The sequence below is a fragment of the Sorex araneus genome, chromosome 1 (genome assembly GCF_027595985.1).
Source record: "Sorex araneus isolate mSorAra2 chromosome 1, mSorAra2.pri, whole genome shotgun sequence".
Lineage (NCBI taxonomy): Eukaryota > Metazoa > Chordata > Mammalia > Eulipotyphla > Soricidae > Sorex > Sorex araneus.
In genome coordinates this window covers 399,904,667-400,193,024 of record NC_073302.1, presented here as the reverse complement: position 1 = coordinate 400,193,024, position 288,358 = coordinate 399,904,667, and the positions used below count along the sequence as shown (strand labels likewise).

At 36.1% G+C, this 288,358-nt stretch overlaps 1 non-coding gene across 1 annotated transcript; it reads right to left on the bottom strand.

The window, feature by feature from the left end:
• Nucleotides 1-236,201: 236,201 nt before the first annotated feature.
• Nucleotides 236,202-236,308, bottom strand: LOC129401278 (U6 spliceosomal RNA). The gene has a single exon (XR_008628209.1). It is a non-coding gene; the product is annotated as a U6 spliceosomal RNA (small nuclear RNA).
• Between the last annotated feature and the right edge of the window lie 52,050 nt (nucleotides 236,309-288,358).

The following is a 288,358-nucleotide window of genomic DNA, read 5'->3' as shown; positions in this document are numbered from 1 at the left end:
GAACAACAACAAAAATAAAGGATGTGTTTTTTTCCCATCCTGGAGATGTCTTGTTCTCTCTTGATCAAATATCTTTCTCTCCCCATCTCTCCCCACCACCACGCAAATCTCTCTAAATTTCTTGAATAAAACTATTTTGCTTCCCAAAAAACAAGGATGTTTCTTAAAAAGAACACTGTAGTTGTAATAATAGTCATGAGATATTTGTAAATCTTTTTAATTACTTTAGAGGAGTTCAATATTTGAATTTCTATCATTTAGGTCTGGGGACAATAACATCAACTGGAGAATTAAATGTTTGTCTGTGACCGCTGAGGAAATGTAGACTTTAGGAAAGTCAATACAAGACACATAAAAACCAAAGTTTTCATGATTTTCCAAAGACGAAGTACAAATTATAAACTAGAAAAGTTTGAGCACCAAGAATATTCAAAGCCCGAATTTCCATTACTCTGTTTAATATCTTTCATTAATGCCGCAGTTTGCAAACAATCTTAAAATGCTTTCTTAATATTTGGTGTACACATAACAAATCTATTAGTTCAAATTCATGAGATCTCAGCGTGTCATATGCTCATCCCCAAAATACCCATTTCCCTCATATTTTTATATTTTAAACTTAAGTCAAATGTAATCAATATATATATTTAATGTATAATGTGCTGTCTAATCATATACTTTGAATAAATAAGTATGATACAGCTCAAAAGTTATATGAATATGTGTGGTAAATTTTATTTATGAGTCATTTCTATGCCTAAAAGTAATTGATTTTTCCTATGTTTCATACTGATCATAATATTACTTAATTATATATATATTATAGCCTAAAATTATTTCCATTTAGTTTTGTATCATAGTGAGACCTTAAGTCTTTTATAGAGTACTGCTGCTGTTATAACATAAAACCTCAAAATTCTGAAGACAGGGGCCAGGTAAATAAAGAACAGGAGCGAAGCACTTGCTTGACAAGTGGTCGATGTCAGTTTCATCTTCATCATCACATATGGAACCTCAAGCATCTTCAGGAGTGGTGCTTGAATACCGCCTGGTGTGACAATCTAAGCACAAAAAATATAAATTGAGGTAATATTTGGAATACAAAGTTAGGTTCTTTCCTACTTTTGGCAATGCTTGCTTTTTATTTCTTTTGTTATTATTATCTTGATAAAGAACTAAAGATAAGAATTTATTCCCTTCATTTGGTAACAATAGGTGCTTGGGGTTCTTTTCTAAATCACAATAGACAATGTAACAAGTCTTAGACACTTGGTATGTTTGATTTTGTGGCTAGGAATGCAGGAGGGAGTTATTTAGATTTTTTAGAGACTACAAAGAGAGCAAACAACACATTTTTGTCTTTAAGTCCTCCAAATATTTTAAAGGATGTCAGTTTCCATATAAACATTCCTTGAAGCTCCTACTTCAACAAGAAGCCAAATAAAAGAAATTTTAGTTTTTCCTAGTACTTATGGAAATTTACTTCCTATTCCTTTCTCTGGAGACAAATGTAGATCTCTCTTCACGGATTCAAAGAACTCTATATGAAGTGTGATTTGAAATTGCAGAAGCATCTTTTCTGTTCTCCAAAATCTTTCATATCTTTTGTCATTTTGCCTGATAATTTTGCATTAGAGATTTGTCTTTTTGAGATAATAGAATGCAAATATCTCTTAAAGGGTCCCCTGCTTTAGTCATACTCATATGGGTACCAGTGAACAAAATATGTTCATTACAGAAGAAAAAGAAAGAGTGCCAGCTAACAAATCCCGAGAGTGTATACCACATCAAACGTTGCTAAGCAATTTCTACAGATTCTGAAATCTAGTTTACAAGAATAAAGAGATTAAAGATCAAGGGCATGTGGGTATGTTAAATATGGCTGTAAAATCAGTACTTTATGTATTCTATTATCTCAATATTGATTTTAAAGTTAAGGAAATGAAAAGTTAACAAGTGAGTGTGATAGAGTGACACCATTTTATTTGGAAAGTATGGAAAAATCTTTACAAGTATGTGATTTTTAAAATAAAGATCTCAATTGTCCAGTTGTATAATAATCTGGGGAAAGAATTTTCCAGGAAGTGGAAATCAAATATTTGCATTCTACTTTTGTTAATCACTTGATATTTCAGAGATACTTTTAAATTTCATTAATTTATTGATTTCAGTAATTTATGTGTTTAATTATACTATTCTGTGAGTTTGACTTACAATGCCTTCCAAATTGAACCTGCTTAAATGTAATTCCTCTCTGGACTTTTTCACCATTAACAGATGCGTATGTTAATTTGCATGCATAATTTTCTATTTTTTTTTGTATCTCATTCTTTAATTCTAGCAACTCTTATATACAACCTCACTATAAGCCTAAGATTCTCTTAATTTCTCCTGCCTACCGTCTATAGAATTACTCGATCCTTGGAGTTTACTGTCTCTGCACTTTGAAGCCACTAGTTTACATATTTGTTTTCATGACAATTGAATATCTTTTTAGGGTGGGGGTATTTTAATTAATAACTGGGCACATGCGGTATAGCACAGTAACAGCACTTTATTGCACATGTCACCAATAGTATACTATAAATTATCTATAAATAATGGTTGGATAAATGGGTAAGTGGGTTAATCTTTTGGCATAACTTAGATGAGATGATATTTATCTTTAAAACAGTTCCCATGATATATTTCTTTTACTTGATATTCTTAAGTTAATTATACAACATATTTTCTCTTTTGGAGATCATAGGGTATATCGGGGGTTCCCAGGAATTCAAGGGAGCTACAAGAGAAAATCACATGAATGTGGTAGTCTTTAAACCAGACTAGGGGGACAAGTGGTAGGACACAAATTAAGGTTGGAAGGTGGCAATGGTCAGAAAATGGTTAAGAAGCACTGTTCTATAATATCAACATTTTATATTCTATAGTCACTAGAACATTTTATCATGATTTTATTTGAAAGCAGGAATAAGCAAAATTAAATGATTTTCATTGAATGAAAACTACACTGATGGAAATATTATGAACATGGTGGGAGATGTTTGAAATTATATTTAATTTAAATATACCATTTAGCTTTTAGTGATAGATTGCAGCATGCATGAAACATATTTTGCCATTGAGAAGCAGTTAACATTTCCTGAAAATCAAGATTTAATAGCACATTTTATATGGTTTTTAAGTTGGAGTAGTAGAGGCAACTTTATACATTCCTTGCATTGTATTTATCAGTACTTGCAATTTTTAACAGGAGACCTGAGGGCTTTTCAATCGAAATGTCTAGAAAAATCAGAAAGTCTGAATGAGGAGCTTTGAGGAGAAATGAATAGAGAGATGTATCGCTAAAGATTAGAAGGAGATATGGACTTTTGTGTTGGCCTAGCCTAAGGTAATTTCTGTCAATTATAGCACAATACTCTAAAGATATCATATATAATATGATCTCTATGTATTAAACAATATACTAGACTAATTAAAATTATTAAAGTAATTAAATATTATCTACATATACTAATGTAGCTCTCTCTGGTTTAATACAATAACTATAGATTTGATAGTAGACATACCTCTTAGTAACAGCTTGAATATTATTTGAATAACAATGAATAACTTGTTCAATGTAGAGGGAAAAGTTGTGAATTTCCAAAAAAAAATAGTATTTGTATCATAAGTTTTTGACTGTACACTGAATTCTTAGTTTTCTACCAACATGAAACAGAAGAGTTTTCTTTAACAGTTGTTTGTTTTCTATAATCTATTTCTGAAACTATGAATCACCACCAGCTGAATGGAGGGTCATGATAACCTGGCAACATAAAAAGGTTTCTAAGTGTGCAATAAGTAAAAATTAACTCAGTCAATCATGTAATTAACCTGAGGAATTCCCAGCCAGTGTACTCCTATGCATTTCATGGGAAAAAGTATAAAAAGTTTAAGAAGCCCTAACCTATAACATTGAATCAAAGGCTCTGATTCTACTAACCCCAATGATTAGATTACTAGAAATATAGGATGATTCTTACTGATTCTATTTTTTTAAAAAATTAAACAACCGTGAGATATACAGTTTCAGAGTTGTTCATGGTTAGGTTGCAGTCATATAATGTTTCAACACCCATCCCTTCACCAGTGTCCATTTCCCATCACTAGTGTCCCTCGTTTCCATCCCGACAGCCCCTACCCATCGCACCTATCTCTATGGCAGGCACTTTCCTTCTCTCTCTCTCTCTCTCTCTCTCTCTCTCTCTCTCTCTCTATCTCTCTTCTCAGCATGAAGTTCTTATCAAGAGGGACCAATTCCAACTATCTTTGTAATAGTGGTCACATCTCTATCCCAAATACTTTCCCCCATGAGCACACCAGCATTTGTGACAATCCCCCAACAATAGACAAGTCTTCTAACCCTTGTTTATATTGTCCTGGGATATTAGTCTCATACTATTTTTTTTATATCCCACAAATGAACACAGTCATTCTGTCTATCCCTCTCTTTCTGTCATTTCACTCAGCATGATACTCTATGTCCATCTATTTATAAGTGAATTTCATAGCTTCATATTTCCAAACAGCTGCATAATATTCCATTTTGCAGATGTACCACAGTTCTTTAACACCATCATCTGTTCTCAGGCATTTGGGTTGTTACCAGATTCTGGTAACTGCGAATAGTGCTGCAATAAACATTGAAGTGCAGATGGCATTTCTGTTCTGTGATTTTGCGTCCCCACAGTATATTCCCAGAAGTGATATTATTGGGTCATATCGAAGCTCAAAGTCTGTACTGTTTTCCAAAAGGCTTGTCTAGTGGACATTCCCACCAACAATGAAGGAAAGTCCCTTTCCCTCTGCATTCACTCAGCACTGGTTGCTCTTATTCTTTCGGATGTGCCCCAGTCTCTATGGTGTGAGATATCTCACTGTTGTTTTGATTTGCATCTCCCTGATGATTAGCAATGTAGAACATTTTAATGTGTTTTTTTGCCATTTTTATTTATTCTTTGAGAAAATTTCTGTTCATCTTCTCATTTCTTGACATGGTTGTATGATTTTCTTATAAAGTTCTATCAGTTACTTATACATATTGGATATTAACCCCTTATCAGTTGGGCATTGGGTAAATAATTATTAACAATCTGTGGGGTGTCTTCTATCTTGGTCATCATTTTTTTGAGATGCAGAAGATTAGTTTAAGGTAGTCCCATTTGTTTATATTTGCTTCCACTTTTCTGGTCAGTAGTGTATCATTTTCAAAGATGCCTGTAGCATAAATGTCATGGAGGATTCTGCTCACATTTTCCTCCATGCATCTTATGTATTCAGGTCTGACGTTGAGATGTTGAGGTCTTTTATTCATTTTAATTTGACTTTTGTGCCTAGCCTTAGGAAGAGATCTCCTTCTCCTCCTCCTCCTCCTCCTCCTCCTCCTTCTCCTCCTCCTCCTTCTCCTCCTCCTCTGTCTCCTCCCCCTCCTTCTCCTCCTCCACTTCCTCCTCCTCCTCCTCTTCCTCCTTCTCCTCCTGTTTTTTTTCTGAATGTAGCTGCCCAGTTTTCCCAGTATGATTTGTTGAAGAGGTTTTCCTTGCTCCACTTCATACTTCTTGCTCATTTATCAACATTTATTTGAGGGTCAATATATGTTAGTATACTCAATTTTGTTCCATTGATCTGCCGGTCTGTCTTTATTCCAATATCATGCTGTTTTGATTACTACTGCTTTGTAGTACAGTTTCAAGTTGAGGAAGCTGATGCTTCTTATCTTCTTTTTTCCCAAGGATTGCTTTAGCTATTCATGGTGGTTTGTTGCTTCACATGAATATCAGGAGTGTTGATCTATTTCTTTGAAAATCTCATGGATATCTGTATAAGGACTGCACTGAATCTGTAAAATGCTTTCAGAAGTATTGCCATTTTAACAATGTAAATCCTTGCAATCTATGAGCAGGAGGTATAGCTCCAATTCTTCATGTCCTTTTTAATTTTTTTGTAGTAGTGTTTTGTAGTTTTCTTTGTAGAAGTCATTCATTTCTTTTGGTTAACCTGATTCAAAGGTACTGGAATTTCTGAGACACGATTGTTAATGGGACAGTTTTCTTAATATTTCTCTCTTCTCTTTCATGGTTTTTATAGGAAAGTCATTGATTTGGGGGATTGATTTTGTAGCCTGCCACTTTACTATACAAACCTATTGTTTCTAGGAACTTTTTGGTAGATTCTTTGAGAGTTTCTATGTATAGTATCTATCTATGTATTGCAAATAGTGAAAGCTTGACTTCTTTCTTTTTTATCTAGATGCCCTTGCAATTCCTATTTTGTTGAGAGTTTTTATCATGAATAGGTGCTGATCTTATCAAATGCTTTCTCTGCATCTATTGATATGGTCATATAGTTTTCATATTTTTTGTTATTTATATGGTGCATTATGATGATTGACTTGTGAATGTTAAATCATCTTGCATCCCAGGGATGAATCTTACTTGGTCATGGTGTATGAACCATCTCATGAGTTGTTGAATTTTCTCTAGTATGTTTCTGAGTATCTTTGCATCTGTATTCTTCAAGGATATCGGTCTGTAATTTTATTTTTATGCGGTATCTCTGTTTTGGGTATCAGAGAGATATTTGCCTTATAGGAACAGTATGATATGTTTTGTTTCTTCAAATTCCTAGACAAGCTTGAAAAGGATTAGTAGTAGGTCCTCCTTTTTTGGGATTCCAGCTATTGATTTCTGTTCTGTAGCACTATAGCACTGTTGTCCCATTGTTCATCAATTTGCTCAAGCAGGCACCAGTAATGTCTCCATTGTGAGACTTGTTGTTATTATTTTTGGCATATCAAATATGCCACGAGTAGCTTGCCAGTCTCTGTCATGTGGGCACGATACTCTTGGTAGCTTGCCAGGTTCTCCAAGAGGGATGGAGGAATCGAACCTGGGTCTGTCGTGTGCAAGTAGACGCCCTACCCACTGTACTATCACTTCTTCTCTAAGTTTTATTATTTCCTTCTGCCTGGTTTGTGCTCATTTTGTTGGTAATTTTCCAAGATCACAAGCTCTAAGGTTGTTATTTATCTGGGCCCTTTCTTCCTGATGGATGCTTGCATAGCTATAAACTTTTCTCTTAATATTGCTTTTGCTGTGTCTCACAAGTTCTGGTAGCTCTTGATCTCATTCTCATTTGTCTCCAGGAATCTTTAGATTTTCTCTTTGATTTTCTTTCCAATCCACTGGATGTTCAGTAATGATCTGTATAATTTCCAGGTGTTTGATTTGATTCTCCATTTCTGTGTGTGATTCACTTCTATTTTCAGTACACCAGGTTCATAAAAGATAGTTGATGCAATCTCTGTACTCTTAATTTTATGGAATAATGTTTTGTGGCCAAGCATGCGGTCTACCTTAGAGAATGTCCCATATACAATGAAGAAGAATGTGTATCCAGCTTTTGGGGTGATGGAAAGTCATATATATATAAATATGCTGACTCTTCCTCTTCCATTTCTTACCTCAAGGAAAGTATTTCCTTGATGAGCTTTAGTCTGGTTGATATATTGAGAGCTGACAAGGAAGTATTGAAATCTCCAACTACTATTGCATTCCTATCAATGTTTTTCTTAAATTTTATTAGTATTTATTGTTTTATATTAGTTGTTTTATGTATTTTGCTGGTCCCTAACTGGTGCATACACATTTAGGAGTGTGAGTTCTTCCTGATGTACAGATCCCTTGATCATTAAGAAAGGACCTTCATTATCTCACATGTAGGCTGAAACCTGGATCTAGATCAGGGATTCCCATGACCCTATTTTTTAGACCATAGGTGCCTGTCACAGAATCAGATTTGTCAATGGGTTATCAAGAATTCTCAGAGTCACCCTTCTTGGGTTTAACTACTTTGCTAGAATAGCTCATAGAATTCAAGAATCCTATTTCCTCACTGAGTTTATTTCACGTAATAATGAGTGATATGAATCAACATTTAGATGTAAAGGCCAGATAATGGGTAAAATCACAGAACTTCCATTCTGCCTAAGGCTCCGTCGTCATCATCATCATCATCATCATCATCATCATCACCATCATCCATTGATTGTCCATTTTCTTGAGCAGACTCAGTAACGTCTTCATTAGTCCTAGCTCTGATATTTTAGAAGCCTCTCTTTCCTCATCCTTCCCAAAGGTGCCACATTGGAGGCTCTTTCAGAGTCAGGGGAATGAGATCCATCATTGTTACTGGTTTTGGCATATGAATATGCCACGGGGAGTTTGCTAGGCTCTCCCATGCAGGCAGGAAACTCTTGGTAGCTTGCCAGGTTCTCTGAGAGGGAAAACTAGGCTATAAGATGTCATGCGGCCGTGAAGGCTCCATGTGTTCACAAATTCAAAAGCTCTCCAGACAAGTCCTTTCAGGATTTTACAGAGATTTTATGACATAGGCATGACTAATGAAGTCACCAACCAATTGGTCACTGAACTTAACCTTATGACACCCTTTGCCTTCCGGGAAATCAGGGAATTCTAAAATAGGAGTCCTATCCTTCATATTGGTTTCCCTGACAACCATCCTCAGGTCTTTTTCAAAAGTTGCCTTCATTAACATAGCAGAACATATTTTTATATGACTCATTTCGCTTGAAATCATCAAGGTTTAGAGGGAAGTTATGAGGCAGGATCTGTATATGAAGACAAAATACGTTTGAAAAAGTTATTTTGGTAATTAAAATACTAAAAAATATATTTTGATAAGCTGTAACATTCCACTAATTTGTACTATGCTAAATGTACATATTTTAGATATTGAGTCCCTGTACTATGCTAAATGTACTCATTTTAGATATTGAGTCCCTGAATTATACAGAAAACCTGCAGGGTGTCTTAACTAAAACTCCAATATGTGGCTTGAAGGATTTATTTAGGATTTATCAGTTTGTGAAATGATAGCAGGCAGCATATGCCAAAAATGCATAACATCTTGACCCTGACCTATAGCAGTACAAAAATAAAAGAAAAAATGAAAAAAATATTACATGACCGGAGACATGGTTCAAAAAGATGGAATATATGACTTTCCAGAATATTATCCATGGCACCAAATGTCCCCCAATAAAGCAAAGAAAGGCGCAAGTGACCCCCCAGCACTTCGGGGCCCTATCAGCACTGCTTCACTAGGATCAGGTGCCAAGCTTATCTGGCTACACCACTTGCCTAGCACAACCAGGAGTGGGCCCTCCCCCCCAGCACCACTCCAGCACCAGGAGAAAAAGCTCCACTTAACAAGAAATGATATTTGAAACTGATATCACTACGTAACGGTAATGCATGGAATATAGTATCTAAAGCTTTCACTTAAACCTTTTGAACATTAACAATGTCTACCCATGAAAAACTCAAAGAGCATAAGAGAATAATTATTGACATTCAGTATTACTCCAAATATTTAGACTGCTTAAAGTATTAGATATGATGACATGGCGTTAAAAATTCAACAAATCTCTAGACAGGAGTAATTTCCTACCTGAAAATTTGTTCTGCTCTGTCTCCTTACTCATAATCTCTGTCTTCTAATTGGCAAGGTTGCCAGGTGACACACTGTCTGCTGCAGCCAGGGGTAACCACTCAACTGGAGTATAGACAAAAAGATACAAGTACAAATATGCTAGAGATTTGGGGGGATGCTTTTGTTTTCTCTTCATAGTTTGTTTTTCGCTGTGCTCTCGCTCCAGTCCTGGAGCAGGTAGAGCACTTACCTTGCACATGGCTGGCCCGGGTTCAATTCCTCGATTCCTCCGTCTCTTTCAGAGAGCCTGGCAAGCTACCAAGAGTATCCTGCCCGAAGGGCAGAGCCTGGCAAGCTACCTGTGGCGTATTCGATATGCCAAAAACAGTAACAATAAGTCTCACAATGGAGACGTTACTGGCCGCTTGAGCAAATTGATGAACAACTAAACAACAGTGCTGCAGTTAAACCTAAAAAACTTCAAAAAACATAGTTTGTTCTTAATAATACTCTGTTTCTTTCTCCTTCTCCAACAAATAGCACAATTGAAGAGGATTTTTAGCTTGCATGAAGAGGAAAGTTTCCCTGTGAGGGTGATGAAACAAATAACACAAGAGATCCAGACTTTCCTCAGATTTCTTACTTTATGAGGAAAATTAAGTGCTATGACAACGTTAAACTACAAAGGTGGGCTCTGTTTCGTACACCAACACATATAAGAGTGCATACAAAGTACATACAATTAATAAAAATATCTAATTTAAATAATCTGAAAGACTCACCAGTGTCAAATAGTGAAATCTCAGATTAAAACCATCATTATTTCATTAAATCTAAATTAAAACCTTCTTTAATTCATTGTGTTTTAAAATTAATCTTTCAAATGTTATATATCAAACTGCTATGTATACTGAACATTCAAAGTTTTTGAATCATACAGTGTATGGTTGTGTTTTTGTACGTGTATGTGTGTGATTGTATTAAAAATAATAATAAATATCCCTCATCCATTTCTGCATTCAATTGTTGAAGGGTTTTCCCCCACATTAACAAGCAAATCTTGAATGTCTTATAATTCAACTCAATTCTGACAATATTTACTCAGACAGAACTCAGAGTTCACAGGTTAAAATATCAGATCCATAAGACTGACACTCTCTCTTAAGGTGTAAGTTACAAGTATAGATCTTTACCTATTCTTCTGAGTGGTGCTATAGATTGGAGGTTCTAATAATATCTCCTTGGGATTACTTTTTTTTTGTCTTCAGTACTGTAGAAATTTGAGTTTATTTATTTATTTATTTATTTATTTTAATTAATTTATTCTTTTATTGAATCACCATGTGGAAAGTTACAAAGCTTTCAGGTTTAAGTCTCAGTCATACAATGCTCGAACACCCATCCCTTCACCAGTGCACATATTCCACCACCAAAAATCACAGTATACCTCCCCTCCCCCCACCCTCCCAGCCCCCCACCGCACCTGTGTAACTGATTAATTTCACTTTACTTTCACTTTGCTTTGATTACATTCAATATTTCAACAAAAAACTCACTATTATTGTTTGGATTTTCTCCTCCCTAAAGTTGGACCTGCTCAAAATGAAGCATTTGATAATTTGTTTTCCATTGCTGAGAATGAAGAGATATGAGGTCGAGTGTCTGCACTAGCGGCCGCATGGTTTTGGATTTCTGTATTTTAGTATTTAAGTAACTAAGTCCAAAGAAATATGCCAGAAATTGCATCCATGCAAGCTTGTACCTCCCAGCTTCTTTACATTCCACATATGAGTGCAATATTTGTATGTCTGTCTCTTTCTTTCTGACTCATTTTACTCAGCATGATACTTTCCCTGTTGACCCACTTATATGCAACTTTCATGACTTCATGTTTTCTGACAGCTACATAGTATTCCATTGTGTAGATGTACCAGAGTTTCTTTAACCAGTCATCTGTTTTTGGGACACTCTGTTTTTTTTCCAGATTGTGGCTATTGTAAACAGTGCTGCAATGAACATAGAAATGCAGATGTCATCTCTACTATACCTTTTTGCCTTTCCGGGACATATTCCCAGGAGTGGTATTGCTGGATCAACTGGAAGCTCAATTTCTAACTTTTTGAGAATTGTCCATATTGTTTCCCAAAGGGCTGGACCAGTCGGCATTCCCATCAGCAATGAAGGAGAGTCCCTTTCTCCCCACACCCACGCCAACACCGGTTGCTTTTGTTTTTTGGGATGTGGGCCAGTCTCTGTGGTGTGATATGATATCTCATTGTTGTTTTGATCCTCAGTATTTTAAATCACAGCCCTTAATAAATTTTTTGAAAAACTTTTAAATGTCAAAAGCTTATGTACCTAAAGAGTTGAAATACCTAAATAATTTGTAGCACCAGAGGAGATCTGGGATATAAATGTAAGCATAATTCTTCAGAAATTTGGAGTAGAACAGAAAGTGATTTTTTAAATGGAAACAATCATAAAAGATTATTTTATTATATGATCTGACAATGAAAAGGCATTCTACAATTTTTCTAGAATAGCCTTTTGACACTTGAGTATAGGAAACATGTTGAAAATATTGAACTTTCTTATAAGATATTAGAGACGATGTCTATGGATACTATAGGTTCTATGTGTTATCTACAGACAATGTATTATCAAATATTATTTATGTGTAGATATTATAATAGACTTACTACATTATATGCCCTTCAGGACATTCCATAAGTAATACACTGCTTAATGAGTACCAAAATGTCTAAGGTTGGTTGATAGCTATGTACTCTGAGCTGTAGTTGATGGTGTCAGTTATTGTTATATGTTTATGGTGATGATGACAGCACTCAATTATGAGACATTACATGATATAGTTACCAGGTTTGCCAACAAATTACCTTTTCCTTTAGATATCTGCAGCAAAAACTAATAGGTCATGGTATTCTAGGATGTATATCAACAGGTACCCAAGGAAGGAAGATGAAGTAGATGATAGAAGGCTAACATAAACTGATAAAATAGGAATCCTTTCTTCTTCTCTAATTCCTAGAACTAAATTAGTTATCAAATTCATAACTCATTGATCAAAGCACATTATCCCCTTGAGAAAGAATCCTGAAATTCAACATGCAATTTATTCAGTAAATAATCACTTTATTCTTTTCCAAAGGGATTTGGAACAGTTTCCAGGTTAAAGAAAATCAAGAGTTGGGAAATCCAAAAATTCATATGACTGAAACTTAAGAACTGAGCCTACTGTTACGCGTTGTGATTTAAGCTCTGTTGTGGTTTTACTATTAAAATGGAGTTTATAGAAGTCAGACAGAATTTGGCTCAAGTCCCTTTCACAGGGTAGCCAAGTATATTTGGACCTAAACTGTGGCTATTTCTATAGTCACATTTCTCTAGTCATCATGGTGTACATGATTGAGAGAGAAATACTTAGCAACTTGCAGAATATGTGAATTATAACCTATAGTATTAATATCAGTGATATCAAAGCCAATGGAAACCCCATAAATCATACTTTTATAAATGTATAAACTTATAAAGGAGTGATGCTATAATTTCATTTTCAAAGACCTAAAGAATGAAGGAATGATTGTACACATGATATTTCTATTCAGTTCACCTATATGTACTCTATAAAATTAAAAATGGATCTTGGCAGATGAATATATTACTATAAATTTATCCAAGTGGCAACCCAATCACAGCTGCTATATAATACCATCTGTCACAGAAGTAGCAATTGGGGCTACCACTTGGTTAAGTGATAAGTAGATTAACACAAGTTTTGGCACTGGTTATAGGAATGCTGAATTTATGTATTGTATAAAAGTATGGTTTTAAATTTTGTTAAATTTGGTTTTCCATTACATTTTAAGAACAGATGTTTGAACTTTTTTCCTTGCCTAGAAATATGATAATTGATGTGCTTTTTATCTTAGTAAAGAATTCAGGTATCTTTATCATTTTCACAGTCCACAAAACTTGACTCATAACAAGTAAGCATATGATGTCATAACAATAATCAAACTTAGCAATCAGAATGTAGAAGGTATATTAGTTATCTTTGTAACATATGTTTCAAAGCACTGTAGATGAGACTCATGAAGGCTTAGATGATTGCCAGCATTTGGGAGATTCAGTGGTCTGATATGCTACAACATTCCTTTAAAGACAAAGAGCAGATTTTCTTACCTTACATCTGACAATCCTAACAGAATGGTATTTTATGTGTCTTTTTTTATTAAGAAGAAGTATAGACTGAACTTGAGAATAGTGATCTGTCCATGTACTCTGTGACTTGGAGTCTATATGAGGTCTTGTGAAATTCTGATAATCCTAACTTTAACCTTAACACTAATCTTAATGCTCTTGCTAACTCTAAACTTAATCCTAACTCTAACCATAACTCTAACTAAACTTAGTCCTCACCCTCACTCTAACCCTAACCTTATTCATAACACAATCTTACCCCTAACCCTAATGCTAACATTAGCCTTATACCTAACAATATCACTGTTAGATCATAAACCTTACTCTATCCCTGAAAAACAGCAGCCTCAGATGGTAATTTCAGCTCTAATACAAACACTAATCCTAACCCTAATCTAATTCTAACTTTTAATTTAATAACACTAACCCATACTCTACCTCTAAGCATAACCTTAGCCCTAGCCTTACATCTAATCTAAACCATAAACCTAACCCAACCCTAATCCTGACAAAATCCTAAATGTAACTCTAAAGCTAATTGTAACCTTAAACTCTCAAAGATGGGGATTTTCATGAAGTAATTTTTAAAAAACATTTATCTATTGAATCACCATGAGAAGTTACAAAGCTTTCAGGTTTAAGTCCCAGTCATAAAATGATCAAACACCCATCCCTTCACCAGTGCACATTCCCACCACCAAGAACCCCAGCATACCACCCATCCCAACCCTCTTCCTGCCTGTGGCAGATGAAGCCTATGACTGCACTCAGTCATCGAAGCCCTAGCCAAACAGGGCGTTCAAACTCAGTACATCAAGATCCTCTGAAAGCTGTATTACGGATTCACCACCAGGATCTCACCATTCTACAAGGAAGTGATCATTGACGTAAAGAGAGGGGTTGGGCATATTGATACCATTTCACCAAAACTCTTCAGTGCCACCCTTGAGAACATCATGCGATGACTGGAATGGGAAGGAATGCGAGTGAAGAAAGAAGGTTGGCAACTACACCACCTCTACTTCACTGATGACATTGTTCTCGTAACACCAAACATTAGCCAAACAGCACAAATGCTGGCAGACTTCGACCACAAGTGTGGAAAGGTCAGACTGCAGCTGAATCTCACCAAAACAATGTTCATGAAAAACAAAGTAGTCCCTGACGTTCCATTTGCTCTCAACGGAATGAATATCTCTGAATGCAGCAGCTATTTGTACATGGGTCGAGAACTCAACATGCGGAACAACTTGGTGCCAGAACTGCGCAGTAGGAAGAGAGCAGAGTGGAACCTTCAAGAGCATCTAAGAAGTGGTTAAGAGGATGAAGAACCTCCAGCTCCAGGCACATATTTTCGATTCCACCATTCTTCCTGCACTAACATATGCCTCAGAAACCTAGGCCCTACAAAAACAGGATGAGTACGCTATTCGGGGGTATCCCAAAGAAGAATAAAAAGAGCTATGCTTGCAGTATCAAATTTTACACAAGTGAGAGAAGGAATCCGGAATCTGACCTCCATCGATGGTCAAGAATCAGGGATGCTGTCTCATTTGTCAAGTCCTCAAAAATCTGATGGGCTAGACATGTAATGTGATTTAGAGATGACTGCTGGACAAGAGCTGTTACTGACAGGATTCCAAGGGACTTCAAAAGACCACATGGCCAACCACCTACGAGATGGTCAGACTTCTTCGTCAAAACCCTGAATGAGGTCCTTTCCGCCGCTGTTGCCGCTCGAGCAAGATCGAGGGGCCCAAATGAACTTCTTTGGACACCAGCAGCCCACTGAAATACCCCCAGACCGTGAACTGAAAGTTTACCCCAGGCTGCGACAACAGGAAAGGGTCTCTCTCTCTAGGCTTTTCCATCTTATGAGCACCACAAAAGGGTAGTAAAAGCTTGCAGTGATGTAATTTCTGGCAGAATTTTCCCTGGACTTCATACAGAAATCCAAAACCGCGTGGCCGCGGCTGCAGCCACGCAACCTAAGCAGGTCTCACTGTGGGGGGAAATTCCAAACAATAATACTGAGTTTTTTATTGAAATATTGAAGGTAATCAAAGTAGCAGCCATTTCTCTGGACTGTAAACTAAGCTATAGCTCCATGCCAGCCGACGAGAGGAAATATCCTCCTTTCTCGGTTCTTTTTCCTTTTCTGGGAGAAATGTGGTGTGGCATCTACCATATTATGAGGTCTATTAAGCAGGCTAGAACTTAGAGGCACAGGAAGGGGAGGGGGGGAAAAATTATGTACTTGGAACAGCAGGACACTTGGGGAGTCTCGGGCCGATACCAGCGCATGCTCTGCTGAGATTCGACTCTGGGTGACCACACTTTTGTGCGGCCGTGCTGCTGCAGGTCAACCAGAATCCTAAGGAACTACTTTTGGTTCCAGAAACTGCTTGCAGTCATGTCTCTAGACTGTGAAGTAAGCCATAACCCCATGCCGGCCGAGGATGGGAAATATCTCTTTTTCTCGCCGGGCCGTGTAGTGTCAGCCATAATATGAGGACTATTTATTAAGCAGGCATGAACTTGGTGGAGCGGGAAGGAGGGGGAAAAAATTCTATGTACTTGAAATAGTGGGACTTCATATCTCTCCAGTCTCAGCTATGGAAAACTAATTATCAAATGCTTCATTGACAGCAGGGCTGTCTTTCTTGGAGGAAGACTCCAACAATAATGAGTTTTGTATTGAATTATGGAAAGTAATCAAGGTAAAGAGAAAATGAAGTGAAATTTATCAACTACACAAGTGGGGATGGGGGTGGGGGGGGCGGGTGTTGGGAGGTAGACTGGGGTCTTTGGTGGTGGGATATGGGCATGGGTGAAGGGATGGGTGTTTGAGTATTGTATAACTGAGACATAAGCCTGAGAACTTTGTAACTTTCCACATGGTGATTCAATAAAATAAATTAAAAAAAAACAACCCTGAATGAAGGGTTTGAGGCTCTTTGTGTTCCTGGAGCAAGCAGATACCATTGGGCTACACTAGCATGTGACAGGGACGAATGGAGACATTACTGGCACCTGCTTGAGCAAATCAAAGATCAACGGGATAAATGAAAAGTGATACAAGTGATTGCTGATTATGAAGAGCATATGATGTCAGGCGGCCATGATAGCAGCCGCACAATTTTGGAATTCTGGTATTTTAATAATTAGATCTGGAGGAATTTCTGCCAAATGCCACTGGGTTCCATGATTCCTTTGTGTATTTCTGGGATCATGGCTGTTAAGGAGCTCAATAAGTACCTGGAGAAGCCATTTGTGGGTGGCAACTCGGGGGCCTCTTGGGGGGGGCGGTTCCACCCCCCCATCCTGTGAGGCCCCCTTGTGTCTCATCACTGCTGGCTTGTACCTGACTGTCTAACAGACTCTGAAAAATGGTGGCCACTGAGCCGCCAGGAGGAATAGGAGGAAGTAACAACACCATTTCCCAGCCTGGAGGCCGGCGCCAATACTTAATGCAAAGTCTGGACGCATCTCTGCCAAAAGCTAGTGGGTTTCGTGATTCCTTTGTGTGCCTCTGGGATCATGGCTCACTTGTACATTTTAAATAGTAACAATAAACTATTGTTATTTTATGGAGAGCTCGGCAAGCTACTGAGAGTGTCCCACGCACATGGGCAGAGCCTGGCAAGCTACTTGTGGCGTATTCCATATGCCAAAAGCAGTAACGATAGGCCTCATTCTCCTGGCCCTGAAAGAGCCTCCAATCGTTGGGAAAGACCAGTAAGGAGAGGCTGCTAAAATCTCAGGGCTGGGATGAATAGAGACGTTACTGGTGCCGGCTCGAGTAAATTGACGAACAACGGGATGACAGTGATACAGTGAACAATGAACAAAATAAAATATGCATTATAAACTGTATGTGACTCACTAACTCTAAAATGTTTGTTATCATGTCCTTGATATAAATTTTGTTTTTATTCCTGAACTGTTGGAAGAAAGGATCGGATATGATAGGATAGGATGGAAATACTGGTCAAGGATTTGATTTTTTTTTTTTTTTTGCTTTTTGGGTCACACCTGGCGATGCACAGGGGTTACTCCTGGCTTTGCACTCAGGAATCACTCCTGGCGGTGCTCAGGGGACCATATGGGATGCTGGGAATCGAACCCGGGTCGGCCTCGTGCAAGGCAAACGCCCTACCCACTGTGCTATTGCTCCAGCCCCAGATTTGATTACTTTTAAAGTTGTCTGTATCTTTGTGGAATGCTTGGGCAGTCTCGGACTGGGGCCGATACCGGCTCGTGCTCCGCCAAGATTCGACCCGGGTGGCCATGCTTTTGCCTGGCCACTTTGTTGCTGAACAACCAAGATCCATAAGGCAGCTACATGACTTCTGGTCCCAGCAAGTGCTTACAGCCATGTCTCTAGACTGTGAACTAAGCCTCAGCCCCATGCTGCCCCAGGAAGGGAAATGATGCAATTTCCAACATAAATCTCCCTGAACTTAATTACTAAAATACAGAAATTCTAAACCGCGTGACTGCGTGACTTCATATTTCTTCATTCTCATCAATGGAAAACTAAGTATCAAATGCTTCCTTGTCAGTAGGGCCGTATTTTTGGGGGGTAAACTCCAACAATAGTGAGTTTTGTGTTGAAACTCCAACAACAATATTGAGTTTTGTGTTGAAATATGGAATGTAACCAGGGTAAAGAGAAAATGAAGTGAAATTTTTCAGTTATGCAGGCGGGGGTGGGGGAATGGGGAATGGGAGGTATACTGGGGTTTTTTGGTGGTAGAATATGGGCACTGGTGAAAGGACGGGTGTTTGAGCATTGTATAACTGAGACATAACCCTGAGAACTTTGTAATTTTCCACATGGTGATTCAATAAAATAAATTAAAAAAATAAAGTCTGTATCTTTAATATTTTAAAATTGTTATTATATTATAACATAATTGTGACAATATTTTAAATGTATAGCTTATAAACAGCTGTATATATAAACATTAAAGATACAATCATAAAATATTTAGATTTTTTCCAATAAATTCAGATATCTAGGAGAGGGCAGATATATATATAATAAGATTGGCCAGAAGTTATCATTATTGTTGATACTGGAGGATGTGTATCACTGAAATTATGTGTAAACCTCTGTGAAAAAGAGCATTACCTCTCACATATATTGAACATGAGCAAATAGAATATTTAGGGGTAGAAAAAAAGAATACAGGGAGTGTTTACTTTATTTTGTGGTGCCATACCATGTGTTATTCAAGGAGCATTAGTGCGGCCATATATGATACCAAGGATCCAATTGGTCAGCAGCACATAAGGCAAATACCCTACTTGCTGTACTATCCTTCCAGGACCTTGTCCATATTTATAGCTGTTCTCAATGGTAACTTCTTATAAAATTGTAGTAAAATATAACAGTTTGGATGATTGTATTGCTGCAGTTAAAATATAGGACATTTTTATCATCATAAGGCCCTCTCGAATTTCTTTCTTGTGGTTACGTGTGTGTGTACATGTGTGTGTGTGCATGTGTATGTGTGTGTACATGTGTGTGTGTGTGTGTGTGTGTGTGTGAAGGTACCCAGGAGTCACTTTTGGAGATAGTTGGATAAATAGGCCAGAGGCTCTCATGCTTAGACACTGAAATTACTTGTTGCTCCATAGTCACATTCCTTTATATTCCCTACTTATCTGCTTTTAAACTCTGTTAACCAATAACCTAGCATCCATTTGTAAGAAACGTTAATATAGACATGGTCCTCTTTACTTCCCACAATTCCATGCTACTTTGAATATTAATGGCATGCTTTTTTATACTGCTGAGTAGCATTCCATGGTATCTCTATTCCAGAAAGAATATTTATATTGCTTTCAAATATTGTATATTATGAGTAAAACTGCTACATGACTTCATACAGACCCCAGCACACCTTAGTATGGTCCCCCTAAGTCACCGGACTTACTACCTATAGGAGAGGGAGTGGGAAGGGGAGAAGCCTCTGCCCCGGCCCTCTGCTCACCGAGGGATTCCTGCTGCGTCACCCCGAGAAAGAAGCCAAGAAAAAAGAACGTTGCCGAGCAGAGCAGGGGAGCCTGGTGGCCAAGCAGTGTCCATTTATTGACTCTTACACGGGGGTTTTAGGCACACACTCTGGGGCAGCGGCGGGCATTCCACGCATGTATCACACTTATCTTATTGAGTTCGGTACAGATGCTAGTTAATGATTTGTATTCCCCAATCTCAGGGGGCCGGGTTAATCAGCTCAGGCAAATGTTAACTGTCACGCCCCTCATCCCGTTGTCTCCTCAGCCAGAGTGCCTGTGAGTGGAATGCTGGGGCAAGCCCCTGGGCTCCTGTAAACAAGGCCAGCTCTTGCTCTGGTCAAAGTCTCAGGCTGGCTGTTGAGACCCCAGCATCTCCCCTTTTTTGTTTTATATGGGAGTCAGCCGCCGAGGGCCAACCGACAGCTTCATGCTGGGGTCTTAGGGGTTGGTCCTGTCTTAGGTTGCCTCCGCTGAGGTCTTACCCATCTCTGGCTCTGTGACCCAGCCTTGTTCCCAAGTGGCAGCTATGTTGCACTTTCTCGCACTCCTGCCATGGTCACATGCACCCAGACTGCACCTCCTGGTCGAGGGTCTGCACGTCTATCTACTGCATGGCGGAGCATCACCACAGCCTCAAGTCGGGTTCTTATCATTTGAACAAGGTGGTTTACAACACATGGCCCAAGTGTTACAAGTAAAATGACTGGCCCAACCAGGGCAGACACAAGTGGTAAGCCAGGGCGACATGCCAAACCAGCTCTCAAACCATTCTCTTGCACCTCACACTTCCTCTTTCGTTTAGCTAACCCATCTCGTAATTTAGCCATAGAATCACGTACAGCTCCTATATGGTGGGCATAAAAGCAACACTCCTCCTCTAGCGCAGCACACAAACCCTCTTCAAATTTTTTTTTTCTTTTTGGGTCACACCTGGCGATGCACAGGGGTTCCTCCTAGCTCTGCACTCAGGAATCACTCCTGGCGATGCTCAGGGGACCATATGGGATGCTGGGAATCGAACAGGGTCGGGCGCGTGCAAGGCAAATGCCCGACTCGCTGTGCTATCGCTCCAGCCCCCACACAAACCCTCTTGCTGCAACAATAATAAGTCCAGTCCTTTCCTGTTCTGCAACACCACTTTCGACAGGGACATCAGGGATTTCTCGACATGACTAATGGAGGTTTTGATCCTCTCCAGGTCCTCATCAATAGTTGCTCGAAGGGATGAGAATCTGCTCTCCTGGGTTTCGAGTGAAGCGATACCAGTCCCGGCTCCTGCCAGTCCAATTCCAAACAGCCTGGCTATAGTTACAGTGGATATCACCTTCCTCTTCTGAATGTGCTGATGAGTTACCTGTGGGGGTAAAGAGTCTCCCTCATAGTAGAGGATTCAGGGAAGCACAGTGCATCACGTAAAATTCATTTAGTTCCATGTTGAAAACATTGATTTTCAATTATCTAAGAGCACTGTAACAGGAGTCTGGATACTAGAACAATTCAGTAGATATACTTTAATGAGTTTTTACAAGAATATAATTTGATTACAGTTTCTTTTCCTCAAAACACAACCTCAAACTTCCTATATTCCTGTAACTTTTCCACTTCAAAACCAACTATACTTTGACAGGATTGCTTTCCTACTTCTCACTGATGATATCTCCATCCATTATTTTTCTGCTTAAGACATACATCTATATTCCTTATAGACATCCCACAAGTTTAAACTGGACTCGGTACAACATGATCTCACAAATTTGGACACAAGTTAACAATCATCTTGTTTAACATGACAAAACTATTCTGTAGTACCATTTCACAAGCATTACATCAGTTCTGTAGATTTCCAAAAAGATTTAAAGATGCTCACAACTAAAGTTCTTACAACATATATTCACTGGGCGAAAGTTTACATTAGAAATTAACTGGAGACATCTTTAGAATTCTGATTTCTAGGAAAACTCAGATATAAGCACTAAAACACTCATAGATCACCATGAAACAGTAAGGATTTCACACTTGTGCACAAAGTTCTCTGAGGATCAGGATTAGGTTGATACCATAAATCCCCGACTAAGTCCTCAGGCCAGTTCAGCCTGTGCTTCCCCATGCGGGTCATGTGTCGCTGACTCTTCTTCAGATTTCCTTCTGACTTCCTGCTGAGATCTGTTCTGAGCTAAAGTTTGGAGGGTTGTGGAGTTTCAGGTGGTCTGGAGACTGAGCCAGGAGGATGAATTTTATTCCAGATGAGGCTGTAGCAGGACCCAGAGTGTATTAGTAGGTCTGTCATCTGTTAAAATATAAGCATAGACTTTTCCTCTACAAGGCTTCCCAGTATTTCTTTCTTCTTTAAATGCAAATATAAGAATCAATTGTTTCCCAAGCCCTTTCTCATTTGCAAAGTTTCAAGAACCAAATACCTGGAAGAGTTAGCAAGTCTTATTTGCTGGGCAGAAGTGTGATTAGAACTCATTGTTGAGGTTAGGGAGGGTCTGGATATCCAGTCTTTAACTGAGGCAGAGCTTGCTGAGCTGGGAACACAGGGAGATGGGCAGATCCAGGAAAAATCTGAGATTAACCCCTTATAACCCTATGCTAAGTAGCATTAAAAATTTTAGTTACCAGAAGTCTCAGAGGTCAAATAAAAAACAGGTACAATAAGTTTTGCAACCAATTTTGCAACTCTAGAAAATTATATTTTAAACTGAAGATTACTCTTTGAAACTGTTTTCATGTATCACAATTATTTCAATTCACAAGATTCTCTAGGTCAAATAATTCCAATCCAGTGCAGATACAAATATGTACATTGGTATAACACCGTAAGACCTTTGGACCATCAATTTTTAGGAAACACAGGAAAACCTTCTTTGACTTAATTTCGATAGTTCTTGTATCTTAGTTATTTCAAATCACAAGCTTTCTACACCAGATACTTTTAATAATTCCATGATCCAAACATGCTTTCAGACACATAAAAAGGCCTTTGGTTCCTACTAAACTTTTAGGTATCAGCATAAGAAAACATTTTAACTGCTGCTGTTTATGGAGGCATAAGAAAACTTTATTTTAATGGTTTTTGTACTTCTGTTCTCCCTAGAGTGGCCTTAACTTTTCATTAAAGTTGGCTGAGGCTAGTATGATGCTAGTAAGACAAAGCCTTGCATTTTCTGTCCTCTTATCTCACTTTGGTTTCAGGGTCTAGCTCTGCAGCTATGCCTAGATTATACAGATCCTAAAGTACAAATGAATTTCAACTGTTAATAACTATTAATATTCTTCCAATAAGAACTTTAGGTTGAGAATTTCAATTTCTCTGTAAAAGCCATATTCTGTTTAAAAGTCTACATTTAAACCTGGTCTAAAAAATTCCAAAAATACCTAAACATTTTAAATTACTGAGCTGTATTTCGCTCTGACTTCTCTTGATAATTTTGCTTGCCCAGAATTTCTACTACTGACTTCTAACTGGCTCTAACACTTGAGTGTTCAGCACAGACAGACAGACAAACAGACAAACAATAAACTGACTGAAAAATATCACACGTACATGTGCACATGTCTGGAGTTAATCCATCAAACCGACCCTTCAAAAGTGGCAGGGAGAAAACTGATATACTGAGAACGGAAGGAGCAGTTCCCAGGGCAAATTTAGCCCTGTCGAATGATTTGGAACATTGCTCCCCGTTTCCCAACCTGATCAGCCAATTTCCTGGTTATAAAAAAAATATGTATATATGGGTCAAAAAGTGCTTTTGTTGATATAAGCTGGGAAAACTTTTTCAAAGTTGTTGAAACCTAAGGTGGTCAGATGCTAGCATTTTTCTTTCTTGGTAACAACTATTTCTGAGGCAGGGAGCTAGTATCTTCTTATTAGACATGGGAATAGGCTGCCTAGTGACACACTTCTTTGTTTCTAATATCAAACAGTTAATCATATGATCTTGCATTTTCCGCTGCCCTGAGGCTTTTCAGATCACAAACAGAGTGGTGTGCCAGGGGCTAGCTGACTGCCTGAGATGCCCCTGGGGCAAGGACCTATGAGTTTAATCTCCAATCTTCTAACAATTTGTGAGCAGATGAACCCCATGTTCCCAGTAGGGCCTATCCACTGGACTTTATCAGTGGTCTTGAGGGTCAGCTGTCCTCCTCCTATCCCCCTGACCCCTGGCCCTGCTCTCAGATTCCATTCTGCGAGGGCCTCCTCAGTCCTAATCATAGTCTTATCTGCAGCTGAGTCCAGCTGCCCTTTGAACTCCTTGCCGTCCAGCAGTACGGTTATCTTTGGTCTAATCCCCCTGACAATGGGGATGCTCCAATGTACATTGGGCTCTTCCCCCCCTTTTTTTTTGCTTTTTGGGTCACACCTGGCAATGCACAGGGGTTACTCCTGGCTCTGCACTCAGGACTTACCCCTGGCGGTGCTCAGGGGACCATATGGGATGCTGGGAATCGAATCCGGGTCAGTCGCGTGCAAGGCAAACACCCTACCCGCTGAACTATCACTCCAGCCCCTTTCCCCCCTTTTGTTAATGAACCTGGGGGTTCCCCTCCTGTAGTTCATTCTGATTCTGTAAGGCTGCGGCTAGCACCTGGGTCTGCAGCATAGGGGACCTTAAATCTTGGGTAGAACATATCCAATTATCTATGGAGCCGGTTTTCATGCCCACACAAATGGTCCTATGCTCTGCAGTTTGTCATCCCATACCAACAGTGATAAACTGATCTCTCTGCTCTCCTGGGGGAAACTTGGGCTAGATGCTCTTTTGGACCCTGTCAACAAAGCCTGGGAGGTCTTCCCCTATCTTTTGTCTCATTGCACCTGGGGGAGTCTCAGTGGGACCCTTTCTGAGTCACCGCCCAGCTGATAACACTAAAATGTGGACCTGATCTCCATAAGGGTCCGGCATCCCATACCATCCGGGATGGTAGCCTGCTGGAGCCCTGTGTTCCACTAGTTTGCTGTCCCTGAAAGCTTCCCATATGTTGTGGGGATGGAGGGTTGGGCAGCAGCATTCGATCTGCCTGTGTGTAGCATTCTTCCTTAAAGAAAGTGCCCCAAATCTTAGCTGCCCTATCCTCAGAAAATTCTAGGCCCTGGCTCTTTAGCAAATAGCGCAAAGCTTCCAGAGCCCGGTGATGCAACTTCTGAATGCACCTTCTGAACCTGCCCATGATATTGGGGAATCTAGTGCTGTCGAGGAGATCAGGATAGATGATGGTTCTGCTAGAAGACCACAGAGGCAAAGGAAAGAATACAGAGGAGAGGCTCAGCGGCATCCGCAATAAATGATGACAAATGGAATGCTTGTTAATGAGTGCCTAAACTGTCGCACAGTTTTTCTTTTGCGGTGGACGGGAATTTATCTGAGACTCGAAGCTGTGATCCCCTTGTCCTATCACAGGAGTCTTCAAGAGGCGGGCACCCTGATGACATTTAATGCCCTACCGTTGCCCACAGGGAGAGACGGACGTTGCCGGCCTAAAGGAAGCAACATTCGAAAAGACACAGCTAGAATGAGACAAGACGCCAAAAGAAGGATAATGAAGACGCCAAATTCCTGTAGCAAAACACAGATATAAGGAATAGATGCTAGGCACCCGACCAAAACAGTCCCGACTCAAGGTTCTGCCTTACTATCAGGGGGCAGAATCTTACATAGTTCTGCCTTACTATCAGGGGGCAGAGCTTGAGCGCCCATTCGTTCCCCTTCCTGAATTACCAGCCGGCTATCTCTGATGTAGTTGCCTATTTTACTGCATGGATTCGGGGCAATCAAGGATTCATACCTTGCTGCAGCGACATCCGTGGCATCCACGTCCACTCTGTCCCTGTTCAGGGTGCCAAATGTCGGGGTCCTGACCAGTCGACCCCAGCACACTGGAGTGTGATCCCCCAAAGTCACTGAATTACTCCTTATGAGAGAGGGAGTGGGAAGGGGTGAAGTTTCAGCCCTGGCCCTCTGCTCACTGCAGGATTTCTGCTGAGCCACCACCGAGAAAGAAACCAAGAAAGAACGTTGCTGAGCAGAGTGGGGAACTCTGGTGGTCAAGCAGTCTCCGTTTATTGATTCTTACACAGGGGTTTTTATGCACACAATCTGTGGTGGGGGGTCATTCCACGAATGTATCATGCTTATCTCGTGGAGCTCAGTACAGATGCTAGTTAATGATTTGTATTCCCCAATCTCAGGGCCGGGTTAACTAGCTCATGCAAATGTTAACTGTCACACCCCTTATCCCATTGTTCCCTCAACCAGAGTGCCTGTGTGTGGAATGCTGGGGCAAGTCCCTGGGCTCCTGTAAACAAGATCACTCTTGCTTTTAGTGGTGGGGGTTTGGTCAAAGTCTCAAGCTGGCTGATGAGACCCCAACAATACAGGTTGTAGATTTTGTGCATGAAAATACTTTTAAAATTTTTCTTTGGTATAAATGCTTAAGAGTATAACACTGATAAATCATAGGATGGTAGTTATATGTGTTTAAAGAAAAAAGAAACAATCCATTTAAAAAAAAACTTCTTTTAAAGGTGTTGAAAGAGAGATAGTCTGCAATGTTTATAAAAGTGTGTGGTTAGTGAATTATGAACAATGGAGAAGGGAGTAGGCATCATATGGGACATAGAAGTGCAAATGTTAACTGTCACTTTTATATTTCTTATACATTATTCTGAGGTATTTGTATTTTAATTTAAAATGCTGCCTGTATGGTAAAATAAGTGCACATTGTATTAGCACACTAGCAGAATAAGTATAAGTGGTGCAAAATAAACAGAACAGAATTACAACAATATAATTCAATATTCATAAATGCAGACAGATTTTAGAAGACTGTCAAAACTTAGAAAATAGTTCAGGATATGCTTTTGGTTTATACAGTTTTGGCCTGAGGGAAGGTCATATTCAGTATACATAATGACTTGAAAGGCCAACAAAAAATTTGACACCTTACTTGCCTTTGTAAATCAGTGGAGAGTTTGAGACAAGCAGAACAACTGCTAATTAATATAGTACTTCAGTAATTTGAGAGCTAGGAAGTAAGGATGCTGGTGAAATTTTGTATATAAGCAACACCTAAATATTTCACTGCCCCCTTAAATTGCTCATATACAGGTTCAATTTAAGAATCTCAATAAAGGATAAAATAACTAAACAGAAATTATGCTCTACTTAAAAGGCTTTTTGTGTGTGTCCAACGGAGTTTAAATATGAAAATAAAGAATTTAAAAGCAACATTTTCAGAGGAATAAAATAGAATACAGAAACTCAGAATAGGATGTGTAAAACATCTGGGATAGAATCCAAAAACATTCAACAAAAGAAGAAACTAGGATAATATTATCCACTCTCAAAAGAAAAGAAAATTAGCATAGATCAATGCTAATTAGAATCAAATGTTGAATTCCCTGTGTGAGGGTGCACACATACACACACACACACACACACACACACACACAATCAAACATATAGTAAAACTACTTTCAATGCTGAAATAAAAAATAGTAAAAAGTTAATATATGAAATATAAAATTTAAACAAAGAAGATCTATTCATAAGGAGTCCAAATTTTAAGAATTGAGAAAACTTTTGGAAATATTTTAATTTGATTTGAATATTTAAATATTTTAAAGCTAAAATTGCAGACAAAATTTAAAATATAAAATTCTCCAAAACTTAGAAAACAGAAATAACTATCAATAAACAAATATACTTGAAAATAGAAACACAAATATTAACCTTATTTGCCACATTTTGTTTTTTTTATATCTTACTTTCCTGATATAAATGTAACTTAAGTATATCTTATGGATCTAGTTTAATGGGTATTAATTTTAACTGTTGTTTGTTTGGAAGCTTTTCTTTTCTACCTTCATATTTAAGTAACATCATTGGGTAAAGTCATCTTGGGTTGGAGGAATTTTTTCATTAAGTATTTTGACTACATCTACCCATTATGTCTGGTGCTTCGTGAAGGCATGGTTGGGAAAGAGAGAGGGAAGGGGAGAAATGGATTTCTTTGAGAACTCCTAAGCAGTAGCAAGGGGGTTAAGATAATACATTCTGAGCAGTAATTAACTCTGCAACAAATTTGAGAGTGCTTGAAAAATGGCCGTGGATTCAAGGTCGCCAGTACCCAGAAGGTATCAGTAAGCCTATATGTTGACTGGAGAATCTTTTTTCTGGGTGAATTTAAGAGAAGGCTGATGACAGAGTGTATGGGTCTGGAGGGAGAAGCTCTAAGCTATCAAGAAACAATAGCAGACAATGCAACCCTGGGCTAGTTGGTTATGCTCTGAAAATCTTCAGGATGTTACCTATCTGTAGTGGTGCAGCTTGCTTGTAAGCAGTCAGATGTGGATGGGTAGGGGCAGCATTTGTTTATCAGCAAGGAGAAAGCATCACAATAATTTTGCTCAGCTTCCCTCTCTTCCAGCTCAAACATTTCTTAGGGGTTGGTGGAAGTGTTCCCTGCTAGTTTCCCCTAGGGTTTGTTGCTACACAGAATGTTATCTATTATGGCTTCCAAGTTATAAGCAGTAACAAAGATGGCGAATGCCTGTGACTTTGAGCCTTTTATATACTTTCTTACTTTCTTTTCTAGGAATATACTTGCTTATATTCCTGGAAAAGAAAGTACTGAGGTTCCAGGTCTTCAATGTAAATCCCCCTTCTGAGAGTAAAATGTGTCACTAAAGAAATCTCTTTCATATTGAATTTTGTTTCCCCATAATCTTTCTACTTATTTTTGTAAGGTTGTATTATATACAGTCTATCTAAAGACCTTTTTTTTCTCAGAAAATTATACCTTTAGAGTATAGTTTCAAATCAGGTAATGCTATACTCCCAATTTCTTCTTCCTCTGTATGCCCTTAGCTATTAAGGATGTTTTATGTTTCCCAACACACTTCATTAATGACTCTTCCAGGTGCATGTTTAAAATTCAGTACAATTACAGATATACTTAAGAATTATTTATTAATTATTTGTGTATTAGACTTTTTGATTTTAATTGTTTTGTACATTTTGTACAAAATATGACTCTATTTCACACATTTATGAATTTTACTGGATATTTTAATGAAAGTTGAAAGGACTGACTCAGGCTTAAGGAGAATGTCATTATTATAATTTAAAAATTCTATTGTTTATGATAATTGAAATTGATGTCATTTTATAGTGTGCCAAAAAATGTAACAGACCACTTTTGTTAGAATCTGTGATTTTAATATCCTGATGTATATATATTTATATGTATATATCAGATACACATACACAAGTATGTATATGCCACATGCAAAATACATTTTAAACATTCATAAAGTATATAGGAGTCACATTATACACTTTTAAAAAATATACTTTGTAAATATGCACAATGCTGTGTACATTTTTTCTCATAACAAGACTTTCAAGAATGTCTTCTCATACCACTTGCCAAATTAGCACATTACCAAAGCAGAACACCCTGAATTCCAAGAAACCATTTAGTGTACGTGGGCAGCAGGTATTACCACATCAGACTTGTAATGGTATCCTATAGGGTGTACCTTCAATTATCTTAGAATAATAGAGTGATTTATAAATGTATGAATAGTTTGCTATCTTTCAAAAAATGCTTTCAACTATTCCTTCAATTAGAGGTTTTTAATATCGCTGTATATAAAAAACCTTAGTGTGAGTAGAGGATGGGTGTGTTAAACAATAATTATATAAGAAAGAATGAATATATGCCATAGATTTTTTCCTTCATGTAGTTTTGAAGACAGGCTCAGTGCAGTTATAATCGTGGATTTGTGAGATTTTATGAGATTTCTGCATAAAGAATTAAGACACTCAGAGCAATATTTTAAAATAATTTATCTATTTGAGATAACATTTGCTTTTATCATTCTATGATATTGATATTTGAATTTATTTTTCATGTACAAATTATTCCATTTTAATAAAATAATCTATTAATATCACTAATGTTATCAGAGTAATTTTTCTTCAGCTTAGCATAAGACTAATTTATTTGAGGTCTTTTAATGTTTTAAGAAATTGTATTATTCAAAGACAAATAATTGTGCTTCTGCCTTCTGTATGTCTACCATTGGTTTAGATATTTAAAACAATGTAAATGCCTTTATAATATATGCATGACAACTTTAATAGAAATTGCAGATATGAGTCATATCTATTTATAGTGGCAAGAATGTGGTGCAGTGACAAATTGACCTTTGCTAACAAGAATTCTAATAATTTCAACACACCCACTTGAAAATGGGCAGATTTTTTACATTATGTGTTTCCATAGAGTCTGACCAGACTTAATCACTTAAACCGATAAAATAGGTACCACCAATTTTGCAGAACATAACTAAAGCTACCACTGTTGAATGTGAGCAGTTTTATTTTCTTGGATTAGGTATCAAATATTTCTTCTCTTATTCAAACTTTTTATTTCAAAGAAAATTTATAACAAAATCAGGTTGGAGAATAATTTACCATAATAATTTATCATAATGAATCACTTTGAAACAGCTTTATATTCTTTTTATTAACAAAATGGGCTGGAGCCATAGCACAGCAGGTAGGGCGTTCACCATGCACTAGGCCTCCCCATGTTCAATTCCTCCTTCCCTCTCGGAGGTCCTGGAAAGCTACTGGGAGTATCTCTTCCACAAGGTAGAGCCTGGCAAGCCACCCATGGCATATTCAGTATGCCAAAAACAGTAACAAGTCTAACAATAGTGACGTTACTGGTGCCTGCTCAAGCAAATCAATGAACAATGGGATGACAGTGCTACAGTGCTATTAACAAAACATTGTGTACAAAAATCACATGGTTGATTCCCTTAAACTTTGCACTGTTGGTTATCATAAAAATTTTCTATTCTAAAATTAAAATATTCATAGGTTAATAAATTTAAATTTATTTTTATTTTGCACTTCCAATGATTACTTATTATTTATTTAAGGATTCTATGGTCACTTAAACCTCTCTAAGTTCTCTTTTTAAATTTTATTTTATTCACTCTTTAATAAACTTCAGGATATTTAAGGGCAAAGACAGTGCCTCATTCATCTCACTCTCCATGGTGTCTAGCTCTGTACCTAGCACAGAGTTAAGCTTGAATTCAATATTGAATGAACAAACTTGCCTCTTATGATTTCTAGATTAAGTTTATTGTACTACTACTCTCTCAGGATTTAGAACTCTTCATATAATCTTTACCTCCTACATTCAGTTTGTAAAGACTCCAAACGATCAATTTCTTTCTAATGTGATTCTTTATCCCATTTTACAGCTAGTTCACTAGTTCAAAATTTTATTGATTCTCTTATTTTAAATCATTAGTTTCAGTTTTATGTTTCTCCATTTTTAATCTTGCTCTTTTCACAATCCCTGGCAAACACTACTGCTAGACAAAATATTTTAAAAACAGGCAACTACCCTATTCATTTTTCAGGCAGATACTTCTATGCAGCTTTAGTCTCACTGAATAAAATCTAATCCTTTGCATTTGTGTACTTTGGTCTCAATTTTCTTTTCAGTAAGAGATCAAGCGATTGTCTATTACTTCTATCAACCAGTAATTGCATATGATTCATGTGATTTGGAGGAGAAGAGAATGACCTTATTCAAGTTTTAAGATGAACTTGAATTTCTGAAACACAACAGATAAATTCAATCTAAGTGTTAACAGGTCCTGGTACATCTCATTTTCTGATATAAATTTGTCAGATGCCATTCTTTAGAAAAGACAAAAAAAATCTGAGTTTCACTAGGAGTGAAAATATTCTGTGAAATTATCCAAGTTGTTCAGATCTGAAGGACTCGGAAACTATATGTGGTGCCAGAGATCAAATCCAGGTCAGCTTCATGCAAGGTAAGCAATTTGCCCTCTGTATCTAGCCCCATCACTAAAGTTTTATTTTTATCCAAAAGATTGAAAGGCGTGAAATGGATACCCCAAGAGAATATTGCTTCTCTTCCCATCCCAACTCATGTCCTCCCCAGGCCAAAGTATTGACTTGGGTGACACAATGTCACAAAAGTGCCTCTTCTCTGTGTAGAGTGGAGGAAAAAACTTGTCAGAAGTAAAATCACTGTCACTGTCAGCCACAGTACAATCACAGATCACGCTCATCGATATGTTCGAGCGGGCACCAGTAATGTCTCTCATTGTGGGACTTATTGTTACTGTTTTTGGCATATCCAATACTCCACGGCTAGCTTGCCAGGCTCTGCCGGGAGGGGGAGATACTCTTGGTAGCTTGTCAGGCTCTTCGAGAGGGGCGTAGGAATCAGACATGGGTTGGCTGCATGAAAAGCAACCGCCCTACCACTGTGCTATCGCTCCAGCCCAGAAGTACAATAGCAAAACTTTATTAAAGCAAACCTTACTCACAAAACTTAAGAGAGTGTGTCTTTGCTGCTTTTTACATTTTTCTTTATGCAGGGTTACATACTTTTTCTCAGATGTATGGTTCCTTCCTCCCATTCCCACACTCTTCTCATCCCTGGGTGACTCCCAGAGGGCTCCCAAGTGCAGATGAGGTTTGAAGATGGGAACTCAGATGCCAGTGCAGTCTGTTCTCTGAGGTGACTAGTGAGCACACTGCAGTCCTTTTGCCTAAATAGCTTGAATATATTTAGTGGAAGATAAAATTAGAATAAGTACTATGCACAGTGAGATGGGAGAATGGCATCATTTTGGGTGCTTTCATGATTATGCCGTTCAGATTTGATTATTGTGTGCAAGAAGTTTTGAGTGCACTTCACTCATCAATATTTAGGACCCTCTCATTAAAATTCCTGACTTCAGACCCAAGAGATGGCTTAAGGAGCTGGAGAATATATTTCATGTGGGTCAGGCTTGAGTTTGATTCCTGGTACTTCACAGTCCTCCAAGAATCTCCAACACAAAATTTAAGTAAGTAGTACCAAAATCAATAAAGCTGCAGTGGTTCCATATAACAAAGATCACAGGAAAATTTCAAATTTGCTCTTTCAGAAATTACCCTTACAGTAAAACTATTCCTAAATATTCAAATTGTCAAAATTCTTTCAATATAAAAATTATGAAGATTGGAAAGATACTGCAGTGGGTAGGACGATTGCCTTGTATTGGAATGATCCAGGTTCAATCTCCGGCATCCCCTTTAGTTCCCCAAGTCTCACCAGGAGTGATCCCTTGGCATAGAACCAGGAGTAAGCTCTGAGCACTGTTGAGTGTGGTCACAAAACAAAATCAAGCAAACAAAGCGTTGGATTCGGGACATAGTATACCTTCAATGCACCTGATCCTGTTCAATTCCCAGTACCCAAAGTATCAGTGGGTAAGTCACTGGAAGCTCCGGAACACTTTAATGCAAAGGGTCGTAGAGCAATGCAGGATGGCCCTGGGGTCTCTGAGTCTGCAGCATTGCATCCTCAGGTCCTTGCATATAAGTCTCCTATTAGTTGGTCAAGAATAGAGGTCACTGGGTCTGCTGAGCACAGCCTTCCACTCTCCCCAAAAGAATTCTGTTGTACCACATCTTATCTCCCTTCATCTTTCGTCCCCCTCTCTCTCTCTCTCTCCCTCTTGCTTCTTCCCACATTTCCCTCCCTTTCTCTCCTTTTCTCTCTTCTGCCCCTTTTCAAAAGAAAAAAAAAAATTGAGCATTCACCCTCTAACTTTACCAGCAATATTTTTGCGATTTTCTTTTCTTTTTTCTTGTAGATATGTTTTTCTTGCAAATTTCAGCATTGATTAGTATTAAATTACAATCCCTTAATTAAATTTACCCTTTGCTCTTTCCAAAAAACGCATCTTCCTTGATGAGTCACCTTCTCCCATTCCTTTCTACCATAAATAATTACTTTATATCTATGGCATAATTACCTGTGCTGCCTTCATTTAGTTACTGGAAGAGACATGTAATATTAGTGAATTTTTCTTGGAAACAATAACTTAGATTATGTTCATTTATAATGTAATTTTGTGATATTTTCTCTTATTATGTTATTACATCCAAAGAGAATGCATTAACTATTTTGACCCATCACACAAATTACTATAATGATAACTTTATTTTTTTGCACAGTGTCTCTTGGCTGAGATTACAGAATAAGGTTTTAAACATAACACATGAATGCAAGTAATACAGCAATAACAAGAACAAACATATTCTCTTGAGCTGGATTAAATTTTAGTGGGATTTTAAACAGCACGTCAATTTTGATCCTAAAATAGTTGTTTGTTTTTAAGTTGGTGTTCAATGAAGCTGGATAATAAATATTCGTATGTGTTTTAGTTTGACAAAAAAGTGTATATACATATATAGTGTACTGTCAGATTCAATTTATATCAAACTTTCAAAACATAAACGAGGTCTGAGAGATAACTCAGACAGATGGAGAGTCCATTTTGATTCAGGAATCCCTATCTGGTCCCTGACACCACATGGTCATCTGAGTACAATAGGGTAGGGTCAGAGCGACCCCCAGCACCACTGAGACAGAGCAGCATTTCATTGCCAGGCCGGGACATTGAACTGCTAGGAGATAGCATTATTCCCCAACCCCTGAGCACTGTGAGGAGGTCGCCCTTTGAAAAAGTATATAGTACTAGGAAATTTCTCTTTTTCCTTCCACAATAGTCTTTATTGTTAGTGTCATTGAGTAAGGTGTCTTCCTTATCTCATCCACATTTCCTTGAATTTTTTTAGAGTTCAATTTTGTATGTTTGGGGATAATTAAAAATTGATGCAGAAATGTATTGCCTTTATCTGAATGTGACATTTTAAATTTTTATGAGTGAAAGTATGTAGATATTCAGTAAACTATTGAACTATGTAAATTTCATCAAAAATTTGGAAAACATTGTTTTTAAATTGAGCTCTTGGTTTTTTGGGGGGGAAAACAAAACCCAGCTTTGTTCAGGGCTTACTGTGGCTTTGTGCTCCAGAATAACTGAGAGGATTCGGGGTTGGGAGACTTATATGGGATGCCAGGGATCAAACCTGGTTCACTGTGTTCGAGGAAAACTCCTACCGGCTGTATTCTCTCTCTAGCCCATGTTGAGCTATGATAATCTGATACATTGTATTGTCCTAATGATAAATATAAAACCTTAGATTTTGATGATAGGAGTCAGATTTTTAAAACACTGAATCTTAGCACTAGTTATAAAATGTTTGCTTTATGTTACTCATTTTTGAATAATAGGACAGGAAATCAAAATTTTCTTTGGTTAAGATTATGATTCTACCTCTAAATGTTAAAGGATTTTGATTAATGCTTACAATCTATTGGGATCCCAGTTTTTAGGTTTATAACTGTAATGATATATATATATACATATATATATAAATTATAGAGCTAAAAGGAGAATACTCTATATTGCTGATATTTTAAGACCAGATAGAAGTATAGGTTGTAAAAGAAATTAATCTAGAGATTAGCACTGATTAGCACTGTAGTCCCATTGTTCGTCAATTTGCTTGAGCAGGCACCAGTAAAGTCTCCATTGTAAGACTTTTTGTTACTGTTTTTGGCATATTGAATACTCCATGGGTAGCTTGCCAGGCTTTGCCATGGGGGCGAGATACTCTCGGTAGATTGCTGGGCTCTCTGAAAGGGACAGAGCAACTGAACCCTGGTCGGCCGTGTGCAAGGCAAATACCCTACCCACCTTGCTATCGTTCCAGTCCTAATCTAGAGATATATGATAGTATTTATAAAATATATATTAGACACAAATAGTAAAATGCTGTGTTGGTTTAATTATAAATGTTAATGTCATCTTGTTTTTTAGCTGATCAATTACGTATATTAAATGAGAGTATGTGATAATTTCAGGAAATCTCTCTGAACAATAAATGACTGTTATCAGTGTTTCTGAACCATTTTCTGAACATGGCTCCTTTCAACCTTGTTTTCTTCCCATGGTTGGAAGTTAAAATTATGTGTAAAATGTCACCTAATTATTGCTATTATTAGATATGTACAGTACTGCATGATCTGAGTAAAGATGGAAAGTAAAAATAAAAAAAAAACCTGTACAGACATAATAATTGGAAATAAAAGTATTTACTTGGAATGTCCTGTTCTATGGCATCAATATATTAAGTCAAGATGCCTATGCACATATTATACAGTGTATATTTTATTTATTTTATTTTATTTTTTTGCTTTTTGGGTCACACCTGGCAATGCACCGGGGTTACTCCTGGCTCTGCACTCAGGAATTACCCCTGGCCATGCTCAGGGGACCATATGGGATGCTGGGATTTGAACCCGGGTCGGCTGCGTGCAAGGCAAACGCCCTACCTGCTGTGCTATCTCTCCAGCCCCTACAGTGTACATTTTAAACCAGCCATAAAAAATAAATTTTTAGATATCTTGGTTTTCTGTGAAACATGATTTTTTTTTCACCTCAAAAATACAAGTATGGTCCCCTGAGCACTGCCAGAAGTAATTCCTGAGTGCAGAGCCAGGAGTAACCCCTGTGCATCACCAGGTGTGACCCAAAAAGAAAAAAAAAAACAACCCAAAAAACACAAGTATCAGTCCAAAAATAATTTTCAAATCAAATATGGCAGTTTAGTGAAGAATGCGCACATAGGCCTTCTCTTAAGTATTATATACTTAAGATATATCTATAAATCAAATCTTCAGTAGCTAATAATTTTTAACACAACAGCAAAGAAAAGAAATCACATACCACTAAATGTCTTGTTAGTCTAGAGACATAAACTGATAGCACAGTTTATGGCAAAAAAAACTGTAATTACTAAGTGAATTTGTCATCCTGTTGCTCATCGATTTGTTCGAGCGGGCACCAGTAACATCTCTCATTGAGAGACTTATTGTTACTGTTTTTGGCATATCCAATACGCATGGGTAGCTTGCCAGGCTCTGCTTCACAGGCTCGATACTCTTGGTAGCTTGCCAGGCTCTCCGAGAGGGGCGGAGGAATCGAACTCGGGTTGGCCACGTGAAAGGCAAATGCCCAACCACTGTGCTAATCTCTCCAGCCCTACTAAGTGAATACACTAAATAAATGTTTAAACTAACATTTTAAAATCTTAACTTATATAGAAACATAAAAACATCATAAATTGGATAAGAAAATTCTTCTAAAGTAAAAAGACGATTTCAGGAATAAAAATCATGAGTAATATGAGAATCAGAAACAGAAATATAGTGATTGGTGTAATAACCTGAAGCATATATATTTTAAAATCATATCCATATCTACATTTAAATAGTCTAAAATTTATAATACTAAAATATTACATATTATAATATATAATACTATAATAGTCTAAAATTTATAATACTATAAAGAAATGTAACTTTAATAAAGTAAAAATAGGATATCAAGTATATTTTTGATAACTTCAGTTTTTTGATGTCCTACTAATTATATTAAACTTTCTTTTAATAGTCAGTCTGTTACCCTTTCTAAAGCTTTTGTTTTATTGGCATTGTTTTGCAAACTTTGAAGCCTCTTGGGTGAAATCTGAAACTGGTCCCTATACACAGAGAATAAAGAGAAATCAAAGAGGCAGAACTTTTCAAGTTGCCAGATGGCACTTTGATAATATACAAACATATAAAGCTTGTGTTAGGATCACAATATGAGTGTTTATATTACCCATGGGAATCTTAAAAATTTATATGAAGGTCTTCTCTGGATTCAATATGAAAAAACATCCAAGGATCTCAGTAATTCATTATTATTTCAAGGCTTTTGAAGGACTTCTGTCTGAAAAAGGTGGGCAGAAGTAACTTTTCAAAGGCTAAGAGAGGAGGTAAACAGTCTCTCAGATTGGTTGGATCCAGCTTGAGGGTTAATCTATGGCAATATCCTCCCAATCATGTCCTCTAACAGACAAATTTAACAGAAAAATTTGAATCAGGTTGTGGGCCACTTGCACTTACAAATAGGAAGATGCTCAACAATTTTATCTTATTTCTTGGTAGTCTTTGGTAAATATATGCCATATCTAGTGAAGAATATTTAAGGGTACTCATCTAGTATGCATATTTTCTATCTTGTTGGTTCTTGTACTAAATATTGAAGACAAATTTAGAGTCTAGTAAGTTATGAATTAAATAGTAAATTAATGGTAGAATAGCATTATCTGCACTGTCCTCCTGTTGTTCACCGATTTACTGGAGCAGGCACCAGTAACATCTCCATTGTGAGACTTGTTACTGTTTTTGGCATTTTGAATACGTCATGGGTAGCTTGCCAGGCTCTGCCATGTGGGTGGGATACTCTCGGTGGCTTGCCAGGCTCTCCGTGAGGGGCAGAGGAATTGACCCCAGGTTGGCTGAGTGCAAGACAAATGCCTGACCGGCTGTGCTATCACTTCAGGGCCTACTGGTAGAATAAGGAAATTTAAATTATTGAACAGATACACTGCAATGAAAATTTAAAAAGTGATAAGATTCTGGAAAATATTTGAAAAATATATCAAATAAGTGTGTACATGTATGTGTGTGCAATTAAATTTCATCAGTACCAGAAAACCATAAACATTTAATCATTGCAGGAACCACATGGAAATGTATAGTTTCTGAAAATAATTAATTTTAGGAATCAAATTTCTCTAAAAATGTAATCACCATAAGTTTAAAAAATACTAACATAAAAATTATATCATAATTGACATGGTGAGAAATGCCATCAGTGCTCCTGACTTTTAAAATGACATTTTCAAGAAGCTATTTCTCAGTACTCATGCAAAAAATTGATATATTTATACTTTTTTTCAAGCAGTAAATCTATTTCTCAGAAAATAATTCAAAATCAGTATAGGGTTATTTATTTACAAATGCAATAAACTAAAGTTACTTCATTAAACTATTCAACTTAAATGACCACTCTGGATAAGAATTACAAGTTGAAAGTAGGTTGAGGAACAAGCATGATAACTTCTCGTATCTATATTGCGAACCATAATGTCCAAAATAAGAGAGGGAAAGAGAGAGAAAATGAGAGAGAGATACAGAGACAGAGAAATATAAGTGTCTGCCCATCGAGGCAGGTAGCAAGGAGGGGTGGGGGATAGAGGGGCAATATTCATAAACATGCAGATAAAATATTGCAAATAATGAAGTACAAAGGAAAGAAAAGAAAATATAAAATTTGGGAAGTAACAAAGGTTTTTTTCCCCATAGGGGTTATTCCTGGCTCTGCACTCAGGAATTAGTCCTGGAGGTGCTCAGGGGATCATATGGGATGCTGGGAATCAAACTCAAGTCGGCCACATGCAAGGCAAACACCCTACCCGCTGTGCCATCACTCCAGTCCCAAAGTTTCTTAATTTCAAATCAGTTATATTATTTCTAAGGTAAAGTTATCTCTCCTCATTTTATCTAACATTTCTAACATTTGGGCTATAATCCTGATAATATCTTGCTTTTTGCATTATTGTTAGTGTTAGGGGCGGCAGATCTCTGCCCGGGGGAGGCTCGGAGAGACAAAAGAACAAAACCAAGACAACTCTTTCTGCAAATGCATGGGGTTTATTTAAGCCAATATAGCTATATTGGGACCTTCAATTGTGCCTCAATAGCGTGGCATAACTGAAGGCCCCGACCTCCAAAAAGCAGGCTGTATTTATACCCTTTTGGGGGAGAAATGAAAATCTCACATATCAAAGGGAATCACATAGGTCACTTAATTTGCATATCTAAACATTTGTTGACAAATGAAAATCTCACATATCAATGGGAATCACATCTATATATCAAAGGGGATATATTGGGGGAAAATTACATGTATTGAATCAAAGGAGAATCATACATATCAAAGAAAATCACAGGTATTGGATCAATAGGAAAACCATAAGAAACCATAGGAAAACCATACAAAAGGGAAAACCACACCTATTTCACTTAATATGCTAATTTCAACATTTGTTGACCATTCCGAGCAAATGTTTGTTTACAGTTCCTCTGGGCAGTTTGTTGGCCCATTTGGTGACAGAGTCCTGCCCAGTGGAAGGTCCTGAAGACATCTTTCAAAGCAGTAGTTACAAAGGGCAAGTTCAGCGGTTAACCCTTAACCTGCCCTTCAGTTCTTGACTCTTAACTTGCCCTCCTCTTCAATCCCCACTTCTCCTTGTGAATATCTCTAATCTTAGAGATTGTGAAGGGGGTGTCTCCCGTTGTCTGGACATGCCACTAGTAGTCTCTTGTTGTCTGGACATGCCACTAGTCGATGTCATTCTGGTTCCAAGAGGGGAGGCAGCTTTTTGATTCCATCCTCCTTCAAAGCAGTTGGTGTGTTCAGGATCACAGACCTCTCCAATTGGGGTTCTCTGGTGGCAGTTTTTATCACCTGATTGAAACCAGATGTCTCAATGCATACGGATGAGGAGTTCACTCTGGCAGTGTGCTCCCAGCCCCCATGGAGCTTGGCCTTGATACCTGTAAAGACTAGTAATAACTGGAAAAGAGAGAGAGATCATATTCTGGCCTACACTTCCCTTTTCAAGGCTAAGTTGGAACAGTGGCAGTTGACCTCCCCCCAAAATTTTTTAAAGAGAACAGAGTTCCTCCATTAATGCGGCTCACACTCACAACAGGGCAGTTGGGATTTCCAAGGCCGTAGGGGCTTCCTTAATCTAGCTACCCACTTCATATTCCCCTAGAGATTCCACCACCTTTAATCCTTAAAGGGAAAGTGGTCGAAGTTCCGTCTTCTGGAGCTGCTTCATGCTGACAGAGGGGCGCTGGCCCTGCCTGCACAAGGGGTGAAATCTCATGCTACCTTAATTTAGTGGGCCCCAGGCAATGAATTTGTTGGGTTCCTCAAGTTATCTGAAAGAAAAGATCAGATCAATTAGACTGAGGCATGGCACTTAGACCCTGGAGATGTGGAAGGTCCTTTCTGACATAGTAAGAACAAAATAGTTTGCTATCTTAGAAAACATAAGAGTTAAAGCAACATAAGCCAAAGCAACATAATGCCATACCCATTTCTATCATAAAAGCAATGGAAAGGAATAACTGCTTTACCCATGGTTGATAGAAAATGACTTCTTATGTCCAGATTTTTCTAGTAACATAGAAGCACCAAGCTACTTCTCAGATAGGAAAAGCTATCCATTCACTGAAACTATCAGTTGGAGCCAGTAGATAACTTGAATATAAGTGTTTGATTATTTGCATGTCAAGCTGCCAATCCTCTCCTTGATAAGTTCCTTGAAGTTACAAGTGTTAGGAAAGGAGGCCCACTGTAAGAAATCACGCAACCCGGAGATTCTTCTTGCAGTGATTTATTCAGAGACCTTCTCGGGAAAGAGGACCGAGGGACGAATGAGAAGAAAACCATACCTAGCTAGGCAGCTTCCCTCCTTATCTACCACTCGCTGCCTGCTTACACCCAAGTGTCTGCAGCTAGTTACAGCTCCTGGCTCACAAGACATCCTGATTCCTTATCAGGTGTTATCTACGAAGCACGGTGTAATTAACAAGAAACAGGTGTCCACGAAGCGAGGTCCCGTGGCGGCTCTCCACAGCTCACGATTCATTAATGAAACAGAAAGCACATTTCTGAGTTCCTTTCCATGAAAGATGGCTTTCACTAGTGTTGGAAGCTTAGTGTAACCCTTTATCTATCAATTTCCTTTTGAAAACATTGTTCCAATGCCTATTGTCCCTCTTTTGCAGAGTATTTTAGATGAGTATTCTCTGGATGGGGTATTAATCCCATGATGGAACGAGAATTAAGAGCTGTTAAAATTCTAGTTCTCTCCAAATGACTGTGTTCATAGAACTAAGAGTGAATACTTAGATGTCCACTCTTGGCACTGTAGCCAATTGACAGGTTGGGGGGAAAGTAATTAATTCTGCACTTTGAGCTGAGGTTCCCCCACTAAAGCTCTGGCTTCCAATACCCTGGTCAGACTAGTGACAGCATCTTCAACATTGAGTCTCACAGACTAGACTGCTTACGTTACAGTCAGCAAAACACATTGTACCTGAATTACTCAAAAGGGATACCTTTTAGATCAAGATTAGAATACATTTACTAGATCACTCTATAGAATTTGAATCTAATTCTTTAAAAAGCAAGTTACAGAAACATGGTTTTCTCTTCACCTTCATTTTAAAATTTGCCTGACGGCTTAACAAATCTGACTTGTTCTTTTGCATAAACACAGCAAGATTGGAGAACTCTCCATTTGGGGTACCCCATTATTTACTGAGAAGTCCTGGGAGTTGGCTAAAGACAGGAGGCATACCAAATAACAGCATTAATCTTATGTGGCACGTCAGAGTTACCCAGGCCTGGCCATAAATGTCCCACGATGAACTGGATGGCTTCAGGTCTTCAGGTTGAACTGGAGGTGACCTTGAGCCTCATTTGCCATAGAGGCATCCTGGCAGAAAGGAGTCCCTCCCCTCCCTTCTTCAGGGCTGGGAGAGATCCTAGTTTCCAGGGTTTTTCTTGATGCTGAGAGTAGGCCGGGCCATGTCAGTCACATAGATTTCCGGATTCCTCATTCTCCATAGCACTGATGATTTCCATTCTTTCCTTGAGCCGGCCTGCCTCTAGGGTCTCCCTGAGGTTTGTAGGGTACTTGAAACAGTACCTGTTAAATACATGCTCCTGTCATTTAGACCAATCCCTTGCTGTTTCCCTGGAAGAGGGTTTTGGGGTCCCATAACTGATTTTCCTGTCTGCATGAGGGGTGGACCCTATTACAGAGAGGAAAGACTTTTATCTGGATTTATGCAAACCAACACAGTGCCATGAAACATCAAAAACATACTGAAGGTACAAAAGAAGAGAAAAGCAAACATTTCACTTTACTCACAGTAAGATGCAACACACCCATTTGTTGTGGGTCCTAGTCAAAGGAGCTAAAATCTGTAGAGGAAAAGTGTACAATTTAACATCGTATTTAACCCATTCAATTCTATGTTGAGAACCTTGACTTCCCATTAATAAAAGCACTGTACTGGGAGTACTAGAACAATTCCGCATGAGATTTAAAGAGTTTCTTAAAACAGTGATCAATTTCTTTCCTTCAAACACAACTTCAAACCTTCTACACATTCCTCTATATTCATCCTGTCCTGTAACTTTCCTTCAACTCATTTCAAAATCAACTTCACTTTAACAGGATTCCTTGCCTTTTTTTCAACTGATGATATCTGCATCCATTATCTTTCTGACTTAAGACATACATCTATATTCCTTATAGTCATCCCGTAAGTTTAAACTTTTATTTTACTGAACTTAGTACAACATAATCTCCCAATTTAGACAATAGTTACCAATCATTTCATTTAACATGACAAAACTACTCTACAGTACCATTTCAAAAGCATTAGGTTAGTTCTATAGATATTCATTTTACTGAACTTAGTACAACCTAATCTCCAATTTGGACACTAGTTACAATCATCTCATTTAACATGAGAAAATTACTTGCAGTGCTATTTCAAAAGCATTAGGTCAATTCTATAGATATTCAAAAAAACTTTAAAGATGCTCACACCTAAAGTTCTTAAAACATACTCATTGGGCAAAGGTTCAGTTCACATTAGAAATTAACCAGGAGACATCTTAGAATTCTGATTTCTAGGAAAACACAAATATAAAGATTAAAACACTCATAGATTACCATAAAACATTAAGGATCTCACACTTGCATACAAAATTCTCTAGGTTCAGGATAAGGTTGGTACCGTAAAACTCAGACTAAGTCCTCAGGCCAATTCGGCCTGTCCTTTCTTCCTCAGATTTCCTTGTGACTTCCAGCTGAGATCTGTTTGAGGTGGTTTGGGGTCTTTATCAGGAAAATGAAGTTTACTCCAGATGAAGCCAAGCCATAGCAGGACCCAGAGTACATTAGTAGGTGTTATCTGTTAAAATATAAGCATAGACTTTTCCTCCTACAAGGGGTTTCACACTATTTCTTTTTTGTGTGTTTGTCAGATTTTAATGCAAATATAAGAATCAATTGTTTTCCCAGACCCTTTCTCATTCACAAAGTTGCAAGAACCAGATACCTGGAAGAGTTAAGAAACCCGATTAGCAAGTCTTATTTGCTGGGCAAACCTGTAATTAGAATTCATTGTTGAGGGAGGGTCTGCATATCCAGTCCGACTGAGGCAGAGCCTGCTGAGCTGGAAAAGCAGGGGGATGGGTAGACCCAGGGAAAATCTTAAAAAAAAAAAAATCTCAAACTGACATCTAAGATTAACCCTTCATTACCCTGAGTTAAGTAGCTTTAAAAAGTTTTGTTACCGGAAATCTCAGAGATCTAATAAAACACAGGTACGATAAGTTTTTCAACCAATATTGCAACTCTAGAAAATAATATTTTAAACCTAAGCATTACTCTTTGAGCCTGTTTTCATATATCAGTTATTTCAACTCACAAGATTCTCTAGGTCAAATAATTCTAATCCAGTGCAGATACAAATATATACATTGGTATTCTAGCATAAGACCTCTGGACCATCAATTTTTGTGAAACACAGTAAAACCTTCTTTGACTTAAGTTCAATAGTTCTCGTACCTTAGTTATTTCAAATCATGAGCTTTCTATCTTTAAACAAGTCCACCATACAGACATGCTTTCAAATATAGAGAGAGAGAGCCTCCACCCCCCCCCTTTTTTTTTTTTAAACCAACCTTTGATATTAGCACAGAAAAACACTCAGACCATCAATGTTTATGGAAACATAAGAAAACTTTGTTTATTTTGGTGGTTTCTATACCTCTGTTGCTTTAAAAACAGCTAAATTCCTCATTAAAATTAGCTGAGGCTTGTAAGATAAAGCCTTGCATCCTCTGAATTGTTATTTCACTTTAGTTTTAGGCTAGTTTTAGGAGCTACTTCCTCAGTTCTTCCTAGATAGTACAGACTACGAATTTCAGAAGAGTTACAACTGTTAATAAACATTAATGTTCTTCCAATAAGAAATCTAGATTGAGAATTTCAGTCCCTTCGTGGTCGCCACATTCTGATTAGAAATCTTTGTTTAAACCTGATGTAACAAGTTCCAAAGATACCTAAATCTTTTAAATTGCTGGACTACATATCACTCTGACTCCCTTGATTTTGTTTGCTCAGTTCTAAGAATTAATGACTTCAAACTAGCTCTAACACTCGAGTGTTCCACAGACAGACAGACAGACAGACAGACAGTCAGACAGACAGACAGACAATGAACTGACTAAAAAACACCACTACACGTGCACACATTTGCAGTTGATCGATCGATCTGACCCTTCAAAAACGGCAGGGAGAAAAACTGATAGACAGAGAAAGGAAAGAGCAGTCCCCAGGGCAAATTGAGCCCTGTCGGCCGATTGGGAACATTGCTCCCCGTTTCTCTGTCTGACCAGCCAGTTTCCTGCTTGTTAAAAACGGGTCAAGAAAGCGCTTTTGTTGATATACAATGGCAAAACAACAAATTATGACAAAGTTGCTGAAACCTGAGGTTGTCAGATGTTACCCTTTTAAGGTCAAGACTACTTCTGAGGCAGAGAGCTAGTCTCTTCTTATCAACCATAGGGATAGACTGCCTTCTTTTATAGGGAGAGAGAGATGAGCTCTAGCCCGAACCTCAGACCAATGTGCTAGGGTTAGGGACAGGGGAGTTGATGTGTTTTGTCCCATCTCGACGTACAGGAAGATTCCTGCGATCAAGCCTAAAACAAAACAGTACGCAAGCGCTTATCCCTTAGGGGACTTCAGAAGGAGAGAGAAACAGATGGTGCAGAGGCAGAGAAAGGGGAGTTTTAGCTGAGAATATAGAGGTTGCCGGAAGCTTGTGGAGCGGTCAATCTCAGAATTGAGATAGAAGCAAGAAGCAGGTATGGGAGTCAATATGCTAGAGGGGGTAAGAAAGGTTTAAATGACTCCTTTCACCTGCAAAATAAGGGGGAGGTGAAAAGATCCCTCAGGGGGACAGTTAACGTTAAAGGAAGGCCATTCAGCAGAACAAAGAGTTAACTATGAGAGAGAGAGAGAGAGAGAGAGAGAGAGAGAGAGAGATTCTGGCCATTGAGCAGACTTCAGACCAGTGAGAGAGAGAGTCAGAGACAGCCGGGTGGAGGTGGACTGTCCCGTCCTCAGGAGATCTCTGTGGAGAAGGAGTCCGAAGGTGATAGAACAAACCCAAATGCCAGAAGGAGGGACAAATAGTAAAGCGGCCGATGTTCAGATTTAAAGCGGCCGATGTCCTGGGATAGACCAGACGTAGATCCTCTGGACCTACCAGATGGAGGCAAGCCAGGCGTCCCTGGGTCTCCCTTTACCATCCTGGGGCGTCCCCCAGGGCTGTAGCTAGTGTCAACCGGACACGTCTGTCAGACACAAAGCTACTTCAGATCCCAGGACCGGTATACCACAGATACACAGATACAGAATAATTGTGCACATAAAGTCAGTACTGAAAAAAAAATAGGCGCCAGTACTTACCCCAAAGAGAAGCTCGGGACTGTCCGGCGTCCCTCAGGCAGAGTCAGATCTCGGTGGGACCTCCAAATGTTAGGGGCGGCAGATCTCTGCCCGGGGGAGGCTCGGAGAGACAAAAGAACAAAACCAAGACAACTCTTTCTGCAAATGCATGGGGTTTATTTAAGCCAATATAGCTATATTGGGACCTTCAATTGTGCCTCAATAGCGTGGCATAACTGAAGGCCCCGACCTCCAAAAAGCAGGCTGTATTTATACCCTTTTGGGGGAGAAATGAAAATCTCACATATCAAAGGGAATCACATAGGTCACTTAATTTGCATATCTAAACATTTGTTGACAAATGAAAATCTCACATATCAATGGGAATCACATCTATATATCAAAGGGGATATATTGGGGGAAAATTACATGTATTGAATCAAAGGAGAATCATACATATCAAAGAAAATCACAGGTATTGGATCAATAGGAAAACCATAAGAAACCATAGGAAAACCATACAAAAGGGAAAACCACACCTATTTCACTTAATATGCTAATTTCAACATTTGTTGACCATTCCGAGCAAATGTTTGTTTACAGTTCCTCTGGGCAGTTTGTTGGCCCATTTGGTGACAGAGTCCTGCCCAGTGGAAGGTCCTGAAGACATCTTTCAAAGCAGTAGTTACAAAGGGCAAGTTCAGCGGTTAACCCTTAACCTGCCCTTCAGTTCTTGACTCTTAACTTGCCCTCCTCTTCATTTGTAGCAGTTCACTGCCTGTGATGAATTGCTAGGAGTTGCCTACAGTCATGAGTATATAGTGTTTGTGTTTTCCTGAAAATAGTGGTGCAGACCCAATTAGTGACTGTACTGGATTCTGGTCCATTCTAGGCATGAGCCCTAGACTTCTGTGCTGATTCCTCTGATACTTTTAGAGATCTTATATCAATCAGTTCCTAAACTTTAAATTCTAAAGATAAATTCTAAAGACAGCTTCACAATCAATCACAATATCCCGTTAATCACTGATTTCTCAGGCAGGCTCAGTAACATCTCATTTCGTCCTTTCCTTGAGGTCTTAGAAGTCTATTTCGACTTGACCCTCCTAGTGATGTTGCACTGGGGCCTCTTCAGGGTCAGGGGAATGAGATCCAGCTTGTTACTGGATTTTTGCATATGAATACACCATGGGGAGCTTGCAAGGCTGTCCTATGGGGGCAGGAAACTCTCAGAAGATTGCCAGTTTCTCCCAGAGGGAGAAGTAGGCTAAAGACAGCTTATTTGGACAAAATGCTGGCAGAATCTTAAAGTTCTTTTCCTCTAGTAATAAAAAATGTAAAGAATATAACTTATTACCTTACTCTATTGTAGGACAGAAAATGCATAATTAATTTATCCATGTTGAACACCAGGAAATAAATTAAAATTATATGCAATATTTTTCTAATGCTATTTCAATGGTTGATACATCTCCTGTCCACAATAAAAACTTTTCTCAATTTAATGCTTCTATGAAATGATAGATGATGCAATAATAATGGATAATGTATGTTATAATAATATTTTGAAAGGAAACAGGACCATCAGGGTATCATACCTAAAATTTAGAATGGTATTAAGAAATGGCTTCAACTTTCGAAGCTGCAGTTTGTTTATTGTCCATGTGACATGAGACCAGACATTAATCCTTATATATATCCTATTATCTACTGATAGTGTGCTCTGCTCAGATGTAAAAATTTTTTTATAATATAATAATCACTGACCAAGAGTTTAACCTGAGTTAGAGAAATAAGCAAATCGATATGAATATTTAGTCAGAAAAATGTATTTGTTGTTATGGCTGAAGCAGCTGTTTTTTAAGTTTCTGATGTTGCAGAAGTAACTTATTTACACACAGTGTTCAAATTTACTTAAAGTCCACCATTCTTTGACTCATCGACATATGATTTTTGTAGCCTAGTATTAGCATTTGTTAATATTTTTAACAATTGTCTAATTAACATTATAATTTGGATCATCATCATCATCATCATCATCATCATCATACTGTTGATCATCAAATTTCTTAGTGGTCTTAGTACGTCTCCATTTGTCTTAGCCCTGAGATTTTAGAAGCCTCTCTTTACTCATCCTTCCCAACAATGCCTCACTGGAGGCTCTTTCAGGTTCAGGGAAATGAGACCCAGCTTGTTACTCGTTTTGGTATATGAATACACCATGGGGAGTTTGCGAGGCTCTTCCATGTGGGCCAGAAACTCTCAGTAGATTGCCAGGTTCTCCCAGAGGGAGAAGTAGGCTATAAGATGTCTTCCGGGAGCTTGGTTTTATAGTCTCTGGATCTTGGCCATTGGTGGGATTACATGGTGTTGGGGACAGTCCCTGGGTATGACAGTCTAGCTACTGGAAAATAGGAAATCTGGGTGGAAGAGGCCCAGTCCCGATCTGAGCAGGCTTGGAGGTCTCAGGCCTGGGTACCACACACCGGGGTTCCTTTGCCAGTACCTTCATGCGTGAGGCTCATCTGAACGTGTGGAAAGGGGCCTTGAGCATGGCTGTGGCTAGGCTCTGGAGGTCTTGGGCCCAGGAGATCTGCTCAGGGCAGGAGGGAAGTTGGAGCCCACCCCTTCCGAGGGGCCCTGGGGAAGACAGCCAATTGCACGGGCAAGAGACTCTCTGCCTCACTCTCTTCCGGGAGCTTGGTTTTAAGTCTCTGGATGTTGGCTGTTGGTGGGATTACATGGTACAGGGGCAGTACCTGGGTGTGACCGCCTAGCTACCAGAAAATAGGAAATCTGGGTGGAAGAGGACCAGTCCCAATCCAAATATAATTTGGATATTGGATATTAATATTTGTTCAATGAGTTCCAAATGTCACACTGTTCATTTATGAATTATCAAATATTTTATTTAGGATAATTTTTAAAAATATGTAAAAAGTCATAGTTATTTTACATGTTTTTAATATTGTGACAAAATTTGTCATATTATAAAGCAGATGAATGTACTCAAATATTACCAGTTCAATTGCAAAGATTTATTTATTTTTTAATGATAAAACTAGTGGTTAGGGTAATTCCCTTTTTTGTGACAGAACCAGCTTTAATCCTGAGCACTGTAAATATTCCCCTGAACACTGCCTGATGTAGTCCCTGGGCATAGAGCCAAGAATTATCAATGAGCACCACAGATTGTGACCCCAAAACACACACACACACACACACACATACACACACACACTCACATCACACACACATCACTGTATCACTGTCATCCCATTGTTCATCGATTTGCTTAAGTGGACACCAGTAACATCTCCATTCGTCCCAGCCCTGAGATTTTAGCAGCCTCTCCTTACTCGTCTTTCCCAATAATTGGAGACTCTTTCAGGGTTAAGAGAATGAGACCTGCAATTGTTACTGTATTTGGCATATCAAATATGCCACGGGGAGCTTGCCAGGCTCTTCAATGAGGACAGGATACTCTCGGTAGCTTGCTGGGTTCTCTGAGAGGGAGAATTGGACAATAAGAGGTCATGACTGCTCACTTCTGGGAGCTTTATTTTATAGTCTCTGGATCTTGGCCATTGATGGGATTACACGGGCTGGGAGACAGTTTGTGGGTGTGACTGCAAACTACTGGGAAAAGAGGGATCTGGGTGGAAGAGACCCAGTCCTGATCTGAGCAGGCTTGGAGATCTCAGCCCCAGGTCCCGCTCACCTGGGTTCTTCTGCTGATTCCTTCTTGCATGAGGCTCGTCCGAACATGTGGAGAGTGGTCTTCAGCATGGTTGTGGCTGGGTTCTGGAGGTCTTTGGCTGCCGGGGCTCTGCTCCAGGTGGGGAGGGAAACTCAACCCACCCCCCATGCGGGGGGCAGGAGACTTTGTGTAGCTCTCTTCTGGGAGCTTGGTTTTATAGTCTCTGCATCTTGGCCATTGATGGAATTACGTGGCATGGGGTGGGGGCAGTTTGTGGGTGTGACTGCCTAGCTACTGGAAAAGGGGGATCTGGTTGGAGGAGGCCCAGTCCCGATACATACAAATATGTATATGTGTGTATATGTATTTATAGTTAATTCTATAAAAAATAATGTTATATCCTATTCTTTGCCTTTTAGTAGAATTTTACCTTAGAGCTTTATCTTTGATATATTTGAGATAACCTCAGCCCAAAAGCAAATGGAATTTTATGGTGCTTATTTTGAAACTTGAAAATGAACTTTGCTTTCTTTTCTTGAAAAAAAGGCATGCTATTTATAGGTTTATCACCACTCTATTCTACAAATTAAATCAATAATATAAAACATGAAAATATCGATAATTTATATAAATATATAAATATTGATAATTTATGAACCATAAACCACATTTATAGTTGGCTACAAATATAACATTGGAAAAAGTAAGTGTAAAAGAACTAAATTATAAAAATGGTCGACTTTATTCATCAAATAGAAATTAAAAAAATGTGTAGCATCACATTTTCTGTGATTTATTTGCAAAAATTACATAATGATAATTCTATGCTTTTGAGTGTGTGGGAAGAAAGGCCACTGGTGTAATATAGCTCAGAAAAATAGTTCTAAGTCTTTAAAGTCTGAGATTACAGGTTTCTAAAATTTAACTTTAATTTGTAATCTTTAAGGGAATAATTATAAATACACCAAAATTATTAAAAATATTTATCTTTTGTGTTTACAAATTATAAGACATTCTTTACATTTTTACTCTATTCAATAAAAGACCTCTTATTATTTTTTATTTTCCATGATTTTTAAAATTTTATATATTGAAAGGACACTAAGATATTAAAGGACAAAATGTATATTCACCATTATGAAATTCTTGAGAAGACTTTTTTTGTGAAGTAACATAGCATTAGAAATATGGTGTTTTCCTCTTTTTGAAATCCTCTCATGGACATCAATGGAGTCACTGAATCTGTTTTGAGTTAATTGTTTGAGTTTATTTCTATTATTAGTGTTTTATAATCTGATGAAAGGACGTAGAAGCTAATAAGCCATTAAAAAGTGTTTACTTGTTAGTAAAATTAATGTACAATTTTCAAGGAAGTGGCTTTTCATTTTTAATCATAAGTTATTTTATAATTATCATGTCACTCCGTTAACCTAGCCAATAAAGAAACAGATCTTATCATTAAATGGTAGAGTTATCTATTATTAACTTTAAACATAATATATACTTACTTGAACAGAAAGAAAAATGCTATCTCATTCACCTTGCTGCAGTAACAGATACATTGATACATTTGTTCTTGCCTTTATCAATTATTTCTCCTAATTATTTATTTGAGGATGGGTTTGGGACACACCTCACAGTACTTAGGGGCTATTTTTTGCTCTGGGCTCAGGGGTTACTTCTGCACTGCTCACAGTACCATGTGATACTGGGGATTGAATGGGGGTCAGTTTCATGCAAGGCCCTCTACTTAACCCCTCTACTATTTCTCTGGCCATATTCTAGCTAATATTTTCTTTTGAGAGGAGAGATTCTATAATTTTTTAGAGGTACCAATTTTATAGTGAAGGGAGAAAGGAAATTATTGAAAGAAAAATAGAGAAGTAAGGAAATATATAATGATAAATATTTGTAGATGAATTCAATAGGTCTGGAGCTATAGCACAGCGGTTGGGTGTTCGCCTTTCACGTGGCAGATCGGAGCTCCATTCCTCCACCCCTCTCGGAGAGCCTGGCAAGCTACCGAGAGTATGGAGCCCAAGTGGCAGAGCCTGGCAAGCTACCCGTGCGTATTGGATATGCCAAAAACAGTAACAATAAGTCTCTCAATGAGAGACGTTACTGGTGCCCACTCGAACAAATCGATGAGCAATGGGATGCAGATGAATTCAATAGGGCTGGAGCAATAGCAAAATAGTAGGTCGTTTGTCTTGCATGCAGCCGACCTGGGTTTGATTCCTCCACCCCTCTCGTAGAGCCCAGCAAGCTACTGAGAGTATCTCGCCCACATGGCAGAGCCTGGCAAGCTACCCATGGTGTATTCAATATGCCAAAAACAGTAACAACAAGTCTCACCATAAAATGTTACTGGTGCCTGCTCGAGCAAATCGATGAGCAATGGGATGACTGTGACTGTGACTGAGATGAATTCAATATTTCTATAATTTAGTACCACATTCTATTATTTTCAATCTGTATTACTATAGATTTAGTGAAGCTGTAACTTGAATATACCATTTTCTTTTCTGATATTTTCTCTATTTTAAGACTGAAATTTGTATCTTTATTCTAATCCCATCCTGTTCTACTACTAAATCAAAAGGCAATTTTTTGAAGGCTATATCATGCCATTATTTCAAACGAGATATTTAAAACCAAGTGTATCATTTCCTATCAGAGAAACTTTATGTTATATTTCTAATTATTAAGATTATTTTATTTTTACCCAAGTAATTCATGCAAGTGTATAAAATGTCAAGGAATATTGAAGGAAATACATTTTTCACTTTCTACACTGAAAAACCAGTTTATAATATTTATGCATCCTATTTATATTCATACTAATCAAGACTAGGATATTTTAATGATGCAAAGCAATATCAACTTTCATATTACAGTAGTAGGTAAGGACTTGTCTCATATTCCTGTTTCTGCTCCTTTATCTTTCCTTTGTGTTTACATTATGATTTTTTGTTAAATGCACAGGCTATGTTTAAATTTCTGTGAGTCCAGAAATATTATCTAGTATTAACAAACAATGCATACAATGTCACTAATAAAATTATTTCCTATTTCTTTGATAATTTATTAAGATTTTAACTTTATTAATTTTCAACCAAATTTTATTATTTTCTTCCCTGTCACTGTCACTGTCATCCCGCTGCTCATTGACTTACTCGAGCGGGCACCAGTAAGATCTCTATTGTGAGACTTGCTGTTACTCTTCTTGGCATATCGAATACGCCACAGGTAGCTTGCCAGGCTCTGCCATGCAGACGAGATACTCTTTGGTAGCTTGCCGGGCTGTCGAGAGGGGCGGAGGAATTGAACCCAGGTCAGCTGCATGCAAGGCAAACTCCCTACCGCTGTGCTATCGCTATAGCCGTTTTGTTACAATATGTCAAATGACTGGAAAATTCATCAGCACATCAGTCTTTGTTTTTTTCTTTCCTTTCTTCCTCTTTTCTTCTCCTCTCTTCTCTCACCCCTTCTTCGTTTCTACTCAGGAAGTACTTCTCTAGTACTTCCTTTAGTTTTAGTTTGAATGTTTAGTTCTCTGAGTCTAGACAACCAATTTTTCTCTTCACTTCTCTTTGTATTTTGTTCATTTCAAACAAAAACATTTCATAGTCCTTTCCTAGAAAATGTCATCCTGGTAAATATGTTGTTTTAGCTTCATTATCTGAAAATCCTCTTTATTTTCACAGATAAGAGATAATTGAGAAATAATTTTCCATCTGAGCTTTGAAAACTTTATTTCATTCACCCTTAGTGTCCATAAATTGCTACTGAAAACACAACCACATCCTAGTGTGTGTAATCCTTAACTCTCAAGAAGCTGTGCTATAAATGCTCTCACTTTAATCAGAATGTCTCACGCTCTTGGAATATTACTCTAACCTTCCTGCTTACCATGATTACAATGATATCTCTACTTCAAAAAGCTATAGAAATGTATCTACTGTGATAAAAAGTATACTCCATTGTGGGATTACTGTAGCACTGTAGCACTGTCTTCCCACTGTTCATCGATTTGCTCGAGCGGGCACCAGTAACATCTTCGTTGTGAGACTTGTTGTTACTGTTTTTGGCATATCGAATACACCACAGGTAGCTTGCCAGGCTCAGACATAGTTTTCATCATCATCATCATCATCATCATCATAGTTCTAACTTATAAATTTTAAATTAATTTTATTTATAGTTAATTTTTATCTACATTTGTTTTGTTTTGTTTTCTAGGTCACACCTGGCAATGCTCAGGGCTTACTCCTGGCTCTGAGCTCATGGACCACTGCTGAAAGTGCACAGGGCTCCTGTGGTGCCAGGAAAGAACTTCACTTGGCAAATGTCCCGGCAAGTGCTTACCCACTGTACTGTTGCTGTGACCGACCCCTATTTTAAAAGTCTATCTTAACCTTCTCTTATTAATAATATTTCATTGCTTCTACCATTATTTACAATACTGTTAGTGCTAATGTTTTATGCATACAATGTTCAACACCATACCCTGCACCCATATGCCCTCCTCCCCAAATAAACCCCCTGAGCATCTCCATCATGACTAGCTTACTTTGCAGACCAATATAGTTTTCTGTCACCTTTGGCCATTTGCTATTTCCTTACTATGTTTGTTTTTTTCTTTACGTGAGACCTGAAAAAGGATGTTCTGTATCTGCTCCTCTCCTGACTTACTACACTTAGTTTATTAATCCACAGGTCCATCCACATAACTGCAAATTGCATGATTTTGTCTTTTTTAACAGTCAAGTAGTATTCCACTGGGTGCATATATAGCACCTTTTTTTTTTTCCAGTCACTTGTTCTTGGATATTTAGGTTGTTTCCATATTTAGGTTATTGTGAAAAGTGCTGCAATGAACATAAATAAGTGCTTAAATGTCTTTTCTGAGTAGAATGTTTGGGCCCTTGGGATGGATGAGAAGAAGCAAATTGTTGGATCTTATGGAAACTCAGTTCCTAGTTTCTGAACCACTTGACTTTTCCAACAGTAGTGGATGAAAGCTTCATTCCCCTGATATCCCCCTTGCATCACCTGTTTTTTTACTTTCTGATGTGTGCTAATCTCACTGGTATGAGGTGATCTCTTCCTATTTTGATTTGTATTTCCCTGATAATAACTGATGAAAGTCATTTTGTTCTTTTATTATTAACCCCTTCCCACACCTCCTGTGCCTAATATTTGCAAGCTGATAAGAAAGGTTAACATTTTTGACACTAGCAGATTTAAACCAAGCAAATACTGGGCCAAGTACATGGGAACTCTCAGTTGGCCTCTACGTTATAACAGAAGTAATAACAAGGGTCAGTCATCTGTTTAACAATCTTAAGTAATTTCAAACTTGTCTTAAGGTCCTGCCTTTATCTTCTCAAAAGACTTTATTTATGTAATGAACCTCTCTGTGTATTCTTGGTGTATGTAGCATTTTAGGTCTTGACATCCAAATCAAAACTTTGTTTGAAATCATTCCTCATGCATGGTGATGAAAACATTTACTAGTGTGTTCTCATCCATTTACTTTGTCTAGGTAGGCTATCAAATTTTAAACTTTTTTTGCACTTTAATAGGAATTTGGGGGCAACTATGAATGAAAATATGCTCAAGTTATTAAATTTATATGGAAATTTCATTGTTATTTCCTATAATATCATGAACTTAATCGTTTAAATCATACTTTACTTTTTTTTATCCCATTCTCTTGGCTGGTTATTTTTCTTTTATAACGTTTCTGTGATGTTTCTTCTGCACTGAACTTCAAATATACTAATTAATTTGTTTATTAACATGATTTAAAAATGCAATTCTTTAGGGCTGAACAAACAGAAATTCAAAATCTGACACAGACCACTGGATGATACATTCTGTATTCTTGAATTAGTGGGACAATTTTATGGGGATTACAGTAGAGATACCTCAAAATAATTTTGTCATATAAAATGATATAGAGGGCTAATTTTGAAAACACATTATAGTTACTTAAAAATGGATCACATCCAAATAGACTTCCTGTTGCTGCCACAAGGAATGAATGGGAAAAAGTTTGCAGGGTACCATGGGGTGCAGGAGCTGAGGGAGGGAGGTAAACAGCTGGTTGATGAAATGGCGTTACCCTCATTTCAGTTGCTGCATTTGGTTATTATCAGTAGGAGTCTCTCTGAGATGTTTATTAAATCACAACATGATTTTTAAAAAAGTCCAGATTTTTGAATACTTGCCAGAATACACTAACGTCAGAACATGACTGTACTAGCAAGCAAAACCCTCTGTATTCCTTGCATATTTTTCCAGCTGCAGTTGCATTATCCACCAGCCTTTGGGGCAGGAATGCAGGTTTAGAGGTCATGACTGCATTCAGTACAGAATCAGAGATCTATTTTTAATTGACTGGTTGTTAACTATCTGTTAGCCAGGACTGAGTTCTCACTTTGCCAATTAATCGGAAATGGCTCAGAAAGAATTTTTCTCTTTGGTTTTTTTATTACCCTAAACTTTGTGTTATATATATGTATGTATATATATACATATATATATAAAACTTTTGTATACTACAAAGTTTAGCTAGAAACTTTGAAGTTTCTCAACAATAAACTTTATTACTGAATAATTTTAAATTGAATATGGTTTCCCTAAAATAGTAGTGTTGATGTGTTGTAGTAAATAATGCCTTAATGTGAAATGTTCTTTGCTTCATAGAATATTTAACCCCATTCCTGAACTTCACTCTCTATATATCTGTAAAATTCCCCTGCAGTGTGATCATCTAAAATCTCCCCAGGTATCTTTATATATACTTTGTGGGATAGAATTATTCAAATTTAGAATCACAGAACTAGAATTATGTGTTGCCTTATTATCATTCATAGGTTTTGAATTTGAAATGCAAATTTCTTAGTGATTTAAATGTGTGATTGAAAAGTAGAAAAATAAAAATGAAAGCATAGGTTTTGCAAGAACTCTTTGTAATGTAGAAAATGGAATCCCTCTTTTTTAGACTGTCACTGTCACTGTCATCCCATTGCTCATCGATTTGTTTGAGCGGGCACCAGTAACATCTCTCATTGAGAGACTTATTGTTACTATTTCTGGCATATCCAATACGCACGGGTAGCTTGCCAGGCTCTCTGAGAGGGGCGGAGGAATCGAACTCGGGTCGGCCGCGTGAAAGGTGAACGCCCAATCGCTGTGCTATCGCTTCAGCCCCTTTCTTAGACACTCATATCAATTATTCTGCTATGATAAACAACATTCTTATGCTTTAAAATCTGTTGTAAGACTGAACTATGTAGAATAAGCTAAGCCTTTCAATACTTCCCATATTAAAACTAATTTATTAGTTAAAGATTATCATCTTTCACTCAGATATTAAGAAGATAAAAAGGAAACATATATAACATATCTAAAGGTTATCACTTATATAATTTACTTTTTTTTTTTTGCTTTTTGGGATCACACCCGGTAATGCACAGGGGTTACTCCTGGTTCTGCACTCAAAAATTACCCCTGGAAGTGCTCAGGGGACCATATGGGATGCTGGGATTCGAACCCAGGTTGGCCGAGTGCAAGGCAAATGCCCTACCCACTGTGCTATTGCTCCAGACCCATGTAATTTGCTTTTAAAAACTTAAGTATAAAACAGAAATGATCTTACTCACATTTGTTTCCTGCAGTTAAAACTTATATTCATTGTATCACTGTCATCCTTTTAATAAACAATTTGCTAAGGCGGTCCCAGTAACGTCTCCATTTGTCCTACCCCTGAGATTTAGCAACCTCTCTTTACTTGTCCTCCCCAATGGTACAGCATTAGAGGCTCCTTAGGGTCAAAGAATGAGGCCCATCATTGTTCCTGTACTTGGCATAAGAATATGCCATGGGGAGATTGCCAGGCTCTCCTGTGTGCTCAGAAAACTCTCGGTAGCTTGCCAGGTTCTCCAAGAGGGAGAACTAGGCTAATTTTCTTGTAAGGAATGTAAATAATTGTTTTCTGTTTCTTGCCTTCAATTTGGCGACCAAGACATCTGGGAGTCACCAGGTCCAGGATAAATGGAGAGAGAGGGACTGAACAGATGGCATATGCAGAAGAAATCTTTATGTTTTCATGCAAAGAACAAAATTCACAAAGATTCTATGCAAACAACCTCCAGAACCATGCCTCAGCATCATCTTACCTCACCTGTTAATCCCAAGGATCAGCATTAGACTCCAAACAAAGATCTGGAGGAGCTGTGAGCAGAGAACAAACCTCCAGCCCTGACCTGAGAAGTCCCTGCCTTGGATCCTTATCTTATACATAATAAATATTGTATGGTCAAGAAATGCTCTTAAATGCTCTTAAATAAAAACCAATTTTTAATGTACTTGCTATTTTATCATACTAGATTAGTATAAACACAATGAAAAAATTCCATTGTAAAGGCGAATGCAATAACACAATAGATTGTAATGTATGTTTTGCCTGTAAGGGGCCTTTATTTAATCCCTAGAACCATATGATTCCTGAACCAGGAATAGCCCCAGAACACTTATGGATATGGTCCCCGAACCAAATAAATGAATAAATAAGTTCTGTAGCACTACTGATGTAAATTGCTTTCTACTTTTAAAGGCATAGACTGGCAAGCTACCCGTGGCATATTCGATATGCTAAAAATAGTAAAAGCATGGGCCTCATTCACCTGACACCGAAAGAGCCCCCAATATGCAGCGTTAAAAAGGATGAGCAAGGAGAGGCTGATAAAATCTCAGGGATAAACTAGACTGACAAAAGGAAGATAGACTAAAATGACTGTAAAAATCTGTACTTTCAATGCATGTATGCTGGCATTAGAAGCATCCATAGAGGACCTGATGGTGCAAGCACAGAAGATCAAGTACGACATCATTGGTCTGACCAAAACGAGAAGACATCGATCACATCACGGCATTTTTGACACTGGAGAAGAACTGTTCCTCAGAAAATGCGACAACAGAGGCATCGGTGGTGTTGGTGTCCTTGTCAACATGAACTTGGCCATGAGCATTGATTCATTCCAATACCAAACAACCCGAATAAGATGATTATGCTTGAATAGTTGTGGCTCACTGCCAGCAGTTTCTATCTTTGTCATCTATGCACCAACATCCAACTATTATGAAGAAGAAGTTCAGAAGTTCTACATGGAGCTGGAAAAGTTCTATAAAGAAGACCACACCTTCTACAAGATCATTGTCGGTGATTTTAATGCCAAAATCGGACCGAGAAGGTTGCCCAAAGAACTCCACATTGGGACCCATGGCCTAGAATGAAACGATCAAGGTGAGAGACTGTCTGAATTCATCATGTTGACCAAGACCATCCATGGTAACTCCCAGTTCCAGAACACCGAATCTAGACATTGGACATGAGAGTCTCCCAGTGGCCTGTTCCCCAATGAAATTGACCACATCATATTCAATCAAAGGTTTTGCCTGACCAATGTTGCTGTTGTCCCAAAATTCCAAAAGGGATAGGACCACCATCTACTTCGTGCAAAATTCTACTTCACAGAGCAGGGAGAAAGGACTGCAAAGTTTAAGTTTAAGAAGAGAACTGCCAGAATGACCACCAGATGGGAGCTCTTTGGCACTATTGTGGCAACGTAGGAAGATGCCATAAATGACAACATCAATGAGGAATATGATCCACTGGTTCAGCACCTCCATGACTGAGCAAAGAATGCTGAGAGTGAGAAAGCCACAAACAGAAGCCTGTGTTTGGAAACTCTCGAGTTCATTCCCCAACGTGGTTTGGCATGAGCCTCAGGCAACCACAGGCTAGCATCCGAGTTCACAAAAGCTGTGCAGACAAGTTATAAAGAAAGATTTCAAAGACTGAAGAGCAGCAGTGTTGGTCAATGTGGCAGAAGCCAGGAAAAGTATTTGCAATGCTCGCCTGTCCTTGGTCAACAACAAGATCAAGATGACTGCCCTCTGACGTCCTGATGGATCTATCACATCTTCCAGAAGGGCAATGGAGAGGACTATTCATGACTTCTATTCGGATCTCTTTGACAGCCACGTCCACCTGCCCACACACCAAATTCCGCAGGATGGATATGTTATTCCCAGCATTCTCCTTTCTGAAACCTAACACGCCATTTCGTTGGTAAAGACACATACAGCACCTTGTTCAGACAAGGTCAGACTGGAACAACTGAAGAATCTGTCGCCAGTACTCATCAATACACTGGCTAGGCTCTTCATGTGCTACCTGTCTGTAAGCAAGGTTCCGTCCCAAAGGAAAACAAGCAGGACCGTTCTGTTGTACAAGAAAGGAGACATTCATGACATCAGCAACTATCCCCAAATCAGCCTGTTGTCTGTTGTCTACAAGTTGTTCATAGGCAAAACTCTAGATGAAGGACAACCATGTGAACAAGCAAGTTTCTGAACAGGATTCAGCACGATCAACCATATTCACACAGTGACCAAGCTCATTGAAGTTTTGCAAGAGTTCAAGATGCCACTCTGTCTAACGTTCATGGATTTAAAGATGGCATTTGATTCTGTTGAGACTGAAGTGGTCATCGAAGCCCTAGCCAAACAGGAGTTCAAACTCAGTACATCAAGATCCTCTTTGAGCTGTTTTACAGATTAACCACCAGGATCCCACTATTCTCCAAGGAGGTGATCATTGACGTAAAGAGAGGGGTTGGGCATAGTGATACCATTTCACCAAAACTCTTCAGTGCCACCCTTGAGAATGTCATGCAATGACTGGAATGGGACAGAATGGGAGTGAAAATGAACAGTCGGCAACTACACCACCTCTGCTTCGCTGATGACATCGTTCTCATAACACCAATCACTAGCCAAATGGCACAAATGCTGGCCGACTTCGTCCGAGAGTGTGGAAAGGTAGGATTGCAGCTGAATCTCACCAAGACAATGTTCATGAAGAACAAACTAGTCCCTGACATTCCATTTGCTCTCAACAGAATGAATATCTCTGAATGCAGCAGTTATGTGTACCTGGATTGAGAATTCAACATAAGGAACGACTTGGCACCAGAACTGCACAGGAGGAAGAGAGCAGCGTGGAATGCCTTCAAAATAGTCAAAGAAGTGGTTAAGAGGATGAAAAACCTCCGGCTCTGGCCACATCTTTTCGACACCACCATTCTTCTTGCACTAACATATGCCTCAGCGACCTGGGCCCTATGAAATCAGAATGAGAATGCTATTCGGTTCTCCCAAAGAGGAATCGAAAGAGCTATGCTTGGAGTATCACATTTCACTCAAATGAGAGAAAGAATCCAGAGTTCAGACCAGAGTTCAGAGTCGATGGTCAAGAATCAGACCACTGTCTCATTTGCCAAAGCGTCAAAAATCAAATGGGCTGGACACATATGCCATTCAGAGATGACCGCTGAACTAGAGCTGTTATCCACTGCATTTCACTGGATGTCAAAAGACTGCGTGGCTGCCCTCCTACAAAATGGTTAGACTTCTTCATCAAAACCCTGAACAAATGTTTTAAGGCTCTTCCTGTTCCTGGAGTGAGCAGATAGCACTGGGCTACACTTGAATCTTGGAACTGAGCATCTTGCTGCAGAGATGCCTCCAGATTTTGCAATAGGCCACTTTTGCCGGGCCACTCCAGATGGGAACAGGTGCCGTCCCTCCTCCTGCCCCCAGGAATCCTTGTGGCCGCTATTTTCTAGAACTCAACATAAGCTCCAGGTACGTGGTGGCAGTGGTGGCAAATGCCAGGCCTCACAGGACAGGGAAGGAGCCAGCCCTTCTCCTTCCCCTCCATCTGCCCTCCCCGCCACAATGGGACTCTGAGATGATGCCCACAGAAGGTCACCAGCTACTTAAGCTCCCACATGGCCATGATCCAGAGATACACACACCAAACTTGGAACTTAGCAGCTTCCTGCAGAGATCTCTCCAGACCCTAATTATTAAAATTCTAGAGCGTGTGGCTGAAACATTATATTTTATCCATAACAAGCAATACAAAACAAATTGTCTAGCATTGCTTTTTTGGTAGGTTTGAGTGGTAGTGGACTCATGGTGTCAAAATATTGAATGAACCAAATTAGAGAGAATGTATTGTGCAAATTGTCTGCCACACAGACAGGGGAAGGGGTAGAATAGGTGGGGGTAGATACTGGGGATTTTGGTGGTGGAAAATGTGCACTGGTGAAAAAATGGGTGTTTGATGATTGTTTGATCGAAGCTCAAACATGAAAGCTTTGTAACTATCTCATGGTGAATCAATAAATAAAGGGGAAAAACCCTATTTATTTACACAATGAGAGTGGTGATGAATTTAGATTAATATCATATATTAATTGTGAATTTATTCTAGGAATAAACTACTCCCAGTGTTACTCTGTTATCAAACTTTAGGCTTCGTGTATGTGAGGCATACACTTTACCCCTTTGAACTATCTCACTAGCCTGAAATACTCTTCTAATATGTGCATTGCACATTTTACCATATTTCTGTACATATAATAAATATTACATGCTATAATATTATGAGTCTAATATATTTTTATAAAGAATGACATAAATATCTCCACCAAGTATACATGAAAACACATCTTTAGTGTAGATCAATAACCATTATGCTATAGACTAAACTTCATTTCATTAAGCACTATACCTTATTTTATAGCAAATGATATTAATATCTGAAAAGAGGAAATGAATACTGAACATCAAATGACCTAGTAGTTGAATATCTTGGGATGAGAACACTAGGATAACAATTTCCCAGATCTCAGTTTGTTTTCATCAAGAATGAGATAACTAAATAACAACTAAAGTGTTATTGGTCATATATAGATGAGGTCTACACTTGAATAAAGTTTATATCCCTTGTGTCTATTTTTTCTGTCTATAGACAGAAAATTTGTCAATGAATCTTTTTAATTTAATTTTGGGTACATAAATACTGAATTTAAACACATTCCTGACTTCAGTCAAATCTGGGAACCAGTGAAGCCAAGCCTTTAATCAAGAGAATAAATTAAACCTTTGAAATGCTAAACAATGAAACTTAACCTAAGGAATTCTACCATTTCTTCTTTTTCTTTTTTATCTTTACTATACAACTTTGAACTGATTTGAAATCCCTAAGTGCAGTAACTTCAGTTAAAGAGTTCAATGAACCCCTCAATTTCAGAGAAATGTGAAATATAACACTTTTGCAGTGTGAAAGTGTTTTGATCAGTATCTAAAACTCATGCACGTTTTATTCACAACATTTTAATCTTAGGGATGGTTTCAATTTTGGTGCACTAAGGCAAAAACATAAACAAATATAAGAAGAATATAAAGGGTATGCTGAGGGCAAAGGTTTGACTTAGTGGTTAACTGCCTTGTACATAGAAGAACTGGGTTTTATTCCAAGAACCACATTAAGAAAGTAAGTGTGGGTGGATATTTGTTGGAAATGCAAGCATAGAAATTATAACTTTTGTTGTTTAATAAGATTGTAATGGGTTATCTCTGACACTTTTTGTTTGGTAATATAAGCATCACTACTGATTTAAATTCAGCATCTAATGAAGGATATACTTTAGGTCTTTTTCATGTAAATTTTACAAAAAAATTAACAGACAAATATATTATGCAAAAACGTCAATAAATTTACCTATTGTAGTTTCAATTTTTTCACTAATAACATAATTAAGAGAATTTATCAGTACAAGACAGAAACTCATTAAACACAAAGAGTTATGAGAAATCTGTTTTGAAAAAAGCATAGAGAATAACTCCAATTCACTTATGAAAATTATATTTAACCCTGTTGTTTAAATCAAAAGACAATTGACAGATGAAAAGCAGCATTTCTGAAACTTCAGGTTAATTGGACACTTTTAAAAAACTGCATTTCAGTTCTAAAAGGGAATGTAATTTATTTTGTGTTATAATAATTATATTTTGCAATAGATATCTTATGACAAGAAAGAGGAAAAATAAATGAACAACTTCAAAGGAATGAGTCAGAGCAGTGGTTCATATATATTTAATATTTTGTGTCTGAGAATTTGTTGAAGATCTCTCTCAAAATGCTTTTATAGTAAGTAGGGTTCAAGAGATAAAAGAAAGTTGAATTCAACACATTGGGTGAAATAAAACATGTTTGAGTTCACCATTGTGACAATTTCTTCTGGAAAGTGTTAAAAAGCTAAACTTGCCCCCACATTAGCAGTTTTCTACTTTCTCAGTATTTTCATTTGACCTTTGACCTTGAGCCTTAGTCAAACATCAGTCCTAATTCTAGAGATTGTCACAATACTTAGACTTCTGTCATCACCTATAAACTATTTTCCTCTTCTAAATTATTAATTACCTTTCTTTATTTATAAAGAATATCATTCCCATTTTTTCCCAAGCTAATTTGTCCCCTCTCCCACTTATTCAATAAATTTGCTTTATTATCTGCTCCCAATTACTCATATTTATATTCACTCACATTTTTCCCATGAGAAGACAAACTTGCAAAAACCAGTTTCTCCTCTTTAGTGTCCAAATGAATATTTAAAAGAATACTTATACTACCTTTACTGTTTAGTAAACATCCCATCTATTTGTTCATTCTTTGAAATTTTTGACTCCATTTTCTCATGAAACTTTATCAATAATTCATATAAAATGACCACTTTTGACTTGATCTCCTGTGCTGTGCTTGACTTAAAAAACGAGCCATGTTGTAATGGAAAGGAGTGAAGGACTGATTTATGCTACTACGTGAATGAGCCTTGAAAACGGCATGCAAAGTGAAACATCCACTCACAAATTATGCATTTTGTATGCTACAATCTATGAAATACCCAGAGTAGATAAGTCTATTAAATCAGAAACTAGATTATGGTTTTTCTGAAAGAGATAATAGTTGACTACTCAGAGGTGCACAGTTTATTTTGGGGTAATAACAAAGTTGTAAAATCAGACTAATTTTAAATATCGTTAATTGAATACTTAAAATAGGTTAATTTTAATATCATGCAATCATATTTAAATATTTTTAAATAAACAGACTTTAAGGAGGCTCATCAGATTTCCATGTTCTCTCCCCTGGGTGCAGAGTGCCTCTGCCACCAGAGGCTCCATATTTTGGATGTTCTTGATGGTAAAAACCTGCTCTCTGAACTTCTTCATGTAAGTCATTCCAGGCTCAAGTTCTCAGTGGGAACATATGATTGCCTAAATTTAAGAGATGTCTCTGAGCTGAGGAATAAGATGAAACTCTTATGTAAAACGAAAGCCAGGTTTAATTTTCTAAATGAGACAGGCAACTACAAAATGATGAAAGCTCCCTGAGGCACTCCAAAGGCTGTCACTATGCTTTCTCTGAGGCCAAATTAGCTCTCCAGAATACTGCTGAACCAGACCTTTAGGATGTTCTCAGTGGATGTTCACTCTTCTCTGTAAAATTCCTTACTTCCCTGAAACTCTGTTGTCTGAGACACAGGAAAGTTGCAGTTCTTTTGATCCTTCTCCTCTTAAAACTCCATGGAGCCAGAGGCAATACTCTAAAGTCTCTTAATGTCTTCCATTCATCTTTATAAAAATTGTCATAAATTAGACTTGATTTATAATTTATTTAAACGTCTGTAATTATAGCACTGTAGCACTGTCCTCCTGTTGTTGATTTGCTCGAGCGGGCACCAGTAACGTCTGCATTGTGAAACTTGTTACTGTTTTTGGCATATTGAATACGTCCCGGGTAGCTTGCCAGACTCTGCCATGCGGGCAAGATATTCTCAGTAGCTTGCCGGGCTCTCCAAGAGGGACAGAGGAATTGAACCCAGGTTGCCCGCGTGCAAGCCAAATGCCCTACTTGCTGTGCTTCAGTCCAAGTTTAGTTTATTTGGAAGGGAGGGCTGGAGAGACAGCAAGTGGGTAGGTCTATATCTTGCACAGAGTGTACTTAGGTTCAATCCCCCACACCCCATACAGTTTTCCAAGTTCTTCAGGAGTAATTCCTGAGCACAGAGCCAGGAGTTATCCCTGAGCCACATCCCTGTGGCTTAAACCTCTCACTCCTTCCAGAAGAGGAATATTAGGTCCATTCTAATAAATTTACGTCTTCTGTACCAATCCTCTCTGCACACCTCTGAAAGATTATTATCCTCAAAACATAGTTTAGATCAAGCTAATGTTCTTTCAAAATAGCAACAATGGCAGTTGGAGAGGAAGGCACAGCTGCTAAGGGGCTTGCGTTGCATGCAACCAGCCTGAGTTTAGTTCCTGAGTTCCTCCAGGAGCAAGACCTGAGCACAGACAATAGTGTGCCCACAGATAAAACAAAACAAAACAAAACAAAACAAAATAAAGCATAAATAGAGGTGAAAAATAAATTTCATACTAAACAACAGCTTACTGTATCCTCTTTCTGAAACACTTTTTTAATTTTCTCATTCAATTAAATATGTGTTTTAAACTATCTGTTTTACTCTCATTTGTAGAATAAAAATCAATAGATCTTTTTAGCATGTTCAACTATAATTTTGAAAAAAATATAAATAAACTTATAAGCAATCCATGAAGATTAAAATATGGCATTTTCCTAAAATATTAACATTTTTACTGGAAATAATATAGTTTAAATAGTTTTAGATATAACTAGATGTATTTGTTATACTTTTTAGAATGATAAGGTATACCTCTACAACGCCTTAAAAAATGAATCTATTCAATGATTGATAAATTTTAAGAAGAATATTGGGGGAAGGGAGTTACGGGCTGAATGAGGGCTAGAGACTGAGCACAGCGGCCACTCAACACCTTTATTGCAAACCACAACAGCTAATTAGAGAGAGAAAACAGAAGGGAATGCCTTGCCACAGTGGCAGGGTGGGGTGGGGGGGAGATGGGATTGGGGAGGGTGGGAGGGACACTGGGTTTACGGGTGGTGGAGAATGGGCACTGGTGAAGGGATGGGTTCCCAAACTTTGTATGAGGGAAGTATAAGCACAAAAGTGTATAAATCTGTAACTGTACCCTCACGGTGATTCTCTAATTAAAAATAAATAAATTAAAAAAAAATAAAGAAGAATATTTAAAGATAGCTATTATATTAATAGATTACTGAGTCCGCTCGAGAAATCAACAATTAACGGGGATTTCGTGATTCGTGATTCATGATTAATAGATAGCTTTTATATAAGAAATGGTCTCAAGAAAACCAACTTTAAGCAAACGTTTCTTGTTCTGTTGTCGTTATAGACCTCTGCACAGAAATGATGTGATATTATCCTTTTCTTAGTTTTGATTGTTTTAAATTTCTTGCAGTATAATTAAATTTTACTATGCTTCAATTATTTAATATTTACATTTTTATCAAAACACACATTTACACAAAGCTGAGGAATCATCAAAAGAGGGATAATTAAAATTTACAAACTATTTACAAATAAAGTTTTATTGTACCCCTTGATAATTCATTCATTTTGCTCACCCCATATTCGATGTTTCCTGGGATTTTTTTTCTTGTTATAGCTTATTCTCTAGAATTTATATAATGCCATTAGACAATTTGTGTGAATGTTTTTAAAATTTTTACTTTCTTTCTTTTCTTTGACTGGTTTCTTTTACCCAGCATAATAATTTTGTGACATTTCCACAATTAGAGAATGAATTAGTTCCTTTCAATTAAATTGAATTAATTGAACTTAATACTTATATCATAGCCCATTTACCCATTTTTTGTGTTGTTAAACATTTGGTTTTCTTTATAGTTTTATTTCTTTTAAAATGAAGTAATTGAGAATATTTTTCCCATCTTTATGTGTTCCTATTTTTATGTTTTTCTTAAATTTTTAGTAGTGAAATGTCTAAATCTTTGATAAGTATATGTGTCACTTTTTAATCTGAGATCTTATTTCCAAAGTAGTAGGTACACCAGTTTATACTCTTACTAGCTATGCAGCAAACTCTGAGTTATACATAGTTTACCTCTTTCTATTTTAATTTTCTAATTTAAATATCTTTCATTCTATTGGACAAATTATGTTTCAGAATAAATTGAATTTACATATCTCCAATTTAATTTGGTTCTATATTGTGTGTAAAAAAGTTGTGAACAGTTTTGAGTATTAATTTTTAAGCATTAAATTATTGTATCCATTAAGTATCAGCATTATTTATATTATAATTATTGACTTACAAGCATTCTTTGAATTTCTTTTATTTGTATGTTGTGAATATTTTTTTTTCTGGATGTAGTATGCCATTTGTTTTTCATTTTGTCTTTAAAATATTTGGGGAAAAGCCAGAAAGACAGTACAGCAGGTAGGGCACTTGCTTTGCATGTAAATGACTTGGTTTGATCTCCAGCATCTCATAAGGAATCCCATGCACCACCAGGAGTGGTCCATAAGGGACAGGAGAGATATTTTGGATGAATGATCCCTGGCAAGTCTGGAATCATATGTGATTCTAGGGGATCTAACAAGAATCAAATAGAAGTGACCTTATGCATGGCATATTATTTACTTTGGCACCATCTCTCTGGCCCTCTCTATCAGCCATCTACATCATCTTTTGAAGATCTTTAAAAATTTTAATAAAGTCAAATTTGTTACATTTTAAAAATATACATCATTGCTTTATGTTCTAAGAAATCTTCAATCCATCTGATGTTGCACAGCAGGTAGGGCGTTTGCCTTGCACGTGGCCAACCTGGGTTCAATTCCTCGGCCCCTCTTGGAGAGCCCAGCAAGCTACCCAGAGTATCTCGCCCCCATGACAGAGCCTGGCAAGCTACCCGTGGCGTATTTGATATGCCAAAAACAGTAACAAAAAGTCTCACAACGGAGACGTTACTGGTGCCTGCTCGAGCAAATCGATGAACAAGGGGATGACAGTGACAGTGACAGTGTTTGTTTGTTTGTTTGTTTGGAATCCACAATGCTCAAGTCCTACTTCTGTCTCTGTTCCCAGGGAACACTCCTGGCAAGGCATGTAGAACCATTCACGGGGCCTGGAATCGGGTCTACCATGTGCAAGGCAACTGCCCTACCCACTGTACCATCTCTCTGGTCCTCTCCCACGAATATTCTAGTTTTAGCCTTTATGATCTATTTTAAAGTTATGATTCATTTTGATGAAACTTTGTTTGGAGAATGTGATAAAGAGAACTTTATTACTTATTGTACAAAGAAAGCAATTTGAAACATTTTGAATTGTCTAGAAGGCAATGATCTATTGATCTATATGCCACTTTCCCCAATTGTACATTGGCTTGACAGTAGGCACAATACTTTTAGAATAATTCTGAAATTAGATATGGTAAGGTCTTTTTACTTTATCCCTTAAAAAATTGCTCTAGCTATTTTAGATTCTCTGCATTTACATAAAAATTTGGAAATCAACCTGTCAAATTCTACCAAAAACAAAAAACGGTTGCCATTTTCATTATACCCGTCTTTGTTAAATCATCATAAAATTATGCCTCTGTCTTATTTTATAATATTCTGAGATTTTCTCTTGGAATGATGAGTAGGAGTTTTCTGACTGAATAACAGGAAAGAGCACTGTCATGTGGCATTATATCAGATAAAAATTTTCAGTATCTGATACAGAACACTGACTTAGTGGTTGTAAAAATAATGATTGAAATGAGCATTTTTGTACTCATAAAATTAAGTATGATTTGACATCACTGTAGGTTTTGATGGTAACCAGTGTTGGTCTAGCTTCTGGCATTATTTTGAAATAAACATTGGTACCTGTAACCTTTCTCTCCTGGTCGAATCTTTATTCTGGGGGGGGTCAAGGGGTAGAAGGGCATATGTTACAATGCAGGGAGGGTATTTGTGGCTCTGAGCTCAGGGGTCACTCCCAGCAGCCTTTGAGAACCATGCAGTATCAGGGAGCAAATGCAGGCCTCTTTCACACAAGGCATGATTCACTGAACTGTCTTTGGAATCCCTAGAATAAGCTTTATAAACTTAATTTTAGACTTTTTTAAAGCACTAACCTATGTTATTAATTTATTACTTTGAGTGTGTGAATCATTTTTGACAGTATTATATCTTTATCATTCACAGAATTTTCTATTATTGAAATTATTGATGAATTATCAGTCTGTTTATCTACATTTCCTTGAAAGTTTCAGTTAGTGATAGTGTGGTTTAGAAGAAATATGTTAAACGGCATATAGAAAGAAGGACTCTTTAGAATATCCTTATATTTTTATATCTTTATTTTGTTTTCTTGCAGGAGCCATACCCAGCACTAAAGAATGGAGTGGACAGGATCAGACCCATCAGAGCTCAGCTGTACTAGTGATCAAAACCAGGAGTGTAGGTATGCAGAGTATTAGACTACCACTTGAGCTGCATTTATGGCCTTTTTAGTTATTGTTGATTATTGATCATTTGCACTTTATCCAAGTATCAAGATCACAATTAAAATTTTAATAACACTACTAAACTATTGCATGTGAAGTTCCATAATTCTTAGAGAGAAAGAAATCCCAGTATTAATAATATAATTTTCTACTAGAAAAAAAATCGCTAGCTTTCAACAGCCTGAGATACTATGTTTATTCAGAGCAATGTATTTGCTAATAAAGAGGAGTATAGTGAGAGAACATTTTCTAAAATTGGTGATATAAAAAACAATCATTCAATCTCTCTCTCTCTCTCTCTCTCTCTCTCTCTCTCTCTCTATATATATATATATATATATATATATATATATATATGGAGAAGGGAGAAAACCCTTTCCTTTTTTTATTTTTGCTCTTTGGGTCAACCTGGTGATGCACAGAGGTTACTGCTGGCTCATGCACTCAGGAATTCCTCCTGGCGGACCATATGGGATGCTGGGAATTGAACCCCAGTTGGCCATGTGCAAGGCAAATGCCCTACCCGCTGTGCTATCGCTCCAGCCCCAGAAAAAGCTTTTATCGCTTTATGCATAGCAAATTTGAAAACTGTTTAGAAAAGTACAGCATTAACATTTTAGAGGACAAACTGTTTCCTACTCATGTTCATGTTAGGGTGTCTGACTTCAATTTCACAAGATCTAGATTTTTTGTGCTTTCTTTTCCCAAATTCTGTAGTCCACAGAATTCTAGTACAACCTTGAAAATATTCAAAATGCTTGCTGATTATTTTCTTCATTCAGGAATTAAATTTATATTAAAACATTTTATAATAGAGATTTTATGGAAAAATAATGCAGTTTTCTCATATAATTTCAGTAAAAGTATATAACCTCATTGAAATAGCCATAAATGTGTCAGAGACCATTGCACATAATCATGTCTGCTAATTTAATGTTAATTAACTTAGCAATGTTATGTTAATTTGTAGTGGGAAAGAGAGTAGACATATTTCTTGATGATAGAAACCTGGACTGTCTCAGTTATTCGTCAGCTAAAAAACTGAAATACTTAAGAGAACTATCTACAGTTAGCTCAAGAGATTTGAAGATCACTCAATTTTAGAATTTGGGGTGACTCAGAGGTGAGACCAGTTTGTCTTCATGTCAAAAGTTTCAAGACTGTCTATGGGAGAGTTATGAGATAAGCGATGTGGGCACAATATCTCTTGGGGTAAAATGCAAGCAAGGTGAGGATTAGACATCCCTGTTTCAGGTGTTACTGTGGCTCTGGTATAAGTCAAACTATCCACATAGGGTGGGCTCAGTGGTACCAGGTTAAAGTTGCAGTGCTGCAGAAGAAACCTTCTTGCTTGCTATTGTTACAGTACTCCTGCATGTTCTGAAGATCATGTGAGACACATGATTTCTTTTTCTTTTTTCTACTCTATTTGTTAAGGGATAACTAAAAGAACACCTGTTTGAAATTTAAGGTGAAGGAAGCAACGGCTTGATACGTATATGGAGTCATGGTTAAAAATATTCATCAAAATAAAGTTTGACCTGCTCAGTTCTTGACACAGTTTCTTTAAGTGTATATGTAGTGAGGACATTTAACGTCTACTCTTATTGCAAATTTCAAGTAAGCATTATTTTTCAAGCACAGTTACTATGCTGAAAATTTTGGTGGTTGTCAAATGTTAGGGGCTAGAAGAAATAAAGTTTGGTCCAAGGGTACAACTTTCAGTTAAAAATTGCAAGGTTTCCGTGTAAAGTATAATCAAAATCTTAAATCTTAAGTTGGAATAATTTAAATGAACAAAGCTTGTAGATGATAAAGGAAGTTTTTATTTTAAAATAATTAAAAGGACTGTGGAGAATAAACTGAACCAAATTCAACGGAATGAAACTAAAGTGAGGGGGCTCAAAATTGTGATCTGTACTTGTTCTGCTCTTACAATAGAACAATATGACAGGTTGAGATGGTATATGAGAGTGAGAAAAGTATTCCTTGATCTGAAGACAATTACTTCAGATTTTTGCAGGTTGTTTGTACTTTCATACTGGAACTGAGTGGGGTGTAGGCAGCAATTATTGAATGTTCTGACCTGACTTTGGTAAAAGCTAATTTTCATTGTTTGAATTCTAATTCCCTTATCTTTCATACAGTTCAACTCTATTCAAAATTTCTTTTACCTTGTTTATATTTGAGTACTTTATTTTAGTAATATTTTAGAAATATTTCTTATTTCTTATTTCTCCTTTTGCACAGGGGACCACCAAAAGTGCCAGTGATGGGACCCAGGTCAGCTATATGCAAGGCGACTGAACATCTCTCTAGCCTTCACCTCCCTTTATAAAGTTTCCTGATTAAGTCAGAAATTTTCCCATTTGTTGCCATATGTTAACATATTTTACATCTCAGGCACAGACTTTCAAGGTCTAATTTTTGGTAGTGACTTTAAAATTCACTAAAATATCTAGGTTTATGCTTTTCTTTGGGGACATGGACATCATGACTCGGTTTCCCAGAACTTCATTTTCTCCTGCGTGAAATCTCTTTCAGCTGACTCTTTCAGCTGGGATAGGTTGCCTATCCCAGTGGGAAAAGGCCTTCAAATGGGCATAACTCTCATTCTGAAATACTCTTAAAGTTTCACACTCCACTTTCTGCCTAGTTTTGTCAAATGCTCAGTATTCGTTGGCAACTGTTTTGTTTTTCACTGAGAGCATCAGCTGGTTACTCTGCATGGATGTAACATCTGGCTAAGGGAAGGGGAATTCTATCCTAGCAATATCCAGTTACTGGGCCAAAAGGTGGGAGGCTTCTGAGGTTTGCCTGTATCCCTCTGTTGAGATGCATAAATTTATCACTGTCACTGTCACTGTCATCCCGTTACTCATTGATTTGTTTGAACGGGCACCAGTAATGTCTCTCATTGAGAGACTTATTGTTACTGTTTTTGGCATATCCAATATGCACGGGTAGCTTGCCAGGCTCTGCCGTGCGGGCTCCATACTCTCAGTAGCTTGCCGGGCTCTCCGAGAGGGGCGGAGGAATCGAACACAGGTTGGCCACATGAAAGGCGAAAGCCCAATTGCTATGCTTTCATTCCAGCCCGATAAAACTAATTAATATGCTAAAATTATTCTATTTGTTTTTGAGGGGGAAGGACCTCACTGGTCAGTGTTTTGGAAATACTCCTAGCTCTGTGCTCAAGGATCATTCCTGACTGGCAGGGCTTAGGGGATGATATGGGATGCCTTGGATTAAATATGAGAGGGCACATGCAAGGCAAACATCTTACCTGTTGTTCCTCTCTCCATCTCCCAGTTTGTTTTTAAAGTATGTTTTTGTTGAGTTTAATTTTTGAGAAACAGAAACCAGGAGTAAGCCTTGAGTACCTAAATGTGGCACATAAACCAAACAGATAAAAAGAGAAAGGAAAGGGAAGGGGAGTGTGGGTATGAGAGGATAGAAGGATAAGAGTAGGAGGAAGAGAATGGAAAATAAAGAGGACAGAGAACTGGAAAAAGATAAAGAAGTTAGAGAAATGTACTCAGCTTTCTCATTTGCCCAGTATGTATTTATATGTATTTATTCTTTATTGTAAAAGTTTTCCTCTGAGTCTCTGATCTGCTTCCTGTCTTTACTGATTGATGGTATCTGATTGAATTACATTGTTTGCTATTTGGACTTACTTTTATGCACAGTGGATTTCAGAAAAGAGAACTATGAAAAATTGTTAAATAAAATTTTATGTTTGGAAGAATTTTATTTTATGTTGAAATGTTTTAAAAGGAAATGTAGGTGGTTGTAAACCTAGCAACTAGTTATAGTAGGGTAAACACAGTTACATAAACAGGAATGATAATGAATGTTTAGTATTTTCCATTTCAAAATATTTCTTATTTTCTTCAGAGCTGAGTTGACCCTTTTACTCTCAAATAAAAGTTAAGCAATTTTAAGCTTGACATTCTGCTCTACACAATTAAATGAACATTTACATAATCATATTTTAGTGCATTAATGTTACAGATATGTGACTAGAACAATTAAACAATTTTGATTGTCAATGTTATTTTAACATCAAAAATTTATTGGCAAGAAAATTTAGAAAAGCAAAATTAAATTTCTAATATAAATTAGTGTTTATGATTTTACTATTATAAAATTATGTTTTTAAAGTGATGGAAAAGTTCTACCTCATAATCATTTTTTTTTAGCTATTTCTTTTGGGTTTTGTTTTGTTTTTTTGCAGGAGGGTCACACCCAGCGTTACTCAGGGATTATTCCTGGCTCTACACTCAGAAATTACTCCTGTCATTGCTAGGGGCACTTTATGGGATGCCAGGGATAGAACTCCGGTCAGCAGCACTCAAGGAAAACACCCTCCCCACTGCCCTATCACTCCGGCCCCTCTACCTCACAATCATTAATAGAACAATTATGCAATTGATAATTGATAACAAGCTTACTAAAGGGTTATCTACATGTTGCTGCAGACAAGCTTTATCTAACAGAATACTGAATTTAATCTTAAAATATTGAATAACTTAAAATTTGTGTATTTTGTGAATGAATAATTAATTGCATGACAAGCTTATTCATGTGTTCATTCAAGTATTTAGAAAGGCTTATCACAGTGGTCATCCCCTTGTACATCAATTTGCTTGAGCAGGCACCAGTAACATTTCCATTGTGAGGCTTGTGTTACTGTTTTTGGCATATCAAATACGCCATGGGTAGCTCACCAGGTTCTGCCATGTGGTCGAGAAACTCTCGGTAGTGTAGGATATCATGGTTTGTCCTTTTTCCCTTGCCACAAAGAGTTTAGGAATATATGGTAATAATCTCTAAACATTTTAAGACAGCATTGGTATGTCCTGTTCTCCTTGCTACAGGGAGCTTAGTTGATGGGTCACACCCATCAAAGTGCTCCCGAGTCACTCTCATTCCTTTGTCTATCTGTACCCACTTCTCTATGCTCTCTTCCCCAACCAGTTAATCAGCTTTTCCCCTAATCAAACTGTTAATTTGTAAGGTCAGACCTTTCTAGGACACCGAACTTGTAAGTTAATATTGCCTTTCTCCTTTCCTCATGTCTTTTGAATAGTTTACTTTAAAGCAATGTCCTGTTTGTATGGACAAAGAATGACAGTTGTTAATATGCTTTGGTAACATGGGATTTAATTGGCTTCGAATATTATTCATTCCTGGGCATCTGTTTTCTCAACTTAAGCCTCAGTTGCCCTTAGTTCTCAGCACCCCAAAGGCAGGGTCCCGACGAGGGACGGAATGGACCCAGGGCAAGCGGTGAATTATGTGCTACCCTGGCATCGAGATGGGCCTGGCCAAAGTGCCTAATGTTTAACTACAAGTTAAGAGCTTGGTCATGGACATGTCATGTCATGATCCAAAAGTAACGACGAGACTAGGGCCCTGCTAGGGATAGTAAAGACTATTCTGGCCTGAGCACTGTAGTCTGAGATCAAGGTGACCCCAGGAAAGCAATTCTATAATCTTAATGCATCTCTTGCTATGTCCATACAAAATGATTAATATTATGAATATGTTAGTTGGACAAGGAGAGGAGAAGCACACCCATGGGATTCCGCTCTTGGGTGGGTGTCCTGCTGAAAGAGAATCTGTCCTAGAAGAAGCATCCCCTAAGGGAAAGAACTTTACCCCTATTGATTGTGACTACATCTATGTTTAAGCCCCAACCCCTCATGCTGGGGATTTAACTAGGCTGTAGAGTGGGCTGGGGGCCAGTCCCAGTAGATCTGGAGAAGCCAGATTGAGATCCAGATCCAGAGTAGAAGAAGAATGAAGTAACATGGGGGAGGAAGAAGCAGGAGGAGAATCAGAGGAGAATAGAGATGGGAATGAAATAAACTGCAACTGAGACCGACCAGCCTGGCCCTTGTTCCTTCCTTTGCCTGCCTTGTCATTGCCATCAACCTCCCTGGGGTGGGGGAAGTGGCTGGAGACTACTGAACGCGGGCGGTGGGAGAGATAGAGCGCTGCTGCCCTGTGCCTGGTGTGTGCTCCCTCTCCTTCTTTTTTGTGTGTTTACACAGGTAGCTTGCCGGGCTCTCTGAGAGGAGCAGAGGAATCGAACCCAGGTCAACTGCGTGCAAGGCAAACACCCTACCTACTGGTGCTATCTCTCCAGCCCTTAAAAATTTATATACAATTAAAAAATTAGAAGACGCCAAGGAATGTTCTAATCCTGAGCTACATGTTTATGAGCTACATGGCCACTCAAATAGAAAGTTATACAGCCAGGCCACCTCTGAGGTGGAGAAAGACAGAAAAACTCCAAATAAACCACCCACTGAGATGAGTGGTAGGTATACCATTTAGACTGTGAGGTAAAAATATGTAAGGCCTTAACTAAGCACATTTTTTTCTTTCTTGCACCCCTTTATTTTTATTAAGATATAATTGACATAAAACTTGTACTAGTGTGTGGCCTGCTACAATTTAGTTAACATCTCTCACCTAACATGGTTACATTTTTTTCTCATGATTGGAACTTAAAAGATCTACTCTTGGACTGGAGAAATGGTTCAAAGGGCTGGGAATATGCTTTGCAGTCTCCAGAGCAACACCAGGAGTAGTGGCTGAGGTGTAGCTCCAAACCTCTCCCCCTCCCCAAATTCTACCCTCTCAGCAACTTTCAAATTTGCAACATGGTATCATTAAGCACCAACCACTCTACTATAGGTAACCGCCACTCCACTATCTCAACAACTTGACTAAGTTCCTACATAAGTATATGTGGACTATGGGTACTTACGACAGCCAAAAATTTTCTTTGTACGTCTTACATCTGGCTTATGTCTATTCTCCGTGGTTTCCATAACACCTTGAATAACTCCTAAAACAGTACTCAACTTTAGTAGCAAATGAGTTCCACTTTTTCAGTGGTCGGATAGAGGTTGAACTGGGAGCACCCCAACTCTGAGATGGGAGGAGCCAAGCCCTTCTGACACTCAAGAGACTCGAGCAAAGGGTCCCAAATTCAAAAGTGCCACAGCCTTTCAAGCAGCTTTTTGAAAGATGTCCTGGAGTGTACCAATGCAAAACGGAAGGAGGCGCTGAGCTGAGTCTAAAGTGTACCAGCATCTTCCGGAGGACTGAAACAAGGCATGCGAGCCGGATGCAGGTGGCCGGCAGGAAACTGTGAGGCCAGCGGCTGGCAGCCAGCTCGGTACGTGCCACTTTTGGAGGTCGGGAGCAGTGGCCAGAATCACCTACGCTTAGGCCAGTACCACTCCGGCCAGAGTGGGGGCCGCGCACAGCGCAGGCAGCTGGCATCTAAGTTTGGGACGAACCCCGTCAAAGGGGTGGGGGAGAAACCTGTTAGGATTCGAGTCGCAGTCGGTAGTACAGGATCGGCATTACTACTCTGCTGCCGGACAAGGGTCCAGGCTGGGTCGTAAGCAGGGCTGCAGCCGGGTGTATCTCAGAAAGGCTTAGACGCAATTATTTTTTTCCCTACTTGGTGATAGTAAAAACGCAAACAATTTTCTTCTAGAAAACCGTTTTTAAGTATGTGTCTGCTTATTATAAAGAGTAATGCATGTTTGTATTCAGTGGTCACTGGATTTAAATCAAAAAGTAGATTAAATTTTGCATTACATTACACAGTCAAGTTTGACTATAGTCTTGAAGTTTGAAAGGAGAACATTTTAACCCTAAAATTAGATTTTCCCCAGTCTGAGAGATAGTACAGCAGGTAGGGCGCTTTCCCTGTATGCTGCTGACCCACAACCAAATATGATCTCCTGAGCGCCACCGGGAGTCATCCCGAGCAGAGAGTCAGGAGTAAGCACCGCGCACCAACAGAAGTGAACTAAAACGCAAAGGGGAAAAAAAAAGGGCTTACCCCATGGGCGCTGCAGACGAGGGTTGGGGGAACAGCCGAGGTTGAGGATGAGCTCCTAAGACTTGAAGTAAGGGGATGAGCCATAGGCAGCCCCTCCTCTGGCAGAGGTCCCTTGACTTCCCAGCAGCGATTCCTCCCTCCCTTCTGCGTACGTCTTACATCTGGCTTGAACTCTCGCCTCAAACAGCCAGATGAATGTTCAGTAACTACATCTAAAACAAAGCATCAGGAACCATTGAGCAAGTTCATTGCCAGCCAGCCTGTGAGAGAGAGGAACCAGAACACCCTCTTTGACTGCTTGTGGGCTTGTGCAGGAATATCCCTGCCCTCCCCCTTCCCCTTTCACCAACAGGTGTTCACTCATTGCTCTCCCTTCTCTTAAGGTATGTAAGCCTAAGTCTGATTGCAATAAACTGAGTCTTCTCCCTGCAGAGGCCTCTGGAGCCATTGGTTATCTTTGTCTGTCTTGTCTTTATCTGTGTTTCCTTTTCATATTCAGTGTATTAGTCCTCCCTCTAGGGCCTGTCCTTCTTCCCTGTTCTGTGCACAATGGGTGGGGTTGTGTGGACTCTTTTGCCAGCTCTGTGGACCCAATGTGTCAGAATGACATTAACCAACTTTTTACAATTACCTAAGATATCACTTTTTTAAACTAAAAAAATTAATAGTATTTGGGAAGCTGATTTTTAATTTAAAAAATGTTGAAAATAATTGAAATTTTCCATCACAATCAATAGATGAATGTGGACATATCTATATATGATAAACTTTTTCTGAATGATTACTTCAAAACTGAAATTATGCCCAAACACAGAGGTTATGTGTAAAGTCAAATAAGTATTGGAAAGATTCTCACATCAAATCATGGCCTTGAAGCCTCATAACCAGGGTTAGAGACAATTCCAAGAGACTTGATGCATAGTTGAAGGAGTAGTCAAAGCCAGCAGAGTTAAGAACAAAACAAAAGACTAGATGTAATAATATTTGAAGTCAAATACTTAGAGACTCGTTTCCGTAAGCTAATTAAATTTAATAAATGAAATAAAGTATTGGAAAATTGTCATAGCATCTTAATTACTCCCCATATTAAAATATTTCAACTTAAATGAAATTCTCTCTCTTTTTTCTTTTTTTGCTTTTTTTGGGTCACACCTGGCGATGCACAGGGGTTACTCCTGCCTCTGCACTCAGGAATTACTCCTGGCGGTGCTCAGGGGACCAGATGGGATGCTGGGAATCAAAACCGGGTCAGCCGAGTGCAAGGCAAACGCCCTACCCACTGTGCTATTGCTCCAGCCCCTGAAATTTTGTAAATCAGATTAAAGGATTGACTTTTAACTTAAAGTGAAACAAATGAGACAGTTAATTATCAAACTTTGATTAAAAATTTGTTTTATTTGACCAGCTTCTACACATAAATGATGGCAAAGGATAGAACTTAGAAAAATAAGAACCCTGCAGTAGCTTTGAAATATAGTTCATATGAAATAAAATATCTTTCAGTAGAATAATGCAGTGAAAAGAATTCAAAATCCTCACCCTAAGCATACTGAGTCAATTTGTGGAATTTGACTGAAATATTATTTTCAATTGATTTCTTGGTATTAATTCAAGCCCCACTGTATGTCAAACCTCTGTGCTACCAGAAAGGAAAGACAGATGCTGCTGAGAAGAACCAATTAAGTGGTCTCAAAGAAAGCCCAATCTACATAGTAATGGAAGCCAGTTTAACCAATTTAGCTCAAATTTTTATAAAACTCAGCATTTTTTTCTTCTCAAAAAGATGTTGGACACTTCTATATTTAAAAAAATGAGCCAAATAGATTATAGACATGAAGATAAGCTGGAAGTGAAAAGAGTTTTAATTCTCTAAAAGAAAGGTTGTGTGAATTGCCTAATTAAGGTACTACCCAAATGAGTGCTCACTTTTTCTATTATTTTCGCCAGAGAGTTCCATAAATCCCACAGCAGGATGGCTTGGTTCAGTTATCAAATGAAATAGAAATATCCAGAGGCAGAAAATAGAAGCACACCAATGCTCTAACAGAACAAGACTATTATACTTGGTATTAACAAACTTAGGATACTCTAAGAATCTACTCAGAGCAGTGAAATATTACTGGATTTTTATATTTTCATAAATAATTGGAACTTCCAACATTACTATTTAATACTATCTTCAGTGAAGATAATTTTAATGACTAGCACAAAAATATAAAGTAAATAATTGATAGCTAGTTTGCTTACAAAGAAATATGACATTTTGGATGTAAATATGGAACAAAGAAAACTGGATATTTGAGTTTAGCATTAAAAATAAAATATGAGATTGATTGTGCCTTTGCAAAACAATGAAAAATAGCCACTAATAATTATTTCAGAACTATTTATTTCCAAGATGTAACGTTCAAATATCTTCTCCCATTCAGTAAGATATTTAATGGATTTTTTTGGTTGGCTCATTTTGGGTTTTGGTTTGTTTATATTTATGATGTAGGCCATGTCCAGTCAAGTGCCCAATCAAGTTGTGCTTAGGGCTTACTCCAATCTAAACTCAGGGTTTGGGGATCACTCTTGATGGTTGGTTCAGGGACCATGATGGGTATGAAGATCTCTGCCAACCCTATGCCAGGGCAAGTGCCCAATCTCTGTCCAATCTTCCAGCACAAAGATGTTTCATGTTTTAATGCAAATTTCTTTTACTCTGCAGAAACATGTTAGTTTTATTCAGTCCCATATGTTGCTTAATTTTGCTTTTCTTGCAATTTACGTAAAATCCTCAAAGATATCTCTAAGTGGGGCTAGAGTGTAGGATAACATAACCTCAGGTAGTTTAGGTTTATTGGGTTACTCCCATTACAGTGCTCCTATTCCTCTTTGTTTATGTGTAGCTTCTTTCTTAGTGTTCTGTTGACTTGTAAATACTGTTTTTCTCTTCTCCTTGAGTCCTTTGCATAGTTTATTCAGAGCAAGTCCTTTTTGTATGGACACAGGAAGACTTAACAAATGTTATGCTTTTGTAACCTGGGAGTCATTTGACTTTACATGATATTTTCCTCCAGGGCATCTGTTCTCTTGACCTAGGCCTCAGCTGCCCTTACTTCCTAGCATCCCCAAAGCAGGGTCCCGATGGGGGACAAGACGGACCCAGGGCAAGTGGTGAGTTGTGTGCTACCCTGGCATCCAGATGGGCCTGGCCAAAGTGCCTAATGCTTAACTATAAGTTAAGAGCTTGATCATGGACAAATGTTGTCATGATCCAAACAGTGATAACTAGATTTGGACCCTGCTAGGGTGAGGAATGATTAATCTGGCCTGAGTGCTGTGGTCTGAGCCTGTGGCAAGATGTTACCAGGAGAGCTGCCTTGCAAACTTCAATGTATCTCTTGCTATGTCCTTGCAAAAATAACTAGTATTAAGATGTTAATGAGATGTTTGGAATGGAGAGAGGAGAAAAAACCCTTAAGAGGTATTTTGCCTACTGGCAGTCAGGAAGGGCTTTGAAACGCCCCTAGGTTGTGTTCCCTTTAAACCTGATAGCCCTCAGGAAGCGCTTTATTATGTTGATTTTTGCTACCTGGCTGGGGGTAACCTAGGGGCAAGGGCGAGAGAGGAAAAAGGGAGGAGAGAGATGGAAAGGTGGCAGTTGATCCAGAGAGAGGCCGGAGCTGGGAGTGCGGGGGATGAGAAAAGATGGAAGATTGAATAAACGGTAACTAATCAGCAACCAGCTTGGTCCTCATTCTTCCTTCACCTGTCCTTGGTCAACGGCCGTCCCGATCCAGCCCACATACTGCGGTTCCAGAGCACCGAACGCAGGCGGTGAGACAGAGCCGCCCGGAGAGCCGAGAGTGCACTCGCCCCTCTGCATGCCTTAGTTTTTTACACTAGAGCAATAGCACAGCAGGTAGGGCATTTGTCTTGCAAGTGGCTGACGGGATTTGATTCCCAGCATCCCATTTGGTCCCCTGAACACCACCAGGGGTAATTCCTAAGTGCATGAGCCAGGAGTAACCCCTGTGCATCACTGGGTATGACACAAAAGCAAACAAACAAAAGATTATCTCTAAGTTGGTGTCAAGAAATGACTCATTGTTTTCTCCTATGTCTTGTTTAAAGTCTTACATCTTGTCTTCATTTATTTTGAATTAATTTTTGTGTGCAACATTAGATAGTGGCCTAGTTTCATTACTTTTCATGTGTTTATCTAGTTTTGCTAGGTCCAGTATTAAAGAAACTTCCCTTGCTCCATTGTAAATCCTTATTCCCTTTAACTTAAATTAACTGGCCCTTTATATAGGGACTTATTTCTTGTCTTAGTTCTATTCCACTGATATGTATATCTGTTTTTATTATGTATTAACTATTTTTGATTCATGGTGCAATTTGTTCAAACACTGAATGAAGCATTTTGTTCAAACCCTGAAGAAATGGTTTGAGGCTCTTTGTGTTCCTGGAGCAAGCAGATGCCATTAGGCTACACTAGCATGCAACGGGGATAAATGGAAACGTTACTGGCACCCACTCATCCTATTGATGAGCAATAGGATGACAAGTGACAAGTGAAGTGATACAAGTGCAGCTTGAAATTGGGGAGTATGGAGCCCGTGTCCTCTGCGCCCGGCTCCTCCCCGGGCCCCCTAACTGCGGCCCTCCCTCGCAGGTACCGTCCCAGACCCTCGGCCACGCCCTCCCGCGCCCCGCTTCCCGCCGCCTGGACTCCCCGAGACCTTCCAGCGGCCCCAGCCCGTGTCCTCTGCGCCCCGGCTCCTCCCCGGGCCCCCTAACTGCGGCCCTCCCTCACAGGTACCGTCCCAGACCCTCGGCCACGCCCTCCCGCGCCCCGCCTCCCCGGGCCCCCTAACTGCGGCCCGCCCTCGCAGGAAGACACTGGGGGCGTGTCCCGTATCTTAGTGGGCGTGGTCTAAAAGTGGGCGTGGCCTCCTCTCAAAGCGGTGGCCGCTAATGCGGCCGCAGTTATTCTTTGTTACCTCAGCTCAATCGGTACTTGTATTTTTTTTGAAAATTCACTCTTGCGATCTCTAACACGCAAAATAGCCATTAGCTTTGTCTGACACTATAAAAGCTGTCAGTTAATAAGGGAAGTTTAGCACGATCAGAAAACCTTCTTTCCACAAGAAGAAAAAGGAACAAATAACTACAGAGCTCCAACTCTATACTCCGTAACAATATGAAGAAGCAGCGAAAATCCCCTCCACCAAGAGAGGGAGAAGAAAAAATTCCAGAAATTGGGGAGTATGATAAGTTTTTTTTTTTTTTTTGCCAAGCTGGAGCCCATCGCCTCCGAGGGGCCCTGGGGAAGATAGCCAGACATGTGGGCAAGAGACTCTGCATTGCTCTCTTCTGGGAGCTTGCTTTTAAGTCTCTGGATGTTGGCCATTGATGGGATTACACACACCTGAGTTCTTCTGCCGGTACCTTCATGCATGAGGCCTCTCCGAATGTGTGGAGAGGGGCCTCAAGCATGGCTGTAGGTAGGTTCCGGTGGTCTTCTGCTGCCAGGAGCTAGCTACAGCCATGTTTGAGGCCCCTCTCCACACGTTCGGACAGGCCTCATGCATGAAGGTACCGGCAGAAGAACCCAGGTGTGTGTAATCCCATCAACAACCAACATCCAGAGACTTAAATGCAAACTCTCAGAAGCGATTATCTTTATTTTTTTTAATTTTTAAAATTTTATTGAATCACTGTAGGATAGTTACAAGCTTTCATGTTTGGGTTACAATCTCACAATGATCAAACACCCATCCCTCCACCAGTGCACATTCCCCACCACCAATATCCCAGGTATACCCCCCCTTTCCCACCTGCATCCATGACAGACAATATTCCCCATACTCTCTCTCTAATTTTGGGCATTATAGCTTGTAACACAGACACTGAGAGATCATCATGTTTGGTCCATTATCTACTTTCAGCATGCATCTCCCATCCCAACTGGTTCCTCCAGCCATCATTGTCTTAGTGATCCCTTCTCTATTCCATCTGCCTTCTCCCCTCCACTCATGAAGCAGTCTTCCATCTATGGGGCAATCCCCCTGGCCCTTGTATCTACGGTCCTTGGGTGTCAGCCTCATGTGATGCTACCCTACACTCCACAAATGAGTGCAGTCCCCTATGTCTGTCCCTCTCTTTATGACTCATTTCACTGAGCGTGATACTCTCCATGTTTATCCATTTATAAGCAAATTTCATGACTTCATCTCTCCTAACAGTTGCATAGTATACCATTGTGTAGATGTACCAAAGTTTCTTTAACCAGTCATCTGTTTTAGGGCACTCTGGTTGTTTCCATATTTTGGCTATTATGAACAGTAGAAGTGATATCTTATAACCTACTTTTCCCTCTAGGAGAAACTAGCAAGCTTCTGAGAGTTTCCTGCCCACATGGGACAGCCTTGCAAGCTTCCCATGGTGTATTCACATGCTAAAGCCAATACCTATCTGGATCTCATTCCCCTGACCCTGAAAGAGCCTCCAGTGCAACATCGACATCGTTGGGAGGGCCGAGTCGAGAGAGACTTCTAAGATCTCAGGGAAAGGACAAATGGAGAGGTTACTGAGCCCGCTTGAGAAATCGATGATTAATGGGATTTTGTGATTGATTGATTTTGTGATTGATTTTTTGCCAAGAAAATTTTTCCTCTTTGGAGTTTTTGTGATTTCAGATAAATTTTGTGTTTTATAGTGATCTCTTGTTGAATGCCAAAAAGACATTATGGTAACTTTATTAAATACACAGCTTGCTTTAAACAATATGAACATCTTAGTGATATTTATCTTTTTGATCTACGAGCAAAGAATATTTTCTCATCCCTCTTGAGTTTTTTGTGATCTTAAATGGAAATGTTACTCTATTTATATTTCTTCTAATTATTGCATAGAGAAACAACAATTTTGTATATTGATTTTGTTGTTTTTTTATTTGTTTATTTTAATACTTCTTACTGGAGCTGGATTTTTCTATGTGCATTATCATGTCATCAGCAAATAGTGCTAGTTTTCCTTCTCTATTTCTAATTTGGATGCTTCTTATATAACTTGGTTTTCTGCTTGCTCTTGCTACTCTCCCAATAAATAGCAATTTTCAGGGTGAGCAACACCATATAGCTTCCCTAGTGAATTCTACCAGTTTCAAAGAAGACTTAATTCATGTCCTTCTCAAACTCTTACATATTATTGAAAAGAAAATAACCCTAATTGTTGTGGGTGCTTATACATAATACTCACCAGCAAAGCAAAGGAGCAGACTTCCCCAAGTGGCTGATATGAAATGCAGAGGGCAGGCAACAGCTTCTACAACTTCCCATTCTACCCACTTAGGTCATCTGGAAAAGTTCCTGGGAAATCTAAGACTGATGAGAGTCTGTGATGAGAATTCCACAGTGCTAGCAACCCCAATTCAACAATTGATTGAAAAAAATCTTATAGCTTGAGCAAGTACTACTTACTGCAGGAATGTAAGGATGATTCAACATATGCAAATAAATGAGTGTGGTATATAATATCATATTAACAAAAGAAAGCTCGAAATCTGTGTGGGTGTAGAAGACAGAGTACAGTAGTAGGTAGGCACTTTCTTTTTATTTAGTTGACATGGGTTTGACCCCCAGCACCACATATGGTCACCTGAGCACATTACTGAGGAGTGATTACTGAGCACAGAACCAAGAATAAAAGCAAGGGAAAAACAGGTTGGACTCCCCAAATCAAACAAAACTATGTGAAGCTGGAGAGATAATACTGTAAGTTGGGCGCTTACTTACACGTGACTAACACTGGTTTTATTTATGGCATTGCATATGGTTTTCTGAGCACTACAAGGAATGGTCTCTGAGCACAGAACCAGGGGTAAACCCTGAGCAAGGTTGGATGTGTTTCAACCTCACTCCCCACCCCCACCAACTGCATGATCCTCTCAAGAGATACATTAAAATTTTTTAATATTCAACTTCTTTTAATGATTAAAAAGCACTCAACATGTTGAATGTATTCAAAGTATAGAGAGAATAAAGCTAAGATCATTAGCTACTCAGGTGGGTGGGTGGGAGGGGGGTATACTGGGGTTCTTGGTGGTGGAACATGTGCACTGGTGAAGGGATAGGTGTTTAATGATCATATGACTGAGACTTAAACCTGAAAGCTTTGTATTTTTTTCACGATGATTAAATAAATAAAATTAAAAAATAAAATAAAAAAACACACTCAACAAGATAGGTATTATACAGAATGTATTTCAACATAATAAAGGCCACATATAATATTCCACTATCGATGAATGTATGAGGGCATGTAAGCATGTGTGCAGTGCAGGGATTAAATGAAGTCTCTCTCCTATCATCAAATGCTCTATAGCAAAGCTACATCCCCAGCCTCACAAAGGTCGTTTAATAACAAATTCACACCCAACATTTTACTCAGTAGTGAAAAACAAAGTTTTCCCCCTAAGATCAAAGACATAATATTTTATTGTAAGCTGATGGTAACTTCAATTGCATTGAAATTCTAAGTCCCCCTCACTTTATGTCACAATTATCAAGATTACATATTTTATATTTTATATTTATGGGATAATCTTATAATTATGTTTATGTTTTATGCTTTACTTAATTTATTTGGAAATCAGCATTGAATAATCCCAGTATATGCCCTACATATTATACATCCAAGGCAATCGCCCTATGTATGTCTTATATTTCAGATTCTTAGCCGAATTAGAATTAGAAATTTATATACTTACAACTGTTAATGTAGTGGAAAAAAACTGTATTTGTTCATATAGTTAATTTATTAATATTTTAAAATATTTTCCTGAGAGATTTGTTTTCTGAATGCTTTTATGTTGCTATTATTGTTTACTGTCTTTTTGTTTAACTTGGGAAATTTGAATTCCTTCCTTCATTTCTCCCCTCCCATCCTCCCTCTCTTCCTCCCATCTTCTTTCTCTCTTTTCCCTCCCTTCCTCCCTTCCTTCCTCCCTTACTCCCTTACTCCTTTCCCCTTACCCTACCCTCCCTTCCCTCCTTCCTTCCTCACTCACTCCCTTCCTTCCTTCCTTCCTTCCTTCCTTCCTTCCTTCCTTCCTTCCTTCCTTCCTTCCTTCCTTCCTTCCTTCCTTCCTTCCTTCCTTCCTTCCTTCCTTCCTTCCTTTTTTCTCTTTTTTTTTCTTTCTCACACCTGGTCAGGGCTTCTCTTGACTTTGTGCTCTGGGATCACTCCTTAGGGTGGGGGGGCTAGGGTAACATCTGTAGTGTTGGGATTCCAACCTGGGTGGGCTAGATTTGAGATAAGCACCTTATTCATTGTATTATTTCTCTGAGATCAAGTTATTCCCTCCCCTCCCTCCCCTCCCCTTCCCTGTCCCACCCCTTATTTTTCTTTTCACTCTCCCCTTTCCCCTCCCCTCTCCCCTCTTCTCTACTTTCTCCTCCCTTTTTTGTTTGTTTGTTTTCTTTCTGTTTGGGGGTCACACAACATTGTTCAGGGATTACTCCTGGCTTTGTATTCAGGGATCACATGCTCTATATGTTCAGAGGATTATATGTGGGACTAAGAGATCAAATTGGGATTGGCGACATGCAAAGCAAGTATCTAAACTTTCTTATGCTATCTCTCTGGACCCTAGAAATTATTTTGAAGCAGGTCTAGTGATGATGAACTTCAAAAGCTTTTGTCTTGTAGGGCATTATTATTTATCTTTATTACTAAAGGAAATTTTTGCTATGTTTTAGACTAAAATTTTAAATTCAGTTCACTTTGTGACACAACTTCTACGAATTCCAAAATGTGGCATTTTCTAGGTGAAAAAGTTTAACAGACTAGTGCTCATTTTTTATTGATTTTTCTAAAGTCCCAAAGCAAACAATATAAAGGAAAACCTAAGAAACTAAAAGGTACATAGCAAAGATATTAGTACAGTATTTCATGTTTTTATTATTTCTTCAGCATTTCAAGTACTTTTCAGATAATATTTAAACATTATATCACTTTGAGAAAGGCTATGTGCTAATGATTTAAAATATAAATGTTAGTAGTAGACATTAAAAGACATAATGATTAATTCTATCATTGTTTATAAGTTTAATCCTACAGCACACTATGCAATATTACAGAATGTATTGATTAGATATTATTTCCCAGGATAAACAGGAAAAAATAAAATATATTGCAAAGATGCATTTTATACAAAGATGTTCCACAAATGCTAAATTTGATTAATGTTTTTAACATTTTAGAAATGAGAGTATCAGTCTTCATGACTGAAATTTACTAATATTGTCTTACTTTCATTATAAAAGTAGCTCTTAAGAGCTATGCAAACCATTCATTTGATATAATATTTTCTTGTGAAAAGAGTACATAAATTTTATACATAGCAACAACTTCTAGTATAAAAATTGGGGGAGAGAGTGCACCTCTAAGACAATAATTCTTCTCTTCTCAAGTTCTTGAACACAATATCAGTAAGATTACAGTAGACTAGTGTTATTTTTGCCTCTATACACATTTTTATGGTTAAAAAATGTGTTTTTCAGGACTTCCAGAACTTTACTTCTATTGTCTGGAAGATATTTAGTGTTTCAGATAAGTTATTGTAATTTTGTCAGTTGTTCTTAAGAATTATGACTTTAAGAAAATATAATATATTGATCGGGTTGGCAGTTTTCTTCTTGTGGAGTTCAACCAGTGCATTGTATATCCTTGTTATCAACCCTTTATCGGATGGGTACTGCATAAATATCCTTTCCCATTCTGTAGATTGTCTTTGTATTTTGGTCACTGTTTCTTTTGAGTTGCAGAAGCTTCTTAGTTTGAGATAGTCCCATTTATTTATCTTTGTTTTCACTAGCTTAGCCAGTGGCGTGTCAGCTTTGAAGATACCTTTGGCTTCAATGTCGTGGAGGGTTTTGCCGACCTTATCTTCAATGTACCTTAGGGATTCTGGTCTGATGTTGAGGTCTTTAATCCATTTTGATCTGATTTTTGTACATGGTGATAGATGGAGGTCTAAGCCCATTTTTTTGCATGTAGCCGTCCAGTTTTGCCAGCACAATTTGTTAAACATGCTTTCCTTGCTCCACTTCACATTTCTTGCTCCCTTATCAAAGATTAGATGATCATATATTTGGGGGTGTATGTCAGAGTATTCAACCCTGTTCCATTGGTCTGCCGCTCTGCCTTTGTTCCGGCTGATGAAATGAACAGAAACTTTTCCAAAGAAGAAATCCGAATGGCTAGGAGGCACATGAGAAAATGTTCAACATCACTAATCATCAGGGAGATGCAGATCAAAACAACCATGAGATATCATCTCACACCACAGAGACTGGCCCACATCCCCCAAAACAAAAGCAACCGGTGTTGGCATGGGTGTGGGTAGAAAGGGACTCTCCTTCACTGCTGGTGGGAATGCCGACTGGTTCAGCCCTTTTGGAAAACAATATGGACGATTCTCAAAAAGTTAGAAATTGAGCTCCTATTTGACCCAGCAATACCACTCCTGGGAATATATCCCGGAGAGGCAAAAAGGTATAGTAGAGATGACATCTGCATTTCCATGTTCATTGCCGCTCTGTTCACAATAGCACAATATGGAAAAAAACAGAGTGCCCGAAAACAGATGATTGACTAAAGAAACTCTGGTATATTTACACAATGGAATACTATGTAGCTGTCAGGAAACATGAAGTCATGAAATTTGCATATAAGTGGATCAACATGGAAAGTATCATGCTGAGTGAAATGAGTCAGAAAGAAAGAGACACACATAGAAAGATCGCACTCATATGTGAAATATAAAGTAACTGAAAGTTACAAGCTTACAATGTTGTGATTCCTGGCAGACATTTCACTAGACTTAGTTACTAAAATACAGAAATCCAAAACTATGCTGCTGCTGCTAGTGCGGCTTCCGGACCTCATATCTCTTCATTCTCAGCAATGGAAAACAAATTACCAAATGCTTTCTTTTCAGCAGATCGACTTTAGGGGGGAGAAACTCCAAATCAATAATAGTGAATTTTTTTATTGAAATATTGAATGTAATCAAAGTAAAGTGAAATTTACCAGTTACACATGCGGGGTGGGGGGCTGGGGAGGTGGGGGGGAGGGGGGAGGTATATTATGATTCTTGGTGGTGGAATATGTGCACTGGTGAAGGGATGGGTGTTTGAGCATTGTATAACTGAGACTTAAACCTGAAAGCTTTGTAACTTTCCACATGGTGAACTAATAAAAGAAAGAAAAAAAAATAAAAATAAATAAAAAAAGAAAATATAATATATAGAGAGAACAAAATATTTGGTAACTTTTCTATAAAGTTAGAGCAATATTAAATTAAGAAGAGATTTCAGCTATTGTAAAAGTTAGGAAAAATAATTATATGCCTTATTTTGTTAACAGAAAAAGCATTGAGTCATTTCAGTAGTAGGAATTACTGTAAATCAAGTATTCACAATACCATATAATTTAGAAGACCATTTAGTAGCCAATCTTTTTGTATAATGATATTAAAATGGTTCTAGTATGTGTTATGTACTATTTGCCCCCTTTTACATATGAAGGAGGTAAGAATTAGACTAAATAACTTGTCTAAGATGACTGAAATATTAATGTATTGAACATAGGCATTTAGAGCTTTCTTTTATTTTCTATAATGAAATAACTAAAGGAAATGATATTGAATAATTCGATATTCCTTTGAATGTACTATACAATGTCCTATTTCTGGACTTAAAGAATATTAATTTTTTTCCTCTCTTGACTTTTTCTTTCAGCAGGGGTGGCGGCAGCAAGGGCGGAGGCACCCACGTGGCGACCGCCATCTTCTAGAACCCAACTACCCAGAGGTATGAGCTTGTAGTGATGCGGCACACAGGAGTTCTTGGGATTGGGGTGTTACCGGCACGCTCTCCGCCCAGACGAGATCTGGAGCAGCCGCACACGAAACTGTGAACTGAGCTAAACTATCAGAAGTCCAAAATCAGAGCTCATGTATTCTTCATTCTCAGCAACGGAAAACAAATTATCAAATGATACCTTTTCAGCAGGCTTGATTGTTGGGGGGAAATTTTAAATAATAATAGTTTTCTGTTGAAATATTGAATGTATTCAAAGTATATAGAGAATAAAGTGAAAATCATTAGCCACATAGGTGGGGGGTGTAGGAGGGGGGTATACTGGAGTTCTTGGTGGTGGAGTATGTGCACTGGTGAAGGGATGGGGGTCTGATCATTGAGTGACTGAGACTTGAAACTGAAAGCTTTGTAACTTTTTTTCACGATGATTCAATAAAAAAATTAAAATAAAAATAATTTTTTGAGTTGCCTACAGTTAGAAGTTGACTGATCTGTGTTCGCCTGCATTTAATGCAACTTATAGTTGAGAGTACAACCCCTGCATGATTGGAATATGGTCACAGGTTGTAGCATCTTATTATTTGTCTGCTATAGCTAAGTTAAAGTCAGCATATCAGACATATCAAAATAGTTTAAAGGAAAACTGAAATCTTTTTTAGTCTATTCATACTAATAACCATTTCTTACATGATATTACATCGACTGTGGACCAAAGATTATATGAGTAATAGGAAATTCTGTGCCAATTTAATTTTTTTATGTAGTGGTAATAATGTTCACAGATTCTTCCACATTTTTCTCACCAGTATTTTGTGGGATAGCTGTCTCATTTTTGATATGTATCAGAAGAAAATCAGCTGGCATATTCAAGATGTGTTTAAATAAAATGTTTAGACATTTTTACTGTGTTGAACTGGCTGGAACATGTCCAAATAAATGATTTCATAGTGAACATAGCTTTTGTCAGATGAATTAATTAGGTATTTGGCAGGTAATACAAAGCATACCATTAAAACTTCTGGAATGGGGACTGGAATGATAGTACAATGGGTAGGGTGTTTACCTTGCACACCAACCCAAGTTCAATTCCAGCATCATATATGGTCCCCCAAGCACCACCAGGAATAGTTCCAGGATGCAGAGCCAGGAGTAACCCTGGGCATAACTGGGCATGACCCAAAATACCAAAAATATAAAAGTTCTGGAATACGTAGGACATTAGTGTACTTTCGTAGATGACTATGTAGATCTCAACAAGTCTCTCAGTAAAATTTCTATGGTAGTAGATTCATAGTTTATTAATTATATAGCTCCAAGATAGTATATGTTTATGTAGATAGGTTTTACTGTTAACTATTAAGAATTAGAATTGAGGGGTCAGAGCGATAGCACAGCGGGTAGGGCGTTTGCCTTGCACATGGCCTACCTGGGTTCAATCCCCGGCATCCCATATGGTCCCCCAAGCACTACCAGGAGTAATTCCTGAGTGCAAAGCCAGGAGCAACCCCTGAGCATCACTGGGTGTGACCCAAAAAGCAAAAAAAAAAAAAAAAGACTAACCAAGCCAGTGTTATTTACTCTTTTATGCCTTTAGAAATATAGTATTTAGAAATATAGTATTATGAAGGAATAGTTGATGGTTAAAAATTACAACGGAAATTATCAAATTTCCTGTCTTCTTTTAAATACTTAAACCAGCTGGAATTTTTTTAAAAGTACCCTATAATTCATTTATTTCAAAGTATAACTTTACCTGCTAATAAGCAATCTTTCTTTCTTAACTAGAAAATACAATATCCTTGGCTTAGTTTTTTGCCAAAGATCTTTTTATGTTAGTGAAAATACAGATTGGGGTACATTTATTTTAGGCATGGCAGTGTGAAAACCTGTTTCTATAGCAAAATAGTTTGCCCTGAGTTTGTTAAGCTGTATTCTTTAAGTGACTTAGATACTTTTGGGAAATATAACATGAGTGTCACCACCAGGAGAATACTCTTTCAGTTATTATTTTGAGAAAGTCAATCAACTACTCATCCCCATGGCTAACGAAAGTCTGTCACTCACGTCAATATTCCCGAAACCATGAGGTCAAGGTATTCGATCAAGATCCCCTCATCTGTTTTCACTTTGACTCCCGTGTTTTTTCTTTGACGCATTGCAAGAATCTATTGTTTTATTTACACTGCTCCTAAATGTGGTTATACTCATTTCTACATGTTTTACAAGGGCCGTTGCAAACTTTTCGTACATTTATATATTCTATTTCGTACATATATATATTATAATTCAATATATTGAATTTTCAAGGTAAAATATGGAATATTATAGAACAAATTATAAAACAATTTGAACTTTATTAGGCCTTCTATCCCTGTATGTAGATTTCAAGCTTGCTGTTCTGTGGGAAATTCATTTCTAGAAATCCCTGTTAACACTTTATTCTAAACCCAGACTATTAGAAAATGTGGTGTGTGTGTGTGTGTGTGTGTATGTGTACTCTTGTTTATAATGCTTATGTTGTCAATTATTCCATGTTGTTTATTTTGCTTGAATATAAAATGTTTCTATGCTACAAATTGTTACTTATAAATCTATTTGAGCAAGCTCATTAACCATAATTTAAATCTTCTGTTCCTTAAGTAAACTTTAGGGTTTTTCTGATTTTTAATTTGTCTGAGAGAGCTAGATTAACAATTGAACAGGACAAAAGTACATACTTAAACATAGAATTATATATATATATGTATATATATATATATATATATATTTGCTTTTTGGGTCACACCCAGCGATGCTCAGGGGTTATTCCTGGCTTTGCACTCAGGAATTGCTCCTGGCAGTGCTTGGGGGACCATATGGGATGCCGGGGATCGAACCCAGGTCGGCCGCGTGCAAGGCAAACGCCCTACCTGCTGTGCTATCGCTCCGGCCCCGACATAGAATTACATTTTAATTATATTATTCTGGTGGAAAATTATGACATAAACTTTTTTTTGGTAAACCTGGTGAATTACAATTTAATTATTTCGTTGTAAAATTTCACTCAAGCGATTTTAATCATGTAACTCACTTAATTCGAATTTTTAAAAATCATATAGTATCCATATTTTAATACCTGAATAAAGTATGTTTTTTAGTGTTATATATTAATATAATCTAGGATGTGATGCCATACACCAAGCAAGCATGTGCTCTGCCTGTTTGAGATATTTTTCAGTTCTTATCAAGTCTCCTTTTTAACTTTTTTTACTCCTGACAGTACTATCATTCTGATCCTATTTCTTCTTTCTATGTAAAAGAAATTTCACTAATATTTACAGAAAATGTCTGCCAACGTTGATCTCCTTTGGTTTTTGATTGTCTGAAAAAGCCTTTATTTCTCTATTATAATTCAAAGATAATTCTGCATGAAGTATTTGGGGCTGGCAATTCACATTATTTTTCAGTAATTTTTGCAGAGAAATCTAATGAAAGTCTGATAGAGATACATTTATCTATTACGCTTTACTTTTCAAACAAGATATTACTTTTATTTTTATCATTGATTTACAATAATTTAATAATGATGTTTCTTCGTCCAGCAGATTTTCTATTAAGAATCCTGGATTCACTCTCTTTCTCAATTACTATTTTCAGTTCATTCCTTAGTTTTTGGAAATTCTCAACTATCATTTATTTGAATGTAATTTTCATTATTCTCTTATCTTTCTCCACTTTCATTAAATTCTGTTTTCCTGATATTTACCCTCCCAATGGAAGGATATTTTTGTAACTTTTATTCATTTTTCCTAAGTTGTGTTTCTACCATCTTTTCCATTTGAATAATTACTATGATTTTACTGTGAACATTTGATATTACTTTATTGAAAGATTAAGATATTTGCTTTGTTTTTCAAGTCATAATTAATTTTATTCAATATGCACCTCATAGCCAGAAGCATCTGTATGTATTTTTTTGGCATTTTCTGTTTATTTGTTGAAAAACCTGTGTTAGTATGCTTTTCCACGTTTAACACTCTTGACTTATTTAAGTCCTGCCATGTCTTCTTAATTATTTGTCTATTACTTCCTCCTATTCAATGCCTTCAACCTTTGCAGTCTAGACACCTGTGATCTTCATTGACATCCTGTAGTGCTGAGCGGGCAATGGGACCTGAGGGAGGGGGAGGGCTGTAGCCAGCAATACTTGGTGAATTATATGATGTTGGGGATTAAACTGTGTTCAGCTGCATGCAAGATAAGCACCCTAATCCCCATATTATCTCTCTGGCCCTAAGGGATTCCATATATTTTATAAAGTCTGCCTGCATAATTTCTGCTGCTTGTTTATCTGTCTATCTAGTTAGCATCTTTTGTAGAAACTGAGGATCTGTGAAGATTTATTGTCAAAATTCTTTATTTTTGTGAGCAAAACAGGGAGGAGAGAGTAATGAAGATGAGAAAATAGCAAACCTAAGATAACTGATCAGTATTGTCAGTATAAAAATTAATGGGAGGGGAATAGATCAGCATGAGAACTCTAAATTTTTCCTTTAGTTTTGCCATCATTCCCATCCCCTATTCATTCTAAACATCTGATTACATTTCTTAGATTTGACTTTGAATCAATCTCTGTACTCTTACCTGATAGAAGGGCTGGGAACTTAGTTCAGCAGCTAACCTAAATCCTGGAAACTGTGGGATATTGGGGTCCCACAGCCAAAGAGCTAGGAGTTATACCAGCAGTATAGGATTACATGTTTGCCTGGGAAACAGAAAGTTACTTCCAAAGTCTTGGTCCTTCCAAGCAGGGACATGTCTGCAAATTTCCATAATTTCCTCCTATTTTGTGCCGCTGCCACAAACTTTCACATAGTGATTTATATGTCTCTCAGGGAAATCAGCTGTGAGCTAAATGAGTTTTTCTCTATGATAAGTTGTTGATTTTCCATTATGCTTTAGCAGACAAATTTGTTTCCCAGTGTCTATCCTGCTATTGGGTCAGAAGATATTCTGAAAATATCAAGGTTATTATTTCAAAACTAGTGTTTCCTATGGTGAAATCTTTGCACATAGGCTCTCATTTTAAGTATTTGCTATGATTTGTTTGTTTCTGGTGCAGTGTTTGCTTGCTGGCTCATCCTGGGACCTAATTTTGATTTGTTCTCTTGGTATCTTGGCCTCTCATTGTATTTTCCTGCACCAGTTCAGTAAAAAGATCAGGTAATATATGAGATTGTTGTCATCTGTTTTATAGTGAGACTGCAGATGACATAGCTCATATTTCTTATCCAGACAGCAGTCATGTTGGCATAGGTCTAAATGGGTGGTTGTGTTTATTCATCTTTGCTCTACTTAATTCGAGGGTCATTGTACAGGAATCACTTACCTTTGTAATTTGTATATTACCATAATAGAGTACATTCCAGACTTTAAGTCAAGTGGTAAGTCTGGAGCCTTCCTCTCCAAATCATCTTTTAGAGCCTTGGCGGCACAAGGTACTCTGCAAGAGGCAAAGATTCCCGAACTCCTAGGTGTGACTGAATTTAATGTCAAGTAGACCTGAGAAATTTTGCTTGCCTTGAAATTTCTAACCCTTTCTTATATCATTGTTCTTTTTATTTATTTTACTAATATTTTGGAGGCCTCCCAAAAAGTGCTCAGAGATTCTGAATGAAAAACAGAAGAGACAGAACAGCAAAACGTTGGGAAGGGAAGGGAGGAGAGGAGGGGTGCAAAAGAGAGAAAAAGGGAATGAAAATGAAAGAAAATGTAGTCAGAAAGAGAAGAAAAAATAAGAGACCTTTTATAACAAGACCTTCACAAGACCCAGGTCATAGGGTGTTGCCCTATAGCAATGAGTATGTATGATCATGGCAAAGGTAAGTTTAATCATGGTCATTGCCAGAGTCTTTGGAAGCCTTTTTATCTATGACTTGACCAAAGTTGACATGAGACAAATCTCTAGACATTACTAAGTAAGAGATCTTAGAAAATGAATTGTCAAACAAACACTTGGTCATATGTTCTCCAAGGAAATAGGATCCAGATGACTCTGCACTATGAACTATTACTTGTCATGTTTTCAGAAAGTCTGGATTCACTCAAAAAATTAATGATTGTCTGAGATTCAGACAGAAATTGTGCATCTATTCTATTCTCTGGATGACTGCTGTTCTTATCAGTTCCACTTAAGTACAGTGAGTGTGTGGTTAATATCATAGGCAAAAATTATTTGCTTGAAAATTTAGAAATTTCATGGATCATGTATTTAAAAAGTCAGTCAAATCCCTACATTTTAAAAATACTTTAATGTATCTTTATACATGAAAATGTCATCTTAGTTACACATATTATGTCAAAATGTCTTAATGAATTTGTTTTATTGAGACTTTATAAAGAGTTAACAAATGCTTCACTTCAAACAGGAATACAGTACTTGCATAGTAATAATATGAGGTTGTAAAATATTCTTTATTTTCTACAAATTAAAAGGTATGCTGTGATCTATTATAACTTATTCAAATAGACATATAGTAAAAATAACTCAAAATTATTAGCTATGTCTTTGTTCTGCAGTCTTATGATTTGTGCTGATAGATTTGCATTATATTTTTATAAAAATCAGAATGCCATAAGTTTACTTGTTTGGTTTGGAAAACTTTTAAGCAAGATAGATTTTTTTTTCTGATCCACAGGAGTTACTCCTGGCTCATGCACTCAGGAATTACTCTAGGCGGTGCTTGGGGTACCATATGGAATGCTGGAATTGAACCTGGGTCAGCCGCATGCAAGGCAAACACCCTATCTGCTGTACTATCACTCCAGCTCCATAAGCATTATAGACTGTTATTAAACAAAGTTTACTATAAAAAGTATGAGAGGAGAGAAAGGAATATATGTACAAGAGAAAAAATAGGTTTCTCCAGAGTGAAAGAAAGCAGAGAGAGATATATATTCAAGGGAGAACCTGGACTTGAAAGTTTTAGTATATTACTTTTGTTGACTTATATTTTTATTGTTTGAGACACATTGGGTAATGATGATGATATTAGTAATAGCATGGTAGCACTTTTGTCCCTCTGTTCATCATTACTGGGCACCAGTAACGTCTCCTTTGTGAGACTTGTTGTTAATGTTTTTGGCATCTCGAATAAGCCATGGGTAGCTTGCCAGGCTCTGCCATATGGGCAGGATACTCTCGGTAGCTTGCTGGGCTCTTCAAGTGGATGAAGGAATCGAACCTGGGTCAGCTTCATGCAAAGCAAACACCATACCTGCTGTCCTCTGCCCTAGATATAATAATGATAAATAAAATTTCATATTGCCAAATTTGTTCCTGACATTCTACTGCTTGCATTCTATTTTTAACTTAATCCTAAGAACAATCATTTGTTTGTGTTGGACTTGAATTTGAGCCCAAGTGTGAACAACAACAATCATAGTTGATTACATTATTTGCTTCAAATATTTACCCTTTCTGAATATTTATTTTTTTGACACCTGATTTTGCAGCATTTTACTCTTGATTTCCTGTCTTTTTACGAGGATTCAGTCATGTGACTTGCTTCAGACAGTAGGGAGAAAATGCAAGGTCCAATTCTAAGCATTTAGAGTCTTTTTAAAATTTGAGTTTTCTTTATTGTTCTTTTGCCGTCAGTTCAGAATTGTATGGCTATTATGCTAATGTAACAAAAATTATGAAAGCCACATACAGGAAAATCACTCTTGTTAATCCATACAATTGGGATTATCCACTTTTACCTGACCCATGGATAGAGGATTAAAAAACTGCTGAATTTAGGGATAGCTTTTCCATTAACTAATAATTAATCAAAATATTTAATGTGTTTGTCTTATATCAAAGTTATTGATAAAAGTATGAGTTAGTATAATTTTTCAAAATATTTCCATAGACCCATACCTGCTCTATCAAAATTTATATTATTCTTGTCTATCCTTTTGGTCCAAAATTGCGACTGTCCTTACAGTATTCAAATCAATGTCTAACTTGGAAAGAATGGGAAATAGGAAGGGGTGGTTGCCAAGAAATGATTCTGATATTTTATTTAATATTCTCTCTACTTAGTCACTCATTCGTTTTATAAACATCCCATTATTTAGAATATGATCTCATGAGCACTCTTTATCTCAAGGTAAAGTTGTGGGTATTTATACTTTATATATATAATTGTATATGTACTTATAATTTTTTATTGGGGCTGGAGCAATAGCACAGAGGTAGAGCATTCTCCTTTCATGAGGCCGACCTGTGTTCGATTCCTCTGCCCCTCTCGGAGAGCCCCACAAGCTACCAAGAGTATTTCGCCCACACTGCAGAGCCTGGCAAGCTTCCCATGGCATATTGAATATGCCAAAAACAGTAACAACAAGTCTCACAATGAGAGATGTTACTGTTGCCTGCTTGAATAAATCGATGAGCAACAGGGTGACAATGACAGTGACAGTGAATTTTTTATTGTGTCACTGTGAAATACACAGTTGCAAGGTTATTCATGATTGGTTTCCAGTCATACAATGTTCCAATATTTTCCTCTTTACCAGTGTCCCCAGTTTCCCTCCTGCCATCACCTCCATCCCCATCCCTCAACCCCCTCCCTGTCTGCCTCTATATCAGGCTGGTAGGCAAGCACCTTTCTTCTCTCTCTCTCTCTCTCTCTCTCTCTCTCTCTCTCTCTCTCTCTCTCTCTCTCTCTCTCTCTCTCTTCTGTCTCTCTTTCTGTCTCTCTGTCTCTCCCTTAGGGTGTGATTGTTTGCAATACAGGTATTGACAAAGTTTTCATGATTGAGTTTCAGTCATACAATGATCGAACATCTATCTCTCCACCAGTGTATCATAGGTATCCTTATAGGAGCGCATTGAATCGACAACAGAGAATTTTAGAAGACAAGCTCTATCTATCCGTACATACAGTGATAGATTTTGGTAAAACCATAAGATATCTTACATAAAAAATATCGCATTTGAAAAATATCCTACATCTAACAAAACAAATTTAAGCTGGAAAAAATATGCTCTGTTTAGGAACAGTACAAACTGTTCTAGTGATTGTGAAAATTCATTAATGACTTTTTAAAATTCTGTTATTCACATATCATTTTTACATCTTATCTTTTTTGTCATATTTAAGATATAGTATTGAGATGCTCCTCCTAGGGCCTCAGAGCTTTCAAATGTCTGCTCTTGATCTAAGACCCTGGGCCATGTCCTTGTTTTGAGTACGGGATCCACAGGTGTAAGTTATGTAGATTATTTGGAAATTTAGTGTTCTCTAAAGTTAGTACATGCCTGTCAATGTGTGTTTTGTCATATTTTGTCACAGATCTTATCTATACTTAGTCTTTAATGTTCAGATACTTTTGTTCTTTGGTGTTCTTCCATTCCACATGACTCATTTTTCCAGACCTTGGTTTAATGTAATTTATTTGATAAAATTTTTTAAAATGAAGAATCTTGTGCAGTAATTTCTTCAATTATATTTTTGCCAGCCACACTTGAATTAGTGTATTTTTTTAAAACTGTATAAAATACTCGGTCTAATCTTGTTTGGCTTGTTTGGATACTCTGTGACTTTTTACTATTTGAATACAGAGACTTGTATATCCTAATTCTATTTTGATACTCATCTTGTCCTTTCAAAACCTACATGACTCCAAAGGAGTATTAATTAATGTGAATTGTAACCATGAAAAGCATCTATCTAATATATACCCATTTGGTAGATCAATAAAAAAGACTTACAGCTTATTGAGGAAATTTACTAACATGTAAATTTAGTAATAAGACCAATATTCTTATTTTTTCTTTTAACTCTTCTTGCTACAGCCCAAAATATTTTATAACTAGAATTACATCATTTTCCCCCTTCATATAACAGAGTCATGAACTTCATCCCCAGAAATTATAATTGTTTTAAATCTTAGAATAAAGACCATGACATAAAATTGTTTTAGTGCATTGTTTAATTCTAATTTTCTGTCTGCTAATATTTTAAGATTCTTGCATTTGTGTTTATCAAAGATATTGAACATAGTTTCTTTTTATAATGCCATTCTTTTTCAAAATTAGGCTTTGTAATCAGTAATCTATACTCACAATTTTTTTTAGCATTCTGGTTTTCAGTTTGATAATGATTATATAGTAGAGTATTACAGTGGAGCCATCTGGTCTTGGACTTTTGGAGTTTTGTTTGGGGGTGGCTTGAGGGTCGGGCAGGGGGATGGGGGTTGAAAGTTGCTTCAATATTCTTAATGGTGACTTGTCTGTCAAGTTTTTCTTTTTCTTCATTGTTCAGACTTCAAAGGTTATATTATCTAGGAAATTTTACATTTCTTTTAGATTTCCCAGTTTATTGGCATATTGATATTAATATAAGCCACATATTATTTGTATTTTTGCAGTAGCATTGTTGTCCCATTGTTCATCAATTTTCTCAAGCGGGCACCAGTAAGGTCTCCATTGTGAGACTTGTTACTGTTTTTGGCATAACAAATATGCCACGGGGAGCTTGCCAGGTTCTGCCATGCGGGCAGGATACTCTCAGTAGCTTGCTGGGCTCTCCGAGAGGGAAAGAGGAATCAAACCTGGGTAAGCTGTATGCAAGGCAAATGCCCTACCCGCTGTGCTATCAATCCAGTCTGTTTTTGTCTTAGTCTGACTAATTTCTTAGTTTTGTCAATTTTACATTGAACCATTTCTTAGCACTGATTTGTTTCTATTTTCTTTTTTTAAAATCAATTTCATTTTATATTCCTTTCTTCTACTAATATTGGAGTTTCATTTTTTAGTTACTTTGATTCAGGATGAGATTGTTTATTTGTACTGTTTCTTATTTCTTGAGATAAAATTTTATTGCTATGAGCATCCATCTTAGTACTACTTTATACTATATCCTGAAGATTTTGGTAGTGTTTTAGTTCCATTTGTCTCTGGATAAATTTTTAATATACTTTTATTATGTTTTTCATTGATGAGATATTTATTCACGTTTTCTGGTCTTCATATATTTGTGATATTTTTTCAGCTTTTCTTTTGTTATCAGTATCTAACTTCATCTAACAGTGGACTGGAGCGACAGCACAGAAGGTAGGTTGTTTGCCTTGCACACGGCCGACCGGGTTCAACTCCTCTGAATCTATCGGAGCCCGGCAAGCTACCAAGAGTATCCTGTCCACACGGCAGAGCCTGGCAAGCTACCCCTGGCGTATTTGATATGCCAAAAACAGTAACAAGTCTCACAGTGGTGACGTTCCTGGTGGCCGCTCGAGCAAATCGATGAACAATGAGATGACAGTGCGACGACAGTGTTATCTAACTTCATACCTTTGTGATCTGAAAGACTTATGATTTTAATTCTTCCAAATTTATTGTTTCTTCTTGTGTATCAATATATTACCTATACTGGAATATGTCCCAAGTTCACCTTTTCTGTTTGTTTGTGGAAAGAGTAGTCAGTGGTGCTCAGGGGGTATTCCTGAGTCAGTGCTCAGGGAGCATGAAGCACTAGAGGTAGAACTTAGGCCTCCTGCATACAAAGCATTCACTCCAGTCCGTTAAGTTGTCTTTACAGCTCAATTTTTCTTATACTCGAGAAGACTTTTATATTTCATTACTTTGAATATTGTATCTATCCAGGCCATTTGGTCTAATGTGTCATTTAAAACAATGTCCCCTATTGATTTTTCTGTCTGAAAGATATATCCATTGATGTAAGTGGGCTTTTAAAGCATCCTAGTATTATTGTAATGATGTCAGTTTTCTCAAATAAAGGCAGATTCAACAATCATGATATCTTTATATTCCACTGAATAGAATCCAAGGACAAATACTCAAAAGCCGATTCATCGGTTTTTCTGAATTGCATATGCTGGATGTGTGCCTTTTATCTCTGGTCATAAGATGGCCTTATTCTTTTAGACATTCCCAGATTCCAAGTAGAAGAGGGAAAGGGCAAATGCTTAGAGAAAGAATACTGACTTGCTACGTTATTTCAATTATTATTAAAATCCTACTCTGTAGCTTTTTTTGTTTATTTTGTTTGGTTTTTGTTTGCTTTTTGTGTTTTGGCTGTTCTCAGGTCTAGAATCTGGGGACCATGTATGCTACTGGGATTGAACCTTGCTCAGCCACATCTAAGGCAAGTTACCTACCTACTGTATTCTAACTTCAACCTCTCCTCACCCACACACACACTGTGATTTCCACTGATACCTTAAACAGAGCTATGTTCTTGTTATTTCTACAGACATAAAAAGGAACATCAATGATTAACACTTAAAATCTGTATATTATAAGAAGAAAATGACTTTTGTGACTAACTTTTGTGTAGAGAACCCATATTTCTGACTTTATGTTTCTTTATTAGATCATAAATTCAAAACAAATATTTTTCACTAAAATAATTTAATGAAATTTGTTCTTATTTTTAATTACACCTGAGACCAGAAATATTTTTATTTTTTACTTTTTATTGCTTTTCAAATAGTTCGTAGTCTGTATCTTTTATCTTTTTTTCTTTAATTTTTATTTTATTGAATCACCATGAAAAAAGTTACAAAGCTTTCAGGTTTAAGTCTCAGTCATATAATAATTAAACCCCCATCCTTTCACCAGTGCACATGTTCCACCACCAAGAACCCCAATATATCCCCCTCCCACACTCACCCTTCCCACCTGAGTGGCTAATGATCTTCACTTTATTCTCTCTATACTTTGAATACATTCAATATTTTAACAGAGAACTCACTATTATTATTTGGAATTTCCCCCCAACAATCAAATCTGCTGAAAAGGCATCATTTGATAATTTGTTTTTCATTCCTGAGAATAAAGATTATATGAGCTCGAGGCTGCGCAGTTTTGGATTTCTGATATTTTAGCTCAGTTCACAATCTAGATGCATTTCTATAAGAAGCTGATGGGTGCCAAAATGGGTTAGTAGACCTCCCGGATCATAGTCTTTAAGGAGCCTGTATCTTTTTTCTTAATGCCTACAGTTGGATGATTTTTTTCATTGTTGCTGTTTGGGGGCCACACCCTGCTGTACTCAGGAGTACAATCCTGACTCTGCACTTAGCAATTACTCCTGAACAGATTGGGGGATGATATGGGATGCCAGCAGCATGCAAGGCAAATGCTTTACACACTGCAGTATTGCTCCGACCTTGAATGCTATTTTTATTGTTTATTTATTTATTTATTTATAATTGAATCGCCAAGGGATACACATTTACAAAGCTGTTCATGTTTGGTTTCAGTCATACAAAGTTCCCAAACCCATCCCTCCAATAGTACATATTTCCAATCACTGATGGCCCCAGTTTCCCTCACCCCCCCCAACCTCCCTCCCCCTGCCTTCCTCTGTGACTTGTACCTTTCTTCTCTCTCTCTCTCTCTCTCTCTCTCTCTCTCTCTCTCTCTCAACACTTTTGTGCATTATCGTTTGCAATACAGCTGATAAGAGGTCATAGTGTTTGTTCAGGACATTCAGAATTTTTATCAGGAAGGTACATATGAGTAGTTTTTTTAAACTGGGTGGCAACTTTTGGGGGTGGACATGACTGCCTGGACTTCTGGAGGTACAGGGCGGTGGTGGAAGATAGCACATCCCTTCCCAGAGGAAGCCTGGAGATTTCAGTCTCAAAACCCACATAACCCGAATTTTCAGCAGATTAATATCTTGGTGGGTTCTGCAACAAGGCAGTGGAGTCCAGTCGGGGCATTTGTGCTTTTTAGATTGTGGGAATAAGTAGCTGCTGGGGGCTTTGTTTGGTCTGTTTTAGCCTTTTGTAAGTCCAAGATTATCTGTGACTTTTTATTTCTTTTGAGATTTACTTACTCGAAAGTAATTACCTGGTCTCTGGAGCCAGGCCAATAAATGAGCTTATATCTCAGCCGGAGGTGGTTTATGGGTGTGACTCTCACATACCTACATTTTGGCACTTCAATTTCTTGGAAAACTTGGTCCTGAGTTGTTGGAGTCCAGCCAAAGGCGAAGAGGCGATACTGGGGTGCCAGGAAGGCTGAGGGCACCATCTGTCTGTTGATGCCCTCCCTGCTGCTGTCCAGGTTGACGCCCCCAGTAGTGCTGTGCTCTCTGGCCTGCAGTGGCAGCTGCAGCCACTTCCTGGCAGGGACCACGACAGAGGCCAGGGCTGCCACCATTCACAGCCCAGACTCTCAGGGTGGGCCATAGCCACCAGCCGGACAGAACCTGCCCAGGGTACACATCCCCATTCTCAGTATCCGGACAGTTGGCACTCAGGAAGGCTTTCCTCTGGTATATGCTGCCTGCAGCATTGGTGGCATGGGTTGGTCCGGGTAGAAGTGGTGGTGGGAACTCCCTGCCAACGGCGAGTTTCCTGAGTGGGCCTCCCACGGTAGGTACCCAGGGACCTCCTTAACTCTGGGACCCGCGCTCTGCGGCACTGCCAAGTGGGGCCGGAAAAGCCCTGTTCATTCATGCTAAACTTCTGCCACCACGTGGGCCAGCTGCCAGCTTTGGGGCCTTTTTGGGCGCCAATGCATGTACATGAGTCTCGACTCCAAGGGGCGCTCTGCCACGGGCGCCACTTTGGTTCCACTTGAAGCCACTTTTTGATGGAAAACATATAAAGGGGACTTACAGTCATTCACACAGATATTTATGACCCTATCACCCCGTTGCTTAAGGGTGCTGAGAGCTGTTGCCACACTGTGCCACTGTCACCTACTCTCCCGATGGCTATTATTAATGATGTAATTAAATTTTCAGTCGGTATTTATTAACAAAATTTATTAACAAAAATTTTAATAGATATCCCATGGTTTTCTGAAAGTCTTGTTTTTTAAATCAAAAAGATAAAAGAAAAAAAGTTAGATGGTTTGTCTTTGGTTCAGATATCATAAAGTCTTTTAATAGCAGATTCTCTATACCAAAAAGTAAAAACATTTTATCCATTTCACTGAAGGTTTGTTGTTATATCTAAAGCACTAAGTAGCATGACTATTTGTTCTAGTTCCTCCCTGACCTACAAGGGAGTTAGTTTGTGCAAAAATATGTATCTGCTTAGTGAGTTTTAATATACACACGGTTACATATACGAAACACACACCACACACATATAAATTATTAAGTTCTTTGAAAATTTTTGTTCAAGTAAAGTTTTTATTCCTTATTTAAAGAAGAAAGAGAGCCTCTATGCTGGATTTTGCTTAATTGGTAATTATCTGCTCTTCAAATTATTAGCTGAAAACTGATTTGAAGAAAATTTTATCCTTTCCAGATTAAGTTGATGTGAGTACCATGGACTATTCTTAGAGAAAGCAACATAAAAGAAATTAAAAACAGGCCAGAGAAGATCAAACACAAAAACACAACTTAGAACATACACAGTTAGCCTGTTGTGCTATATTATGCTAGTAAAAAATGACTACATTATCAACATTTTAAAATGTCTCTTCATTTCTTTTCTTTCACTCCTGCGAGAACATATGACTCTCATTTCATATAAATCTCAGATTGCCATTAAAAAACACACACTTAAAATACCACAAAAAAAGAGATCAAGGAAAATGAAAACATCTCGGCTAGATTTATGTGTAATATAAAAGTAACAGAAGAGATTTAAACCCCTTCCTAGCAATTTAAAAAGTTCCTAAAAAGTTTCAATATCCAAATTCAGTAATTTGAAGAGCATTTATCTTACCTTTTGTAGAAGAATCTTATTTCTAATCTACATAGACTACATTTTTTTCTTGATTTATTAACATGATGGACTTGGGGGATAATATTTCTAAATGAAGGATTTAAGGACATGCTATCCCAAAATATGCAGCTTTGGTTTCTTATTTTGCATTGAGAAAATTAAAAAACAGCAAGCACAGGGCAAGCTTTACTCCTGAGCTTTCTCTATTCTTTCATTTTCTTTTCTTCTCTACTTAGACATACCCTCCAAAAGGAACCCAGTAGTCATAAGTTCTATTCCCAACAGTTTCATAAACTCAAGGACATTGATTTTTAGGGTACAAAAATCTGTGTGATTTTATATTCACACAAAAGGCACATCTATCATAAAATGTATATATATTGTACATCTGTTTTCTGAGGGATTCATTCACTTTCCTTAGCATCATTTATTCTTCCTTTAGTAATTTACAACTCCAATCTATTTTTCAATAAGCTTTCAAATATTCTAGCACTTTTTTTTTACCTTACCATGATTAGAATTAATACAACTATACACTCGCCCCTCCTTTATATGTATGTTGTCAGAATATTTCAAAGATCAAGCTATATCCTCCTCAAGTCTGGAGGATAGAGGAAAAATACTTCCTTTGCTACATATGTGAAGTGTAATTATGTCTTCAAATGCATTAAAAATAAGTGGATATTCCCAGAGAGGCAAAAAAGTACAATCGAAACAACATCTGCACATGTATGTTCATCGCAGCACTGTTTACAATAGCCAGAATCTGGAAAAAACCCGAATGCCCCAGAACAGATGACTGGTTGAGGAAACTTTGGTACATCTATACAATGGAATACTATGCAGCTGTTAGAAAAAAGGAGGTCAAGAATTTTGTAGTCAAGTGGATGGGCATGAAAAGTTTCATGCTGAGTGAAATGAGTCAGAAAGAGAGAGACAGACATAGAAAGATTGCACTCATCTATGGTATATAGAATAACAGAGTGGGAGACTAACACCCAAGAACTGTAGAAATAAGTACCAGGAGTTGACTCCATGGCTTCGAGGCTGGCCTCACGTTCCGGGGAAAGGTCAACTCAGAGAAGCGATCACCAACTACATTGTAGTCGAAGGCCATGTGGGGGAAGGGAGTTGCGGGCTGAATGAGGGCTAGAGACTGAGCACAGCGCCCACTCAACACCTTTATTGCAAACCACAACAGCCAATTAGAGAGAGAAAACAGAAGGGAATGCCTTGCCACAGTGGCAGGGAGGGGTGGGGGGGAGATGGGATTGGGGAGGGTGGGAGGGACACTGGGTTTACGGGTGGTGGAGAATGGGCACTGGTGAAGGGATGGGTTCCCAAACTTTGTATGAGGGAAGTATAAGCACAAAAGTGTATAAATCTGTAACTGTACCCTCACGGTGATTCTCTAATTAAAAATAAATAAATAAATAAATAAAATAAATAAATAAAATGAAAAAAAAAAACTTCTGAAACAACTAAAGCAAAAAATATTACTGTATTATGAATAATATACTTTTAAAATAAATTAAAGCATTATTGAAAAAAAATAAGTGGATATTAAATTATTTTATTATAATTAATTATGTTTGGTTTCTATGAAGTTATAATCACTAATGGCTACTGATATTGTAATAAATACACACTGTTCATTTGTTTGTTGACCTGGTATGCAAGTGTAATATAGACTATTCATAATAACTGACAAAGAGAGAAAATGTTTTAAAAGCCACCATTTGTCTCATATTGAGATTCACCCTGCTTGATACTAAAATAGATCTTGTACTACTTTTATATCATGACTATTTTTTATGAGACTGGCAAAAGAGTGAAGTGGTGAGGAATAGCTAAACTTAAAATCTAATCATGTTGTTAAAGTATGACAGTAGGTATCTAGCCTTGCAGCAATTAATGGCTATTATTTCCCGTTGGTGCTGTTGACAAGACACATGCACAGAGCATCGTTTTTAGTTAGTGCTAAATTATTGAGACTCCTTCTGCTTGTTATATTAACACATGTGTGCTAGCCTCTTTATTATTCTACAATATGTGCAATATGCTATGTACAAAGCATTATGTTAAGGAAAAATGGTCATATTTTCACAGCAAAAAATAGGCCACAGAAATATTATTTACTAATGAACTCATTAATAAGTATTATCAATAAATTGAGTTCATTAAATTGTCAATTACTTAACCCAGCACTTCTCAGCCAGATACTGTATCACCCTCTGGGGGCCCACAGATATGCAAGGGGTCTATAGGTGAAAATTAGGTGCACGAGGGGGTTTATAGCATGAGACTAGGGGACAAGGAGGACAGAGAAGCAGCAGGAAAGGTAGAAAATTAGAAGAAGGAATATATATGAAAGATTATGTGGGTATGATACTCATGTGCTTGGAAGGATACTTTACAAAGAAATAAAGCAAAGAAATACAACACTGGTATAAATTTCAAGCATTTTGCTTCTATATATTTGAATTCTGCATATCCAAATTTATGAGAAAGCAAAAAGAAAATTAAGTCAGTCATACAAGTTCAAGTAAGAAAAAATTTTAAAAATTTACCCAAGAAATAATAAGATAATAATAATATTCTCATCCTTTTCCAGGACCACAGCATAGGAATATTAAAAAAAAAAATGAGTGAAAATGGGCCCTTCCCTATCCTAACTGCCCTCCCCCTCCCCTCTCCCCACACCCTATGACAATGATAGTTGGAAATGATCACTCTGGACACAAGAACTGAATGCTTAAAGTAGGTAAGTAGGTAAAGGGATTTTTTTTTCGCTTTTTGGGTCACACCTGGCAATGTACAGGGGTTACTCCTGGCTCTGCACTCAGGAACCACTCCTGGTGTTGCTCAGGAATATGGGATGCTGGGAATTGAAACCTGGTCTGCCATGTGCAAGGTAAACGCCCTACCCGTTGTACTATTGCTCCAGCCCCAGGTAAAGGAATTTTTCATGATAACCTTTCAGTACCTGTATTGCAAACCATAATGAAAGGAAAAAGGAAAGAGAGAGACAGAGGGAGAAAGAGAGAGAGAGAGAGAAAGGGAGACAGAAAGAGACAGAGAGAGAGAGAAAGGGAGAGAGGAAGCGAGTGAGCGAGCGAGCGAGTGAGCAAGAGAGAGAGAGAGAGAGAGAGAGTGTGTGAGAGCGAGAGAGAGACTCTGCTGGGCTGGGGGCACGGGGGGAGTTACCCAGAGGGAAACAGGGGAGATTGTTGGTAGGAGATGGACACTGAAGGGATGGATGTTACAACATTATATGACTGAAACACACTCACAAGTTTGTGACTGTGTATCTCATAGTGATTCGATTAAAAAAAATTAAAGAGAAGTGGGAGCCAAAAAATCAAGAGAAAATGAGTAATAATTATCACAATATAAGGACAGCAGGAAATTAAGTGCTTGTTATTTAAATGAATGTTGCAATAAACACATCATTTATTTTGATATATAAAAACTATCAATTGTAATCTTTTCAATTCACCAAATGCATTTTTGGTTCTCTAAAATTAAATTTCCAGGGCTAAAGCAATAGTACAGAGGGTAGGCCTTTTGTCTTTCTTGTGGCAGACCCAGGTTTGATTCCTAGCATTCCAGATGGTTCCCTGAGCACTGCCAGGAGTAATTCCTGAGTGCAAAGCCAGCAGTAACTCGTGTGCATGGCAGGGTGTGACCCAAAAAGCAAAAATAAATAAATAAATTCACTGTATCAAGGTCTTCTCTATTGTTCCTTTTTATTTCCATTTCAGTCACTGTCATCCCCTTGCTCATTGATTTGCTCAAGCGGGGCACCAATAACGTCTCCATTGTGAGAGTTGTTACTGTTTTTGGCATATCAAATACGCCACGGGTATCTTGCCAGCTACCCGTGCTTGCACAGTTGGATTTGGGTTTGGTTTTTTTAATGAGTATCCAGCTTGCATGGGTGTGGGCTGGATGCTCATTAAATTCCCTATCCTGTAGTGTTGCAGTATAAACAGTATTGAGTCTTTATACATGATAGATCATTAATGTTTTCTGTTTTAGCATAAAAAGTCTACTGGTTTTAATATATAAATCACATCATTTACCACATGATGAAATTCAATAATTTTTCTGTTTTAAACAGTTCCTTTTTGGGATTCATATATGTATTCATACATATATATTCATATGTATGGATAAATATGAAGTTAACTTATTTGTCAATGTTTTCAATGTAATACCATTTTAAAATTTATTTTATTTCCTTTGATATCAATTACATTAAAGAACATTTAATTTTTTTTTAATTTTTGAGGCCAACTTAAATCGTTATGAAATGTGACTCTTATTGACACTTCACAAAATATTTTAATTAGTGACCAGAGGTCCTTGATTCATAACTTTGCTAATAAATTATTAATATACAAGTAGAAAGCTTAAATCTTTAGATTTTTAGATAAAACCTTATTTGGTTTGATCTTTGCTTCAAAAATTCCATTAACCACATTTATTCCTTAAATAATAAAAAGAAAATGTCTATGAACTTTTCATATTTTAATTGAAAAGCATGTAGCAAAAGTATTTTATTACCCTGAGTTTTTTAATGAAGGTTGTTATGTTTCCTTATAAGATTTCTTATTTTCTAAAGTTATAAAATGATAATAATCAGATATTTCATAGCATTTATTAGTTATACTTTACATTAGTATGATTTGTATGAAAAACAAATGCTTTTTGAAATCTGGTAAAAATAAAAATGAATTAGTTCAATTCATTTCTAGATTCATTTTCTTTTAGAAACTGGAATTCCTCGAGCAGAATTCTGGACCAGAGTTTTGACTACGGTACAAGAAAATCAGACAAAAACATATCAGTAGACTGCATGTTTGGAAATTGTTATAATTATACTTATAATCTTTGATCAATTGTAGGCTCATTCTAAATAACAGTTTAAAATAATTCAAGCTTTATCTTCTGCCTATTGTCTTAACTCTGCATCACCTCTAGACAATTTTTGCTTTTGAAAGTGTGCTTGAAAAAATATGACTCATGAATTCTTTCCTACCTTAGTAATACTGGTCTTCAAGAAATTCATCTTAAAGGTTTTTTTTTTTATAACTGCAGCAATAGTACAGTGAATAAAGTAGACAGAGGTTTGATCTCTGGCACCACATATGCCCTCGCCATCCCAGCACCCACACACACATACCTCGCGGAGCCTGCCACGACTGATGCCCGAGTGGACCCAGGAGTAAGCCCCTCACCACTGCCTAGTGTGGCTCATAAAACAAAATAATGATAATAAATTAAAAATAGATAAATTCTTCTTTTAGCCTCTTGAGATTTTTGTCATTCTTTATTATGTAATAAATTATTTCAAATATACTTTTTTGGTTGTTTAAGAAGATTATTTGCAATTGGGAGCAGTTCATGTTTAAAATATATGCCACTTTATTCCCAGTTCCTCTGTAAAAGGAGTAGAATGTTTAATATATATGTTGATACACTCTAACTTTAAGATTCCCATTTTGTGGGATTATACAATGAAGCAGACTGTCCTGAGTTGATGCATATAGATTTTCTTCATAGGTTTACTTAATGAGCAACTACTATCTAGAAGAAGGTCAAAGAGAGGCCTTTGCAAATTCTTAATGTCATTATTCCTTGATTCGAATTGCTTAATTAGAATTAGAATTGCTTTATCTCTTGAGTGAGGGTACAGCAAGCAGGTCAATGAAACTCGAAAATAATCACATACAAAGAAGGAGCTTCTTCAGTGCGGATGTAGGTTAGAGGCAAAGAGGACTCAGTGCAAAGAAGGCTGTTGGCACAGCCTGAGATTACTTATTAACGACTTGATAATGCTGAGTGAAAAGAAGTGAAAATAGTACCCAACTCCAAAGGCATCTATTCATTTCACTCTTTCTGATGTCCTCTAGCAGTGTGGCATGTGGTAAAACTTAGGTTTTTTTTATGAGAATCTTCTATGTTAAGGATTACCATGGTAGACAGCTTACATCGTTTCTATTGGAGTAAAAATGACAGAAATTATTTATTCTCTCTGAGGTTCCATTTCTTCTTCTATAAATTGGTACTGATGAACTTTTTTTCTAGAATGTTTGCTAATCTCATGATTGTGTATTCTGATGAAAGAGTGAATAATGATAATTATTTTGTTATTGTCATTGTTTAAAATATTAATATATTACTATATTTGTCATTGTTAGGTTGATTATTATTACTATTATAAATAACAAGACTCTACTCTTAAGAACAGTATAGTTTTACAAATTTAGTCACTTGCACTACAGGCTTGACAGTCATATTCCATCTAAATCCAATCTATCCTAGGCGAAGCCAATATATTTGAATGAGAAAAACACATACAATATCCCTGAGTGGCCTGACTTTAATTCAGATTAATTCAGATACTCAAGTGGACTCTTAAGGATCTTATCTCCTCATACATTTTGAATGTTTGGAAATCTGTTCTATTGATTCCATTGTCATGCAAATGTCACTATTTTCTGCCTATCATAAGAAGGTAAATTTTTACTCTACCACATTTTCTTTATTAGTTACCTCATCTTTGCTTTCCTCTGCAGCAAAAATTTTTAAAACATTTCCATTCTGGCACAGAGAGATATTACAGTAATCTTTACCTAGCGACAGGAAATATAAGTGTATGCAGTGTGAGTTGTGATGAGTAGAGATGTGAATACCAGGTGGTTCAGGGTACTGCAATGGCAAACAGAGTTCAGGGAGCAAAACGTGGGTAGTAGTCTGGACTAAATGAACAAGTAGATGTGGAGGTGGACCTCCTGATATAACTCACTATTTTTATGGGGTAATGATAATGGAAGCTGTATGGTTAGATAGCATTTATTAAGATATTTGATAAGAACCCAGGCCAACTGTAGGATAATATTGGTCTGTCCTTTCTGCCTTGCCACAGGGGGCTTAGGTTTATTGGGTTACTCCCATCACAGTGCTCCCATTCCTCTATGTTTATTTGTAAACTCTTTATTTGTGCTCTGCTTCCCCAACCGGTCAATCACCTTTATCTCCTAATCAAACTCTGCCAACTTGTTAAGAACGCTTTTCTCTTCTCCTTAAGTCCTTGGCATAGTTAATTCAGAGCACTGTCCTTTTTGTACGGACATAGGAAACCAGTTAATGCTATGCTTTGTAACTTGGGAGTTAATTTACTCCAAACTATATTCATTCCCGGGTATCTGTTCTCTTGACTTAAGCCTCATTTTCCCTTACTTCCTACCACCCCAAAGCAGGGTTCCAGCAAGGGACTGGATGGATCTAGGGCAAGCTGTGATCTACGCTGGTATTGAAATGGGCCAGGCCCAAGTGCCATAATAATTAACTATAAGTTAAGAGCAACATTCATGGACAAATTTTGTCATGATCCAAAAAGTAACAACTGAATTTGGACCAGGCTAGGGTTGGGAAAGATTAATCTGGCCTGAGCACTGTAGTCTGAGATCTATAGAGAGATGTCCCTAGGAGAGCTACCCTACAAGCTTAATGTATCTCTTACTATGTCCATACAAAATAACTAATATTAATAAGTAGAATTGAGATGTTAATTAAGATGTTAATTAAATGATTGTTGGACTAAGGAAAAGAGAAACAGACCCTATGTGGTCAGGTCAGGAATGGCTGAATGGCTTTCATATGTTGATTGTGCTACCCCCAATCCTGAAGGTTGGGGAGAGACTAGAGAGAGAGACCAAGGGAGTGGGAGCACAGAGAGATGATCACAGAGAGATGAGTGGGAGAGACTGGAGGAGACGGGAATGAGGGGAGTGTGAGACTAGCATGGGGAGCTTAGTGAGATTGGAGCAGGCCTGTGGGGAGAGTGGAATAAACAGCAACTGATAACCAACCAGACTGGCCCTCATTTCCTCCTTCGTCTGCCCATGACATTGGCTGTCTTGGGTGGGGAAATGGCCCAAGACCAGTGATAGCAGGCAGCAAGAGAGAGCCTTGGGGTTTGCTAGTCACCTAGTGATTACAGAGCCAAGCACATTAATGCAGATTTAATGTTACCTAACAATAAGATGAAATATTACATGGCAAAACTTCCAATCTTAGTGAATCGACAAAATCCCATTCTACTATACTGAGGTATAGTCTTTCTAGAGGACAGGTTTAAATAGCTTTAAAACATTCTAATTAATACATAAATCATTCTATCGATGAAAATAATGTATAGACAATCGTAATGTGAAATAAGCAAAATAACAGCAAAACAAGCGGGGCAAGAATTTTAGACACAGAAATTTAGGCCTTGGTTCCCGACACTGAGTCACTGTTGACAGAGACATTAAGGACAGAATTAGTAAGTAGATAAAAATTCAATGGGTGCATTAAGAGCAGAGCTGAGATAGCTCACAGAGCCAATCAGCAAGCACCTTCAATGTATAGAGGAAAGTCCTTGTGACAATTTCCTATTCTATTTTTGCCTATGGTGCCCTCTACATCTGTAAGTCTCTGTGCTGCTTTATTTTATCCTTTCCTGGGCATGTATTTGCTGCCCCATCATCTGTTCTATTTTTCTCTGGGCACATGATTGTTGCCCCATTTTCTTCTAAAAGAACTGATCTATTTTACATAGATGCTATAAACCAAGGGGCTTCTGTTAGGGGGACGATTTCCCACAGAAACTTTACTTTTTACAAAAAACTATGCTGAATTCAATGCTGTTAAATTTTGATGAAGCCAAATCTACTTTTAGCTTTATTATATTAAAATATAGTTTTCAATAGTTTGCTATGTATTTAATCATTTAACTTGAACTTTGTTATGTCAGAGACATACATCATTATTTCTGTTGTTGCTACTGTTATTTTTTGGGGGGGAGGGAGGTTGTTTTTCTTTGTAAATTCTTGGTTACTTTGGGTTCACAGAAAATGTAAGAACAATTCTTAGGTTAATATGCTGAATATCAACTTTACCCAGGATTTCTTTTTCTTTACTAAACTTATGAGTCTTTCAATACTTGTGATATAATTTGAACTTTTCATTGATTGGAGAATAAAACAAATTTTTATGAAACTTTTGGCATAAGTATTGCCATTTGAAACTAGATGCATTTTACTAATTATAATTTGTCTTCTAACACACTCTTTGTGTTTTAAGTAAGTACAGGCATTTTATTTTTCCTATCATAAATGACATTGATATAAAGTGTGTTCTACTTTGTAGAGAATGATAGGAGCTATCTCCATACCTAAAGCACTTTGGCTGAAAGGTGCTATATTCCTGAAATAGGCTTTCATTATTTATTGACTCACTGTACTATAATAATTTTTATAAAGTACTTTTGATCTGTTTTTATAAATATTGTGTTTTCATTTGGAAATGTTTAGCAGGCTAGAAAACTTTCCACTTAAAAAAATTATCATAATAGCTCTTCAAAATGGTTTCTCTGAATTTTTGATGATAAAACATTTTCTTTGGATTCAAACAAATTTTTGAGTACAAAACATAACATGGTTATCAATATTTAGAAGAAAGATGTTTTCTTTTACCTTTTAGGCACTTGGCTGGACTAGTAATTAAATTAACATGAAATGGATTAAAAGAAGAAATACAAATGTAACTTCTTACATACTGCAGTCTCAAAGGGCAAATCTGGTAGTTGAGGTTCTTATGCCATATTAATCTAAGGAATGGGACAGGGCTTTCACAAAGGTGGATTGCAATTCATAAGAACTATGAAGACCAGATTTTTTAGTAATTAGATGTGTGCCCTGCCAAACATATATGACATACAGATTTTAAAAAATTATCTTAGTTATCAGCTGTGTTTCTGATACAGACCCATTTTCCAAATTCTTTTTGGTAGCTGAAGGAGAACTAAAAGTCTCTCTTAAGTCTGCTGCAGTGATTGTGTGTAATTCAAAATAGCACATCTTCACAGTGACAGATTTTGGGGTGGCCTATACTTTTCCCTTTTACTAATGTTGTCAAAATGCTTTTGCCAAGATAATGAATATAAACTATAGAGAATGGCATTGTCAAATTTAAGAGGGGACAGAAAGGGGCATTATCAGCCTGAAATGAAAATGTGTGCTTTAACATATCAATGTAACAATGTTAAAGAAGCATTGTGTTTATTTTTGTTTTTAATGTATCACTAGTCAGGGTAGGCTCATTTCAAGTTCTAATGCTACTGTGGCCAGAGAGAAAGTACAGAGGTTAAGGCACCCGCCCTGTACAAGGTCAACCTCATTCAATATATATAATTACCTGGCCACCTTCAGGATTGACCAATGAATACAGAACCAGAAGTAAGTCCTGAGCACTTCTTAGTGTGGCCTCAAGTAATCAGTAATATCCTAATCTAATAATGTACATTAAATTCACTGAATTCTTGCTGAATGCTTTTGCCTATGTTAAATTTGTGATGTTTGAACCCAATCCTGGGTATGGTAAATTGATTGCCCTTTAAATGCAAAATGCAAAGAACACAACAGATGCAATATGTAGCCCTAAATGTGAATTTAATTTATTGACAACTTTAAAAAAATCCTTCATCCAACTGTGGCCAATTCAGAGTTCACTCATGTCTTGATCTTTCTAGACCATGTAGTTGTTGTAGCCCCTGCTCTGTCCTTCAATTTTTATCCATTGTAGTCTTCATGAATAGTGAATACAACTTGTTGTATTCTTGTTGCTCTTTTCTTGATAATTTTTATATTTACTCATTTATATGCTCTTTTAGTCAACTTCCTTGACTTCTGTATCTAAAGCAGACATGAAACCACAAACCGTATTATATACACTTCTAATTTCCCAGATTTTAGTATCTAAAATTTTCATATTCTTTTGTTCATTTTTTAAATTTTTTCATCCACGTATAAGTTTACCCAGTGTTTTCATAATTAGATGTTCAGAAGTATGTTGTCACATGATTACACTGAATAGATATTTGTTAAATATGTGGGCAAACCCTTTATGTCACTGTTGGTCACTGTCATATCATTGCTCATCGATTTGCTCAAGCGGGCACCATTGCAAGACTTAATTGATACTGTTTTTGGCATATCGAATATGCCATGGGTAGCTTGCCAGGCTCTGCCATGCGTGTGAGATACTCTCGGTAACTTGCCGGGCTCTCCGAAAGGGGTAGAGGAATCGAACCGGGTCTGCAACGTGCATGGCAAACGCCCCACCCGCTGTGCTATCGCTCCAGCCCTTTAAGTATGCATAATTATCCCCGAGGTATGTGGAAGAAAGTTAGAACATTTTCCTAATAATGAAAAACATTAATTTTTCTCCCATATTATATATTTCTTCTAATTTTTGCAGTTTGTTGTGGAAATATGCCACTTACGTGCTGCATTTAGTGTCTTATAAAGAAAAAAAAAAACCTCTAAAACTCCAACAGTAAGGGACACATTGAGATTGCCCTCCTGAAGTGGGACAGCAACAAGTTTAGTAAAGAGGATTTATTTTGATGTCTATAAAATTGTGGCCTTGAACCATTTAAAGCAGCTTACTCAATAAAAACAAATCTAAATAAGTAAGATAGTTTAATTATATTTAAAAGATAGTTTAATTATATTTAATGTAATTTCTAAGTGTTTGTGAGCATAAAAAAGGAAGAATTGAAAATTAAATTATTTACATTATTGGACATCTAAATGGACTTGCCAAATAGAAGCATCACAGACAACTTTACCTACTCAATTACACCATTAAAGTTTTAATACACATGAATTTCTTCGTGGTTTAAAAGGAGTATTTAGCTGATCTTTTACTACTATTGGGAAATAGTAAGAAATAGTTGGTTTTGAGTTAAATGACTCTTGCATTTAATAAATCAATATTTAAAAAACATTATTCCCTTTGCTAGTAATAATAAAAGAGGTTAATGTAGACAAATTGGTTTACTGACATTTAAAAAATCATTAGAATTATTAATTTTAATAATAAATATTTTGTTTTTTCTATGGCACATGAAATAAACTGCATAAATGGTTTGGTTTGATTGTGATATATAATAAATAAAATTAATGTTTAAAATGACAAGTTATATGTTATTGTCATATAAATTCTCTTGGGACTTAGTAAATAGATTTGTTTTTATTATTAATAAACTCATGTAATTATATTAAAAGGTTAACAGAGAAAATAATCTCACTCTCAGGGAAGTAGTGTTAAACTCCTACTATTGTTTCCTTGGGGTGATAGTGTGTGACCTTTTATTGATTTTTTTCACCAAGATTATTAAAAATAGTTCAATTATGAAGAATGACTATCATTTGAATTAACTACTGATAATCAACTAGTTACAGGAAATATCATTTTTAGAAAAAGAAATAAATAGTACTTTGTTCCAATGGTGCCTGCATTTTAAGAAATGGCCAGAGACTTAATCTCTGTAGTACAGACTTCTTACATACTCTACTAAAATAATTCCACAAGAGATTGGGCTCAGATGAAAAATAAGATCACTTTTGAAATGTCACCTCTGAATAATTAGCTTATATTGAAATCTTAAATTATGGTTAGTGTATTTTTTGCCACTTTGGTCACATGGAAAGAAAAATTTTTAATAATAAAAATAAAAATGCTCTTTATGACAGAAATAAGAACAGCATCAAGTACTTACAATAGTAAGCGGTATTAGAGAATTAAAGAAGCACAATGCTAGTTCTAACAAGTGTAGTACTTTCTTTAATATTCATTCAAAATTAATCTCTTGTTCTAAAAATAATCTTAAAGAATAAAAATATCCAAATTATTGGGGTACAAATTATGAACTCAGAGAGATTTAGTAACTCATTTTTCATTCCACAATTTGTATATGAGGGAGTTAGAATATTGACCCTATCTTTCTGCTCCGTTACTAACCCTTTGAAGATTAAGTACATTTAATAACTTAGGAACCTTAATTTCTTCATCTGCAAAATGTCAATATTAATTATGCCAATTAGAAAACTTACAATAAGACTAGACAAATGCAAATAAAGAATTGAGTATTGTGTCTTCCCATAGAAATACTGAATATATAATTTTTATTATTGCTATGAAGATAGCTTTGATATCTTATTTTGAAATAATAAACTATGCAGATTTCAAATCTGTAACTTTCATGTTGATTATTTTAAATGCCATCCTGTTGAATTTATTCAAAAGTAGAAAATTTCCTAAACAGAGATTCAATATATTAGCATATTATTACTTTGTAACTTATTTCAGTCTTGTATATTCATAATGTATTTTAAATTTTAATGCATTTTATGGTTTCGCATTTAGTATTTAAAACGATTTAAAAATAAAGCATTGTCTTAAGAATATTTAGTAAATTGTAATTGAAATGGGCTGGAGCGACAGCACAGTGGGTAGGACGTTCGCCTTGCACACGGCCGACTTGGGTTCGATTCCTCTGCCCCCTCAGAGAGCCCAGCAAGCTACTGAGAGTATCTTTCCCCCACGGCAGAGCCTGGCAAGCTACCTGTCACATATTCGATTTGCCAAAAACAGTAACAACAAGTCTCACAATGGAGACGTTACTGGTGCCCGCTCGAGCGAATCGATGAGCAACGGGACGACAGTGACAATGACAGTAATAACTGAAATGGAAATTAAAAGAATCAATAGAAAAGACCTTGGTAATTATAGACATTTTATCTTCTCAGTAGCTTTGCTTATTACTAACAATTTTGTTCTACATGATTTCATTTCTCTTAAAGCTTTTAGAAGGGGACAAACTGAAGAGATAGTACATTAGATGAATAACTTGTCTTACATAGGTCAATCTGGTTGATCCTTGACATCATATTTGTTCCCTGAACCCTAGCAGGAATAATCTTTGAGTGTCAGAGTAAACCCTGAGCACTATTGGGAGTGAGCTCTAAACCAAGATAGATAAATAGATATGCATATATATATATACAAATATATATGTATATATATACATATATATGTGCAGAAATTCAATAGAAGGCAAACCTCTAAGAGGTCTCCCTGCCAATTATAATTATTATAGATTGTAGATGTATCTTAATTAGCAAATATACAAAGAACATATAGTCATACAATGGAAATTTGAAATATTTTGTGATATCACTGTATCACTGTCATCCTGTTGCTCATCGATTTGCTTGAGCCAGTCCATATTTGGTGATAATATGAACTTATTACATTTCAATTCTAGAGTGTTGTTACTATATTTAAAAATGGTTTCTTTACTTCAGAGATTCATACTGAACTATTAAGTCATGGAAAAGTGATGTATTTGGCATTTGCTTAAAAAATAGTGGTATAACAAAGTAAATTGGCCATTGAGTAAACAAGATGATTTAAGACATATTAACTTTTGCTAAACAATGGATACTATGCACAATATCATGCATTCATGAATAATGGACACATGAAATTTTACTGGACTGCTATTGTTCCAATATGTTTGATGTTTCTTGAGAATATTAACAAAATTGTTTTAGGGAGCTGGAGCAATAGCACAACAGGTAGGGTATTTGCCTTGCAGGCAGACGACCCATATCCCATACGGTCCCCTGAGCACTGCCAGGGGTAATTCCTGAGTGCAGAGGCAGGAGTAGCCCCTGTGCATCACCAAGTGTGACCTAAAAAGCATAAAAAAAAGTATTTTATTTCATAAATAGGAGAAATTACTGGTTCACATACACTGCGGGGAACAATACTACTCCATATGATTTTAGTATATCCTGGATAGTGATTCTTATTTTTTCAGCCAAATTACATTGTCCCTTTTACTTTCACTCTTAATCCACAGAGATTTTAGATGGCTGTCATTAAAATCCCCTGTGCTGTTATCTTACTATTCCCCACCAAGGCACATTGACTTACAAATTACTTTAAAAGCAATTAGTTTACTCATTTACTTATGGACATCTATACATTTTTTAAATGTAGTTTTGATCGACTTAAATATGCTTTTTAGAATGTTAGTCTTTGCTCTGCTATTTTCAGGCACTTTGAATTACTGAGTACATAATACACTTTTTATTTCTACTGAAAACATGAATTTTACTTATATTATGATTTTAGTCTAGCGTGCAGGGCTCCCACTAGTGCAATTTCTAAATCAATCTCTGTCAGTTGAGAAATCTTGGGAAACTGAAACCATTTTGCCTTTACATTTTAACATTGTTTCATTTTCATTTAAATACTGCTCTACTGTGTGCCACTAATAAATGACCTGATGGTGCTATTCAAAAGCTTCAGTTTTTCGAAAGTCACACTCCGAAGAGGTGGGGTGGAGGGACTTTAGAAAAATCCATACAAGTGAAAAGTACATTTAAATTTTTTTCCATTGTTATATTTGCCTTATAGATACTGAATAAACTCTTTATTATTTAATTTTGAGAGTTGGAAGGTCCAAGCTGTGCTCAAAAGGTCTGGAGATTCCTCGCCTACAGCACCCATAAGGTTGTTGGCTAATATGGTGGTGGTTCACTGCAAGAGTCTAAGGCTGTGCTGTTGTTCTGGGCCTGTGTTGAAGCCGGATTGTCAAATCCCGTCAGTGGTGCTTGAGGGTCTCTAGTGCTGTACCTGAGGATCCTTGCGACCATGTGGTACCAGAGATTGAATCAGAGTTGACTATATGCAAGGCATTCATTTCTCTGACCCCTCGTTATTATTTTATAATTAATCCTTTTCATTGAATAGGTTTTCCATGTTAATTGCAGTTAACGAGTAATAATATATACCGATGTCTTTTTCATAAAGTGAGAATTTAAGGCATTAATTGTAAGTTAAGTTATCTTTGGACACTCTTGTGTCATATAATATAGTTTGAAATCATCACTAGAATAAAATTTAAACTTTATATATCTGCACTGAGTAGGAAAATACTGGGAAAGTTAAACACATGGAAATTTATTATTTGTAATTCACCACTGTGACAGTGATTTGTCTGCCTCCATATCAGTTCCTAAGGCCTCCTTTGACTATAATAGAAGAAAAAAATGCTGGATTTCACTCAAATTTTTATGCACTTGTTAGACTAAACTGGAACTATATGCAAAACTTCTTAAAGTTGATGACATAAAAGACATGGCGATAGAAAATTTCTCTAATCAATAGAGATTGCAAGAGTTCATCATCCAAATTGAAAAAAAAATAGCCCAAAGTTAGATTTTAAATTTTGTGGTTTGAGCTTGATTAGCTAGCTAGCTATGGACTTGAAAAAGTAAAGATTAAAAGTTTAGAGACTAGGAAAAGGAAATCTTCTAACCAGCTTTTAAATGAACTAATGGAACTGATCATAAAATGTGAAGCCCTATGTATCCCAAATTGGAGTCTACTGGGGTCTGTTTCATATGGAATAATACTTCAGTAGCCGTATAAGCAATACCTGGCTAGTATGCCTCAGTCTGCCCATGCCCTCTGCCTCTGATTCAATGCCTTTTAAAGAGATAGTCAGCTGCAATTGCAGGCATTGACTGAATATATTAGGTTTCTATGCACCAAACCTAGTTTAACTACTCTCTGTTACCAAATGTTTCATGTTAACAATAGAGATCAATGACAAGCCCATGAGTTCAGTACTTCCTCTTGTAGAGACTCAGAAAACCAATTTTTGACAATTTGATTACTTGCAAAACTTCCACTCTGATTCAAACATTTCATTTAGATTTACATTCATTGACTTTATACTTGGTTTGTTTACTTTCTAAGAAGAGAAATTTGTCCTTTTTTTAAAAAAAAATCATCAATTCCTTAAACTAACACATATCATCCCCTCTAAAGCTAATGTTCCTCCAAATCATTATCCATAATCTGACTTCTTTATTTCTTGACCATTAATTAGGTAAATGACTTTGACATTTCAGCCATCATTCAAAAAAGCTCAGTAATGCTCAAATTCAGTCAAATACTTATGAGATCAATGCATGTCTGCTGAAATGTGTTGTATCTGTGATATGTCTAGTAGCAGCAGGCTAAAAGAATAGAGGACCTTTAGGGATTTAGAACTTCTGTAAAGAGGTGAAGGATTTTGTGCATGAACAGAATGAGTTGAGATTCATGTTGTGGGTAGGTGTAATATAATTATCTTTATATTATTAAAAAGTGTTATAACCATAATTATAGAACAAATTATCTTCCAAATGAGATTTTGGTGCCTTTTCCTTTAAGTTGTGTGTCCCTTGAAGGACTTATTTGATTCCTTTGTGTTATTCTAGGCCCTTGGGTCTCCATTTCAATTAGAGTGTCATGAGCTCTATGACCTTAACCACTTTGAAGCATTTGATTTTCACAATTTAATGACTTGTCTATCAAAAATAATAGATTAAATTGCTGAGAAGTTCATTTATATTAAATTTGAAGAACACATTTCAGTTTTCAATTATGTTAATAAAACCTTTATGTTTTGGGTCAGAATATCTTCTCAAATAAAAATATTTTATGATCTTTCATCAAAAAGAGTACCCTTTCACAAAAGGAAAACAAAATTTTGAAAGATCAATAGTGTCAAAACATCTTTCTAATTGGGGATGAACCGGAGCCGCGGCATGAGAAGCAGACCCTCCGCGCCTATACACTGTGATCCTGAGGTCTCCTAACCCATTTTGGCACCAGAGTGGATTCTTGCAGCCATGCATTTTGACTGTGAACTGAGCTACAACTTCGTGCAGCCCGGGGAGGGATTTTTTTCCCTCTCCACCCCATTTTTCTGAGCGAAAATGGCGGCAGCGGCAGCAGCCACATGGTGAGAGCCACCCTCTAAGACGCCTCAACCAGGAGGTAGGACTTTCTTTAGTGATGTAGCCTGTAGGTGGTCCTGGGGGGGGGCGTTCCCGGCACGCCTTCCGCCCAGAGATGAACCGGAGCCGCAGCAGGAGAAGCAGACTCTCTGAGCCTATAGACTGTGATCCTGAGGTCTCCTAACCCATTTTGGCACCAGAGCGGATTCTTGCAGCCATCCATTTTGACTGTGAACTGAGCTAAAATATTAGAAACCCACCGCGCAGACTCAGTCTTCACTCTCAGCAATGAAGAGAAATTATTAGATGATGCCTATTCAGCAGGCCTGATTGTTGGGGAAAATTTCCAATCAATAATAGTGAGTTCTGTATGGAAATATGGAATGTACTCAAGGTATATAGAGAATAATGGGAATATCATTAGCTACTTAGATGGGGGTGGGGTGGGAGGGGGGTGTATTGGGGTGGGGTGGGAGGGGGGTGTATTGGGGTTCTTGGTGGTGGAACGGGTGCACTGGTGAAGGGATGGGGGTTTAATTAGTATTTGACTGTGACTTAAACCTGAAAGCTTTGTATTTTTTTTCTTTTTTTTTCACAGTGGTTCAATAAAAAATTTCTTTTAAAAAAATAAAATAAAAAAACTAAAAAAAAGAAAACTAAAAAAAAAAACATCTTTCTAATTGGGATTCTCTTAAGTGAAGCTCATAGTATATAATGTTATATTATAGGACAACATTGATGCCAAAAAATGACCATTGCCGAATATCATGACATTAAAGCATGGAATAAAGAATTTCCAATGGCAACTTTACAATATATTGTGCATACAAACTGAGGTAATGATAGCTAGGTATTTTTTATTGATGAGTATAATATATTTTTATGCATGGTAGAATGAAACATAGAGGCCAACTTTCTTCTAGTGCAGTGTTTAAAAACTGCAACAGTGATAATTACAAAATTAAAAATTGTGGTTTGGATATTTCATTTATTTTGTTTTAGAACAGACTCAGCTGTGCAAGTGGATTGCTCCAGACTTTGTGCTTGGGAGTGGCTCCACATACTCCTCTAGAAATAATTTGGTTTTTGGAATTAAACCCAGGACTCTGCAATGCAAAGCATGTGCTCAGTCTTTTGAGTGATATTACCTATCTACAAAATGATATATTGAATTAGAAAGTTGTTGAGACTTTATTTACTTGCTAAGACAACATTTTCATTCAAATATTTTATTGGAATTCAATATTAATTCAATGTATTTATGTGATTATGAAGATGAAAGGATAAGAACTCAATACTGACCTTTCCTCAGGATCTCTGAGATCTTCAACTCTCTTAAAAGAAAAATAACCTAAATTAAGATTGTCTTTTAATAGTATACGAGTGAAATTATAGTGTTAAGAATTTGGTTTTGTGTTTGGCAATTAATATTCAGTGGAAATTTTGTAATTATTTAGAAATTTACTATTATTATTGTTATTTGCTCTTGTTAATGCTGTGATTGATTTTAGATATTCCTGTAAACTTTCTGATGTAATTTTTCTCTACTTGTTTTCTGGAGGTTGGATTGGTGGGTCACACTGGTGTGGCCTGAGGACTGCTTCCAGTACCGTTTTCCTGTTATTTCTCCACAGTTTAAAGCTCAGGGAAATAAATGCACTAGAATCAAACTTAGGAAAGCTATATGCAAACCAAATGTCTTAACTTTTATACTATCTCTTTAGTCCCACAGGTATTTTTAAATAAAATTTATTTATAGATCTATTAGATATTACACACACATCACCTATCACCTATCATCACCTATCATCAAGTTGCTCATCGATTTCCTCGAGCAGGCACCAGTAACATCTCTGTTCATCCCTGTCGCGTGCTAGTGTAGCCCAATGGCATGTGCTTACTCCAGGAACACGGAGAGTATCAAACCGTTCGTTTAGAGTCTTGACAAAGAAGTCTGACCATCTTGTAGGTGGGTGACCATGCATTCTTTTGAAAGAACACACACACACACATATACATATATATATACACATATATAATATCAATACCTTAAAACTTCATTTATTTGTTATTGTTTATATGATTTGGAAGCTATAATTTGATTGATTCACCCTGGTCTTATTTGGATCTGCTTTTAGTGCCTAGTTTAGGGCATCCAGGATATTCATCCTCCTACTGTGGTTGATAAATTTTAAAAATTACATTTTGATTTAATGGAAGATTTCAATGTTGTGAGTGAACTAACATAAAAACTTTTGGCACAAAATCACATTTGTCTGCGTGTCATTGGTAAATTATAACATGCTTCAACCAATGAGCAATGAACAGTGAACATAATGAAACCATGAGAAAAAAAATAGGGTGAAGACTAAGGCCCCAATTTCAATGAACTTTATCCCATATTTTTGTTTGTTTTTATTTTACTCAAAGATTACTCATGACTCTGTGTTCAGGGATCACTCCTGGCTGTATTTGAGGGATCATATCTGGTGACAAGGAGGTGACATGTAGGTCAGCCACATGCAAGGCAACAACCCTCAGCATTGTACTCTCTTTCTCTCTCTCTCTTGCCCTATTTCACACTTTTCAAGAAAAAATTGTGATGAAAAATGTTTCTGTCTAACTCATATTTTACTTCCTAATGCACCCAAAGCAATAAACCCAATAAACCAAATAAACCTAATAAATAAATAATAAACCTAATAAATGCAATAAACCTAATAAACCCAATGTTATTTAGAGCAGCTACTTCTTAAAAAAAAACAACTAAGTTTTTGTAGTATTTTTCCGTTCTCTATACCCCTGATCTTTGTCCATATATACATAGACATAGACATCCCGTTGCTCATCAATTTGTTTGAGCGGGCACTAGTAACATCTCTCACTGTGGGACTTATTGTTACTCTTTTTGGCATATCCAATACGCCACGGGTAGCTTGCCAGGCTCTGCCGTGCAGGCTCAATACTCTCAGTAGCTTGTAGCTTGCTGGGCTCTCCGAGAGTGGCGGAGGAATCAACACGGGTAGGCTGCGTAAAAAGTGAATGCCCTACCACGGTGCTATTGCTCCAGCCCTTTGTCCATATATTACCTGAAATGTCAAGTAAATTAATTACTACTGATTTAGATAGCTCTAGCAATGAGAGTTCTCTTTAAAGAGTATGCCCTGTTAGTTAGTACATTTGTATTAGTTTCTATCATTTATTCAAATCACTGTTTTCCTATTTATTACTATCCTCCAAATAATTGCCTTTGTGTTAGGTTTTTTCAATTTACTAATGCATTAATTTATTCATTCACTAGCTTTGTATTGGCTATCTCTATATAAAAAGCTTTTCCTATAAACAATGAATAGAGTGGTTGAATAAATTGCACTGGACCCTGCTTCTACTGACTATTTCAAATTAGCAGTGTAAGGAGGCATTTAACACACACAAAAACACACACACACATACACATACACACAATGTACAGTGTGTAAATTGCTACCGTTAAGAGTAAGGAGTTTTAATGAAAGGGGACAATAAAACTGAACTACTCTGGTAATCTTCAAGATAGTTCCTAGCTAGATTCATACTTAAACTAAGTTCTAAAGCAGTACTGTCCGATTGAAACGTAAATTTAACCACATATGGAACTTGAAAATGTATCTACGTGAAGAAAAAATTAAAAAGCAAATTTAATTCATGTTTTATTTTACTAAACTCAGTACATCCAACTACATAATAATTTATGAACATAATTAATGCAAAAATAATGCAATTAGGAGAAAATAGTACAGTACAGCACAACTCATAGAACATCTCAATTCTGATTGCCACATACCAAGTGCTCTATGCCTTTAAGGTCAGTAGTGATTGTACCAGCTTGCAGTTTTAAGCAATACTCAAAACTTAGGAAGGGAAATTTAACAAAAAGTCTCCAGTAAATGCAAAATCTCTGAGGTAAAGTGAAAAGAGTGCATTAGACAAACTTAAATCTATCTTGCATAGATCCTAAGTTTCAAGTAAAGTAGCTTGAGACTAAGTTATCTCAAACAGAATAGTAGAAATCTTGCTACTATTGTGTTCTTTATACCAAGTATTATGAGTGGAAATCAAATGATTTAATCAGGATATACATGAACTGTGTTGAGTTTCAAAATGACTGTATTTTCTATTGTGAGAACAGTGCATTGAAAGAGCAGAAGTTGTGTGAAGGCGGATATCCTGGAATTGCTGTTAGCATCTGCCATAGTATAGGCAAGAATAGATAGCAATGCAATATGCATTGGGGATTACTAGTGAATTGATATGACTGCATTCAAAGTGTGTAGGAAAGAAAATAATATACTTTTTCTCTGAGAAAGTGATGACCCTAGAAGAAGGATAAAAGGTATTTTTTTTATCTGACATGCAGAAGCAGATAAAAGCTATGCCAAGTTTGAGACAAAATGGTATGAGGATTTAATTTGTGAATCTCTGGAAACCAGTAACATATTTGTTATTCTGTTTTTATGGCATAGAAGCTTCAAGTGAGGAGAGAGATTGACAGATTAGAAAAATGTTTAAGACTATAAAGGTACGGATGTGAAGAAAGAGCAGATATAAGAACTGTTTGATGAAGGAAATTTCATAAAATAATATCAAATGTTCTGTGATATTGTATTTACTTTAGATGACTTAGAGACATTTCTTGATATTTAAAAATACAGTAGCTACTTGTTTGTCAGGAAAAATACTATTCATATAAGGTTTTGATACCCCAGTATATATTTAACAAACAGACTAAGTAAAATTAACATTTTAAAGAAATAATTATTACCTGTCTTTATTAATAAAATGTTCATCATTTGAATGGATATCTGTGTTGACTTTCTACTAGACCTGGCTATCATGAGTTTGTTACTGTGCGAGTCTCTTCATAGAACATGAGTGCAAGGTCATAGATTGAAGATATATCTTCTCAGACTTATTACTGTATAGTCAGAGAGTCATTATAAAGACCCATTTATTATTTCAGTTTCAAAAATAACAAGAAATATTTGCAAATTTTAATTTTCTTCTCATGAACCATCTCAAAAAAATAAAAGAACTAAAGGTGTTTCATAATTATAAAGTGTAAGTTAAATGTTATAATAAATAGTTCAACTGGACTTAATACATATTTATGTAAAAAGAATATTTTATTTTATGTACAGGGTATATTTATTTAACTCAATGAACATTCTATTAAGTAGTATATTAAACAATCCCTAATTAATGCTCACCATTTTCTACTTTGCACAAAAATAACTACATTAATAATATCTTGTTTATGATTTAAGAATAGATATGAATTTCAAATACTCAGCTTTTAATTGTAATGAAGAGAGTGTATGGTAGGTATAGTTGCCTATAAAAAATTAATGAATTGGTCAGCCATAGATACTTTTAGTATTAACATTTTTTCTATCAAATATTTGACAACTGGGAATGAATTTCTTATCTGTTTTGGAGTAAATCACTTCTTATGAGAGTATGGAATTTGAAACTGATAAAAGAAATTTCATTACAGAATTCAGGTGATAATGTGAAGGTTTATATTTTGGAGGTTTCCAATAAAAAAATTACTTCATCTTTACCAGGACATAGGGAATAGCAGGGAAACTCAATTATACGTGTAAGAGAATTTAAATGCAGTTATATGGAAGAGATTGCTAAATGTATTGACAATTTGCTTTCTGCCTGTCTTTTACTGAAACAGAAATTTTAGTAGGTGTATAAGCAGCCCAGTGAAGATTAGTTTCTTGGGCACCTCAAAGTTAGGTATTTCAACGAGACTTAGCAATGGGACTTATTTCTGGCTTATGATTTTTAAAAGAAAGCACGCATTTTATTTTGAAATTATGCTCTTAAGAGGAAAAATGTTTTTCTTCTTTTTCCTATTTTTTCTACTCTTTAAAATTGCCAATTTGTTGGAATATGAACATAATGATAGAAATTGGTACAGTTGTCTTAGAACATAGGATGGATATAAAACCTATAATAGGTAGATGTCAAAGCAAAGAGCTAGCAGGAACCTGGCTTGTCATGGAGCAAATTGCTTCTAATTTGGATGTTTAAGATAATTATACGCTTACTTTTTACTTGAGTCACTATTATTTTTCCTTGTTTACAGCAGCCACATCACACTCTAAATGACATAGCATCTAGATTTTTTTAAATACTCATCTTGTTATTAAAAAATGGAACACTTGAGAATCTAAATTAGTCAGAGAAATAACTTAAATATGACATAGAGCATCAACAGAGTGGGCTGTAATTATAAAAATATTCTTCATGAAACAGTTTAGCAGCTGCTAATCACCTGAATATACAGACATTTTAAAGTTAATAATTTTCCTGATAAACAAATATTTATAATAGATTTTTAGTTAATTTTAGTTTAAAAGGTAACACTTGGTTAGTAGTTTTTTCCTTGAACTTCACAGATATGACATAAATTTAATTTTTTTTGACTAGTGACAATAACTGTATATTTTACCTTTTTCTCCTCCCAAATTAGGAGGATGATGGCATCGAAAGTATCAGAGAAAAATAGCTAAGAGGAGACACTTACCAGATCAATTAGCAATGGCTACATTTCTTATACTTGTACAATTACATTCTTGTAATTTTAATAAGTCTCACTAATTTTATTTAAAATTGTTAAATCTCAAATTGTCAATGGGTGTCGGACTGAAATCTTAGCACAACTTTAAGACTGTATTGTGATTTCAAATTGTGTTGTGATTTAGAATTGTTCCTCATTTTCAAATTTTTGTGTTTTTGTAAAAAGAAAAAGGGGGATATGTAGGATTACATAGCTTCAGGTATTTTAGGTTTATTGGGTTACTCCCGTCACAGTGCTCCCATTCCTCTGTGTTTATTTGTAGCTTCTTTCTTAGTGTTCTGTTGACTTTTAAATAATGTCTTTCTCTTCTCCTTGAGTCCTTTGCATAGCTTATTCAGAGCAAGTCCTTTTTGTATGGACAAAGAAAGACATTTATTAATATGCCTTTGCAATTGGGATTTAATTGGCTTTGAATATTATTAATTCCCGGGCATCTGCTTTCTTGACTGTAGCCTTGGTTGCCCTCAGTTTCTAGCCCTCTAAAAGGCAGGGTCCCAATGGGGGACGAGACGGACCCAGGGCAAGCAGTAAGTTATGTGCTACTCTGGCATCGAGATGGGCCTGGCCAAAGTGCCTCATTCTTAACTATAAGTTAAGAGTCTGATCATGGACAAGTGCTGTCATGATCTTAAAGTAATGACGAGACTAGGACCCTGCTAGGGATAAGAAAGCCATGGATTTTTGGGTAATGATTTTAAAGGCTGCAACTTTAGTATACAAGTCTATTCTTTCTAGAAGCTCCTTCCCAGGGTTCTATAAATATAGTATCATGTCATCTGCAAACAGTGAGAGTTTGATTTCTTCCTTTTTTATTTGGATGCCCTTAATGCCTTTTTCTTGCCTAACTGCTATTGCAAGTACTTCTAGTACTATATTGAACAGAAGTGGAGAGAGTGGGCATCCTTGTCTCACCCCTGTTCTTAGAGGGAAGGCTCTTAGTTTTTCCCCATTGAGGATGATGAAGGAAGAAATCAAAAGGTACCTGGAAACAAATGAGAATGAAGACACAAGCTACCAAAACCTGTGGGACGCAGCTAAAGCTGTATTAAGGGGAAAATTTATAGCTCTGCAAGCATATCTCAGGAAGGAAGAAAGGGCCCACATAAATAACTTGACTTCACAGCTCGAGACCTTAGAAAAGGACCAAAAAAAGGAGCCCAAACCAGGCATAAGGAAAGAGATAATAAAACTTAGAGCAGAAATTAACAACATGAAAACCCAAAAGACAATCCGAACTATCAATGAAACCAAGAGCTGGTTCTTCATGAAAACAAACAAGATTGATAAACCACTAGCAAGACTCACAAAGAAAGAGAGAGAGAGAGAACCCTTATAAACTGAATCAGAAATGAAAAGGGGGACCTCACAACAGAAACCAAAGAAATTCAAAAGATCATCAGAGACTACTTTGAAAATCTGTATGCCATAAAACAAGAGAACCTAGAAGAAATGGATAAATTCCTGGATTCCTACAATCTCCCAAGGCTGAACCAAGAAGACCTGGAGTACCTTAATAGTCCTATTAAAATCAAGGAAATTGAAACTGTAATCAAAAGTCTTCCGAAAAACAAAAGCCCAGGTCCAGACGGATCCATTGGTGAATTCTTCCAAACATTTAAAGAAGACCAATTGCCAGTTCTTCTCAAGCCTTTCCAGGAAATTGAAGAAACAGAAAATCTCCCAAACAGTTTCTATGAGGCTCATATCTCTCAAATACCAAAAGCAAACAAAGACAACACACAAAAAGAAAACTACAGGCCAATATCCCTGATGAACACAGATGTGAAGATTCTCAACAAAATATCAGCAAGTAGAATTCAACAATTCATCAAAAAGATTACACACCACGACCAAGTGGGATTCATCCCGGGGATGCAAGGATGGTTTAATGTCAGGAAATCAATCAACATAATCCATCACATCAACAAAAGAAAAGATAAAAATCATATAATCATACCAATAGATGCAGAGAAAGCATTTGACAAGATCCAGTACCCATTTATGATAAAATCTCTCACCAAAATGGGTATAGAAGGGACTTTCCTCAATATAGTCAAAGCCGTTTATCAGAAGCCTATGGAAGAATTTCCTTTAATTCTCATTTATCTGAGAGTTCTCATCATAAACAGTGCTGGATCTTGGCAAATGCTTTTTCTGCCTGCATCCATTGATATGATCCTATGATTTTAACCTTTTCTTTTATTGATAAGATATATTATATTGATTGACTTGTGAATGTTGAACAATCCTTGTATCCCTGAGATGAATCCCACTTGGTCATGGTGCATGATCTTTTGGATGAGTTGTTGGATTCTACTTGCTAATATTTTGTTGAGGATCTTTACACCATGTTCATCAGGGATATCAGCCTGTAATTTTCTCTTTTTTTGGTGTTGGTTAGAGTTTCTGTCTAGAATTTCTCTCAGCTTTATGCGTGGGCATTTGTGTGCAAGCATGTGTATGTTTAAAAAAAAGTGAATATGAACTTATCACAAACAAATAAGAAATATGAGAAATAGGACATTTGTAGCTACAACCTGCCAAAAAAATTAAACTTAGTTTTTGGCTACTTTGCTAATTCCTACAAAATGTAAACAGTTCCATGCTTTTCTTAAAAACTATAACTACAGTCTACAAATCAAGGTTTATATAATTTTGAACTTACTATTCTTGAAATAAAATATAGAAACAGTTTTAATATTTTTGCACTTATATCATAATCTTATATTTTCTATTGGTACATAGCTATAGTATCCCATTTGGATACAAGGCAAATATTTAGATCTATTTTACTGTTATTGGAGCGTTTAGTTGCCTTTAAGAATCTACAATGATCATGCTTGCAAATACCTTTTGTTTGAGAACATACATGTAATTTTGTCCACTATATACTCCGGGAGTTGTTTTTTTGTTTGATAGCATATGTTAATAATAAACCAAAAAATTTCCATGTAGTTTTCCAAACCATAAAAACTTGCTTTCCCACATGATATTTATGTGTATTGTTTTTCATTCATTTTAGTTTCTAATCAATACTTCTAATTTTAGCAATTTTGATAAATGTAGGAATGTCAATTTTATTTTAAATTTGAATTTCCCTTGTTAATTACTAATAAGTCACCTTTCAAAAATATTTATTGACCATTTGATTATCTTCTTATTTTTCTTCCTGTGGAGCAAAACAATTTTCATTGAAAGGAATTTACTTAGAAAGATTTGAGAGGAGAAAAAGAGTGAAATGCTTGGTCATGAGAGAGCATGGGATTGTGCAGAATGGAAAAAGCAGAGGAAAGAAAAAAAGAAATGCATATTCAGAGAATCATAGGCTTGACAAAACAAACAAGACTTCAATAGCTTTTGAGAGAAGATTTAAAACAATCCTCCAAATTCTCTTGTTCTCTTGGTCTGGAGTTCTCTATTTACATTAACAGTTATTATGGGTTCTGAATGTTGCTACCGGGAAAACCTTGCACCATTGGTGTTTTGTTTTGCTTTTTATTTTGTTTTGTTTTTTTAATAATCTTAGAATCCACAATTTTTAGATTCTTTTGTAGCTTTTTTATTGAGGGCTCCACACTTCTGTGGGTGGTGCCTCTGTTTATGTGTGTGGGTGGTACCCAGGTTTCTCTGTCCCCAAAGAGCTCCTGTTTTGCAAAGGAATGTGGTATCCATGCCTTTGGGCTACTACTTTTTAAATGTCTTGGGCTACTTCTTTTTAATTGTCTGTGGAAGTAGCTGCTTCATTTTTTTCTAGTATTTGTCTTTACCTCATTCATTTGTAGACTCAGAAAGTTATTATTACTGGAGGTGATTTTGTTGTCATTAATATTTTGATACAAATTTACTGACCTAGACTAGGATATGTGTCTTAGTGGTTTCTTGATGAACTAAATTATTTCTAGGTATTCTACCTTATGGAAGTTTCTCTTTTTAAGTAGTATATCTTGTATCTTATGTAAGAAGTTTACTTTAAGTTAAGAGAGAATTGGCTATTTTATATTCCAGCAATTTTTGTTTCCTTGATGTGAGATTTTTAAAAATCCTCTCACACAATTATTGTTGAAGTTGCCAATTAATATAGCATTCAGATTATTTTTCCCCATATATCAAAAGAAACACAGCACCAACTGTTAAAAAAATTTCTCTGTTGCTTTGCAGTATGAACATTTTTGAAAATCACTGTACGCAACATGTTTAGTTTCTTTTATATATTTTTATAATTCTATAGCTCTTCATTTATAATAAACCATCATTATACAGTTAGAACTTTTCTCTTATCATTAGAACTTTTAGGATATACATGCTTAGTAAATATTAAATGTCTAATATATTTTGTTAAGTATAGTTGCCATGCTATCCAGTATATGACCAGGACTTATTCTTAAGCCTCTTTCTTTCTATCTTAATTATTAAGTTTATTATGGGGAGAAAAATAGCATATGTAAGTGAATCAAATAGACATTAACAAATACGGTAGCTCTGAATTAAAATAGGTATTTGCAAATTTTAGTGGTATTATAGGCTAGGCACCCCAAACTTCTCCACAAAGTTAGACTTTTGTCACAAATCAAGGAGTCTTATTTAGCTCACCAGTGACTGCTCTCTCAGCACAGCCTGGATGAGAGAGGAAGCCCTGAAAGTAAAAAGCAAGGTTTTTTTTTAAGGGCCAACTCACATCTTGGAATTTGACTAAGCAAGCAAGCAATTTTACAAAGCCAAACAGAGCATTAGCTAAAGAACACATTGATGAATAACACAGAAACCAAAAATAATGTAGTTAAGCAATAACAGAAACCAAAAATAAAGTAGTTAAACAAATAGTCAAACAATTACTAAAGTAGTCAAACAACCACTAAGTAGTCAATCAATTGATGCAGAAATTAAAAACAGTTAGCTGCACTCTTTAGGGGTCCATTCACATCTTTTGTCTTGTTTAAAGGGCCAAGTAAATGCACACATTCTAAATGCCAAAGCCAAAAATACAGTAATCTGTTTCCTTCTCAAGGGAAAGGAGTCATTCTTTCATAGTAGAATAATAATTGTAATTTAGAATTGTTTTAAGATTACAAACTATAAAAAAATCTGGTAAAGATTTTTTTTTGGGGGGTGGAGTTACGCCCAACTATGCTCAGGATTCACTCCTGGCTCTACATTTAGGGATCACTCCTAGGGAGCTCAGGGTATAATATACGGTACCTAAGATAGAACCTGGGTCGAGTCATGTAAGGCAAGTGCCCTAAGCACTGTACTATCTTTCTAAGCACTGTACTATCAAAACTGGTGAAAATTCTTATTTATGATATAAAATATATTTTACACTGTACATAAAGTAAAAGTATTTAGCATTTGCATAATTGATCTCTTCGAAAGCTTATCACTAATCAAGCAGATACATAAATAAAATATAAAAATTATAAAAATATAGGTTTAATGTAAGTACCAAAAATCTGTATTTAGATACTCTTGTGTGGCACTGTGCATTTTCTGAGACAATAGAAATTCTTCTAAAGAAACTGAGAAAAAATAAAACAACAGTTTGGCAGTAAATATTTCATGAAATATTTGAGAGAGAGAGCCTGAATGCCTTGGAAAAGCATATTCAAAGCATCATGAGGGAAATTTTCTGTAAATTTATAATTGTGCCTTGAAAACAACTATTTACACTCTAAGAAAAGTGAATCTTAAGTGAAATAAGTCAAAGGGAGAAGGACAAAACCCTGATGATCTGGCTCATCTTTGTACATGAGGACAAAATAAGGGAATAAAAAGTATTAAATTACAGTAAACCTGAGACCTTGGGCTAAAATTCAGATTAGCAAAGAATGGAGGACAGTGGGAATGAAGATGAAGACATTGGATAATGCTACAGGGTCTAGGATGCTTTGGTGGTAGTATGATGGATGGACTATGTCCATCATAACCATAAATGTTCATACTATTCTAGTAATTTTATCTAAGTGGTGATCTTTTTAAATATTAAAATTAAATAGTGCTTTTTCAGATAATATAAAAGCAAATAAAAGTTAGCTACCAATGTCTATTTGTTGGCATAATATTAAAAAAGTATGCAAAGAATCAAGAAGTATTAAAAGGAATGATGAACAATGAAATAAGCAAGTACTAAATATAAATATAAATATGAATAATCTAATATGTAGGACAAAATTAATGTACTTAATATGATTATAAAAAGGGAAAGTGACCTTTATAGAAAAAGCTGTATGTGAATCCTTGGAGTAATGTTAGCATCAAAATATTTTGATAACTATCATTCTAGAGAAAATGCAAAGCATTAACTGTAAATGCTGGGAATATACCTTTAGGTAGAAAGCATGTCTTGCATGTGTGAGACTTTGGTTCAATCTCTGACACAAGTTATACACAAGCATTAGCTCCAGCTTTGTTAAAATTCCATCAAAGCTTATGACATTGTTAACATTATTAAAATTATAAAAAATCAATTAGGGGCTAGAGAGGTAGTATGGGAGTAAGAACGTTGTCTTGCACATTGCCAACCTAGGTCTATCTGTGATACTGTATATGATGCCCTGAGCCTACAAGTAGTGTTCCCTGAATGCAGAGCCAGGAGTAAACTCTGAACACCACTGTGTATGGCCCAATAACCCCACCCCCCAAAAAATACCCCATAATTTTCAAAGAAGTGCGTTGAAAATATGTATATAAGAGAATAAACAAATTGCAGTCAATTTAAAATAAGTTTAAAAGACAAAAACAAATGTATAGAAAAGCTCAAAGTTAAAAAATATCATAACACTTTTAAATACAGTAAAAAGCATCAAAGTTAAACTACATCAATTGTAGAACTGAAGATAGCAACTGATGAAATTGATAAGGAATGTTTAAATGTTTTCAATGCTATAAGAAAAGTTCTATTACTGACATTTAACATTCTATTACTGATATTGTTTGATGGGTAATAAGAGGTTATTTTTTTTCACATTTTCCCATATGAAAAAAATCTGAGAGAGAGTATGTTAAGTTTTTTTGGGCCACACTGTTGGTACACAGGAATTATTCCTAACTGTGAAACATTTTTGTACACAAAAATTAAATTATGTTAGATATTATAAAATAATGTTGCAACAATATCTTTCAGTCAAATTAGGGGGAAATGAGACTCCTATTTATCCCTTCACATGTACTTAACTATAAAACTTTATCCAGTGAGGTTTGTTACTGTGTTCGGATGTTTCTGAAATGTAGCTTCTTTTCTGTACTTTCTTTCTTATTTTGTCTGACTCTACTTGGAATGAACTGCTATAACTTAAATTGATGGCAAACGTACTTCACTCTGCAAAGGCAGAAGCTATCAGTCTTCGTTAGATCAAATAGCCGGTACTGTCCTGTCATCTGTCTTTCCAAGTGGTCATCAGTTAACCAAGACACACAGATTCATGGTAAGGTCATTGATAATGTTTGTCATCAATTTGATTTATAATTTTAAATAGAGGGAGTACACTCCAAGAGCTAAGCATTGGTTTAAATAAATCAGCCCTGCCTCTGTGCTTTTAAAAATAAAGCATCGGGGTTGGAGCTATAGCACAGCAGTAGGGTATTTGCCTTGCATGGGCCAACCGTATTGGATTCCCAGCATCCCATATGGTCCCCCAAGTACCGCCAGCACAGCACAGCTCAAATTCCTGAGCACAGATCCAGGTGTAACCCCTGTGCATTGCTGAGTGTGACCCAATAAGCAAAAAAAGAAAAAGCAAGCATAGATCTACACTTTAAATTCTATGCTACTGAGCTATTGCAATGATGTCTAGATGTACATCATTGAACAGCTCAGCTTACACTGCACAAAGCCATGAATTCACTTTAAAAGGATATGTATTTTAACTTACAACCTTAAAATGGAAGCATGGTTTTGCTTTAAAATCACAATATTTATGCAAATTTAGTTTGTATATTATCCACATACAAATAAAGAGTGTGCTTGTTAATCTAGCCAGGTTAGAGATAGGGTTTGGGTGAGGTCCTGTGGTATACAAACATTTTCTTTCTGAGATAGTTTAATTCAGCACTGGGTTTTTAGTGGCAAGAAAAGCTCAAGTGACTTTGGTGACTATGTGGTGTTCGGAATCAAATTTGGTTCAAACATGCTAAGCATGTGCCCTAACCCCTCACCGACATATTATCTCCCAGGGCCTGAAGATTTTTTTGTTTTTAAAAAAAATTCTCAGAGTATTAAGGTCTCTTATACAAACTTCATATTGGATGGTATTCCTAATGAACAATTAAATGCCTATATTTTGTTTTAGACGTTTTGGGGGATGAGGAGCAAGGCATTTAAAATATTTTTAAGTTGCATATAAACATTAAGGATTTCAATGAACCTGATCACTCTTATTACTATAGAAAATTTTAGAGGAACATAACAAGGCTCTATACTTAAGATCACAGTATATATCTGTAGTTGTTGAGAATTCGTGATTATGTACTGAGATAGCCCAAGAGGGGCACCGCCTGGAATGGAGTTAAGAAGCAGACGTAATTTCTCTGTATATATATCCTGCTCTGTGTTCAGTGCAATAGCAAGGATATGGAAACTGTCAAAATGTCCTATGAAAGATGAATGAATAAGGAAGTTGTGGCACATATTCATAATGAGATACTATGTGCCCACAAGGAAAAAATTATGGAATCACAGATTTTAGCAACTTGGATAGAACTGGATACTATCTTGTAGAGATAAGCCAGCAGGAAAAGAAAATGTATTGAATGAGCTTACTCGTCTAGAGTATGTAGGAAAAAAAATCAAAGATATAGATAGAATCAATAATAAACTCAGGACCTGAATTTAAAAAACAAGAGTACTAGGTTAAGACAGGAGTGAGAAAGGGGAATGATGAGGTAAACTGGATGAAGTGGACTCAAAGACACTGGTGGAGGGTTAGGCACACTTTGATGGTAATGCCGTTACTTCGTGCATCAAAACTAAAAACATTAAATCTATTATAACTATGTTATTAAACTATGACAATAATTTTTAAAATAATCAGCAAGTTTTTATAAAACAAAATAAAATCACCTATTTTATAGCCCATGCATTTCTTTTCTTCCTTGCTTCCTTCTTTCTTTATTTCCTTGCTTCTTTATTTCCTTGCATCTTTATTCCCTTGCTTTATTTCCTACCTTTATTTCCTTCCTTCCTTCCTTCCTTCCTTCCTTCCTTCCTCCCTCCCTCCCTCCCTTCCTCTCTCCCTCCCTCCCTCCCTCCCTCCCTCCCTTCCTCCCTTCCTCCCTTCCTTCCTTCCTTCCTTCCTTCCTTCCTTCCTTCCTTCCTTCCTTCCTTCCTTCCTTCCTTCCTTCCTTCCTTCCTTCCTTCCTTCCTTCCTTCCTTCCTTCCTTCCTTCCTTCCTTCCTTCCTTCCTTCCCTCCTTCCTTCCCTCCCAATTTTGGAGCAATACACTGATGTGCTTATAGGCTGTTCGTGGCTTCCTGGCTTTGTGCTCAGAAGTGACCCCTTGCCGTGAGGGCCTGTACATGTGCTGCTGGGGATTTGAAGCATGGCTGCAGCCACTGTAGTTTCATGGAACACAACTGTTTACTTCCTGCCCTATCTATCCAGACTGTATACTCAAATTTTATTTTAAGTATTATGGCTAACAAGACGACTATGATTTGCAAAACACGGTCAATAATGTTTCCTCATTAAAAGACCTAAGAGATATCCCAGCTAAAAGATAAACATACTCTCAGAATTCCTGGATTGATACTAATGTGTTTTACTATAGGTAGACTTGGCTAAATCTAAAAATCTCAATAATAGGTACAGAAAACAGAATATTCTTCTATAATTCAAATAATTGTCTATGGAAATCAAATTAGGAAAACCTATTTGAGATCAAACAAAACAAATTAGTGCCAAATGTTGGAAATTATTTGATATCTATTCACAGTCCCAATTTAAGTCAAACTCCTAAGATTCCAAATTTGAGTTAACCTCAAATTTGAGTTAAGCTCAGGGATTTGAATAGCAACAGTTCTTTTGGCAGGGTAGGTTACAGTAAATTTCTTCCCTATATATCTAGTGCTTTTGCTTCAGAATCCTGGTGGATTCTGCTTATTTAAAGAAGACTTTTGATAATCCAGCAGACATTTTCTGTGGCATGAAATTTCTATTATACTCTCTTCTACTATTGTTTCATCAAACTTGCTTCCTTGATAACTGTCAGGCAGCATATTCCTCAACATGTGATACAACTGGTTGGTGACAAATCACTGCAAATGGCCATCTACTAGAAAATTGCTGTTTGCTTTTAAAGATCAGTGGAAAGGTTGTGTAGGACCAATCTTAATTTATTTTATACACCACAAGATTCGGTTTCTTAGGAATAATAGAACTTTATTACTCATAATTCATGGATAGAAAGTAAAAGATAAAAGCCATTGATGCCTGCTAACATTTTCTGCTCTTAGATTCTAAAGACTATGCATGCAAATTACATATAATGATGGTAATATTGTGTTGTTCACCCTGAATACAGTTATATACCTCACTTAAAAATTATTTTAGAAATATAGGTGGTGACTTTGCACTAACTGATTCATGACTTTGTGAGTAATGTCCTTTGTGACCGACAAAGCATGGTCACAAATGGTGAATGAAGACATTGCTATAGCCTATAGTAAGTGCCAAAGAAGAATTATAGGTTATGAATGGAAATTGATACCAAGTTAAGAGCATAATAATATCAAATTGCAATAAATGAAACAACTTAGTCATCAATGCAGAGAAAAATAAAGGCATGGTACAGTGATTTACATCATATCTACAGGACATTTTAAATAATAGAATTTATTCATTCCCCACCTGTTTTTCATAAATTTTCCATAAATATTTTCATTAATATTAAAAATACAATATTTATATATTTATAATTTTAACTTTTTCAAATAAGCAAAATGTTACCCTGAAAATGTTAAAAGTAAAGGATAACCTAGTCCAAGCTAACATTAATAATGTTTTTCTTTGTGAAAGAGAAGGCTCGTCACTATTTGACTACCTCAGCTGGAGCTCTACAAAGCAATGTAAACTTCACAAAGCAATGCATGAGAATTTATTTTTTGACCCACTGAAAATTAAGCAAATTAAATTGCTCCATTTTAAAAGGCTTGTTTCTAAAAAACGTGGTGGTATTTCACTTCAATTCCCACCTCTTCCCAGTAAGATAAAATTGGTGGTTTAAAACTTTAGAAAAAAGGAAAAATAATTGCATCTTAATAATAGGAGAAATGTCTGCAACTTGAATGAGCTAAAGATATTGAAAAGTAGAAGTTTGTATATGGCAATATTTAATGTTTACATGGAAGATTTTAAATAAAACATATATGTTTTCATTAGACTATAATTCTTAGTGTATGATGCTCAAGCTTAATTGATACAAGTACCAGATTTTTTCCTCCTTCCATATCGTTAAAGCTTTTTCTGATTTAAGAGTTTTATTGTTCTCTTTGTTGTAATAAATCAGGTTGAGCTTTACCTCACTTAGAAAAATCTACTTCTGATTTGTCAGAAATGTTCAGTAAGCAAACTACCCATACTAAATTTTACTCTACTTGTAAGGGCATTCTCAGATGACTTCATCATGAACTTCCCTAGATATTTCTGAAATTTTAAAAAGGAATAGCATAATTTAATTCCTACCAAAGTATTCTTTAGTATCTTTCCTTTTGCGGATCTTAGCATTTCATAATAAACCAATTATAATTTTTTAACATGTCTATAATCTAGTAAGCCACAGGAAGAAAACTGGAATATGTTTTTATTTATCATATTAAACTAAATTTTAATTGGTTTACATCGGACCTAGAATAATGCCAGTAATGTTTTATAATTACATAATTATGTAGATATTACTTTCATGGAGATTACCAGTGTATTGAATTTTTTGAAATATGAGAAAGGAATTTATTATATAAACAAGAGACATTTCCCACATGATATTTTCTAAATCTAGGTTTATATTGAGCCTCTCAGGCTAATATTGAACTAATCAGAGATACCTTAAATTAATATATATGCTTAGTTACAGGATGAAAGTGTCTATTAAAATTGGAAGGTTGTTACCTTTTGTTTTGGAGTCACAACCAGCTCTGGGCCTACTCCTGGCTCAGTGCACATGGATATATGCTGGTGTTTCTCAGGGAACCCTGTGATGCTGGGGATATAACTGGGCCATGCCATGCAAGTACCTTGACCCCTGTATTATGTCTCTAGCACCATTTACCACATTTTTGTTTAATTAATATTGATTAAAAGATAACTGAACTGCACCAATTCCAGGTGTTTATGCATGCTTCCAGAGATATAGACACCACAAATATTCTTTGAGAGTCTCAAAGAAATAACTGCCCCCAGTGCAGGATGTTGAAATATTTTCTCTTTGTATGTACAATTTGTAAATAGGTTGGTTATTATTAGAGTAAAAACATACTGGAATAAAAAAAAATGAAGTATACTAAGTAGCATAGAGATAGTATAATGTAGAATCAATTAATATAAGGTCATTATCTTCAGGTATTTCACATAGATGATATAGCAACAGTAGTAAACATGAGTAATAGTATTTTTTACAAATGGTATTCTCTAAAGGCTAGTGCAATCTTTTAAGAATCATTTTCCTTGATCATTACAGCAATCCAAGTAATTGGATAATGCTACAGTGCATTAGCATTATCCAATTATCTTAGCACTGTAGCACTGTCGTCCCGTTGTTCATCAATTTGCTTGAACGGGCACTAGTAACGTCTCCATGGTGAGACTTGTTGTTACTGTTTTTGCCATGCAGGTGGGATAGTCTCAGTAGCTTGCTAGGCTCTCCGAAAGGGACAGAGGAATTGAATCCGGGTGGGCATCGAGTGTGCAAGGCAAATGCCCTACCCGCTGCACTATCACTCCAGTCTGCTATTATTTTATTTAAAATATTTCATAAAAGGAACATGGAAAGTGATAGTTCATTGTTTTGTGTTATGGGCTTGAGGAATTGTAGAAGATCAACTGCTGATGCAGTAGTGGAGATGTTGGTTCATTGGGCTGGTCTTAATTACTCTCTTCAATATTTTCAAGAATGAAAATACTGAGAATCAAATTTAGAAAACAGAAAGGTTTATTGAAAAATAGAAGAGAAAGAAACATCAACAGGGAGGAACTTAGTATAAGACTGAGTGGCTCTTAAAAAACATAGGAAAATTCTATCTTTAAGTTACTTACCAAACAAATTATCAGAGCATTCCTGTTTGCTTGCCAAAGGTATCTTTTTAATTTAAGGCCCTGGAGGCTGGAGCAATAGCGCAGCGGGTGGGGTGTTTTCCTTGCAGGAGACCTACCCGGGTTTGATTCTCGGCATTCCATATAGTCCCTCGAGCACCCTAGTAGTAATTCCTGAATGCAGAGCCAGGCGTAACCCCTGTGCATCGCCGGGTGTGACCCAAAAAGAAAAAGAAAATAATTTAGGGCCCTTTGTTCGGTCACAATAAGATGGGTTGGTAGTGACTCTTTATTTAAGACACTTGGATTATATATTTCACTATGTGCTCAGGTACTGCCCCTTTGTCCCTTATGAGCTCAGTGTCTGGGGCATAACTGATGGTCTTGCTAAACTGTAAATTTCCCCAGTCTCAAAAAAAGTCCAGGAATTTACAGTAATTTAAAATGTTCAATGGTGACAGTTGGCAATCTGGCAAGGAGAATCTGAGGCTTCCTTTTTCACTATGAAGCTTGTATCATCAATATATGTTAATTTAGATATATATGGTTTTATGTTTACATACAGATATATATGGTTTTCATCTATTTCTAGTATAAAGCTTCTAAAACTCTTGAATCCTCCTAAGTGACAAGATAGACAAAGGTATGTCGATTATATTAATAAGTTGACTCTTTGTAAAGGTCTCAAAGTCATCTAGGAAGGGAGCTATTGCCATGGAAAATAATCCTGTGATTAGATAATCGGAAATTTCAGTACTGTCTAGAGTGAAGAGGGGCTGTCTGGGCAATAGCTCTCTAATGGTCAGTGATTTAATCAATCATGCCTATTGTTATAGGCACTGATATTCTAAAGAACCTGAATATTCCAATGTTATGTGCATTGACATTGTAAGGACTCCAGCTATTGAAAATGTGAGGGTGACTGAGATGGGCAGCACCCCACTGACACATAGTAGGGACTATAGAGCACGTGACTTATATTATCAATGTAAGCAGACAGGACAAAGGCAAGAACAGTTAAGAAATGGGTGTGAGAGTCACCACCAACACTAAAATTAACAAATGATTCTGATTTCTAGAGTATGACATAAATTTAACCATCAAATTAGGCCAGGTGGTTATTTTTAGTTGTTTTTTTGTTTTTTATTTTATTTCTTTTTTTTGAGTCACCTTGAGATACACAGTTACAAATCTGTTCCTGGTTGAGTTTCAGCCATGCAATATTTCAACACCCATCCCTCCACCAGTGTCCATTTCCCACTACCAATTACCCTAGTTTTACTTCCACCCCCATGGCCTACCCGCTACCCCTAGACATAGCCTGCCTCTATGGCAGGCACTTTCTCTCTCTCTCTCTCTCTCTCTCTCTCTCTCTCTCTCTCTCTCTCTCTCTCTCTCTCTCTCCTACTCTCTCTGTCTCTCTCTTTCTTTCTCTCTCCCTCTCATCTCCCTCTCTCCTCTCCCCTCTCTCCCCACCCTTTCATTTGGACATCATGGTTTACAATACAGATACTGAGAGGTTATCATGTCTTCCTGTACCTACTTTCAGCACACAGTTCCTACACAGAGTGATCATTTCCAACTACCACTGCCATAGTGGCTACTTATCTATCCCAACTGCCTTCTCCCCCAGCACCTGAGGCAGGCTTCCGACCTTCAAGCCTCCACCTGTTGTCCTGAAGCCTTCCCCTGACCAGGCCTCCAGAGATCCTCACTCAGGAGAAGAGGCCACTTTTTCCCTGGAAAAAGATATAGCTGCTAAAGAACTTTCAGACCTCCACTGCAGTTTGTCTGTTGTCTCCTCACTCTCTGTTATAAATGGTTATAACTGTCTCTCCACCTTTTTTTTTTTTTTTGCTAGCTGAATTATGTGCCGGGTTCTGAAGGGGATTTGGCACGATAGACCATAGCCACACAATGACCAAACTCATTGAAGTTTCGTGAGAGTTCAAGATGCCGCTCTGTCCAACGTTCATTGACTTAAAGAAGGCCTTTGATTCTGTTGAGACTGAGGCAATCATTGAAGCCCCAGCCAAAGAGGCCGTTCAAACTCAGTATATCAAAATCCTCCTCAAGCTGTATTGTGGATTCACCACCAGGATCTCACCATTCTACAAGGAAGTGATCACTGATGTAAAGAGAGGGGTGCAGCAGGGTGATACCATTTCCCCGAAACTCTTCAGTGCCACCCTTGAGAACATCATCAACGACTGGAATGGGAAGGAATGGGAGTGAAGATAGATCGTCAGCAATTACACCACCTTTGCTTAGCTGATGACATCGTTCTCATAACGCCAAACATTAGCCAAGTGGCACAAATGCTGTCCAACTTCAACCACAAGTTTTGGAAAGGTCGGATTGCAACTAAATCTCAACAAGACAATGTTCATGAAAAACAAACTGGTCCCTGAAGCTCCATTTGCTCTCAATGGAACAAACATCTCCGAATGCAGCAGCTATGTGTACCTGGGTCGAGAAATCAACATGAGGAATGACTTGGTGCCAGAACTGTGCAGGAGGAAGAGAGCAGCGTGGAATGCATTCAAGAGTGTCGAAGAGGTGGTTAAGAGAACAAAGAACCTCCGACTCTGGGCACATCTTTTCAATTCCACCATTCTTCCTGCACTAACATATGCCTCAGAGACCTGGGCCCTACGCAAGCCCAGGATGAGAATGCTTTTAGGGTATCCCAAAGAGAAATCGAAAGAGCTATGCTGGGAATATCATGTCTCACTCAAGTGAGAGAAGGAATCTGGAGTTCTGACCTCTGTCGATGGTCAAAAATCAGGGATGCTGTCTCGTTTGCCAAGGCATCAAAAATCAGATGGGCCGGTCATGTAATGCGATTCAGAGATGACCGCTGGACTAGAGCTGTTACCGACTGGATTCCACAGGACGTCAGAAGACTTCGTGGCCGCCCACCAACTAGATGGTCAGATTTCTTCGTCAAATCTCTGAATGAACGATTTGAGGCTCATCCTGTTCCTGAAGCAAGCAGATATCATTGGGCTGCACTAGCACACGACAGGGACAAATGGAGACGTTACTGGTGCTGCTTGAGCAAATCGAAGATCAACAGGACTACAAGTGATACAAGTGATTGTAGTGTGGGCTCCCTGGGTAAACTTACATTGTAATTGTATACAGTTGGCACCTGCCCATCTAAAAGTGGCAGCGCTCTTGAGAAACTTTCATTACATCAAATGGAATATATCCTCCATGGAAATCTAAAAAGGCAAGATTAATAGAGCTTCCAGTTAGATGAACACATTTGTACAGACTGTCATGCTCAGGAAGGGGACGGAAGTTCCCCATGCTTTGCCCTTTCTTTGCCCTATGCTTCTCTTCCAACAGATTATTCCTAAATTATATCATATTTTTCTTATGATAAGTGAGTATTCTAATAGGCAAATGAATGTTCTGAATTCTGTAAACTGCTCTATTAATTGATCAGGGCCAAGGGAACCATTATTCTGTGCACAGTTGCTTAAAGTGCTGGTAACAATCTGAAGCAGAAGAAAAGCATATGAGGGGAGTCTTATGGAATTGAATGTTTTATATTTGAAGTTCAATGCTATCTCTGTGTATAAAGTGTCAGAATTGAATTGAGTTGTAGAACACCCATTGGTGTTCTGAGAATTCGCTAAAGATATGGAGGAAAGGCCCTTGACACATTAAAGTTAGGAAGTGATAAGGTTAAGCACAAACACAAAAGTATACAGAAAACTAATGGAAATTTTGCTTTAGGTTAAGTTGCCATGCATAAGAGCATTTTTAATGTCTTCGGTTATTTTAGAATGCTTTTCAACGTGTGAAATTCAGAATGTATCTCCTTTGGGGCAAAGAAGACAAGAAGTTTTCATTTTTTAAAATCTGAGAAGCAATGGGCTTACAAAAACAGTAAAAACAAATTCCATGGACAGGACACAAAGTTACAGAATACATTTTTGCTTCTCTTTAAAAAGTACTTTTATGATACCAAATAATACAGGGATCATTAAGTCAAGATATGAAAGCAGGCTGACATTTTTGATGATGTTTCCTGAAGAAAAATTCAAACTGAGGTGACTCTTGATGAAATATGCAATCTATGATGAAATATGCAATCTGTGATTCATCTGTTTTTCTCTAAATTCTAGAATTACTTTTCCATTCTTTTTTTTTTCATCATTCAGAAAAACCAAAGGACTCAAAACAGGCTTACACTAAAAAATAAAACAAATAAAATAAATGATGCATATATATACATTTTCATTGGTGTTTTCCAGCTGTGGTTGTATCAATGCATTCCTTTAAGAGTTGAAATATAGAAAATTAGAGTTGTACTTATTTTTTCTTTAATCCATTTTCTACCTCTGTATTTTTCAACTATAACCTTCTTTCTAATTTTCTTTATCTATTTTCTTAACATTATCTCCTTTGCTTCTGAATCTTAAAATGCATGTAACAAAACTAAATATTGATGAGTTAGAGAGATATATAAAGGCGGTTGAAATAATCCAGCTTGAGTTTTTTCTAAGTTAAATTCAAAACAAAAATATTCTTAGTTTGGGAGAATTCGTTTTGGTATTCAACTTAAAAACTGTATAATAGAATGCAAAAAAGAAACTGTTAATATGTTACAGAATAATTACTTTTTGATTAACATCAGAATTTTAATTCTTCAAAATGCATTTACTAAGTGTCTTTATTACTGACACAGTTTACTCTTAAGTAAAATGTGGATAATGTTACTATATAGGAATGCCTTTCACATCATTACTATAGTGTCTGCTGTTCTGCCACCCAGGCCCCCCTAAAATCATTTTTATTCCCCACCTCATTACCATATGTATATAGTAAAACATTAACTTAAATGGGGTCCCAGAGAGACAGTATAGCAGGTAGGACACTTGCCTTGCATTTGACAATTCAGATTCCATTCCTAGCATTCTACATGGTCCCCTGAGTTCTTTGAGGAGTGATGCCTGAGCTCAGAGCAGGAGTCAGCTCTGAGCATCAATGGTTTGGCCCACAATCAAAAAAGTCCAGTAATTGACGTGGGCCACTAGCTCCTTATTTAACATCAATACCGAAAAAAATACATTTTTTTCATTTCAGCCATAGTAAAAAAAAATGTTTTAAAATTGCATTTCGAATTAGATGGAAATTTTTTAAGACAAAAGAGAAACTAAAATAATTAGATTATTTCTTTTTCTCCTGAATTTTCTGGTGTCAGGACTGTACTAATAAAGCTCACAAGCTTGGGATTTTCATCAGTCATTCTTTTTTCCATGAGGTTGAAAATGAGATAGTGTGAGAGATTTCCTATTGTGTCACACTAAATGTTTAAATGTGGTTCAGTTGAATTTGCACAGCATACAATCTTTTTATTTCTCCTAAAACAGTTTAAGTATCATTCATAAGTCTGGCATTTTCATCAGTCATTTAAATTAAGAATTCAGAACTTATCATTTCAACTGACTTTCTAAATGCTCTTGAATTAATAGAGAAAGTAAGTTTGACAAAAGAAAAACCTTTAAATTCTGACATTTGATGTCTTGAAAAAATGTCTTTCATTTTCCTGTTTAAAAAAGTACTATAGTATGCTTACTATTCATAAATTATTAAATCATAAGTTATGTTTAAAACATCACTGGAAAAACATAATTATATATGCATACATACATATAATCTGCAAAAGATAACTGATAACTATTTTTAAATGAGTTTATAGTAATTGCATTTTTAAATTAAAGCAGATAAAGGAAATAAATTTGGGCAGAGCATACTTCAAAAGAAATAACTTCATCATGAAATTTCTTTGTTAATAGTCTTCCTGAACTGTTTTGGCACTTTTACTTTATAAATCGAGTCACAAAGGATTTTTTTTTCTCCAGACTTAAATTGGTAAAACTATTTGGAGCATGAAAGAAAAGATCAAAAGGGCCAACTGGGAACAAAGCATGGTGATCAGAATTTAAGATAAGTCACTACCCATAATAATCCTAATTACCAATAGTTAATTAAACCACAGGGAGAATTTATGCCCTGAATCAACTTATTCTCACAGCTTCTCTTACTTTTAGATAGAATGTTTTGATGTTTATAAATATCAGCCACAGGAAAACATTATTAAATGTATAATGACTTATAAAAATCTAGAGAAAGAACATATGCTAAATTAAAAGTTCAAGAAACATTATGTCAGTGAAGTTGAAAAATATTTGAATTTAGTAAGCTAATTCTGACATCAGTGACAAATATATGAATGCCCAATGGATAAATTAAAGACTGGTTTTATCATTATATATTTAATTAATTCAATAAGAACTCTGATGTAGCAAAGTAGATTTTCTCTACAGAGAAATCACAAAGTCACTGGGTTGATGTTACTCAGCATGCTTTTGATATAGATTAGTCTATACTAGTCTGTACTTAGAATTGTAGTCTATTAAAAATACAGTGAACAGTTCATACGTGTAATCTTCCTAAATTTTGAGCTAATAGTTTTGTATTTTTCTGAACCCTGAAGTTTTTTTCTTTAGGAATTCACGCTAAAGTAGAAGCACACTGTAGTTGAGTCCCAAGCGGCACTGCTCTGAGTAATTTAACAGAACTAGAGCAGCAATATTGATTTCTACTTTTCTTGAGCTCAGTCAGTGTTATACAATGCTAGTTTGTCCAATAACAAAAGATTCTGTAAAACAACTTTAGTTTTTCCTCTTCTTGAAATATTTAGAAACATCTAGAAAATGGGCATGCTGTAGAATAGTATCTAGCACGTCCTTGCTAGGCTTCCTCTTCAATTATAAAGATATAGAACCTGCGCCTTAGCTTATTTGGGCTTCTAAAATATCAGAGATGGCAATCTTCTTGATGGATCCGCACATGAGGGGTGGGGGAAGGGGATTTACTTTTATGATGAACCAAAATCCAATCCATATGAATTCTATCCTCAGGGCCTTATCACGTCTCACAATCCAAACTCCAAAAACCCTCAGAGAAATCCTGAAGATCAACCTTGAACATACATAAACACCCAGATTCCGCAGCAATAGTGGCCCCTTATCGAAACATTCCACCCTTTTACCCATGTATCTAGAATCTCTATTTATCACTTCTGAAAGGAATAGCAGTTCTGCTGATCTCGGAATCACCTTCAGATCATCTTCCATCTTTTTAGAAAATATCTTAAAGCTTCTTTTGTGCGGATAATTTTAGTGATTTTATCAAACAGCTGCTCATAGACTTAGGGTTCACAATTTTTTTTCCAAATTGGTGAATCCAATATTTTTCTTAAGGATTTGTATGTTTCCCTGTTTTGCTTTAAAAGTCAGTCTTTATTTTATTTATTTATTTATTTATTTTTGGTGTTAATAGTCAGCAGGCATCTATTCAATACAGTATTGGCCACCGAGATGTGATCCCGGGTGGCCACACTCACTGCAGTTGCACAAGCATGAATCCAAAGGCCAGCTAAACTACTTTTGATACCGGCAGCACCTTGCAGAATGTCTCCAGACTGAGAACTAATCCATGGCCCCATGCCTGCCCAGGAAGGGAAAGGTTTTTCCTCTCTCTCTCTCTCTCTCTCTCTCTCTCTCTCTCTCTCTCTCTCTCTCTCTCTCTCTCTTTCTCTCTCTGTCTCTCTCTCTCTCTCTCTTTCTCTCTCTCTCTCTCTCTCTCTCTCGCCTTTTCATTGTGGGGAAGGGGGGGGAAGGGCGTGGCGACCACCATATTATGAGGACCACTAGTGAGAGATAAAAGCTTGCAATGATCCAATTTCTGGAAGAAACTTCCCTGGACTTAGTTGCTAAAATACAGAAGTCCAAAACCGCATGGCCACGCGACCTCATATCTCTTCACTGCAGGTCTGACTCTAATGGGGAACTCCTAACAATAATAGTGAGTTTTTTGTTGAAGTGTCCAATGTAACCAAAGTAAAGAGAAAGCAAAGTGAAATTTATCAGTTACCCAGGAGGGGTGGGGGTGGGGTGAGGGTGAGGGTGGGAGGGATGGGAGGTATACTGGTTTTTTTTTTTTTTTGGTGGTGGAATATGTACACTGGTGAAGGGATGGTTGTTTCAGCATTGTGTAACTGAGACTTAAGCCTGAAAGCATTATAAATTTCCACATGGTGATTCAATAAAGAAAAAAAATGCAGTATCACTCTCTCACTCTCCTACTCCCATTGGATTCCCAACAGGTGATCAACTGTTGACAGAAACATTAAGGAATGTTAGTAAGTACATATATTCAATAGATATTTGAAATCCTCTGTCAGAGAGTCTCTTCCCCTCGTGCCTGGCTGTCTTCCCTGGGTCCCCTTGGAGGGGATGAGCTCCAGCTTCCCTCCCCACCCCGAGCAGAGCTCCCGGTAGCCAAAGACCTCCAGAACCTAGCCACAGCCATGCTTAAGGCCCCTCTCCACATGTTCAGATGAGCCTCAAGCATGAAGGTACCAGCAGACGAACCCAGGTATGTGGGACCTGGGGCTGCTCGGATCGGGACTGGGCCTCTTCTGCCCAGATTTCCCATTTTTGAGTAGCTAGGCAGTCACACCCGGGGACTGTTCCCTGGCACCGTGTAATCCCACAAACAGCCAACATTCAGAGACTTAAAACCAAGCTCCTGGAAGACATCTTATAGCCTACTTCTCCCTCTGGGAGAACCTGGCAAGCTACTGAGAGTTTCCTGCCTCCATTGGAGAGCCTCGCAAACTCCCCATGGTGTATTCATATGACAAAACCAGTAACAATGCTGGGTCTCATTCCCCTGACCCTGAAAGAGCCTCCAATGTGAGTAAAGAGAGGCTTCTAAAATCTCAGGGCTAGGATGAATGGAGACGTTACTGAGACTGCTAGAGAAATTCAATGATCAATGGGATGATGATGATGATGATGATGATGATGATGATGATGATGATGATGATGATGATGATTTGAAGATCAGAAACTGGGGTATTTTACATAGCTATCAGAAGGCACCCTTAAAATATAGAACAAAGTCCTGACAGTTTCCTATTCTATTCTTGCTCATATTATTGTCTCTACATCTAAAAGACCTTCAACTATCTGATTCTATACATGCCTGGTATATTTTTGCAGCCAGCAGATTTATCTATTCTATCCTTTCTTGCTTTATGAATCTTTCTTGGGTACCTCTTTAATATTTGTTTGGAAATAGCTTGAGTTAAGTATTTTCTTTACAGATTTCTTACAAGATCTTTATTCCAAAAAGCACTAGAATAGGAACCAAGTTGAGCCCAGATATTTGCTAATTTTGAACAACAACTAAAAACATAAAAGCAGCACTCTCTGCAGAGATGCAACCTGGGTGGCCGCATGTGTGTGCTGCCACTCTGCTGATGATTGACCATGATCCAGAGGCCAGCTAGACTACTTTTGGTACCAGCAGCTTCTTGCAGAAATGTCTCTAGACTGTGAACTAAGCCATAGCCCCGTGCTACCCCAGGAAGGGAAACGATGTAATTTCTGACATAAATCATCAGTTGAGCCCAGATATTTGCCAATTTAGAACAACTACTAAAAACATAAAAGCAGTGCTCTCCGCCGAGATGCGACCTGGGTGGCCTCATGTGTGTGCAGTCGCTCTGCTGATGATTGACCATGATCATCATGACCAAAATACTAAAATACAGAAATCCCAAACCACGATAGCGGCCCCGCTACATCATATCTCTTCATTCTCAGTAATAGAAAACTAATTATCAAGTGCTTCCTTTTCAGCAGGGCTGGTTTTTTTGGGGGAAATTTCAACAACAATAGTGAGTTTTGTGTTGAAATATGGAATGTAATCAAGGTAAAGAAAAAGTGAAGTGAAATTTATCAGCTACGCAGTCGGGGGTGGGGGGTGGGGGGAGGTATACTGGGGTTTTGGTGGTGGAATACGTGCACTAGTGAAGGGATGGGTGTTTGAGCATTGTATAACTGAGACATAAGCCTGAAAGCTTTGTAACTTTCCACATGGTGATTCAATAAAATAAATAAATTTTTTAAAAATAAAAGCAACCCTGTAAATTGGTAATGAATCAGGAGCAACTGCTTTCTACTGTCTAATAAAGTTGCAAAGTCTTGCCTCCTACCAACCCTAGGACTTCATTCAAATGTTCTTTGTTATTCATTTTCTGCCAGATTTGTATCCAGAACTTCTTAGGTGTTCTCTAAAAAGTCTGAGATTTTCTCTACCCACTTTTCAGTCTTAATGCTCATCAAAACTATTGTTCAGTGTCTAAAAACTAAATATCATAAGTTTTCCCTAATGTGTACTTCAAAACTTTTCCCATCTCTATTACTTAATTCCTAAACTGCTCCCACATCTTAAGTATGTGTTGCAGTAACACTAACACAAATTGCTACATGTATGGAACATTAAAACAGAATATTATTGAATAAGTGCTTAGAGACAAAGTTTAATTTCATCATGATTTGGATATGCATGTGAAATCTGAGATCAAGGATTCAGAAGATTAATTTTTCCCCCATTGTATTTCACCTCCTAATTCATAGAAAACATCTTCTCATGGCATACATAGAACAGTTATTTGGTATTCCTTTGATAAGTTTACCATTCCCAATCCTGAGGGATTTACTCTAATGAACTAAACACACCCCAATATTCAGTCCCTATGGCATAATGTATGCTCTGTGACCCAAGCTATTTTTCCCCAATTTCCTCAACATTTGGAAATGTTGAGCAGTATTAGGAAATTACTCTGATATCACATGTATCTCATGTATTAATTCATTAACCATTTCTCTTATTTTTATGATGACCTAGCGTCATAAACACTCTTAAAGTCCTTGTCATACCCAGCCATCACGCTATTTAGAAGTCTCACACAATCGGTCATTGTCCTTGTGAAATTTCCAGCTGTCCTTCTTATGGGGAGTTGCTGTAGCACTTGACCATAGGAGTACTAGGGGGTCGTACTCTGAATTAGGATGCTCAGAAATCTTTGTGGTAATGTTCACACATACCTTGCCATACATTGGAGATGGTGACACTGTGTTGCTTTGGAACGGTATTCACTGCATATGGACCACACAAGGGATGAACTGTGTGTCCCCATGCTTGCAAGACTGGAACTTTATGCTGCTGCGCAATTAGTTGTTAAAATCATCAAGATCTGGAAAGCTCTCCTTGAAACTCTTTTTAAGGCATTTTTTTCTTCCAAATTCTGGTAGACAGTTCAGTGTCATATTAAAATAGAATATTTGTTCTTGGTTTCTTTCCATAATCTCAGTCAAAAGTTATATGTGTACTATTCCAATTGATAAGGTCAGGAATGCAGATCAGTAACAGAGCAGTTGCCTTGCATGTGCAAGATTCTGCATTCAATCACAGAAAGTCCAATAAGAGTAATACCAAAGGAATTGCTTTGGTTATCCAACACAAATATCGGTACTAAAACTGTTTTATATATATATATATATATATAAAACTTTAAAACACAAATCAACTTATATTAAATGTGAAACACAATGTCTTATCTAAGGAAGATACACATTTTGCTTTCAATGTTTTATCTAAAAAGATAAGTCTTATTAATGTCCCAACTTATCAGTACACTTATATTCTATAAAGCAGTCTTAGGGCAATAACATAAATTTTAATAACTATCACTAGAAAATGTAAATTCTAACTGAAATTAATGACATTTCTTAATATTGAAGTTGCATTGTTGCTTTATGTAATTGACAGATGATACTGAACTCATTTGGACTGACAATATACTTAAATAGCTTTCTCTTCTAGTATATAGGTTTATTGAGAAAGCAGTCATTTTCATTGTAATTCTGAAAACTTGATGATTTGGTGTGTATTCAAGTCTTTTTAAAAAATTAGACCTAAACCAAGTTACTGTATGTCATTCTTCCCTGTCACTTATACATGGAAATAAAAAAGGCAAATGCTTGATCTCTTAGAGATCATAGGATACAATAATCTTTTTTAAAAAATAAGGATTTGGGAGGAATAATTCCCTGATTAGTGAATACTGGGAATAAAAGTATGATAAAGCCAAAAATAGATCCAATATGACAAAGTTGAGACCCAGTAACAGAAAATTATACATGACTTCTGCTCCAAAAATATGTGCTATATTTTTCACAGTGAGAAAGACAATTTATTCTTTATTATCAAGAAACTTTTATGATTTTTCCTTCCCCAATGCTAATAAGGCTTCTCATTATTATTGAAACAAAAAAATTCTTTATACAAAAATTGTTACACAATTACTTTAAAAACATTAAAGTTGGCGTTGAGATAAAATTATAAAACAAGGAAATTTAAAGTGACTGCTCAATCTAGTTTCATGTGTTTTTTCCCTTATCCTCTGGATATCAATTGGTGATCTCTAAATCCAAGAGGGGGTATTTCTAAAAATCTGTAAACACCTCATAGTTATTTATATTAAATATTTCTGAGTATATTGCCTCAGGAATTTTTTTTAAATAATGAATAAAATTTTAAAAGACTATCTTTGGTGAAAGGAGGGGAATCATGTGGGCAAAACATCAGGAGAAGAGGTAACTTTGAAGTAAATGAGATCTCATATGAGATCTTCCTACGTAGCTTTAGCAAGTTATCACTATCATCCCGTTGTTCATTGAATTACTTGAGGGGGCACCAGTAACCTCTCTATTACACTCAGCCCTGGGATTTTAGCAGCCTTTCTTTATTCATCTTTCCCAACAATTGGAGGCTCTTTCAGGGTCAGGGAAATGAGACCTATTGTTACTGTTTTTGGCATATTGAATATGCCACAGGTAGCTTGCCAGGCTCTGCCATGCAGGCGGGATACTCTTGGTAGCTTGCCGGGCTCTCCGAGAGGTATATAGTCTGAAGAAAAATGAAATTCTCCTAACTAAAGACTTCATTAAAATCTTTCTGGCCTTCTCAGCATCTATCCAACTTGACAACTACTGTCCCAGTCATACTCAGAGACGTGCTACTGGCTCACCCCTGTCCCACCTCCTGGCAGTGTAATTCTACTTTTTCTCTGCTTATTTTTTCTCATACACCACTCTGGAACAGAGCTCAAGTTAGGATTCAAACCATCTGTGGGTTAGTTCTGCTTCCAGACTTGCTCCTCTCAATTCATTCTTATTTTTTTTTTCCTTTTCTGGGACATCCCTGGAAGGGCAAAGGTCTCCCGCTTAACTCTGCACTCAGGGATCATCCCCTGAACGGATTGAGGAACCATTTGTGGTGCGAGGGATCAATCCCAGGTCAGCTGCATACCAAACAAGCACCCAGTCTACTGTATACGATTGCTCCGGCCCCTTGTTCAACTTTGTTCTTTAGGATACAGGGTCATTTGTTTATGGTCGCTTCTGGTAGCCTTTCTCAGCTGTAAACCCCAAGTGGAGGCCAGAGAGAAAGCTCAATGGGCTACAAAGCGTGTGGGAGACCTGGGTTCTATCTCTTTCCTGTCCTTACAGGAGGACGTATATACTTTACGAAAATATATGTTATATAATATATAATTATAAAAATAATATTATTTATTTTTTTTATATTTTAAGTTACTTCAAGGAGAGGATGAGGCATAGACACTGACTTCAACAGAGTTCATGCCAATTATGAACATTTTTATAAATTGCTCTCTTTCTATTTTGTAGGCCTGAATATACTTTATAGTCTGCCACTTTATTATGAGCTTAATGACTTTGTTGGAAGGATGTAAGCAAGAAAAATATAATAGAATGATGGAAAAGGATAATCAATTCTTGGGGAAAATTAATAGGAATGATTTGAATAAGAAAAAACGGTGATAATTCCTCTTTATATCGCCTTTGAAAGTCATCCTTGACAGACCTTGAGGTTTCTAACTATTAAAATAAGACCTGAATATGAAACTTTATATAGAAATATGCTTGAAATTGCAATTACAGGGTGATGAAGAGTTGCTCTTAGGGACTTAATTTTTGGAAGTGTGACAAAAAGCCAACAAAATGGAAGTATTATAACAGCTACTATAACTATTGGTAAGTACCTCATGACAAATGATTTAGAGAAATAAAACAGTTAAATGTATTTATTGTGGTTCACATTGAAAGGTACCAATGTAGACATTAGTATAGTAATGAAGGTACCAAAAGAGAAAAACAGCAACAAATCTAGATTGGTTCTTCTGAGGGGGAGGATGCTTCCTTAGGATTTAAACCCTCCTTGCTACTCAGGACATTTTTATTGAGATAACGTCATTAACTTTTAGGACTGTAAAAAAATTACAAAGGCGGCGCCCGCAGGAGGGGGAGACTGATGATGTGTCGTGTTGTTCTGTTGTCCAAGGGCACTCGGGGCAGTTCTCTCTTGCACGCACGGGTCAAATTGCACCGTTCGGTACTCTGGAGCCGCTGTGTAAGGACAGGATCAGGAATGCTCCTCCTTGTACTCTGCTTCTGTGTGTGCTGCTGTGCTCTCTTCTGTCTGTCTCTCTGTCTCTGTCTCTGTAGTCTCTCCTCTTGTCTCTTCTGACCCCTGTCTGTCTCTGCTTCTGTGTCTTCTCTGTTCTTCTCCCATGTCCTTTTGTGTGTCTCCCTTTCTGTCTCTTCTGTCTTTTTCTGTCTCCCTTGTCTTTTTCTTCTTCTGTCTCCCTCATCTTCTTCTGCCTCTTGTCTTCCCCAACAGTCTTAGTTTATAGGAAATTACATAGGGCAGTAACACAAAGGTGGGTTGAACATTAACAAATCAACAAAGAAGGGTAAGACCATTTCTCGAGGAGATTAACAAAATCTAGGAGATTATTAGGAGATCCGTTCAAGGGTGGGGTCCAAACAAGAATGTGTCAGGGTGTGTACCTTTCTTCCTTTCTCAGCTAATAATCCGCTTAAATAGTTATAGTAAATTTACTTCTAATATTTCTAGCACTGTCATTCTGTATGAGCACAGTAAGAAATACATCAGATTTAAAGTTTGGTACTTTCTGAGGACATTCACTATATATTCCAGACCACAGTCCTCAGGCCAGGTTAGTCTTCCTAACCCCAGCAGGATCCTTAGTCTCATCATTACTTTTGGATCATGAAAGCATGACCATGCTCTCAACTTATAGTTGAGTATTGTGGCACTTTGGCCTGGCCCATTTCAATGCCAGGGTAGCTCACAGCTTGCCCTGGGTACATTCTGTCCCTTGTCGGGACCCTGCTTTGGGGGTACTAGGAACTAAGGGCAACTGAGTTGAGAAAGCAGATGCCCGGAAGTAAATATTATTGGAGTCAATCAGCTCCCAAGTTACAAAGCATAATATTAACTGTCTTCCTGTGTCCATACAGAAAGAACATTGCTTTAAGGTAAACCAAGTTCCCTGAGGCAAGGCTAAAAGGACAATACCCATGTTATCCTACATAGGACTACAATTTTGCACTTATTCAAAATGTAAGTTGACACACTATTCCTGTAATCAATGTGTCAAAATCTCTGCATTTTGTCCTTTCAATCTACTCTCCACAACTTTAGTAAAGGTTTGGCATTCAGTTTCTCAAGTTTTGTTATATTTGACTTTGTCCTTGCCTGATTTGTTTAATACCACATTTGACTTATATTAGTTATTATTTTCCTACATATTTTAACTTATTTTACATATAAAAACATGCTTTAGATCCAATCATATTATATCAGTTCAAGTTTCTGGTTTTTAATAATTTATTCATAAAACTTCTTTATTTATAGAGAACTGAGTCAATAAAGTTCTCTATTTATTTAGTATACTAGTTAATTGTTAGTTGTGTGGTGTGAAAGATTTTCACCCACTCAGTAGAATGTCATTTTTCTCTATACAGAACTTTTCAGCTTGATATAATCTGCTTGTTTATTTTTGCTCTCATTTCTTTTACCATGGAAATAAATTTCACAAAGACCTAATTGAAACAAATACACATTATGGTGCAATTTGCCTATAGGTTCTTGAATACATTTTATGGATTTGAATACATTTGTATCTTACCCAAATCTTTAATCAATTTTATTTTAACTTTGGTACATGACGTAAGACAGTGATCTAATTTCCTTCTTTCACATATGACACTTCAATTCTAACACTATTTAGTGGAGAAAAATTTTTCCTTTTTATGCTCTTTTCATTTTTGGTATTTTAATTGATCAAATATTTGAGATTTTATTTATGCGTTCTCAATTTGTTACATCGAACTGTGTCCTTTTAGCTTAATACTGCATTATTTTAAAATAATTCATTGTTATTAAGATAACATAGTTGCAGTAATGTTGATGTTAATGCTTTTGATGTACAAAGATAGTGTACTTCCACTGCAAGCAAAGAGCTAAAGACACTTTTCTGCTTTCCTATGTTAAACTGAGCCCACCGCTTCTTTTCCCATCAACCATTTTCCTGTCCCCACCCCAACTGGATACTATCCTTGCTTTATGCATTTTCACTAGTGAAATAATCAAATATTTTCCTGCCTATGATGTATTTCAATTACCATAATACTATCTAGTTTAGCCAAGTCATATCAAAAGATAAGACTTCATCTATTTTTCAGCTGAGTCCGGATAGTATTCTGTTGTTTTTATATACCATCATTTCTTTTTTTTTCAAACTTGAAGTTTATTCCAATGGAATTGTAAAGGGCTTACTCACCAGAAGGATGATAACAAGTGCACACCTTTTAAAATCAAGTACTTCCCAGAGGATGTGCTACAGAATCAACCCTCCATTGAAAGATACTTTTTTTGCCCATTCCCAAGTCTTTAGCAAATTGTCAGCACATTCTCTGTGTTTTCTTTTTTTTTTTAATTAGTGAATCACCATGAGGGTACAGTTACAGATTTATACATTTTTGTGCTCATGTTTCCCTCATACAAAGTTCGAGAACCAATCCCTTCACCAGTGCCCATTCTCCACCACCAGTAAACCCAGCATCCCTCCTACCTCCCCAGTCCCATCTCCCCCCACCCCAACCTGCCACTGTGGCAGGGTATTCCCTTTTGTTCTCTCTCTCTAATTAGGTGTTGTGGTTCGCAATAAAGGTGTTGAGTGGCCATTGTGTTCGGTGTCTAGTCTACATTCGGCACGCATCACCCTTCCCCCGCATGGCCTCCGACCACATTTTACTTGGTGTTCCCTTCTCTGAGTTGCCCTCTCCCCAGAATGTGAGGCCAGCCTCCCAGCCATGGAGTCAACCTCTTGGTACTTATTTCTACCATTCTTGAGTGTTAGTCTCCTACTCTGTTATTCTATATTCCACAGATGAGTGCAATCTTTCTATGTCTGTCTCTCTCTTTCTGACTCATTTCACTTAGCATGATACTTTCCATGCTGATCCACTTATATGCAAAATTCATGACCTAATTTTTCCTAACAGCTGCATAGTATTCCATTGTATAGATGTACCAAAGTTTCTTCAACCAGTCATCTGTTCTAGGGCACTCGGGTTTTTTCCAGATTCTGGCTATTGTAAGCAGTGCTGCGATGAACATATAAGTGCAGATGTCATTTCGACTATACTTTTTTGCTTCTCTGGGATATATTCCCAGAAGTGGTATTGCTGGGTCAAATGGGAGCTCAACTTCTAATTTCTTGAGAATCGTCCATATTGTTTTCCAAAAGGGCCGAACCAGTCGGCATTCCCACCAGCAGTGTAGAGGGGTCCTTTTCTCCCCACATCCTCTCCAGCAGTGGTTGCTTTTGTTGTTTTGGATGTGTGCTAGTCTCTGTGGTGTGAGGTGGTATCTCATGGTTGTTTTGATCTGCATCTCCCTGATGATTAGTGATGTAGAGCACTTTTTCATGTGCCTTTTGGCCATTTGTATCTCTTCCTTGATAAAGTTTCTGTTCATTTCTTCGCCCCATTTTCTGATGGGGTTGGATCTTTTCTTCTTGTAGAGTTCAACCAGTGCTTTATATACCATTCATATCAACCCCTTATCTGATGGGTATTGTGTAAATATCCTTTTCCATTCTGTAGATTGTCTTTGTATTCTGGTCACTGTATCTTTTGCAGTGCAGAAGCTTTTTAGTTTAATGTAGTCCTATTTGTTGATCTCTGTTTCCACTTGGTTGTCCAATTGCATGTCATCTTTGAAGATACCTTTATCTTCAATATCGTGGAGGGTTTTGCCGACCTTGTCTTCAGTGTACCTTATGGTTTGTGGTCTGATGTTGAGGTCTTTAATCCATTTTGATCTGACTTTTGTGCATGATGTCAGGTCAAGGTCTAAACCCATTTTTTTGCATGTGGTTGTCCAGTTGTGCAGCACCATTTGTTAAAGAGGCTTTCCTTGCTCCACTTCACACCTCTTGCTCCACTTCACACCTCTTGCTCCTTTATCAAAGATCATACATTTGGGGTTGTGTGTAGGGATATTCCACCCTGTTCCATTGGTCTGCAGCTCTGCCTTTGTTCCAGTACCATACTGTTTTAATTGTTACTGCTTTGTAGTAAAGTGTAAGGTTGGGGAAGGTGATGCCTCCTATCATCTTTTTCCCAAGAATTGTTTTAGCTATCCGTGGGCTTTTGTTGTTCCATATAATTTTAGGATTGCTTGATCCGTTTCTTTGAAGAATGTCATGGGTATCCTTATAGGGATCGCGTTGAATCTGTATAATGCTTTGGGGAGTATTGCCATTTTGACAATATTGATTCTCCCAATCCACGAGCAGGGTATATGTTTCCATTTCCTCATGTCCTCTTTTATTTCATGGAGTAGCGTTTTATACTTTTCTTTGTAGAGCTCTTTTACTTCCTTGGTTAAGTTGATTCTGAGGTACTTGATTTTCTGGGGCACGACTGTGAATGGGATTGCTTTTTTCATGTCCCTTTCCTCTGCCTCATTGTTTGTATATAGGAAGGCCATGAATTTTTGGGTATTGATTTTGTAGCCTGCAACTTTACTGTATAAGTCTATTGTTTCTAAGAGTTTCTTAGTAGAGGCTTTAGGCTTCTCTAGATATAGTATCATATTGTTTGCAAATAGTGAGAGTTTGATTTCTTCCTTTTCTATCTGGATGCCCTTAATCTCTTTTTCTTGTCTAATAGCTATCGCAAGTACTTCCAGTATTATATTGAAGAGAAGTGGTGAGAGTGGGCATCCTTGTCTTGTCCCTGATCTTAGAGGAAATGACCTTAGTTTTTCCCTGTTGAGGGTAATGCTTGCTGTAGGCTTGTGATAGATGGATTTGACTATCTTGAGGAAAGTTCCTCCAAACCCCATTTTGGTGAGGGTTTTCATCATGAAGTGATGTTGGATCTTGTCAAATGCTTTCTCTGTATCTATTGATATGATCATATGGTTTTTATCCTTACTTTTGTTGATATGATGGATTATGTTGCTTGATTTCCGAATGTTAAACCATCCTTGCATCCCCGGGATGAATCCCACTTGGTCATGGTGTATGATCTTTTGGATGAGTTGTTGGATCCTATTTGCTAATACTTTGTTGAGGATCTTTGCATCGGTGTTCATCAGGGATATTAGTCTATAATTTTCTTTCTTAGTGGTGTCTTTGTTTGCTTTTGGTATTAGGGAGATATGTGCTTCATAGAAACTATTTGGGAGAGTTGCTGTTTTTTCAATTTCCTGGAAAAGCTTGAGAAAAATTGGCAACAAGTCTTCTTTAAATGTTTGGAAGAATATATACCATCATTTCTTTAACCAATAATATGTTATTGAGCATTTGAGTTGTTTACATATATTGTCTATTGTAAATGTGCTGCAATAGTTATAGGTATGTGTATATATGCAGTGAACTTAATATTTTTGTATTTAGGATATCCAAGAAGAGGAATTGCTGGTTCATCTGCTATCCCTATTAATATTCTAAGAAAAATTTTTTTTTTGCTATTTTTGGTCACACCCAGCAAGCTCAGGGGTAACTCAAGGCTCTGCACTCAGGAATTCCTCCTGGTGGTGCTTGAGGGACAATATGGGATGCAGGGGATTGAACTCAGGATGGCCGTGTGCAAGGCAAATGCCCTACATACTGTACTATCGCTCCAGCCCCAATATTCTAAGAAACGCTTTTTTGTTTTTTAATCTTTTTTTGTAAATATATGTAGCACTTGGTAGAATGTGTAAATGATAATGTTAATGATATGGAAAAGTACATGGAAAAGCATATAAGCATCTATTATAATTGTGATATCTTTATATAACACAAGTATAAGAATCACTTAATTGCATTATTACAGATTTATTAAAATTTATATTTATAGTTACAGAAAAGACAGAACAAAATAAATAATTTCTTAAACTTGTTCTCTAGGAGAAACTATTTTTATGGTTGCCCAACTCTTGGCTAGATAGGGTTGCTTTTATTTTTTTCATTTTTATTTATTTATTTATTTATTTATTTATTTTATTTTTCTGTATTTATAAAATAAAGATAAGAGAGTCTCTTGCCTGCATGCCTGGCTGTCTTCCCCGGGGCCCCTCGGAGGGGATGAGCTCCAGCTTCCCTCCCTGCCCCGAACAGAGCACCTGGTTACCGAAGACCACCAGAACCTAGCCACAGCCATGCTCAAGGCCCCTCTCCACACATTCAGAGAGGCCTCATGCATGAAGGTACTGGCAGAGGAACCCAGGTGTGTATAATCCCACCAACAGCCAACATCCAGAGATTTAAAAGCAAGCTCCCAGAAGCACACGGCTACTTCGCAATATCTTATAACCTATTTTTTCCTCTGGGATAAACTCGCAAGCTACTAAGAGCTTCCTGCCCGCATGGGTCAGCCTCACAAGCTTCCCATGGCGTATCTATATGCCAAAGCCAGTAACCAGTTGAATCTCATTCCCCTTTAGAGGCTTCTAAAATCTCAGGGATAGGACGAATAAAGAGGTTACTAGACCGCTTGAGCCACTCGACGATCAATGGGATTTCGTGATTTATTTTTATTTATTCGTTAACTTATGCTTTCTTTCTTTCTTTCTTTTTTAAATTAAATCACTGTGATAAACAGTTCCAAAGCTTTCATGTTTGAGTTTCAGTCATACAATGATCAAACACCCACCCCTTCACCAGTGTACATTTTCCACCACCAATGTCCCCAGTAACCCCCCCTTTCCCAATCCTCCCCCTGCCTCTATGGTAGACAATTTCTCCCATACTCTGTCTCTACTTTTGGGCATTATTGTTTGCAATATAGATACTGAGAGGCTATCACGTTTGGTCCTTTATCTACTTTCAGCACACATCTCTCATCCCGAAAGATTCCTCCAAACGTCATTAACTTAGTGATCGCTTCTCTATTCCAGCTGCCTTCTCCCCTAGCTCATGAGGCAGGCTTCCAACTATGGAGCAATATTCCTGGCTCTTGTGTCTACTGTATAAGGTTTCTTTCACATAAAGAAGCAAAGATGTCCTTTTCCTTTTAGACAGCCAGTATCATCATGTCTTAGATATTTATATCCATACCTAATGTATATTATAAATATTAATATGGATAGAAATTTTAATTCAATGAAACATTTTATGTTTCAACACTTATGTGTTTGAAAATATTCTAAATTCAAAACTCTATTAAAAGCAAATTATTTACTATTCTTTATTAAAATCATTCATTGAGAAGTGTAAATAAAGAGGGGTAACTACACAATTTATCTGAGATATTTATAATTATTGCTTTGCATCAAAATTGGAGATATTAAATTTGATGCCAGGTCTTATTCAGTGGAACGAAATTAAATCTGCACTGATGTAGGAGAAAGGTTATAGTTTAATTTTATACATTCTTTCCAATTCAATTTATTTCCATAAAGATTTGCTTTTTCATATTAACTTTCTCATGAAGAATACAATTTTCATTTTGAAGGAAAAAAGTTTTTGCATGAACAAATTCAAGAGAACTCCTTTTTTATGACTTGAATGATAGAAAAATAAATATAGAAGTGCTAACTCTTGATTAAATCATAACAATATAAGATTAGAACAGGATCTTTTGACAATGGAAACTATTGATCAATAATAATTTTTAAAAGACAATTGCATTCCCATCTGATAAGGGGTTGATATCAAGGGTATATAAGGCACTGGTTGAACTCTACAAGAAGAAAACATCCAACCCCATCAGAAAATGGGCCGAAGAAATGAACAGAAACTTTCTCAAGGAAGAAATATGAATGGCCAAAAGGCACATGAAAAAATGCTCTTAATCATTAATCATCAGGGAGATGCAGATCAAAACAACTATGAGATACCAACTAACGCCACAGAGACTGTCACACATCCAAAAGAACAAAAGCAACAGCCGTTGGAGAGGATGTGGGAAGAAAGGGACCCTCCTACACTGTTGGTGGGAATGCCGACTGGTTCAACCCTTCTGGAAAACAATATGGTTGATCCTCAAAAAATTAGAAATCGAGCTCCCATTTGACCCAGCAATACCACTTCTGGGAATATACTCCGAAGAAGCAAAAAGATATAGCCAAAATGACATCTGCACATATATGTTCATCGCAGCACTATTTACGATAGCCAAAATCTGAAAAAAACCCGGATGGCCAAGAACAGATGACTGGCTAAAGAAACTTTGGTACATCTACACAATGGGATACTATGCAGCTGTCAGAAAAGATGAAGTCATGAACTTTGCATACAGGTGGATCAACGTGGAAAGTATACTAAGTGAAATGAGTCAGAAAGAGACAGACATAGAAGAATTGCACTCATCTGTGGAATATAAAACAACAGAATGGAGGCCTAACACCCAAGAATAACAGAAATAAGTGCCAGACTTGTTCTATGGCTTAGAAACCAGCCTCACATCATGGGGGAAAGGTCAGCTCATATAGAGAAGGGAATACTAAGCAAAAATGTAGTGGGAGGACCCGTTTGGGATGGGAGAGGTGTGCACGGAGCAGACTATAGACCGAACACATTGGCCACCCAAGACCTCCATTACTAACCACAATGCCCTAAGGGAGAGAAGGAACAGAGGGGAATGCTCTGCCAATAAGGGGGGTTGGGGAGGGGAATGGGGTGAGAGGTGGGTGGGAGAGATGATGGGGTCATCAGTGGAGAACGGGTACTGGTGGAGGGATAGATCCTCAAGCTGTATATGACTGAAACACAAGCACAAGAATATGTAAGCCTGTATCTGTACCCCCATGGTGATTCATTAATAAAAAAATTAAAATTTAAAAAAAGGCAATTGCTAAGGGTAGGTTATGCATATATATGATTAAGTTTAAAAGAGTTTTATATCCACCACAAATTTTTCACTGAATTGCAAAAGGCCATCAGAAAGTCTGTTTATAATTTTTGCAAGTAAAATACTAAAGTTTATTTTTGGTATATAATCTTAAACATTTTCAATCTAATGCATTATCTCTTCTATAAACTTATAGAAAGAACTTGCATTACCTTAAATAAAATTTAACACAGTTTCATGGCATAAATTATTGTAGTTAAAATGATTTTTTACTTGGGTTTGGTTACAATTAGAATCAAACTAAGGACCCACACATTTGAGACATCTGAACAAAACTTTGAAAAAGATAACTGTGCCAACCTTTAAACAGTCAAATGTTTTCTGGTTTTGTTGTTTCTGTTATACTGTCTTCTTATTCAGCTATTGACATCTAGGGAAAGAATCATAACTGTCCACTCTTTATCGGTAATGAGTGGTATTTTATTTTACTTTACTTTATTTGACCAAATTTTGAAAAGACATTATTAATAAATGGTAAAGGAATATACAGAAGCTCTCAGATTATGGAAGGGTTATCCTGAAGAAGGATTCTGGAGAAAGTCAGAAGCTTTTCTCTTTTATATCTTTTTTGTAAAGGTGGGTAGGTGAGCATTTCTTTATTATGTTCAAGAATACTAACCATATCAATAGAGGAGAGGATACCGAGGTATTGATTTTCTGACAGGATTTGGCTGGGCTTAAATTATCTAGGATATTAGGCATGAACTAGGTTACCCTCTGAACTTAAATTTCAGGTGCTAGAGAGATAGTTCAGTGGGTCGGTTATGTGCCTTGAGTGTTACCAACCAGGGTTCTAACCCAGGTTCCCCATATGGTCCCTCAAGTGCCACTAGAACACATTCCTGAGTAAAGATTGAGGAATAAACCCTTCGCACTATTGAATTTGTACAAGAACAAAGCAAAACAAAGTTCAGTTCAGTATAGTAATAGTAAATGTAAATGTAATCCATTCTTTCTTCAAATTCTCTTCTTCCTTCCTTGACTATTTCATGATTAAGTAGAAGGAGAGTGTGTTCATGATTGATTTTCCTTTTCCTTGTACCATCCTTGTTTGGTAGCCAACAGTCAATTCAGGTAAGTGGAGGGAGAAAAGAAAATGGCAACAATTATTTTTAGTAGCTGTTCAGTGGCTGAACCATCCTCATCTGGCAAATGTTTAGGTATATTAGTGACCTTTTCATTGATTTAACTATTAATTTGGATAAGTGATCACCATTAATATCATATACATTTTCATCTGGCTGTTTTCAGGATCCCAAACATTTATCTCTCTGTAAGCCTATGATCTTGCATAGTCTTGCTGTAAGAAATAATGAGTCTCCAACTGGTGCCAATTTTAAGAAAATTCTCTTCCTTTATAAAAGATTTCAACTCTGTTTATGTTCTTTAGCAGGTTTCAGCTGTAAATTTATGTTCTTTATATTGCACTATAAGGTTATATTTATTTCTAAGAGCTTTACCATTTTTGTATTTTTCAAGGAATTTTTATGTATTACCTAAGCATCAAATTTGGTGTCATAAGACTTTTAGGATATTTTATCATATTCACTATTTCTTTTAAAGTCTGCATAGTATAATTTTTTTCATTTTATAAACTTATTTTGCTGCCTAATAGTTTTATAACACTGAATATGCATGGGAAACAGATGTGCTAGTTTTGTTCCAAACTTTAAGTAATCAAGTTTAAATACAGATATTAGAACTCATCTCCCTGTAGAAACTTTCTTTCTATAATTTCTTCACCATTATTCAGTTGCTCTGATATCCCTTAACTATGTCAATGGTGCTCCAGGCAGGAGAAGTTAGAAATTTTTTTTTAATTCCATATATCTTTACCTGATGTACAAGAGGAAATCAAGTCCACTGAGACATAAGTATTAGAGTTTTTATCAATTCTTAGAGTTTACCCATTAGTACTTAATGCCATTTTGGTCATTCACCAGGGTGTCCAATAATACTGCTTATTTTGTAAAGGATTTATCACTAGGATCTGTAGGAAGATATGGGTCAATTATAAAAAAATAACTATTTTTAAGATCTAGAAAATATTGCAATAAAGAAACTATAAGATAGAGTTCATTTATCTTTCTATATTGTATTCAGTATTTATATAATTTTATATTTGAAAGTTTTGAATTATGAGTGTGGTTATTACTACTTTTTAAGAAGAAAATTATTCAGATATGTTCATGTATCTTTCCTCTTTGGGCTGGAATGATACCAAAGCAGGTAGGCCATGCATGCTGCCAACCCGAGTTAGATTCTTTCATCCCTCTCGGGGAGCCCGGCAAGCTACTAAGAGTAATCCCCCGCCACGGCAGAGCCTGGCAAGCTACCCATGGCATATTCCATATGCCAAAAACAGTAACAAAAAGTCTCACAATAGAGATGTTACTGGTGCCCACTCGAGCAAACCTATGAACAACGGGGATGACATTGCTACAGTACTACTTTCACATAACTCATCTCAATCATAAGATAACTAATAACCGTCTCTCAATTTCAATCCCATAATGAATTTGTTCTATTCATCACATAAGTATATATGAAAAAAAAGTTCTGTATCCAGGTCATACTTTCTCAACTAGGCTTTTTTATTTATACTAGAATGGGATTTTGTTTATGCTAGAATGCAATGTTGTTTGAGTCTTATAGTACCTTCTAACACCAGGACCAATCTGGCAGTGCTCAGGAGGCTAATTTTTAAATTAAGCAAAAACCTAATAATAATCAGAATTTTTATATTACATGAAATAGAAACAAAGATTCGTCAAACATGGCGGTGTAAAATTATGAAATGTGCCTGATATAAATAATTCTTAGAAATAAGCTATAAAAATACTTGAATGCACAATGATAAATATATTCATTATAATTATGAATTCAGACATTTTAAGTATAAAATCAATATGATTTTTACTAGATTAACATTAGAAATATAGTTATTTTCTCTAAACCCAGGTTTTCTAACCTGTAAAATAGAGTGAGACCTTGAGAACATTATTGCATTATATTTTATGATTTTTGAGGTAAACAATAATTTGTTGTGGTAACTGTAATTAAAAAAAGTTAGCTCCCTTTCATTACGTTGAATCTTGTCCTTTATTTTCCTTTGTGACACTAGAGATAATAGCCTGTATATTTGTGATTCCCAGATTCCCAATAAGGAAGTATATAAACTTCATGAAAATATTGTTTGTAAAATATACTTTAAATTAACTTGGCCATTCAATTTAAAGATTTTTTGACAAAAAAGTAGCTTTTATCTGCTGAAAAAATACTTTTAGAATGAATAATGTATTCTCATGAGTTTATATGTAATGTTCTTAGTAGTTAGATTTATAAAAAATCAATTCTTCTTCATTTAGGGTGACGTTGCTTGAGCCATACCTAGCAGTGCTCACAGCTTTTTCCTGGCTCTGTTCTTGCACCATTTTGAAGTTACTTAGGGCACTATATAATAGTGCTGTGAATTTAACTGGGATGGTCTCATGAAAGGCAAGAACCTTAACCTCTGTACTATCTCATGAATTCTTTCTTCACAAGAAACCTTTTTATTTACCTACGCTATGTAATATAATAAGAATGCCTCATATGTGCAAACAGATCTGCATATATACTCACACACAGGAAATCTTAGGGGGATTGCAAGAAAATATGATTATCTTAACATAGTCATGGTCAGAAAGAATAAAGTATCTTTTAAAATAAAATATCTGATACAGGTTATATTCTCTTTATTATTAATATCTCTCTGAAATGATGGTTTACTTCTTATGCCAATGTTATTAACTTGAAAAATATAATTTAAAATATGCCACAACTATAAGAAAATTAAAATTAAAAGCAAATCACTTTCAAAATAGTGTCTTTAAATAACAAGTACCTAGAAATTAACAGAGGAGGTAATAAACCTATACAAGGAAAACTATAAATCACTGCTGAAATAAAAATATATCAGGAAATTAAAGGACACTCCCTGTTCATGAATTGGGAGTATCAATATTATCATGAAATTCTTTCCAATGCAAAACATAATATAGATCTAATGCAATGCCCATTAAAATTCTAATAACATTTTTTAAAGATGTGAAACAAACTCTACTAAAATTTACATGGAATCAGAGAACTCCACATGTACCCAAAGCAATTCTAAGGGAATAAAAAGAAAACAGGAGTTTTTGTGTTCCACAGCTTTAAATTATACAACATAACTATTATGATCAAAATACATGGTCCTGGAATAAAGATAGATCTACATATCAATGGAAAATAATCTAAAGTCCTGAATTAAGCCCCCAGATTTATGGGCGTTGCTGGCAGAGTTTTGGTGAGGAAAGAGCCCTCATTAACTGTTCATTTTCGGTAAAAATGTTGCCTGGTTTAACCACTATGGAAAGCAATATAGATATTTTTCTTAAAAGTAGGAAAGATCTCCCATGTTACAGATAACATTTCTTAGCATCTACATCCAAAATGCAAATCATTAATTTAAAAAGGATATATGCATACTTATATTCACTGCAGCCCTCAGTAAAATAACCAAGATATGGAAACAACCTAAATATCTTGCTACAAAGAATGGAACAAGAAGTTTTGGTATATATATATATATATATATATATATATATATATATATATATATATAATGTAGCTGTAAGAAATAAATAATCATGCATTTTCCACAGCACTAACTCTAACCCAAAACAAACTAAATATTAAACCATAATAAATAGTTATTGTCACCAAACAAAAGTTTATAATTTCATGCTATGTTTTAAAAAATAAAAATAATTCGGGGGTAATGGAGACAGCTCTAAGAGGTAGTGTATATCTTGCATGCACAGCACCAATAAATCCCAACCATCCATACATGCCCAACTGAGAGCAATCACCAGAGTTGTTCTTGGGTATCCCAAGTTATGCTGGGTTAAACAGTAACACATTACTGGACTCAAGCTCTGCTTCCCAGGACTTTGTAAAAAAAAAAAAAAAGATAAGACCTTTTTTTTTTTTTAACCTCTACTGTATTTTTAAAAAAAAAATTTATCGAATTTTCATCTTGGTAGTAATCTCTCCTCTTGGCATCTTTTATTATTTCTTTCATCACCATCATCAACATCATCATTATTGTTTTTATTATTATTATATTATTTTAGTCACACCTGGTGATGTGCTCCCTCCTAGTTCTGTACTGAGGGATCACTCTTCCTGGGACTTGAGGGACCACATGAAGTGCGAGGGATTAAATCTGGGTGGACAAGCACCCCACTTGCTGTCATATCATGTCAGGCCTATTATTTATTTTTAAATAGGATCTAAACATATGGATCAGTATAACTAAGGAGTTGTTAAAACAAATTGATATAAACTTTGACAGTTCCAATTCTTTAAAATTAACATTTCCCAAATTTAACAGATACAGAAACCCCTTGGCTATAATGCTAACATTGATAGAAATCCTATGGTTCTGTTCATTTTTCACACTACTTTGTTTGGTTTGGGCAGAATTGTTTTCATATGACTTGAGAGATAATTAAATTAACACTATATTATCAAAAATTAAAAATCAAAAATAAATTATATGTAAACTTCTTTTTAGTAAAATGGTAGCTTTAATTGACATAGAAAAAGTGTATGAAATTGTTGTGACTCAGGAAGACATATATCAAAATATAAAGGACTTAGTAGAGTGATTTCTAAATGTAATAAATCCTTGTCAAACACCCTAGAGATTAATACTTCTCAACATGGTTCCATAAGCCTGTATTTGCCTTAAAGGCAGAAACTGTCCTATTTATATTCTTATTGCCAGAATAAAATTTTTTATTAATACAAAAAATTAGTAAAAATTACCACTAAACAACTTCAGATGCTCTATACATGTTGAATCTATATATTTAGAAATACTCCTTTGGTTAACTGCCTCAATTTAAAAGATGCAACGCTATACACAATTATTGTTTTAGACTTCAAATAAAAATTTTATGTACATGATAACTAAAGTAATATTTTCTTATACATAATTATCTTTCATAAAAATAAAAATTTTCATGAACAGTGGATGAAAATAATGTTACTAATCTAGAGAAATGAAACTGGACTTAATGATTAACTGAAACCACAGAGGAAAAAAATGGCTCTACAGGAAAAAAAAATTAAATTTTATGAGATCCAAAGCAGAATGAGAACATTTCTGAAAGTCGAGAAGAAGTAAATGCAGAACAAAGGTAATATGATTTTTAATGGTGGTTGATGACATTACTAATATGGTTATATAGATTAGATTATATAAATAGACCAAAGAGGAATTCACATTTATTATCATGTAAATCTCTAGATGAGAAATTCTTTATAAGATTTATTGTATAAAGATAGACAACGTAATTAAGAAAGTCTGTGATGCCAATTTTACAGATAAATTATTTTACTGATTGATTCTTTATCTCCCACTTGACATCTTTAATAATGCTTTACACAAAATATGCTTTCACTTCCCAGGATATATGATTTGTATGATTGATAATCAAATCTTAGAGTTAAAACTTACTCTACTTCAAAAAAATTTTTTTTAATTTAATCAGGAAGAACATTTGACATTCTACTAGACACTTAATGCTGTTACAAAGAGTGGAAAAGGCACACTGCCTTCTTTTATTAACAAACTCTTTATGGTTATTAGTAATATTATGTTTTTAAAAATTATAGTAACATGGTTTAGTGTTAGGCAGGCGATATTGTTTCCTTATACCATGATGTTCCACCACAATGATGTGATGCCAGTATCCTTTTACCCCTACCCAATCTACTTCTTGGCCATTGATACCTACCTGTTTTCTCAGTCTTGCCACATGGTAGAATAATTTCTATAGGCAGAACCTCTGTTTTAGTTGCCTTTTGTCTATTTCCCTGCTTTATTTCTTTTATCCACAAATGAATAACATCATCCACCATGAGTATTTCTACTGGGGCTCACTTTACTTAGCATGATACCCTCCAGCTCCATGCAGTTTGTGGTGAACTGCAAGTTTTCACATTGCAACTGAGAAGTATTCCATATATATGTGGAATATATATATATGCCACACATTTTTTATTCATTTATCTGTTTTTGATACTTGGGTATTCTTCTCTTCTATTCTATTCTATAGATTATTTTGTTTTTTTGGGGTTTTTTTTTTTGCTATATTGATTCTGTCTTTCAAAGCACAGCTTTTTTATTTCAATAAACTCCAATATATAATTTATATATTTAATTTTTTCTCTTTCTTTTGTTTTCATGCTCTTATATAATAAGACTTTGTCTAACTTCAGGTTACAAAGATAATACCTATATTTTTCCCTAGACTTTTACATTTAGGTATTTCACTTAACATTTAGGTCTATGATTTATTTGCTTTGAATCGCTCCCAGCAAGATGCTCAGGGGGTTATTCATGTTGGTATTTGGAGAAGTCTACAGTACTAGAGGTTAAATTTGTACCTATATCTGCAAAACATGTGTTGCAAGCCTCTCAGACATCTTACCAGTTGCTATTATGTGTTTTGTGTTAATTTGTGAAAATGGTATGAAGAAATAATCTTGAGGGTGGGTTACACCTGTTGGTGCTCAGGACTTACTCCTTATTCTGAGCTCAGGAATCATACAGAGTGAGCTCAGGAGCCCATATAGGTTGTTAAGGATTGAACCCAGTTTCCTTGCCACATGCAAGGAAAACACCCTACCCATTGTATTTCTGCTCTGGCCCCAAGTCTTCAACAGTTTTTACTGCATGTGAACATTCAGTTCAATTTATAACATTTTTGAAAAGATATTTTTTCCACTATATTTATTTGAGACTGGAGCGATAACACAGTGGGTAGGGCATTTGCCTCACACGGAGCTGACCTGGGTTCGATTCCTCTGTCCCTATCAGAGATCCTGGCAAGCTACCAATAGTATCCCACCCACACGGCAGAGCCTGAGAAGCTACTCCTGGCATACTCGATATGCCAAAAACAGTAGAAACAAGTCTCACAATGGAGACGTTACTGGTGCCCGCTCGAGCAAATCGATGAACAACGTAACAGCAATGCTACAGTGCTATTTATTTACCTTGGTATCGTCAGAAATTATTTTACTTGAAGATAAGGGTTACATTTAGATTCTATTTTGTTCCTTTGACTTTATTATTCCTTGATTTTCCATATGCATTAAGACTATGATAGCAATATTTTTCAAAAGGGATTTTGATAGGATTTACAATTTGGAGAAAATTACTATATTATACCCATGTATTGGTTAATGGCAGGAATACAGTCTAAGAAATGTGTGTCAGTTCATTAATTTGATGTGTGAGTTTAAGTAGTATAGTTTCACAAACTTGGAAGGTATAGCCTATTTCTTACCCAGGCTGTATTGTAAACTCTATTGGGACCATCATCAAGTGGGCAGTAGTTCACTCTATAAAAAACATTAATGAAACATGACTATGTTAAATCTTCCAACTCTGAGCACCAAATCTCTTCTTCTGAGAATGATTTTCCCCTTAAATAGTTTTATTTTCTGTAGTTCAGTAACCTGTGGTCAACTGCAGTCTGACTGTAAAATATAAAATGAGATATTGAGAGAGAGCATATTCAATAACCACATCACAGCTTGTATTACTTGTATCACTTGTCTTCTCGTTGATCTTCAATTTGCTCGAGCAGGCGCTGGTACCATCTCTATTTTTCCCTGTCGCGTGCTAGTGTAGCCCAATGGTATCTGCTCGCTCTAGGAACACAAAAAGCCTCAAACCATTCACATCACAACACACTATTATAATGTTACTTTATATTTTTAGCTATTATTAATTATTGTGCCTTATGTATAAATTAAGCTTCATCACAGATAAGTATATATGAAAAAGAAGATGGGATATACAAGGTTGGTACCGCCTTTAGTGTCAGATATCTACCGGTGGTTTTAAAGGTTGATTAAGGGAGGACTAGCTGGTTTTATTATAAATGGGATTGTCTTTTTGTTGTTGTCGTTGTTGTTTGTTTTGGTTTCACAACCAGCAGTGATGAGGGTTTTCTTTTGACTCTGCACTCAGGGATCACTCCTAGAAAGTCTTGGGGGATTATATATGGTGCCAGGGATCAAATTAAGACCAGTGCTGCATTCAAGTCAAGAATCCTATACATTGCAATACTTCTCTGTCCCTGTAGGATTGTCTTAATTTCATTTTTAGACTATTAATATGTAAAGATATAATAGTTTGTATATATAATCTTGTGCTTTACAAATTTACTCTGAATTTTATTAATTTTATTGCCCTTTCAGTGTTTTTTTTGTAAGTTTTTATAAGATCCAGCCTGCCTCTATGGCATGCATTCTCCTCCTCCTCCTCTAACTTCTCCTCCTCCTCCTCCTCCTCCCCCTCCTCCTCCTCTTCCTCTTCCTGCTTCTTCTTCTCCTCCTCTTCCTCCTCTTATGCTCTCTCTCTTTCTCTCTCTCTTTCTCACTATTTCCTTTTGGGCATATGGTTTGCAATACAGGTACTGAAAAGTTATCATGTTTGTCCCTTAAACTACTTTCAGCACTCAGTTTTTTGTCCAGAAAAAAATCATTTTTTTTTTGGAAAAAAATGATCTATTTGGAAATAGATCATTTCCAACTATGATTTTCACAGTGGCCTCTTCTCTATCCTAACTGCTCTCCTGCACCACTGCTGTGGCAAACTTCCAACTGAATGGACTGTATATTGTTTGGTGCTATGTTGTTGACTTACATAGGATATATAATTCTCTTCTTAGTTATAAATGCCATTAAGCCAAGAAGTTGAAATGGAAAGAACCTTTCATAAGACAAATAAACCAAATTCATTGATTAGGACATGGCATCCACTTTGTTGGTCTAGCCAGAAGATTAGTGCATGCCACAGCATTGTGGCATAATGATGATATGCAAATATATGAGTTGAATTTTATAAAATGTTATCAAATTGAGTTTGTCAAAAAAGCAACAAAGGCAAAATATCATGAAAATTCCATTTTACCCCAAGATATTACTCTTTAAAAATAGTTTTAACAATGTAACCCATAGTTACATAAAGTTGATCATACATGAAACCCAAAAAACAAAGTTCCAAGAGGTTATAAAAATAACTTTTATGATTATTAATTCTGGAGCAGGGCTTTCAATTACAAACTGCTCATCAGTTACACTGTAACTGATGATATACTTTTGATGATATACTTTTTCTGGGCGAATAACTTCCCATTCTTTCTCTTTACTTTCACTTTCAAGACAGCATAGCTAAAAATTTGAAGTACACTGTTACAATGTCTCCTGTGAGTTATTCTTCTCTACCTACAGTGTTTCTTTAAAGATGTCTGTGTGAAATGTGATTCACTCTAATTCAAAAGTTTAATAAATCCATTTCAGACTTGTAGCGGGCACTTTTCATGAAACTGCATTAGGTGAAATGGATGGATGGATTATAAAAGGTAGGGCGGGAGCTGGAGTGATAGCACAGCAGGTAGGGCATTTGCCTTGCACTCGGCTGACCGGGGTTCGGTTCCCAGCATCCCAAATGGTCCCCTGAGCACGGCCAGTGGTAATTCCTGAGTGCAGAGCCAGGAGTGACCCCTGAGCATCACTGAGTGTGACCCAAAATGCAAAAAAAGAAAAAAAAAAGGTAGGGCATTTACTTTACATGCAGATGACCCAGGTTCCATTGTTTGCACCCTATATGGAACCCAAACCAGGCAGGAATTATCCCTAAAAGTCAGGAGTAATTCCTGAGCATAGACAGGTGTGGCCCTAAGCTCCCCCTGCCCCAAAATAATTTGCCCTGTATCACTCATATATAAAATCCACAATGATTTTACCCAAACTTCATGTTATTTAAACACACCATAATTCATGGTACATGACTTCCCTTACTGTAACAACATTATTTGTGTTAGCATGTTGACTATAGGTGTGGCTTTGGATACTTGGGTTTAGCCTAATAGATATATTTCCTACAATGGCAAACGTAGTTACAACACAAGGATATATATTAGTTTAATTTCAAGAACCCAAAAATTTCTTAACAAACATTTAGTGAATGGCTGGACATTAGCAAAATTTAAAATATTAATTTTCTGGAAAATACATTGTGATATTACTGAGATTGAGTTCTTTTCTAAGAATTGAATGAGACTACAAAGTTCTGTAGACTTGAACTAAGGAAAATGGAGTTCTATTATATGAAAATCATTTCTCTAAATGTAACAAGGTCTCAGTGCAGTGGAAGTTCTAGTGCTTTTAGAAATTACTGATCCTGTACCTGTAGATGATCCATTGAAACATAGTCATGAAGAACTTTCTAGTTTCATGGCAACTAAATAAAAAATAATTTAAAAATAAAGTTAATAAGAATTTTAACCAAATTATAACATTTTTACCAGTACTCATTTACTATTTTCATTCTGATGGCATATAATGCTGCAAAATAAACTCATTTACATAATTGTGTCACTGAGGTCATTTGTTTCAATGAATCACCTGTATCACCTGATCAATTTGCTCGAGCAGGTGCCAGTAACATCTCCATTCCTCCTTATTGCATTCTAGTGTAGCCCAGTGGCATCTGCTTGCTCCAGAAACATGAATAACATCAAACTGTTTTAGCAGCCTCTCCTTACTTGTTCTTCCCTGAATATTTATATAAATATTCATGTGATAGTTATATCAATTTGTGCACTCAAAATAGTATTAATCTTTTAAAATAAGAAAAACTGAACCTCTGAACATGCAAGAGATAAAACTATTCATTAGATTCATGCTACACAATTCTTCTTGAAAACAATGATTATATTGAGTTATTTTCTGATTATTGTATTTCTGTAAACTGCTTCTCCTAAGTGACTTACTTAGCTGCTTACTGAGAGTGAAAGATAACTACTGATGTCACAGATATTTAAGCTAAACCATTGGCTATCATTTTAATTTTTTATTCTGTGGCCTATTGGCTTATGTGGCTGTGCTATCATTTTGTTGATAATATCGTAAAAATTAATAAAATGTCAAGCTATGTAATACTTGCATGCATAAAAATTCTGATGAAAGTATGTTGAATAAACCAATCCAAGACACTACTCCTAGAGATTGTAATGCATTGCAGTTTCTTTCTTTCTTTCTTTCTTTCTTTCTTTCTTTCTTTCTTTCTTTCTTTCTTTCTTTCTTTCTTTCTTTCTTTCTTTCTTTCTTTCTTTCTTTCTTTCTTTCTTTCTTCCCTCAGGTATTTGTGTTGCAATGTACAGCTAAAATCTAGACATTTGGGGTACTTAGTCAAAAAAGAAGTTGGGAAAATTAAGTAAGTCATATAATGAATATCTTCATAGTCAATGGTTCCTGGGTAATAGTATATCAAGGGGTAAAAAGAGTTTACTAGCAATAATTGGCTTCTGATTGGCCTGTTCGAACTGGTGTAGTCAGCCATTAATCTTACTTGAGTGCACTTTTTTCCAGACACAGATCTGTTTTTCCACTTTGGTCATTAATATTTGTGCCTCACCTAATCAGGAATTGCAAGTATAGAGGCTTGAATTGTTGATAGGAAATTTCTGCTGTCACTATATAAGAAGTTAGGAGCTTTAATAAATGCTGCTGATTGATAAAACAGGATAGGTTAAAATTGGCTCTAATAAGATTATTTAAATAAAAGGAAAAAATATCATAGTATTTGAAGCCAACTGACTTTAGAGTTGAATTGTTTTTCTGTGACAAGCATTATGATCTGAGAATATTATTTATTCTCAAAATTTCAATTCACTTGTAGACTGGGGGGGGGAAGAAAGAAGTAGATGCTTATCTTATTAAAATATTGATAATAAAAAGATAGAAAAGAAAAAATATTTGAAGAGCACCTGAACAAAAACATATATATGTATAGACAGCCATAGACATAAAGATACATATTCCTACTGCTGTTTGGCTCAATTTGTTTCCTATGATCACATTTTAGTATTCTCAATTTCAAGTTGTATGTCTAAATCTACCTTTCACTTCCATTAAGAAAAATGTGTAGTTTTCACAAATTGATAGGAAATGATGAAAATTCAAAATAAAACTGAATTACAGTTCTATAATTTTTTATAAGAATAATTTTGACATTCACTTCTTATATTAGAGCAGTGTTTATTTTTCCTTCTTATCACTTCTGAAGAAAATGTGAAAATAAGACCACATCTTAATAACCATGAACATTATTAGTTTTATTTGTATTTTATTAAAATTATATATAAATATGGGGCTGGAGCGATAGCACAGCGGGTAGGGCGTTTGCCTTGCACGCGGCTGACCCCGGTTCTAATCCCAGCATCCCATATGGTCACCTGAGCACCGCCAGGAGTAATTCCTGAGTGAAGAGCCAGGAGTAACCCCTGTGAGTAACCCCGGGTGTGACCCCCAAAAAAAAATTATATATAAATATAAAATTACATTTTATGAAAAAATGCATTTCATATTTACAAAATTAAAATATGATATACAATAAGGTGATTCCATGGATACATTTGTTCTCTCAATATGAAGACTTACTATCGCATTAAAATGTTTTATTTTTAGTATTTTTATTTTTTACTCTGAACTGCACTCTGGAATAACTTAGGTCACTTTTTAGGCACAAATTTGAGTTATAAAGATGATCTCGTTTTTCTCTGATTTGGCAATAATCTCTGTAAAGAAGGATACATAAAATATGGAGAAGCACTGCATAATAGGAAGTGTGATTTTAAAAGCCAATTTATTGTTAGAAGAAATTTTAATATGAAAATTGAACTTTAGTATTAGCCATACCTTTAGATAAAAAGAACTGAGGTGTTTTGAGTTTGTCTTAAATCATTTCAAATAATATGAAGAACAGCTCTTAAACAAAGTCATTTTAAGTTATCTTGTAAAATTGACTACTTTACATTGTTGCTATGAACACTTTTTAATATAACCATAATATAATTGAGACTTTTAAGATAATTATTTGTTAAGAAAGGTAAATAAGATCAAGTTTTAATGTACAATTATACGCTAATTTGGAGGTCTGACCCTATTATTTAATCCTTTAACTTGTATATGTTCAATTTAAAATATGAGATTTCTAAAAATCAATGCATATACTAGAATATTCTGAAATCAAAATCTGTAATAATAAAAGTAGCCAAAACACACGACGGAAATGGTAATTCTTTAAATACTGTTCAGAATGTACCTTATATAACAACACAAGAGCTGTGGCGTGAAATTAGAACAGATTTTTAAACTGCCAAGAAGGAGAATAAATCAGAATGAAAATATACCCGTTTAAAGCATCAGGCACGGGGAATCAAAAGTAAACGTCTAAAATATCTCTAGTTTATCTTAATCTCGAAGCTATTATTATCCTTTGATCAGTTGCAGGCAGTCGATTTACAAAAGCTCGTGGCTCATGATTTCACATCTCATCTGCTGATTGTTGTTTATGGGAAAGCCACAGAAAGCATAAACAGATCGGCCACTGACCACTGCTCTTTGCTTCCATCCCTCACCAGACACCCATGCCTACCACGAAGCCTGTGACAGGCTGTGGACTAGGACGCTGCATCTCAAACCTGTTCCCGCTGCGCGCACTGCTCACAGGGCCTGACGCCACCGATTAAGTTCTTGGATCTGACTCCGGCCCCGAGCTGGCTCTGACCTGCTGGCAGGCACAGTCAGATGGCAATCGGAGCTCTGCTTGTGCCCGCATATCGCACATATGTGAAGCCAGCTTTCTGTTGGCGAATCTGCCGTTCAAATGGGAGGTTTTTGTACACATTGGGAAATTAAACGCAGGACTTGCCAGCGTTGTTGCTTGGTTTCAAATGAAATACAAAGTCGGGGGCAGGTGTGCAGGGAGATACCTGTGAAAACTGAGTAGATGTCAAGGGAGTAGATATAGATATAGTCTATAGTCACTGGGCTGTGTTTCTCATATCTGAATTCTTTATAATGCATTCTCTTGGGTCTCTAAAACATAGAGCGAAAGCCTTAGAAGCAGTAATAAATATAATACTTAAAAAAACTCAATTCATGTCATCAGCTACCAAAATGTTTATGCATGATTCTTCATGTTTTTGTAAGAAGTGATGTAAGTCTAGTCTATCTTATAAATTGTGCCTGTGGAAAGGTAGTATCAAAACTTAAAATAACAATCGGGGGCTGGAGCAATAGCACAGCGGGTAGGGCATTTGCCTTGCATGTGGCCGACCGGGGTTCGATTCCCAGCATCCTATATGGTCCCCTGAGCACCGCCAGGGCTAATTCCTGAGTGCAGAGCCAGGAATAACCCTTGTGCACTGCCAGGTGTGACTCAAAAAGGAAAAAAAAACTTAAAATAACAAGTATGTTTGTGTACCATGTCACCATGAAATCTTTTATTTAAATAAAATGGAGTTTTTTTTATTTATTTTTTTAATTCCCGTGTCTACACAGTTACAAAACTGCTCATGGTTGGGTTTCAGTCATACAATGTTCTATAACACCCATTCCTTCATAAGTGTACTATTGCCCACAGTTTCCCTCCCAACACCCTGTCTCCCCTCCTCCACTCCCAGCCTGCCTATAAGGCGGCCACTTCTCTCTCACTCTCCTCTCTCTTTCTCTCCCCCCCTCTCTCTCTCTTTCTCTCTCTCTCTCTCTCTCTTTCTCTCTCCTCTCTGTGTCACTCTCTCCTTTTTGCATTATGGTTTGCAATATAGATACTGAGACATTAGCATGTTTGTTCCTTTACCTACTTTCAGCATGCATTTTTCATCTTTTAAAAAAAATAAGTTAGACTAGTATATCTTTTGAAACAATTACGGTTACAGGTGATTCACTTATAATCTCATTTACTTAATTAACATTTTCTTATCTACATTCTTTTCAGTTTGTGCATTTAAGTTTTACGTTCATTTTCTGTATCTGATGATGTATCTACATAATTACATAAGACTTTTAGTCAAATATAAACCATAATGTACCATAATGTACCTTACCAAATGTACAAAATATAATTCTTGACTAAAACTTTTTTCTTTTTTAAAAATATAAACATCCTTTTTCCTTGAACTTAGATGTTTAAAATAATGGAGATCTTATCTAAAATTATGAAATGATTTCAAAGAACCTTCAGAAAGTATTTTAAACATCTACATTTTTTTCATTTTCAGAACTAGAACTCTGTATAACTTAATTCGATAAACAAGAAATTTATTTAACAGATAAATCGTGTTAGTGTTACATCATGCCAGGCCAATGCATTAAAACCAGTACCTTAAATATTCTTACCCATTCAAGTAAAAATCATTTACTCAAGTAAAAGGCAATGTACTGTATTATAGTTTCAAAATAACAAATATCCCATGGTTAGTCATGTGACTATCTAGAATAAATTAAAGTAATGAGATGGAAACATGAAAAAGAAACAATTCTAAACTTCCTCAAATGTATACAAACAACAGTCAATATCTAAATAATGTAGAAATATATATGCTTATATATGTTATATATATACTTATATACTAGTATACATATATATTAGTAATAAAAACAATTTTTAGTTTGTAGAGAAATAGAGCTTTCAGATAAAATTGTTTTCTTCTATTTTTTTCCTTCTGCTTTCTACTGCTAGATCTGTTTGTATTAAAAGATGAGTTACCCTATTGAACATCTGTAATACCCAGCTGTAAACTGGCATCTGGGTAGGATTTGATTGATGACATACTTGAACATAGATTTATAAATGTGGCCCGAGGCCAGTTTCCCCTTATTTCGACATGAAATTCTGTGTCTTAACATTGTGTTACTGATATGGGAAACAAGAAAGCAGTTTTTAGCAACTTGCAGAGAATAAGAATTGGTAAATTAATCAGTGTTGTTTCCACACATAGGTCCCAAATCTTATAATAAATAATCTCCCCATGACATGGAAGCCACACATTAGTATTGAAAAATTGCCTTAGGACAAACATTCATGGCGACTTTACTGGTAGACAGTATGATTTGATTAGAAGGCACATCACCGCTACTATGGTCGAGAGGATATTTATGATCTAGAAAGAATCTATAGATAATAAGCAATTTTTCAGATTGCTAAAATATTTGCATATATCTTTATAAAAAAACAGTAACTTATTAATTCTATTTTCACACAGGTGACCCTGGTTGAGTCCCTGGCATTTTATATGATAATTGAGCACTTCTGGGAGTTGTATCTGAGCATAGAGTCAGGAATTAGCCCAGAAGTACCCCTCGGTGGGACCCCAAACCAATACATATACATATCCAATGTATTTTTTCTGTGTATATTTATATATAGCCAAGAAAATATAATTGTCATCAATAATTTTCTCATGTTGCCTTAACCGGTTAAAAGTATCAATATCAACTATCAGAAGTGAACCATAGATAGGTGTTATGAAGAGATCATTTAAATTTAAATCATTTAAATGTGAAATGCTATAAAATCTAAAAGTGGAATGAGAAGGAAAATAAGAGAAATAAAAAATGAGACTAAAAATTAAGTTAAAAGAGGACATATACTTAAATTGGAAAAGAATGAACTACACTTAATGTGAATGAATTTCTATAGCTTTTATATATCCATTTATATAAATAATTATGAAAAGCATTTACTTATTCGCAAGAATGAAACTATAATGGACAACAAATTATTTTATTATTAGATTAATTAACACAATTGGATTAATCACCAATCTTTATGTTATTATTGTTTGGGGGGCATACCCACCAGTGCTCAGGGCTGCACTCAGGGATCAGGATTACTCCTGGCAGACTTTGGGGACCACATGGTACACCAGAGATAGAACCTGGTCAGCTTTGTGCAAGGCACACATGTTCCCACTGTACTATTTCTGTGGCCCAAATTACAAATCTTTTAAATTTAATTAAATTTTGCTTTTCAAATATTAGCACAGCAGGTAGGGTATTTGCCTTGCACGCAGCTGACCTGAGTTCGATTGCTCTGTCCCTCTTGGAGAGTCTGGAAAGCTACACAGAGTATCCTGCCTGCAGGGAAGAACCCATCAAGCTACCCATGGCATATTTGATATGCCAAAAACAGTAACAAGTCTCACAATAGAGACGTTACTGGTGCCCGCTCGAGCAAATTGATGAACAATGGGATAACAGAGCTATGACAGTGCTTTCAAATATTTATTTCAGTTCTGTTTATTAGTGTATGATATAACTTTTTATTTTTATTTGAATAGTAGATGTAATTTGTATTTCCTTATCAACATAAACTAAAGGACAAGATTAGGTATGTTTCAAAACACTGCTCAAAACTAGAGTAAGTTATTTCTCATTAACATTTGAATGAATGAAATGTGTTCTTTTTCTGTTTATCAATCCTGCTAAAATAGTTCATTCACTTGCAGTTGTGAATAATGGAGTCTTTTGATAGCTTATAATGTATAGAGAAACGTAGTAGAAATGATCCTTAATTAGGATCTACTAAATAATCTAAGGTATTTTGTCATGCACGAAACTTAACTAAGAGATCAAGACTCTGGGGTAAGATATATTATTGAATTGTGTATGTGAAATGTCTCAGGACTCTGCATTACAAATTCAAACGTCTATTAAACTGAATTTGACTTATATGGTTGCAAAGCAACTATCTCACTTCTTAGATAAGAACTACCACTATAGAAACTTTATATTATTCTTAGAAGGTGAGTCTCATCAGAGATAGCTGATGCTTGGCATCATTACAAAATCTTTCCTCCTCTTTTTCCATAAACATTTTCAACTGTGGTATTTTAGCATGAAATTATGAATATTCCCACTACTCATCTTACAGAGTATAATATCTAAGGTATCTAAAAACACTTATAAAACTAAACAAGAAAAAAAAATGTCAACAACATCCAAAAATGGGGGTGGAAGATATAATAGTCAACAAAAATATAACTGGGAAAAGTAATTATAATTTTCTTTTAAAGTAGGTTATTATGTTTATCATGGTGCAGAAGTTTCTTAATTTGATGTGCTCTCATTTATTGATCTTTGTTTCTATTCGCTTGGACAATTGTATTGAATCTTTGGAGATAACTCTAGATTCAATGCCATTAAGACATCTTCCTCTGTTTCCTCAACTTTTTTATGTATTAAGTCTGGTATTGACATCCATAATCCATTTTTAATTAAGAAAAAAAGTGTTTACTGAAAGAATGTCAGAGAAATATGAGGGAGACAAAGATACGTGTTCAAGGGAGAACATGTGCCTAAAGTGATTGGTTGGTCTGAGTTCATTTCCTTATATGCGATTTACTAGTTTTTCATCCTTTTCTCGTTGAAGAGACTTCTTTTGCTCCACATTATACTCTGAGCTCTTTTGTGGAAAATTAGTTGTCATAAAACTGTGGGTCTTTCTTTGGACTCTTAATTCTATTCCACTGCTCTGGGTGTTTGTCTTTGTTTGGGTAATATAATTTATTACGATAGCTTTGTAGTATAAAAACTACTTGGGTAAAAAGCCTCCCATCTTAGTTTTTTCCCTGAGGTTGCTTGGAGGCCCTAGAAGAAACAATAGTCAGTATAAAAAGGCATGCCATGGATTAGGAGAAAATATTTGCCCACTCCTCACCAGACAAAGAATAATATCTAAGGTATTTTAAACACTTGTAAAACTAAATAAGAAAATAAGAGTCGACAATATCCAAAAATGGGTGTGGAAGATATGAACAGAAACTCCTCAAGGAAACTATGTTGAGGAAATGAAAAAGTGCTCTGCATAACTTGTCAGGGAAATGCAAACTCTAACAAAACTGAAATATTACCTCACACTAATGATACTGGCATACATAAAGAGAACCAAAACAATCAATATAGGCAGGGATGTGGGGAAAAGAGAATCCTCATTCATTGCTTGTGGGAGTGTATCTTAGTTCAATACTTTTGGAAAAAAATATGGACACTTGGCAAAAAACTAAGAATTTAGTTTCCACATTACCCAGCCATTCCATTTCTTGGATCGACACCCAAGGACCCCAAAATACTCTTCAGAAAACACATTTGCACTCTTATATTTATTGCAATACTATTCACAGTAGCTCCAATCTGGAAACTACTCATGCATTCAAAAACAAATGACTGTATAAAGAAGCTGTTATATATAAATACAGTGGAATACTACTGAAAAGATGAAGTCATACAATGCACCACCACAGCGACAGATCTGCAGGGTATCACACTGAGTGAAGTGGGATATAAAGAAACATATTAAGGGCATTACAAATGGCACAATGCAATAGAATCAGTGAACTGGCCTAAATAACTGACGTTGGTAAGAAGATAGGACAAAGAAAGACGGTTTGAGGGAAGACCCTAACAATGGTACAAAGAGGTTGGCACTCGGATGGAGCATCGTAGTCATGAAATGCTATCACTTACATTGTAAATCATAGTAATTAAAATCAAGTTTGTAGAAAATAAATAGATATCGATAGCATTCTTGTGTTGTTTTTCTCATTCTCTGAACACCAAGGACATAACTACTTCTAAAAAAACAACATCTGTTTAAATGTATACTGCTAAGTTCCAAAGATGATGTAAAATCAGTAATAATTAATTGCCTTCAAAATGTTTTGAATTTTCAAAAGATGTGCTTAAAGCTATAGCACCACAAAGTGTCTAAGTTATAGTTGGTTGATATTATACCTATTACTTATAACTTAAAACATACAGACAAAAATTCTTCTGTGTTTTTCCCCTTCCTTTCTTTTTGCCTCTTTCTTCCTCTTATATGTCTTCTAAAAATCAAAGACTGTACTTTAAAATAAAAATACTATTTTCTTGCATTTATATAATTTTTAACTCATGGAATAAGTGCAATGCTTTTTTTTTCTGCTTTTTTGGGTCACACCCGGTGATGCACAGGGGTTACTCCTGGCTCTGCACTCAGGAATTACTCCTGGCAGTGCTCAGGGGACCATATGGGATACTGGGAATCGAACCCGGGTCGGCCACGTGCAAGGCAAACACCCTACCCGCTGTGCTATTACTCCAGCCCCTAAGTGCAATGTTTTTTAAGTCGTGGTACCTTACATAGGATTGTAACTCAAAAATGGACTCTATATTATGCAGTATGTCTTAAGCAAAATTGATTATTCATATTTGGCTCATCTAATTTTCTATCTTTGCTTTCATAGCCCATGTCCAGTAGGAAAACAATTCTTTAATAAGAAGCCTGTTTTGTTTGAACACCAAACATTACAAACTGATAAGAAGCTGTAAACCTACTCAGTAATGCTTTCCCAATTCTCTGGTCAATCACAATCTTCGGATTAACTTTAAATAGTTTTATTGCAAAAATTGATTATTTACAGGGAGAAAGAGTATGTTTCTTTTTTGATCTAGGTTTAAATTTGAAATAGCATAGTATGTTATAAGAAATAGAATTCACAGGTCTAAATCTCAGCTATGTCCATTTTTAACTCAATAACAGGGCCCATGTTGTTTAACTTTTCTAGATCTCACTTTCTCCATTTACATTAGAGATTTCCTTCTTGATATTGAAGTTTTAGAAGCAAAAATAAATCATTGTACTAATCTCAGAGATTAAATTTGAAATAACTTTATAGACAGAAAAAAATTGTTTTTGTTTCATAATTGCAATTTTATTTAACTATCACCACGGCCCCAACCCTCCAACCACTTTCTAAGTTCCCCTAAAATCAAGTTTGTATGGGTGATTTCTTCTTGCTTTAGAATAACTGGCTTTCAACTATGACTGATTGGATCAGAGAGGAGGTAGCAGGCAATACACAGCCTGTGCAGAGGCACAAATGTCCTGGATAGAAAATATGTGCCATATGGATTGATCTTTATCTATGAATAAAGTAAGGGGATTGACTAGTTAGAAATTGCTGCAACGGAATCATTTTCAGAAAATCATGGGATAATTGGGTTCAAATTTATCAGTAAACCTCAAATGTCAATATGACTAGGAAACAGCAAATTTTAAAGATAAAACAGTAATGTATTTTTAAAGGATATATGATGTAAAACAGAGGGTTAGTGTCAATGAAAAGAAGAAAATAATAGAGAAAATAATTTTGAATAAATACTCAAGTATATCTACTTTGATTTTCCTTTATAGTTTATTTTCCTCAGTCCCAATGCTCATTTGCACAAAGTTTGTCTGTGAATAGCTTTCTAATAAGCAGGGCTACTTGAGATTTCAAAATGAAGTTACCATATTTCAACTCAAAGAGTATTTTATCAGAATTATTATGTGATATATAATGCCTAAGAGAGTTCATGTTTCTATAAGGAATTCATATTTTAAAAGAAAATCCTATTAATATTACAGTGTTTACAATGAACAGCTATTTAAAAGCATTTTGAAATGAGAATTTATATTAGTATTACCTATCAACAGATTTCTCTTTTCAATATTATTGTTACTAGAAACAAGGGTGATAAGAAATCCTCTTAATCATGGCACTCAATCACTAAAGAAAGATGACATTTTTATTAGATATTCTAGTATGTTCTTTGATTTATTTATTTTAATCCATTTCCCCACTAGTAAAAATGTGAACATGCTCTTCAATAAATATCTTCATAATGAAACTGTTTGCCTTTGTTATTTTATTTTATATTTATGTTTAATTTCAATACCTTGAAATGAAAGGCTGCAAGAACTAACATTAGGGAATCCGTATTAGCCATAGTCCCCTCATTGTAACCATTTAATGCTAAACAGGCATATTGGACAGGATATCCGGGTTTATCTTTAACCTAGTTAATACAATGACTGGCATAAATTCTGGGAAAGCAGAAAAATGAGTAAAGATGCAGAACCATAGAAGGAAAAGCTGCAGGCTATTGCCTAGAAAGGGAAAAGGAAGTCAAATTGGGTAATCCGAGTTAGCAGGTAAGGGCTGCAAGGAAGGGATAAGCCAATTAAGAAAAAAACAGGATTCTAAGGCCCTGTGAGGAAGCCAACCCAAGGCAGGAAGGTCCGAACCCAAGTAAAGGGATAATAGGGGATGCCTGCGGCCAGATGGCACGGCCTCTCTGCAGGGGACCCTGGTCAACCAGTACTTGTGCATGGTGTGAATAAAGAACTTCTTTGCTCGCATTTTTGACTCTGTCTCATTCTTCGATCTAGAGAAACAGAAATATTATACTTTCTGAAATTTAACTTTACCTCTTAGATTTGGATAGGATTTACCAGACACGCCACCAAAGTCCTACTGATAAGACCCACTAGTTAATCTTGTCATAATATTTAAAAGATTTACCACTTCCCAGGACTGGAGCAATAGCACAGCAGGTAGGGCGTTTGCCTTGCATGCTGCTGACCTGGGTTTGTTTCCTCCATCTCTCAAGCTACCGAGAGTATCCAGCCCACACAGCAGAGCCTGACACTCTCCTGGTGGCATATTCGATATGCCAAAACAGTAACAAGTCTCACAATGGAGACGTTACTGGTGCCCACTATAGCAAATTAATGAACAATGGAATGGCAGTGCTACCTCTTTACCCCTCATTTAACTGGTAAAGTTAAATTAACTTTACCAACGTGAGAACAGATATTAAAGTTGTCCAATAATCTCTTACTCCAGTCACAAAATCTACATTTTGTCACAAACCTATAATTTATGTACAATCACTTTGATTTCACTTATCACCTTGCTACCTTTTTCCTTCCTAAAGAAAAACATGACTGCTACTAAACCCTGATGAAAATGATGTCTAAAAAAACACAGCAACTGAGCTGACCTCATTTTAAAACAGATCAAATAAATGGCATGGCTTTCAGTGGTCCTTAGTTTTCCGTTTGTCCTCATCTCTCCAGCCGTGTAATATTTCTGCTGTCCAGATTTACTTCTGAAGCACCAACCCTTTCTTCTTGAGATGATGCCATCCTTTAGCTCTTGTTACTGTTAAAATCTTTCCTTCTTCCAACATGTTAAACATGTGGTTGCTATATTATATTCTAATAAAATCACCTCTGAAACATAGAATGAGTTTCTAATGTTTTAATTAATGAGTGAACTAAGCGAATAAAAATTTACTGGAGTCTTCAGGTGACTCCAGCTTTCCAAGGGGTGAACAGGACAGTAAAACAAAACCATACCTCTTTTTTTTCAGGATTTTATGACTACATCATAAGGGATTTTGATGTTTCAAACCAAACCAGGATGATCATTTGTTCTATTTACTGACATGCTTTACAAACAAAATTGTTAACACCAACAAAAACAACTTTTGGGTTGAGTTTAAAGCTGAAGATACAAATAGCATCATTTTCCTTCGGGAGTCTCATTTCAGAAAACTTTTCTCTCAGATTCATTTCTCAAATTTTTCTATGCTGTGCCATGTCTCACAGGAAGGATAATATCTTCAGGCTGCAGTTCTCCAGTTCCATTTCAGTTGGTTTATCTCTGGGCTTCTTTGTTCTGAAGTGCACTATATGACAACTGTTCTCCTTTTAAGTTTCCATTTCCCCCAGGCAAAAAAAATAAAATAAAATCACCATATTCCTCCAGATAATTTTGATCCCTATACTTTGGGGACACTATTTTTGTCCTTTGGGCCTCAGGTTTTGGGACATTTTTGTTTGTTTCTTTGTTTTTGCTTAAGCTTTGAGTGACCTTATAGTTCTATTGTTCTTTCTTTTTCATCACCTGGATAGCCATTTCCTTGTGATAAGAACCCTTAGAATATAATATATTATTTCCTGGTAGAGTTCTTCACAGGATATAAAAGAAGTCCTACTACAGTGTTGCACATGAGTCCTTCAAAAGCTATTTGTTCTATAATTTGGTTCTGGTTTTTACATTTTTCAAATAAATGTGAGATGGGTAAAAATGACGAGTTTCTAGTTGGTACAGTTTCTCTGGTAATTCTTTTTCTGAATATGGCCAGATGGGAAGATGTACCTAATACTCATTTATTTTCATGTCTATGTAAGAAAACAAAGCAAGTGAAATGCTTTATAAAAAAAAGTAATATTTTTTTAATACAAACACTATTGTGTCCTAGAAATAAATACATGGACTAAAAACTGTTGGGAAATTGTGTAATAAGAAGCCTATTTTATTCAAGTACTGCCTAAACATTATTTGAATTTCACTTTTACTGAAGAACTCACCTGTCACAAGCATTGTATTAAGTCTAAGGAAAGAATAAGGAGCATAGCATCAGATTGTGTGCCTTTATTCTAGTATTAGCATTAGAAAGTGCTAAGCGGGTCAGGGAGACGGCTCCAGAGACCAGGAACCGAGTTCCGTCCCTCAGAGTCTCCTAACACCACAGGGAGTACCCCCAAACAGAGCAGAGTGGACAGGGCCCAGGAGCTCTTCTCTTGTTTGATAGCATAGCTTCTGCCCCAGCTTTGTCGAACAAGAGTAAATCAGGGAGAGTGGGGGGACACATAGTGGGTAGGGCACTTGCCTTGCACATGGCTTACCCTGGTTCAAGCCACTGCTGGGAGTGATTCCTGAGCACAGAGCCAGGAGTCACTCATAAGCATTGCCAGGTGTGTGGCCTAAAACCAAGCAGAAAAGAACAAATCTGTCATCTAAGCTAGAGTTAGAAAACAGACTAGATTTTCTGAATATACTGGGTACTTCTGTTTAATTTTTGCCTATTATATATGTTTAAAATAACATATATTTTAACACACATGGCTCCCAGAGCCATGTAATCTCATCAACAGCCAAGATCCAGAGACTGTAAAACAAAGCTCCCGGAAGAGAACTACGCAAATTTTCCTGGAGCCCATAAGGACCATAAGGAGAATTAGAAGCTGCCCCCAAAGCCTCCGTCCCTCTCAGAGAGCTGGCAAGCTACGGAGGATATCCCGCCCACACAGCAGAGCCTGGCAAGCTACCCGTGACATATTTGATATGCCAAAAACAGTAACAGTAACAATAACGTGCTCTCCGTGTTCCTGGAGCAAGCAGACGCCATTGGGCTACACTAGTACATGACAGGGATGAATGAAGAAAGTGAATAGTTATTTATTTAAATAAATAAAAATAATTTACTTAAATAAATAGAACTATTGAATCCTGAACAGCTAGAATAATAGGGGAAATTGGCAAGTTTCATATATAGACAAGAGAAGAGAATGCTGACTCTGGAGAACGACATACATTGAGATTGAAAAATTGACCAAGAAAGATTTTCTGAAAAAGCAATGTTACAAATAAGTGTCTATGTGAACTAGAAAGCATATCGTCCTCACCAGTGTGGAGGTGTGATTATTAAATTAATTAAGGGTCTAAAGAGAAAAATATAAAAGAAGAGTGGATCATTTCTCTTTACCTGTGTATTGAGTTAGAACAGTGCCCTTGTCCAAACTCCAGGTTTCCTCTAGCTCTTAGTTCTTTAGATACAAAATGAAATTTGTATCTTTGGCATTCCTGGTTGTTTTGAAAACTTTAAACTGAACACCTGATATCCTGTTGGTTAGCATGCAGATGAAAGACCATACAACTTCTCAGCCTCTGCAATATTACTAAAATTTCTTATTATATAATAGACATATTTATGGCTATAGATATGAAATAACAAAGCATAAACAAATAATAAATGAAGTTAATTAAGTAGAGAAAATATGGCACTTTGAAATATAGGTACTGAAATATATGGTTTAGCTCTTCTATAAGAATTCTGATATAAAACGTATCTAAGCAATATTTTAAAGAATCAATTTAAGAAATTCTAACTAATCAATTCTAACAAGCCAAAAGTCATATGAGAGAATGAGTTGGAACAAAAAAAGTAATGACAGAATTTGTATATCATTATTAATCTAGTATTCAATATGTGCTGATGAACTTGTTATATATTATGAATAAAAATTGTAGGTATATATTTCTAAATATTGTGTAAATAATGTTATGAAAAAGTATGAAGAGTGTGTCTGATTCAGAAGATAATGTAATCTAGGTGCACTTCACTTTACCAAGTGTAATGAGAACATAATACAAACAGTTTACGAGGAGAAAATGGGTTAAAAATACTTGGATGGTACCACTGGCACCATATTGTGACTGCTTTTGATATATCACCCTGGATAACTTTTTGTTTGTTTTTTGTCTACATGGGCGGTACATGGGCCTTACTCCAAACTCTGCTCTCAGGGATCATTCCTGGCAAGGTTCGGGAACCACATGGGATGCCAGGGATCTAAACTAGGTGCAAAGCAAGCTCTTTATGCACAGTATTATCTCTAGCCTCTCCAGTATATTTTTATCTGTGTCCTTTAAAAAAAACTTGAATTTATGCAATTAAAATATTGGAAAGCAAGTATTTAAATCTGGACACACTTTTATCAAAGTTATATTTAAATTGGTTTGTGTCATCAGACTTATGCTAATATGAGAAAGAATTAAATTGATAAGAATTGATAAGAATCCAGTTTGCATGGTCAATTTTTATTTTCCTGGGGTAGGGAACATAAGGGAGAGGGAGAGCGATGCATATCTTATCCATTATGATCAACAACCCATGCTAATGGCATTCATTAAGCTAAATGAGCAGGAGAATGAGGACTCAAGTTTTCTAATTGAGGCGGATTTATTTTTAGGATGAAATACTCTCAAAATACACTTTCTTTTTTAAAACATTAAGTGACATTTAAAAACATATAATTTAATGAAATGATCATGGATGAGACAGAATTTGCTCTTTTGGAAGTGTGAAATTATACAAGCACCCAAACCATCTACTATCACTTTTATGGTTTTATTATAGCATCAATTATTACATGAGTACATAAAATATTTTAAAAATGCTGTTTATCAGAGTTAATTATTTGTCTTAGCAATTTTGATATTCAGTTAACTATTTAGGTTCAGTGCTTTCAAGGATTTAATGCTTTCTGCTCTCAGTCCTTTCCTGGCATCAACCATGTCTAATCAATGTATATTCATTCACAAAAAAAAAAACAATAGAACCTTCAGATTAGATGCTTAGGAATAATTTTGCATATGTTGAGTTTTACTGTACATATGTACATATATATATATACCTTTGTATGTGTAGTATATGCGAAAGTTTACAAATCTAAAACAAATAGTGAAAGTTATAAAATACCACACAAGTCATAAGTGGCATTTTAATAAAGCAAGCTCTATATGCTAAAAGTACTGTTGTGATAAATATTATAAACATTTAAGTTATGAGTAAAAAGAACTAATCTAGCATTGAATGTTCTGAATTTAAATTAAAATTATGTTGTTTATTACTTCTACATCAAGGGTTAATAATTATATTAAGGTTAATAAGTATAAATAATGACAAGTTTAAAATTTTGGTTCTGCCTCCAACAAAATGCTATAAAAGCTATACAAATTATGTAACTACTTGAAATCACTGGAGAAAAACCACTGAGGTAGGATTTAAGGATCTATAGCCTTTAAGAAAACAATAATGAACTACAGCTTTTACACTCAGTCACCATTTTCCTTGAAGCCTTCCTGTTCACCCCCACCCTGAAATTCACATAGAATGAAGTAAAACCCAGGTAAGAACAGAAATCTTTAGTATAGTGAAAAACAAATGCAGAGTCATTCAAAGCTGCCAAATTTTATGGCACTTAAGCAAATGTTTTTGCTAATAAAACTGTTATACTCTATAAAACATCTACAGAAAAATCATCCACAAATCAGTCATTGATTCATAATTCTTATATGTAAAGGATAAGAAAGGGAGGGGAGGAAAGGAAAAGAGGAATGAAAGATGCAAGGAAGAAATAAAAGAAAGGAGTAAGTAAAAGAGAAACTAAAATTAAAACAATCATAAAAAGCAAAAGTGCTGGGCAGAAATCTCATCAGGCACATATAACTAGGCTTGCAAAAGCAGGTCAAATCTAAGAATGCTGGAAGCATCTTCATAATCATTTCCAATCTTTTGGTTTGCTAAAAAAGGTTATAACCAAGGAGAAGGATACCTTCAGTATAAGGAACATATTTCAGTGATTAAACCTACAACCTAAAGGGTCAACAATAGATCTACAGAATTTGCTACATGTACTTAACATAATCAATACTTTGAGAAGTTAATAAACTACCAATACACCCTTATCAAAGATTGGATGATCATACATTTGGGGTTGTGTGTAGGGATATTCTGCTCTGTTCCATTGGTCTGCAGCTTTGCCTTTGTTTCATGCTGTTTTAATTACTACCGCTTTGTAGTAAAGTTTAAGGTTGGGGAGGGTGATGCCTCCCATCATCTTTTTCCCAAGAATTGTTTCAGCTATCCGTGGACATTTGTTGTTCCATATGAATTTTAGGGTTGCTTGATCCTTTTCTTTGAAGAATGTCATGGGTAACCTTATAGGGATTGCATTGAATCTGTATAATGTTTTGGGGAGTATTGCCATTTTGACAATATTGATTCTCCCTATCTATGAGCAAGGGATATGTTTCCATTTCCTCATGTCCTCTTTGATTTCATGGAGTAGCGTTATGTAGTTTTCTTTGTAAAGGTCTTTTACTTCCTTGGTTAAGCTGATTCCGAGGTACTTGATTTTCTGGGGCACGATTGTGAGTGGGATTGCTTTTTTCATGTCCCTTTCCTCTGTCTCATTCTTTGTATATAGGAAGGCCATGGATTTTTGGGTATTGATTTTGTAGCCTGCAACTTTACTGTATAAGTCTATTGTTTCTAAGAGTTTCTTAGTGGAGGCTTTAGGCTTCTCTAGATATAGTATCATATCATCTTCGAATAGTGAGAGCTTGATTTCTTCCTTTCCGATCTGAATCTCCTTAATCTCTTTTTCTTATCTAACAGCTATCGCAAGTACTTCCAGTACGATATTGAAGAGAAGTGGTGAGAGTGGGCATCCTTGTCTTATGCCTGATCTTAGAGGAAAGGCCCTTAGTTTTTCCTCATGGAGGATAATGCTTGCCATAGGCTTGTGGTAGATGGCTTCGACTATCTTGAGGAAAGTTCCTCCTAAACCCATTTTGGTGAGGGTTTTCATCATGAACTGATGTTGGATCTTGTCAAATGCTTTCTCTGCATCTATTGATATGACCATATGGTTTTTATCTTTGCTTTTGTTGATATGATGGATTATGTTGATTGATTTCTGAATGTTAAACCATCCTTGCATCCCCGGGATGAATCCCACTTTGTCATGGTGTATGATCTTTTTGATGAGTTGTTGGATTCTATTTGCTAGTTTGTTGATAAGGGAGAAAGAAATGTGAAGTGGGGCAAGGAAAGTCTCTTCAACAAATGGTGCTGGCATAACTGGACAACCACATGCAAAAGAATGGACTTAGACCTTGACCTGACACCATGCACAAAACTCAGATCAAAATGGATTAAAGACCTCAACATCAGACCAAAATCCATAAGGTACCTCAAAGACAAGGTCGGCAAAACCCTTCACGACATTGATGCTAAAGGTTATCTTCAAAGATGACACGGAACTAAGCAATCAAGTAGAAACAGAGATAAACAAATGGAACTATATTAAATTTAAAAGCTTCTGCACAGCAAAAGACACAGTGACCAGAATTCAAAGGCAACCTACAGAATGGGAAAGAATATTCACCCAGTACCCATCTGATAAAGGGTTGAAATCAAGGGTATATAAAGCACTGGTTTAACTTTACAAGAAGAAAACATCCAACCCCATCAGAAAATGGGCCGAAGAAATGAACAGAAACTTTGCCAAGGAAGAGATACAAATGGCCAAAAGGCACATGAAAAAATGCTCTGCATCACTAATCATCAGTGAGATGCAAATCAAAACAACCATGAGATACCACCTCACACCACATAGAATGGCACACATCCAAAAGAACAAAAGCAACCGCTGCTGGAGAGGATGTGGAGAGAAGGGGACCCTTCTCCACTGTTGGTGGGAATACCAACTGGTCCAGGCCCTTTGGAAAACAATATGGATGATTCTCAAAAAATTAGAAATTGAGCTTCCATTTGATCCAGCAACACCTCTTCTGGGAATATATCCTGAAGAAACAAAAAAGTATAGTCGAAATGACATCTGCACTTATATGTTCATCGCGGCACTGTTTACAATAGCCAGAATCTGGAAAAAACCCGAGTGCCGGAGAACAGATGACTGGTTAAAGAAACTTTGGTACATCTATACAATGGAATACTATGCAGCTGTTAGAAAGGATGAAGCCATTAACTTTGCATATAAGTGGATCAACATGGAAAGTATCATGCTAAGTGAAATGAGCCAGAGAGGGACAGACATAGGAAGATTGCATTCATTTGTGGAATATAGAACAACAGAGTAGGAGACTAATACCCAAGAATAGTAGTATATAATACCAGGAGTTTGGCTCCATAGCTTGGAAGTTGGCCTCACACGCTGGGGGAAAGTCATCCCAGATAGAGAGGGAAACACCAAGTAATATGTGATTAGAGATCCTGCGTGGGGAGGGAGATGCATGCTGAAAGCAGACTAGACACTGAACAGGATGACCACTCAATACCCTTATTTGGAACCACAACACCCAAAAAGAAAGAGAGATATCAAATTGGAATGCCCCACTACAGAGATGGGGTAGGGTGCGGGGATGGGACTGGGGGGGGGGTGGGAGGGATACTGAATTCATGGGTGGTGGAGAATATACAGTGGTGGAGGGATGGGCTCTTAAACATTGCATGAGGGAAAAACAAGCACGAAAATGTGTGAATCTGTAACTGTACCCTCATTGTGACTCATTAATTAAAAAATAAGTAAATTTAAAAAACAAAAATATAAATAAGCAAACTACCAAAACATTGTGCACTGTTAAAATACTTATATTTTATATTTATTATAAATAATAAATGGATGCCAGTACTTGTCAATACACTGGCTCGGCTCTTCACATGCTAACTGTCTGAATGCAAAGTTCGTTCCAGTAGAAAACCAGCAAGACTGTTGTTCTGTTGTACAAGAAGGAAGACATCCAGGACGTCAGCAACTATCACCGAATCTGCCTGTTGTACAACATCTACAAGTTATTCACTCTAGTCATACTGAATAGAATAGGCAGAACACTGGAGGAAGGACAACCATGCAAGCAAGCCGGGTTCTGAAAAGGATTCAGCACGATTGACCGTATCCACACGGTGATCAAGCTCATTGAGGTTTCACGAGAGTTCAGATGCTTCTCTGTCTAACGGCCATCGATTTAAAGAAGACCTTCAATTCTGTTGAGACTGAAGCGGTCATTGAAGCCCTAGCCCAGCAGGGCATTCAAACTCAGTATATCAAGATCCTCCCCGAACTGTATTACGGATTCACCACCAGGATCTCACCATTCTACAAGGAAGTGATCATTGATGTAAAGAAAGGAGTGGGGCAGGGAGATACCATTTCACCAAAACTTTTCAGTACCAACCTCCAGAATGTCATGTGACAACTGGAATGGGAAGGAATGGGAGTGAAAATAGACGGTCAACAACTACACCTCCTCCGCTTCACTGATGACATCATTCTAATAATACCAAATATTAGCCAAGTGGAACGAATGCTGGCCGACTTTGATCGGAAGTGTGGAAAGGTCAGACTGTAGCTGAATCTCACGTAGACAATGTTCATGAGAAGCAAACAAGTTCTTTATTTTCCTTTTGCCTTCAACGGAACAACATCTCAGAATATATCAGTTATGTGTACCTAGGTCGAGAACTCAACATGACAAATGACCTAGCACCTGAACTTCACAGTATGGAATGTCTTCAAGGGCGTCAAAGAAGTAGTTAAGAAGACGAAGAACCTCCAGCTCCAGGGGCACATATTTTCCTTTTTTTTTTTTAGATTTAGGTACTTTATTTATAGAAAGTTTTAGGATTTTACATTTATTATTTTGTATCTTTTGAATAATTTTTATCAAGGGAGAGAAGCAAAACCAGTTATCTTCTTCCTTTTCCACTGTTTCGCTTCTCTCCCTTTACATCTTTTGAGTGGATTGAATATTTTTCTCATTACACTTTTTTCTGACTTACAATTTATTTCCTTAATTTCTATGCTTTATTCTTTTCTGAAAATGTTTGCCAATATATTGGTAAATAATAATTTTAGACCTTATTTATTCATTTATTTGTTTGTTTGTTTTTCCACCGTTCTTCCTGCACTAACATACACCTCAGAGACCTGGGCCCTATGCAAAAAGGTTGAGAACGCTACTTGGGTATCCCAAAGAGGAATTGAAAGAGCTCTGTTTGGAATATCACGTTCCACTCAAGTGAGAGAAGGAATCCAGAGTTCTGACCTCTGTCAATGATCAAGAATCAGGTTTGCTGTCTCATTTGCCAAGGTGTCGAAAATCAGATGGGCTGGACACAATGTGATTCAGAGACCACCTCTGGACTAGAGCTGTTACTGACTAGATTCCACGGGACGTCAAAAGACTGCGTGGCCACCCACCTACAAGATGGTCAGACTTTTTCACCAAGACCCTGAATAAATGGTTTGAGTCTCTTTGTGTTCCTGGAGCAAGCATACTCTATTGGGCTATTGGGCTACACTTGCATGTGACAGGGACGAATGGAGACATTACTGGCGTCTGTTCAAGCAAATTGTAAATAACAGGATGACAAGTGATACAAGTGAAGTGATACTATTAAAATAAAACTCTTTGGGAGAAAAATAACATATTTCAGAGTCATGTAAATTTTTGACCAAAATGTGCCGCATAGAATAAAAAACAATCAGGAATTATCAAATATCCTTTACCTAGAGTCACTCTTGTTTAATATGTAACCAATTTGCTTCCTCATTTTTCTACATTAGTTTTGGAATAATTTTAAATGAGGTTGCATGTTTTCTGTCCCATTTTCTACCTAATAAATCTTTCTCTAACTGCAAGGAGCTTAAATTATCTACAAATATAAAATGGTCACACTGTATTGAATTTATCTTTGGTAATAGGGGGAAGGGCTGGATCAATAGCACAGCGGCAGGGTGTTTGCCTTGCACATGGCCAACCTGGGTTTGATTCCTCTGCCCCTCTCGGAGAGCCTGGCAAGCTACTGAGAGTATCTCGCCCTCACAGCAGAATCTGGCAAGCTAAGTGTGATGTATTAGATATTCGAAAACAGATTTTTTTTTAAAATTTTTTCCCATTCCCCAAATAACAGATTTTTTAAAAAACAAGTAAATTTCTCATTGATGGCAACTAAATGATGTTTGTAGCATTTTTGTCATACAGCAGATTCCATCTATTCACTATACTTTTCTAACTGAGTTGTCCTACATGCAAGTACATGTTTTTAATGTTCTCTGTCTTCTGTGCTGTTCCTGTAAGTTTGCTATTAAAATACATTAAACTATGAAAAATAAAAAAAGAGTAACAACAAGTCTCAAAATGGAGATGCTACTGGTGCCTGCTTGAGAAAATTGATGAGCAACGGGGTGACAGTGACAATTGGGGGAAGTAGGGCAGTCCCTCTCAAGCAGTGCTTAGTATGCCTGGGCGTCACTTCCACTGATGCTCAATCATCAATCAGATAACTCAAAACTAAGACTAGTGATGTAGTGATATTTGGATCCAATGGCGCTAGGGCAATTTCTGTCAATTTCTGACGGTAGTACAAGAGGAACTCTAACCTATTTTCTAGGCCACAAGGCATGAATCAGGATCATTAATCTACTTCCCTGGCCCCTTGTATTAAGTTTTTGATCGACATTTCACATTTTATTTTCAGTTGCCCCAATATTATTATTTTGATCTATTTTTAGAATTTCAGGCCTATATCTAGATTTTATATGAACTAACATGGTATTTTTAGTCTTGAGAAATTTAATACTAAACATTTTTAATCCCATCCTTGTTTTACCAGGCCATTGATTTTTTTTTTATGGATATGTTATTTTATTAAATTTTCTTAAAATTGTTTCTCCTCATGTTTATATTCAGATTATTATTATGTTCAGATTATTTCTTTGGTCCCCAGTGTATATTCTCTAGGAATGTATCCTTCATAGTGATAATGATAATTTAATTCTTTGGTAGAGATGTCTGGTTTATTTCCTGGTTTTAATTTATTTTAATATTCTTTCTTCATGATAAATAATAGGTAGTTTGAAGAATATAACTTGAGTTTATGAAAATATTTTATTCTTCATCAAAAAATTCACCTATGAATTTAGCAAATGTTTGATTTTTGCCTCAAATATTTATACTGTTATACAAAAAAGTGGTAACTTTCTAACTATTTTCCAGATTATATTTAAGTGGTAATTTTTCTGTGATGACGTTTTCCTATTCTCTTGTAATTTACAAATACCTTTCTTGATAATAAGTTCACATGGGTTCTTACTTTTAAAATTTATTACAGCCATTTATACTTTAATTTTGTTAAAACTTCAAATATTTTCAGATTTGACATATCAAATTCATCCTTCTCTAATTTTGGATGGTAGTTTGAACTGTTTGATGGTAGTTTCAGTGGTAGTTTAGGATGGTAGTTTGGGTAATTTGGGGACGGTAGTTTTAATTTTTGATGACTTGTCAGATATAAGACACAAAAAAAATTCAGGTGAGGCCAAGGATAAAATTCAAGTAGAACACATCATATCTAACCTGTTTGTAATGATGTGAGAAATTTTACAAATAAATTTACAACTTTACAATAATGCTTTGAGAGGTTGTATAAATAAACAAGAGATCAAATGTTCTAATGTGAAATTTGGTCAGACCCCATTGAAATTCATTTTGCATTAGTGTGTGATAAAACTATAAAAAAAGTCCAAAACCTGATCAACCAGAATGATGTATGCATATATAATGTATACACATTATACATTATACATTATATTTTACTACTGTAAATTTTCTCTGATGTCAGGTATTATACTAAAGCAAAACTCACTTATATAAAAGAATATTGTCTTTGTGTTACAAATGTAAGATGTATATTCTGCACTCTTTTCACTTACTGTAAAATTTAGCCTATTTTTAAAAAGATGGTTCATTAAGCTAATGATTGAAGTGAGCACCAAACCTTACATTACTTAAATAAGTCATTCATTTCAGATTCTTATAGATAGTTGAAAATTATGGTCTTAGGCAACAATATTTTTCAAAATCCATTTTTAAATTCATGTTTATAAACAAATCATAATTATTTTAGTTATAATTATTCTCTTTTTGTCTATTAAGAAATTATTCCCTGTTCTAGAACAAACAAGTTAGACTGTTGTTCCTTTTTCTGTTATTAGGCAATAACTTTTTAATAACCATTTTGTGTCTACTCAATTCAGCTTTGTTCTGATTCTCAGAAAAGCAACATACTTTCATCTTGTATTATGGTATCCTTAACCTTCAGATTGATTTTCATCCCCTTTGTAGTTATTACACAAGTTCAGCTAGAATTGATAAATTTTAATTATTTTATTCCTTTTTGAAAACATAATATTACTCTGCTTGAAGTTCACTCTTTCTTTTTTTAATAATTCTATACTGACATTTTATTAGAATGACTTTTTGTTTGTTTGTTTGTTTTTTGGTTTTTGGGTCACACCTGGCGATGCACAGGGGTTACTCCTGGCTCTGCACTTCCTGAGGCAATAGCACAGCAGGTTGGGAGTTTGACTTGCAAGTGACTGACTCCGGTTCGATTCTCAGCATCCCATATGCTTCCCTGAGCACTGTCAGGGGTAATTCCTGAGTGCAGAGCCAGGAGTAACCCCTGTGCATCGCCAGGTGTGACCCAAAAACCAAAAAACAAACAAACAAACAAAAAAAAAAAAAATTGGGGCTGGAGTGATAGCATAGCGGGTAGGGCGTTTGCCTTGCACGCGGCCGACCCAGGTTCAAATCCTAGAATGACTTTTTAATAATATCTTCTTCCTGATAGCTCTGAAATACCAAACTATACCAACATAGTTTACATGCATCTTTTTTTTCCTTTTTGGATCACACCCGGTGATGCACAAGGGTCACATCTGCTCTGCACTCAGGAATTACCCCTGACAGTGCTCAGGGAAGCATATGGGATGCTGAGAATCGAACCGGAGTCAGTCACTTGCAAGTCAAACTCCCAACCTGCTGTGCTATTGCCTCAGTCCCAGTTTACGTGTATCTTAAACCCATGTTTTCTGTAACAATTATAATTTGACAGTTAGTTATAAAAGGAATTAAAAAACTTGGCAAAATTTAAGTTTTCTAAGAATACAAAAATATTCAATTTTTTTTCTTATGCATTCTTTTTTTTTTAATTTTTTATTGAGTCACCATGTGGAAAGTTACAAAGTTTTCAGGTTTAAATCTCAGTTATACAATGCTCGAATACCCATCCCTTCACCAGTGCTCATATTCCACCACCAAGAATCCCACCCCACCCCCTCACACCCCTAACCCCCCACACCCCTAGCCCCCCCACCCTAAGCCCCCCCCCGCCTGTGTAACTAATAAATTTCACTTTACTTTCACTTTGATTGCATACAAAAAAATATGCAATTTTTGCTTTATTTGACTTTCCTTTGTTTTACTAGAGAAAAAATTGTGGAATTTAAGTTTCCAAAATTAGCTTCAAAACTCATACACAAAACTGTCTTAGAGATGTATCTCCAGTATCAGTACTTTATCTGAGATTTAAGGAGTGAATGAAAATTAACCTAGAATTTCATTTAAATTTGAATGGACATTAATATGGTTTCTTCTTAGAAAATTTTCTGTAAGATCTCATTTCACTGTGATGTAAATTATTTGTTTATTTTTATTTGCTTTGCGGACACACCTGGTAGTGCTCAAGGCTAACTCCTGCTTCTATGCTGGGCAGTCACATCTAGAAGTGCTTAGGGGGTGATCTGCAGTGCCAGGAATGGAATGCAGGTTAACCAATTGTAGGCAAGCACCTACCTCTCTCTAGCCCTGCCACTTAAATTTTATGTCCCTTATGGTTACATTTTATAATGGCATTACTTTTTTTTTCCTTTTTGGGTCACAGCCAGTGAGGCACGGGGGTTACTCCTGGCTCTCCACTCAGGACTCCTGGTGGTGCTCCTGGGACTATATAGGATGCTGGGAATCAAAACTGAGTCAACCGCATGCAAGGCAAATGCCCTACCTGCTGTGCTTTCGCTCCATCTCAGTGGTATTGCTTTTTAATAATTCCATATTTCTCTGAGTCAGAAATAATGTGAAGGAAATTAATAGATATTTGCTATGCCCTTTATTCTATCTATTCACTTTGGCCTTATATATTCTGTATTACTCTGTGCCTTATATATCCTATATTCTCAAAGGTACAACGAAAGAGGAATATGATGAATTAATAAGCAATAAAAGTAATAAGTAAATACTAATGTTTTACTTACTTTGGTTTTAGTTAGACAGAAGTTTTGCATTTTAATTTTGACTAATTTTGATGAATCAAAAATTTTCATAATCATGCAAGGAAGTTAAAAAACTCTGGTGAAGAAATCTTTCTTATATGCAAATAAAATTTCCATAGCAATTGGGATTTGGCATTTTAGTTTTTCTCTGAAATGCTGGAAATGCAGAGTAAATTTCTAATTAAAAAGTACCTTAAAATATATATAAATGTATATTCACCTCAAAATAATATATATTAAGATATATATTCACGTATGACTTTATCACTGTATCACTGTCATCCCATTGCTCAAGTGGGCACAAGTAACATCTCCATTGTGAGACTTATTGTTACTGTTTTTGGAATATTGAATATGCCGAGGGTAGTTTACCATGCTTTGCCATGCAGGTGGGATACTCTCGTACCTTGCCAGGCTCTCTGAGAGGGACAGAATGGAACCTGGGTCAGCTGCATGCAAGGCAAATGCCCTACACGCTGTACTATCACTCCAGTCTAATACTTAGAAACATTTTATTGTCACTGCTGGGAAGCATTTTTTTTCTCATGGAATCCGAGGCAAGGTCTGAATGTACTGTTGATGGTTACAAGAGGAAAGCAGAGATCAGGTAGTCAATCACCAGGAACTGCATAGAACAGCACCCACCACAAAGAATAATCTATCCTGAATGTCATTGGAGAAGAAGCTAAGGATTTCTGGTAAGATATTATTATAGTTAATTAAGAAGGCATATTCAAAGGTACATCAGATATTTATCTATGCATTTAGATAAAACAGAAAATGTATTCTTTTAAAATTGAAAAATATCTCAGCTAAAACAGCAAAATTTATTTATATTAAGATATAACTTGTATATCCAAATACCAATATTTATTTCATTAATACTCTTATTGTTATACATTAAACTTGAGTCGTTATGACTATTATACTGTTTTGGGCCTCAAATTAGTACTCTTAAAACAAAATTCTATACTTTACTTAAGTTAATGCACATCTCCCTTTACATTTTCTCATCATATTTTAGCCTAGCACTCTATTTTGCGTGTTGAATAGCCAAGGGATGAAAGTCATTTTAAAGTGTCAATCTCCGGGCTGGAGTACAGAAAATCTTGCTGTGAAACTAAAAATTGGTCACAGAATGAAAATTATTACTTGACTCCCTGAAGAAAGTTAAGTTACATTGATAGAATGTCAATGAAACTTGCATTGCTAATGCCTTTTTGCCTCTTTGATCTTTATAAAATAAATTGTTTCAACTTTCTATAGCTGTCATGTTGAAACTTAATTGAAAATAAATGCAGAGTAATCAAAAAATAATTCATTAACTGTGGTTGAGAGTACTAGCTAAACCTCAATGTAAATGGGAAGTGTGCTTCGCAAAGTGTTCTTAAAGTAATCATAAACTTTATCCGGCTCCAGGAAAATTATCTTCCTACAGGGTAAAATGATAGAATCAAACTGCAGAGCTGATTCATGCATCCTGATTCTTCTTAATTGCAAATGCTTAGGTTTAGTTAGAACATATCTGGGATATTTTTACTTCTTACAAAAATATCTGCCAGAACATTTCTTATCAACTGATCATCTAGCAATTCTTAGAGAAAAGTGCTCGAGTTTAAAAATCAAGCGTGATCATTTTTTTCATTTGTTAACAGATTTTTATTTTAATTGAGACAAAAATCGAAAGAAGCTTTAATCTCATTTCTTAAATGTTAACTTCTGAGGTAACTTCTGATAAATACATGCTTTTGCACACTTGAAAACTTTTCAAATACTTGGGTATCACTGTATGACTTTTAAATATTTTGTTCTTTAAGTATAATGGACTGTGTATTAGTGCCACTCACAGCCCCACCTACAAATTCATGTGTTGAAACCTTCACTTTAAGGGTCTAGTATTTAAGTGTCAGGGTTTTTCGGAGCAAATTATGATTAGCTGAGGTTGTGGCGATGGAATTCTCATGATGGCAACAAGGCCTTTTAAGAAAATAAAGACCAGACCTCCATTTCTTGGTCATGTGACAATTCAATGAGAGGGAGCTGTTTTCAGTTACAAGAGAACCCTCATTAGGCACCACTTCTGCTATCAATTCGATTTCTCTGCTTCTTGACCTATGAGAAATAGTGTCTTTTACATAAGTTACTCACTCTATGTTTACTTATGTCATTTCAGATTCGCTAATACACTAGGACAGGTATAGGATAACATAGTCTCAGGTAGTTTAGGTTTATTGGGTTACTCCCGTTACAGTGCTCCCATTCCTCTTTGTTTATTTGTAACTTCTTTCTTAGTGTTCTGTTGACTTGTAAATATTGTTTTTCTCTTCTCCTTGAGTCCTTTGCATAGTTTATTCAGAGCCATGTCCTTTTTGTATGGACCAGGAAGATTTAGCAAAAGCTACCTGGGAGTCATTTGACTCTACATGATATTTTCCTCCCGGACATCTGTTCTCTTGACCTAAGCCTCAGCTGCCCTTACTTCCAAGCACCCCCAAAAGCACGGTCCCGATGAGGGACGAGACGGACCCAGGGCAAGTGGTGAGTTGTGTGCTACCCTGGCATCCAGATGGGCCTGGCCAAAGTGCCTAATGCTTAACTATAAGTTAAGAGCTTGATCATGGACAAATGTCATGATCCAAACAGTGATAACTAGATTTGGACCCTGCTAAGGTGAGGAATGATTAATCTGGCCTGAGTGCTGTAGTCTGAGTCTGTGGCAAGATGTTGCCAGGAGAGCTGCCTTGCAAGCCTCAATGTATCTCTTGCTATGTCCATACAAAAATAACTAGTATTAAGATGTTAATAAGTGTTTGGACTAAGGAAGGGAAAAATACCTTAAGAGTCAGGAAGGGCTTTAGAATGCCCTGCCCTCAGGAAGGGCTTTCTTATGTTGATTTTGCTACCTGGCTGGGTGTAGCCTAGAGGGCAAGATGGGAGAGACAAGTAGGAGGAGAGACTAGAGAAGGAGAGAGGCTGGAGTTGATGCAGAGACAGGCCTGAGCTGGGAGTGCGGGAGCTGAGAAAGATGGAAGATTGAATAAACAGTAACTAATCAGCAACCAGCTTGGTCCTAGTTCTTCCTTCGCCTGTCCTTGACCACCAGCCATCCTGATCCAATCCACACACTGTGGTTCCAGAGCACTGAACGCGGGCGGTGAGACAGAGCCGCCCGGAGAGCCCGAGAGTGCACACGCCCCTCGGCGTGCCTTAGTTTTTTATAGACAGGTACTAAGAATGTGGACTTTAGAGAGAGACAAACTGGGTTAAGACTTTGCCCTATCACTAGAGATTATTAATTGAGTAATATAACGTTTCCCTGAGCACTGCCAAGAGTAATTCCTGAACACTAAACCTAGCACAATGAGTGTGTGTGTGTATGTGTGTGTGTGTGCATTTGTCTTGTACGTGACCAACATGGGTTCAATCTGCGGCATCCCATATGGTCCCCTGAGCACCACCAGGAGTAATTCCTGAGTGCACAGCCAAGAGTAACCCCTGAGCATCACTGGGTGTGACTCAAAAATTAAAAAAAAAGAAAAAAGAAAAGACAAATATTTGTTAAATTCCTTAATCTTAGACTAAATGTGACAAAAATCTATAAATTATCTTTTTCTTATCTAATACTTTTTTTTCTGACACAGCAGTACCCTCTCAAAGTATGCATTAGAACATGTTGTATCCTGTCTTACAATGCAACAGGAAAATGAAGCATTTTTTTTAAGAGCAATACCGAGGCAGAGATTGAAACCACCAAGTCTCCTGCAGGTAAAGCATACACTCCAGCCCTTTTAGTTATCTTTCTGGTCCCAAGCTTGACTTTATTAAAACAACATCCCGAACTCTATGTGAGTCCACACACAGAAAAAAATTTTATGCTCCAGGAAATTTTATTTTAAAGACACTGGAGAGTACATTATTAATTTTGACAGTAATGTAAAGAAGTTTATAAGTTTCCTATTTAAGATTTTATATTTATGTTAATTCAGAATGTGGATTTTGGTTTAGTAGTTCCTTTGCAATGAAGTAAAATAATAATCTTTTCTATTTATCACATTTACTATTGTATATTTCCCTCTATCTTTTTATAATCTATTCCTAACTCTCAATATAATTTTTAAAATATCTTATGATCCCAAATATATCTATTTTCTAATCCCTAGAATCTGTGAATGTTACCTCACAAGTCAAAAATCAATTCTCCAGAGGTGATTAAATAACACATTTTAGATGAGAAAATTGTCCTGGAATAATTAAATGAGTTTTGAATAAAGTCCCAAAATATATTCATAAAGGAGGTAAGCAAAGAAACATTATCCTGTAAAAGACACAAAGGACAAGGCAGTATCACCACAGAGAGAGGTATTGGAGCAAGTAATCAAAACCAAGGGTCAGTGACAACTTCCAGGATCTGGGAAAAAATGAGGAAAACATTATTCAGAGTTCAGAGAAAGAGCTAAGTTCTACTAGCACTTTATTTTGGTCCAATAATTCTAATACCAGAATTTTATCCTTCAGAGATTGAGAACATATATTTGTGATATTTTAAATTACCAAATTGATCATAAGTTGATATGTCAATGAGAAATCAAATATAAAAAAAGTTTCTGAGTTTTGGGGTCTGAAAACATAGTAAAGCAGGTTGGGTGTTTGCCTTGCATTTGGCCAACCTGGTTCAATTCCAGACATCCTATCTTGCTTTATGAACACATTATAAGTTATCCCTGTTTGCAGAGCCACAAATAAGCCCTGAACATTGCCAGGTGTGACTCCCCAAAACAAACAACAAAAATGTTTTTGCATTTTTATTTAGTACTTAAACAGTAAAATTGCTTGTTTATGGCATAAAACAGACGTTGTAAGGAGAGAGAGAGGGTGCCCCACAGATGTATCAGATGAAGACATTGTCTGGAACCCAAACTTGATAAAAACGGGGAAATCTTAAAGATGCAGAGTTTCAGGCCCAGAACACAGGCTTGGATCCCCCAGGAGAAAAAGTGTCAATGCTCGAGTAAAGGCTAATGATATCCAAGACAATTAACAATTCCAAGCTCTCCTCCTCGCCAACATCACGGCACAGACTTTGGGGGTGCAGTTCTGGAAAAGAGTAAAAAACTAACTTTACAGAATCAATGGTGCACATCTCCCCATTCCGGAGGTCACCCACATCTCTGCCTATTGTAGATATTCCTTTTTTTCTTTATTTTATGGTGCATGTTCTCCGTCTTGGGATTTTGTCCACAACTGTTTTTGAGATATATGCTTGGTGCCCCCTGTGCTGGAGAAGCCTGCGTTTTTTTCTTGTATGTATTACTTTTCTTCTTTTTCAATACTTTCAAAATAAACAAATCTTACTTCACTATCCATATCCTTCTTGCAATTCTTTTCTGCATGGGTAGGTCACAGGCTGGAGTAGAAAGAACCAGGGAAGAGGTGTAGAAATGGCATTTCCTTTTCTTCACAAAAGCATTTTACTTACTCCATCCTGAGACTATGACTTTGGGAGAAATCCTCCTTGGTAGCAGAGGAATAGTTCCCAGGTGGTGAAGATCTGAAGAGACTCACGTCAGCTCTATTGCCTGAAGCTAACGAAGCACAAGGTTTATGCTCTGTATGTAAAAGGCATTATCAGCGGAGTCCTACCCTCACAAGTACCTACCACCTTACCTTGTTGAAGAAAGAGGAAAGCAGTAGACTCCCCCTGCCGAATTCCATCATTTTCCCCTCTTCCCATAACTCAATGTAAAAACAAATAAATATACTTTTTGGTTTTGAATATTTTGCAATTATGAGGTTTCTGTTGTATTATTGTTGGATAAAGTGATCTTTATGAGCCCTAAGTATATCTCATATCTTTTCTGAATATGCAGATTCTGAGTTTCCAGGAGATCATATTTCCAATCTATTGTCCAAGCATGAATAGCAGTGAGCAATCTTGAAAGATGAGATAGTATATCCCTCTGGCACAAAGGGCACAAAGGTTAAGGGGTAGATTTCCTAATGTCACAGGTCCTTAGCTTGAAACAACAACCCACTGTGTACCATAGCTCTAAAAGAGCTAATTAGTCCTATTTAATTTTTGATTAAAGGGGCACTGACACAGATATAATCAATGAAATTTATTTAATTCCCATGGATTAGTAATAAATTCCTCTGTCTTTGATCCAAGAAGACTTTGTCTTCTGATAGCATCCATGAGTAACAGATTGACCTAGAAGCAGATCATGAGGTATGATAGAGGCATCCAAGACCAGACCTTTCCTATATTTGGAGATCAGTTAAAATGACTCATAGAACATATAGTTGTGTTTATAGCTAGGACTTCCTACAAGATCATCCAGGGGAAAAAAGTTAACAAACTTGTCTGTAGAAATTCATATACATCCTACAATTTTTTTATGGTCTCTCCTGGAATGAGGCATGTATTTTTTTTTTAATTGAATCACCATGAGAAAAGTTACAAAGCTTTCGGGGTTAAGTTCAGTCATACAATGATCAAACACTCATCCCTTCACCAGTGCACATGTTCCACCACCAAGAACCCCAGTATACCTCCCATCCCACCCACTCCCCCCATGTGACTGATGATTTTCACTTTACTCTCTCTTTACTTTGATTACACTCAATATTTCGACAGTTATTATTATTTGGAATTTCCCCCCAATAATCGAACCCGCCAAAAAGGCATCATTTGATAATTTGTTTTCCATTGCTGAGAATGAAGAGCATATGAGGTCTTGGATTTCAGGTATTTTAGTAATTAAGTCCAGATAAATCTCTGCAGAAGTCACGTCACTGCAAGCTTGTACCTCCGTTAGTGGGCTCCAGTCACCACACCACTGGAGAAAGGAAAGACCGAGAGAGAAAAACCTTTCCCCTCCCAGGGCAGCATGGGGCTGTAGCTTAGTTCACAGTCTAGAGGCAATTCTGCAAGAAGCCTCTTGGTTCCCAAAGTAGTTAATGGGCCTCAGGGATTGTGGTCTTCTAGGAGCAGAAGAGACTTCGTGTGCAGCCACTCAGGGTCTTATCTGGGTGGAGAGTGGAATGAGGCATATTTGAATATGCTTTTTATCTAGCAATAAAATCTCAGCTGCAGGGTTTGGTGAGATGGTACATTATGTCAGACATTTGTTCTGAATATGACCTACCAGGGTTCAATCCTGGGTACCCCAAGGAAATCCCCAAACCTCACAAGGAGTGATCTCTGAGTGCAGAAGCCCTAAGTACAGCCATATGTGGCCTAAAAAGAAAAAGAAAACCAAAGAAAAAGTGCAGCAGCAATGGAATGATACTACCCCCAGTTAGTCCAGTAGAGATTTAGCATCTAAAAATTTTATTTGGGCTGGTAATATAGTCACTGTCTGCCTATTTTGTTCTTAAACTCTAGAATTTTAAAAGAAAAGAAAGTACACACCATACATCATGATATCTGTATAAACCATATCCACTCAGTGAGTCACCCTTACCGGTGAAGGGGTAGTCTAATGCCAAATTTCCAGATGCCAGCCAAAGGCCACCCTTGCAAGTAAGTTCTTCTAAAGATAGCTGCCTCTGGTCTGCTATGTTAATTCATTTTTACACAGGAAACTAAATTAAATGTTAGGTCCATGAAACAGTACTCAATGACTATATATGCTAACTTCCAATCAATATGCAAATTGCTACTGCCAAAAGCATACAAATAAGAAAGATAGCATTAATTGGGAATTTTTTCTGTAGAGAATTTAGAACTGGAATTAGAATTTGAAAGAGAGTAAGAAAGGTGGGAAGTGCAAGAGTTATATTTCTTTATATTTGATACAGTGATGAAACTCACTTTGAAGTAAAATTATGTTGATTTTATAATGAAATTTTTCCAGTCAATGGTTCCATTGAGATAAAGGACATAGATCAAAGTGAGCGGAAACCAAATACAAGGACTCAAGGATTGGTGGCACTTTTCAAGGTAGAGGAGACACTTATAGCTATGGAAAGCATCATTTACTACTGAAAAATATCTGTAAGGAGTAAAATGATAAATGAGTTAAAAATTTATAACAAATATATATGCATATTTTAAATATAATTTTGAATACAAATTATATAGGGAAATAATTTCAACTCCTAAAAAGAAAATAACTTTACGTGAATTTTAGTTGAGACGCTGAGATAAGATACTTAAAATAATATATCATTAAACCCAACACTGTAGCACCGTCATTACATTGTTCATTGATTTGCTCGAGTGGGCACCAGTAACGTTTCCATTGTGAGAATTGTTACTCTTTTTGGCATATGGAATACGCCACAGGTAGCTTGCCAGGCTCTGTCGTGCGGGTAGGATACTCTCAGTAGCTTGTGGGGCTCTTTGAGAGGGATGGAGGAATCGAACCCAGGGCAACCAAGTGCAAGACAAATGCCCAACAGAACTGGAAACACTTCAAATATACTTATTAAATTATTTAACGGAGTTTTAGAGATATTTATGCAACAGAAATATATTGGGATTAGTATAGTTATAGATTTCAATACATAAATGAGAATAGCTTATATCAAAAAAGACTAAAAGCAACCAGTATTGGCATGGCAGGGGTGCCCTGATCAGGTAAAGAACTGTTCATGGGAATGTCTTCTGGTTCAACAGCTATGGAGAGCATGTTCATTGACCCACTAATACCACTTCTAAGCATCTAGTCCCCCAAAACAAAAGCATTAACTCAAACAGGTATATGCACATCCATGTTCAATGCAACACAGTACAATGGGAAACAATCCAAATATCTAACTATGAGACATGAGACATTACTTTGGTGGTATGGTGTATAGTAATTTCTTTTGAAATCTTTTTAATAAATGAATCACCTTAGCACTCTCTCTCTCTCATCTCTCTCACTCCTTCCCTCTCTTTCTCTCTCTCTCTTTCCTGTTTTTTTTTCTTAGCTGTTCTCAATTACACTCTGTTTTCTCATTAATTCTGAGATAAGTGTTCATCTGCATTTGATTTTATTTTCTTTGATCTCTGTTTCATTAATTTCCTTAGATGTTTAATCCACTATCACTTATTTCTTCCTAAGAGATATCAGCTTGTTGTTTTTCAGCATTAAACAAATATATTCTATACCTAGTTAGATATACTCATTTTGAAGCATGTAGAAGTAAATAATTATCAGTATTCAACATTTTGCATCAAATAGCATCTCTGGTTAAGATGATAGATAGTCTGTCTTGAACATCAGTGCATGACTAATCACATATTGATTAACTTGTGAGCATAAAATGAGATGTCATTTGCAACAAATTGTTTGATAGTATTGCATTTAGTTTTCATGGTACTATTTTTACCAAGCTTATTCTCAGCTAGTAAGCCAACTTTTCAGAAATAATTAAAATGCTATTTAAATAGCTTATCTCAGACTGCAGGAAAAATGTTCTGAATCAATGCCACTTTTGCCTTGATTAACTTTTGTTCAAAAATATTTGGTACACTGGTTATTTAAATCTATGGGTTTTATTTTGTACTTTGTTACAGACATTAAAATGATATGATGTGCATGAGACAGGTACTGGAAATGAATACAAAAATAAAAGAGAAGAAGATACTTAAAGTTTATTAAAAATTATAGTTCAAATTATGCTCAAATCCTAAAAATGTTTAAAGTTATAGTGGACATAGACATGAAATTAAATAAGGTTGACATAAAGGAAACTTTATAAATCATTTCATATAAATTAGATTATATAAAGAATAATACAATAAATATATATATTATATATTTTATATATGACCTTATACATAAGTATGTATGTATATATCATTTGTCACTTGTAGTCCTGTTGATCTTCGATTTGCTTGAGCGAGCGCCAGTAACATTTCCATTTGTCCCTGTCGTGAGCTAGTGTAGCCCAATGATACCTGCTCATCCAGGAACAGAAAGAGCCTCAAATCATTCACTCAGAAATTTGACGAAGAAATCTGACCATCTAGTTGGAGGGTGGCCATGAGGTCTTCTGATGTCCTGTGGAATCCAGTCTGTAACAGCTCTTGTCCAACGGTTGTCTCTGAATCACATTACATGATCGGCCTATCTGATTTTTGATGTCTTGGCAAACGAGACAGCATCCCTGATTTTTGACCATCGATGGAGGTCAGAACTCCGGATTCCTTCTCTCACTTGAGTGAGACATGATATTCCCAGCATAGCTCTTTCGATTCCTCTTTGGGATACCCTAATAGCATTCTCATCCTATTTGCGTAGGGCCCAGGCATATGTTAATGCAGGAAGAACAATGGTATCGAAAAGATGTGCCTGGAGCCAGAGGTTCTTTGTCCTCTTAACCACTTCTTCAATGCTCTTGAAGGCATTCCGCGCTGCTCTCTTCCTCCTGCGCAGTTCTGGCACCAAGTCGTTCCTCATGTTGATTTCTTGACCCAGATACACATAGCTGCTGCATTCGGAGATGTTTGTTCCATTGAGAGCAAATGGAGCTTCAGGGACTAATTCGTTTTTCATGAGCATCATCTTGTTGAGATTAAGCTGCAATCTAACCTTTCCACACTCGTGGTCAATGTTGGCCAGCATTTGTGCCACTTGGCTAATGTTTGTAGTTATGAGAAAAATGTCATCAGCAAAGCGAAGGTGGTGTAGTTGCCGACTGTCTATCTTCACTCCCATTCCTTCCCATTCCAGTCATTACATGATGTTCTCGAAGGTGGCACTGAAGAGTTTCGGTGAAATGGTATCACCCTGCTGCACCCCTCTCTTTACATCAATGATCGCTTCCTTGTAGAATGGTGAGATCCTGGTGGTGAATCCACAATACAGCTCACAGAGGATTTTGATATATTGGGTTTGAACGCCCTGTTTGGCTAGGGCTTCGATGACCTCTTCAGTCTCAACAGAATTGAAGGCCTTCTTTAAGTCGATGAATGTTAGACAGAGTGGCATCTTGAACTCTCGCGAAACTTCAATGAGTTTGGTTACTGTGTGGATACGGTCTATCGTGCTGAATCCTCTTCACACCACGGCTTGCTTGCATTGTTTTCCTTCATCTAGTGTTCTGCCTATTCTATTCAGCATGACTCAAAGGCAGATAGGGCAATAATTGCTGATTTCATGGATGTCTCCATTCTTGTTATTCGAATGCCTAACAACACGAATCGGACGATTACACTTGAATAGATGTGGCTCACTGCCTGCAGTTTCTATCTTCATTGTCTACACAGCAATATCCAACTACTGTGAACAATAAATTGAGAGGTTCTACATGGAACTGGAGAAGTTCTATAAAGAAGACCACACGTTCTACAAGACCATTGTTGGTGATTTTAATGCCAAGATAGGTCCAAGAAGGTTGCCCTAAGAATTCCACATTGGGACTCATGGCCTAGAATGAAATGATCAGGGTGAGAGACAGTCTGAATTCTTCATGTTGACCAAAACCATCCATGGTAACTATATTTCCAGAAGGCCAAACTAAACACTGCACATGGGAGTTCCACAATGAAATTGACCCATCATATACAATGGAAGGTTTTGCCTGACCAATGCCACTGTTGTCCCAAAATTCCAAATGGGATCGGACCACAGTCTCCTTCCTACAAAATTCTACTTCACAGAGTGGGGAGAAAGGTCTGCAAAATTGAAGTCAAAGAAGGCAACTCCTGGAATGAGCACCAATTGGGAGCTCTTTGGCTCTATCGCAGCAACGTGGGAAGATGCTGTCCTTGACAACATCAATAAGGAATATGATCGACTGGTTCAGCACCTCCATGACTGTGCAATGAATGCCGAGAGTGAAAAAGCCACAGACAGATGCCTGTCTTCGGAAACTCTCGAGCTCATTTGTCAACATGGTTTGGCGCAAGCCTCAGGCAACCACAAGCTAACGTCCGAGCTCACAAAGCTGTGCAGAGTCGTGATAAAGGAAGACCTCAAAGAGAGAAGAGCAGCAGTGTTGGCCAGTACAGCAGAAGCCAGGAAAAGTATTCGCAACGCTCGCCTGTCCTTCGCCAACTACAAGACCAAGATGACTGCCCTCTGACATCCCGATGGATCTATCGCATCCTCGAGAAGGCAATGGAGAAAATTATTCACGACTTCTACTCGGATCTCTTTGACAGCCATGTCCACCTGCCCACACACCAAATTCCACAGGATGGATATGTCATTCCTAAAGTCCTCCCTTCCAAAATCCGACACGCCATTTCGTTGGTAAAGACGCATACAGCACCTGGTCTGGACAAGGTCAGACCCGAAAACCTGAAGAATCTGCCGCCAGTACTCATCAATACACTGGTCTGACTCTTCACACTCTGCCTGTCTGAATGCAAGGTTCCATCACAGTGGAAAACCAGTAGGACCGTTCTGTTGTACAAGAAGGGAGACATCCACAACATTGGCAACTATTGCCCAATCTGCCTGATTCGGTTCTTATTCTGAGAATATTTGTTTCATATATGCACTGTAGCACTGTCATTCCACTGTTCATCAACTTGCTCGAGCGGGCACCAGTAATGTCTCCATTGTAAGACTTGTTGTTACTGTATTTGGTATATCAAATACGTCACGGGTAACTTGCTAGGCTCTGCCGTGCAGGTGGGATACTCTTTGTAGCTCGCCAGGATCTCTGAGAGGAACAGAGGAATCAAACCCTGGTTGGCCTTGTGCAAGGCAAATGCCTTACCCGCTGTATTAGCACTCCAGTCTCATATATATCTAAGGATATTAAGTCTAAATAATTAATAAGTTATTTTAAACAATAACTTAAATACTATTAATTTATTAACCTCACTAAAAGAGTTTTCTTTGGCAAGACTTCTTCCTGAGTAAGAATATAAACCATATGATTTTAAGTAATATGAATAACTTATTTTAATTAATAATATAAAGTGCCCTCATGTTCTTATAAAGAAAAATACATGAACTCAAGGATTCAATGCATATATACTATCTTTAAAGCATTTTTTTAAATGACTTAAATATGTGAAAATGATCTATTTTTAACCAGAAAGTAAAAATTATGTAGCTGACAGGAACTGGAGTGCAATATCATACATTAATGTTAAATTATGTCCAGTAAAACAAGAAACTATAAGAAGAAAATTTGAGAAAATAACTGTTATAATTTTTGATTATTTTAATTAGTAACTAAAATTCTTGCACGGCAGAACCTGGCAAGCGACCTGTGGCGTATTCAATATGCCAAAAATAGTAACAATTATGGGCTTCATTCCCCTAACCCTGAATGCGACAAGAACAAATGAGACGTTACTGGCACCCACTCGAGCAAATTGATGAGCAACAGGACAGCAGTGATACAGTGATACTAAAATTCACTTATTAACTTATTGAAAACTGAATTTCAGTAGGTACCACTCCCACCTCCATCCCCACTGTAATTTCTGTCAACCAGTTCCTTTCTTTAAAAGGAGGAATATGGGGCTAGATCAATAGCACAGCGGGTAGGGCATTTGCCTTGCACGTGGCCAACCGAGATTCAATTCCCAGCAACCCATATGGTCCCCTGAGCAGGAGTAATTCCTGACTGTACACCCAGGAGTATCTCCTGTGCATCACTGGGTGTGACTCCCAAAGCTAAATAAATAAATAAATAAATAAATAAATAAATAGGGGAATAGAAAGGAAATAAATACATCCCATGTTCTGGTAGGAGTTTAAGAGAAAGAAAAAGAAAAATGTCAAACATTAGGGATAATTAAACAGTATTCTTAAATTGACAAAAGTTTCAGCAGAGAAATGGATGCATCACAGATCCAAGAAAGAGCATGAATAAAAGCAATAATTCTAAGAAGTGTATTCAGGGATAGGCATAAGGGTCTAATTCTTGCCCAGAGATATAACATAACTTCAAATTGTGATTCAGTCTATAAACATAAGTGAATGGACCTAGACTTTCTCTAATCCAAAACTGTTACAGTGGAACCAAAGCAACCTGTCTGATTATGTAAGTAATTTGCCTGTAAGAATACAGCAACTTTGTACTAAGACCGTTGTGTGCATTACTCAAGAGTTTTGATTAAATGCAAATGAATTCAGAAAATAAAAATTCTAAATGGGAGAATGAGGAGAGTGAATTTTTAAGCCTGTGATATATGTATATATTGTGTATAACATAATCTTCTGCATATATGTGTATATTTTTTGATGTAAATTTTCCCCATATAAAATTTCTTTATAGGAAATGTCTTGGGATAAGCAACACTGTTTGTCAATCATACCATAGTTTTTAAAAATTTCAACTTTTTATGTTTAAAACAAAAAGTAGAGTTTTTAATTTGGATAGGATCACTCAATAATACAAGTATTTAGTGGCAAATATTTTAAATTGGTACAAGTTTTATCACTTGAATTATTTCTCTTTCTTGGTTTATATGAGTGAAAGCTTAAGGAATATATGGGAAGGAGTTGACATGGAAAACAATACAGCATAATAAAGAGAAGTAGAGGAAAAGGATAGTTGCCCATAAGAAAGAAATACACAAAGTAATATATGAATATAAGTACCATTTGCTAACACACGATAAGATTTTATAAACAAATAGAAGAGAAGATGGTAGAATGCAACAGAAAGAGAAAAAAAAGAAAAATTACACTTGCTTTTATACAAAATGAAATTATTTTAAGAAAAAATTATAAGGTAAGTTTTATTCAAGGACAATTTATATTTTTCTATACTACCTGTCCCTCCATGGATCTTGAAGTATAGTCTCATTAGCTATGTAATAGTGAGTGCTATTTTACTCACTCAAAGGAAAACTTTTAGAAATAAATTTGAGAAAAATAAAACTTGATTAATGAATTATGGAAATATTTTTCTATCAGAAGTTTGAGAACAATAAGAATATATGGAGTATGCAATTTGCTGTCACCTAAATGGATCTAGAGAATATTATACTAAGTGAAGTTAGCCAGGATGAGAGGGACAGATACAGTATATGATCTCACTCATATGTGGGATGTAAAAAGATGTAGTAAGGAAGTAACAAATACCCAAAAATAATGGAAGGTGAATAGTATGAGAGAAGGGGAAATTTTCAGGGGTGAAGGAGAGAAATTAATGTGTTACAATGTTATATGCCTGAAACTTTACTGGTAACAGTAATTGTAAATCATGCAACTTAAAATTAACAAAAATAAAAAAAATATTAAAGTGCTCAATTTTATTGTCTCCAACTATTTACTCCAAATATAGACAGACATATAGGGGGGTAAAGTGTTCCAGGTGATGGTTTATTATTTAAAAAACATAAAAGAAAACCTGTTTTTATAAGCACTTCTTCCTAAACACTCACCTCAGGATATTAGAATAAAATTGTTTTGTGTGTTTAAATTTTGAACATTGTGCTGGATTACTGATAATATATATATATATGTGTGTATATATATGTTTAACAAAAGTTCTCCCCTTGAAATAATATTATTGCTCCCTATCTCCCAGAAAACCAGTTGGAGAAAAAAGCAATATTCTTCAATGTTGTTACCAAACAATGGTATTCATTTATATCCTGTGGACAAAGGTGAACTCACAGTAATCAAAGTTTAAAATCTTCTTAGTCAAGAAATGCCTATCGAGCATCTTAATGATATCTTGTTCATCTTGATAGTTCATTGTTTTCCTCCAACACATTTGAAATATTTTACCGTTCAGCTGATTGTGGCAGTCTCCAAGCACATCCCCAGTTTCAGTGAGGTGTAACTCCCCTTGTCTGCGGCAGAGCTGGTTGGCAAAGGTGCTGTTCTGGACTGAGGCCAGGTGCTTCTCTCTGGCATGGTCCCTGCATTCTGATGAGACTACTTAGAACTGAGTGTTGCAAACCAAAATGCAAATTAGACTGCAGAAATCTCATCCAGGCACATAATGAAAAGCACTATTTTTAAAAGAAGGATTTGATGGAAAATATTTATGTACCTAAAAACATACACAGAAGCTAAACTACAGTCCTGCTGACATAAATAAAAATAAGAACATTCAAACTGGAGATTGATAATAAAGATAATGAATGAGAAGTTCTGAGACACCGTTTTGATTAGTAAAGCTATAATTATGGGGATATTACCAAAACATTATGAACTTGGTAAGCTTGCAATGTGAGTAATTTAATTTGTTTAAAAAATATACTACAGCATATTACCATTTCAAGGGTTTGTTTGAATATCTATTTAAATCATTTAGTACCAAATCTAGTGTGGCTCTACTGAGAAGAGTTAGAAGACTTAAATAAATAAATGTGGAAATAGAAGAAAAAAGTTAATGAAGCTGCTATAAATTTAGTTGGCTTTTTTGATTGGTTTTCCTGAATATTTTGATTTTTTAACTTCAGTATACAGAGGCTTATCTTAAATTGTTTAAGCAAGTTCCACAGCATTATGGCAATGTCAGTTTATGGGTTGCTTATGTAATTAATTTAATAAATCAAAATGAATACTGTGTTTGTCTCACTATATATGATTCGCTTCTCTATTTCCAGCTGCTAGTGCTCTAACTTTGGATGAAGGTCAAAATCCTTCTTAAACATAAAAGCTTCTTAAACATAAACATGTATTAGACAAAAAAATTACAAAATATTTTTGGTTATAATATATTAGAAACTTATTTTTCTGTATTATTGAAAACAGTTTTCATTTTAAGGTTTTAAAAGTAAATTAACTGTAGAACCTTATAAGTTCATGTAATAGTACAATATTTAGTAATACTGTATCACTGTCATCCCATTTCTCATTGATTTCCTTGAGTGGGCACCAGTAGCATCTCCATTAACTTGTTGTTACTGTTTTTGGCATATTGAATACACCATGGGTAGCTTGCTAGGCTCTGCTGTGCAGGAAAGATAGCTTGGTAGCTTGCCGGGCTCTAATGAGTAGATAAAAATAATTCAAAATAGAAAGCTTTATTATGCACTCTGATAAAATATATTTTGAAACTGTCTTTAGAAATGAGCTAAATGATTTTAATCTTAAAATGACTTTATTTTTTTCAGTATTATACCAATTGATAGGGCTGGAGCAATAGTACAGAGGTAGGGCATTCACCTTGCACATGGCCAACCCATGTTTTATTCCTCTGTCCCTCTTCAAGAGCCCAGCAAGCTACCAAGAGTATTGAACCTGCACGGCAGAGCCTGGCAAGCTACCCGTGGTGTATTCGATATGACAAAAACAGTAATAACAAGTCTCACAATGGAGACGTTACTGGTGCCCAGTCGAGCAAGTCAGTTATACCAGTTGATACTAACTGGAAACATACAACTATATGCTTTGATGTGGCATACTCCTGAAGATGCTTTATCAGCACGGACTACGCATTAAAATATAATTTAGAACATTTGCTATACATAAATATTAAAGATATAATACTATTTTAAATGCATGAGATTACTGTATTTAATGTTCATAATTTTGAAGGCTACTCGTAGAAGTATATTTTATTACCATAAGTGTTTAAAATGACTTTATCATATTAAATAAAAGATTAGAAATCTAGATTTATTATCTGAATGACTAAACTTTCTATTAGAATTTCATACAACACTTAATCACAAAAATGTTAATCTTGTGGTGAATTAATTGCCATGTCTATTTTAGTAAAATAAAGGAAAGAAATATAAGGTAAGTGTTCACCATTACATTTCAAATAAAACCAATTTATGCTCTCCTATTACAATTTTTTTTGGTCAGTTTTAATTTTTTATAATTTCAAATAACATTGTGTGGGTATTTTGTCATTCCCTAATTTAAAACTATACACTATAAATATTCTCTAATAAGTATACCTTCATTATTAAAAATATGTAAAAGCAATTGATTTTCCCTTACTTTCAAAAGTAAAAGTGCTAATTTAATTTTTTTAAATCTAGCAATATACCTCCCCATAATTGATTCTCAAACTAAAGGAAAACATTCATTTTAAGTTCTTGGTGCAAATTCTGAATATATATCCTATAAAGATTTTATTTTTGACAATTATAATTTATTCACAGCCATATATCATTTATATCATTCCTAATTTTTAAAAGCTATCTTATTTGTTCATTACCAGGACTGAGCATGCAACTAAAAAATTTAAATTATTGCTTAAAAGCAATTCATGAGGAGAAACTTTAAGAAATTCTGTTTGTACATGTTATAAGTGATAAGAAATTTGATTCTTGGTAGCCAAGTGTCTAGACAGACTGCCTCTCTTTTTGCCTATATCAAAGATAGACAAATTATACTGTGCCATCTGGAGGAGTTACAGGCAACCACCAAAACAAAATTCTGTCAAAAAATCTAGGAGATCTGTTCAAAATTGGAAAAAAAAAATAGTGCTGCCTTAGGCCTTTTAAAGATTTCTCTATTCTGCTCTCTTGATTCACTGATGCACTTTGTTGTGTTTAGGGATGTCTACTTTTTCGAAATCTTGTTTTTCATAAGTATCTAATCTCTTAGATAATCTTTTTACACACAGTAACATATGTCTTGGAATCTATCCAAGACAGACATAACTGCCTTCTGAGAAAAGGATTAAATTGTTCCACCCCAAGGAATTCCACTTCAAGTATGGCCCAGTAAGCTTCTAAACAAAGAATCATCTCAAAAATAGTTGAAGTCTGGATATACTTTCTTAAAAATGCAAACTGAGAAAAGTCTGATTTCTTTCTTTAGAAAAAGATGTGAAACCTAGAAGATGATAGCAACAACGGATGCTTCCATTTTTTTATGACATAAGTTTGAATTCAGATCACAGTCTCAGTGTAGCTCAAGAAAATTACCAAAGGGTGTGAGGAGAAGGAAAGGGTCTTTGGAATACAGTTGAGGATTATTGGCAGAATTATTTATCCCTATTTGACACTTGCATTCCATACCACAGAAAAGGGAGGATATTTGGTATTTGTTCATATCCCTCTAATTTACTTCACTTGCCATAACACCCTACAGCTCCATCTGAATTGCAACCATTTTCTGTATAGTATCACATTGTCTATACATACCATAATTCTTTTGGTGGGAGGTGGGCACACCCAGCGCTACTGAGGGCTTAATCCTGCTTCTGTTCTCCAGAATCACTCCTGTGGGTGCTTGAGGGATCAAATAAGGTGCCAGGGATCAAGTCAATATTGGCCACATGCAAGGAAAAGTCCTTTGTACTAACTCTCCAGCTCCTACCAAAACTTTTGGATGCCTTCATCTGTCATTAAATATTCATGTTGTTTTCATACCCTGGCTATTGTGCTAACCGCTGTAATAAACTCGGGAGTGCATACATCTTTTTGAATCAATGTTTTCTTGTTTTGTGGCAAGATACCAAGAAGTGGAATCAATGGGTTCAATGGGAGCTCTATTATTATTTTTATGAGAAATCTCCATAGTGTTTTTCATAGAGCTGAAACAGTCAAAATTTCCACCAGTAGAGAGCCTGACAAGCTACTGATAATATCCCGCCTGTACGGCAAAACCTGGCAAGCTACCTGTGGCATATTCGATATGCCAAAAACAGTAACAACAAGTCTCACAATGGAGACGTTACTGGTGTCTGCTCGAGCAAATAGATGAACAATGGGACAATAGTGTTACAGTGCTACAGTGCTACAGACCTATACCAAAAGTATAGAAAAGCAATGGATCACTTGAGTGAACCCAAATGCAAACAATTTAGATAGACTATAAAAAGCAGAAACAAGAAAATTTGTCAATTGGTTTTCATTAAAAATTAGTGAACATTAGGGGGTCAAGATAGTGGAGAGGGTACTCACTTTCCTTGCATGGCATGTAGCCAACCTGAGTTTGATCACCAGAACCCTATATAATCCCTTTAGTCTTCCAAGATTGATCCATGAACAATGCACTGCTTATTGAGATATACAAAGACACATCTTATTTAGAAAAATATCTGGCAGTTCTTTTAAAAATTAGCATATGTATACACCATAATTCCAAGTATTTTGGTACACATTTTTTTAGGTATGGTTAACAAAAACCTCACATAACTCAGATGTCCACCAAAAGAAGTATAGGAAATGAAATATGGTATGTGTTTGCAACAATAAAAACAAATGTAGGGGGAGCAGAAAGATAGCCTAAAGGATTAGTGTCCATGTTTCACAAATGCGAAGTCTGCAAGAGATCCTCGGCATGGTCACCTGAGCAACACTGGAACTGATCTGAGTCCCCAAATAATAATTATAACTTAATAACTAAGGAAATAATTATAACTTCATAACTAAGGAAATGAAGTGAATAGCAGATATGCACAATAAGACGTACGATCATCTAAGTTGTTGTGCTGACAGAAAATTGTTTACAAAAGAGTTCATGAGTTCATACCATTTCATTTATACAATATCAAGAATACAGAAACTAATCTATTGTGCCGAAAAGGACATATGTGATTGCCTGAGGTAGGGTGCAGATGGAGAGATGAGCTATGAAGAGATCTAATGAAAATTTTGGCTGTGATAAAATAGCTTAGGTGAAACAGAAGAGAAAAATACAGTGAGTAGGGTGCTTGCCGTGCACACAGCTGGCCCATGTTCAGTCTTGGCACTGCATATGGCTCTTTTAGCGTCACCAGTAGTGATCTCTGAGCACAGAGCCAGAAATAAACCCTAAACATAGCTATGTGTGGCTCAAAAACAAAACAGAAAAAATCGTATCTCATTTAGGTGAGTGATTTTACTGTGTATACATTTTTCACAATTAAATAAATTATGCACTTAAAGTAAATGCAAGTTTTATACGCAATTTGTCTCAAAAAGATAGATGAAGTTGTCAAACTTCTAATGCCACTGATAAAACATAAAACAAATCTGTCAATGAAACTGTTTTTATGCTATATATTTAGCTTATATTTAAACATCTCTATTAAGAGAAAATTTAACAGTATAGTATAACAAACACCTTAAAGAAATATCATTTTAGTATATATATTACTAATATACAAAATGACTAAAGTTCTTTCTCTGAAATGTTAATTTTATTGACCATAAAATCAATTAAGAAAATATATTATCATTCCCTAGAAAAGTTTGAGAAAATTAGGGGAAAACAACCACAAGTGATTTATTTTATGCGTATTAGCCATTGGAATAAGAAGTATTATAAAGTTCTGTAAGCATATCTATCTTCAGATGTTATTTTATATTTAAGTTTTATGTATTTATTTTCACATATAATTGACTTTAACTTCTCTGTGTTAATATCTGAGAAAAAGAACAATATCCTTTAAATTTCAGTGTAGACATTTTCATATTGTCAGTCATTGAAGTAAGGACGAATGATGGAAATCCTGCTTTTTTCTGTCCCCTTGTTGGAGATAACATTTCTTAGCCTATATCTTAAAAAAAAAAAAACATCAACTAAGAATACATTAGCAGCCTCTCCCAATTTGAACTACGATTTTGAAAAAAAAATTTTTAAGAGTCAGCAGCATGTTTCCTTTTCTTTGACATAGTAGGTCTTAGAACATCTCACTAGAAGAGGTTTTAGAACACATGACCCATGTATATACATTATTTCATTGTTTAACAATTAATGCATCCACATCTTCTGATATAAGTCCAAAACCTAACTCTATGAAATAAAAACAATTTTATTACCCTTTCCTTAGCACTGTTTTCTGAAATACAGAACTGAAAAGAATTATAAGATACATAGAAAAGTACAAAGAACTTGATTTTTGAGCTAAATGTACTCGGAGTTGAAACTTGTCTTCTCAACTTAATATTGGTTCAATATAGTGAAATTTATTCTCTCCATTGGTTTTACTGATTAATTAAAAAGAACACAATACCTGCTTCCCAGTGTTGAGGTGAGAATTAGAAATTGTGTTGTTGTTGTTTGAAAACTAAGCATTATGGTGGAACATGACAGACATCAATATTTTTAGAGTGGTCACAGAGAGTAAGAATTGGAAGTTTAGATTCAGATTAGCTTTTCCCATATCAATTTTATTTTTCTTCTTAACTTAAAGGCATTATTTAAAATTTTTTATTTACTTATTGACTTTTTGCTTCACATCTGGTGATACTCAGGCATTACTCCTGGCTCTGCATTCAGAATTACTCTTAGCTGTTCTGGGGGATCATATGGGATGCCAAGGATAGAATTTAAGGTCAACTGTGTGCAAGGTGAGTGACCTACCCCCTTTATTATCACTCCAGCTCCAGGAAAAAAAATTGTTTAATAGTACCCACCCGACAGGGCAAGCAGTTTGATACTAGAGCCCAAGGATGCTGTGCTGCTCTGCCCCCTGGAGTGCTTCAGACCACTTGGCTACCCCAGGATATTCAAGTCCTTCAGAGCCACACTTGGCAATGCTGGGGTTGTGGAATATCATGTTCATACAAAGCATGTGCATATATAGACAGTGCTGTCAACTGGTCTCCCTCATAGATTTGAATTTGCAAATTTATTATTATTTATCTTATTTTATTTTTTGTTTGGGAACCATACCCAGCAATGCTCAGGTCATACTTCTTCCTCTATGCTTATCATCCTGGCTCAGGAGACCAAATCTGTGCTCAGAAGATAATGACTGGTGTCAGAGATTTGGACTGGGTCTACCCCATTCATGGTAAATGCCTTACCACTTTTACTGTCTCTCCAGGCCTTGATTTCTGAATTTAACTTCAGATACAATGTTCTAGATACAATGTGAAATGAAGAAAAAAAATAAAATGTTCCCTTCAATCTCAGATAAGCTTAGTAACATAAGCGTTTTAGACAAGAATTATTTTACTTTTAAAAACAACATTTTAACTGAGTTAAATGTCTTCAAGGGCTGGAGCGATAGCACAATAGGTAAGGCATTTGCCTTGCATGTGGCCAACCCGGGTTTGATTCTTCTGCCCCTTCGGATAGCCTGGTAAGCTACTGAGAGTATCTTGCCTGCATGGCAGAACCTGGCAAGCTACCCATGGCGTATTCGATATACCAAAAACAACAAGTCTCACAATGGAGACATTACTGGCGCCGGCTCGAGCAAAAATCGATGAGCAATGGGATGAGAGTGACAGAGACAGTCAAATGCCTTAAAATTTTAAAGGAAGTTTTATAATTAATTAAGTTGGCATTGTTAATAAAATATTTGCATTAAATAAGTATAGCATACAATAAAGGTAATACAAAAGCATTGATGAAATCAATATATTTAGAATTAGAAAAGTAAAAATAAATATAAAGAACTAAATAAAAATCTCTATCCCATAATTTTTTCATTTAAAAACATCAGCATCAGCATCACTTATCTTCCTTTAAAAATTATATCTTTTCTACCTTCATTCATTGAGAAAGCATTAAAGAAATATCACTACAACAGTAACAACATTCCAAAGCCAACATTTGACAATGTGACTATTCACAAGATGCCAGACTTTTAAAAAAATAATAATTACTGTTTTGAGATGACAAGAAAGGAAATATCTGAGCATGAAGCATTCTGATTAAGCAAGTAAGGACTATAGCATACATTATTGAAATCATCTTAAAAAGAGCCAACTAGAAAAGTTTTTCATTGCCAATGATAAAACAATCAGGACTTCAAATAATAGTACAATGTAATATGAATTACATGACATTTGAGTACAAATTTTGCTAAATTTTATTTTAGTGAAGCATAAAATGCATCGAATCTATGAGTTTTAAAAAACCTATTCATTGATTAGCTTTTCATAAGTTTGCATGGAACATACCTCATTACTTTTCCATTGGGGTAACTATTGATACAGACCTATTTCATGTTATCTTTGAGGTTAAATTTTATGGTGACTATACTTTATAGAGTTCTGGTATAAAAACTCATTACCCTTCAAATTGACAAATAAAGAAAGGCATTATGTTACTTCATAAAATAAATAGTTTTAGGATGTCAAAATTTTTCATAATGTTGATTTCCTTTTAAGTCTAAAGAATAAATATAAAATAAAATAATCATTTAAAAACTCCCAATGAATATGGATAATAATTCTTATTAGTTGACATAATAATCACATAAGATTTGCGCATGAATTTAGCAGTAGATAGATCGACTAACAAATGAATACACTGATTCATGTTATGAAAGTCTAGATATCTTACATTATAGAAACATATAAGCTTTTGAAGAATCTTTCATGAAGTGATTGAAATCAGGAAAATACAACTGAATGAAATATTTTATTTCTAAAATCACAGAAATGGTTGAGTTTCCTAATCAGCTGCTTTGGTTTGTGATTTTCATTTGCTTCGGAACAGTTCAGATCATTCAGTCAGATCAATGTAGCTATCAAGAGTCTGGTTTTATGAACCAGATAAATATAGATCTAAGCTCTCAAATAGCCAATTCTCAGTACTTAAAGATCATAATTTACATTTTCTAGTCCTCTTTCAGGCCCTGGTTAAATTTTGGGTGGTGGTAGCTGAAGGCTTACTTCTGGTTCTGTGCTCAGGGATCTTTCTGATAGTGCTTAGGAGAACATATGTGGTGCCAAGGATTAATAAAACCAGGTTCTGCCATGTTCCATGAGTTCTGCCATGAGTCAAGGAATTAAATAAGGCACATTAATACTTAGGGAAGGAGTACTGTAGACTGAGAAACTAGTGAGCATAGGCCATGAAAAGCATATTCATACATTGATGATAGGTTCTTGCTCCAACATTAAGATGTTTTTCTTTTGGGGAGGGGTTCCACACTGGTGATTCTAAGGGACCATACTTGGCTCTGTGCTTTAGCTATAAACTTTGTTCTGGTCCCCTGAGCACGGCCAGAAGTAATTCCGGAGTGCATGAACTAGGAGAAACCCCTGTGCATCACTGGGTGTGACTCAAAAGCAAAAAAAAAAGATAAGCAAACGGCAAGATTATAAAATAGGATATTAATAAAATTTTTTCTCCCTACATATTCTAGTTTTACTAAAAGTTATTTCAATTTATTCAATTTGTGTGCAATATAATTCATGCATATTTATATTATAAACAGATTTAATTTTTTCAGAAATCATTTCATCACCCAATTGTTAGTTTAAATCGGACAAATTTTAAATTAATGGATTGTAGAAATGGCAGAAAAATTATGTAATATTGCAGATGACTAAAAAGTGGACTGAATTAATTTATACTAAAAGCTTGCTTAATTAACATAACACTTAATAAATATCCTTTTTAGGTTTAATCCAAAATAAGCAATGTCTCTATATAATAAAATAAGACATTATCTTAGTCATAAATATGATAAGGATAACTGATTTTCAAAGGGCTGCTATCTTTTTTAAACTCCTGTGTTAATATTTAAAACTCACATTAATTTATAACAACAAAAATATGGTCCTAGACATCATATTATAGACATATAATAATATTTTTGCCTTATTACCAACACTTGCAGCTTCTTAGAAATCAATCATATGTCTGTTTTTTTCTTTGTTTCATGGTTAGTTGGAGATAACTAATAGATGTGTTTATCTCTCTGTGTAAATCTTCCTAAGGCATCCATCATGAAGCACAAGAAAAATTACAGCTATTTAAATTTCATGACAGTTAATATTCAGTTTGTGAATTCAAAAACAAAATATAAATTTCAATGTTGCAATTTTTGCATATTTAAACAAATCAAAGAATAATAATAATAGAAAAATTAAAATTTATTTTAATACAATGCTTACAAGAACAATATATTCCGTCACTAGGATAGATTTATTATATAATAATTTTGTGTACTTTTTCACATTTATTAAAAATGTTTGACAAATGGTGATATATAAATTTTATTTGTTCACATACCGTTCTATGTTAATTAGCTTTTTCAATTGTTTTTCACGCTACTGACAGAGAAGTGGTTTAACTTTAAAAATCTAAACTGGTGAACAGAGACTAGCGCACATCCAAAAGAACAAAAGCAATCGCTGTTGGAGAGGATGTGGCGAGAAAGGGACCCTTCTACACTGCTGGTGGGAATGCCGACTGGTTCAGCCCTTCTGGAAAACAATATGGACAATTCTCAAAAAATTAGAAATTGAGCTCCCATTTGACCCAGCAATACCACTGCTGGGAATATATCCCAGAGAGGCAAAAAAGTATAATCGAAATGGCATATGCACATGTATATTCATCGCAGCACTGTTTACAATAGCCAGAATCTGGAAAAAACCCAAATGCCCTAGAACGGATGACTGGTTGAGGAAACTTTGGTACATCTATACAATGGAATACTATGCAGCTGTTAGAAAAAAGGAGGTCACAAATTTTTTATTTAAGTGGATCGGCATGAAAAGTTTCATGCTAAGTGAAATGAGTCAGAAAGAGAGAGACAGGCATAGAAAGATTGCACTCATCTATGACATATAGAATAACAGAGTGGGAGACTAACACCCAAGAATTGTAGAAACAACTACCAGGAGGTTGACTCCATGGCTAGGAGGCTGGCCTCACATTCTGGGGAAAGGGCAACTCAGAGAAGGGATCACCAACTATAATGTAGTCGAAGTCCATGTGGGAGAAGGGAGTTGCGGGCTGAATGAGGGCTAGAGACTGAGCACAGTGGCCACTCAACACCTTTATTGCAAACCACAATAGCTAATTAGAGGGAGAGAACAGAAGGGAATGCCCTGCCACAGTGACAGGGTGGGGTGGGGGGAGATGGGATTGGGGAGGATGGGAGGGATGCTGGGTTTACTGGTGGTGGAGTATGGGCACTGGTGAAGGGATGGGTTCCCGAACTTTGTATGGGGGAAGCATAAGCACAGATGTGTATAAATCCGTAACTGTACCCTCATGGTGATTCATTAATTAAAAATAAATAAATTTATTAAAAAAAAATCTAAACTGGTGAAAAAAATGTATGTTGCTAAGAATGAGTATAACTTTAACTAGTAGATGCTTTTATGGTTCTTTACTTAGAATTCTTATTTCCTGTTAAAATACTAAAATTGAATAAATATCATTTTTTATTAATGAGGCTTATATTAATTAAGACTGTTAATGAGGTTTAATACTACTTTGGGAAAACAGTGCTACAAGCAAGTGCTACTTACATGTCTCTGAGAAGATTGTGTGATATTTTTCTTCTTTCCTACACTTCCCTAGACATTTCTGAGACTACACAAAAACTTTTAATCTATTGTACTGTAAATAATATTATTATGCCTAAAACAAAGTTGCTATGGATGATAACATTAAGCCAATGTCAGGAACATAGGTTCCTCTTCAGGTTGACGTTCATCTATCAATTGAGTAAAACTAGATTTTTCTTAGACATTTCATTTCAAATAAAACTTTTGAGGGTTGAAAGTTCAGGATTCTAGGTTCTTGCCTTTTGCCTGGCCAGACAATACATATACGCACAAATAATATGTTAAGAACATGATACATTAAGAACATAACTCTGAGTGCAGAGCCAGGAGTCAGCCCTAAGCACTGCCAGGTGTGCCCCTAAACAATCAAACAAACTAAATAAACAAAAATATTAGTCAATAAATAACTTTAGAAAACAAATTGCAACAGAGGTATTAAGTGAAAAGTGACCTTGTATGTTGCAGCAGGTGTTTTCTTTGATAAATGATACTTGTAAATCAGGGCTAATGTGGTATGTTCCCAAATGACACATAAAATATAAGTGCTTCTGATGAACTTTATAAATGTCAAACAGCAGATGCATGGGTTGGCTATTTAACATTTATGAATTTACTTATTGAATAAAAAGATAGAAAATTGAATATAATGTAATTGCTGGATGCATAGTAAATTTTCACAGAGATATGTGTCCAAAATATTATATGCATAGAAAAATGGGGAAAAATAGTCTTACACTGAAGTCTCAAGGATTAAAAACTAGTCTATATAGTATTACACTCCAGAAAGTCACATAATTTTAGATTAGGATGACATATTTAATAATTAATAAATGACTGTTAAATGCCATGTTTCCAAACATGTGAAAAAATACATTGTCAAGGTGATATCTGAAGTATCTTTACCCATTTACTCTTTATTTAGCTAATATCAAAATTACATAGTGTTTTCATGTTTAGTTAATTTTTCTAAAATATATAAGAAGGAATATAAGACTTCTGATGAAGGTCATGAAATACAATAGAAATTCAAGTCTTTCAAAATAGTTCATCGCATCTTTCTTCTTTCAATAACACATTTACCTAAAATATATATTACAAAAACATAAAAACTGTTTCAAGATAATAAAATTACTGGGAACACAGAATACATCAGTAATAAAGACCAATTATCCAACTTTTAGTGCTTACATAATTAAAATAATTGAATTTTTAAATTTCCATTAGAAAAACCATTTTTATTATATGAATAATATCAAGAAAGTAAATTTTTATAAAGTAATTTAAAACAAATTAGAAGAATCACTTGGACTAAAATGGAAAATATTTTTGGTATAGTGAGTATTAATAAATTTAATAAATCATCTTGGGGAAATTTTCTGAAATCTGTAGCTAATATTACAACTATACTTGTTTGTATGTCTGTTATATATAGTTATGATTTTAAGGCATAAAATAATCTAATATAAACAGAATTGTTTCAGTTACCTTAATAGAAACTTGTATTGACAGAACAAAGTTAAATGCTAGCCTGATCTTCCCAAAGAGAGAGTGAGAGTGAGAGAGACAGAGGAAGAGAGAGAAAGAGAGAGAGAGAAAGTGCCTTTCATAGTGGCACACAGAGGGCCAAAGGACGGGAGGGAAACAGGGACCATTGGTGCTGGGATGAGTTTTGGAACACTATATGGCTGAAATCCAATCATGAACAACTTTGTAAATGTGTTTATCACTGTGGTTCAATAAAAAAATTAAATAAAATAAAAAATAAGTAAAGATTTAAAAAATAGAAAACAAAAAAAAATCTAGCCTTCTCTCTTATTCTGAATATGGAAAGAAAACTCAAAAGAACTTAAATCTTCATGACAATATTTAGATGCTTATTTTCAATAAATTCATTACCTTGTAATTTTTTAAAGTGCTATAATTTTTTATGAAGGTTTGTTTACTTATTTTTTATTTGTTTTGGAGTCACACCCAGAGAAGCTTGGCATTAATTCCTGACTGTATTGCTTAGGGATCATTCCTGGGATTTCTGGAAGAATCACTTATGGTGCAAGTGATTAAACCCAGGTCTCAGGTATGCCAGGCAAGTGCCTAACCCACTATACCATCCTTCTAGAAAGATGAGAAGGTGTTTTTTTTTTTCAAAAAGAAATATTTAGAGTAGAAATCTTATGTTTAAAATGAATTGTGTGAAAATAACAGCACTTTTCAGATTCAATGTAACAATTTTGTTTAAAATCTATTATGGCCTCTGCTACATTTAAACTTTAAAGATCACCTATAGTCTGGCAAATGTACTGCATAGCCTGAAGGAAGTCATATTCAAGAAGCGATAAACAGGTTTCTAGTTAAATGCATTTCAGATGTTCTAATTCTGAGTCAGACATTATAAAGTAGGTGATAGATAAAATATACATATGGTATTGTAAAAGTGTCAGTCATAAATATTCATAGAGTTGATATAGTTGATGTTAGTTTATAGTGTAAAACATAATAAAATAATAATTCTATTGTGCTTTATATTATTGCCTATTAAATACTATGTTACATTTATATTAATATCTGTAACAGAAATATTTTGAATTTTGATTGAAATACGATGCTTCAAAATTCTTATATCCTCATTTCCTTATAAGGAAAAATTTATTTGCTTATTGGATTTTGGTTTACTCCTGGCTCTATCTCAGGAATCACTCCTGAAAAGCTCAGGTAACCATATGAATTACTGGGGAATGAACTGAGGTTGGCCCTGTGCAAGGCAAATACCCTACCTCTATACTGTCACTCCAAGTCCCCATCAGCAAAAATTTAAAGTAGACTCTTTTTACAATTTAGTTTACATTGAACATACAGCAGAAACATTGTATATGATATATAGTAAAAGTAAATACTGAAAGTGCTGTTAATTACAAATACCTTGGCTTTGAAAATAAAGTTGCAAACAATATATAATTTTTATCACATTCTATAAAATAAATGTGCAGCATTTTCCTCAAAATTTAATGTGCCTGTTATTAAAAAAGTTGTTAGGTCAGAATATTGATAGTTATTTGCATTCACTCCATGCTTAAAATAAATACCAATGCTACTAAAATAGAATATTCTGAAATAGGAAGCATGCCACCCTAACTGAATAGCTCTTTTAGCTGAAGTGTCAGGGGAAATTTCTTTACTTTAATACTTATCAGAAGTGCACACAAACCTTATCTCTGTCTGAAATTGTTAGGAGAAAAAATAACTGAAGTACCTTCATTTCTTGCCTATTGCTAGCTTGATTATTTTCGTAGAAGTATAGTACATCTTATAATTATTATAAAGAAATAGGAATAATTAAAATATTAATGAGTAGATGATGTTATCTAGTTTGAAGTGATTTTTACTCATTACATTTTTTTATCAATTTTCCTAAAATATGTGATGAAAGCATAAAACAGAGGTCAAAACAGAGGTCAATTGTAAAACCTTTTTTTTTCTTAAATAATATGGAACACTTGACGAATTTGCGTGTCATCCTTGCACAGGGGCCATGCTAATCTTCTCTGTATTGTTCCAATTTTAGTATATGTGCTGCTGAAGCGAGCACATATTTTTTTAATTATTTTAGAATATTACAAATAGCTCAAGAAAAGTGAAAAAAGACATCTACAACTCATAAATTTGCATTAATGTGCTTGAGAGTGCATTTAAGTACCCAGTATACTAATATTTACAATTTTGTTTTTAATATAAAATTATGCATATAACTTAAACCAATCCCTTACTGACAAAATTTATATTAAAATTAACCTTTGAAACAATTTGAGCGTTATAGTCTTCCATAAGTTTATAACCTGTTATTTTTCTTCAAGCACTCTTCAATTCATTCAATAAAACAATATCTGCTAGCTATAGATTCTTTTTGCTTTCTAAATAAGTGATCTTTGCTTACGTTTTCCTTATATAATCAATTTTTGTCCACTGATTCTTAATTTTTCTAATCCTTTAAAGATGGGTCAAAGATAAGATACCTTTTATTTTAAAAATCCTTCTAAATATCCTTCAGACTGGTTTGTGCTTAACATTTTGTGAACAAGACTATTATATATTCATTAGGTTAGACTTCTTTGGGGTTTTGTGCATTCTTTGTTTTTGTCTTTTTGGGTCACACCCAGCGATGCTCAGGGGTTACTCCCGGATCTGCACTCAGGAATTACTCCTGGCAAAAATGCCCTACCCACTGTACTATCACTCCGGGCCCACAAGAGGTTACATGGTATTCAAGTTGCTCATACGTGCATATTATTCTACTCACTACTTTAAATCTTTGGAGATTAAGAGCTTTCATTTTTTGTAAATAGTCTTTCTCCATCATCAAAAATGTCCAGAAAAGAATAAGCAATAACCAAAGTGAATTAAATTTTTAGTCATTTAATATTTTATCTGACTTTCTAAAATATCCTACTGTAGCACTGTAGCACTGTCATCCCATTCATCAATTTGCTCGAGCAGGCACAAGTAACATCTCCATTGTGAGACTTGTTACTGTGTTTGGCATATGGAATACACCACCCGGAGCTTGCCAGGTTCTGCTGACTGTCTGGGTATAGCCCCCCAAAACAAAATAAAGTCAGGTATACCAGGAAAATAGATCATCACAAACCAACGCTTGTATTTACAACTAATTTCTAGAAAAGAGGGAAGGAAAATTCCCTGTGAAGTTCATGCCATGCTTCCTATTTTTCTTCTCTCAATTTCTTATTGTTGAATCCACACCTCCTTTTTTCTCTAAATTAAAAAAATAATGTTTTAAAATACCAGAGGGGAGGGAACTGAGTGCTAGTATATGGGCAGGGTGCCTGCCTTGCACATGGTTTGACCCCTGGCGTCCCATATGTCCCTTGAGCACCACAAGGAGTGATTCTTGAGTGGAGAGCCAGGAGTAACCCCTGATCATAGCTCCTGTCCCCAGCCTCCCAAAAAAGAAGTCCACAGGGGTTGTTTCACTCTACAAGTACAAATGATTTTAATACTTAGAGGTTTTTATGCTGAGATAGACTTATGGAATAGAAAATTTACTGGATCACAAAAGTTGACATGAGGGAAGGAAAAGGAATTTATTTTTCTTTTTATTATTTAATTTTAAAAGAATAACCATCTTTGCACCCAGAGAAAAAAATTGGTATTTTAACATATATTTGTAAGTATAAAATGTAGTTTTAAAGTAAATTAATCCCTTTTGGGGGCCGAGGCAATAGTACAGAGGGTAGGGTGTTTGCCTTGAACTCTGGTGACCCAGGTAAAATCCCCAGCATCCTATATGGTCCCCCATGCACCCATGCACTGCCAGGAGTAATTCCCTAGTGCAGAGCCAGGAGTAACCCAGAGCATTGCTGGGTATGACTGAAAAAGCTAAAAAGCCAAACCAAAAAAAAAAAAAAAAACAACAAATAAAGTAAATTAATGCCTTTTGTCATCTGGTTTTAGAAATATTTTAAAAACATTTTTTCTTAAATTTTTAATAAAGTGATGAAAATAAGGAAACAATGTCAACCATCCACACCAGTAAATATGTAACTATGAATATTACATATTTTCATTAATTTAAAAAAAAAACCTTTTGGTGGTGCAAGGCAGGAGCATGTAGTTGGCGTCACAGACCTCAGTCTCCCCCCTACACACTTGAACCGCACATATAAGGAAAATAAAGGTTGGCAGGAACAAGCCATAACAAAAATAAATTATTTGTATTCTATCATGCCTCAGGTTCATCTTGCATGTTTGCTTTAACCACAAACAGGCTATTGCAGTTCTTTTTTTTTTTTTTCTTTTTGGGTCACACCCTGTGATGCACAGGAGTCTCTCCTGGCTCTGCACTCAGGAATTACCCATGGTAGTACTACACATATGATATATACTTTAAGCATTTTATATATCAATGACTTCAATACTTTTAACTGATTTATCAAATTACATTAAAATTTTTAATTGGTTTTCATATTACAGAATTGATTTGGAAACAGAAAATGAGAACACCAATTCAATACGTAAAAGAAAATAGATGCCAACTCTGTATCTAGGCTATATATTTATAACATTATATTCTTTATTTTTAAAAGTATCCATGAAGTAAATTTTAAACTCTGGGAATTTAATCATTCTAATTCCATTCACCATTTTTATGCCAATTATTTCAGTAATAAACAAACACCTACTTTTTTGTAATCAATGCTAATTTTAAGTACTGCACTTGTGAGCATACTCATTGGATATGTTATATTATTATAATGTAAGACAGTTAATGAATGATAAATTATTATTTAAATTAAAATAAAATTTTAAATATTTAAAAGATAAAATTCTAAGTACAAAATTTCTGTATCTTTTTGAGGCATATCACCTATGCCTAGGAAGTTTTGCATCATTCTCCTCTGCCCACACAACAATATCTACTACTCAATGAAAAATTAACAATTTGCATGTAAAATGTAAAGTGGTAGCAGACATGATAGTAAATATATGACAGGATATAGATCAAGAATACCTCAGGCACAGTATTTTTATTTACCATTGCCATATAATGAACAAATTGCTATTGTTGTCTCTTTTAGAAGATAAAGAAAGCAGTATAGATATCAATGCACTTTAACAAATTTTCAAAGTGCGTGAGTGGAGGGAATAGGGGATCTGAAAGCTTGAACTCCCTCCTAATATTTTCTGAGAAGCAGAAATTTCAAGCAAATATTTCAAGCAGAAATTCAAGTATGAGTTTTTCTCCTGAATTTTATTACATAAGGCGGCTCTAATGAACAATAAAAGAAAAAATGTTTGGCTTACTAGTATTTTCATTTAAAACTTTTTAAAACTTTTTTTGATTCATGTATATGTAAACATGTTACTTAGTGTTCTGTGGCCCAATTAAATTGCAACACCATTTATATTTTTGAATGCTTATATTTCACCTGAAATGAATTGTACGTATCTGGTAAATAATTAGCTTTGTTTATAGAATTTTTAAATGTGGTACTCAAGTTAGATATTATAAAAATATTTCTTCAGCTGTGCCAAGGTCTATGAAGAAGTGGGAGAAGAGTGACATGTGACAAAGCTATAATAAAGGAGTTAGAAAAAAACATTTAAGGAACAAAGAGAACTAATTAACTCAAACATATGGTTCATCTCATTCTGGTAATAGCTAATTATTATCTTTTATGCTCTCCAACTGTTGAAAGTACTATGGTGTGCCTACTAATCTGAGCATAAATAGGAAAACTATTAGAAAACTATTGAAATTTATAATGCATAATATATTTTACATAATACAATCTCTTTCTTTCCTAACATAATGTTCTCGTATATTAAATCTTCTGGTTAACTTGAGATGTGTGGGGTTTTATTTTTTTAATTTTCATAAAGCAGATTCGTCTTTATTTAATTTTAATAAAAGTGTTACGAAAAATATATCCCATTCTGAGCAGATTGTTTTTATTGTTTATATAATCCAAAATATTGAAAGTCAAAATCACCACTATTTATTTAATTCTACTAAGTTTGATATAAAACATGCAGAAAACAGAATGAATTGCTGCTATTCTCTGAGCAGTTTAAAAGTATATTGTTTTGCATTTAAAAGAATTATTTTGTAAAATACTGTTTCTATGGTATTTTATAGCATAGAGAAGAGGGATGAGTTTTGAATAAGATTCAAACACAAAATACACTTCAAACTTAAAATAATTATTTCAAAGCAAAATTTTTCAGGTGCAGAAACATTTGATTTTTAAAATTAAAATTCCTAAATCACTTTTATTGGTTTGAAGAGGTAGAATAGGGTTCAAGGAGTTTGCCCAGCCCTGCCTTTGGTCCCCAAACACCACCAGAACTGACCCGTGAGCAAGGAGCCAGGAGTAAGCCCTGAAACTGCCGGATGTTCAGCACTCCAAAATAAAGAGAAATTAAAAACATAAATCATTTTTACTCTTTCCAAAACTAGACATTTTTGTCTAATGAAATTTATTGGAGAATATTATTGTTAATAAATCTAAGATATGATTATTGCTATTGTTCGAACTCCCTGTAGTGAAAGGAGAATGTTTACTTATAATTCTCTAAAATGGTTATTTTCTACCATATGAATTTTGCAGAGGATCTCTAATCCATGGTCTTCTCTAATTTCCTTTATGGCCATTGTTTTATTTATTTATTTATTTTTTATTTCGTGAAATAAGAGGTCTTTTTTTTCTGAAAGAAATCTACTTAGAAAGATGTGAGGGAGGAGAAGGCTAGGAATGCGAGTTCATATGAGAAATCTTGAAACAGCAGGTAAAGTGATATAAAAAGATATGTGTTCAGGAGAGAACGGGGCTTTAAGGAACAAGCAGCAAGCAAGCAAAACGTAGGGCAACTCATCTATGCTTTTTTGTTCTTTTGAATTTGGGTTCATACCCAGTAAAGCTCAGAGGTGACTCTTGGCTTGGTTCTGTGGTGTCTTTCCTGGCTGTGCCCTGGGGACCATGTGCTGTTGGTATTAAACCCAGGCCTCCTTCCTGGAAAGCATGCACCCCAGTCTACCTAGTTCCTGCCCAGCCCTTCGGCTCTTCACAAAGTATGACTCAAGCTTCATCTGATGATCAGTCTTTTTCAGACATGCAAGCATTCTTGTGTACGTGCATATCAGAATTCCTCATACTGTTTGTTAAACCGGTATGAAGTACTCTACCACCAAAGTTTTGGATCCACTAGGAATCTGAGGGATGTGTTTTGTAACAAAGTGCTGTTGATATGATTGTTGTCAGCCCACAAACAACACTTCAAGAATCTCTATTATTATGTTTGAGAAAAGTTTCCCTGAATAAACAAATTTTGAGCCATATTGTATCTGAATAAGTCTAAGCATCAACCATCATAGGATAGACATTTTATTATTTATTATTTAAAAATGCATTTTAAAGTTTTCTAAAAATCGTATTTAATTTATAAACCTAGTAACAAGAAAAACAATTCTATTCTCCATTGTATTAGGTAATTTGTCTTCCATAAATATTTTTACACTTGGGAAGCAGGTTTGGTACACCAGGAATGTAAAATATATTTTAAATTCATTAGGTACAGATATGTACAATATATTATGAAGTCATTTATTTTAGGGCTGGAGCGATAGAACAGCAATAGGGTGTTCGCCTTGCATGCCGCCAACCCGTGTTGGATTCCTCCATCCCTCTCAGAGAGCCCGGCAAGCTACCAAGAGTAACTCGCCTGCACGGCAGAACCTGGCAAGCTACCCGTGACTTATTTGATATGCCAAAAAACAGTAACAACAATGGAGACATTACAGGTGCCCACTCGAGCAAATCGATGGGCAATGGGATGACAGTGACAGTTACAGTGATTTATTTTAGGTCACATTTTTTATATTCTGACAGCAGCTAACAAGTGAAGTAGAAGAAATTGATTCAGAAAAGTCACACTGAAAAAGAAAAAAAAGAGCTCAAAACTTCTAATTTAATCCTTCATCTACAAAGATAAATTTATTATTTGGGGATCTATTTGTTTCCACTGAGTTTCACTTTCTTCCATTGAACAGAAGTATTAAATAAAACGGGTTGTAAGCATTGGAAAGGTTTTAAATTGCTTAACTTTTAAAAAATTGTTGTCTGACAGATTATGCTTCTTTCATTTTATACTGAAACACATAGTCATTTACATACAAAAGAAAAGATGATCTAAATCCTTTTCCACATCCCTCTCCACCCCTCCTGCAGGTGGGGGTGGTGGGTGGTGGGTCACACCCAGTAGTTCTCAGAAGTCATTCCTGACTCTGACTCCTGATTCAGGAGTTAACTTTTTTATCAGGGGATCAAACCAGGGTCTGATGCATGCAAGGAAAGGACCTGGCCTCCTAAACTTCTCCATTACTCTCAAAACCTCAACAGGTCAATAAATATATTTTCCCATGAATCCATAAGGTACATGGAGGAAAATGTAGACAGAACCCTCCATGATATTGAAGGTAAAAACATATTTAAGGATGAAATACCACTGCCCAAGCAAGTGGAAACAAACATAAACAAAGGAGCTACCTCACACTGAGAAGTTTCTGCACTTCAAAAGAAACAGTGACTACAATTCAGAGAGAGCCCACAGAAGGGGAAAGAATATCTACCCAATACTGATCTAATAAGCAATTAATATCCAGGAAATGCAAGACACTAGTAGAATTGTACAAGAAAAAAAAACCAACCCCATCAAAACATGGGGAGAAGAATTGAACAGAAGCTTCCTCAAAAAGGAAATACAAATGGCCAAAAGGCACATGAAAAAATGCTCCACAGAGCTAATTATCAGGGAGATGCAAATCAAAACAACAATGAAATATCATCTCACACCAAAGATACTGGCACACATTCAAAAGAACAAAAGCAACCAGTGCTGGTGTGGATGTGGGAGTGGGGGGGGGGGGCGTGAACGGACACTCTCTCACTGTTGGTGGGAAAGCCGACTGGTCCAGACTTTCTGGAAAACAATATGGACCGTCCTTCAAAAACTAGAAATTGAGCTTCCATATGACCCTGGAATACCACTTCTGGGAATATTTGCTGAGGGTGCAAAATAGCACAGTAGAAATGACATCTATACCTATATATTCATTGCAGCACTGTTCACAATAGCCAGAATCTGGAAACAACCCGAATAGACGACTTGTTATAAAAACTTGGTACATCTACACAATGAATACTATGCATCTGTTAGGAGAGATGAAATCATAAAGTGTGCTTATATGTGGATAGACATGGAGAGTATCATGCTAAGTGGAATGAGTCAGAAAGAGAGGGACAGACATAGAAGGACTGCATTTATTTGTAGAGTTATAAAATAACATAACATGAGACTGACACCAAGGACAGTAGACACAAGGGCCAGGAAGATTGCTCCCATAGTTGGAAGCCTGCCTCATGAGTGGGTGTTAGAGGGGCCTGGGAGGGGGAGAAGGTGCTTGTAATAGAGAAGGCATCACTAAGAAAATGATGGTTGGAGGGATCAGTCGGGATGGGAGATGTGTGCTGAGAGTAGATAAAGGACCAAACATGACAACTTCTCAGTATCTATATTGCAAACCATAATGCCCAAAAGTAGAGAGAAAGAGTATGGGGGAAACTGTCTGCCATGGAGGCAGGGGGAAGGTGAGAAAGGGTGGCATACTGGGGAGATTGTTGGTGGGGAATGAGCACTGGTGGAGGGATGGGTGTTTGATCATTGTATGATTGCAATTCAAATATGAAAGCTTGTAACTATATCTCATGGTAAATAAAATATAAATAAATAAATAAATAAATATGTCTTGCTGAAACAAGATAGTGTTAAAGGAAACTGGAGATGCAATGCCTCTGAGCATCAAGATCATTCTTATATGACCCAAAAAAAGCAGATTTAAAAGACAGCAGACCCTGTGAATGGTGCCATGCATCTTCAACTTATAACTCATGTTTTACTTGGGATTTGGGTGTCTGTCACAAATAATTTTTATGTTTCAGGACACTTGAGGGTGTTAGTGCTAAGGGTACTCAAGGACCCACTCCTGGAGTCACTTGGTCAACCTGCAGGTACATCATTTTTAAGGTCTGATTATGAATGATACTAAGGTGCTCTGATGCCAAGGACCACCAGGACCAGTTCTGCAGAACTCCAGGACTCCAGGCTAACCCTGGTGGTACACAGAACATCATGTGTTACCAGAGTGAACTGGGTCAGGTCTGGTTGGGCAACATCCTAAGCTCTTTACTCTCTCCTGACCCCTAGTTCAGGACTCTTGATTGTAAAACATCAACTATCATTAGAGTAATTTATAGCTTAAAATATACCTCTTGTATAGAGAAAAATAACATTTGTTCTAACATTAGAGTTCAATATAAACATCAATGTATATTTTTCTCATAGAACTCATAAAATATACCTGTTGCTTATTTTCCATTATTTTATTAATTTTATAGATACTAACTTGTACTTTAAAAAGTTAATGCTTTATTCTCATTATACAGAAGTATTTTAAGTGCTTTTATCTTAATAACATTAGTAAGCAATGCATTTCATCTAATTTATAAATTCTATAAATTAGTATGAAAATATATCAACCTGCACTTGGTTTTGATGAGTCTAACTAACACTGTTGGATAGAGTAAAAAGTATATTGTTTTAAAATTTCTAACATAATATCTTATAATTATTTTGTTTATTCCAAAAGATTAGGAGTAACATATGACCAAAGTCTGACTTACAATTACCTTTTTTATTGATGTTTATAATCTCCCATGGCCACGCATGCTTTTTATTTGATCAGTACAACTACCATATCTACAAGAACAAACAAACATCACATACAAAAGCAAATAAACCAATAAAAGCCAAGCACATTCTTTCCTTTTCATATCCTATTTTGTCTACTCAGCACATTTTCTAATTGTCCAGGTAATGAAAAAGAGCCACAGTGTTAATTACAAGACCACAGGGAATTTATGAATTAGTTTTCCACCACTCCTCCACTGTTTTGCTCACATTTGACTTAAGAACTATTAGGTTTCTCAAAGGTATTGCTGAGTATTCAATAGAAAAATGCTTGTGCAGATGGTTTTGTGATCTGAGTCAGCATATGGGCTGTGATCTCTAGTCACATATACTTGAGAAAGTGTCTTAATTTACCTGTTCCTTAGAATTTTCATTTGGAAAGGGTAAATATATTTTAAAAGTATACTTTTATACAATTATTGTTTTTTTTTTTGGACAGGGCTCATACCCAGTGATGCAAATGGCTTATACCTGGTTATACACTCAGTAATTACTCCTGGTAGTGCTTGAGGGATGATATAAAATACCAGGGTCAAAACCTGGTTAGGCACATGCAGGGCAAATGCCTTATCCAGTGTACTATCTCTCATCCCCAAGCAATCTTTATTTTCTAAAAGTATTTTTGTTTTCAACATAATAAATAATTGATAAAATTATATATGAAACATATTATTTTTATGTATTTACATATGCATATATACGTGTGAGTTGATAACAATACTTAGATAACATCATCACTTACATAATTTTTAAGATTTTTGTCCTTTTTTAAGATGACCACACTTAAGATGAACTAAATTATCACATTTCAAGTTAATAGCACAACATTTTAACTATCCTTACTCTGCAATGCATTAGATCTTCATTATTCATTCTTCATAATTAAAGCTTTGTACAGTATGATTAAAACTGCCCTATTTTCTCCATCCCTCTAGACACGGTGTAGAATCTAAAAAGTTAAATTCATAAAATTAGAGTACAATGATTGTAAAATGATATTTACAAACTGTAAGTATGTTTAAGCATATTTCTAAATGTGGCTGCAGCATATGCTACCTCAATCATCTGCCATTGTGTACTATTAGGCAAAACATTCTTATTGATCTTTATCAAATTACATTATAAAGATGTGCTTCTTGCATGCTAATTTCTAAAAGGAATCAAACAAAATAATGTTAACTTTGACTATGTTCTGCATTGATTCCTGTTATCAAGCACTTAAGAAGTATGTATATATATGTAATAAATACTGACTAAATAATTATGAGGGAAAAAATTAGTAATTTTTAGTAATTTGTGACATATGTATCATTTATATTTAGGATCCTGTAAAAAACTGACAGTTCATTGGCTTGTTCAATGTGGTGTTAAAGCTGAATCAATAACATATGTTAAAAGCGAATGAACCTCCCATGTGGGTTTACTAATCTTAAATTAATGTATGTAATAAACCAGGCATGACTTGACTTGTGAACTCCCTGAAATATCATTATGGCACTTAGCGAATCGCATTTTTGTATTTAGTAGCATCATTTTGTAACTTGGCCTGGAAGAATTTAATTTTAGAATGTCTAAAGAATCCTTCTGGGGAAAATTTTAGATGATCCTAAAATTACCAACTCTGTTCTCTAAATTGATAAAGAGAAACATTTAATTTGTTTGTAGAATGTAAAATTAGTCAGATTTGGCATATTAAATTCAATTAATAAATGGAACAAAATAAAAGGACTTTTAAAAACAATCATCTGTTACATATAGAAAAGTAAATTAGGGGAAATATTTCTTTCTACAAATGACATGCCCCAAGGACATGGCTTTAAAGAAATGTCTCATCTGCATGTGATGAAGCATCTTTATTGGCAGTGATTTTTTATCTCATGGAAAAAATATGTAGAAACAAGATCTTTCCCTGTAATAATTTCAAGTACAATCGGTACTGAATACATTCTAATTTTGCTTAATAAGTTAAGTGCTCAAGTCATTCTGACACTAAGCAGTCTTTGTTAGCTTATATTTAGGCTTTGATGCACCTACTATTTCTGTAGATTAGAAATAGAAACAGGCTTTGACTTGCAAATTAAATCCATGCCATCATTACTCTCATGTTGCCATCTACAATAAATATATTTCATTAATTAAAATGCAGATCCTTTTAAGGAAAATGATTAGTCAATAGTATTGATGTGTTTATATAAATTCAAAGCTCCTAGGATTCTTGTGTCAGAGCTAAATTAAATTTTTTTTTTAGTTGAATCACTGTGAGATAGTTACAAAGCCCTCATGATTGAGTTTCAGTCATACAATGGTCGAGCCAGCCCTGCAACAATGTACATTTCCCACCACCAGTGTCCCCAGTACTCATCCCACCGCCCCAGCCCACTCCCACCCCCTGCCTCAGTGGCAGAGAATTTACTTCTTACTCTCTCTCTACATTGGGGCATTATGTTTTGCAATACAGATACTGGGAGACCATTCTCTTTGGTTCATTATCTATTTTCAGCATGCATCTGTAAATTTAACCTCATGTCTTCTGATTCCAAGTTCCTTGTCTTTAGCACCCTATGATATTTCTTATATAAATAAGGGGATTCTTTGTGTCCCCAAAATCTCTTTTTAAGTAGTTACTTGATTTGTTTCTGGTTATCTTCAAATGATCATTCTTGATATAGCCACAACTTTTGTGCTCTCAAACCATCTTTGTGGAGGTGCTGATCTCAAATATTGCCTAGAATTTTGCCTAAAAGTCTAATCAATACAATGTCAAGCTAACAGTATTAAAGTTTTAATATCCTAAGTATAATTTATCTAGAACCACAAAGCATACTCACATTGAGCATTTTTAAAGTCTTACTCCATGAGTTTATGGGGAAAATATTTTTATTTACCATGGCCTTTAAAACTATGAAATTGTTCTACATAAACAATTTAATAAATAAAACTACATAAAAGTAAAAAGTCTACTTTCCCAGAATGTGAATTTCCCTTAGAAAAAAAATTTTAGTCATTATTATCAGAGGTTACTTTGTCATTTTTGTCTTGCATCTTTCAATTGTCAAAATATATTATAAGCAATGCATCATCAAATCAAAATAAACATTAATGTAGAAGAAATGGTGAAAAGAACTATTAACTGTTGCACACAATTGAAAATACAGTGTCAGTTACAGCATTGGATCAAATTCTGAGATTTCTGAATCATGATGTAGTATGATGGTGCCAATTTGACCATTAAAAAATCAATCACGATAATAATTTTGAACATAGGAAGACAGGCTAGTCTATATTCCTAAAATATGTTTATAGTTTGTTGGTTTAATTCCCTGAAATATAAATCAATTAAAACTCAAATTTATAACATATATCACTATTCAATATGATTAATGACTTTCATAATGATCTTTTTGTCTAATAATATCACACAAAATGTGCACCATTTTAACACTAGAAAAATTATCTCTATATAGATGCAATTAATACCTGAGATTAACTTATCTCTTTTATTTTTCAGATATTTAATAGCACCAATTATTAGAATATCTATATACTATTTCAAAGAACCTTTTCTCTGGTTTTAGATCAAAAAATGGTCAAAAGACTGAAATAGCATATACAGACTTTCTAAATAAAATATTCAGAACTATAATAATAAGCACAGAGGTTATGCTTCAGAATATTGTAGCACTGTAGCACTGTTGTCCTGTTGCTCATCGATTTGCTCAATCAGGCACCAGGAACGTTTCCATTGTGAGACTTGTTACTGTTTTTGGCACATCAAATATGCCATGGGTAGCTTGCCAGGCTCTGCTGTGAGGGGGGGTTACTCTCGGTAGCTTGCCAGACTCTCTGAGAGGGACGGAGGAATTGAAACAGGGTCGGTCACCAGTTTCTCTTTAGATCATAGGCTTAAGAATACTATAGAAAAGTAAGGATATACCTAATTTATTTGGAGCCCTAAATGGTGGTTTTGAGACCCCCGGCAAATTTAATTTTCCAGCATTTTGTGTCATTGGTTATCAGACTCTAAAAGCAAGTTAGGTTACTTGAAAAGCAAAGGTAAGTTCTAGTGCTATATAGATACTTTCTGACAAAATCTTCAGCAGAGTTGCAAGTTAGATATAGAAGTAAAAAGTGACAACTATGTTATAACAACCCTAAACCGAAGCTAGACACCAGTACTTTTTTCACATCATGGACTCTTTGGCTTTTCTCTCTGACTTTCCCTTATTGCTTTTATTATTTCTCATCTGCTCCTTCTGTTGAGGTCCACTTAACATTGTAGAGTTTGTTGGTTAAAGAAAGAAATCCAAAATAAAGGCATAAAAGGTTCGGCAATTTGTAGAGCCATAGAATTACAAATATAGTTTTAACTCCTGTATTTATATGTGCATATATGTGTTATTGTGTATGGCCTACAGAATAAATTGTGTTGTTTTTCAAGGAGTTGATAGTGTCTATAAAAAAGTATTCAGAAAGGATTTCTTAAACAATATTAGAAGAGAGTTTAACTATTTAATAAATAACTTCTTCAACAGTCACTTAAATTCTAGCCCCTTTGTTAGCAATTAGTGTCAATTAGTTTAAAAAATCTACTGTGAAAAAAACATTGATCTTAATTGCTATTTGGGTAGAAAATAATTTGCATCCTTTTAAATTATTTTAAATTTAAAATACACTACAATATATTTTCTGGATAAATTCACATATGGAGATTATTTTCCAAACTATGTAATGGCCTTGTTTTAAATCAAGGTAGAAATGCAACGAGTGTTTTTAAAAAATGTATTTCTGCACATAACTAGATTAATGAGAATAATAGCCAAAAAATAAAAAAAAGTTTTTCTTAGCCATATTCCTCTGTTGACCAATAAGTGAATTTCTCTACTCAAACTTATCTGCATAAGGTTCTTCTATTTTACTGTTTAGCTATTAGTTCAATGGTCTCTAAAATAAAAGGAAAAAAACATAAATTGAGGTATTGTGGCTGAATAAATATACAAACATCATCTACTAACTGTAGCTTGGCTTTTTTTATTTAATTTGTAGAGATTTTTAATATTTCCTTATCATGATATTTATCAGTTTTAATATCTTGCAGTATTTATTTCCATTATGTTCATCTTGTGAAAAATGGAAACTCGTAAGGTGGTTATGTTTCGTGACTCTTGTTTTATTATTTATGCCTATGTACAATAGAGGCAATCTTTATCTCATGCTAATGATTGTTGTTCTCTATTTGCTTCTAAATTTTATGTTATTGGCACTTACAGTTAACTATTAATTTATTTGGAATTGACTATATGCTGCTATTTAAAGAAAAAACTCAATTTCATGGAAGAAGAATAATCCCATCAATATTTAATGAAACAATATTTTATCCTCAAAGTCACTCTGTCATATGTATGGGAGTTTCTGTTTGAATTTTATATACTTGCCCTAGTTGTTCTTTTTCAGAAAAATCTTGGTTACATCTGCTCTTTTTTCCTCATATGTAGGTTTTGGAATTTGGTAAACAAAGTTGCTTACCTCCATTCAAATAAGCAAAAGAAATATTTTAATGTTCATGACAATGAATTGATAGTTCATTAAAGTGACAGTTATCATGTTTAAATAAATATATCTTCTAAGCCATGAAAATACTCTATCTATGGGTTTTGTTTTATTTTTTGATTTGGAGCTACACTGAGTGGTGCTTGGTAATTACTCCTAGAGATGTACTCAGGGATCATTTCTTGCAGGCTTGAGGGATCATTTGTGAAAACAGGGATTGAACCCAGTTAGACTACTTGCAAGAGGCAAGAGACATATCTGTTATAAAATATTGCTCCACCACATTTATGTCTTTTCAGTATGTTTGTATGTTTAATTTCTTTCATAAAGGTCTTAACCACTTTTGTTGAGTATATTTATATTTTGAAATGTTTATGAATATTGCTCTCTAAATTATATCTTAAAAGTCTACGGGCTTTAAAATGTTTTTATATTAAGCTGTAATAAAATATTTTTGTACTTAAAAATTGTTTACTGGAAATTGATTTCTCTGATGTGAAAAATAGTTCCACTAAAGAATAATGAGTGGCTGGGGTCTTTTTCTTTTATTTGCAAACATACTTTTTGACATTGAAATATTTGAATAATTTTGATGTCTTGGCTCAAGAGTGTAGGTTTGGTTTCTGTTCCTAGAACTGTGAAATAATTTGGTGTTATGCTTTTTTGGTTTGTTTTTGTGAATTTCATCATAGATTCAAATTAGGGGGAAATTTGTTTTTCTGTGAAGAATATTGTTCGTTTTAGTTCACTCAGATAAAGTTACTCCATTGGAGGGCAGGCTTGTAGTTATCAATTACGGAGGGAGTATTATTTTAAATCTATATTCATATTTAGACTCTTTTAGTGAGTAGAGGGTTCTCCTCCAAGCAGTCCTCAATATGTGCAGAGAGTATTCTGTGATATGCTGCCCTGTCCTCTGAGACAGACGCTCAATGTGAAGGTGATGCAGTGCAGGGACCCACTAGGCTAATCATGTGGTGCTTGGCGACCACAACTGGCAATATTCCAGGAAACAAATACAGTTTTAGCCCCCACTCCTAACCAACCCAATTAGACTCCTCTATCTCTGCAAAGAGTGTACTCTGGGTTTCTTTTTTTTCCTTTCACATCTCAGTAATAAAAATTAAAATTCAAGATAAGTTTCAGCAAATCCCACTAGGATGAGTGAGTTTTTTAATATCTTTGCAATTCAATTTTAACTCTTAAAAGACTTTAAGATATTTTATTAGACATTTAAATTTTTGATTTAATTTATCTCCTCTCCCAAGATAAAGAAAATTGATGTACTTAACCTTATTTTAGCCATCAGAGTTCCACAGATTAGAAATACTAGAAAAAATATTTTTAAATTTTACTGAAAAATAATTTTTGCTTAAAATAAACTTAAAAAATATAAATGTAAATACTAAAATTTAATTATATAGCGGCTTCTATGTTTACTTGTGAGAAAATCATACTGACTAAATCACTTGGCACTAGGCACTTGTCATCCTGATGATCTTTGATTTGCTCAAACAGGTGCCAGTAATGTCTCCATTTGTCCCTGTTGCATCTTGTGTAGTACAATGGTATCTGCTCGCTCCAGGAACATGAAGAGCCTCAAACCATTCCTTCAGGGTTTTGATGAAGAAGTCTGACCATCTCATAGGTAGGCGGCCACTCGGACTTTTGACATCCCAAGGAATCCAGTCGGTAACAGCTCTAGTCCAGCAGTCATCTCTAAATCTAATTACTAATTGCGTGTCAGGCCCATCTCATTTTTTTTTATTATTTTATAGAATCACCATGTGGAAAGTTGCAAAGCTTTCAGGTTTAAGTCTCAGTTATACAACGCTCGAACACCCATCCCTTCACCAGTGCACATATTCCACCACCAAGAATCACAGTATACCTCCCCCTCCCCCCCACCTCCCCATCTGATTTTTGATGCCTTGGCAAACAAGACAGCGTTCCTAATTCTTGATTGTCAATGGAGGTCTGAACTCTGTATTCCTTCTCTCACTTGATTGAAATATGCTATTCCAAGCAGAGCTCTTTCCAGTCCTCTTTGGGATAGTCGAATAGCATTTTCATCCTGTTTTCATTGGGTCCAAGTCTCTGAGGCATATGTTAGTGCAGGAAGAATGGTAGAGTCGAAAAGATCTGCCCAGAGCCTGAGTTTCTTTGTCCTCTTAACCACTTCTTTAATGCTCTTGAAGGCGTACCACGCTGCTCTCTCCCTCCTGCACAGTTATGGCGCCAAGTCGTTCCTCATGTTGAGTTCTCAACACAGGTACACATAGCTACATTCAGAGATGTTTGTTTCATTGAGAGCAAATGGAACGTCAGGGATTAGTTCGTTTTACATGAACTTTGTCTTGATGAGATTCAGCTGCCGTCCAACCTTTCCACACTCACAGTTGAAGTCAGCCAGCATTTGTGCTGCTTCACTAATATTTGGTGTTATGAGAATGATGTCATCAGTGAAGCGGTGGTGGTGTAGTTGCCAACAATTTATCATCACTTCCATTTCTTCGCATTCCGGTCATCGCATGACGTTCTCAAGGAACTCCACATTGGAACCCTTGGCCTAGAATGGAACAAACAAGGTGAGAGACTGTTTGAGTTCATCATGTTGACGAAACCATCCATGGTAACTCACACTTCCAGAAGGCCAATTCTAAACACTGGACATGGGAGTCTCCCGATGGACAGTTCCACAACGAAATTTACCACATCATATTCAATCAAAGGTTTTTGTCTAACCGATGTCACTGTTGTCCCAAAATTCCAAATGGGATCAGACCACCATCTCCTTCATGCAAAATTCTACTTCAAGAGTGGGGAGAAAGGACTGCAAAGTTTAAGTTTAAGAAAACTCCCAGAGTGATCACCAACTGGGAGCTCTTTGGCACTATTGTGGCAATGTGGGAAGATGCGACAACATTGAAGAGGAATACGATCCACTGGTTCAGCACCTCCATGACTGCCCAAGGAATGCCGAGAATGGGAAAGCCACAAACAGATGCCTGTCTTCAGAAACTCTTAAGCTCATTTGCCAACGTGGTTTGCTATGAACCTCAGGCAATCAAAAGCTAATGTCTGAGCTCACAAAGCTGTGCAGAGAAGTGTTAAAGGAAGACCTCAAGGAGAGAAGAGTAGCAGTGTTGGCTGTTGCGGCAGAAGCCAGGAAATGTATTTGCAACACTCACCTGTCCTTTGCCAATTACAAGACTAAGATGACTGCCCTCCAACATCCTCATGGATCTATCGCATCTTCCAGAAAGGCAATGGAGAGGATTATTCATGACTTCTACTCGGATCTCTTTGATAGCCAGGTCCACCTGCGCACATACCAAATTCTGCAGGATGGATATGTCATTCCCAACGTCCTCCCTTCCGAAACCCTACATGCCATTTTGTCAGTAAAGATGCATGCAGCACTCCGTTCAGACAAGGTCATACCCGAACACCTGAAGAATCTGCCGCCAGTACTCGTCAATACACTGGCTCAGTTCTTCACACGCTACCTGTCCAAATGCAAGGTTCCGTCCCAATGGAAAACCAGCAGGACCATTCTGTTGTACAAGAAGGGGGACATCCATGACATTGGCAACTATTGCCCAATCTGCCTGTTGTCCATCATCTAAAAGTTGTTCACTCGAGTCACCCTGTATAGAATAGGCAGAACACTAGACAAAGGACATCCACGCAAGCATGCCAGGTTTCGACAAGGATTCAGCATGATCGACCATATCCACATGGTGACCAAGCTCATTGAAGCTTCATGAGAGTTCAAGATGCCACTCTGTCTAACATTCATCAATTTGGAGAAGGCCTTTGATTCTGTTGAGACTGAAGCAGTCATCGAAGTCCTAGCCAAACAGGGCATTCAAACTCAGTACATCAAAATCCTCTGCGAGCTGTATTACGGACTCACCGCCATTCTACAAGGAAGTGATCATTGATGTAAAGAGAGGGGTGATACCATTTCACCGAAAATCTTCAGTGCCACCCTCAAGAACATCATGTGATAACTGACTAAATATATTTCCAATTTACATAAAATTTTCATTTCTTATTTTTTACACATGTAAAAAATGTTGAAGACAACGATATAAAATTTTTTAATCCAATTAAAGTATTTTGATATTTTGAAATCTTTTCTATCTTGTCTTGTTTCCACAACTATAAGTTTAGCATGCTCTGCTTTTGACTTTTCTAAAAACATCATTCATAGTCTAAGGTAATATTAAAAAAGAAAAATTATAAAATATCTCTTCAAACATTTTCATCTTTTATATCTATTTTTATATTTTAGATATCATACCTTTATATTTGTAATGACTCAGATAATAAATATTTATCTTGGTGTGAACTCTGAATCTTCAAAACATGAAATTTAAGGGCCAGTGAGATAGTACAATGGGTAAGGTGCTTACCTTGAACGCAACCACCCGGGTTCAATCCCCTATCCCCATATGCTACCCTGACCTTGCCATGAGAGATCTCTGAGCATCTTTTGGTCATTAATCATTAATCATGTCCCAAATTCTCTTATCTGAGGTTGCCAGGTTTATTTCCCAACATTTTATTGATTAAACTATGATTGGTCTATATATAATCTATTGCGTAAATATACTTCATTTCAAAACAATGGGATTTACTAAGAATTTGCATTTAAACATTTTAGATGTATGTGAGATTTGTGCAATTCATTGAAATATAGCATACATGTATCTTAACATAAATTATAAATATATTTTAGTTTCTCAAATTACCACATTATGCTTTGAATGACCCATATTATACCATCCTAAGTATTAATTTCATTTTAGAACACATACCAGAGACCGAGTTCAATATAAGTGCTTCCTTACGGCTATGTCACTCAGTTAAAAACTCATCAGTAAAAATTTTTTGAAAACTATACTGATGGAATATATGAGTAAATAAAATATATTGAGTAAATAAAAATTAGTATCTTGAGTGAATTAAAATATGATGATCTATTAATTTGTGTTACTTGCAGTAGAACATTGACTAAAAATAGCCCTCTGGATTATAGTTGACTAAGAAAATATTTCTTTCATAAAATACATGTTAAGAAAAATTGAAATAGCTCATATGTAAACTGCTTGATAGATATTTTCATATCTCAAGTAGGATGACAGCAGCAACTTTATTTTTTCAAGAAAAGTTTTATAGTGTTAGAGCATTTTATAAATTAAGATAAAGAAACACATCTCATGTCCCACACATCAATCATATTCTTGATTGAATGAGGTAAAAAAACTTTCCGTGAAAATGTACTTCAATTAAACCTTAGGTTAAAATATCAAAATAAAAGCTATGATAATATTATCTGAATACCTTTTGTGTAAAATGCATATTGAAATATACAAAAGTTAGAAACATGTTTCAGAGCAGATTTTGTTGATGTTTACTAGATTCAAGTGAAATTCATCAGGGCACAGATTACTGAAAACTAAATTGAATGTAACTGTTCTACCAGAAGAGAATTCATTTATAAAGCTCATGGAGAATAAAGTTGAATGTTGCATTTAAATGTGCTACATGTGAATAAGTATGGAGAAATATGACCCTACTGGGGATTAAGCCTACATAATCTACATCATGATAGTTGCAAATATAGTAAATAATAAGTTCATTATTATTAACATATTTTAAATTAAATTAAATCTCTAGTGTTGCACAGTAAAACCATGCAAAATAAATCAACCAGTCTAGCTCTGTTAATACTCTCTTAATAAAATACCTTGACTTGCACACCAATAACAATGTAAACTGTACTTAAATGGTTAGTGAAGACACCTCCTCTTAAGAAAGCAGTGAAGTACTATACTACCACTACTTATCATTTCAAAGGAAAAAACGGAAGGTCATGAGCCAGATATCTTTCCAGATTTTACTTTCCACCTAAACCCTCCACACCCATAACCAAAACTCTAGGCCCAATTCTAATGCTAATATCTGGTAGCTAGTGAGGTCCTAAGATAGCAAATTTCTGAAGTTTAATGATCTCTATACACTTAATGTCCATTTTTCTGAAATAACAATGAAAAAAATTAATAGCCAAACCCTCCAGTAATCTAGTGAAAAATCTTGCCCAAAGCTATTCCCATAGTTCAAATCAATTGGACCCAAGAATAGGCACAGCAATACCAATTAGAACCAACAATACAATCACAAAATGCTTCACTTCCCTGTATCTGGATGTGGCCAGACCATTCACATTGTCATAGTCTTGAAGAGGTGAAGTTCTTGCATGACAATAGAATTTCTCCAAAATGCAAAAGTTGTCATAAACAAATCTCAAGCCTTAAAATCCTGGAACTAGCAAAGTGACTCCACTCTTTCACTTGTATTTCTAGGTGTTGGCTTCAGATTATTATGCACCTCATCCTTATAGATACATCTCAGTACTCACAGAATAATTCTAGTCTTAACGAATAATAGAGATAAAACATTCGATTTCTTTTCATTTTACTTTTTACAGGTGTCTAAATAAAATTTCTTCTTTTTTAATTTAACTATTTTTTAAAGTGGGAATTACTACATCTTGTCAACAAAACATATTTGTGTTTATAGGTAAGTATAAAATTAGAGAACCATTCTTTGCTTCCTGAAAAACAAGCTTATTTTACTCTGTTATGAGAAATAGAAAAGATAGTTAAATGCTTTGCAAAAAGTAGTTAATTATTTGTTCTTAGAAAACTGATGAGGTTTTTGAATCAAGTACAGGATATTCGAATGCTAAATGGGAATTGCTTAAGAAAGAATTATGGCACAGGAACAATTTCATCTCCTGGTGTCATGAATGGCCCTGGTTTGTAAGTTAGCATTCTTTATTTAAGTCTTAATTCTGCAAAATCAAGCATTATGTCTAAAATCAACTACTTTATCTCTCCAGGCATCTCTTCTCAACTGTAAAATGAGAGGGTTGCACTGACATTTTTAGGAAGAAAACTTTTAGCTAAAGCACACTGAGATACTATTCATAAAACACAAAACCTTTGTAATTAGAGTGTTCTTGATTTCTTTCTATTTGCATAGCCTTTTAGAATCACAGTACGGGAGAGAAACTACATCTTAGAATGGCAAACATCTTTGAAAAGCATTTTACTTCGTATTTGAATTGGTTCTCATGAAAAAGTTTTGCGTCCCTCTCTCTAGGATTGACTATCTCCAGGAGGATAAGAAGGTGTTTATATTTAACATGCATATTTTCTTTTTGATTGGCAATTTGTTGTTGTTAAAACTGTTTTAATTTATATATGGAAACTTCAAGCAGGAAAATTTAGTGTTTTAAATAGAAAACCAATTTATGGAATAATATATGCTTATCATGGTTTTATAAAATCAGAATATCCTCACAGAAAATATTACTATTCACAATACCATGTACCTCGTAAAAGAGCTGCAAACGTCATGCTTTATCAATAAAGGGTACTAGACAAGGCATAAATCAGATATAACTGTAGCACTGTAGCATTACTCATCGGTTTGCTCGAGCAGGCACGAGTAATGTCTCCATTGTGAGACTTGTTATGTTTTTGGCATATCAAATATGCCTCGGGGAGCTTACCAGGCTCTGCCGTGTGGGTGGGATACTCTCAGTAACTTGCTGGGATCTCAGAGAGGGATGGAGGAATCGAACCCGGGTCGGCTGCATGTAAGGCAAACGCTTTACCCCTGTGCTATTGTTCCAGCCCAAATCTTTTGCCTTTTTACCAGATATAATGGAAGGAAATGTGAATCAATAATTATTTTCTTTGGAGCCAGAAAAATAGGTCAACAGGTAGGCTGCTTGTCCTTCACCACACTACTCCCTGAGCACCACCAGGAGTCATCCAGGGTCTCAGAGTCAGTAGTAAACCCTGAGCACCACCAGGTGACAAGGTGTGGGACCAAAACCGAAACATAAAATAAAAGCAGTTTATTTTCATCCAATCAACCAGGATGATCCTAAACAGTCATGAACTGATTGATGAGCTTTTCTATAAAACTTTGTTACTGAGCAATAAGTGTTTAAAGATATAGGTAGATTGTAGATATGTGTTAGATAATGCATACGTGTATATATCTTAAACTGTATATGGATACATTATATAGACACATATTTAATGAAATAAACATTAAATATATATAAACACATGTAAAACAAGACTGAGTAGTTTGAATGTTACATTATTTTAGAAACAGAGTAAAAGAGTCGAAGTATAATTAAAAAAAAGTTAAATAGAATATGATACAAGATAACTTCATAAGACATTGTTGGGAATCAAAGAATAACATTTGAATTCAAGAATATAGTTTTGATTGTTAGGGTCTCTATAAAAATATATGTAGCAGTATATACGTAAAGAGGTATTTTTTTAAGCCAGTGGCTCGACATGATTCAGGAAACAGATTTATTATCTAATTTGCAAGTTGGAAATTAATACACTAAGAAACAAATATTGTAAATAGATTATAACATGAAATAAATACTTTTTGAATAAAATCAAAGAAGCATATCTGAGGATTTTAATTTAAAATATCAATCTCCATAGCTGTCTGAAATGTCTTTTATTTGTTCGTTTTTGTTCTGGAGTCATACCCTATGGTGCTTGGAATTCCTCTGGGATCTGTGCTATGGCTCTGGGCTTCAACTCACTGCCCCACTCCCTAAATGTAAGAGGAACCAAACAGAAATAGTATCACTGTCACTGTCACTGTCATCTCATTGATCATCAATTTGCTCAAGCCGGCACCAGTAACATCTTCATTAGTCCTAGCCCTGAGATTTTAGCAGCCTCTCTTTACTCGATTTTCCCAGCCATGCCTCATTGGAGGCTCTTTCAAGGTAAGGGGAATGAGACTCATCATTGTTACTGTATTTGGCATATCAAACACGCCGCATAGAGCTTGCCAGACTCTGCCATGTGGGCAGGATGCTCTCTGGCACCCTGTAATCCCATCAATGGCCAAGATCCAGAGACTATAAAACAACGCCCCCAGAGAGAGCAACGCAGTCTCTTGCCCCCAAGCCTGGCTGTCTTCATGGGGGCCCCTTAGAGGGGGGGCGGGTTGAGTTTCCTTCCCGCCCTGAGCAGAGAGCCCCAGCAGACGAAGACCTCCGAACACAGTAAGGGGTAAAGCATTTTTCTTGGGATGGAAAACAGGTTTTGACTTAGGAAACATTGTTCATTGAAACTTACAATAATAAAATCTAGTTTCTGATTTTTATATCATAATCTCTTCCACATATTAACCCCCTGTCCCACTTACCTTCATATATGTTAGATATTTAAAAATGATTCTCATAAATCCTAGTGAGCCTTTCTTTTGAAAATATTCCGCGATGTTCTGTGGAAATTCATGCATGACTTTAAATTCTAACAAAGTCAGAAATGATAGGCTTGAAATGAGTAACCCATTCCATTTCCACAAGCACGGATGATCAGAAACTATTTGTGGAGTAAGCATTTAATCACAATAGCTGAAAGAATAAAAATTGCAAAGGAAGAAAACAACTGTCTAGCGATTAATCTGACCCAATTGTTTTCTGAGTACTTGGCCACTTCTATTTGCAAAACAACAATCGGCATTAAAGAAGAGGCAAGTCATTTTTCCGCCATTTGCAGAATCAAAATGACAAATTTTCTTTATGATTTTTACCTGTTTCTCATTTAAGTGTTTCATTTTTATTTTTTGGTCAATTAATTAATTGATTGATTTGGACACTGCCAATGGCACGTAGGGCTTACCCCTGGCTCTGTGCTCAGTGATTACTTCTGGCAATGCTGGAGGACCATATGTCCTTCAAGGGATCAGGGGGTTGGCCCATGTACGAGGATAACACCTTAGTTCTTATATTTTCTCTCTTGCCTTGTTCCTCTTATTTTTAATAAGAGTTTAAACAATGCCAAAGCACTCTTTCCATTATCTCCAAAACTGAAACCTGATTTTGTAAATGTTTAAGGTCATGCAATGACATTTGCTTCTGAATGATAGTACTTGGCTCTACCTTTTTTCAGATTCAGAGATGGCATTATGGTAGCATCTTTAAAGACTTCTATGCTTGGGGACCGGAGTGACAGTACAGGGATAGGATGTTTGCCTTGTATGCAGCCAAACAGAGTTCAATCCCTGGTATTTCATATGGTCCCACAAGCACCTCCAGGAGAAATTCCTGAGCACAGAGGCAGGAGTAATTCCTGAGCATTGCTGAGTGTGACCCAAAAAGAAAAAAATAAAACAACTACTACTACGCTGGAGTATATTTACATTGCTTCTTGTTGTTCCTTTGTTTATTTTGTTTTGAGGGCACCCTGGATGGTCAGGGGTTATTCCTGGCTCTGCAATCAGGATTGCATGGCAGTGCCCAGAAATCATATCAGAGGCTGCCAATCCAACCCGGGTGAGCTGCATGCAAAGGAAGTGCCTACCGGCTATACAATCTCTCCAGCTCCCAAACTGTTTAATTATGTGAAAAATTATTGACCTAAGTGGGACGTGCCCAACTAAACAAAATAAGAATTCATTTTTAATTTAAAAAACCTCACTCAATTAAAGCTAAAAAAGCAAACTAATGCCTGACAACCATACTTATTGAGACACTATAACTTGTTAGGCATACTTTTAAAAAAGTCTTTACTGATTATAAATATAGAAGCTTATATATTATAATATATTTCATAAAATACATTTTTGGGGTTTTTTTTGTTGATAATAAATTTGACATATAGGGCCAGAGTGATTGTACAAAGGGTAGGGCACTTACCTTGCACCCAGAAGACCAGGAATAAACTCCTGGCATCCCATATAATCATTCAAGCACCACTAGAAGTAATTCCTGAGTGCAGACCCAGATATTAAACCATGAGCAAAACTGGTTGTGCCTCCTGCCAAATTTGATTTACTAAATATAAAATTAATATATTAAAACATTTTAGAAGCTCATTCTGAAAAATGCTTTAAATGATGATTTGTTCTTAAGTAAACCTGTATTTATTATTTTTAAAAATGAAATAAAATTTCAACTAAAATAATACTGAAATGTGCAAACTACATTTATGACCAATGTACTAAGAGTAATAAATTATTGCTATGGAGATATAGAAAAATAGCAACTCATATTATTGAGCACTAAATACAGGAAGCCATATTTAAGAATTTTACTGAATGAATGTTCCTTTACTAAATGTTAAAGGAAATTAGAGAATAGAGGTGAGTTATGTGCACGTTGGTTAGAATTCTAAATATAAATATTTTCTATTGAAAAATATGATCATAATAGAAATAAATCATGTGGTTGGTAAATTTGAGGGGATCCATTTATGAAACACTACAAAAATGCAGATAAATATATACCTGACACAGTTGAAATAAGGATTTCATTTATAAATCATACCAGCCATTTTTGGTGGGTTCAAGAGAAAACATTCAGAAAGAGGGAAAAACAGTATTTGATAACTGGGAGGAAATATTGGTTTTGAGTAGAAATATAATGTACCTTAGTGTTCAAGAACACTTAGGGATCCACAAGCATATTACTATAAGAAAATTTAAGGCACCAACATAACTTTTTAGAACGAGAGGAAAATAAATAAAAAGCATATTTTTAATGCTATTCATATAATATTTTATAAAAATTACTCAGACTTTTGACTGAACTTTACTTTATAAACCTTTTCTATATCTACACTTGAATACAAAATAGTTCCTACCTTTTAAAACTTTTTTTTCATAAAACTCAACCACAAAGAAGTGTGACCCTCAATCTTAATAGTAGACCTGAGTGTTCATTTCTATAAGAAGTTCCTTTAAAAATTAGAATGTAATTCTTATTCATTTGCAAGAAATCCTGCTATAGTAAAAGATCAAGAAAAACCATAAGTACTCTGATTATAATTTTTCCATGATTATATGGGTTTGTAATAGACTTACAGTGAATACCATGTTTCTTTTAAAGGGCAAGTAAGGATTCTAATAAACAACAAATGTCTGTGAATTCATTCACAATTTTTTAACAATCTACACATAAAATAGTACTCTAAAAATCTCAAAAGAAATGGAGAATTCATGGACATATTGCAATTAGAAATATAATGTCCTACATATATTTTTGGCATTAAACTAATCATTATTAGCTTTAAAAATATTTTTAGTCTGAAGTAGAATTTCAATAAACAAGTTACAGTTTATTACAGAAGCATGAAGAATAAATAGAAAAATAAAATTTAGAACAAATTAAAAATAAATTAAAATTAAATTTTAAAAATTTCAAATTTGATATTTGTATGGTATTCAGTTTGATACTCATTTTGATATCTGGTTATCATTTTAACTTTATTTTGCATTTTCAGATTTCTTTTATCTTATTAAATTCAGAGTATTTAAATTTAGATAAAAATTTTCTTAACAAACATCTAGACATTTATATGTTAATCTCAAACAACTAGAAAGCATATGTTTCAGAGTACATCTTTAATACATGCCTAGTTAAAAAAATATGTGAAGTCAGATGAATTAAGTTACAAAAAACATTTAAAAAATAATAAAAATAAAGCAAATGGCATAGTTGATAGTCTAAATCTTCCAAATATACATGGACACTCAATGCCTATAAATTATTTAATAGTGAAAAATTTAAATAAATAATGCTTTCTTTTAATCTAAACAAATAATTACTGTTCCCTATAGAGATAATTATTCTAACATATTTAAAACATCATTTAAATGTTATGTAATTATGATTTGTATACATTCATTTTCACAAACAATTTTTGTATTTCTATTACTGCAAATAGGTTCACTATTAATTTTTATAAAGTTCTTGAATTTCTTTATTATACTTTCTTTTCTAAATTTTTATTATAGTATTCAATATACTTTTATGAGGTGTTTCAGGATCTTGACTTTGGAAGAGATGAGTGAAGATAAGGATTCTCACAGCAAATTTACTGCAATTTGAGGATTTGAAGTAAAATAGAAAGTATTTAAATGTATAATCTATCTCTTCCATCATTCAATCAATAGATGGCTTCTTAATGCATGATTTCGTAAGTTCAGTTAGGTGCACAAGCTTGTCATTAAGGAAAATGAAAAGAACAATGCTTTAGATAAGATATATCCACAATATAAACTACTTTGCTGTCAACATAGAATTTTTCCCAAAAATTGAAAGTGTTTAAAGTTTTCTAAAATTGAAATACAATGGACTAGAGCGATAGTACATTGGGTAGGCCAACCTGGGTTCAATTCCTCAGTCCCTCTTGGAGAGTTGGGCAAGGTACTGAGAGTATCCCACCCACATGGAAGAGCCTGGCAAGCTCCCCGTGGCATATTCATTATGCCAAAAACAGTAACAACAAGTCTCACAATGGAGGCATTACTGGTGCCCACTCGAGAAAATTGGTGAACAATGGGATGACAGTGCTACAGTGCTACAGAAATAAAATATCCCACACTGTATTTTAGATCTAAATTCATAGTCAAATCAAAAATCAATCACTCTTGAATTGAATTATAATTAAGGAAAAGGCCTATCTAAATGCAAGAGACTTACTTATCAAGGGAAATAGTGTAAAGATGAGCAAGAATGTTAAAGATCCAATCTCCTTCAACTATCAGAATCTATGTTGCAGAGCAGAAGATGACAAACAGATTTGTATTAGTTAGGCATTGTCTAAATGACAGTCACATGAGAGGGAGTAAATTCTAAAATAAAATACACATAGTCTCTAATCATAATAGATACTGAGATAAAGTACTTGTATCTGGTCACCCAAAATGAAGATAGTACAGACTCAAAAGGGAAAAAAAGGACTCTCCCAAGGTAGAAGTACTCTATATAAATAGAAAAAAAAAGCTTCAAACAGTATGACAATATTCCAGACCCATGGCTGACTATATATTCTCGAGGCCTATCTTCAATACTCTTTTCAAAGCTATATAATAACTTTAAAAAATGAGCTATACTAATTCCTCAATGAAGTTTCCACTTTCCAATTTCCACATAGTACCCTGCATTTTTTTCTATGTAGCCACCATATCATTTTCAACTTCTGCATCACTGTACATCAGTGAAATTAATTAACTGCTCAGTGATTTGGTTGAGTAAACCTATACTATGCAATAGTCACTTAGTCTCTTTACATTGCCTTTTGATTCAGCCAGGGGTATGTGACACAATTTAAACTGATAATATGCAAGGAGAAGTTTGATAGGGACATTGAGAGAATCTCAACTTTCTCCCAAGAGATACAGCAAAAAGAGCTGTCCCTTTTTCTCCAGTTACTACAATTTCATATAGGTATGAATTCAGGAACAACTGGAGTCATATGCTGGCACAAAGATAAAGGTGGCAAATGGAAAAATTGTAATTTAACCAAGCTGAAGTCTACACTAGATCTGCTTTTTAGGTGATGTCAGCAATTTCAAAGACAGAACAAATTCAGCAAATAAGGCATTCAATAATGTCTCTTGATAATAATAAGAGTTCACAAATTTCAGTCAAAACAAAAGAAAGGAAGAAGGCCCCAGCACTGCAGGGCTAAAGAATATGATACTGTATTTCTCTATTTATATATGTTTATGTATGCATATGTATATTTGTGCATATGACTATATGTGCATATAATATTTAATGTGTACCATATTGTACATAACATGTTGCTTATTTATATAACATAAAATGAAATTTTGATGAGGCATTACAAAGAAATCTTGTTATTAAGATAAAATATAAAGAGATTATGCTAAGTGAAGTTAGAAACAGAAAGCAAATGCCTGGGGGTATGGTACCACCAGCAGGTAAACCTGTACCTGTGAGGTGAGTGCATCAGCAGCTTGATGATGCCTTCAGACTTCCAGATACCTCAAAATTGCTGCTGTGCCTTGGGCTATTCCCCTACAACTTGGGGCCAAGTTTACCAAGATTAAATGGCCAAAAGTTGGTATGGGGAGACATACCCACAAACCACCTCCTGCTCAGCTACATAAGCTCATTTATTGGCCTTATTTCAGAGACCCATAAATCTTGAAGGAGCTCAAAGATGCAGTTCGGGCCTATAGCACAGAGGTAGATAGGAACCAATGAGTGAGAACCCCAGGCTCGCTTGGATGAGGACTTGGCCTCCTACCCTCAGGTCCCCAGTTTTCCAGTATCTTGGCAGCCACACCCACAAACTGCTCCTGGCACCATGTAATCTCATCAATGGCCAAGGCCCAGAGACTATAACCTAAAGCTCCAAGAAAAGAGCGTCATGGAATGCCCTAACCCCACACCAGGCTGTCTTCACCAGGGCACCTTGGCAGAGGCTGGGTTGAGTTTCCCTCCCTGCCCCAAGCAGAACCCCGACAGCCGAAAACCTACAGAACCCAACCGTCGCCATGCCCAACACCACTCTCCACATGCTTGCATGTGCCTCACACAAAACGGGATGAACCTCTCCAGAGAACAGACTGGCAGGAAAACCCTGATATGCGGGAACCCATGACTAAGATCTCCAAGCCTGCTTGGATTGGAACTGGACCTCTTCTCCCCAGGTCCCCAGTTTTTCAGAATCTTGACAGTCACACCCACAAACTGGCCCTGTAGCCATGTAATCTCATAAATGGCCAAGACCCAAAGACTATAAACTAAAGCTCTTGGAAGAGAATGACACAGAATTTCCTGGATATTATATTCTATCCATAACAAACAATACAGAACAAATAGTCTAGCATTGTCTTTTTGGCAGATTGGAGTGGTGGTGAGACTGGTGTCGAAATATCAAATGTAACCAAAGTAGAGAGAGTATGGGGGAAATTGTCTGCCACACAAGCAGAGGAAGGGTTGGAACGGGGCAGGGGGTAGGGGGAGGTGGGGAGGGAGGATACCGGGGATTTTAGTGGTAGAAAGTGTGCACTGGTGAAGGGATGGGTGTTTGATGATTATATGACCGAAACTCAAACACGAAAGCTTTGTAGCTGTATATCACGATGAATCAAAAAAAGCAGGGAAAGGGAAATAATAATAAAATAAAGTTAACATTCAGAATAGAATAAAAAAAGATAATGTGGAGTTCATGCCCAATTCAATCAGCTTAATCAATCAGCTGAATAAATAGCAATACGCCTACATTATGAAAAAAAAAGAAAAAAGAAAGAAGGCAAATGCCATGACTTCGCTCATTGGAATATAAGGAAAGGAAGGGAAAAAAACAAATGAGCAAAAAAAAAAATCCCCAAAATAAACCTTTAGATTTTGACAACAAAATGAAGTTTACCAGAGGGAAAGGAGCAAAAGAAACAGGCATACATGCTAACTGAATTATGGTGAACAAAATCTAACTCATTTGTGGTGGGAGTAGTGCAATAAGAAGTTTATTGATATAAGAAGCAAGGCTCCCAAAACATGCAGTATTGTAAACTAATTAACTGTACTTAAATTGGGACACTTAATTTGGTGTGACTAATTTTATTTAATTTATGACTCCCACTTTAGAATTTTTTTCAAAAAGATAATTATCTTAAGGGAAGTAGAAAGAAGGAAGATTTTTTTAAAAGTAATTATTTCTGAAAAAAATTAAAATAATCAAAAGTTAAAAAATAATCATCAAATGCTAAAAAATGTGTAAGTTTATTTAGGCTCTAAAAAATACATTTAGCAGAGCTGACATGAAGTTTATTCCTTATCTGATGTTTCTTACACAGTTCTTTTAAAGATCAGATGAATTAATTCCTAAGGTCTGTGAAGTATAATATTAGCTCAGGTTAGATGAATTCCACAAATCCCAAGTTTTAATGCTGGAAACAAAAGTGAAATTATGGATTCTGACGTTAAAGTAAGTAGTAACGTTATTTTAAATTAATTGCACTGCCATTGTATAATCACAAGTCTTAAAACATTAGAGTGGACTCACCTTGCTGTTGCCAGGTTTGAGGATGAAAGGGAGGGAACCTCCTGTCAAACTCTCCTCCAGGAAATAACTGTGAGAACACATTTTTATTGTGTTAAAATTCATGCCTTTTGTTTGTCTGTTGATTTGGGTTTCACACTGGACACTGCTCAGGGTTTACTCCTGGCTCTGTACCGCTAGATCACTCCTGATGGTGCTGAGGGCCCAATACAATCAAACCAATGGGCAGTTGCCAAGTCAAGTACCTTAACTCCAGGACTCTTTCTCTCTCCCAAGCTTCTTGTTCTACCTCATGGACAAAACATACACACACACACACACACACACACACACACACACACACACACACACACACACACACACACACATAGCTGGGGAATTTATGCCCCAAAAAGTTGCAACTACAAGCTTAAATTTCTTTCCACAATCTTTCTGATGCTATTTATATTCCTGAGTAGTCAGGTAATTGTGTTTGTGGATTTGATCCAGAGGTCTTAATTTTAATCAGTGGGAGAAACCATGTATTTCTTAGTAAATAGGAGGCTGGGTCCCTTGGGGTATTGAGAAGTCTCACCCACCCCCCTCCGAGGCACCCTGTGTGAAACAACCTGGCTCAGGGTCTGGTGACCTAGTTACGGTGATTGTCATGTTATGCTCCCTTTTGGGAGAGAAAGACATGCATTCTGAATGGTGGTGAATGACGAGGTTATCTGGCGCCAGCCAGAGGTGGCTTATGAGCTTGACTACTGAATTGCCGGAGACAGGGGCACAGGGGTGGAGGGTCTCTGTCTCATTCCCAGTCCCGTTGAACCCAGAGTTCTCAGTCACAAAGTCCCGCATACCTGGATTTTTCTGGAGATTCATTCATGGGAGAGGCTTGGCCCAAGGGTGTGGAGAGCGGCTGTGAGCATAGCAGTAGTTGAGTTCTGGAGATTTCAGCTGCTGGTGTTGGTTCCCTTGGGGTGGGGAGAGCCTCACCCACCTCTCCTCTGGGGCACCCACTCGGGGTCTGGTGGCATGGTTTTGGCCTATTGTTTATAATCTGAAGAGTGCCACAGAGCAACACAGAATAGCGGTGGCTGTGAATGTGTATGCTGAGTTGAACTCAAGTTTATAATTACATTCTTATTATGATAGAGTACTTGCCAAGTTTAGCGGTTCCTTGCCCACTTTTATTCAACCAATAAAATATTGTGAAATATTCTCTTAATAGAACTTAGATACAGTTTTGAAAGATCAATAAAAACATACAGCATGTTAGGAAAGTCATCTTCCCCTTATAATTACTTCTGATTTAAAAAATTTTAGAGCCAGCAATGACACTGAATATTTGTATCATTTTAATGTGAGTCTGTTTAGTTCTCACATATATATATATAAATGCAAAAATTTCTTCACACAGAGTAGAAATTGGATTTATCACATAAGTATTCATTCACCCATTAAATGTTTTGAACATCTTAATGTGTTGGCAGCCTGGTGGGGGAATACATCATTTAACAAGGCAGATACAGTCCTAAGACTCATGGTAATTTAGTTTTTGAGGCATATAGACAGAAAATTTTAAATCATGGTATATGATAAAAATAAAATTAGCAGTTTTCTATAATAGTGAATATGTGGATAATTGGTTTTTACATAACTAATAGATAGACTTATTTAGAACTGCTAATGCTGCAATGAAGAAGGAGTAAGGAAGAGAGAGCCAATAATAACTTGTGCAAAGACCCTGGAGATAATTTTGGAAAAAGAAAAGCATCATGGGTAAAAGTTGATGATCATTGGGAAATAGGAAAAAAATTAGAATGGAAATAAATTAGTTAAGTCAGTCTATCGAATGTGAGGAGTAGAATGTGTGTTGTAAGCTTCAAGAGGAATATAGGATTTATTCGAAATATAAGGGAAAACTATTGAAGTATTTAAAACAGAAAATCTTCAAATTCTCTTTTTAAAAATAATAATCTTAATATTATTATATAGATATATGCTAAATTGATTAGAGAAAATTGGTAAATTGCCAGAAATGGTGGTTTATATAACAATGTATTAATATCTATGGAAAAAAGCAGACAGGCTTGAATCTATTTGGTTATATAAATCAGAAGGCAATATATTATAGATTGATTGGGAAATAAGTATGAAATGGTATCAAAATAATTGAGAGTGAATTCCAATATTCTATCCTGAGAAGCAATAGAAATAATAATATAATTCTCAGAAATTACTTAGACAATGATATTCAAAGATGAAACTGCAGGTAGATATATAGATCTGCATTTTAAATATTTTATATATGATATTTGTGAGACATATATAGAGAACTGTTTCATCCATCAATAACATATATATAACTTTTGAATCCAAAAGCTAAAATAAAACTATAATTATAATTTAGTGTTTTGAAACCACACATATAACATTTTCAACTTGAGAAGAACCAGATTCTAGATGAAAACTTTGACCAATTATTTCAATATACGTTGGCAAGATTTTTTCTGAATTTGGCATGTAAGAGATTACAGAAGATCCTGAAAAGATAAATTTCAGTGACCAATTAATGGAGAAGCTATTTGTAAGTGTGTTAAGGAGTGAATAATAAATTAATGAATCATTCATGAAAAAGTATAGTCTGCAGGGACTGTAGACTACAAAAAAAGCAAAAAAAAAAAGTAGTCTGCAAATGGTAACCTGGAAAAAGGACAGTGATTTAAATTCACACAAGATTTTATTTTTAATAAAAGAAATAAAGCACACATAGAGGATAGTTGTATTTTTTATACACACACACATGTACACACACACACACACACACACACACACACATTACATTTGTATTGCAGGAAAGGGGACAGATGAAGGAAAGAGAAGTGTCCTTGAAAACATAAGGATAAGAATCAGAGCACAGGGGCCTAAAGTGATAGCACAGCGGGTAGGGTGTTTGCCTTGCACACAGCCTACTGGGTTTGATTCCCAGCATTTCATATGTTCTCCCGAGCAACCACCAGGAATAATTCCTGAGTGCTGAGCCAGGAGTACCCTGTGCAATGCTGGGTGTGACCCAAAAAAGCCAAAAAAAAAAAAAAAGAAGAAGAACAAGAACACAAATGGAACTTTGACTATTTTTCTGTTAAAAAAGAAAAGTACGATCACACAGAACAAGACCTAAGAAAATAGATGAGTAAAATATGGTGAAAGCTAAGAAATTTCAGAAAAAAACACTGGCAAGTGCATTGACCATTATCAAAGAAAAGCCTCACTGGACAAAATGTACAAACTAGATGTTGATTTTATCATGAAACTATAGTTGTAAATGAAGGAGAAAGCAAAGACAAAGGCACAACAATCAGCTTTCTGAGAAAAAGAGGAGTAGAGAAAGCTTTTTGGATATAAAATAAGATCATAGGACATTTGTGTTTTCTTAGTCGCTTTACCTGAAAGGAAAGATAAAATTCTTTCCCCTAATAATAGGAATTTGCTTTACAATTTGGAGCAAGGGAGCCACAAAAGTTAGGCTTCTACCTGAACGGGGATACGAAGAAATCATCTTCCTTGATTTTATTTTTAAAGGATGACTCAGATGTTCTGAAGAATTTCCTGGGTTATAAAACCAAAATTAAAAATAAAATTTATATGTTAAAGGGAAAGAGAAAGAATCCACAATTAACGTTTTCCTAAAAGAATTGCTTTAAGAAAATGAAGGTCAAGAACATAGGGCCAGGGAGATAATACTAAATTTTAGTCATGTTGAAATGAATGGTAAGGTGGTCTTGGTTTCAAAATAGAAACATATTACTCATATAAAAGTGTACATGTCAAAATCATGTTGTCAGATATTTTAACTGTTTTTCTTAAAAGATTCATTTCCTAATCAATAAATTATGCGAAAGAAACATACATGTAAACTGAATACATCAAGCTATATTTTAATTATATATGTGGATAAAGAATTGTTCTTGAGCATATTCTGTATTATTTCACAGATAACCTAGCCAAGTGATTGCTATATAGTAGTTTCTTTTAAAATAACCTCAGTGGGAATTCTTTAGGATACCACACTCATAATCTGGGATTTTCTCCACCTTCATTTCTCTTTCTTTCCCTCCCTTAAATAAAGTCTTTCCTGAGTGCAACAAAATACTAGTTAATCCAAATTAAAATATCTTACTGGCCTATTGTAAAAAACTAAAGCTCTCCAAGGGGCTCTGTCTCACCGCCCGCGTTAGGTGCCCTGGAACCACAGTGTATGGACTGGATCGGGACAGCCGGTGGTCAAGGACAGGCGAAGGAAGAACGAGGACCAAGATGGTTGCTGATTAGTTACCGTTTATTCAATCTTCCATCATTCTCATCTCCCACACTCCCAGCTCCGTCCTCTCTCCAGATCAACTGCCGCCTCTCTCCTTCTCTAATCTCTCCTCCTACTTGTCTCTCCCACCTTGCCCTCTAGGCTACATCCAGCCAGGTAGCAAAATCAACATAAAGAAAGCCCTTCCTGAGGGCAGGGCATTCCAAAGCCCTTCCTGACTCTTAAAGATTTTTTTCTTTCCTACATCCAAACACTTATTAACATCTTAATACTAGTTATTTTTTTTTATTTTTTTGCTTTTTGGGTCACACCCGGCAATGCACAGGGATTACTTCTGGTTCTACGCTCAGGAAATACTCCTGGCGGTGCTCAGGGGACCATATGGGATGCTGGGATTCGAACCCGGGTTGGCCGCGTGCAAGGCAAACACCCTACCCACTGTGCTATCACTCCAGCCCCCTACTAGTTATTTTTGTATGGACATAGTAAGAGATACATTGAGGCTTGCAAGGCAGCTCTCCTGGCAACATCTTGCCTCAGACTCAGACTACAGCACTCAGGCCAGATTAATCATTCCTCACCCTAGCAGGGTCCAAATCTAGTTATCATTGTTTGGATCATGACCACATTTGTCCATGATCAAGCTCTTAACTTATAGTTAAGCATTAGGCACTTTGGCCAGGCCCATCTCGATGCCAGGGTAGCACACAACTCACCGCTTGCTCTGGGTCCGTCTCGTCCCTCGTCGGGACCGTGCTTTTGGGGGTGCTAGGAAGTAAGGGCAGCTGAGGCTTAGGTCAAGAGAACAGATGCCCAGGAGGAAAATATCGTGTAGAGTCAAATGACTCCCAGGTAGCATTTGCTAAATCTTCCTGTGTCCATACAAAAAGGACATTGCTCTGAATAAACTATGCAAAGGACTCAAGGAGAAGAGAAAAACAATATTTACAAGTCAACAGAACACTAAGAAAGAAGCTACAAATAAAGAGGAATAGGAGCACTGTAACGGGAGTAACCCAATAAACCTAAACTATCTGAAGCTATGTTATCCTACAGCCTATTATACAATTTAACATATAAGCTTGAATCTTTTTCACTGTGTGTGTGTGTATGTGTGTATACACTACCATGTGGAAAAGCATGTGCTTTCAACTCAACTTTCATATATTTTAACCAGTACTCCTTTGGTTCAAACTGTACTCTGTTTTGCCTCCGTAAATGTATCTTCTTCATTAATATCTTACTCAGGAAATTAAGTATTTCTAGTTAAGATTCTGAGGGAAAGAAATCTGCTGTCACCCATGCCCAGGATGAATCCAAATTATGCTACTACTGATAGCAATTTGGATTCATTCTGGACATGGGTGACAAGTAGCAAATACATATTTATATCACTGTATCACTGTATCAGTGTCATCCTGTTGTTTGTCGATTTACTCGAGCAGGCACCAGTAACATCTCTATTCATCTCAGCCCTGAGATTTTAGCAGCCTCTCCTTACTCATCTTTCCCAACGATTGGAAGGTCTTTCAGGGTCAGGGGAATGAGACCTATCATTACTATCTTTGGCATATCAAATACGCCATGGTAGCTTGCCAGGCTCTGCCCGTGTGGGTGGGATACTCTCGGTAGCTTGCCCGGTTTTCCAAGAGGTATGTATATATCACTGTAATTTTGTAATTATATAAATTTATAATTATATAACTATAGTTATATAATTATACAATTTTGTTATTCTATCACATATAATTTCAAAGATATATAAGAAATTTTTAAATGTATTAAAAAAGTAAAACAACACAAAATATTGGGGAAAAACAATATAATAAAATAAAAATTATATTAACTGAAAATCCTTTAAAATATACCTCATAACAGGAAAATATGACTGAAAGTAGTTCATATGCTTACCTTTCCTCTTTATCAAAAAATACAATCACAAAAAAAAAATACAATCACAAAATATGAGATTAACATTAACACTATTGTAAAAATAGGCTAAATTTTTTAATTATTTTAAAATATGGAACTGGGGACTGAGGTGTTTCCCTTACATACCACCAGCATTGCATTGATGCTTGTAACCACATATAGTCCCTCAGGGGTCAGTTCTGAGCACAGTGCCAAAAATAATCCCTGAATACTGATTGGTGCAGCCAGACACAAAACAAACAAAAAAATATTTTTTAGCGACTTACATACTCTATGGCAAATGAATATGATTATTTTTAATTAAATAATAAGGAAAAAGTAACGGCAATTTTACATAACTATAGTTTTGAGAAATTTTTTTGTACACATTATAATTCAGTTAGGTGGATACATTAGTGTCAAAGCATATGATATTGCCATACAAAGTTACTGCACCCTATTACCAGGAAAGTGTCCACAACTCTCCACTACTGTTTTTATGTTCCCTCTAGCCAGGTGATTATTATCTCTCAAACTTTGAATAGCATTGTAGCACTGCTGTCCCGTTGTTCATAGATTTTCTCAAGCAGTTACCAGTAACATCTCCATTGTGAAATTTGTTGTTACTGTTTTTGGCATATTGAATGTGCCATGGGGAGCTTGCAAGGCTCTGCATATGAGTGGGATACTCTCGGTAGCTTGTTGGGACGAGAGGGACAGAGGAATCAAACTCGGGTCAGTCGCGTGTAAGGCAAACGCCGTTCCTGCTGTGCTATCACTCCATTCCATAAAACTTTTAATATACATATCAAAAAAGAGGTAGCATTGCAAGTCCCTTGTATCTGGTGATAGTAAAAAAATCAAGAGAACCTAATTGATCATTAAAGCTTGTAAATTATATTTAAATAATACATTGCTTTTATATCTGATTTCTTTTTATCTCAATATTACTACTTTGCCCAATACTTTATTTCTTATGGAACGAACACTCTACATATCTACCTCTTAGGTTCTGCTTCATATTGAATTTTTCCTTATGTAATTGCTGTTTGTTAGTTACCTGGCAGAGGGTGAGCCCATGATAATCCTACTTTGTAGGACTAATGGAGCTTCCTCAATTTTCTTTGCCTTTAAGTTTTACAAATATTTGCATAGATGCAATACCATCTTTCTAATCAAAATTCAGCCAGTGAGCATTAAAAATAGGAAACTGAAACATTAACATATAAAAGCTATTTTGACATTTAAAATATGTTGACTAAACCTCACAAAAATACTTTGATTCTACCAAATACCAGTTTTTACAGTATTTACAATGTGTTTGTTCAGGAAAACTTTTCCTTTTTGTTTCTTGCCAGACCTTGTAACTGGTTGTTAAAAGCCAATCACTGCTAGATCAGACTACATTAAGGCAAATGAGAGTCATTCTTTAGTCTGGAATAGATTCTAAACAAGGTGGTTGGCAAAATCTTCTTTTATCTCTTTCTTCCATTGAAGTCCTTGTAATATAAAAAAAATGTGTTTAAACAGGTGGCCCTGGTAATCTGTAGATAATTAAGCAAAATGAGGCTGTTGACAGGTTGGCATGAAATGTGAATCTTTAATTACATTTTAATGACAACACTTACAATTTACATAACTATGCTATGTGGTTTAACATGAGATTAGGGATTGCTAATGCAGATTTTGTATTGTTTTTATCAACATTCTAAATCTTTTAAGTAATACAAAGATGCTTAAAAATTAAAAGGGTTGTAGAGATTCCCTTATTATGGGCTTATGGGCGACACTATCAGTTTATAAAGTTTATTATCCTATCTCGTAAAATTTTTGTAACTACCAAAATATTATTGATCGAAATACTTGGTTGAAAGAATCTGTTCTGACCCAAATTAGTCTAAATAAGTTCAGTCACAATTATTATTAACACTAGGTTGCAAATTTTTTTAAAAACTATAAAGAATTGTATACGTGTTTAGACATTTTTTATGTATTTACATTTTTATAAGCAGAAAATTATGTTTATGTAATTACATCTATGTTGAAATTATTTTATATAAATATGTTTCACGTATATAAGTCTAATGCTTTAAAACTGCTGGTAAATTCATTGTTTTAAGGTCTGTAAATTCTCCATGGAGCTCATATAGAAAAACTTGAATCAAGCTTTTCCAAAGTGATGTCAACCATCTGCAAAAATATTGTACCATAGCATATCCTTTACATAGTATTAGGTAGTAATATAACATTTTGCCTAGAGAAATGCTGTGATTTTATCCAACATCCCAAAATATCAGAATGAGTATATTTTAATATTTATTTAGTTAGTTTTCCTTTGAGTAACCCAGAATGGTTTTCGGGATTCACTTTTGGCTCTTCATTCAGGGGTCACTCCTGAAGGTTGAGCTCTGGGATCTTATGAAGTGCCTTGAGTAGAACCCAAATCTACTCATGCAAGACCCCTTACCTGTTGTACTACTACTAAAATATTATTGATCAAAATACTTGGTTGAAAGAATCTGTTCTACTACTGTTGTACTACTACTCTTATGACTACCTTTGTTAAATTTTAAACATTAATAAATGATCTGTCTCTATTGCTTTTTTAAAAGTGAAGCAAACTATTTTATTCTTTTTTAAAAGGTTAATTACAAATGATGATATACTATTTGGTGGTTTAGTCAAATGGAACATTGTGTATATTTAGAAAATACACATATACATATTAGATATATATGTATCTAGAAAATACACATATATATATTAGAAAATACACATTGTGTATATTTAGAAAATACACATCTGAATATATTGTCCTTGGAGAACTGGGCTGCATTTAATGTCTCTCCTCTTTGTCTGATACCATTGGCTGAGCCAGGGGGGTGGGAGCAATAGTGCAGTGGATAGGGCATTTGCCTTACACATGGACAACCTGGGTTCGATCCCCAGCATTCCGTATGGTCCCCTGAGCACTGCCAGGAGTAATTCCTGAGTGCAGAGTCAGGAGAAACCTCTGTACATTACCAGGTATGATTCAAAAAGAAAAAAAAAAGAAAATACTGTGACTATAGTGAACTAATATACAAGAATATACTATCATTGATACCTCTTTTTCTGACAATATATAATCACAAATGCATATTGCAAAAAGATAAAAGAAAACAGCCATAACAAAACTCGAGTGCCTGAGAACAGATGACTGGTTAAAGAAACTTTGGTACATCTATAAAATGAAATGCAGCTGTTAGAAAAGATGAAGTCATGAACTTAGCATGTAAGTGGATCAACATGGAAAGTATCATGCTAAGTGAATTGAGCCAGAAAGAGAGGGACAGACATAGAAAGATTGCACTCATCTGTGGAGTATAAAATAACAGAGTAGGAGACTAACACCCAAGAATAGTAGTATATAATACCAGGAATTTGGCTTCATGGCTTGGAAGCTGGCCTCACATGCTGGGGGAAAGGCAGCTCAGATTGAGAAGGGGACACCAAGTAAAATGTGATTGGAGATCACTCGTGAAAAGGGAAATGCGTGCTGAAAATAGACTAGAGACTGAACATGATGGCCACTCAATACCCCTGTTGCAAACCACAAAACCCAAAAGGAGAGAGAGAGAACAAATTGGAATGCCCTTCCACAGAGGTGGGGTGGGGTGGGGTGGATGGGATTGGAGGGTGGGAGTAATATTGGGTTCATTGGTGGTGGAAAATGGACACTGGTGGAGGGATGGGCTCTCGAACACTGTATGAGGGAAACACAAGCACGAAAATGTGTAAATCTGTAACTGTACCTTCACAGTGACTCACTAATTAAAAAATAAATAAATTTTTTTTTAAAAAAGTGACCGTCCTTTTATGTCCCATCAGTCCCATCAGTACTCTCATCCTGGTAAAGCATATGGAAACCAACTATGTGATCAGAGTTGAAACATGAATAATCAATCTCCCTCCCCTCAAGTGCTGTCTTCTGCTAAATCATGTAGATTTTGTATCCTAACTATATATAAATTAAATTCATATTTGTAGGTTCCCACCATTTATAGTTTCAACTATAAACAAATAGTTATTGCAACTATTGAAATGTGTTTTATCTTGAATTTCAAAGCCATTCTCTATACTTATAGGCAGATTAGGTATTATTGCTTCAATATATACATATATGCATATGTATATATTGTATATATATCTATATATAAATCTATTAAGCTAATGATTAGGATTAAGGTCTGGTTGTATTTTTAAAAATGCTAAGTGTATGCTATCTCCAATGAACCAGGAAATTCTAATTATAGATATTTAGCTATAAGTAACAAAATTACTGTATTCTAGTTAAAGTTTATATAAACATGTTTTAACTGCATTATTCATAATCAAATCAAAATTGAAAATAGTTTGGGCCGTCGCTGAGAGTATAAGGGTTAAACATGCTTTTAAATATTTGTGTGAAAAATATTATTCACAATATTAAGAGAACATTCACATGTTCTCAACAGGTCTTAAATACAAAACTATAATATTGACTTAAAGTAATTTTTGAAAAGCATAATTTTAATTCTGTATATGAAATTCTAAGATAGAAAAGAGTAATTATGTTTCTAAAAATGTCAGAAGACTAGTTGCCAATGGTAAACAAATATTAGGAAGTTCAAAATACATACAGAATTTTGGATGAATGATGTGTATATATTAATGCATGTATGTATCAATGCATACAGAAAGGTTATGACATACATTTTACTATTTATAAACTCTAACTATAACAAGTATATATGAGCAATCTTAAAATCAAATTAGTGCTTTACATGCAAGAGGACTTAGTAGGGTAAAATATACACATATTTGTGAAAGTCTTGAAATACATAAAAAATAAGCAAAAACCTTTGCATTTCTTGTTTGTGTTGGTTATATGATCTCACATTTTCTTAGACATATATAAGTGTATACAGAAAAAGATAATTTTTCCTTTTAACTTATATCTCAACATTAAAAATATTTAAAAGTTAGGTGGATCAGTATTTAGCGAAATGAATGGATGTAAAAATTGTTTAAAGAAGATGTTTTCAATTATAAAATAATGTGGCAAATATTTATAGTTTACTGAATAATTTTAAATTTTGTAGATGTTTGAAAAATTTTCAGAGTGAAGTGTGGGGAAATTAAGTAAATCTGGAGTGTTGCATTACTCCCATGCTTAAAAACCTATTGTAACTTCACATTGTTCTTTGTATTCATTCTAGAATTATTAGTGTGATATGAAAGTCCTACAGGCATAGATCTCTCCCTCTGCTTTAAATTTATATAAGAGCACCTCCTCCTCACACACTTTTATGTAATCATAGCCTTTGTCAAATTTTACAAAATAACAAACTCTTCTTCCCAGAGCCCAGTAATTAATAATGCTGTAAATAACTTTGTAATTATCTTGCTTTTCCAGTCTTCACTGCAGCATTCCTACAGGCTATGAGAAGCAAAACAATGAACAAAGCTAAAGGAAAACAGACCTCTGACTCTTACAGAACTGAGAGCGTAGGGGTCTAAGGAAGATGGGAGTCCTACGAATAGGATCAGTGCTTTGTTTGCAGGGTAGTGACATATCTTTAGTATAAACACAAAATTGTAACCTTCAAGCCAATGTTAGTTAACTCAATTAAAAACAAAACAAAAATTATAACAAAATCTTGAAAAAACATAAGTTAAAAACCTTAAGACAATCCATGAAAATCTAAATAGCCTAGCACTTCCATATCAGCATTTGAAGTAATGTAACTACTTGATAAATATATATCAAAATATACGTAATTACTGATTAAAAATGCAATCCTTGATTCATTTTTAACTGAATCATGTATTATTTTGTGTAAGTGATATTTTACAATTACTCTCTAATTATTTAATTATTTCCACATGCTCTGGCCGAGCTCACACATGAGTGAAGTCCCGCAGAACCCAGGTAATGCGGAATTTTATGATCTTAGACTCTAGGCTCAAAGGGGCCTGGGACCACAGATCCTCTGCCTACTTCCCCCAGTCTCCTGCTACACAGGGGTCATGCCCATAAGCCACCTCCTGCCAGCGCCAGATAATCTCCTCATCAGCCACTGCCAAGAAATCACGGCTGCTTCTCCCAGAAGGGAGCATAAAATGAGGCCCCCATAAACAGGCCACTGGACTCCGTGCCAGGCTGTTTTCACTCAGGGCGCCCGAGATGGGGACGGATGAGAGCCCTCCCTGCCCCAATGGACCCAGCCCTGGCAGCCAACCTCCACAATCCAACCACCGCCATGTTCCAGGCTGCTTTCCACATGCTCAGGCCAAGCCTCACATATGAGTGAACATATTCCTAGACCGACACATACACTCCCTACTCATTTTCCATAATTACCACACCATATTTATGGGGTTCAGACAGTACTCAACAAATCATAGAGGGATATATATATATATATATATATATATGTGTGTGTGTGTGTGTGTGTGTGTGTGTGTGTGTGTGTATGTGTGTGTGTGCGTGTGTGTGTGTGTATTACTGGGAACTGGGAACACCTGTAAAAAACCTCCGTCCCTTTCAGAGAGCCCAACAAGCTACTGAGAGTATCCCGCCTGCACGGCAGAGCCTGGTAAGCTACGTATGGCATACTCAATACACCAAAAACAGTAACAATGATGGTCCTCATTCCCCTGACCCTGAAAGATTCCCCAGTATACCACGGGCTACACTAGCATGTGACAGGGATGAATGGAGATGTTACTTGTACCTGCTCCAGGAAATCAATGAACGACAGAACAACAGTGATACAGTGATGCAGTGAATTATTTAAAAGGGTGATCATATTACACAACAAAAATAAACCATACCAAATTTTCTAGAAAAAATGTTTAGAACTTAGAAATTAATGTAAGTTTTTGACATGTTTTGTCTTAGTATGGTAAGTAAATAAATTTTTACAAACGTTTTACATGGTTGTTTTATTTAGGTGAAGGGGTTTGACGTGAAAATAGGCATATATTCAGTTAAACATTAATTTACAGTCTATGTAAATTCATTTGCTTATAATATGGCTTTTGAAAACAATATACTTGCATATATAAAATACAATATAAATTATCCTTCTGAACTACAAGTATGGAGTATTGGGAGGTTGAGAGGATCCCTATTGGAATTGCTATAAGGCTTTTCTAATTACAGGATTGGAGCAATTTGCAGGGTAATGGTTAATTTAAATTGTTCTGTAGACAAATCTCTGCTGTTGTCACTGATTAATACCATTAACTAAGTTAAGAAAATTAAGAAGAGCTAAATCCTCATACTTCAGCTTTAATGTGTTTATCCTAGAAAATTAACTAGGCGGATATTGCGTCCCTTTTTTCATATCCAGACACAAGACTTAAATACATTGGCCAAAAAAAAAAATCTATATAGAGGAAGAACTATTGAGTTTCATTTGAATTATTAAAAGAGGATTAAAAACAGGCCCCAGAGATAGCTCAAAAATTGAAGTTTGTATCTCGCACACTGCGTGGTTCCTAGAGCACTGACAGATAAATATCATCAGGTTTGGCCAAAACACAAAAACAAAAGCAATTAAAAAAATTTTTTATTGAACCACCATGAGGAATTACAAGCTTTCGTGTTTGAGTTACAATCATACAATGATCAAACACCAATCCCTCCACCAGTGCACATTCGCCACTAATGTCTCCAGTATACCCCTCTTTTCCACCCTCCCCCTGCCTCCAAGGCAAAAAATTTCCTCCATACTCTCTCTCTCTACTTTGGGGCATTAAGGTTTGCAATACAGATACTGAGAGGTTATCATGTTTGGTCCTTTATCTACTTTTAGCACAAAATTCCATCCTGAACAATTCTTCCATCGATAATTGTCTTAGTGACGCCTTATCTATTCCAGCTACTTTCTCTCCCAGCTCATGAACAGGCTTCCGACTATGGGGCAATTATTTCTGGCCCCGTGTCTACTGTCCTTGGCTGTCAGTCTCATCTTATGTTATTTTATATTCCACAAATGAGTGCACTCCTTCCATGTCTGTCCCTCTCTTTCTGACTCATTTCACTTAGCATGGTACTCTCCATGCCCATCCACTTATAAACAAATTTCATGACTTCATCTCTCCTAACAGCTGCATAGTATTCCATTGTGTAGATGTACCAAAGTTTCTTTAGCCAGTCATCTGTGCTTGAGCACTCGGATTGTTTCCAGATTTTAGCTATTGTGAACAGGGCTGCAATGAACTTATAGGTGCATATGTCATTTCACTGTGTTTTATTGCAACCTTGGAATATATTCCCAGAAGTGGTAGTGGGGGGGGGGGGTCATATGGAAGCTCAATTTCTAGTTTTTGTTTTTTCTTTTTTGCTTTTTGGGTCACACCCGGCAATGCACAGGGGTTACTCCTGGCTCTGAACTCAGGAATTACCCCTGGCAGTGCACAGGGGACCATATGAGATGCTGGGACTGGAACACAGGTCAGCTGCGTGAAAGGCAAATGCCCTACCCTCTGTGCTATCACTTCAGCCCCATCAATTTCTAGTTTTTGAGTGAATGTCCAGAAAGGCTGGATGAGTCAGCATCCACCAACAGTAAAAGAGCATTCTTTTTTTCCCACATCCACACCAGCACTGGTTGCTTTTGTTCTTTTGAATGTGTGCCAGTCTCTGTGATGTGAGATGATACCTCATTGTTGTTTTGATTTGTATCTCCCTGATGATTAGAGATGTGGGACATTTTTTCATGTGCCTTTTTATCATTTGTATTTCTTTTTTGAGGACGCTTCTCTTCATTTCTTCTCCCCTTTTTTTAATGGGGTTGGAGTTTTTTTCTTGTACAATTCTACTAATGTATTGTATATCCTGGATATTAATACCTTATCAGATGGGTTCTGGGTATAAACTCTTTCCCATTCTATGTGCTTTCTCTGTATTTTGGTCACTGTTTTTTTTCAGGTGCATAAACTTCTTATTTGATGTAGGCCCCTTTGTTTATGTTTGTTTCCACTTGCTTGGTCAGTACTGTTTCATCTTTAAAGATGCTTTTAGGTTCAATATCATGGAGGGTTCTGCCTATATTTTCCTCTATTTACCTTATAGATTCATGTCTGATATTGAGGTCTTTAATCCATTTCTGTGCCTGGCATTAGACAAAGGTCAGAGTTCATTTTTTTTGTTTTTGCAGGTAGCTATCCAGTTTTCCCAGCACTGCTTGTTGAGGAGGCTTTCCTTGTTCCAGTTCACATTTCTTGCTCCTTTGTTAAAGATTAAGTGGTCATATATTTGAGAGTCTGACAGAATATTTAACTCTGTTCCATTGGTGTGCAGGTCGGTTTCTAAACCAATACCATGCTGTTTTAATTACTACTGCTTTGTAGTACAGTTTGAAGTTGGGGAATATGATACCATCCATCTTCTTTTACCAAAGATTTGTTTAGCTATTTGTGGGGGTTTATTGTTCTATGTGAAATTCGGGAGTTTTTTGTCTATTTCTTTGAAAAATGTCATGGGTATCTGGATAGGAACTGCATTAAATCTGCATAGTGCTTTGGGGAATACTGCCATTTTGATAGTGTTAATCCTCCCTATCCATGAGCAGGGGATGTGTCTACATTCCCTAGTGTCCTCCTTTATCTCTTGAAGTAGTGTTTTGTAATTTTCCTTGTTTAGTCCTTCACCTCTTTAGTTAAACTGATTCCAAGGTACTTGATTTTCTGAGGTACTATTGTGAAAGGGATTCCTTTTTTAATCCCCTTTAAGTTTTTTTCTTCTCTTTCGTTGTTTGTATATAGGAAGATCATGGACTTTTGGGTGTTGATTTTGTAGCCTGCCAATTTACTATACAAACCTATTGTTTCTAGGAGCTTTTCTGTAGAGTCTATAGGATTTTCTAAGTATTGTAGCATATGATCTGCATATAGTGATAGCTTGACCTCTTCCTTTCCTATCTGTATGTCCTTGATATCTTTTCCTTGCCTAACTGCTATGGCCAGAATTTCCAGTACTATATTGAATAGGAGTGGCAAGAGCGGCCAACCTTGTCTTGTGCCTGATCTTAGAGGGAAGGCTCTTAGTTTTTCCTCATTGAGAGTGATGCTTGCCGTGGGCTCAAAAACAAAATATTTTTGATACTGTGTTTTTCTATATGTGAACTCTCATTAATTTATACAAAACATGGAATACACATTGATTCTAGTATTTATAATATCTCATATGTTAGGTTAAAGAGAAAATAGAAAAGCCTTCATAATGTCCCCTAAATAGTCTCTGTAAAAGCACCCATGGCCTGAACTAGTATACACAATGTACACTAGTACCAGAGAGATTACTGTCTGTATCACTGTCATCCTGTTTTTCATTGATTTGCTCCAGCGGGCACCAGTAACGTCTCCATTGTTACTGTTTTTGGTATATCGATACGCCATGGGGAGCTTGCCAGGCTCTGCCATGTGGGCGGGATACTCTCAGTAGCTTGCCAGGCTCTCAGAGAGGGATGGAGAAATCAAACCCGGGTCGGCCGTGTGCAAGACAAACACTCTACCTGCTGTGCTATTACTCCATTCCATACACAGAGATAGTATAAAGGATTAGGCACTTGCCATGTGTACAGCTAATTTGGTTCTAGTCCCAGAACCATATATGGTTTTCTAAGCTCTGCTGAGAGTGATCCCTGAGTACATTTGAGTGTGGTTTATAAAACAAAACAAAACAAAACCCAAGTTTGTTTTGGGTCAGAGAGATAATGTAGCAAGCTTTATCTGACCCAAGCTTTATCCCTATCACCACATAAAGTTCCCAAAGCTCCACAACGAATGCTCCCTGAGCCCAGAACTTGGAGTAAGTACTCTTAAGTACTGCCAGGAGTGGTTCAGAAACAACAAACGTAATGAAGGACATTTTGATTTAAATTACACTGTCTATAATAACTATGTGTTCTTCATGGATAATATTGAGGTGCAAGGAGAATTTATTTTTATTTTTATTTTTGTTATTGCTTTTGGGGGTCACACCTAGTGATCTTCTAGGTCTAGTTTAGAGGCTATTTCTGTTTGTGCTCAGGAGACCATGCAGTGTCAGGAATCAGATCTAGGGTTTCTGCATACGAAGCATCCAAGGGAGAACTTATAAATTGAGCACTTAGCTGTGCATGTTAAGTTTCTAATGATTACAGTTGGAACTACATGAGTGAACAACGTTTAGTGTAATGTTTCTACACTAGGGACACTGGGAATTATACGTAGAAAATTTAAGAATAGAGTGTTTTTTGCCCAAAGTAACTTACACTAATGCTTCTGTTTTGCCAGAATACTGAAAAAGAAAGCAATAAAGAAAAATACCAATTCTCAAGTGAGTAATCTCTTGTACAGATTTTGCTAAGCATAAAGCTAACAACAAACAGCAGGAATTAAATACACTTTTTTCTTAAAACCACAAACTATCATTAGAAACAAAGCTGATATTATTATACAATCTTTGCATTTAATATGCTTTATTTTAAAAAGAGGCAAATAGTAATCTAATTTTTTTAGTACAAATTTTGCAAAGGGTTACCAAAACCCCCAGTATAATAACCATAGGACTATTTCATTTTAGTTTTGATTTTGTCAAAAGTTTTCTTCCCAGAAAATCAATTGTTAAGTCCCACAGATGGAACCAGACTCAAGAATGTTAAATAAAATTAGTGGAAGAGTGGAATGTACCAAAGAATATCAACTTATTAATTCATAAACAGAATTATAACTTTATTCAGTCCAGAATGTACATATTGTCATGATTAGGAAATCTTTGTCTGTGGCAGAATTAAGTGAAAGCAAAATCAGAAATTTACAGGTTGCACAAGGAATCAGTATCAGGAACTTGAATGATCCTAAGAAATTTCTATCAACTGAGGCATTATTTACCTGAAAACTACAACTTTGCTAGGCAATAATACTACTTGTAATATTACAACTGATCAAAGCTTTCTAATGATCAATATTGCTCTTTGATAAATTTTTAATCAATATTTGATAAATACTACTACTGATCAAAATATTCCTTCTAATATCCAACAATGTGGCCTTTGAGACTTACATTTATCATGTGCTTTTTGTATCTGTGATGAAAAATAAAGTTTTATTTAGATATGTTTTCAGGTGGCTTGGGCCACACCCAGAGGTGCTCACAGGTCGCTCTTGGGAGAACTCAAGGGACAATGCAGTGCTAAGGATTAAACTGAGTTTGGCACAAAGGCAAGCACTTTAAGCCCTACACTGTCTCTGTAACTTTCAAAATTTTTTATAAAGTGTATTTAACCAGAGTCCAGTCTATACTCATACTCACTGAAAGTCACTTTACTACTTTGATTTTGCCACTAGCTGTTGAAATATTTAATTCCAAGTTTTTTAAAGATATGTTTGGAAATACATTTTACACTACCTTCTTGGGTTACAATCTTTAGGCATAGAAAAATCTTCTAGTCCTCAAAATCAGATTTAGTTTGAAAGAAAGCTTGATCAAAGCTGGCATCTTTGGCTAATCCTACTCCATGTAAACTTCAAGTGTGCAGAGATGACTTTTAGATCAATGTAGTAGCTTGAGTTGTTAACAAGAAATCTGGTGTAGCAAGAAAATAAGAAGGGACTTAGCTATCTCTAATTAGAAATTTATTGTTCCTAAAAATTCTAACATTTCACTCTTATTCAGGAAATTCAGTGAGATTTAGGTGAGTCTTGAGTTCAAAACTAATTATAAATTGGTCTGAATGGAAATATAAAATATTAGTATGTGAAAAATTAATCAAATAAATACCTTACCTAAATAATCAGAATGGTAATAGCTAAGAGGTAAAAAATTAAGTTCTTTAGCATTACATTGATCATGAGATATGTAATAATATTTTTAATCTTTATAACTATTGATGTATATAGGTATTATTTCTATTTTTAACATTTTGAAAATGTATTCTGAGATGTCAAAAATATGATGAGTAGTAACCCTTATTATTCTAAATACGACAAAAACTACTCAAATTCTAATTAGGAATTAAACATAGCAATCCATAAAAGTATTTAATGAGATTCAATCTTTAATAACTGTGATGACTTTTCAACATAACTACAGCTATCTAATTTCCAAAGGATATATGCTTATCTGTTTGTGCAAGCCATCTATAACTTCTGTTCATAAGTATAGTCCAGGTAGATAATTATTATTGCACAATTACATTGTAAAATATGAAGTGGAACTTTTCTAGTATGCATTCCACTTCTTTGGCAGCATTCTGCATTGAAACTTTCTTAGTTTCAAAGACTACATAGTACAGTCTTACTACATACCAAATGAGTGTCCAAAGGGCTGAGAACATGCTCACCCTATTGTAATCATATCATAAATATTTAAATCTTCAATGGGTGACACAAGAACAAAAAAAAATCATGAAATTAATCTTCCTGGAAAAGCTTATACTTAAGCTACCAGAGCTAGAGTGACTATCCATCCTTTTTCCTTTAGATTTTCCATTATATTAGTCCATTTCTACTTAAGAGAAATCCAACTAAAACCTTAATGAGAAATTACACAGGAGTTACCAATGTCTTTATTGTTCACCACAACTAATCAGCAGGCCTTTGTAAAATAAAACACTTGGTTATCTCCTCCATACATAGGAAATATGGAAAGTACTTTATGGTTGAAGTGCTAGTATGTATTGATCATAGTGTGGTATTGCCTTACACAAAAATGACCTAGGTTTGATACCTGGTCTCCCATATGGTCACCCCATACATTGCCAGGAAGTCCTGAGCCAAGTACCAACCCTGAGAATTCTCAGGAGTGCCCCCAAAACAAAAAAAAATTAGTACTTTAATCTAAAACTTTACAGTATAGTTGGAATATATTGTATATTTGAATGCAAAACCAACACATCTCAGACAATTTATGGTATCAAATGTTTGAAGAGTCAGATAGTATGAAGGTCCTGGCAGTTGCATTGCATGTAGCCAACCCTAACTCAATCAACAGCACTGCTCACAGCAATCCCTGAGTACAGAGCCAGAAGTAGACCTTGAGCACCACCAGGTGTTATCTAGACTGTCACCAAATTAAAGTTAAAAATTGGCTTTTACAGATGACTTTTCCATTTTTAAAAGTCAAAGCAGTCTCTGTGGAGGCCACAGAGAATGTTTCATCCTGTATAGAGGCTTCCTTCAGACTCATTTAATTTGTAATAAGAAAGTGGCATGGAAAAAATCTAGTAAACTGCATAAATCTATAGTTGTTTGGGGGAATTTGGGTTTGTTTCCTTTTGAGGAACGAAATTCCAAGGAGTGCACAGAGGTTCAGGGGACTGCTCACATTGAGCCAACATGCATGATTGGCTTGGATTGAGGGGAAGCTCAGATCCTGCAGAGTCAGAGACCACCAGGGCCATACTCTATAGTGCTAGAGGCTGCAGGGCCAGACTGTGCTGTGATCAGTAGCTCCTACCCTGCATTTGGCAACGATCAGTAGGCTATGTAGTGTCCAAGATTAAATCCTTATACTGTGTTATTTACCTGGCCACTGGAGTGATAGCACAGCGGGTAGGGGGTTTGCCTTGCACATAGCCAATCCGGGTTCGATTCCTCCGTCCTTCTTAGAGATCCTGGCAAGGTACTGAGAGTATCTCTCCCACAT